The sequence below is a fragment of the Carcharodon carcharias genome, chromosome 4, assembly GCF_017639515.1.
Source record: "Carcharodon carcharias isolate sCarCar2 chromosome 4, sCarCar2.pri, whole genome shotgun sequence".
NCBI lineage: Eukaryota > Metazoa > Chordata > Chondrichthyes > Lamniformes > Lamnidae > Carcharodon > Carcharodon carcharias.
In genome coordinates, this window is record NC_054470.1 from 147,160,573 (window position 1) to 147,448,930 (window position 288,358).

The following is a 288,358-nucleotide window of genomic DNA, read 5'->3' on the forward strand; positions in this document are numbered from 1 at the left end:
GCTATACTGAATGACATTGCATCATCAGGATTGCTTCCTCCCACTTCCTGAAGTGATACAGTGACATCAATGTTTTGAATATCTATGTTGAAAGAGGGAGACAAGGATTAGCTTTTAGTGTGAAAGGACATTGGAGAAAGCTGAGTCACTGCTAAGCCCCCACAAGCAGAATGTGAAGGGAAAAAATTAATACAGTGTGAAGAAATCCAGCAGGACATATCTCCAGAGGAAGTTACCCCTTTGGGAGAGGTCAGGCACCCCTTTGGGTTTGTGAAAAGTAGACATGAATGTACATAAATGGATAAGCCCAGTGGAACTGTTATGCTGTGAAGTCATTTTAAAAACATTCAGCCTCAGTGTAAAAAAAATCAGTGCTTGCTATTTCACTGTATTTTGACATAAGCGTGAGGGATTATCAATGTATGACTAGTGCTGTTTGACTGCATCCACAACTTATCATTATCAGTGGGGAACCTTTAATTTCAGAATTTGCTTGACAGTTCCACGTGGTTATAAAGAGATTGGCAGTCTTTGATGTGGAGCTATGAATACAAATGTTTATGTTCAAGAGGAGTTAAGTACTTGAAGGAAATGTTTATTTTTATAAGGATTAAGTACTTGAATTCATTTAAATGTCATCAGTGAGAGTATTTGTGAAAATATAGCAAAGACTGCAATACACACTTAGAACTTTATTTTAGTTCATCTAACACGGCCTCCTGGGGTCTGTCCATGATGGATATGGGTGATTTGGCATGGAGGGTGCAAGGGAAAAGAGTGCTGGTTGGGGATGGGTGGTGAGTTGGTGTGAGTTGGCACTAATTTGGCAGAGGAGCTGTAAAGGGCAATGGGATTGAGTAGAGGAAACAGGTGAGATGGAGGGTATGAGGAGCGATGGGGGTGGGTGGGGAGCATAGGTTTGCATGGTGGATATTATGGGTCATGGGGATTGGTGCGTGGATTGCATGAATTGGCATGGATGGGGCATGGCGAGTGTGTGGGTCATTAGGGGTGTGAGGGATGAGGGCTAAATGGATGATCCTTGTTTTAATGTTTTTATTATAACTGGGACAAAGTGCCTTTTAAACAGCATTCAGCAGCCGTAGTGGCTGCTTCTGAACTCTTTCCAGGGTCAACAGCTTGGCTCCAGCTGGCACCTGCCCACCCCAACAAAAATCCAAAGATTTAGTGCACTTTTTCCCGAGTGGGGTTTGCAGAGTTGGGAATTTCCCGACTCTGTGCTCCCAACTAGCGAGTGAAAATTCAGCTTGAAGGAACCAAAATTGCCTTTATTTTTAGAATAATACTTCTATAGAGATAACCTTTTTGTTGAGGTGCAGAGAAGTAGGGAATTGTTGTAGACTCATATCCGCCAGGTTTCTGCTGCTAACTTACACCAAGGGGAAATTTTGCTGAATGAATGGACAGATCTTCCCCTTGTTTTTTATTCATTCTTTCATGGGATCTGGGCATCACTGGCAAAGACAGTATTTGTTGCCCATCTGTAATTCCCCTTGAACAGAGTGGCTTTCTAAGCCATTTCAGAGGGCAGTTAAGAGTCAGCCACATTGGTGTGGATTTGATGTCACATATAGGCCAGGCCAGTTAAGGATTGTTTGTGGCAGATTTCCTTCCCTCAAGGACATTAATGAACCAGGTGGGTTTTTACAATTAATGGTAGTTTCATGGCACCATCGCCAAGGCTAGTTTTCAATTCCATTTTATTAATTAATTGAATTTAAATTCCATCAGCTGCTGTGGTGGGATTTGAACCTGTGTCCCCAGCTTGGGCCTCTGGTTTACTAGTCCAATGATATTACCACTATGCATCATCTCCCTCATTAGCCGCCTGTTGTGATATAACTTTTGAATGCACAGGTGGGATCATGAGCTTCTCCAGAAATCCGACTGTTGGTGTTTCCTGCACATTCAGCAGTATTTGTGTCTCTATGAAGCTTTTTTTTTTAATTCATGGGATGTGAGCATCTTTATTGCTCATCTCTAATTACCCTTGAGAAAATGGTGGTGAGCCGCTTTCTTGAGCCATTGCAGTCCATGTGGTGTAGGTATAACTGCAGTGCTGTTAGGGAGGGAGTTCCAGGAAGCCACTGTTGGTGGCCCAAAGGTATAGTCCTCACAGAGACCGAATATTTGGGAATTTGGTGCAAAGTGGGAATTCAACTGTTAAATCTTTCTCCGGGTTCAATTTTGGAGTAAGAGTCAGATTCTGACCTGGAACAAACAACCCAGCATTATCAGCCTTTAAGTTAGCCTAGTTAAACAGGCAATTGTTTTAGTGGCAGCTAACTGTCAATCGCCTAAAAGCCCTTTGCCTGATAGGACAATTACGTGCTTATAACTGAAGCAGGAAGCTAAATTAGAGTGACTCATTACAGTGGAGTTTCAAGTAAGGTTTTCTGCAAAAAGTGCGACTCAGAATAGATGCTCGGGTGGTGTGTGATTAAGAGTGTTAGGGAAGGAAGGGAAAGATGAGCTCTTTCGCTTTCTAACTTGCTCAGCCTTCAGAAAGTGGTCGTACTCTGCCACAGGAGAAGAAGCTAGTTATTTGGTGAGTATCTGGTAAGTGACTATGGTATATTCTATTCCTAAGGTTCAAAACAGCCTAGCAACTGATGGTAAGGTTAATAAAATATATAAAAACAAAAGTAAAATACATAATTGAATAAAATAATTAAATAGTTAATTAGAACACTTGAAAAATGTCAGGACAGGTGATGTGTCACAACTGCAGCATATGTCAGCTCCTGGATGCCAGTTTGACCCAGGCCAAATGAGTCTGCAGTGAGTATTTGAAGTTTGAGCAGCTTCAGTTCAGAATTTGAGAGCTGGAGGCTGAACTACAGACACTGCAACTTATCAGGGAGGGGGGAAAGTTACCTGGATTCTTTGTTCAAGGAGGCAGTCACACCACTTAGGACAGGGTCTTCTGATTTGGTCAGTGATCAGGGACAGGAGAGTATGACTGTGAATGAGCAGGTAAGGTGACTCAGAGGACAGGAGTGTAGGAGCTTGCAGCCTTGCAATTGTCCAACAGGTTTGAAGTTTATTCATAAAAATAAAAACAAAAAAACTGCGGATGCTGGAAATCCAAAACAAAAACAGAATTACCTGGAAAAACTCAGCAGGTCTGGCAGCATCGGCGGAGAAGAAAAGAGTTGACGTTTCGAGTCCTCATGACCCTTCGACAGAAGGGTCATGAGGACTCGAAACGTCAACTCTTTTCTTCTCCGCCGATGCTGCCAGACCTGCTGAGTTTTTCCAGGTAATTCTGTTTTTGTTTTGAAGTTTATTCAGCTCGTTTGAATGAGAGTGAGGGCTGCAGGGTAGATGAGCTACCTGGCCATGGTACAAGAAGCCATTCAATTAGGGGGAGCAAAAAGGAATGTAGTGGTAGTACGGGATGGCATAGTCAGAGGAATTGACACCATTGAATTCAAGGTTTTTATGGAAAGGAACAAGGATGGGCCAGACATCAGAGTTCTAAATTGGGGGAAGGCCGATTTTAATAAGATCAGATATGATTTGGCCAGAGTGGACTGGGAGCAGCAACTTTTAGGTAAATCTGCGTCAGAGCAATGGGACTTATTCAAGAAGGAAATAGGAAGAGTACCGGGCCAACATATTCCAGTAAAGACAAAGGGTAGGATCAACAAATCCAGGGAGCCCTGGATGTTGAGGGATATACAGGATTGGATAAAGAGAAAAAGGGAGGCTTATGGCAGATACCGAGGGCTCAAAACAGCAGAAGCCCTAGAAGAGTATAGAATGTGTAGGGGGAAATTAAAAAGGAAATTAGGAGACCAAAAAGAGGATATGAAAAAATATTGGCAGGTAAAATAAAGGAAAATCTAAAGTTATTTTATAAGTACATTAAAAGTAAGAGGATAACTAGAGAAAGAGTTGGGGCCATTAAGGAACACAGTGGTAATTTGTGTGTGGAGCCAGAAGACATAGGTAGAGTTCTAAATGAATACTTTCTGTCGGTGTTCACAAGTGAGAGGGACGATGTGGGTATGGAAATCAGGCAGAAGGACTGTGATATAATTAAATAAATTAGCATAAAAAGGGGGGAGGTTCTAAGTGATCTGGAAGGCTTAAAAGTAGATAAATCTCCAGGTCCGGATGAAATGTATCCAAGGCTGTTGAGTGAGGCAAGGGAGAAAATAGCAGGGGCGCTGGCAATAATTCTCAATACCTCTCTGGCCACAGGTGAGGTGCCAGAGGACTGGAGGGCAGCCAATGTGGTACTGTTATTCAAGAAAGGAGGAAGGGAGAAACCAGGGAACTACAGGCCAGTCATTCTAACCTCAGTGGTGAGGAAACTATTGGAAGCAATTCCCAGGGACAGCATTAATCTACACTTGGAGAGACAGGGATTAATCAAGGACAGTCAGCATGGTTTTGTTAAGGGGAGGTCATGTCTGACCAATTTGACTGAATTTTTTGAAGAGGTGACCAGGTGTGTAGATGAGGTCAATGCATTTGACGTAGTATACTTGGACTTCAGCAAGGCTTTTGGTAAGGTCCCACATGGGAGACTGATAACGAAGGTAAAAGCCCATGAGATCCAAGGCAATTTGGCAAATTGGATCCAGAATTGTCTGAGCAGCAGGAAGCATAGGGTGATGGTCAAGGGCTATTTTTGTGATGCCTGTGTCCACTGGGGTTCCAGAGGGATCAGTGTTGGGTCTCTTGCTGTTTGTGGTATATATAAATGATTTAGACTTGAATGTAAGAGGGTTGATCAGTAAGTTCGCGGATGACACGAAAATTAGTGTGTGTGGGTGAATGGATCTGTAAGTTTTAGTGAGGATAAGAAGGCTGAAAAGTTGAAAAAAGGGAATTAGGGTTGAATTCTCCAATGATGACTAATGTTTTAGTGCACAGGTTGCGGGATGAGAAAAAGGAAGAGATATCAGCAAGAGATATTGGCGTAGAGTTTGGGCAAATATATGCATGGGGAAGAGGAGAGCAATGGCTCAGTGAGATTGTTACTGCCCTCATTGTGAAACATTTACTACACAAATTTGGCATTTTAGTTTGAAGTTTGGAGCCTTTTGTTGTAAATGAACATTGGATACTTCAATCTTGGAATCTCTTTAGATTATATTTCATTGTGTTGAATTTCCTTTGTGTAAATTGTGTGGATACTCTGATTTACGATAAGGGGGCCACATAGTGGTTGGTGAGCCTCATTATATTTCAGTTGTAATGAATGAAAACTATCCATTTCCCACTGCAGACAGGAGACAGTTGGAGATTAACTGCAAGAATATGCAGAAGCTTTTCATCAGGAGTTAGGTAAGATAAAGGTTGTCTTTGAACTGATGATTAACTAAGCTTGAGGAGTTAAAATACTGGTCTAAATAGTCAATGTTCAGACAAAATTGTAGCTTATGATTGCTGTGATGTGCAAAATGGTTTATGATCCACAGCACATGGATCATGATTCCCTGACACTGGATCCAAGGACAAGTTCCTGGCAACAATCAAACAAAATGGCTTTGCAGATCCTGGGACAACACAAAGACAATTACTGAGTTACAGGGTTCTACCATATCTGCTGGAAGGACAACCTTCACTAAAGGAACAGCATAGCCAGGAAAATCAAAGCATTTCCTCTCTCAATTGTTATGCAATACAGATTAGCATAGTGTTCACATGCTGATAGATAAAATGACGAAATTGCTTTAGTTTGTGTAATCATCATAAAGTGAAGGTCAAGTCGTGACTCCTCCCACCTCAGGGTAGCAAGGAACAGGATATTTGAGTGTCTAGGGAATTAATCAAAAGGTTCTCTGGAAGAAAGTTCTGTATAAATTGTGTCTGGTCATTACTGAATGTGCATATCTGCATTTGGTGTTCTCTGTAAAGGAAATTGAAGATCATATTTGGTGCTTATGTTCACCTTAACCACTTGCAGATGCAAAACTACAAGAAAAAAAAATTAACAAATATCAACTGAGCACTGAGCAGTAGGTGTGCAGTATTGATTCCCTGCAAGAGTAATAATGCTCGATCAAATAAATTCTATTATCAAGCCATTGTGGCTTCACTGTCGGACTAAACAGCCGAAAATGGCACTGGACTAGAACTGGCCCATATAGGAACGTTCATTTTTGTTTTCTTTCCCTGTGGGCTAAGAGAAGTAGGAATGCTCCTGTAGATCCAAAAGGGCACTTGGGGTAACCTATGAGGGTATTCCTTTCTCAGCCCTGAGTGCAAAATCAGCCCAATCCCCTCCCGAACGCAAGTGCCGAGGACCAGTCATTCAGCCACTGGCAGTGGGCTCCCGTCACCCAAAATTCTGCCCACTTTTGCCTGCCAGCTAGAGAATGCTTCCAGATGCATTAAGCTAATGAAGGCTAGACAGTTAGCATTTGTTTCAACCGGATGCAATAACTCCCAGCCCAGCAGATAAAATTTGAACATTCATCTCTGTAAACCTCTCACTGCTCAAATAAATTTAGAATGGAAATAGGCTGAAACACTGATATCCAATTATCCAATACTCTGTCATGGGTGCAGGATTCAACAACACTTGGATAATAATCTAAAGATTTAACTGCAAACAAAATATGGAGCTGCTGAAACTTCAACTAAACCTCAAAATAGTTTCCATGTGAAGAGATATCACTGTTTAATATACGTGAGTGAAGTGAAAATGTTTTTACATTTATAATACTGCTTTTAAAGGCGTTAGATTGACGAAAACTGCACAGTTACAACTACATTTGAGTTTCAGTTTACTTTAGTCACTGTTAGAAACACTGACTTTGCCGAATATGTGACGAGTAAGAAAGAATGTAAATTTAAATAATTGTACAGTGTCCTTCACAAGCTCTGGACATCCCAAAAAGTTACACATGAATTAAGTACTTTTGAAGTGTTGTAGCGTAAGGCAACTAATTTGTGCACAACAGAGTCCTAAAAATAGCAATAAGATAAATTGCAATAACATTTTGTCTTAGCAAGTGTTGGTCAGGTCACGAGGCGATGTATTACAATTATATTCCCGACATCTGACAGCAGGAAACACGGCCTGCTATTGACTGGCAGAGCAGATGATTGCAAGCTGGTTTCACGACTATGTGAAACTGATTTTTGGCCTTCTCGCCATATTGTCCACTCACATCACTGGACATACCCGATGCCAACAGACATGGAAAATTCTGTGCAAAAAGGTTCTATGGGAATAGATTTAACGGTGATTGGTAGAAGCATTAGAGGGGATATAAGGAAAAACCTTTTCATGCAGAGGGTGGTGGATGTATGGAATTCACTGCCTAAATTGGCAGCTGAGGATGAAATGCTCAACTCATTTAAAAGGTACCGGATCTGCACCTGAAGTGCTGTAACCTGCAAGGCTATGGACCAGGCACTGGAAAGTGGGATTAAAAATGAGCGGTTAGTTTCTTTTTTCGTCTTTATTTGGCTGGCGCAGACATGACGGGCTGAATGGCATCGATCTGTGCCACTACTTTTCTGTGGTTCTATGAATCTAGAAAAAAGGTGGAAATGGATTTACAGAGCCCATCTATATTTAAAGGCTTACAGATTATTCCTTGCTAATTAATGAGACCGAAGCCCAATTTCACACACAGGCTTGCAAGGAAGGCTTCAGGCAGATGGTCGTGAGACCTGATTTTTTCAAATGCCAAGTTATAGATCTTCCTGGATGAGATCTGCTGGAGAAGGGACCACCTACTGGACTCACCAGGAAGACATATAACAAAGGTTGTTGCCAGAGCCATATGGAGGTTGCTACTGAGTTCAATAACAGCAATTTGTATAAAATGCCTTTAACATAGTAAAATATCCCGAGACACTTCACAGGATAATTATCAAACAACAGTTGGCACCGAACCATGTAAGGAGACATAAGGAAGGTAACCAAAATCTTGGTCGAAGAGGTAGATTTAAGGAGTTTCTAAAAGGAGGAGAAAGAAGTAAAGAGGCAGGCAAGTTTAGGGAGGGGACACTAGCTTAAGGTAGATGGCTGAAGGCATAGGCACCAATGGTAAAACAATGAGAATTGAGGATGCGCATGAGCTCAGAATTGGAGGCAGAGATCTTGGAGGTCTGAAAGACATTACAGCAATAGGGAGGATTGAGGCCATGGAGAGATTTGAAAATTGAGGTGTTTGAGGTGTTGCCAGACGTGAGCCTATGTAGCTCAGAGTTGATGGGTGCACAGGACTAGCTGTGATTTAGGAGACTGGCAGCAGCAGAGTTTTCGATGATTCCAAGTTTAGGGAAAGTACAATAAGGGAGGCTAACAAGTAGGGCATTAGAATGATCAAGTTTCGAGGTAAAAAGGCAAGAATGAAAAATATCTGGCAACTAATTGGCTCAAGAGTAAAAGCCGGCAGTACAGTTTGAGCAAGGGGCATTTAAGCAGGTGGGAGGGTGACAGATGGCGGCCCAGCCACCTTCCCATGACTAGCCGGATTAAGTCCATAGTCGGAAGGCTCAAGGATGGCCTCCCCTGCACTGCCGCCAATTAAGGCACTTAAGTGGGCAATTAACTCCCACTTAAGGGCCTCATCCTGCCATCGCTGCTATTCATCCAGTGGCGGTGGGTGGGGGGGGGGGGGGGGGGTGCCGCACGCCATGTGTGGAGAGCAGTAAACAAACCCTAGCTTGCTTGCTTATGGGCTTCCAAGGTGGGACCATCATTGTCACTCAGTATCTGATTGAGGGACCCAGCATAGAGAAGGTAAGGGATTTGATGAGGCCCACTCCCTACCCTTTCTGCTGACACTCTTCCCCATGACCTGCACCCTGAAAACCCCCTCCTGCCATCACTCACCTGTACTTGAGACCATCACAATTCTGGCCTCAGGTGTATTGTTGGCCGCCGCCACTACCCCCATGTGCCCCCCCCCCCGCCCTCCTCCCCCCACCACCTACCGGTAGCGCTGCTGGGCAATGAAGTGTTGCTAGCCTCTGACTGGCCAGCAGCTCTTGGCGGGTGGGACTTACACCCCCAGGGCCCTTGATCCAAGGAACACCTGCCACTGTCCAGTTAAGTGCTTCATTGGCTTTTTATGCAGGGGCCTTCCCAAAATGTGATGACGGAGGCAAGACTTCCACCTCTCCATTAAAAACTGTCAATTGTGCCCCCTTAATAAAACTCAATGTTTCTCATCAGAGTGTTAGACAAGTATTAATGGCATCAGGTGATAGGAATCAGAGAGAAAATAACAAAGTATTTAAAAGTTATATGGATTATTTGCTTCATAGTTAATGAAGAATACATAATGCTAATAGATTAATGGAGAAATTTGAAATCTGTGATAAATTTTAAAGGACACTATCACAATCTATTATAAGCCTTACATTGGCAGGCTTGTAACTTTAATGTGGTAGTTGCCATGGATCTAAAGGCATGAGACAATGACAGAAATATGCTCATCCTACATTTTATGGACCTGACAACTAGATTTATTGTTTCTACGATAATACATAGTAAGGATGAAATCATGGAGAAATGGATAGGAACTGAACTTGGGACACCAGCGAAGTTTTTGACTGATAATAGTGAGAAAGTTGCCAATGACAATTTCAGAGACGTGTGAAAATATGAATATCAGGGTCATGAATACCGCAGGTGGAAGTCCTTTCAGCAATTAATTTTGTGAAAGAAATCATGTGGCAGTTGATAAAAATGCTGCATAAAATTTTAGCAGATTATCAGACTACAGCATGGATGACTCGTGCAAAGAATTCACTCCAAATGGTTGTGGTATATTAGTCACCCATTAGTCTATGGGTAAAATCCAAAATTTCCTCCTGCTTTAGAAGGTACTACAATTATTTACATTTTTCAGCCCAGTTTAAATATTGGCTGAATGTTCAGGATGTTGGCCAAGAACAGAGGTTCATGGGCTAGCAGAATGCGAAAGAATGGAGACTAAGAAATCACAGTGCAATTACTGATGGTGAGTCCAGAAGTGATTCTTGCATCAGAAAATGATCACGTGCCAGGGAAAGAACCTTTGATAGTCTGTTGGGACTACTACTGCACTATGAAATAAAGGCCACAGAACAGTGGCAAAACTAGAAGCAGGAGTTCTCATAATTATGATTTTTTTTTGGCTGTCAATAAACAAATGGTAGACAAAGCAAAGTGTGTTTGATATTGGACAGAGTTCAGAGTTTATTCTGAGGAACCAGATGAAGATCAACCAGCCTTGCCATATGGGTGGATTTGTATTGAAGAAGTCCTTGAAGACTAATAAAGTTCAGATGAGGCTGGTTGCTAGGGTGTTACAGACATTAAAGTGTGTTCTCCCATGCCTGGAAAAGTAGTCTTGAAAAACTTTTAGCTCTTTTTGCCATATATTCATAGGAGTGAAGACCAATCAACATTAAAACTGTATTTCTGCATGTGATACTTTTCAGAGAAAAATGTTTCTGAAACTTTCAGAAGATACAAAAGGAAAATTATGATAACTAAGCAAATATATCAATGGCCTGAATGATGGTCTTTATGTTTTTTTTGTGAAGTCTATTGTGCTGAAAGTAGGCTGTGTTCAATTCAAAGCAGATCCTGCAATATTTTATTGGTATTGGAAAAGAAAACTTTTAGGCATCTTCATGAGGTGTTGATGATTTCTTATATAGTGGTATTGCAGAATTCGAGAAACATGTCATATAATTAGAGTTAAATTTAATTTGGGAGTCAGGCTTGTGGGGCTTTTAAATATATTGATTTGAATATTCAGCAAAATTGGTCTGGAAGAGTTTAAAATTAGCAGTCCTATTTAGAGGGTGTTATTTCTATCACAGTTAATCATACAAAGTCATCAAAGAGGCAGAGTAACTACAAAGATTGATTGGTCAGTTAAACTGGTTAGGCACTCAGACTAGACCAGAATGTAATTTTGATGTATAGAATAAAGTGCTATAATGAAACACACTAAAGTCAAGAATCTTTTAAAGAACATAAAACATTCTTCAAAATAATCTGGATAAATAAGTACTCAAGTTTCCGTTCTTAGGTGACCCTAAGAACATGAAGCAACACTAGTTATTTTTAGTGATGTTTCACATGTTAATCCTTATGTATGTTCTAGTACAGCTGGTTTCATAATACTTTTGGGGATGAGAATGGGAAATGTTGCCCGTTAGCTTGGGGAACTAAGAAAATAGAAAGGGTTGTTAAAAGTACTCTGGCTGCTGAAACACTGAATTCTGTGGAGGCAGTGGACGTCGGATCTTATTTGTCAAATATGTTAAGTAAGATTCTGTACATTGGGCAAGCTGAAGTGTTTGAATTATATGTAGATAAGCATTCATTGTGGGATAATGTATACTCTATGAAAAGGTATGTGAGAAAAATTTATGGATCACCTTTGTTGGCTTGAAATAATTACCGGAGAGAAAGGAAATCTCTAAAATTTTAATGTAAGGAAGGAAGTGATCAATTGTCTAATTGTGTTATGAAGGGAAGTCCATTTATAACAAAGTTATTAAGGGTCCAAGGGGAGGGGTGTCTCATGATGTAATGCTTTGTACAGAATATGGAGGTCTTTGGTTTAATTTGTTTGAAAATTTGGCTGTACATATAAACTCTTTCTGTTTAAAAAAAGAGAATTTGTTCATTGTATGTTAATTGTTTTTAATTGAATGCAGGTGATAGGCTGCAACATCAGCATCTACCTGGCAATGTGGAAAATTTCCCAGGTATGTCCAGTCGACAAAAAGCAGGACATATCAAACCCAGCCAATTACCACCTCATCACTCTATTCTTGATTATCAGCAAAGTGATGGAAAGGGTCATTGACAGTGCTATCAAGCAGTACTTATACAGCAATAATCTGCTCACTGACATTCCGTTGGGATTTCACCTGGGCCACTCAACTCCTGGCCTCATTACAGCCTTGATCCAAGCATGGACAAAAGAGCGAAACATAAAATGTTAGATCAGAATGGCTGCCCTTGACATCAAGGCAGTATTTAATTGAGTGTGGCATCAAGGAGTCCTAGCAAAACTGGAGTCAATGGGAATCAGGGGAAAACATCTTCACTGGTTGGAGTCATACCTTGCACAAAGGATGATGGTTATGGTTTATGGAGGTCGATAATCTTAGTCCGGGGACATTGCTGCAGGAGTTCCTAAGGGTATTGCCTTGGCCCAACCACCCTCAGCTGTTTCATCAATGACCTTCCTTCCATCATAAGGTCAGAAGTGGGGATGTTCACTGATGATTACACATTGTTCAACACCATTCATGACTCCTAAGATACTGAAGCAGTCCATGTTCAAATGCAGCAAGACCTGCATTATATCCAGGTTTGGGCTGACAAGTGGCAAGTACCATTCATGCCACACAAGTGCCATGCAGTTACCATCTCCAAAAAGAGAGAATCTAACCATCTCTCCTTGACATTCAATGGTATTACCATTGCTGAATACCCCACTATCAATTTCCTGGGGGGTACCATTGACCAGAAACTGAACTGGACCAACAATATAAATACAGTGGCTACAAGAGCAGGACAGAGGCGAGGAATCCTGTGACAAATAATTCACCTCCTGACCCTCCAAAGCTTGTCCACCATCTAAAAGGCACAAGTTAGAAGTGTGATGAAATACTCTCCACTTGTCTGGATGAATACAGATCCCACAACACTCAGGGAGCTTGACACCATCCAGGACAAAGCAGCCCACTTGATTGGCACCACATCCACAAACATTCACTCCCTCCACCACCGATGCACAGTAGCAGCAGTGCATACCATCTACAAGATGCACTGCAGCAACTCACCAAAGCTCCTTCAACAGCACATTCCAAACCCACGACCTCTACCTGCTAGAAGGACAGGGGCAGCAGAAGCATGGGAACACCACCACCTGGAAATTCTCCCCCAAACCACTCAACATCCAGACTTGGAAATATATCACCGTTCCTTCACTGTCGCTGGGTCAAAGTCCTAGAATTCCTTCCCTAACAGCCCTTTGGGTGTACCTACACCACAGGGACTGCAGCAACTCAAAAAGGCAGCTCACCATTATCTTCTCAAGGACAATTAAGGATGGACAATAAATTCTGGCCTAGTTAGCAATGCCCACTTCCTATGAATGAATAAAAAACAATAACTGGGTTCACTTGTGCTCCTACAAATATACACAGACTGAAACTAGTGGCTAGGTTAGGAGGTGTATGTTTGTATCTCTGTAAAAAAAAATTATAAAAGTGTGCAAAGATTGGCTGCAGTTCTACCCTTCAAATGGTTTTCTGGATTAGGACAATAGAGAGAAGAAAGTACATGAGAGAGAACGCAATGGGAATGAAAAATATCAGATGGACGTGTTTAGTGAACAAGGAGCCAAGTGCTATGAACAAGGATAGGGTGGATGGGTGAGTGGAAAATGGTGCCATTATATGCAGACATGGGGTCAGCTCTCACATGTGTGTTAATGACACCTTGGTGTGCCTCTCCACCATTTCTCTCAACCTCCTCCCTGCCTCTATGTTATTTGATTGTCCCACATTCACTCTAGATAAGCCACACGTCTGTATGTTGGACAAATAGTTGACAAAACAAAGGTAGCAGAGAGGTAAAAGCAAAAAACTGCAGATGCTGGAAATCCAAAACAAAAACAAAAAAAAAAAATACCTGGAAAAAAACAGCAGATCTGACAGCATATGCGGAGAGGAATGCAGTTAACATTTCAAGTCCATATGACTCTGCAACAGAACTAAGGAAAAATAGAAGAGAGGTGAAATATAAACTGGTTTAAGGGAGGGTGGGACAAGTAGAGCTGGATAGAGGGCCAGTGATAGGTGGAGATTGCCAAAAGGTGTCATAGACAAAAGGACAAAGAGGTGTTGACGGTGGTGATATTAGCTAAGAAACGTGCTAATAGATGACATTAAGGGTAGAAAGCAGGACGAGCAAGGTACAGATAGCCCTAGTGGGGGTGGGCTGGGGGGAAGGGATCAAAATAAGCTAAAAGGTAGAGATAAAACAATGGATGGAAATACATTTAAAAATAATGGAAATAGGTAGGAAAAGAAAAATCTATATAAATTATTGGAAAAAAGGCGGATCAGAAAGGGGGTGGGGATGGAGGAGAGAGGTCATGATCTAAAATTGTTGAAATCAATATTCAGTCCAGAAGGCTGTAAAGTGCCCAGTAGGAAGATGAGGTGCTGTTCCTCCAGTTTGCGTTGAGCTTCACTGGAACATTACAACAGGCCAATCACGGACATATGGGCATGAGAGCAGGGTGGAGTGTTGAAATGGCAAGCAACAGGGAGGTCTGGGTCATGCTTGCGGACAGACCGAAGGTGTTCTGCAAAGCGGTCACCCAGTCTGCATTTGGTCTCTCCAATGTAGAGGAGACTGCATTAGGAGCAACGAACGCAGTAGACTAAATTGAGGGAAGTGCAAGTGAAATGCTGCTCCACTTGAAAGGAGTGTTTAGCAGAGAGGTTTTGTCCACACTCATGCAAAAACTGACCTCTTCTCTGTGAATATACTCACCAATGGACAGAATGTATGCAAAGAAGAGGAAGGGTCAACCATAGATTTTGGGAGATTCTCAAGGTAATGATGCTGGGGCAGAAAGAGAAGCCATTGCTCGAGATGCAAATGCGGACAGTTCCATTGAGCTAGACACTACAGGTGAATTGTGAGATTAATCATATCAATCAGAGCAAGGAGAGATAATGCACATGGTCACAGTTATACAGATTGTAATTTGAAATTTGGGGCTGCTTCATTACTTCGAATTTCTTTAATCTCTGGATTGGAGAAATCCAAAGAGAGGCACTGGAAAGATGGGTACAGATTCAAGAGGTGTCAATATGTTTATGGACTTTGGGGAGGAAAAGGAGATTGGAGATGGGTGGACATTTGCATGGACAACAGAATCAAGGATGGGTTTCTTGAGGAGGGAGATGATAATGGTACTTTTGAAATGGATAGGTCAGTAACTGAAAGAAAGATGGCTGTTTACAATATCAGCGAGCCTCAGGAAAGGCAAGGAAAATGGTCTTTTGAAATGGTCTTCAGCAATGTAACAGAGCCGAGAGGAGCACTCCATTCGTCTCGGCTCCACGTTTCATAAGCGTTTTTGGTGGCAGCTCCCAATTGTCCCTGTAAAGACACTTGTTAGACCGCATGTGGATCATGTTTTTCCTGATGGATGCCAACTGAGTTCAGGGCATTGCAATTTTGTAAAAGAGATCTCAAGCAGGCCTGAGGCAGTCCCACATATCCCCCTTCCCACCTCTGTTCCTACCCCTACAATTGAATCCTCTGAAGAAAAGGTAAGGTTTTGGCTTTATTTTGGGGAGACCAAGAGAAGCAATTATGCCCCTCTGGATGCACACTGATCTTACAGCCTGCTGCCAGCTCAATCACAACTTCTCCCAGGATCTATTCCTCCCAAATGGCCCAACCTGCTGGCCAGCTCCATACAAAAACCAATTGACTTTCTTTTGCCCAAAACTGGTAAGTTCAGTTTGTTCAGTGCCTGCAGCTCACTGACAAAATCAAAATAAGGCCTGCAAATGAAATGACTATTGTAGCCTTGGCCCAAGTTGAAAATCTTCTTCATTATCAGGGTGATTGCCTATTCCCTTGAAGTAAATTTTCCACTGATTGTCAGCAACAAGATTGATGCTCATTCAATGGAAAGTTTACTTTCATGTATAAATATGAATAATATTACCATAATCATATTAGAAGTCAAATTTATTTCTGAATCATCCCTTATTTTCTGGTTACTGTTGGCCATAAAAATAGACAATTATATTTAATCAACATCAAAATCACAAGATTTATATGCAGTATAATATGGTTTTGTATCAATCAAGAATGTTATGAATTCAGATCAAAGCAAGATAATTTGGTCAATTAAATCTACTCCATTCATATAATGTGTAATCTACTGTCTTTCAGAGCCTTGTAGCAGAGCTGTCTTTAGCAGTGCCGGCACAGTGTTCTGTATGGCTGCAGCCATTCAGAGAATTCAGGCAGATACTGGCTATGATTTTCTACACATTAATTTTTATGGAAAAAAACATTATGGGGGCCTCTCCATCTGAATTCCAAATATGTGTTTCTGACACATAAATCTCTGGACCTGGAGCCCTGATGGTGCAAATTTATGTAAAAGCTAAAAATGTCCTCGCTAATCTTCTGACGGAAGGATATGCAGGCATTTTGGCAAAGATCCACACATGAAATGCTGGCATAGAAATTTGACTCCTTAGCAATCTGGCATTCTCCATGTCAGCCAATAAACCCATTATGGCCAGTACAACAACCCCCAAAACACTGACACCCACTCCGGATCACTGATCCTCATGAACACCAAGACTCCGCCCAACCACTGATTTCCCCCGAAAACTGAATTTTTTTCCAGTTACGGGATGTGAGCATCGCTGGCTCTGCCAGCATTTATTGCTCATCCCCAATTTCCCTTGAGAAACTGGTGGTCAGCTGCCTTCTTGAACCGCTGCAGTCCATGTGGTGTAGGTACACCCACAGTGCTGTTAGGGAGGGAGTTCCAGGATTTTGACCCAGCGACAGTGAAGGAACAGTGATATATTTCCAAGTCAGGATGGTGAGTGTCTTGGAGATGAACATCCTGGTGGTGGTGTTGCCATCTATCTGCTGCCCTTGTCCTTCTAGATGGTAGCGGTCATGTGTTTGGAAGGTGCTGCCTAAGGAGCCTTGGTGAGTTTCTGCAGTGCATCTTGTAAAATGGTACACACTGCTGCCACTATTCGTTGATGGTGGAGGGAGTGGATGTTTATGGAAACAGGCTACTTTGTCCTGGATGGTGTCAAGTTGCACTCATCCAGGCAAGTGGAGAGCATCCAGCATACTCCTGACTTGTGCCTTGTAGATGGTGGACAGGCCTAGGGGAGTCAAGAGGTGAGTTACTCGCTACATGATTTATAGCCTCTGACCTGCTCTTGTATCCAGAGTATTTATGTGGCTAGCCCAGTTCAATTTCTGGTCAGTGGTAACCCCCAGGATGCTGATACTGGGGGATTCAGCGATGGTAATGCCATTTAATGTCAAGCAGTGATGGTTAGATTCTCTCTTGTTAGAGATGGCCATCTAGCCATATAGATGGCAAATAGCCAAGGCCCCAGCACCTATCCTTGCCTGCCAACTTGAAAATGCCTCATCTATGCCCAGTCTCTGCTTCTTGTCCATTAACTGATCCTTTATCCATGTAAATATATTACCCACAACTGCATGAGCCCTTATCTTGCCTATTAACCTTTTGTGTGGCACTTTATCAAATGCCTTTTGGAAAGCCAATTATACTACATCTTCTGGTTCCTCTTTATCTACCCTACTAGCTACTTGCACAAAAAACTCCATTAAATTTGTCAAGCAGGATTTCCCTTTGTAAAATCATGTTGGCTTGTTCTAAACTTACCATACTTTTCTAGTAAAGTAGTTCAATGCATTTTTAAAACTTCCTTAATAATAATCCCAATGACTGATATTAAGCTAACTGGCTTCTAGTTCCCTGTTTACTCTTTCCCTCCTTTCTTGAAAAGTGGTGTTACATTTGCCAACTTCCAATCTGATGGAACCATTCCCAAATCTAAGGAATTTTGGAAAATCATAGCATCTGCTATCTCTTTTAGAAATCTACAGTGTTGACCATTAGGTCCCAGGGATTTGTCAGATTTTAGACCTTGAATTTTCTCCAATGCTTTTCTTTGCTGATAATTTAATCTTTCTTGGGATGTGAGCTTCACTGGCAAAGCCAGCATTTGTTGCCCATCCCTAATTGCCCTTGAAGTGAGTGGCTAATGTCAGCAGGCAGTTTAGAGTCAACCAACTGCTGTGGGCCTGGAGTCACATGTAGACCAGGCCATGTTAAGGACAGTAGATTTCCTTCCCTAAAGGGCATTAGTGAACCAGATGGGTTTTTACGACAATCGACAATGCTTTCATAGTTACCATCACTGAAACTAGCTTTCAATTCCAGATTTCATTAAGTGATTTAAATTGGTGGGATGCCATGGTGGGATTTGAGCCCATGTCACCAGACCATTAGCCTGGGCCTCTGGATTACTAGTCTAGTGATATTATTACTATGCCACCTTCTCTCCTTTAGGTTAATTACCTTAATTTCCTAATTCTTTTTAGCACCTAGACTATCTTCTGTTTCTGGTGTGCAACTTGTGTCTTCCACTATGAAGACAGACACAAAATATTTGTGCAATGCCTCTGCCGTAACCAGTGCCACTCTCCAACTCCAGCCACTGATCACTCATCCAATAATTCATACCTGCTGCCCTTGGCACCACTACCTCCCTTCAGCCTCTGCTAACTCCCTGCCCCTAGGCCGAAAAGCCTGATTGCCCATGGCCCCTCTTTATCAGGGGATTTTTGCAATGCCAACAGTGGCTCAATGGTTAATAACACTTCACTGGCAGTTTTGCACAGCTCCATAGAAACGAAGCCCAGTGTGCCGTGTGCCTCAGGCCTCATTATTCATATTTTGTGTTCCCATGTGTCAATAACTTGTCTGTTCTCTCCTCTCCATCCAAGACCCTAAGCACTCCTTTCAGGTGAAACAGCAATTTACATGTACGTCTTTTGATTTAGTATTCTATGTTTGCTGCTCACAATGAAATCTGCTCTACAATGGGGAGACCAAGCACTGATTGAATGGTTGCTTTGCAGAACACCTTCCTTCAGTCTGCAAGTATGACACCAGCCCCTGGTCATCTGTCTTTTAAGTTCTCTGCCTTGCTCTGAAGCGGAGGTCTCTGTCCTTGGCCTCCTGCAGAGTTTCAATGAAGTTCAACATAACAACAACTAAGCTCAAGAAACAGCATCTTATCTTTCAATTAGGCCTTCCAAACTCAACATTGCATTCAACAATTTCAGGCTTTAATCTCTGCCCCCATTTTGTTTCCTTTTCCTTTATAGGTTTCAGTATGTTTTACTCTAATTTTTCTCTTTAACTATTGCTTTTGGACGGCAGCCGTTCATCATTCTGCCATCCACACTTCTGCTAAACTAATCTTTTGTTTCTCTGCTTGTGCCATTGCTCTTTTGCCATTTAACCATTCCTACCTTCCACTCTCTTCTGCCACTTCCCTTCTATATTTTTTCTATGTTGCCCTATTTCACTTTCTTAAAACCTACTACTTTTCTAACATTTTCCACTTTCCGCTGAAAGATCATCACCTGAAATGTTAACTCAGTTTCTCACTTCACAGGTACTGCCTGATTGTCGAGTATTTCCTGTTTTTGTTTCAGAATTCCAACATTTGCAATATTTTGCTTTTGTGATTTATTTTCTGCTGAATTGAAAACACACATTCTACTAACATGTCACTACCACTAGTACTGAACATCAGTAATGAATAAAGTATGTAATTCCATTTATTATGTGCAGCATATTGCAGGCAAACTCTTTAGTTAGTACAAAAACTCAGCAGGTCTAACAGCATCTGTGGAGAGAAAAAAAATAAAGTTAATGTTTTGAGTCCTTATGACTACTCTTCAGAGCTCAGCTTGAAACGTTAATTCTGATTTTTTTTCTCTCCACGGATGCTGTTAGACCTGCTGAGTTTTTCCAGCATTTTCAGTTTTTGTTTCAGATTTCCAGCATCTGCAGTATTTTGCTTTTATCTTTAATTAGTACAATGGGTTCTGCATGCTAAAATGCAAAGGATGCAATGAATTGCTAGTTTTCTATACACTATGTCCAAGACTCCATAAGTGCAACTTAATTTTGTGTGTTGTGTGTAAACTAACAACTATTTTGAAATGCAGCACCAGTGGAGGCTGCATTCTGCTCTGGGGTGCTCTCTTAACAACGACGAAACCATTGTAAGTGCATTGCATCTTCTATCCAGATAAAGAAGTGACGATGTAGTGCAATTCTTCTCCTTATCAATCACTGTGATATATGCTCCCAATGGATAGCTTGTTTTAGTAATCATTACAGAATTCCCAACCATAACTTGTTTTGCATGCCTGTGCAATAGATTGATGGATTGCATGCTTTCTATGCTGACTTAAGAGACGAAACAGAACGGTAAAGTTTTTCCACTCATCTTAATCAATAGTTGTTCCTTTCGTGGTACAATCTTTAAAGGCATAAGTATCTGTCATTATTGGTCTAAGTAATTAGGCAAAGTTTAGTTGGTTGGCAATAAAAAAATAGATGCATTTTCAGGAACACCAGCCAATCATCTGTATGTCCCCCTAGTAAAATTTATAACTGTGAAAAAACTGCTCCAGAGTCAATCTCCTCTCTTGATGTAACTGCTACCAAATGACTGTCCAGATTTGTTGAAGGTCTTGTGTTCTGACCTGTGGTTTATTTCAGTTTTGCTTATAGTTGCTACTCCTCAGCCCCTCACTTTAGTGGTGCTATCAAGTTGGATACTATGGAAAGCTGTGGAGTAGGTTTGCAGACATTGGTTTCTGTTCCATCTAAGAAAAAGATCAAGAGTTAAGGGCAAATATTGGTGCAGCTGAACTTTCTCGGGCCATTGATCAGATCATAGAATGGTCACAGCACAGAAGGAGGCCATTACCCACCATGTCTGTGCCAGCTCTCTGCAAGAGTAAGTCATCAGGTGTCACTTCCCTACAGCACTGAATTTTTTTTTCTGTTCAGATAATTATCCAATTATTTTTTTGAAAGCCTTAACGAATTCTGCCTCCACTTCGCTCTCAGGCAATGCATTCCAGGTCTTAACCACTTGTTGAATAATTTTTTTCCCTATGATGTTGTTGTTTCTTTTACCATTCATCGTAAATCGATATCCTCGACCTTTCTACCAATGGGAATAGTTTCTCCCTATCTACGCTGTGCTGATCCCTTATGATTTTGAGCACCTCAATCAAATCTCCTTTTAATCCTCTTTTCTTTAAGAGGAACAGCCCCATCTTCTCCAATATATTAATGCAACTGAAGTTCTGGAACTATTCTTGAAAATACTTTCTGTACCTATTCTTCTATGCCTTCGCATTCTTCCTGAAGTGTAGTACCCAGAATTGAACAATGCTCTAGTTGAGGCTGAACCAGTGCTTTTTAAAGGTTCATCATAAATCTCTTGACTTTGTCACCCTATGCCCCTATTTATTAAACCCAGGAGCCAATTGTACCTTTTAATTTATGTTGCCTCGCCTTGTCCTTCCTACCAAAATGAATTACTTCATACTTCTCTGCAATAATTTTCATCTGTCATGTGTCCACCCATATGACCAGCCTGTCTATATCCTCCTGGAACTTATCACTATCACCCTCACAATTCACAATACTTGCAATGTTATAAGCATTAATATCAGTAGGGACAGTAATTTCCACTTGAACTCTGACACTGAGCACCAGAAGCGCTGCAAACAGAGAAGAACATCTTGAGAGATTTGTTTCCCCGCCAACTCCAAGTAGCAACTGAACCTGGTGGATAATTGGAAAATACCAATTGCAGAACTTTAATTGTGTCAAGATAATTGAGAAAGCTGCATACCATCCGGAAATCAAATGAGACAACAGGCAACTAAAGTCAAACTTCATTAATGTTTAAAACCCCATTTATCTTTAATGGCAGTCAGCATAGGCATTATACTTGGAAAATAAGCAGAAGATTCTCAAATAGATTTCAATGACAATGGAATGAAGAAATCAGACAATAAATCAGTATGGAAACAAAACTGGTTGAATGAATTTAGCCAAGAGTTACACTACTCTGATTATATTCAACAAATGGCTAAAGATAGACATTATACCTGTGGTACCATAAGTCATGGAAGACAGCGCAATAATAGATTAATTCTGTCAGAAAAACCATGATTTGAAACAATTATAATTATACTCTGGGTGGGAGACGAATGAATGCTGTTGGCTGTCATAAGGTTTAAAAAAAAAGAGAGATAATGACCAAACTCAAAGGTCAAATATGAATCCACAAATGTACAGCACTTTACTGTCACCCATCTTCATCAAAACGGAGTCCATAAAGTTTGACGCACAGATGAGGCTCATCTATCTTGGACCTGCCCAACAGTAGAATTGCAATTGCTATCAACATATTCCCACTCTAAAAGGTAATAAATGCAGAAAAAGATGGTGCTAAATAAAAATAAGAATGCTCCCATCCTGGCTGGAAAACTCAAAATACAAAATATTTGAATATTATGGATAATTTTGAATTGTGGAAGTGAAGATCAGGAGAAATGTCTGAATCAAGGTTGCCTATTTTACACTATCACCCAAAGTCAAAATTGCCCCCACTACTTCTAACATATTGGTGCTAATCATCAATCACTCTGTGATCACTGCCTTATACCTCTGGTATCTTTGTCCTTGATTTTGTCTTTAATGAACATTATAGATTATAATGAGCCAAAGTTTTACATGGTATTTCAGATGATGTAAGTCAAATACACTGTAAGAACTCAAAAACAATCACTTCTTGGTTTCTCACCACTATAGTGTGGCTTAAATTGCTTACAACCACTACAAAACTTAGCTTTGAGCTGATACTGGTGCTAATAACTCAGTGTATGAGTAACTACCCTGACTCTGAAGTGAAAAGAGAAATAAATGGAGAGGTTAGCTCAGGTTCTTTAGCAAAGTGTCTAATAATGATCCTTTAGAATTCCATCAAGGGAGACAGCATGAAGCAAAAAAATAAAGGTCTCTGCAAACTGGTTGAACAGACAAAGTGAAAATAATGGCTTCCTTCTCTTGCTGAGTCGAAGAGCTTTGTAGACAGTTCAAACTCAAAAGAAGAAAATTACACAGCCAGTTTTGATTTAACTACTATACACAGTGTTTGTGAATACATGGAGCAAAAAGCCTGTGGTACATTTGAAATTCAAAATGAAACATATAGGTGAAAACCAGGCAGATGGGCAATTAAAATGCAGTGAGTGAAAAAACCACACTTATGTTGCTGTGTTTGGATTTTATAATATCTGATTTTTAGGTGTATGAAGCGCCTAAGCACAAGTGTCATATATTTAGTTAAATTGGTTTCCTGTTACATTAACAGGGCCTAGAGGTAATATATAACAGGAAGACAGCAGGACATCCCGGCTGCTGTAATCAGTTAAAATTACTTCACTAGGCCAATTTCTCATTCAAGAATTATAATTCCCCCTTAGGTTTGTGGTACTTTGAAGTTTGACAATGACCTGATGTAAACCTTACACTCTTATCTTACCCTGTCGGTCTTTTGGGTGAGCACTGAGTAAATGTATAATGGGTTGCTACCATAATCATGGTATTGATAATAACTCTGTGACTTGTTGCAATCTCAACGTTGGTATTTAAAGAGCCAATCCAAAGATGGAATTTGGAGGAGTTGGAGTTTGCACAAAGAAGGGAGAATTTCCATGATGGGCTCAGGATAAATTTAGTGATGTATCATTTGATGCACTTATGGGTGCAGTGCAGAGTTAGAGATAGAGATACACTTCCCCAACAGTTGGAGGAGGAAATCTGATAATGTAACACAGACGTTGTGGCTAGAGGAGGTTGAAGAGTTCAGCAGCATTGGATTCATTACAGGAAGTGCTTTAATGACCTCACCAGGTCAGGAAAGATAAGTACAGCTGTACATACAATTATATTCAGTTGTGCACATTACCATCCAACCACCCCACCTTCACTCCACCTTGTCAAGCTTACTCTATCACATGGGTGCACACACCCACTTACACTGCAAGTGCACCTATCATTCTCTTTCTACGCACTTCCTCAAATTCTCATCTATTCATCCACCACTGCCGCTTACCCTGTTCCTTTCACCATATGTTGCCTCTCCCTGATACTCACCCTCACCAAATATATTCCATCCATGATGTGAAGGTAAGCCTTTACAGTTACTCATAGGTCTGCTTTCCCCAGTTGTAGGAGAAAAGAACACAATACACATGGGAGAGGAAGAGAACTGGAGCTGGTCTTCCACAGATTACACAGCTGACAACTGCACACGAGATCAGTGAACCCTCAGTGTCTCTGAGAGGAGATCTCCATTGGAGATAGAGTTTGGAACCTCCTAGGTACATGGTGGTGGGAGTAAGTATCAGTGACCCACATGTTGTACAACACCCAGTCAAGCTAACTTGATTTCAGCAGTGACCAGTAAGATCATCTTCATAAAGATGAGCTGCATATCTTTTCTCTCCATCAGAGCCTTCATGTGTATACCAGTAGTTGGTGCATGTCCCAGATGACAAATCCTTAGGGGAGCTGATTCTTTCTGAGGATGCACCAACACATGGCTCACACTTACCCTGCGTCAGTGCAGATACTCACACTTTCCTAGGTTCAGTTAAATGGTTAGTTTGGATTTCACCTGGTGACTCGCAGTTCAGGAGCGAACCTGGGCAGATCGTGACAGCAGTGGAGATACGTATTCAGAGAGCCGTCTATGAGCTCTGATTAGCTGGGCACAGATATCGAACTCCAGGGCCATTGATTAAAAGGATAATCATTGAGGGACAATGTCTGCAATCTTGGCAGGTGTTCCAACCACACTATCTATGATTGTAAAAAGAATGGAGAAGACCAGAACAAACATTAAGTGGATTCAGTGCAGGAGGCATTTTACTAAACCCACTAATGTATGCATTGTTAAATATAAATGCTGCTTAAAATACTGTTGAGATACATTGATTTAAATATTCTAATCACTAACCTGCCTCTCTGATAGAGTTTATACATGTGTGGCCAGATGTGTATGTTAAAGAAATGTCACAATGGAACTAGCTTCCAACATGCTGAGGTTTTCCATGAATTTAACATACCCTATTCTCACCTAAACCCACATATGCCTCAATGTGAAAATTCCCTCCCATGTTTCTATTTTGTTCTCATTACACACCTCAGTCAGAATGGACACAAAACCAGATTTTAGATCAGGGTCTGCAACCTAAATGGCAAGAAGAGCCATTTTAAAAGAAATAGTCAAAAATCCAATATCTTAAGAGCCACGTTGCTGAAACAGTAATGAAAAACAAGACAAGAGAAATTTATGGATTTTCTTGCAACATCATTTTAGTGATGCTCATAAACATACATGCATTAATATCAATGAAAGAGGACATTTCATTATCAACATTTTAAAGGTTTTGATAAATTGAATGACACTTTCTCACAAGTACAATAGTAATATAAGTTTAATACAATTAAACAAGCTATTTAATTAACATCAACTCCTTCTTTAAAAGAATAAAAGCTCTTACTTTAATGTAATTTCTGCTGCTGGATTCCTTTGGGGAGTCCTTCAATATCTGGGCAGTATACTGTTGTTTTCATCGTAAAGTTACATTCTGCAATTGGTTTCTCAACTTGCTTTTTATGAAATTCATGCTTGAAAACATTTGCTCACACTGGAGCTGAATATAGAGCTCAATCTGCTGGCTGGTGATATCTGTAGCCATTTTCACTGTTCTGTCCCTCCAAGTCTTCACAGGTAAGTCACGTATTTTAATTTTTTGAATAATTTCATTTTTGTTTTTAAAATCACTGGAAAACTTTTCTGACACTTTGATAAAGCAGTTTTCCTTGTTTCACAATATCTTGAGCTGCCACAAATAAACTATGTAGTTTAACTAGCTGATGACCTCACCCAGATAACAAACACATTTGTAGATTTCTCTGTCTTGTTCTTCAGCTCCTGCACCACTTCCTTTTCAAGGTTCCTTTATAACTTCTCCAACTGTTTAATTTTCAGCTAAGGCACTGTACATTTTAATAAAATGCCTCTCAAGTTTTAATTTCTTATTGTGGGCAAGTTTTTCATCACAAATGAGAGACAAAGGGAGATTTGCGATGAATGTGAATGAATCAATCCATTTATCTTGAAATACTTGATTTTTCTCTTCAATTCTTCTCTCCTTTGCACTCATTTCCAAAGTAGTCTCAAACAAGGGCCAGAGTACATTTATCCCTCCAGTGATTTAGCTACCTACCTGCACACGATGTACTTTCTCACTTTAATAGCCTCAACACCAGCGCTAGTGTGAGTGCAATCTCTTATTGATTAATGTGCCTGCCTGCACATGCTCACCACACAGCATCAAGACCATCAAGGGCACTTCATTTACAGTAGAAACATCAGCTCCCTACTTGTACATTCATCCAATTGCAAAGTGCTTACCCATTAATATCAATTAGTCAGGTTTTGAATACAATTACAATCAGAGTCCACCATTTTGAGCAAGCTTTTCAGAACAGACCAACCAGGGCCAGAATGAGTGATATGTGCTTGCCTGCGTGCAACCCACATGGTTGGATGCAGGTGATAGTGCAGGACAACATTTTTCCTGATGAAGCATTTGACAGATAAGGATTTTTAGATAGCTTTTTAAAAAATATTTCTGCATTGGGAGCACATTGGGGGAATAATTCTCTGATATCTCATTGTCAGTGTTTGAAAGGTGCATACATTTTGGAGCCCCTTGGGATCCTCACATCAAACCCAGGAAGCCACACAGATAGGGGGATTTATTCATTTGAAGACCTGACCTCTAATCTGGCTTCAAGTGGAGTAGTGTGTCCAATTCTAGGCACCACACTTTAGGAAGGCTGTGAAGGTTTATGATAGAGTGTGGAAAATATTTATGAGAATGGTTCCAAGATCAAGGGACTTCAAATACCTGGATGGTTTGGACAAGCTGGGTTTGTTCTCCTTATAGAACAGAAGGTTGAAAAGAGATTTCCTAGAAATGTTCAAAGTAATGAGGGGTCCTGACAGAGTAGATTAAGAGAAACATTTCCCTTTGGCAGGGAGATCGAGAACCAGAGGTCAAAGATTTAAAATGATTGGCAAAAGAACCAAAGATGACATGGGAAAACATTTGTTTACACAGCAAGGTTTTCGGATCTGGAATGCACTGCTTGAGAGAGTGGTGGAGGCACATTCAACTGTGGATTTGAAAAAGGAATTGAATAAGCACCCAAAGATAAAAAAAAAATACTGAAGGGTTATGGGCAAAGGGCATGGGAGTGGGACCAGCAGAATTGCTTTTGCAAAGGGCCACCACAGACATGATGCACCAAATGGCTTCTTTCTACGCTATACCAATTCTACAATTCTATGAAAGTAAACATGGTGCCAGTCTGGTGCTTGTGTTGTTCAGGTGGAGTGATACTGCATCTTTTGTTTCATGAAGGTTGGCCTCCTCTTCCTGAACTGGCACAGAAGTATCTACACATCTTCAGCTTCTGAAATGAAAGAGAAGGAACAAGGGCTGGCTTTTAATGTGAAGAGACTGTTAAGAGAGATGAGTAGATGGCAAAAGCAACAGCAAGTTGTCAAATGAAACGTGAAGGGTGAGATAGAAAAAGGGAGAAAGAAGATATGGATGTGAAGAATGTTTGACATCTACTCCAGCATTGCCACTCAATTAAGCCATGACTCTCCTCCTGCCTATAATGGCCAGGATGTTTTATTAAAGGGGGAAAGAGGGTGTGCAAATGGACTTAGCCTCCTCAGTAGGCAGCCTCCTGTTTGCAGTGGTGTGAGACCTCTTCCTGTAAGAAAGGAGTGTGTGATCTTCTGATCACCCCCACACCCCCACCCCCCTCCACCCCCTGACCTCCCACAGGACAACCCCACACTCCACAGGACTCCCTTGAACCCTCACGAGACCAACACCCACACTCCACGGGATCCCCCCGAGCCCACACAGGACACCCCAGGCTATTCCCCCACCCATCCGACTAACACCCCAACCTCCCATGGGATGCCTCAACACTCCAACCCTACCTACAGGGTACCACCAAACTGACACCGCCCTCCTCCATCCCAAACTGACCATTTCTCCCTCAACTGACAACACCCCGACTGGCCCCATCCCTCCCAGGCTAACAGCCCCCTGACTGCCCCCTCCTCCCCAGACGGATAACCCCACAACTGACCACCTCACTCATGACTGACACCCCCTCGACTGAGCCCCCACCCTGCCATCTGACTCCACTCCCGACTGACACCCCTTCCCCCGATGGAACACCCCCTCACACCTGGCTGACAACACCCGACTGATAACTCCCGACTGACCACCTCTCCCCTGACTGACACTGCCCCCTGAAAAACCCTCTACCTCCCAAGACTGACACCCCATCCAAACGACCCTAACCCTAACTCTAACCCTACCGACTGCCATACCCCAGCTGAGACTTCCCCCCAACCCACCCCCACAGGTAATGCCATAAAAAGCAGAGGTGGGGGGGGGAGTCATTATTTGACTCTGCAGCCCTCAGCGATAGGGCCCCAGAAGCACACTACACTGAATGAATCTCGCTCAGCCCGAGTCAAAAAGTTGGGCAAGGCAGGAGCACCTTGTTTTGAGGATAAGAAATTACGAACAGAATGGCAATTCAACTCAACTGCCACTCTACCAGAAGTTATGGTCCAGTGAATTACAGGGAAAGCACATCTCCCCTCAGTGTTACCTGTCTGCTCACTTCAGTTTCTAGTACATAAGTGCCTGACATCAGTGCCACGTTGTCAAGTGCTCCATAGATTTTTTTTAAATTCATTCATGGGATGTGGGCTTTGCTGGCTGGGTCAGCATTTATTGCCCACCCCTAGTTGCCCTTGAAAAGGTAGTGGTGAGCTGCTTTCTTGAACTGCTGCGGTCCATATGGTATAGGTACACCCACAATTCTGTTGGGAAGGGAGTTCCAGGATCTTGACCGAGTGACAGTGAAGGATGGTGAGTGACTTGGAGGGGAAATTCCAGGTGGTGGTGTTCCCATTTATCTGCTGCCCTTGTCCTTCGAGATGGTTTGGAAGGTGCTGTCTAAAGAGCCATGGTGAATTCCTGCAATGCATCTCTATTTTGTTAACCCTTTATACTACATCTTACCCAAGTATACTATCTTCTTTTTAACAACAATATGGAACTATATCTCTCATTATTTACATTACTTTCTCCTTTTTCCCCTCCCTAACACCCTCCCCACCCACAGTTCCCCAATTACAGGTTGAGTCTCTAGGGAGCCTTCACCACTATTCTCAAACATGTCCTGGGGACTGCTCCACTGGGTCGCAGGTCTGGCAGTGGGTCTTGGGATGGTTTAACATCCCTTGCGGAATCTGGAGTGTTTGGGGGTTGTCAGTCCGTATCTCATGGTTGTCGAAGCGCTGCAGTCTGGTGGGTGTGACTGCGACGAGGGCTCATTTGTTTCTTTGCTTGTATCAAGTACAAGCGTGGATGCTCATGCTAGTGAGAATGAGGCCTTAGGCTTTTCAACCCTGGATCCAAACTCATTGACTGGGCATCATAGGTGGCAAAGCTTTTACTCTATGCCTGGTCTTGTACCATTGGCGTTGTTTTTCCCAGAGGTTCAGCTCCTTCACTCTCACTGTGTTATGGTCAGCATGGGTGATATCAGGTTGAAAATTTGTGGGCGTTTGGGGAACTTGCGTTGTTAAACAGAGGCCCATAAGGAGCTCAACTGGAGAGAATCTGTTGGCTAGGGGAATAGCCCAATACTGAACAAGAGCTGAAAGCCAATCAGAATTCTTGGACATCAGATCCTTACTGGTCTGGATTACTCACTCGGTTTCCCTGTTGGCTTGAAAGTGAAGAGGGGAGCTGGTGATATGGGAGATCCCAATATCAACGGTGAACTGCCCAAATGGTCATTCGCAAATTGGGGCCATATTCTGAAATAATCTTATCTGGGTACCCGTGGGTGTAAAAGACATTTGTAACATCTTGATAACAGACTCTGATGTGGTTGTATGAAGCTTGATTATCTCTAATCATCGAGAATAATGATCAATGATCACAAGGTATGTCTTGAGGTCGAGCCCTAATTTCTGCCATGGGCAGTGAGGAAAGACAGATGGTACCAGGGTTTCTGTTGGTGTCAGAGTGTCAATGCAGCAGGTGTGGCAGCATTGAACAAAATCCTGGGCCACTTGTGTTATGCCCGGGCACCGTGCCAATTGCAGGACTCTTACTCTGCATTTAGCGATGCCTAGGTGACCTCCTTGGAGGATGGGAAGAATATCTTGTCACATGCGGTGTGGAATGATCAAACAATGGTCGTAAACTAAGAGGTGTTCCATAACGTTCAAACAGCCATTGCTCATAGTATTAACGGATAAGATGATTGGTTAGGCTGTATTTGGACTGCCCCTGGAGCCAGATATCCCACACTTGAGTGCATTAGGCATCCTTTTTTCAGGCATGTCAAACATCCTGCAGCTTGGTGGCGAATATGGGTAGTAGGCTCATGACAATGAAGGAAAATGCTTCTACTCCTGATACCAATGTTAACCCTTTACACTACGTTAAATACTTTTGAAATGTTATAATATAGGTAATACTACAATCAGTTTTCCACAAAAATAGAAGAAAAATACTTCAGATGTTGAAGATCTGAAATAAAAACAGAAAGTGCTGGAAAAACTCAGCAGGTCTGGCAGCATCTGTGGAGTGAGAAACAAAATTAATGTTTTGAGTCCAATATGACTCTTCTTTGGAACTCCACAAATTTTACACAAAGTTTGGTCCCACAAAGAGCAATGTGATAATGGCCTGATAATTGTTTTTTAAGATATTGGTTGAAAGGTAAGTATAAGTCAAAACACTGGAACTCCCCTGCTGTTCTCCTAATTGTATCATAGGATCTTTTAATCCACTTGAGAGAGCTAACAGGGTCCTGATTTAACATCTTACCTGAAAGACAGCACTCCCTCACTATTGCACTAGAGTGTTAGTCTTGATTTTGTCCTCTAGTTTCTGGAGTGAAACCTGAACAAGTAGTCTTTTGGCTCAGAGGCAAGTGCACAATCAGGGAGCCACAGCTGCCATGTAAACTCCTAGCATTGGCCTGCATTTGCTTCCTGCTCTAGTAACCCAGTTATTAACAAACTGCAGATACATTGTTTACATGGAAGGCTCCAACTTATATAGGACTATCTTTTTACAGCAAGCTGAAACAGATGGAGCAGAAGTAGGATGGGCAATGAAAAAGATTTCAAGGATATGCTCAAGCATAACCTCAAGCTATGAAATGTCAATTTGGAAAGCTGGATAAAACCCATAATTAATCGCATGAGTTGACAAAGAGTAAGCATTGTTACCATCAGCACAATGAACTTCTGAGTAAGAGCCAACAACAGAGGTTGTTCACCTCAAATGGAATCAATAAGCCTATGAAACATGTGGAAGAGCCTTATGGAGGTATGCATAACTTCACAGCGATGCTCATCTATCTAGTAGAAATTCATTGGTGCACAATTTCAACCTCCTCTAAATGATTGGGGTGAACAACCAGTGCCCATTGCACCTTCACAGGCACTTCACCCTTCTCTTAATTCAAATTTTAGGCCACCTACTTCACGGCAGTGGCACACTGGTGTACGCCAAAGGAATGAAGACTAGGAAAAGAGATCAATTGTAGGTTAACAACAATGTCCCTCAAAAAAACTGTGGAGCTGGTAGGAACATCACTGGCTCATAGAAAGCTATCAATTTTTTCACTGGTGTCCACTCAGATTCCTGAGCAGGGCAGGTTTGACCACCGTCCCACTCATTGCAGACCAATTTCAATGTGGAGGCCCCAAAAAGGTGTTAGGCCACTTCTTTACATATTGGCATTCCTTCATTGTTGCTGTGTCAAAATCCCTTTCTAAGAGTGTTGTTCGAGTACCTTCACCATAAAGACTGCAGAAGTTCAAGAAGGGCAGCTTACCATCACCTTCTCAAGGAAATTAGGGATGGTCCATTATACTGTCCTCACCAATGATGCAACATCTATGAATAAAAAAGACCTAATAATCTGACTGTTGTTTTAATATGGCTGTGTATAAACCCAATCTAGATCTGTGGAGTGTGAGAACATTAACCCTCTGTTGGACCTGCTCTCAAATGATGGATTACAGTTACAATAAGAGCCTTTTCAAAAAAAAAGCTTTCATCTTTCAGCCATACTTATCGTGCTTTGAAATGAGTATCCACAAGTCTATAACATGATAACCAAATCTAGGGCTGGCATGTTCATTTAGAGCAGGATTGACTAACCAGATTCATTAGCATATTATCTACCAGGAATACATTGCCAGGGCACTGCACTGATATTTACCTCAGATCTAACAAGTCTATAACACAAAAGTATATCAGTTCTTTTGATCCTCTGTATAATATTTGAACTTACTTTTCAGACTTCAATATATGTAAATCTTTTTAACAGCATAGCTTTTATGTCATTGGTTACATTAAATGATGCTGACAAGGGGGATGTGGAATTCAAGACCCCAAAACAGGTGGGTTTGGATTAGGTGGGCTGTTAAAAAATAACTAAACCCGAACTCAAATTGCCCTAATCTGATCTCCCCCAGCTCCATAAACCTACCCCAAGGCTTCCGATTTCTCATCCTCCTAGCCTTTCCTCCCTTTATCTGCTCCCTGACCACAGCCTACAGACCTGCCCACCTGAAAGCCAACCGACCTCTCAATCTGGCTGGTTGTAGCCATAAAACAGGCAAAAGACGCAAAAAATAAAGTTAATCAGGCCCTGCCATGAAATTTGACAAGACTTGAGGCCCAAATGCCTCCTATCCCTACTTTCTCATAAATATCTGGGCTACAATCGATGAAACACCTCATTGCAATATTAAACTAATGATTTCCACGTGCTTTAAGGAGATAAGGTTTCAGCTTTTTGTTATTCAAAGATGTTCTTAGAGCTTTTTAGCTGCGTGATAAAAGGAAAAGGCTACTAGTAATATAATTTCCCAACTGATCACAGCTTGTCTGCTTAGCAAGAAGCACAGGGTTGAAAATTGAACAATTATGCCTTGAGTACATTGGCTTGTTTGGCTGAGAGTAATCAATAAGTAATGACTAAATATTAGCACACACTCAGTGCTTGCAGACAGAGCATGTGACCATCTCTTCTTTAAAAAAAGAGAAATCAATACCAATTTGCATCACAGTCCAGATCTGAACCATTTGAATTTTGCCTCGGAAGTATCTTGTTCCACAGCAGTTAACGTTAGTTGCAAATAAACAGTAATATTACCAAGGTAAAAAGTGAAATAATAGATGATACACTAGGTTCAAGGGCCAAAACTTTGTAACTCTTAAAATTTAAAGTAAAAACATTGCATATTTATGATCAAATAGGTGAAAGAATCAATGAAAAGTATGATAGCAGCAAACTCACAAAGTTCGGGAATCCTAAAACAGAAATTGCTGGAGTTGCGTGGTAACTCAATTAGCACCTTAACAAGAAAGAAGGGTTAATGTTGTAAGAAGGACCCATGCATCTGATGATGTATCCCTGAAATACTGATCTACCTTTGCCTTTCAGATACTGACCAACTTGCCGCCTGGTATCAGCATTTTGTGTTATTGTCTCAATAAAGAGATATATTTTTTGTTACAAGCCTCAAAGACACTTACTACTTCCTCGTCCAAACTGAGCTGAAACTGTGCATGCAGTCTCATCAGGTGATCTATAGAGGAATGTTAATGAAGGAATACAAATGCAAAATGAAAATCTCAGCCTGAGGTTACTAACTTCAGCTAATTATTTTCCAGATCAGTGAATCAGCACCAGTTTTCCAATGCTTTCCACAAATGGAGGAGAAACCCCAGTGGTGCAGTTAATTTGCACTCGTCCAGTGTGCGGGAAGGGCATGTTAATGGAGAAGTAGATGTGAAAACAGTAAACTAAATAAGATGAGCTGCTGAGTATCATTTCATCTCATGAAGGTTAATCATGAATTGTTCAGTTAGTTGCATGGCTTGGGTTTATTCTGTAAGTAAATCAAAGTTCAAACACAGCTTCCAGCCTCATGAATTATAAGAAGTGAAAGGTCATGCATTTGAAGGGCAGATTTGGAATTAACCAGGAAATTAGGACAGTTGCCTCATTTTCTAAGTTTAATTAGGGTATATATTTGGAAATATTCAACTTCCTTGAAAATCTCAGCCAGTGGTTACTATCTGCAGTTAATTATTTTCCAGATCAGTGAATCAATGTTAGTAACCAACCTTTTTCTCAAATGGAGGAGAAATCCCAGTGGTGCAGAGGTATAAACATTTTAGGCTTTGCAGGATTATTAATATTTTAGAAATGTATAATTTTTCTGTGCATAACCAATATATTATAAATGGATTGTATTTACCTAAAATGTTCAAGTGTGTCAGGTTAAAGTACTTCTAAAGATATCAAGGTCTGTTCTCTAGATAGCAGGCAGAAAAGCACTTGCCATATTCTCCAAGGCCAGTACATATTGCAGAACCATTTCCAGTTGAAGGCAGGGTGTCATCAGTGGTAGTGGCAGTGCTGTGTAATGTAAACGACAACATTAGTTACTTTTAGAGAAGCAAAGTCTACTAACATGTTGCAGTGATATCTACCACAATACTAAAAATTCTTCTGGCAGAGAAATAAAACACCCAATCAGCATTCAGATATATTTAGTCCAGCATGTAACCTTTACCACCAAAAATAAGACTTCTGTCCTTTGCAACTGATTGTTTTCCCTATTCTGCACAAAATATGCAGTAGAAAATGGCATAGGGACAAGACCTGTCAGAGTTCCCATATACCCTGATAAGTCTTTGTGTGCCTGATCTGCCAAGAGACAAAGAGTGTGTGAGGGGAGATTTTCCTGTTGGGTTTGGCTGATTTGCCAACGTAAAATTGGCCATATGTGATTATATCTCTGCCCACATGTGGTTTTCCAAGATTAATGGGGGGTGGGAGCCACAAGCACTCTCCTGAAGCTGGAGATAGCATCTTAAAAATACTGAAATGAAAATGAAAATATTCAATATGTAATTTCTTGATGTTCACATATGCAGGTCCTCAATGTTGTTAACTCCAGTGTATATTAAATGTCTAGTAGTGCTTGACACTGAAGAGCCAAGCAAGAAACTCAAATTTTGAAATCATATTTGATGTTTTTGTTTTACATTCTCTTTTGCCATTTTGCAAATACCACAAAAGCAGATGAATGCCTCTTGGGTAGCCTTTCCCCTGCCCCAGGATGTGGCACAAGAGGGCAACTTAGAAAGTATGGAAACTCAAGAAAATAAGTGATACTTTGCAAGATGCAAATTATTGAGTGTACAATCAAGCAAAGGGACATTTCTTCCATAGAAGTTTAATTTACTGTTAGTACACTGGTTGTACATTAAATGGGAGTTAATTTTTTCCGTCTTATCCATCACACTCAGAGCACAAAGGATTACTCATCTTTTTACAGATTAGGTGCAAAACTCAATGGCCTATCAGAAAAATCAAGCAATAATGTATTGACTCATCTGTTTACCTCTTTAGTAGTTATAAGTGCAAAAAACACTATTGCATCATTCCAGCTATACAAAATGAAGCATTACTGGATGCAACAAGGTCTAGAAAGACTCATTTCACTCACAAGGCCCCTCAAGATATTGTGAACACTGTAACAGAATGGAGGAATGCTCTCTGTGGGACAGAAGGGTGTTATATTCCAGAAAGTCAGCTGGTGAAGGATGGAACTAGGTCTCAGGTTTACATACATTTATATGTGTTGTTTATAGAGATACACTTTACAAGCATACATCTCCTAAATCCAGTCACCACAGTTCCAGTCAATTTCTTTTTATAGGGGCATAAATGACTCCCCAGTTAATTCCCAGTTCCTGTACACAGTGAGACACAATTACTATACAATTGACAGATTCCCTTCTCTCTAAATAAAATGAGAGTTCATGGGCAGAATTTTGCCCTTCTCGGGCTGGCTCGGCAGGGGCGGGTGGGGGCGGTCAGGAAGTTACCCCTGCCCGCGATCGAGGCCGGAAGGTGACTTCACACTGGTGGGCCAATGAAGGCTGCCCAGTGTGAAAGCCAACTGGAGAACCTCCGAGAAGAGGTGGGCGGTCTTGGGGGCCTGTTGCCCTCCGGATCCAATGGCGACCTGGCAGCTGATTCAAAAGCGGCACAGCCAGCCCCAGGGATGCTACCTGCGGTGGAGTTGCAGCAGCGACATGGCTGCGACCCAGGAAGGATAATCCATGCGGAAGGTGAGATCGGCAGAGCAGTCCGTTTCTCCGATGAGTGCCTTGCTGCCCTCCTGGAGGAGGTGGCTGCCAGAAGGGACATCCTTGTCCCCAGAGATGGGAGGAAAAGCTCACCAAGAAGGCATGGAAAGAGGTGGCATCCCGGGTGAGCAGCCATGATGTGGTGAGGTGCACTTGGCTCCCGTGCCAGAAGAGCTTCAATGATCTGCTGTGCTCAGGACGGGTGAGAACCATGTTGGCACGGGTCAACGTGGAAAACAGTTACGGACTGGCCATCCCTGTGGACCTCAGAGGTGTTAGAGTCTAAGTGGCACCTGTCAATGATGCCAGAGCTGGCCAAGGGGGTGAGCCCTGTCTGCTTGAACTGATTGCCTTGCGGGTCGAGGGCCATAAATCGGATGTGCCATGCAAGCTGTTCCTCAGGTGGGGTTGGCCAGGCTGCAATGGCGCTGCAGGTAGAGAGTGGACTAATCAATGCTCCTCTATCCTTTCAGGAGAAGACATCCCAAAAGAGCATTGAGAGGTCACAGACAGGCGGAGGAACCCCACATCTCCTCATCCTCACCCACTATGAGCAGGAGGCCTTGGAGCTTGAAAGGCGGCATGCACCTCGTTCAACCGGCCACGGTGAGGTTGGAGTGTCAGATGAAGGGAAGAGGGCAGCACACAGAGGTGAAGATTCCAGGTAGTGCAACCATTCTAGTGTAGTCTCTTCATTGATGTGAGCCTCAAACCTGGAGTCCCAATTAATAATCGAAAGATGAGGGCACCATGAAGCAGATCTCCATTATCTCACCAGGGTGTCTGGCATGCACAGTGGCAGTGTGATGACTTTCATTAATGACATATCCTTCTTCTTGCTTTTAGGCTCACCAGCAGGTGTTCACACTGAGGACCATGAAGGGCCACCCCTGACCCTGGAGGATCACCATGCTCCCCTTGCACCTGTATCACACCCACTCTGTCAAGCAGGCACCAGCGCAGAAACCAGCACCTCAGTGGGCATTAGATCACATCTAGTATCTTGGTGCATAGCGGTGAAGGCATTTCACACTTGTTTGAGGTGCAGGTGGAGGCAGAGAGTGCCCAGGGCTCAGTCGGAGGACTGCTGGAGACCAGGACAATGCAGCAGGAGCTGGAAGTCCAGCAGGGCATGCAGGAGGATCTGGCAGAGATCCATGAGGGAATGCATGCCATGGTTTCTGTTTGGGAGGAGTCCCTGTGGAGTATGACCACTGCGTTTTCACTCATGACCGAGCGCACTGCCTCCTCCATGGAAAAAGTGGCGACTCTCATGGACAGGCAGCTCCAGGGACAGAATCAGGGGTTTCTGGGGTTGCACTCAGACCTGCAAGCCCTCACATAGGCTATGACCATAGGTGGTCAGTGTACGTGTGTGAGATGGATGAGCGACCCAGTATCCCAGCTAGGTGTCCATCCATCAGCAGTGAGCAGGGAAGTTTAGAGGGACCTCAAGTTGGCGCACGGGCTGTCTGTTGTCTCTGCAGGCTCCTCTCAGGGCACTCTGGAAGATGGCAGCAGCTCCTCCACCCATCTTCCGTGACCATAGCATCTGATGAGGCTGCGGTGACTGGGGAGATGCCAGCTGTGGCACTGGCCACTGCCTCTCAGGCAGGACGAGCACAGGCTCCATGGGCCAGAGGATGACTGCTAAGGTTATCAAGGCCAGCAAGACAACAGAGTCAGGAGGCTGGCTCCAATGCCGGTACCAGTGAGGGGGGGAGAACCAAGACATAACACCTGCAAACGTAAATTTAAAGCACCTTAAGCACAAGGCAGGCTTATCACGGGTGATATTTTGTTTCCCCATTTTGCTTTGAGCTTTGTAATGGTGTGGCTACCAACACTGGTTAATGTTCAATTCAGGAATCTGTCACTTGCAACATTAACTGACATTTTATTTTGTGTTATTGGTCTGAGTATGCTTCATTTGTTCTGTAGGTGCAGGGTCAGCCAATATTTATTGAAGGACGTGTGTTTCTTGAAACTTTACTACACAGGCACAGAGTGTATGTTGGTGCAGTCCTGGCATGTGGTGGTGGTTCTCATTTGGTAGCCTAGCTGAAGGAGCGTTGGATCAATGCGTGCTGCGTGTCCCTGCCTCCCTGGAGGTCACCCAACTCAGCGTCCATGCCCTCAGCGTTCTCCTCACTGTGCTTGTCAGACTCATGACTGGATCCATCCTCTGTGGCCTGTGGAGCTGCATCAACATCCTCTCCCTCCAGTGGGTCCCCCCTTGCCAATGCCAGATTGTGGAGAGCACAGCATGCGACCACTATTAGTGACACCCGCTCTGGGGGATATTGCAGTCCGTCCCTGAACGGTCCAGGCATCGGAAGCACATCTTGAGAAGACCAATGGTCCTCTCTATCACCACCCTTGAGGAGCCATGGCTTCTGTTGTATCCCTGCTCAGCCTCTGTTCTTGGATAGCGGACAGGCATCATGAGCTACCTTTTCAGGGGATAGTCCTTGTCACCCAGCAGCCATCCATCCAGTTGGGCTAGAGCACTGAAGAACCTTGGCACCTGGGATTGTCTCAGGATATAAGCGTCATGGGAGCTGACAGGATACCTTGCACAGACTTGCAGAATCTGCATCCTGTAGTCACACACTATCTGCACATTCATGGAGTGGAATCCTTTCCTGATGATGAAGGCACCCAGCTGACCCACTGGTGCCTTGATGGCCCCATGTGTTCAGTCGATGACTCCCTGGACACGGGAGAACCCAGCAATCGCTGCAAAGCCTCTGGCTCGCTCAGCCTATCTGGCCTCAATGCATGCCTGAACAGAGCTTCTGTCACCAACTATGGACAGCTGATTGGGACACTCCACATAGATTCCCCACTGAGCCCTGGAAAGAGCCAGAGGCATAGAAGTTGAGGGCTACTGTGACCTTCAGAGCCACTGGCATGGGATGTCCAGCTACACAGTTGGAGCTGATCTCAGGCCCAATTCTCTGACAAATGGAGTCGACTGTCTCCCTGGAGAGGCGGAGCTCCCTTCGGCATTGTACCTTGGACATATTGAGTTAGCTGCATCGCCACCTGTAAACCCTGGCAGCAGGATAATGGAATCTTCTGTAGCCCCTCCCACCTTGGACTTCCTGCTGGCCCTATGCCCCCCATGCCTGTGCCTCTCCTCCCACAGGTCTCTTCACTGGAAGCTGCATTGGGAAACCTGGACTCCTCTCCCTTCTGCCCCTCTGTTCTTCCTCAGAGGAGGTGCCTCCAGCAGAGACCACAATTCCCATTATCAGGATTATGGAAGGCTGTCTGATACTTGGAAAGACCCACACAGTCCGAATCCTCCGGGGGCCTGGAAGACAACAATGAATCCTGAATTGAAGCCTAGAAATGCTCAGAATGAAGCTCCGAAGCAAGGTGAAGCTTTCCAGTTTAAACATGCAACCAGCAGCACAGGATCTCCAAAACTCATCATTACTCACGTTGGCAATGCTGCTGACCCTTCTTATCCAGCCTGTGGATGAGCTTTTGGAAATTGTGGCCTGCCCGCCTGCCCGTGTCAGAAATTTGCTGGGTCCGAGTCAGAAGACGAGCCTCTGGACTCAGTCATCTCACAGTTTCTGGAGCTGCAATGGCAAGCTCAGTAATATTAGGAAGGGATGTCCATTGCACTCCCCAGATTGCAAGGCACGATGGAGGAGTCCGTCCACCATCAGTCTGAGGTGATAGTGCTGGCATGCCAATGCACCGAGGTCAACACTGGTAGGATGACGGCCACCATGGAGACCATGGCCCAGAACATTGCTCCTGCACTGCTGCATGGGCTCAACTCCATTGCTGGTGCCATAATTGACTTCCAACACAAGAAGTATGTGGGGCAGTTCAATCTCACTCTGCCCTTGGCCAGACAGGAGCCAGACATTCTCAGAGTCTATGGGAAGATCTATGGAGTGTCCTTATTGCATGTCGCCATCATCCTCCTGTAATCGAGAGAATGTGACAGGAGCATAATTACCGAGGGTATGCGTGCTGCCATAAGCCAGACTGGAATCAAACGTTCATAGATGCGATGTGAGGATCTATGGTGTCTCCTCACTGAATGTTGTCATCATCCTCCACAAATCTAGCAGCCATGAGACCCTCCCGAGCACACCTGCATTATCTGGCCAGTGCGATGTTATCATCGCCACCTTCGAGGACTTCCTCATCCTCATCCCCATCAGCATCCTCCTCATCTGGGGAGACCTCCAGCTCCTCCATCTTCTCCTCAGCCAGCTCATCTCCCCGTTTCAGCGCCAGGTTGTAAAGGGTGCTGCAGATGACGACGATGTGTGACACCATCTGTGGACTATATTGCAGGGCTCCACCAGACCGGTCCAGGCACTGGAACCTCATTTTCAGCATCTCGATGGTTTGCTCCACCAAGTTGAAAGTTACAGCATGAGCTTCATTATATCTTCACTCTGCTACAGTCTGAGGCCGCCACAAAGGGGTCTTTAGCCACGTCCTCTGCAGGTAGCCCTTGTTCCCAAGTAGCCATCCTTGCAGCTTCGTTAGACCCTGGAATACATCAAGGATCTGTGACTGACTGAGGATGTAGGAGCCATGCACACTCCCTGGAAACAATGTTCGCACCTGCAGGATGCATTTCTGATGGTCACACACCAGCTGCACATTCAGCGCATGGAATCCCTTGTGGTTGATGTAGTCCACTGTGTGTTGCGGTGGAGATCTAAGTGCCATGTGAGTGCAGTCGATGGCACCCTGCACCTGTGGGAAACACGAGATCTGGGCAAATCCAATCAATCTTACATGTTTGCTCTCCTGGTCCTGGGTGAAATGCACAAAGTTGTGTGCCCTCGCAAAGGTGGCATGCGTGACCTCATGGATGCATTTGTGGGTGGCGAATTGTGAAATCCCACAGAGATTACTGTGGAGCCCTGAAAGGAGACACTGGCGTAGAAATTGAGCACCATGGTCACTTTCACAGCCACTGGCAGTGGATGCCCCCATGTACCTGTGGTGCCAAGTCCTGCAGTAATTGGCAGATATGACCGAACAGTTCCCTAGGGATGTGCAGTCTTCGGCAACATTGCTTCTCGGTCATCTAAGGAATGAAAGGTGGCATCTATAGACCCTGAATGCCGTTAAGCGCCAACCAGTGACGGCTTGCTGTGGCTCTTCAGCGGCGTATGTGGAAGCCCCAACCGCCCCTTCTTCCTGAGGTTGTAGCTCTTGCCTCTGCACAGCCAGGCACCTCAGTCACTCTCTCCTTCATCATCTTGGCTTTCTGTACACCACGAGGCATACAGCTAGGTCACCAGGCTCCAAGGTCCTGATGTACTTCTCCTGCAGGTTGAAAGAGAGAGACACATGGCTAGCATGGGTGCACTAAGAGCCTGTCCTGGTTAAGTGTGAAGGCCCCTTAATGCATCACGGAGAGTGCTGGCCACCACTTGGACGGCCAGAGACTACTGTGCTGCATGGCTGCCTGAAACCCCACCCACCTCTGCCCACTCCACCTGACTGATTGGCACCAGCTTTGCCCATTGGACTGCATGCTATGCTCTCAGCTCAAGCGCAGGCATTCTCCTAACCCACGCTGCAAGGCAGCACTATTAGCTTGAACCATCAGGGAGACTGGTCCAAACCATGATGCTGATATTGCATTGCGAGTGCCTCCAGCAGTGACTGCTCCACGGCCAGCTTTAGCAAGGAGATTGTACAATGTGCCCAGTCATCTAACTGTTCTGCAGTCCACTAAAATGCTCATTACTTTCCAGTATGTGCTTGAGGGGTGAAAACCTTTAGAGCTTTGATGCCTCTGCTTTGCTTGAATAGGCAGGCAAGCTAGAAGCCCGACTCCAATCATATCAAAGGTTGTGTCTGACCCCTCTCAGCTGCAGTGGAGTGGTTACTTCATAAAAGGTGATCCTAATGTGTGGCTGCTTCCCTCGTCCACCCTACCCCCACCCCAAATGCTTGTGCGCTACATTCAACCACAGGGCTGCCCGTGCCAGCCCCCAGATCACCACAGCTGCAGGGCTGCCCTTGCCTCCCCCACCACCACCCCCCGCCACCACGTCACCTCAACTGCAGGGGTGCCCTTGCACCCCCATCCCCCCAACACGCCTCAAGTTTGAAGTCCAACAGGCGACCCTGGCAAGTGCTGCACATCGTTGCTGTCTACTCACTTCCGAGTTCCCCTGAAATTGCAGCCCACCAATTGCACGCCTTTTATATGCTGTTGTAAAACACGTCAGCGTGCTTTCCTGCAGACATTGGCGAACGATCTAGTGGGGTTGGGGGGTGGGGGGGTGCAATTCCGGCAGGCAGGCCTAATAATGATATGCAGATGTATTACAATGAGGCTCCTGACCTCCGATGGTGGGAAATGCAGCCCATCGTTGACAGGCTGAGCAGACAATCGCAAACTGGTTTCATGCCATCATGAAACCGATCACACCATATTGTCAGGTCGTGCCACCAAACACACCCGACACCAGTGGGGGCACGGAAAGTCCCAGCGCATGTCTGCATATCCATTTCATTTTTCCATTATTCATATGGTTCAGACTCTGAGAAAATTGTGAGGCAATTGTTTTCCTCAATGACTACTATGATGGTAGCTTTCTGTCTGAATTTTATTCTTGGTTACTAGCTTTCACTTTAGGCTACCAATTTCTCCTAGTGTGTTACATTCCAGACAGTCAGCTAGTCAGAGAACTGGAACTCAGCTTTACACACTATTACAAGCATTTAATTACAGAGATACACATTGCAAGTATGCACCTCCTAATCCCAACCACCACAGTTTCAGTCCGTGTCAATTTATAGGGGCACAGCTGAATCCCCAATGGATGTCTATCGACTGGAATTAAAATTACAATTAATACAATTAAGTACAAATAATATATAATTAACAACGGGGAGAACCCTAGGCATTGATTCCAGCAGGCATTGGAGCGATCAAATAGAGTCAGATTTAAAAGATTTAAAAGATTATCAAATAGAGTCAGTGGTCTCCACATCCCACTTGAAAATACTTGTAGAAGAATATGTCCAGATTGCATGAAGATTTGTGAAGAGGATTAGTGTCAATTACTGTCACTGCTATATAGGAATGAGGAAGCAATTACATTGCTATATATGGCTATGAATGACAATTACAGCTCGACCACTTACACTACCCACACCCAGCAAAATATGCTACACTTTTGTCATTACCATAGGTGTCAATTACAAAAGCGCTACTTAAAACTAGTGACAATTACACACTGGCTATTTTGTGCAATTCAAACATTACCTGATTGAAGCTGCACAAAGTATCTAATTTTCTGATTGCCTCCTGCCAGCAACTGAAAAGCAATCAAAAAGGGACAGCCATGGAACTTCCTTCATTGAAGTAACTGCATGAAACCTGTAGTTGTCAGTCATCATGGATAGAACTGGCAGAAAGCTATTTTCAATAAATACAGTGCAAACAAGCTGACTGAAGCTGCCCAAAGTCTCCACTTTCCAAAAGCTTCCCATAGTTATTAAAAGCTAACAGCATGAGCATCTAATGGAGACTTCAGGCAGTTTCAGTAAGCTCTTCAAACCATTAACAAATACAGGAGGCAGTCAGAAGGTAGAGATTTCAGGCAGTTTCATTCAGATGGTCTTACTGCCCACTCTGTGAAGTGGGTAAATCACATTAGAATGAATGTTGCCATTATATGTGGTGGGGGTTGTATTGTTAAGTGGTAGGAAAATCAAAGGCGTTTACAGATATCAGCCAAATTTTTTTAGAATATTTTCATAAAAGACAATTGTTAATCTAAGTTTAGCCAGTATCTTGGTGTGAGGTAGTAAAGCTATTTTACAAACACTTTCACACAATAGTAAACTGGCGCATAAAGATTGCTCAATAACTATCCTTATGCGATTTCCCCACTAGTCTCCAAATGTTAGCAGGGCTTGGCTAGACTGAGTGACTTTTGCTTTTATTATTACTGAACTTCATGGTGATTGGCTTATGAGTTCATTTCATAGAGCACTAAGGTTTACTCAGATACTGTGGGATTGGAGTCACATGTAGACCAGATCAGTCTCTGAAGGAAAGTCAGGCTTTTATGCCAATTCAGCATCTTTTAGGGTATGTTTTGCTGATGGCATACAACAACTTACTATGGTAGAATTTGAACTCATTAGCCCTGAGCTGTTAGTCTAATACCTTAACTTTTGCACTCCCAAAGATAATTGTTAAGTAGATGGATACACCTAAAATCACTAACCCTTTAGCAAGCAGTTAGTGTTTGCACTATTTCTAACAAACAGTATTATTAAATCCCGTGGAAATATTCTCCACAATGTCAGAATGGATAAGTGGTCACATCAGCCAAGGTTATCACTTCATGTCCCCATGATAATCCCATAATATACATGGCAGGATCTTCAGGTGCCAGATAAATTTCCAGAAGCTGGCCACTCTGGAACCAAACTAACCATATGGATATTGTAAGCTTTATTGCAATACTTCAGCATATGATTGTCATAACTAGTAATATCTTGAGTTGATGTATTGCAAGATATGTGAGTCCAGCAGTCAACCTCTGTACCACATTGGAGTTTTATCATTCAGCCCTCCATTGAGTCAGCTGAAGGGCATCTTAAGGAGAACTTCAGGAAATCAGCAATATTTGGCTGATGTACTACTTTCTCTGGAAGTATTACCTCCTCTGAATATTTATTCTGGAGCTCTCAGTTAAGTGTGAGATCTGTATGTAAAGAAGTGAAGAAATAATGTTATGAGACCTGCCTTTCAGTGTTATCTATATAGCAGAAGCCTAGTGTTTTACGTTACATATCCAGCTTGTTTTTTAAAAGTGACACTACATGTGCCACTAATTATAGATGTATTTCTGTTACAAGGTTTTATTGCCTATTGTTAGGAAATAGAAACAGTTTAAGTAAATTATACTGGTATTTGTGGGTGTTAGGAATGAGTTTTTCCTTTAATGTTTAAGTTTGTTTTGTACTTCTGTATCTGTATGTTAAGAAAGGTCAAATTGAGTTTTAGTTTCACTTTAAAAAGGTGCTTGCATTTCCAATGAGAGTTTACAACTTAAGAAGTTAAATGAACAAGAGTAGAAGAATTGAGCTTTTGCCTAGCAACTGGGATCCAGGAGCAGGTCCCTTCCACGGAAAAGCTAGAAACAGCAGTTTGATTTGGAAGCTGTTGGAGTTCAGCTGGTTTCGAAGAGAAGCAGCCTAGAAGGGGCAGATAGCCATCTCCAAGCTAAAGTTGGTTAAAAGTAGCTGCCAGAGAGAGATTGGAGCAAGAGGGACAAATAACCAGTCACAAGTTAAGGAAAAGGCCCAAAAATCCAGGGGAGTGGAACAGGAGGAAGTTTCAAGAAAACCTTCTAGTCAAAGGAAGGACAGGAACCTGGAAAAGGCCCTGTGAAGTGAAGTTAAGACTGAGGGGCAGGGAAAGACTCCATGCTTTAGAGTTAAAGAGACAAGAGCTGCAGAAAACATACTTAAAGTGAGAACAACTTGCAACAGGCAAGAAGGTCCAAAGAGATAGCTGAAGGTCTGTAACTCTTTGCTATGGGCAATTGAAGCAGTGGTACTGTTGTTAGCTGAGTCAGTAAGAGAGAGTTTGTGGAAGACAGCTTGAACGCATGTGGCAACCCAGGGAAAGAGGAACATCAGAAGGAGATCGAAGCCATCGATGTGAATCCTTGCGGAAGGCATCTGAGAGAAAGTTTCGGCTTGGGGGAAGATTCCAAGGTGAGGTCTTGGAGAGTGGAGATTGGAAACCCTTGGTGAAGGATGGAGTGCAGTGAGACTGGTTGGCTCACAGTGTGACAAGCATCTGGGGGAAGTTGAGGAGAGATCCATAGCATCTGTTTGAGGTGGTAACTGTCACTTAGTTTCAGACTGTGATGTGTCTGACCACAGGGTGCCTATTGGTACATGGATTGTGTACCTATTGAGAACATTAGAGTATAAGATAGCTTTTTAGAGCTTGTGCTATCCTTACAAATCTGTATATATCTGTAAAGGTATAGTTGTGGGTGAAGGAGTATTGTAATATAGTTCATCTTTTCTTGTTTAATAAATGCATTATTCTTTTGTTATAAGTTCATCAGCTGATTTCTGTGACTCTGTTCAATAGCTACCCCCCACATATCTAAATAAACAAATAAAAGTTAGGATCTGTCAAACTGAGTTTCACTCTGGGATCAGGCTTGTCCAGGGATAACCTCAGCTGGGTACATAACATTATATTGTGTGCCTCATTCATTATAGGGTCTCAGGTATGAATGTAATGATGAATTCCCAACATTTTAGATGAAGGGATGGTTCATGAGAGAGATTTGGCCAAGAACTTGTAGAACAATGCTTTGACTCTTTCGGTCACCTTGGAGCTGGGGAATAGGATCCTGGTTGAGGCACACATACCTTATGTGCTCTGTAGCACAGCTTCTATTGGATACACCCTTTCATGATTGGCTAAATTGGAACTTTTCAACACTACTTTTGAAGAATTTATACTCAGATAAACATTGTCAACTTACAGTTCAACTCTGTTGTATAATCAAAATCCAATTTTCTGCTTGGTAATAATCAGAGAGAGAATTTACGCATATTTGCAACATCCTATCCCTCCCCTCAGGTGGCTTCCCTATGGGTTCTGGGTGCCATGAGATCCCTTTATGCCGCCCTCATGGCAACAGCACTACCAGCACTTAGCGACACCCATGCCTTCTTGGTTGCCAGGCCTGGCCTACATTCTTGGCCTGGCATCCCCCAACCCCATTTACCTGTCTTTGAAGGTGCCTAGCCATTGAGGCACCCTCTAACAGCTGCAACTTCGGCAATGACTTCCACTGGCAGTGGCACTGCCGAGGCTGCTAAGCTGCCAACAAATACACCCCAAACCAGGTGACCTTATCATACATAAAACATAAAAACAATGGTGCTGAACTAACAGCATTTTTGAAGTAATGATGTGCTGAAGAAAAGGGTGTATCTTCTTTTGGGATGTGCGAGTCAGTAATCTTTAGATTTCGGGAAAAAAAATGTGATCAGTGGGTGGAAGTGGATATAGACCATTTAACTACTTTTTAATTAGGCATGGAGAAGTGTAGGAGAAGTACATTAATTTTAATAAGTATAGTAATCCCTACTTGAAAGAGATGTTGGGTTTAATAAATAGGCTTGATGAAAGCCTCCTCCGTTATTATAATTAATTTAATTTGCTTTACACCTCATGGCTCCTTTAAGTTTATTTATTTAACTTTGATTTTTAATATAAACAGAGATTTCTTTTTTGAATTAAATTCACATTTAATAATCATAAAATTAATTATAGTTAACAATTCCACATAAAGTTTGAGGGTTAAAAGGTTACAGCTTGTTGTGGGGATGAATTTAGTTCTGCATTATGAACCTAGTGGATGTGATTGACAAATGAATAGCCATAAACCAGTTTCTCATCACCATGAAGATTGTATATTAGTTTGCTGTCAAATGAACTGCTGATGTAGATGGGAAACAGCTAATGTAAGTAAAACAATGTTCCAACAATTAAAGACAGAGCGTGCCTTTGAATGCATCTCTCATTTTAAACTCTAGCATAAATGGCAGTGTGGTCTGTCATCGAAGGCAGAGGAATATAAAAATTTGCAACCAGTGGCAGAGTGGACAGCTGAAACAATTGTGCCCATGTCAGTGTAAGCAACTGAGCAGCTGTACTGTCATTTTCTTTCCCAGTCATTAAGGAAGGTATCAACATTGAAGTAAATAGTGACTTTAGAATGACTACACATGCAAACCTGAACATTCACAGTTGTTGTGAAAGGTAGTTTGGGTGCTAAAATAAACATGTATAAATCTTATCTTATTACAGAAGCAGGCCTGGAAGCTGTTGTCATAACTTGAAGAATTAGTTCCCCAAAAGAATAGTTATAAAAGCCAAAGTTGGTTAGTAAATATTCTCCCTAACAATTTATACATATAGAAAAGCATTTGCATTTGCAAAAATTGAGAGCGAAGATTGAACATTGTCAAAAACTTTAATTATGGTCCAAGCAAGAGATTACATTTTAAGTCAGGATCACAGTATTAATCAACAACTGACATAAAATTTGCTTTTTATTATTTTATTTCTGCATGATAGCATGCTTTATAATTCCCATAGGTTATTTCAATTTGATGATAACTGCACAGTACAGTCAATTCAAAGTTTAACAAATCAGTTTCAAATAACATATCTATCACAGAAACAGCAATGGCTGTACATCATGTTAGAGTCAAAGTATATCAAGACCAGTTTATAATAGTGTATTTGATTTACTTGCTAAGAATCGCTTTAATGTCAACTTACGTGGTTTAATTCAGTATCACTCAAGGTCAGTTTTAAGTTTCCCAGTGTTACATACTAATTAAATTGGCTTGTAAAGGTACTGTTTACAGATCAGGTTGTAGGAATCTCACAAAGGGCAAGAACAATAATCCATGGATTTGGGCGAAGTTAAGGACTCTACCTGGATTTCATGGATGTCAGTGCACTGTCTCATAGCTATTTATATTTTAAACCAAACATAACTGAAGCAAAATAATTCAAAATATGTTGAATAGTTTAATTTTTGAAGAGCACATTCTTATGCTGCAGACTGGTAAGGTTATATCATCTGTATTTTAAAATCAAGAATTCATTCTTTGTACAGATGAAACTAGTAAGTATGACAGATAGTCGCCTTAATTGGTAAACACATGTTGCACCTGGTTGCATGCATGTTAATGGCTTCTACACATTTGGTTGAACAAATTAGATGTGATGAATAAATTCCCTAACCTTTACCAGAAGGATCCAATTATAAAACTATGGGCTCAGATCTTCCGAGGAATAGCAATCTAACTAAGCAGCTAACTGAAGAAGTTAAAGAAAGTATCAAATCAAAACAAAAGCACACAATTCTGTGAAAATTAGTGGCAGGTCAGAATATTGGACAGAATATAAAAAAACAGCAAAGAATAACAAAAAGAATAATGAGGGAGAAATTAGAGACAAAGCTAGAGGAATAAAAAGTAAGAGTTTCTATAGGTACTATAGGAAAAGAGTAGGTAAAGTGAACATTGGTCCTCTAGAGAGTGAGTCTGGGGAATTAATGATGGAAAAAAGGAACCAACTGATGAATTGAACAGATGCTTTGGTTGGGATTTTCCAGTCCCAGCAGCAGTGAGTGTAATAGCAGATGGAGGGACAATGCAGCGGGAGCTGAAAAATCAGTTTCCTGCTGGCGTGAAATGACAACGGGAACAAGCACTCCTGCCATCATGTGGGTCATGACTCTCACCAGAGGCCAGCTTGAAGCTATTTTGCATGCTGTTAATGGATGCAGATGAAGCTTCAACTGGAATTGTCGGCCCCCCCAACCCCCCCGACTCCCCCTTCCCCACCCCCCCACCCCCCACCCCCAAGTCCAATGATCCACACTGCCAGCAGGATATCACACCAGTCCAGAACATGCTAGTGCAGAGGCTTTACATCCAACTTGGATACCACAGATGCCTCTTCTCCAGTAGTCTACCGAGTGCAGCTGAGCTTGGCTGACCCTTCCTCCTCCTGATGCGGACATGTGTCCATGAGGTAACCACCAGAATGTGAGAACCTGCCTAAACTAGATCTAGCATACTCCGAGGTGTGTGTTTCTGCACTGCTGGAGGTTGTAAATGACCATGTGATGGCTTTACAGGTGCATTTTCTTCCTCCTCCCCAATGTCTTCAGTCCTCTGTGGGCTAGAGGTACTGCTGCACAGGGCTTCTTCTTCTGGTCTTCCCTCTTCCTGCTGGCACCTGTAAGTGAGAGGAGAAAGTGAGTGACTTCATGAGTTGCCTCCAAAATGGAGTAACACATGACCTTTAGGTTTCTATGTGATTACATTATGCATGGCTCCTTCCTGGATGGAGGCTACCTGCCGACCTTTCTATCTGCACAGGTTTGATCCAGTTTTTTTGATTCATTCACAGGATGTGCTGGCTGGGCCAGCATTTATTGCCCATCCCTAGCTGCCCTTGAGAAGGTGATGGTGAGCTGCCATCTTGAACCGCACAGTCCATGTGGTGCAGGCACACCCATAGTGGTTAGGGTGGGAGTTCCAGGATTTTGACCCAGCGACAGTGAAGTAATGGTGATATATTTCCAAGTCAGGATGGTGAGTGAATTGGCGGGGAATTTCCAGGTGGTGGTGTTCCCATGTATCAGTTGCTCTTGTCCTTCCAAGTGGTGGTGGTCGTGGGTTTGGAAGACGCTGTTGAAGGAGCCTCGGTAAATTCCTGCAGTGCATCTTGTAGATGGTACACACTGCTGCTACTGTGCATCAGTGGTGAAGGGAGTGAATATTTGTGAATACGGTGCCAATCAAGCAGGCTGCTTTGTCCTAGACGGTGTCAAGCATCTTGCGTTTTGTGGGAGCTGCAATCATCCAGGCAAGTGGAGAGTATTCCATTACACGCCTGACTTATGCCTTGTAGATGGTGGACAGGCTTTGTGGAGTCAGGAGGTGAGTTACTCATCACAGGATTCCTAGCCTCTGACCCGCTCTTGTAGCCATAGTATTTATATGGCTAGTCCAGTTCAGTTTCTGGTCAATGGTAACCCCCAGGATGTTGATTGTGGGGAATTCATTGATGGTAATGCCATTGAACAACAGGAGCTGATGGTTGGATTCTCTCTTGTCGGATATGGTCATTGCCTGACAGTTGTGTGGCATGAATGTTGCTTGCTACTTGTCAGCCCAAGCCTGGATATTGTCCAGATCTTTCTGCATTTGGGTATGGACTGCATGTTCCTCCCATACTAGCTCAGCTGCCCACTCCCCAAACTCTGAAAGATTCCTCCATTCAGGTGGGCCCCCTCCCATCTGCTGTAACTTTTCATGTGGAAAGAGAGAAGATGGGGTTGAGAGCAATTAGGTTTCATGTATCTTTCTCGTGCTTCCACTCTTGCAAAAAGTGCACTGGATTGTGTGCCATGTGATTGATACAATACAGGTTGTCCTCAAGGGTTCTGGCCAGCACCCTCCACAGCAATGATCCCCTGTAGATAGAAGGATAAGGCTCACAGAGGCATGTTATCAGCAGTGCTTGCTGGAGCCCTTAGCGCCTAACCCTCATCCCTCCCGCCCTCAGACAGCATCTCAGCTCTGTAGGTGAAAGACTCAGGGACCCACAGTGGCCTCTGCACCCATAAACTAGATGGACTGCAGTGGAGCTATGAGGCATCACCTTATCACGTTGAGTAACGCTTTTATGCATAGGCTGCATGGATGGGGCTCTTACCACTGAGGCCCATGTCCCCTCCACTATTCAGTGAGGTTAGCGGTTAAGGGTTCACTTACCCTGGAGCATTCATGAGGTCATTCATCTATTTCCAGTACTACAAGGCAGCCCTATGGTGGAGGCTATGGGCACCGACCAGCCTGGCAACTTCCTCACATGCAGGGTTGGTCACACAGCTCAGCCTCCTCCATCTGTCCTCAGGGTAGAGGGCGCCCCTCCTGTCCTCCAGTGCATTGAGCAGAACATCGAGGAAAGAGTCACTGAATCGAGGGGGCGACGGAGCTCCCTGAGATCCTTCCATGGTGGGTTCATGCTGATAACTGAGTGCCTTTTAAATAGGGTGCCTGGATGTGACAGCACGGCACGTGTCATCCAGGTTGCTCCACCACACAATACATCGCAAAACCTCCGACTGCATAATTAATGAGCCCAGCATCAGCGATTCAGCGCAAATTCCAACCAGGCTCTGTGGCGGGCAACACTCTCAGTTCCCAGCCCCGCTGCAGGACTTAGGGCCAGAATGGAAAATCCCGGCCTTTGTGTCAGTCTTTACTGTAGAGCATAAAAATAGCATCCCAAATATAATTGAGAATCAGGGGGTGAAAGGGAGGGAGGAATTTGAAGCCATTCCAATCACCAAGAAAAGGGTACTGAGAAAATTGTTAGAACTAAAAGCTGACAAGCCCCAAGGTCCTGATGGACTTCATTCAAAGGTCTTAAAAAAAGTGGCTGCTGAGTTAATGGATGCATTGGTTGTAATTTTCCAAAATTCCTCAGATTCTAGAAAGGTGGTAAGGCCCCATCATATTGGAAACTAGTGAATGCAACTCTTCTATTCTGTAAAAGAGGAAGACAGAAAGTAGGAAACTACAGGCCAGTTAGCTTAACATTTGTCATTGGGAAAATGCAGGAATCTATGAATAAGGAGGTTATAGCAGGGCACTTAGAAAATCTCAATGCAATCAGGTAGTGGGAACATGCATTCATGAAAGGGAAATGATGTTTGATAATTTATTGGAGTTCTTGAGGAAGTAATAAGTAACATGGATAAAAGGGAACTTCTGAACGCGGTATGCTTAGATTTCCAAAAGGCCCTTGACAAGGTGCAACATCAAAGGTTACGACACAAAATAAGAGCACATGGTGTACAGGGAAGGCATAAAAGAGAAAAAACTAAAAGAAATTTGTTTCTCTTCCATATTTTCTTGTTTAAAATCTTTGTTTTAAAATGGACAGTTGCTGGACTGATAAAATGGCTGCAGCTAGGCACATGCTGGTAGTTCTGCAAAATTCTGAGCAGTTCCAATGGACAAAGAAAACTCATCTACCTCTTGGAATGTGACTTGTATTGGATAAACATTTCAGCCAAGTCAACACAAAGGACTAGTAGATGAGACGTCTGCCCCAGCCAGCACTGGACAAAGGCATGGCTATTTGTGACTATTTGTGAAAGTAGTTGAGACTAAAACATTGTATGTTTTCAAGAAGGAGTTAGATATAGCTCTTGGGGCGAAAGGGATCAAAGGGTATGGGGAGAAAGTGGGAGCAGGCTATCAAGTTGGATGATCAGCCATGATCATAATGAATGGCGGACCAGGCTTGAAGGGCCGAATGGCCTACTCCTGCTCCTCGTTTCTATGTTTCTATGACTCGTCATCTCCAAAGTTATGCTAATGGTTCTTTAGTTACCTGCTCCTAACACAATGGGTTTTAAAGAGCAGGCCTGTCACATGACTGAGACTTGAGCTGTTTGAATTACTTTAATTGTATAGCTTTTGGACTCTGTTTTCAGCTGCTGTTTTACCTCAGAAGAGATAACACGACTGCAGGCTATAGCAGCCTGCCTCTGACCTCAATCTCTCTCAAAGCCTGGTCTCCAGGAAGAATCCTGCATTTCACCTACAAAGTGAACTGATTCCAAGAATCCAATACACCTTGCAGCATCTTCACTTGCCTCAGCCTTGAACCAAGCTTTTAGGAAAAAGGCCAGGGGGAGAATTTTCCCCATGAAGGGCAGGCTGGCGGGAGTGGGCGTGGGAGGATGCGGACCCGATTGCCGCCTGCAATCGGGTCCACGCTGCCATTTTACGTGGGCGGGCCAATTAAGGCCGGCCCAACATTGTTCAGGACTCCCGTGGATACTGGGAGCAGGCGGAAGGCGGCGGGTGCACTTAGTCCGCTGGGTCCAATGGCAACCCAGCAGCATTTATAAAGGAAGGCCTAGCAGCCTTGGAAAGGCTGCTTGCAATGGCTGGGCAAAGGGCTCTGCAGAGGAGCAACGTTGGTGACGCAATTCCAGAGGGTAGACCATCGGGGCAGGCCAGGCTGGAGGGTAGCCATCAGGGGTGTGTGCCCCTCATTTTTTAGATGAGTGCCTTGCTGCCCACCTGGAGGAAGTAGCAGCACAGTGGGAGGTCCTTTTTCCGAGGGCAGAAGCCACCCCACCTGACCAAATGTGCGTGGGAGGAGGTGGCCAAGAGTGTTAGCTCCCATGATGTGGTGCGGTGCACATAGCTCCAGTGTCGCAAAAGGTTCAATGATCTCCTGCACTCGGGGAGGGTGAGTACCATGTTGCCTCAAGTCAGTTATGGCAGCCATCACCCTTTCCCTCAAACCCCTCCCTGCTCACACCCCCGCCAACTCTCAGTACAGTAACGTCATTGAATCCCTCACGGCATGGATCTCTCACTGGGTGTGACAGCAGAGATTGCCCATGCCCAGTTCACCCTGAGAGGGTTGAGCTAGGACGTGTTCTGCATCCACAGCATATGTGACACTGACACCCAGAGTATAGAATGGGGTTGAAAGTCAAGGGTCTGCACCTAGGCAGGGTGCTAAAATGCTGGTAGGGGCACTTCCAGTTGGTAGGGCACCAACCCATCTTCTCATATTTGTGCTCCACATGCTTGTGCCACCTTGCTTAGCACCTTGTGGTGCCAAATGTGAAGGATTGGGCAATGGGGCATTGGGGGGGTGCAGGGGTGGGTCAGCCCTAGCTTGTTTGGGCTGTGGCAGCTGTGGGGTGATGAAGAACTGGAGTCCTGCAATGTCTCACTCTGGCTGGGCTGGCAGGGATATGTTGGGAATTCATGCGCAAGCTGGACTAATCAATGCTTCTCTTTCCTTTTCAGGAAAAGACTGCACACAATGCAGTCTTGAACAAATGTGGACTGGCGGAGGGCAGGCCCAATTGGCTATTCTTACAGCTTTGGAGGAGCAGGCCCTGGACATTGAGAGGCGCCATGCCCCCAGGTCCATTGGTGGCGGTGAGGCTGGGGTGCCATGGGGAGGTATGTTTGGCGAGCATTCAGATCACCATGTGTGTCACAGAAACCATAGCAGTGCTGAGTGCTCCATGATTGAAGTTAGCAACATGGGTTTACCCTTGATTATGGAAGGATGAGCGCATGATGATCCGGGGGACAGTCAGGCAAGCTGACATTGTCTGCACTGTAACTAATGAAATGTCCTTTATCTTCCCTTCAGCATCACTGGAGCAGGGCCAGGAGGAGGAGACAGAGGGCCCATCTCTCACCTCTGAAGCCCCCGAGCAAATGCACTCTCCAGCATCACACCACCTCAGCCAAGCAGGCACCAGCACAGATACTAGCATCTCAGTGGAAATTAGATCTTCGGCTAGTGTCCCAGGACCCAGCAATGAGGGCAATTTGCACTTGCTTGAGGTGTGGAGAGAGACAAAGAGTGACCAGAGCTCTGGCAATCGGAGGACTGCTGGGAACCAGGTATTTGCTCGGTCGGTGGCTGATGATGTGGCTCTGGAGTCGTCCTCGAGGCAGCAAACACTGGAAGTGCAGCAACAGGACTATCTGGCGGAGATACATGAGGCTATGCATGGCATGGTGCCCGTGCTGGAGGAGTCCACACAGAGCATTACCGATGCAATGAGCCTCATGGCTGAGTGTTATGCTTCCTCCATGGAGAAAACTACAACTATCGTGGAGAGGTTCCTCCAGGAGAACAATCAGGTCCTCCTGGGGTTGCGTTTGGACCTGCAAGCCCTCACAGTGGTATTGACCACAGCTGGTCAGTGCCAGTGTGGCAGATGGTCTGGGCACGAAGTATTCCAGCTCAGTGCCCATCCATCTACGGTGAGCAGGGAGGTCCGAAGCAACCTCACGTCGGCGCAGCAGCTGCCCATCTACTCTGCGGGCTCCTCTCAGGGCGCTCCAAATGAACGCAGCAGCTCCTCCACCCCTCTGCCAGTGACCGTGGCATCAGATGAGGCTGCGGTGACTGTGGAGAAGCCAGCTGTGGAACTGGCCGCTTCCTCCCAGGTGGGGCCATCAAATGCTCCAGGATGTTAGGAGTGAGTTGTTTGACATTGAGCTTTATTGACAAAGGCCTTAGTTAATGTTAGTATCCAGGCAGATTTAGCACTCAGGTATCAAGTATGGAGCCTGCAGGCCTGGCGTGTGTTGAAGGTCCATCTGTGGTGGGCTAGCTGAAGGTTCTTTGGATTAAAGCCTCCCGGGTGTCCCTGCCTCCCTGGAGCATGCCCAAGTCAGCGCCTACTTCCTCAGCATTTCCCTGTGTGTGCTCATCCTCAGACTCACTACTGGACTCACCGTGTGCATCCGGAGCCACTGCATCAATATCTTCATCATCCACTACATTGCCCCTTTCCAGCGCCAGATTGTGGAGAGCGCAGCATGTGACCACTATCAGCAACACACAATCTTGTGGGTACTGGACTGCGCCCCCTGAGCGGTCCAGGCATCGGAAGCGCAGCTTGAGAAGACCGATGGTTCTCTCTACCACAGCCCTTCAGATGCACACGGTGAGTCCAGTAGTGAGTCTGAGGATGAGCACACACAGGGAAATGCTGAGGAGGTAGGCGCTGACTTGGGCATGCTCCAGGGAGGCAGGGACACCCGGGAGGCTTTAATCCAAAGAACCTTCAGCTAGCACACCACATATGGACCTTCAACACACACCAGGCCTGCAGGCTCCATACTCGATCCCTGAGTGCTCCTATTGTAGCACTCCTCAGCTTCTGTTCTTGGATGGCAGAGAGGCATCATGAGCCACCTTCTGAGGGGATAGCTTTTGTCACCCAGCAGCCATCCACCAAGCCTGGCTGGAGTACTGAAGAGCCCCAGCACTGGGAATGTCTGAGGATGAAGGCGCTGTGGGAGCTGCCTGGGTACCATGCACAGTCTTGCAGAATCAGCACCCAGTGATCACACACTATCTGCACATTCATGGATTGGAAGCCCTTCCTGTTGACGAAGGCACCAGGCTCACCTGCTGGCACCTTGATGGCCACATGTGTGCAGCCTATTGCGCCCTGGACATGGGGGAAACCAGCAATGGCTGTGAAGCCTCTGGCTCACTGTGTCTGGCTGGCCGCGTCCCAGCGGTAGTGGATGAAAGTCAATGCACGCCTGAATAGAGCATCTGTCATCTGCTTGACACAAGTGTGGACAGCTGATTGGGAGACCCCACAGAGGGGCCAGCAGTCTAAATTTAGCCTCCAGCGGATCCGCCTTTGGGAGGAGAGGTGTAGGCACAGGGCTGCAGGGCCCACAGGAAGTGCAAGGCAGAAAGAGCCGCAAGAGACACCAATATCCTGCTGCCAGGGCATACAGGCAGTGAAGCAGCTACCTCAAAATGTCTGAGCTCCAGGAACCTGGAAAGGCTCTGGAAAGAGCCGGAGGCTTAAAAGTTGAGGGCAGCTGTGACCTTTAGAGCCAATGGCATGGGGTGCCCACCCACACAGTTTGTGGAGATCTCAGGGCCTATCATCTGACAGATGGAGCCTCCTTCAGCACTGGACCTCAGACATATTGAGGTAGCTGCTTCGGTGTCCGTAAACCCTGGCAGCAGGATAGTGGCACCTTCTGTGGCCCCTTCCACCTTGCACTTCCTGTTGGCCCTGCGAGCCTTGTGCCTGCGCCTCTCCTCCCAAAGGTGGCTCCCCTGGAGGCTGAATGTGCACTCCTGGCCTCCTCCCCCTTCTAGCCCTCCCTTCCTCCTCAGAGGAGGTGCCTCAAGTGGAGAGCACAATTCACATTCCCAGGCTAAGGGAAGGTTTCCTGAAAGCTGCAGGCCCCAGAAATGATTTCTACTGTAAAGATCTGACCAAGGCTCCTGCCCTAGCAGCTTGTATGAGTTTTGAAATCTTCCTGCTCACTCAGGCAAGTAAAAGTTACTTTCACACTTAAATCCCTCAAACGTTACATTTACGACCCCACTCACTCCTCTTATCCCACCTGTGGATGATATTTATACAAATGTCTCCTACCTACCTGTCCATTGCACCCATGCAACGTCCTGAAGATTACACGGGCTGTGAAAAATCGAGATCAATTGCTCCCTCAAGGGCCTTAACTGACCCGTTAATTGATGACAGGCACGCATCTGAACTTATATCGTGCTGGCCGTCCCAAATATTGTGATGGCGCACGGTGATGTCAGGATGCTCGCCTGATGTCAACGCACATCTCTTTACGCGCGGGCGAGTGGGCCCTGCCCCTGCATGGCAACGGGAACATTCTGGCCCAGGACTTCTGTCAGACAAAGCCAGCTGGAATAATCTTCCTTGGAAAGTGACTTACTGGATTTTGGATTCATGTGAAGCAATAATTTTTTTTTCTCTGTGATCTTTGCCCTATACCTCTTTTTTTCTCATATCCCTCTTTTACGAATGTTCTGGGTTTATACAGCAACACCCCCTTCCCGTGTTTTGAGTACATGTAAAATTAACTAACCCTCTGGTTGAATTTGCTCTGGGGTCATTAGACGATTGGATCACTCCAAAACTGAAGAAAATACGCCACCACTTGTAAAGGGGGAGTTCGAAAACACCTTTCTATTTACTGACTGATGGTGAGAGGGGAAATCAGGCCTGCATCAATGCCCTGTCGTGCATAACAGGAGTTGGGAGATCAAGCCTGGGATAACCCAATTTGAATTTGGCCGGAGTCCAAAATTTTAAAACGAGCCTGAATCAGATACTGAAGGAAGCTGATTGGAAGCCAAATAAGGAAAATTCAATGACTGAAATTACCTGTAAGATAAACACACATACCAAAGCAAATTCTTTTAATCTCACATTGGAGCAGCATGGTAAATTATACTACAAAGATGGGTATGGAAAAGGAAGTATGAACTAGTGAAGCCTTAACCTCCCTAACTCTGGGACAATTGAGATTTGTAGTCAGGAAGATACAAGTAAAAGTTCCTCCTGAAATCAAAAGGCCTGAAGTACTCCAGATACTTTTGGAAAATTTAGACCTCAGTCCCTATCCAGAACAGATAGAAAAAACAGAACCAAAAACCAAAAACTGGAGACCTGTACACAAGATAATTACCTTAGCCACTCCCAAATGGCTGTTAGAGCTGGAAAGGAGGAGATTAGAAATTCAGGAGAGGGAAAAAAAAGGATCAAGAGAGAGAAAGAGAGAGAGCGTTCCAGAAAAGAGAACAAGAGACAGAACAGGCTCACCAGAAAAAGGTGCCGGAGATAAAATTAAAAGTTCCAGAAGAGAGGGAAGGAGATGAGATAATTAGTTCTATTACAGGGAATTGAATTGGTGAGGTTCCAAGTACTGTTCCCCGAGAAGCCAGAGCCATCCAGAGAGGCTGGGCAAACCAAACAATTTCAGCAAAGCTCTGCAGTGTATCAGAAGATTGAAATAATTCAAAGGCCTTGCAGGAGGTGAAATAACCCATCAAGGATCAGATGGCTCAGGGAAATCCTCCTGGATTTTCAAAGGCCAGTAAAATTAAAAGGGGACAGGGAAAATAGATTTCAAAAGAGGTGAAGGGAATGAGCCAGAAATCGAATTGCCAAATACCTTTGCTAAATTAAACTTGGAACAGGGCCATTCGCAGACTGCAAAACTGATAGTGAGGGAGCTACCTTGCACAGTCAAACAGCCACATGGCAGAGCAATGGAAGCTAGCCAGCCCCATGTGAGCCAGGGTGTCCCATCGGGCATGGGACCAAATAGGGACTGGCCCACCCCTACAGTAACCAAATTGGGGAAGTCATTACCCCATGAACAAATTCAAACTTGCCCCCGCCCTTAAGACAGAGCAAGTGTTGCAGTTAACCACCAGGCATCCCAAAACAGGTGAGCAGTGCTCAGTTGAGGAGCCGAAGGGAAACAAAAAGACTGGATGGGAGTAGAAAAGTTTGGAGGACATGCAGCCAAAGAGGGGTTAGCAGAATCCTTCTCCCTGGGGATAAATAGATGCACAGAAAGCCCCCAGACCTGACCAGGAAATTTAAGAAGAATGGAGCCTGTACCCTCTGCTGGATGAACAAGAAGTCTGTCTGTCTGAAACCTTCTTTTCAATTTTAGAAGATGGATGCCAGGGAAGCTCCCGATTAGATAGTCAGTTAGGGAGGAAACTAGCTTGTCCAGGTTTAAAACAAAAGCAGCTTACACCCCTGCTGGGTGAGCAGCCTACGCAAGCTCACATTTCCAAATTTGGAGGCAGACCCGAGAGGCTCCCAAGCAAATCTGAGAGATTCCCAAACACCTCCAGAGCGAGTGAGAAAACTGCCTCATCCAGTTGAAGAGCCGCAGAGCTCAGCAGCTGAAGCCAGCCCAATCCCTGTGAGCGAGGATATTCCCGAAAAGTCCTAAACCAGGCAGAATGATTTAAGAAAAAAGAAGCTGGGGGTGAGTTGGAGGATTGGGGGATAGTTGGTAGGTTGGGCTGGGTCGGGGGAGGGGGTTGGAAGGCCAGGGGAGGCCGAGGGTCAGGGCAGGTTAGAGTTTTGGGCAGGAGTCAGGGGTTGGGGGAATCGGAAGGTTGAGGGGGAGTCAGAGAATCGGAGGGGGAGTTGGTGGGTTTGGGGAGGATCAGTGGAGGGCGTTGGAAGGTCAGGGGAAGTCCAAGGGTCAAGGGAAGGGTCAAGGTGGTGGAATCAAGTGTTGTGGGGGGTGGTTGGAGGGCTTGGGGGGAGGGTCTTGGGGATGGCAACAGGGTCAGGGGGAGTCTGAGAGTCAGGGGAAATTAGATTGTTGGGCGGGAGTCGAGGGTTGGAGAAGTCAGAGGGTTGTGGAGGGTCAGGGGGAGGGGGTTGGATGGTCAAGGGGACTCCAAGAGTCAGGAGAAGTTAGAGTGTGGGGGGGGAGTCGGGTGTTGAGGGGAGTTGGAGGTCGGGGGGTTTGGAGGATTGGGAGGGAGTTGGTGGGTTTGAGGGAGGGTTTGGGGACTGGCTTGGGGGCTCAAGGGGAGACCGAGGGTCAGGGGAGGTTAGGGTGTCGGAGGCAGTTGGGGTTGGGGGCCGAAAGGTTGAGGGGCTCAGAGCGTCAGGACCATAGTTGCGGGGATTAGAGAGGTGGTGAGGCATATGGGGAGAAGTCGCATAGTTACCAAGGAGTTAAACATGGTCTTTTCCTGTCGAACATTTTCTAGCTAGCTATCCAGTGACTGAGTCAGAACCCTCCAAAGTCTCTGATTCTAACTTAGAGTTAGAAACTTTATCAGAGGGTCCTGGGGAGCAGGGGAATACCCATCAGAAGTTGAAACTTCCTGAGCAGTTCTCGCAGAGTCCTTGTATAGGGACGTCCAAGGGGGCCCATAGCATATCTTCCCAGTATGACCGGTCTCCGACTGTCTAGGCCTATGTTTTATATGATGAGTTTAGGAAAAATCACAGACAATAGTTTTTCCACAATTCTAAGAATTCGGGCCCACCCTGTGATAAATGATGTTGTGTATACAATGAAGTACTCTGTAATACAAGTTTCCCACCTTCAGAATTTAAAATATAAGCTTGCAATCACCATCATTTCTCTCAACTATAGGCACCTGGACATGGACCTTTGCAACCTTTTTTATAACAAGTTTCTTTTATTGTGTTAGCTATAAGATACCATATATATCCAGGTATAGGCATTTCCATTGTGATTCATGTTGTCATTTGACCGATTTGATCAAGTTTTCATTTTGTTCCATATTTTGTTACAAAAGGATTTTACTTGCTGAACTACTGAGGGAACACATTTTTCTGGTTCATGGTTTCAATAAAAGGGTATTGGTTTTCAGTTGTCCAAGCTTTTAAAAACAAATGCCCAAAAGCAAAGGAACTGATTATTGACTGAGCAACAAAATCTTTAAAAGTCACTGTAGTATAAGGGCCTGGCAAAGGGAGGGTTAATGTAGGACTAGATACAGGACCGCCCACACTGTGATGTAAATAACTCATGACCCAAGTATAGAGGGCAGTGTTGTACTGGACAGAGACTTGTGTACAGGCAAACATGGAGGCAGTTCCTAGCTTAGGCCTTATTACTGTGTGTACGTAAGTAGTTACTAACCGTCAATAAACACTTAATGTTAAATTATACAAGACTCAGAACCTCTTTGAGAGACCTACCGAACTATACATGTCTTACAACATGGCGCCAGCTATGGGAACAACCCAGAGCCTCACAGAAGATGGAAAAGAAATTTAAAACCTGGAAGATTGAAAAGGGTAACATTCTGACCTGACTGAAAGCATCAGAAGTGAAGACCTAGAGGGATATCACTTGAGAGAAGCTCTGAAGCAGAATTGGAAGCAGCAGACAGAAATAAAGCTCCACGCTATAGCAGAAAACGCGGCTGAATCCCTTGAAAGACAAACTTCAATACCCCAAGAGTGCAGAGTCAGAAGGGCCAGCAAGGGTGAGCTAAAAAAAAAACTTAGGTTCATGGCCAGAACGAATTTAAAAAAAAAACTTTTAAGTCAGCAGCAGTCAGAATTGCCATTTTGAAATGCACCATGAACAGCCCAGGTTCCGAGTCTCACGTGGCAGCTGAGTTCATCCCCATCAAAAAAATACATATAATTAAAAATTAATCAGCAGTTAAAAAACCCCAGCAAAAGCCAGGAATCGATGGTTTCAAGATCTGAGAACACTCAGATACTACAGGGAAGACCCAGAGCAATCGCTCCAAGGAGTCACTGCTGAAAATTTAAAACGCAGAAATCACAAACGCCATTGCTGCAGGAGCCCACCAAAACTGACAAGTCTGGGAAACCTTACTGAGAAGAAACGTACTGCAGTGCTATCTTGGATTTCCTTACAGCATTTAAAGCTATACACACTTTTAATTTTAAATTACCATAGATCAAAAATCTACCTTACCAGGCTAGGTTGGACTCATCCAAGCTCCAGGTCAGTCACAAAACTGGGGACTTTGGAGAAAGATTGATTCAAGTCTAGACAAAAAGGCAGAAGCCGAACAGTTTAACACTCTGCTTTATTCAGTGGACCCAATAGTCAACAATATAACAGCTAGGCAAGGAATCAATTAATCCTCAGCAAAATTTGAAGACATTTTAAAATCATTTGACACATATTTTAATTTGTGCAGAAACAAGATCCTTGAAAAAGCAAAGTTTAACAAATGTGTCCAACAGCTAGGAAAACCTGTTGACTTCTTCATTAATGAGAAATGCGGAATGATTGAAGGCTGTGACCTGAAATCAAAACTAATCTGGGACATAATTGTGGGAGGGGCAGATGATGTACTCTCAGACATGCTTCAAGCTAAGGAAAATTTAACCTTGAGATTCAGATTGTCGGCAATTCAAAATTCATTTGCAGCACAAATTTATCATAAGGTGTTTAAGTGTGCCATGAGCAAATCCCACTGTCCAGCTAGTAAAACAGCAGAAGAACAGGGCATTCAAGGCCAAGGAAAGCAATGTCCTAACAAAACACTAGAGGGTGGGAGACCATGCCAGCACTGTGGAACCAAGCGACCCCACCGGTGTGATTGATGTCCAGATATCTCAGCAGTGTTTTAATTGTGGCAAAGCTAACACAACCAGACATGCAGATGATCCCAAGATGTTTCACGAGATCAAGGTACCACACCACGAGGAAACACAATCATACTTCTTAGATGAGGTCAAAGATCAGAGATTTTCATTCTGGTTAACGGTCATCTCACAAACTTTAAATTGGACATGGGAGTCAGTTTTATGGTTCTGTCAGACAATTAACCATGGCTGAGACACCTCTGGCTACCAACGACAGACACACCACTCTATGGGCTAGGAGGAATCCGACTTCTGGTTATAGGCATAATTCCGGAACATTTAAGGTGTGACAGCAAACAAATCTTTAACATCACATATGTCATCTGTAATCAGTCTTCTTAGCAGAGATGCCTGTGTTGCTCTGAACCTTCTTAAAACATCAGAAGATGTCAAAACGACCTCTGTCATCAATTACACAGAACTGCAAGTTCTCGAGAGCCCCAACAGAAAAGATACTCTTGACTGGGGCTTTAGCTCTGAATCGTCCTCACTCTTTGCAGAGCCGGTTTGTCCATTTTCTTTGCCAGAAGCTTCTCATTGGTCAGACCAATCAACCACTCAGATGGTTACCACAATGCCTCAAGTGGAAGACAGCCAAGAGGTGAACCAGCAGCAAGAAGAGTTTCAACCTTTGACTCCAACATCTGTTGATAAGGTACCTCAACCTCTGGCCAGTACAACTGTTAGCCAGATGCTGCTGAAACAGCGATACATCCATCATCCAAACACAGCACGCCTCAGTAAGGTTAGGAAGAAAGCCAATGAGAACATCATTGCTCAGAAAGCTTAACTTCAAGGTGAGCCTGTTGATAAGTCACACCCGCACAACAGGAAGAGGCATCTTCCATCCCAATGTGCATCCCGGTGAACCGCACGTAAACAAGAAAACAGAACAAGCACGATAGATGAGCTGCAAGTTTGTTCGCCCCATAATGAATCTGATAAACCAATGACAATTGATAACACTATATGGAGAGTTGAGAAAGAATGGTTCAACTCCAAAGAACAAGTAAAGAGAATTAAAATTAACCAACCAAACATATGCAAAACAACCTCCTATTCATCAAGATTTACCCTGTACAACAGAGTCTACCACTCTTGTAGCTGTTGTAAAGACAAGATCTGGAAGAATTATAAAGCCTCCAGACTGCCTGAACTTTGTTGGGGTGGTTGAAGGGAGAAGGGGTAGTAGAAGTAATGTAAATATGTTGGCAAACAGGATTGCATTGTAAGTACATTGGATAACCCCTTTTGGGGGGAGGGATGTAGTATAAGGGTCTGGCATAGAAAGGGTTAACATGGGACTGGGTGACTGGATACTGTACCGCCCACACTGTGATATAAAGGAACACATGACCCAAGGCTAGAAGGCAGTCTTGTACTGGATAGAGAGATGTGTACAGACAAGCATGGAGATAGTTCCAAGCTTAGACCTTATACTGTGTAGATGTATATAGTTGCTAATACTTAATAAACACTTACAGCTAAACTAACAAGACTCAGAACCTCTTCATGAGACCTACTGAACTACACACAATATCTTACCACAGTCACTTAACTAATCATTAGTAGGTGTTCAAGTTACCTGTACTATTTTCTTTCCTGCACCTTCATAAGGTAGTGATAGTTGATTGACAAGCTGAGGAGAAATGCTTAAGTTAGTCATCTAGATGTGTCTTCTGGCATTACATTGTGCTTTTCGTAAGTCACATTTAAGCCCAACTGATCGGAAAGGTATGGGTTAATCAGGCACATTCAACACGGATTTGTAAGGACAGGCCATGCTTGACTAATATAATTTAATTCTACAGTATTAGGAAATACTGAGAAATATCAGCAAAGAGAAGTGGTATATTTGATTTATTAAACCACCTTTAATATGCAGGTACGGCAAGCCATTAGGAAGGCAAATGATATGTTAACTTTTATTGCAATTGTCTTGCTGCAATCAGAGAATGCATTGGTGAGGTTCCACACTGGAGTACTGTGTACAGTTTTTGTCTTTTTGCCAAAGGAAGGATACGTTTTCCTTAGAGGAGTTCCAATGAAGGTTCACTAGATTGATTCCAGCTGTCCTATCAGAAGAGATTGAATAGAACAGATGTTAAATCTCTGGAAGAATGAGGCGATCTCATGAAAACATATAACTTCTTAGAGGGTTTGACAGGTGGATGCTGAAAGATTGTTTCACCTGGCTGTAGGGTCAAGAACTGGGGTTCAATGGGCAGAATCTTTGAAAATATTCTTCCATTGGGGACAAATGTGGATCATGCGCCCAATGGTTTGTGATTCCCATCCACCTGTGTGATCTTCCCAGAGGCAGCCAATGAAGAGATTGCCTCCTGGACCCCCATCCAATTAAGGACAGAAGTGGGGATGTTCACTGCAGAATGCACAATGTTCAACACCATTCATGACTCCTCAGATACTGAAACAGTCCATGTTCAAATGCAGCAAGACCTGGATAATATCCAGGCTTGGGCAGACAAGTAGCAAGTAACATTCATGCCACACAAGTGCCAGGTAATGACCATCTCCAACAAGAGATAATCTAACCATTGCCTCTTGACATTCAATGGCATTAATTGCTGAACCCCTCACTATCAGCATCCTAGGGGTTGCCATTGACCAGAAGCTGAACTGGAATAGCCAGATAAATACTGTGGCTACAAGAGCAGGCCAGAGGCTGTGAAACACCTCCTGACTCCCCAAAGCCTGTCCACCAACTACAAGGCACAAGTGTGATGGAATACTCCCCACTTGCCTGGATGAGTGCAGTTCCAACAACACTCAAGAAGCTTGACACCATCCAGGACAAAACAGGTCGCTTGATTGGCACCCCACCCACAAACATTCAGCCCCTCCACTACCAATGAACAGTGGCAGCAGTGTGTACTATCTACAAGATGCAGTGTAGGACCTCACCAAGCCTCCTTAGATGGCATCTTCCAAACCCATGACTGCTACCACCTAGAAGGGCAAGGGCAGCAGACACATGGGAACACTGCCACCTGAAAGTTCCCCTCCAAGCCACTCACCATCCTGACTTAAAAATATATCACCATTCCTTCACTGTAGCTGGGTCAAAATCCTGGAACTCCCTCCCTAACAGCACTGTGGGTGTACCTACACCACAGGGAATGCAGCGGTTCAAGAAGGCAGCTCACCACCACCTTCTCAAGGCATTTAGAGATGGGCAATAAATGCTGGCCCAGTCAGCAACGGCCACATCCCATGAATGAATTAAAAAAAAGAGGGCCTTCAGTTTTGGAAGGATGGCAGTCCCAGCAGGATACATTAACCCTGCTCAGGTAGCAAGGGTGTCTCAAAATGGTGCATCCTTAGAGGCCTGAAATAAAATTAAAACTGATGAAAGCCAAGTATCTCCCACAAAGTGGAGGGGCAATTCCTCTGGGGCGTCATTTGGTCTGTTGCTTTCCGGCAATGGCCTCATCAATGGGACACGGACCCTCTGGCTCCAATGGGTGTCCAGCCTACTGGTAGGAAGTCTCTCCATGGGGCTACCAGGCTCAGTACTCAGTGGGAGGCCTCTCTAATGCCATAAAGATCTTGGCAAAGTCCTTCCATTCCCCTCAATAGACTCTTAATTGGTAATTATTGGCCACGCGCCACTGTCAGATGGGCTGCCATTTCTAATGTCACCCGCCTTCAGCAAGACCAACCAAAGGTGGGAATTTGTCTGCCTACTGGTTCAGTCTGCCTCGTGTCCAAGTCTATTCCTGGTCCTGCCGCCAAACCCATCTTGGTGGGACCGGGAAGATTCTGCTGCTGGTTTTGGGATAAGAGATTGTCTATTTCGGCAGAAATGAGGAGAAATTTCTTCACTCAGAGGATTGTGAATCTTTAGCTCCGATAACAATGGATACTCCGTTGTTAGATAAAGCCAGATTTGGAACACTGGGATAATAACTACTCAGATTGCTATGTCTGACAACAATGGTCCAATATTTGCTGTCAAAATACCAGTGAGGCTAAGAATATTCACTGTTATTCATGCACAACTGCCACAAGTGATGGTAGATGTATGATTAAATACAGAAATACAAAAGTTGCCGTCAGAGTTGTGCTACTCCACTGTGAACATCACAAAAATAGAATCTCATTTTTTGGCTTGCCATGCAGATGTATTGAGTTCGCATGCATGAAGTTTGTTTAATGGTACAGCAGCTATGAATTAAATCTGCCACAGAAAGTTAAGTCAAATCATTTCACATCTAAGTGTCACTTTATGATAAATGTCACTTACTGCTAGTCAACCTCTCTGGCACTGAGATTACTAGCTATAAGGGTGCTGTCTAATTCCTTCGCAATTTAATTGTTGTGAGAATTTTTTTTAATTAAAATTAAGAAACATTTATTACTTTTTCTTCCTGTCTTGTTCTCTCTTTTTTAAAAAATGTAACCATTTTAAGCACACGAGGAAGAAGGGAATTGAAGGATTTGTTGATAGGGTTAGCGGTAAAGGGGCCGGAGAAGCCTCGTGTAGAGAATAAATGTCACATGAGTCTGTTGGGCCAAATGGCCTATACCTATGCTGTAAATAATTTATAGTACTTTCCCTCTCTATTTCTCTTTCAGTACCTGATTTGACACTGAATGCAATTTGTAATTGGCACCCCCTTCACAGTCCTGGCACCAGCTTTTAAAAATTATTATTTGCCACCCAGGACACAAAGAGAGAGGTGAGTCGCACAAGGCCTTTTAGGTGTCATATTTGATGGAATTCCACCTGCAGCTTAGTGGCAACATCCCACATTGGATTAACAGGAAGATTAATTCTAACGTCCAAAGTGAAGTACTAGATGCTAAGTATGGCTTGGTTGATCCACCTTATGTTAATTAGTTCAAATTATATTGATTTGAATATTTATACTTGGATACATAGATGTAGGGGAGGAGCAGCAGTTAGCTCAGTTGGCTAGACAGCTAGCTTGTGGATCAATTTAACACCAACAGCATGGGGCTTGATCCTCATTCAGGCTGAATTAGTCTTGGGGCCAGCCTCCTTGCCTTATCCATAATTTTAAAAAAAACCACAACACTTTGCCATGGCTTGGCAGATAATTGCCAAGGACCTGCCTTCAGGCAGAGAACTCAAGAAGAAGACATAGAAGCTAAAGAATGAATTAACCTCTTCTTACCAAAATTATCAAAGTGGAATTCAGACCAGGAAATCATGAACTAAAGCTTCTTTCAAAACGTATTGATGATAATACAATTAGTAACACCTTAATATCAAACAATACATGTGGTCCATGTTGATATTATTTACTGGAAAAATTAATATTTGTGATGACAGAGTAAGTAACTCAGCATTAAGTGGATTTTGCTAACTAAAAGCTAACTCATATTCAGCATCTGAGATTAATATGGAATTACCAAATTTAGTTTATATTCTGGCCATATCTGAAAAGTTTACAGCTTTAAATAGCCAATCTATTGCACGTGTTGGAAATCTAGTTAGTTTAGCTTATTTCTGATTAAGTTCACAGGTTTTGGTGAGTGTTTATAGATTTATACAACCTCGTCCTATTGAGACAACGTAGTATGGTTTAAAAACAAAAAAACTGCGGATGCTGGAAATCCAAAACAAAAACAGAATTACCTGGAAAAACTCAGCAGGTCTGGCAGCATCGGCGGAGAAGAAAAGAACTGACGTTTCGAGTCCTTATGATCCTTTGACAGAACTTGAGTGAGTCCAAGAAAGGGGTGAAATATAAGCTAGTATGGTTTATACTGCGGCTTCCTTCTGGAATGCTTGGACTCAGCTCCAGGATATCAGCATGATTAAAAATTTTATATCATAATAATTATACCTTTTCCTCATTTCTATTATCTCCTGGTAGTAGGGACCATGCTTTGGTACACAGGGAATAAATTCTTTACATGCACTTGATGTGCCAAATTATTTGCCTATCTGCACCTTGTGAAGTTCTTAAATTACTCTGAACTCTAGTAATCTCTTTTGCTCAAAAAATATTCAGTCAACTTTCTCTGGCCAATTTCTCTCCCTTCCTGATGCTTTGTGTCAAAAACAGTGGGAGCAATTTTTGTTTGAGGCGTATATTTGGCAGCAAACCAATTGGGAGGGTGAGAAATCGAACAGAACATCCATTATTTACACAGTCTGCAGCCCCTCAAAGGCAAGTTGCTTTTTCAATGACAGCATGTGAAGAGTCAATTATTGAAGCAGTGGGTAGCATGGCATTGCCTAGGGCTTCCAATTCTCCAATGAAGATCATAGCGCAAGGGAGCAAGAGGAAGGAGATCCTCTTTCCCTTCTGTGGAATCCTTGCCAAATCAGTTAGCAGCACAAGGACTTGGCTGCAGTTTAGAAAGGCAATAATGAACTCACCAGGATTTCCAAGATAAAGCTCCCTTTACACCTCTCTAACTCTCTGTACATTCCTGTGCCATACTATTTTAGCTCTAGCACTAACAACCCTTCCCTTTTACACTTTCCAATCTTCTCTTCCAACACTTCATCATAATACCTAATGTTTGTATACAGACTCTCAATACCTGTTATTATCCTCACAACATCTTCCCTCTTTGCTCCTAATGACATTTGCTGCTCCTTCCTCTCATTATACACACAATGCTAAACTACTGCACACATGTTCAAAAACTTGAAGGTGCACAATAACCCACTTCTTACAGGAGAAGCTGCAACATAATGGGAGGACAGAAAATAGGACCATGTTCTGATACACTATAAACTCTGGCACCATTAAAGATATAGCTATCAGGATCATTGACAAGGAGGAATGCAGGCAACATTGAACACATAATGTGGAAAAATGTGAAGTTATTCACTTCTGTAGGAAAATCAGAAATGCAGATATTCCTAAAATGCTGAGAGATTAGGAAGTACTAGTGAGCCAGGCTAGTGAGTTTTTGGGAATCATCTATTCATTTTCCTACTGAAAAGCACTCCCTCAATGGCAAGTGTATCCTTCCTTAGATAAGGAGATCAAAAGATAAGGTGTGCCCTGGGTACACATACACAATACTCCAGGTGCAGTCTCCCCAAGGTTCTATACCATTGTAGCAAGACATCTTTACTCCTGTACTCAAATCCTCTTGTAATTAAGACCAACATATAATTTGCCTTTCTAACTGCCTGCTGGGCCAGCATATTAGCTTTCAATGACTTATGAACAAGGTAACCCATTTGGACATCAGTACTTCCTAATATCTCAGCATTTTGCAGCCGCAACACATCACCTGCCTGCCCTCTTTATAGCGTTTAAATAATTATTTTGCTGATTAAATTTTAATTAATATCCCTGGTCCTGCCTGTGTTTATGTTCTTATTATTTCAACAAATGTTTTATTTACCTCAATCAAAATTCCCCAGTTAAAATAAATAGGAGATGCTAACCAACTAATCTAATAAGATATTAGTAAGCATTACTATTGCTAATAAAACCTTACAATTGCCAAAAATCCCCAAGTTTTGAAAGAAAAATTAGAACAATACTCATTACCAATCAACTACCTGTTTTCCTGTAACACCACACTTTAATTTTTCTCAGAACATAGTCAGTCCACTGGAGCACCAGGTTGTACTGGATTGAACAACTCTTTGAGGTGCTGCTGTCTGTCTCCTGGCCTGTTTGTTTCAATGAAGTGGTCTGTTCTGGGCTGTTGCATTTATGCGCTCCCGCACAGCTTAGAGAGAATTCTGGTGGAGGGAATGGGACATTACAGAGACGGGGAAAATCAGACATCACCCGGGTGGATGCAACATTGTGAAGGGTGAATGGGACATCAGAGGGAGGCTGACATGAATATTGCAGGGAAGTCAGATGGCACAGGACATAGGAAAAGCCAAACGTTGCAGGCAAGATTGGTGGAGGGAATGCGGATAATGCAGATAGCCCATCACACTGGTTGAAAAGGTAAGTTTGGTGTGTCAAGGGGAACTATCCTGTTGTGTTCAATTCTGTAAATCTGTTTCACTTATCTCATGCCAAGTTTTCCAAGGCCCAGAAATCCTGGCCTTCCTGGTGTTAAAAATAAAACTTGATATGAAATAGAGACACAAAGCTTCCTGAAAGATGCTAGTGACAGACCCATCTCCTGAAAGTGGTTTGCTTAATCATCCCTCAACCTATCTCCATTAAAACTAGAAGTAGACGGGAAGGGATTGGGTTTCCTGTTCTTTTATTTTTAATCTGCCACCCATCTTCTCCCTGACTCACACTGTGAGGAGGTTAAAATAACTGTCTTGCAAGTTCACAGCATGTTTCAGCCCTTGTAACACCAGAGACTGAGCACCTAAAGGCCATTGACCATAAACACTTTAGAAGGCCACTACAACAGTTTACATCCATTCTGAAACCTGGGTAGGAATATGAATTGTGAGGAGGAGGCAAAGAGGCTTCAGGGGAATTTAGACAGGCTAAGTGAGTGGGCCACAAGCTGACAGATGGAGTACAATGTAGGGAAGTGTAAAGTTATTCACTTTGGTCATAAGAATAAAAAACTGAATATTTTTTAAAAGCTATGACACTTGTAAACATTGAGGTTCGAGGAGACTTGAGTGTGCTCATACAAGGAACGCATAAAGTTAGCATGCAGTTAATGCAAGCAATTAGGAAGGCAAAGGGCATGTTGGCCTTTACTGCAAGGGGATTGGTGTACAAGAATAAAAAAGTCTTGCTATAATTGTACAGGGTTTTGGTGAGACCACTTCTGAAATACAGTGTTCAGTTTTGGTCTCCACATTTAAGAAAGGATATACTTATATTGGAGGTGGTACAGTGAAAGTTCACTAAATTGGTGCCTGGAATGAGAGGGTTTTCCTATGATGAGAGATTGAGTAAATTGAGCTTATATTCTCTGGAGTTTAGAAGAATGAGGGGTGATCTCATTGAAACCTATAAAATTCTGAAAGAGCATGCTAGGGTAGATGCTGAGAGATTGTTTCTACTAGTTGGGGATTCTAAAACACAGAGGCACAGTCTCAGGATAAGGGGCCAATCATTTAAGACTGAGATGAGGAGAAATTACTTTACTCAAAGTGCTGTGAATCTTTGAAATTCTCTACCCCAGTGGGTGGATGTTCCATTTTGAATACATCTAGGGCTGGGCTAGACAGAGTTTTGGTCTCTCAGGGAATTAAGGGAAATGGGAAGCAGGTGAAAAAATGGAATTGAAGCCCAAATCTGCTATGATTGTATTGAATGGTGGAGCAGGATTGACGGGCCACATGGTCTATACCTGCTTCTATTTCTTGTGTTCTTGTGTTCTTCATAGAGCACCAAATGGAAACACTACAGTAGTTAGGAGAGCTCATAACAAATACATTAGGTGCTTACATATGGGTGACAATTAGGCTCTAGCCATTTATGTATGCTAGTAAAATGATAAATCTTCTTAAAATCTTTGAGTACAAAAAGAGCTTCTGTAGTAGCTGGTTACCTTGTAAATTTGGATGACATGAATATCAATGTTGGTCATTTGTATATATGATTTATTGGAGAGCAGAAGGACTGTGACAGATGTTGGGCATACAGTTAATGCCAGGGAGGACAAAGTTTTCTTGTCAAGCGGTCTTCACCACACTGTTGTCAATATTCTTTTGTCACAGCCAGGTTTAGGAGCCCTTTTTCAATCTCTCGGGCATCAGTGTTGTCTCCCTCAACATGTTCGTTCTTGTTCAGTAGTAGCTCCAAGTATTGCCCCTACTATACAGCAGAGATGCAGTAAATTACCATTATATGACATATTCCTTTGTTTTGGAGGAAGCCACTTTTCCTGGCAATGCTATCACTACTCGAGGATATCACCGGTTTGCACAATGAAATCTTCAGTTGAGCCCTGGATCTGGTAGTAATGCAGCTCAACCACCAAGTGAGTGCTCCTGAGAGGAAACATGAATGAAGAAAGACTTGCATATATATAGCTACTTTCATAACTTCAGGAATCATAGCTAGCACAAAGGAAAATGGCTGTGGTTGTTGGAGGTTAATCATCTCAGTCCCAGGACATCGCTGCAGGAGTTCCTCAAGGAAGTGCCCTAGGGCCACCCATCTTCAACTGCTTCATCAATGATTTTTCCCTCCTTCTTAAGGTCAGAAGTGGGGATGTTCGCTGATGACTGCACAATGTTCAGCTCCATTTGCTACTCCTCAGATACTGAAGCAGTCTGTGTCCATATGCAGCAAGAGCTGGACAACATTCAGGCTTGGACTGATAAATGGTAACTGACACTTGCGCCACAGAAGTAGCAGGGAATGACCATCTCCAATAAGAGAGAATCTAACCATCACCCTTTGATGTACAATGGCATTACCATCGCTGAATTCCCCGCTATCAACATCCTGGGAGCTACCATTGACCAGAAACTGAACTGGATTAGCCATATAAATACTGTGGTTACAAGAGCAGGTCAGAGGCTGGGAATTCTGTGGAGAGTAACTGACCGCCTGACTCCCCACTGTCCACTGTACAAGTCACAAGTCAGGATTGTGATGGAATACTCTCCACGTGCCTGGGCGAATGCAACTCCAACACTCAAGAAATTCAACACCATCCAGGACAAAGAAGACCACTTGATTGATACCCCATCCACCACCTTAAGCATTCACTTCCTCCACCACCAATGCACAATAGCAGGAGTGTATACCATCTACCAGATGCACTGTAGTAACTCACCAAGGCTCCATGGACAGCATATTCTAAAGCCACAACCTCTACTACCTAGCAGAGCAAAGGCAGCAGATACATCGGACCACCACCACCTGCAAGTTCCCCTCCAAGCCTCACACCATCCTGACTTGGAACTTTATCATCATTCCTTCACCATCGCTGGGTCAAAACCCCAGTGACATACTTGTACTGCTTTCAATTTTGTATACTGCATTTGCTGCTCACAATGTGTGTCCTCTACATTGGTGAGATTGGGCAATTGCTTTGTGGAACATTTCTGTTCAGTTAGCAGGTGTGACCTTGAGCATTTGCTTGCCCGTTATTTTAAGTTTCCACCTCATTCCTCCTCTGATCTCTCTGTCCCAGCCTTCTGCACTGTTCCAATGAAAGTAACTTCAAGGAACAGCATCTCATCTTTCAACTGGACACTTTACAGCCTTATGAACTCAACATTGAATTTCATAATGTCTGGTCATAACCTTTGCCTCCATTTCTTCAGACAGCAGCTGTTAGTATGATTCTGCTATTCCCATTTCCACCTCCACTAGACCTGTCTTTTGTTTCTTTTCTTGTCCAATTATCACCCTCTTTTGTCTTGCATCATCATTCCTTTTGTAATTTAATTTCTCCTGCTTTCCACCCAACCAGAGCCCTTTCCTTTCTCCCCTCCCCCACTTTCTCCCTTTCCTTGCCTCTGTATTTGTTTAAACCTATTAAATCTCTAATTTCTTCCAGTCCTGACAAAAGATCACCAGTTTGAGACGCTCATTCTGTTTCTCTCGCCACAATGCTGCCAAATCTGCTGAACATTCCCAGCATTCTCTTTTCTTATTTCAGATTTCCAGCATCCACAGTATTTTACTCTTGTATGCAGGGAATAGCCCTGGTTCCCATGCAGCCATCCTCTCGCTTGCCATGTAGGACAAAGAGTGAAGAGATTGAAGTAAGCTTCATGGTTGCTGCCAGCATTTACTTTGCCTGGCTTTGAAGAATTGTGATAAGAATTAAGTCACTCCCTATCCCTAGTTGTGAAATCCTTTTTAGTTTGTGTGGCCTTGAATCATGACTCAAGGCAGTACAGAGTGTGACAGGATCTCATTTTAGTTCATGGCAGAATAACCTAATCTTGTTAAACAAATGTGGTCTTTCATACAATCATGACAAACCCCTTAGCTCTGATTGGCACTAACTATTAATTCAGAAAGATTCTTCTGTGTAGACGTGGCTTCATGTGGTAGTGTAACACAGGTGTTAGTGAGTCACTGGCCTATTCTATATTTACCCTGATTTTTTATCTCCATTGACTAGAATATGGAAAAAGCAATGGAAAAGTAACCAATTTGCACATAGCAAAATTACACAAACAGCAATGGGATAAATGTTCAATTTTTTGTGGTGCTGCATGAGGGATGGATGTTGAGCAGAACATCTGGGAGAACTCTCCCACTTTTCTTTGATGTGTGTGGGGTTATTTGCATTCAATTCAGAAAAAAGGTGGAGCCCCAGTTAAAATCTCATCTAAAAGGCAGCACTCCCTCATTACTGCATTGATGTACGAACACAACTTAGCTGGTCAAATGTGAGATTGGTCTTGAACATACAACCCACTGATTCAAAGTTAAGAGTGCTACCAGTAATCCAAGCCGACAACAGTAGTGCAATTTTAACTCATTCAAAGTACACTCACTTGCACAGAGTCAAAATTGGGCCCCAATTGTAGTAGGAGCCATGAAGGGATATATATTATCTATTGAAGAAATAGCTTTGATAGGCCAAAGAGATTTATTTAATTTTTCCAGGCTTGTTATACTCTTATAAGGCAGTTATCATTGCCTTTTGTGTCAATTTCTTTTTTGAACATTTTCCAACTATTTGAATTACTTGGAAGTCACAATATTTTGACTGCAAAATGTATTTTAAAATAACAGCCAATAACACCTGCCTGGAACCTACTTCTGAATAATACAGCCTCCATTGAAATAGTTCAGCGCATTCACACTTCAGAGATCCGTCACGTTGGGTAAGTTTTTTTCTCTGAGCTGCAGGGAGGGGTTTATTCAAAGCACCTTGGGGAACTCAGAAATTGGACTTTCCCCACACCCTGTGGCATTTTCCACAGCATCTTCAATAATATCACTGTTTGGTTCCCCAACCCAGAACTTGGCTTCCAGTCAAGGGGCAAGCTGCTCAGCGAAGGCTGTAAGTAAGTAACCAAGTAGCTAGCCATAGTCCACAAAAAACCACAGGTATGTCTCTTCATTACAGATAGAGATAACAGGTTAAATATTGCTGTGGGGCCAAGTATATCCACACTAGGTGGGTTGGAACGATTGGGGTGGGGCAGGGGATTGGTCAATGGGATGGGGGTATTTGGAATTGCTTGAGCAGGGTCAGGGTATGGGAGTGTTAAAGGGTGATCGGGATGGGTAGCAGATAGATCGATCAGAGGGACGGGTGGGGGTTGATGGGAGGAGGTAGGATACCGATCACAGAATCCGGTAATGGGGGTGATCAGAGGCCTCTGGAGGCATGGTCAGTAGCATGAAGGGGGTGGTGTTCAGAGTCTGGTGAGGAGGTTGGTGCTCTGGAGGATGTGAAATCAGTTGTTAGAATCTGCTTTAAGATAAGGGGTCTCCAGGTATCCAGCAAAGCAGAGGAAGAAGCCAATCATATCGAAGTATTATCACAATAGCAAGCCAGGAAGTAAAATGTATGGAACTTGTTACTTTAAGATTTTACAGTGAGCAAAATAAATGATCGGGTCAAACACATAGGGGAGAATTTTTCCCATGTTGGGTGGGGTGTGCGGGACTGTGCCGCCATTTTACACGGGTGGGCCAATTAAGGCCCACCCAGCATGTTTGCCAACTTCTGGGGATGGTGGGAGTGGGCGGGCAGAGGCAGATTGACAATCACCACCGGGTCAAATGGCATGTTTAAAGGCCAAGCTGCAAACACTCCAAGACTGCTGTACGTGGCCAAAGGGCGGGGCCAATGGTAGGGCGGGTGGTCAATGTGTGCCCAAGTTTTCGGATGAGTGCCTTGCTGTTCTCCTCGAGGAGGTCGCAGCATGGCAGGAGGTGCTCGTCCCGCAGGATGGGAGGAGGAGGCCACCCCACTTGACCAATCGTGTATGGGAGGAGGTAGCAGAGGTCATGAGCTTCCACAATGTGGTGCGGCACACATGGACCCAGTGCCACAAGCACTTCAATGACCTGCTGCGCATGGGAAGGGTGGGTAGCTTATTGGCATTGTTCACTTCACCCATCACGTAAGCTTCTCCCTCACCAACACCCCCCCACCCACCACAACCAACGCCCCACCCATGTCTGACTGGCCTGAATGCAATGAGTCATTGATGGCATGTGTCCTTAGCTGGGCAGGTCAGCAGATAAACTCTATGTGTTGGTCGGCCTGAGAGGGTGGTGATGAGATGTCTTCTGTCCCCGCAGCATGTGATGGACTGAGACCCACATGTGGGGGCAACCTGGAGGATCTGCACCCAGGTGCAGTGCTCGAACTCCAGGACATGTTGAAGTCAGGGTAATGACAGGGTGGGAGGAGGTCTTCAAGGTGGCGTGGCACAGATCGATCTGCTGCCGTCTGCACTCCACGTCATTGTGCCTCCTTGCAACGGCAGGTTAAACTGTGTGTTCCCAACTGTGATGAAGGCAGCATGTGGCCAAGGCAGGGGGTGGGGGTGGGGGGGTGGGGAGGGGTTGGTGGAGGACACACCTGGCATATTTGTGTGAGTGCTGGCCAGCAGTGAGGGGAACAATGCACTGCACTTCTGCAATGGGCAACTGGGCTTGGGGTGGGCTGGCCGCAGGAGATTGATGGTACAAGTATTACTTGCTAATTTTTTTCATCTCCAGGAGAAGAATTCTCATAACAATGCCAAGCGGCTGAGGACTGGTGGTGGGCCAGGCCAGATTTTGCTGCCTAGCTGTTTTGAGCAGGAGGCCCTCGACCTGGAGAGGCATGCACCCAGGTCCACCGGAGCTGGAGAGGCTGGGGTTCCACGGGCAGGTATGTGTGGCCAGCACTCAGGTCACCAGGAGTCTCCCAACAGCCATGGCAGTGCTGATTGTTGAGTGTGTGACGTTACCAACATGGCTTGTCCATTGCGTGTGGAATGATGAGCTCATGATGATCCGGGGGACAGGAATGTACATTGACATTGCCTGCAGGCTAACTGATTGAATTTCCTTATTCTCCCTTTCAGCATCAGCGGCACAGGGCCAGGAGCAGCAGCAGCAGGGGCCTCCTCTGACACCTGAGGGCCATGAAGTTGCACCAGCAGAAGTGTCACACCATCCCTGCCAGGCAGGCACCAGCACAGATACCGGCAGCTCAGTGGACATCATTTCTTCGGATAGCGTCCCGTGTCACAATGGTGAGGGCACTTCACAGTTGCTGGAGGAGCTGGCGGAGACAGAGAGTGCCGATGGCACCAGCAGTCGGAGGACTGCAGGGGCCCGGGCACATGCTCAGTCCTTCACTGATGATGAGCCTCTGGAGTTGTTGATGATGAAGCCAACTCATAGGATGCGGCCGGGTGTGCGGGAGCATCTGGTGGAGATACATGAGGTTCTGCTCGGCTTGGCGTCAATGGTGGAGGAGTCAACGCGGACCGTATCTGATGCATTGAGCCTCATGGATGAGCGTCAAGCTTCCTCCATGGAGAGAGTGGCAACTCTCATGGAGAGGCAGCTCCAGGGACAGGATCAGGGGTTCCTGGGGTTGCGCTCGGACCTGCAATCCCTCACAGGGGCATTGACCTCATGTGGTCAGTGCCCATGTGGGTGTTGGTTTTGGCCCATCCATCTATGGTGAGCAGGGAGGGCCGAACTGACATCACGTCAGCAGAGCAGCTGCCTGTTGTCTCTGTGGGCGCCTCTCAGGGCGCTCCGGATGAGGCCGGCAGCTCTTCCGCCCCTCTGCCAGTGACCGCGGCACCCAATGAGGCTGCGATGACTGGGAAGATGCCAGCTTCCTCCAAGGCGGGGCCAGCACAGGCTCAATGGGCCAGAGGACATCCGCCAAGATAATCGAGAACAACAGGATAGAGAGAGATTAGGCTGTCTCAGATGCCAGTGCCAGCAAGGGGGCACCACAAAGACGTAGCACCCACAGACATAAAATAAAGGCACCTTGGGCATACCTTGGGTTCATCACTGGTGGTTTTTTGTTGGCCTCCCTATGAGTTCCTTCTGATTATGTGTGAAGTGCAACATCATTTTATTTCCGTTATGTCAAGAGACTGGTTACAACATTAAATTTATGTCGCCTAAGATGGTTGGGGATGACTCTTTTTTGTGCTGGTGCATGGATTTCTGAGATTTGATGAGTGATTTGAGTGTCATTTACATTTATTGACTGGATCCATCGTCAATACTCCTATCCAGACAGGTTTTGCACTAAGGTCCCCAGGATGGAGGCTACAGGCCAGGCTTGTCTTGGAGATCCATATGCGCTGAGCTAGCTAAAGGTTCCTTGGATTAGAGTGTCCTGGGTGTCCCTGCCTCCCTGGATTATGCCTAGGTTACTGTGTGCCCCCTCGTAATTTCCCTGTGCATTCTCATCCTCAGACTCACTGCTGGGCTCATCGTGATCAGCCGCAGCCACTCCATTTACACCTTCTTTGTCCACAGAGCCCCCAGTTTGCAGTGCAAGATTGTGGAGAGCGCATCATGCAACCACTATCAGCGACACTCAATCTGGGGGGTACTGGAGTGCGCCCCCGGAATGGTCCAGGCACCTGCAGCGCATTTTGAGAAGACCGATGGCTCTCTCCATCACAGCCCTTGTGGAGGTGTGACTTCTTTTGTACCGCTACTCAGCCTCTGTTCTTGGATGGCAGAGAGGCGTCATGAGCCACTTCTGAGGGGATAACCCTTGTCACCCAGCAGCCAACCATCCAACCAGGCTGGAGCACTGAAGTGACCCGGCACATGTGAGTGTCTGAGGATGTAGGCGTCATGGGAGCTGCCTGGTTACCTTGCGCAGACTTGCAGGATCTGCATCTTGTGATCACACACTATCTGCACGTTCATGGAGTGGAAGCCCTTCCTGCTGACGAAGGCACGAGGCTCACCCGCTGGCGCCTTGATGGCCACATGTGTGCTGTCTATTGCGCCCTGGACATGGGGGAAGCCAGCAATGGCTGCGAAGCCTCTGGCTCACTCTGTCTGGCTGGCTTCATCCCAGCAGTAATGGATGAAGGTCAACACACGCCTAAACAGAGTGTTTGTGACCTGCTTGACACAAGTGTGGACAGCTGATTGGGAGACACCGCAAAGATCATGCACCGAGCCCTGGAAGGAGCCAGAGGCATAGAAATTAGGGGCAGCTGTGACCTTTAGAGTCACAGGCATGGGGTGTCCACCCACACAGTTAGCGAAGATCTCTGGCCCAATCATCTGACAGGTAGGGTTGACCATCTCCCTTGACAGATGGAGCCTCCTTCGGCATTGCACGTCAGACATATTGAGGTAGCTGCTTCGCCGCCTGTATACCCTGGCAGCAGGATAGTGATGTCTTCTGAGGCCCCTTCCACCTTGGGCTACCTCTTGGCCCTGCACCCTTTGTGCCTGCGCCTGTCGTCCCAAAAGTGGCTTCCCTGGAGGCTGAATATGCACTCCCAGCTTCCTCCCTCTTTTAGACCTCCCTTCCTCCTCAGCGGAGGTACCTCCAGTGGAGAGATCACCTCCCATTCCCAGGCTCAGGGACACTTCCTGAATCCTACAGGCCCCAAAACAAATCCTCACTGCTCCAAGTCTGCAGTCAATTGCACCCTGGACACGGGGGAAGACAGCAATTGCTGCGAAGCCTCTGGCTCACTTTGTCTGGCTGGCTACATCCCAGCAGTAATGGATGAAGCTCAACAGAGTGTTTGTGACCTGCTTGACACAAGTGTGGACAGCTGATTGGGAGACACCGCAAAGATCACCCACCGAGCCCTGGAAAGAGCTGGAGGCATAAAGGTTGAGGGCAGCTATGATCTTTAGAGCCAACGGCATGGGGTGTGCACCCACACAGTTAGCTGAGATCTCAGGGCCAATCATCTGACAGATACTGTTGACTGTCTCCCTTGACAGATGGAGCCTCCTTCAACACTGCACCTCAGACATAGTGAGGTAGGTGGTTCCCACTCTGTATACCCTGGTAGCAGGATAGTAGCATCTTCTGCGGCCCCTTGCACCTTGGACTACCTCTTGGCCCTGCACCCCTTGTGCCTGAACCTATCTCCCCAAAAGTGTCTCCCCTGCAGGCTGATTGTGCACTCCTGGCCTCCTCCCCCTTCTAGCCCTTCCTTCCTCCTCCGATGAGATGCCTCCAGTGGAGAGATCACCTCCCATTTCCAGACTCAGGGAGGCTTCCTGAAACCTACAATTCTGCCCATAGAATTTAGGTAGAAGCATAAATAGCATAAAAAAAACTCCTGAAAAAATGGTATTTTAAAAATGTGCTGTTTTAAAAATCAGTTTGGAGACTCTGAGCAACTCTGAAATCAGTTTTTTCAGGCTAGTTAGGCAGTTCAGCAGTAATTATGATCTGAGTACAGTATTAAAAAACCAAGTTACACCTCATTCAAATAGAGACACAGAGTCACAGAATCACACAGTATAGAAGAGGCCCTTCGGCCCATTGAGTCTGCACCAACATGTGAGAAACACTGGTAAGAGAAATAGCGTAAAAGGGCAAGTTCTCACCAGTTCAGTGATTTCTACTTGATTGCAGTCTAAGGGGACTTCAACAGTACACCCCAAGGGGCAGCATGGAATCACTAACAGCATCTTCTGAATTTGTGGCCTTTAAAGTCAGTTTCAGAATAGTAGTGACAGTGAATGCTGGCAGTTTTGTTGTCATTCCAACAGCAAAATCTGAGCCATTGTTTTGAAAGAATTAACTAACAATTGAATACATTATTGCATTTGGACTCATTTACGGAACGGAAGGAGGCCACTTGGCCTATCAAGTCAATTGCTCATCGGGGAGCAACCAATCAGTCCACACCCACACTAGATCCGCATAGCCCTGCAAGTTAATTTCCTTCATGTGCCCATCTAATTTCCTTTTGAAATCATTGATTGTTTCCATTTCCACCACCCTCACGAGCAGCGAGCTACAATCATTACCACTCGCTATGCAAAGAAGTTCTTCCTCACATTCCCTCTGCACCTCTTGCCCCAAGTCTTACATTTGTGTCCCCTAGTCCTTGTATCATCAGCTAAAATCAGGAAGATTTTTTTCTTGTCTACTTTACTTAAGCTTGTCACAACCATTTACATTTCTGTCAAATCTCTCAATCTCCTTTGCTCCAAGGGGAATGACCCCAGCCTTTCCAACCTAATCTTGTAACTAACCACCTCCCACTGCCCTTCCCCCACTCCCCACCAGCCAAAACCCTGGGGACCATTCCAATAAATCTCCTCTATGCCCTATCAGGAACCATCACACCTTTCCTAAAGCGTAGTGACCAGAAACGGATGCAATAATCTATTTGGGACCTATCCAGAGCTTAATAAAGGTTCTGTATAACTTCCCTGCTTCTGTACTCAATGCCTTTGCTTATGAATTCCAAGGTCCCATATGCTTGGCTAACCGCTCCGTCAATATGTTCTGCCACCTTCAAAGATCAATGCACATGCACCCCCAGGTCCCTCCATCCCTGCGCACTTTTTAGAATTATACTGCTAAGTCAATATTGCCTCTCCTAATCCATTCAGCCAAAATGTATCACCTTACACTTCTCTGTATTAACTTCCACCTGTCTGCCATTCTGTTGGCTTATAAATGTCCTCTTGCTGTCAATTTGTATCATCAATTTGCCACTCCTCCAAGTTTGGTGTCATTAGTAAATTTTGAAATTTTACTCTGTATTCCAAGATCAAAATCATTTTTGTATAGCAAATAAAACAGTGGTCCTAGCACTGACCCTTGGGGAACATCACTGTTTGCCACCCTCCAGTCCAACAAACAACCATCCACCACAACTCGCTGCTTTCTGTCCTTAAACCAATTTTTTATCCAATTGGACACAGATCCTCCTATTCCATGAGCCTCTATGATTGGCCTTTTAGGTGTTCCCTTGACAAATACTTTCTTAAAATCCATATAGACAACATTCACCACATTCCTTTCATCAACCTTACCTGTTACTTCAAAAATTCAATTAAGTAAAATATTTTCTACCTTTTACAAATCCATGCTATCTATCCTTAATTATCTCAAACCTCTCCAAGTACCCGCTGATTTTTTCCCCAATTATTGTTTCTAAAACCTTACCCACCACTGATGTTAAACTAACTGGCCTGTAGTTACTAGGACTGTCCTTACACCCTTTCTTGATTAAGGGTGCCATATTTGCTACTGTCCAATGCTTTAGCATCTTCCCCATATCTAGGAAGATTGGAAGGTTATGACAAGCTCTCCTGCCATCTACAGCTCGACTTCCTTTTGCAATATGCTATGCAAGCCATCCAAGCCATCTGGCCTTATCTACCTACAGCATAGCCAGCCTTTTCAGTAACTCAAACACAGAAATTGCTGGAAAAAAACTCAGCTGGTCTAACAGCATCTGTGGAGAGAAAGACAGAGTTAACATTGCAAGTCTGTATGACTCTTCCTTAGAGCTATGAAGAAAAGTCATATGGACTCAAAACATTAACTCTGTCTCTCCCTCCACAGATGCTGTTAGACCTGCTGAGTTTTTCCAGCATTTTCTGTTTTTGTTTCAGATTTCCAGCGTGCGCAGTATTTTGGGTTTTTTTTTTCAGTAACTCCCCCTTTTCTTTTTCCACACTATCTAATGCCCCCACCATCGTTGACTCTACTGATATTTTATCAGATTCCTCTTCCTTAGTAAACACCAATGCAAATAACACATTAAGTATTCTAGCCTTTCTCTGCGCATATCACCTTCTTTATCCCTAATAGGACCCATTCTGCCTCTTACTACACACTTACAACTTATAAGCCTTTAGAAGATTTCTGGCTTCTCTTCCACATTGACTGCCTATCTGTTCTCATACTCTCTCTCTGTCAGTCTTATTTTCCTCTTTACCTCCCCTCTCAACCTTTTGTACTTGACTTGATTCTCATTTGAAGAATTTACCTGATTTGCATCATACACCCTCTCTTTTGTTTCCCTCATAATCCAACAAGCTATGTTTTTACCTCCCTTACATTTTGCCCTTGTTGGAATGTACCCAGCCTGTAGCTGAAGCATCTCTTCCTTAAAAATCACTATTGTTCCATTTTATTTTTTCTTGTAGGTATCTAGTTCCATTTTACCCTCGCTGAATCCCTTCTCATTTCATTGAAATTAGCGATATTCCAATTTAGAAGTTCTATATTAGATTGTTCTTTCCTTTCCTCCATACTAATACAAACCTAATGATGCAATGATCACTCTTACCTAAATGATCTCTCAAAGACGCTTGGTCCATTTGGCCCACCTCATTTCCCTACGCCAGATCCAGGTTGGGCCAAGAACATTATTTTCATGGAAGTTCTTCCAAACATATTTAAGAAATTCCTTTCGCTCCTTACTCTTTACTTCTAGTGTTTATTACAAATGATTGAAACTCATTTAATAGCTAATATGTGAAATAGGGCATCATAGAAGGGGAAAGTGAGGCATGTCTAGAAAATCTTGTCATCTTCTTTAAACATCTTTTATTCTAATGTAATTTGTCAAATAATTTCTGCATGTGATATCATCCTAATTCTAATATTGTCACACACAAAACATTGAAATAATAGTTTTATGAGTAAACTAACTTTGTGACAATTTAGACAATTACAGATTTACTCATGGTCTGCAACAAGCAATCATAATGTTTGTTGCTTGGCAGCACAAATATTTAGATATAGTGGAATAAAGGTCATGATGTTCCCATGACCTTCAGGCTGACCATACTTAATAGTTGCAGTAAAATAATAAACCAAAAATTAATCTTAAAAGCTTGAAATAATTTACCATTATGTTCAAGCAATGACTTAGTTCAAATGTCACACAGACATGGCATAATATAATGGTAATAAGATGGTCAAACTATTGTTAGCCAGCTCAAGATGATACTTTGCAAACCAGTAAACTGTTGCAGAACATGGTTTACCAATAAAATCAGCTATTTTTTCTATCAAATTTACAGCTTTTCAGGTATATGAAGTCCCAGCATATTTTGTTTATTTGTTCTTGGGATGTGAACATCATTGGCAAGGCCAGCATTTATTGCTCATCCTAATTGCCTTCTTGAACTGCCGCAGTCTGCATGGTGTTGGTACACCTACGGTGTTGTTAGGAAAGGAGTTCACAAATTTTGAGCCAGTGATAGTGAAGGAACAGAGAGATAGTACCAAGTCAGGATGGTGTGTGATTTGGAGGTGAACATGCAGATGGTAGTGTTCCCATGCAACTGCTGCTCTTGTCCTTCAAGGTGGTAGAGGCTACAGGTTTGGAGGATGCTGTTGAAGGGGCCTTGGCAAGTTTCTGCAGTGCATATGATGCCTCTTTGCCAGAGGTGGTTGGAGTGGTTGTTTAAAGTCGTGAAAGGGGTGACAATCAAGAGAGCTGTTTTGTCTTGGATGGTGTTGAGTTTCTTGATTATTTGGAGCTGCATTCATCCAGGCAAGTGTTAGGAATCCATATCTCCAAGGACTATGTGCTTGTTTAAAAATTGGGAGTGCATTGAATTATTCGGACACTCTCCTGAGTTTTTTTTCTAAAAGGTCACAAGTTCACATTGGTCTATTTTTTTCTAGGAAATCACATGGCTTCATTTAAGTGAGCAGCAGGACACCTGGGGAGATGAGAGTTATTTTGTTTCTTTGAGTTAACATTTTAAAAACTGCTGTGTTAAGCTGTGGGCTCCTGATGATTGGCTGAAAAGTACTTGGCCTGAGAGAAGTTCTGTCTGAACATTTTTTTTAAGAGTGTGTCTTGAAAGCAAACTCTGAAGGAAGATTGTTCCTCTCTCCTTCTCTCCCTGTATTGCTTGCAGTCTAGAGTGGGTGTTCTCCTTCAGCCAAAAAACCCTCATCTCAATATAATTCATCTATATTTGAAAGCCTGTGAGGTTGCGACAAGTGAGAGTTAACAAAGAATGTGTTTCACCAAAGATCCTTTGGAAAGGATTTCCAGACAACTACTGTGACCAGCACTCCATCTTTGCATGCAGAAACACCAAATTGACAGAGCCAAGACCTTTTCAAGCTATATTCTTTTTCATAAAGTGTTCCTTAAGCTAACCTCAGCAGAGACCTTTTTTGTCTTGTCCTTTTATTTTGTGTGTGATATTAAAAGAGGTAAATCATTACACTTCTGGATTACAAATTGTATGTTAACCAGTTTTGCAATTTGTTTGAAAAAAGAAGTTTCATTTCATAATAAATCAATTATACTGAGTTTATTGAAAGAAGCCTGGTTAAAGTCTCTTTTATTTTGGGCCTAGCAGTAGTGAAGGTAAACAATTGGCCATTTTGGTGAATGAATTAAACATGTGCATTTGTAGTGCGACCTGTGGACTAGTGGGGCTAGAGAAACTGCACACTCCTCCCATCCCAGTCATAATACAAGTTGACAGTATTCCATCACACTCCTGACTTGTGCCTTGTAGATCATGGATAGGCTTTGGGGAGTCTGGAGATGACTCCCTAACCTTATATAGTGAAATCAGATATATCAGCTTGTCTGTGCTCAAATTATCTAAATATATATTATCAAAATGCAATCTATTTTGATATAGGAACAATTTAGTATTTGGTGGTTTGCTTTATATTTAGAATGAATATTTTGTTTTCTCCTGACTTATCATGCCATCCTGTTTCCCTGTACATTTGCCAGGATCATTACAAAAGATTAAAATGATGGAAAAGTCCTCAGAATCATATTGTTTGAATTGCAAAACTAGCATAACAGCAGGACCACAGCAAGCAATATCAATCTCATTACATCCTGGTCAAAATTCACACTGCTGTTTGATGGTGATTCAAGGAGTTCATTGAGACAATGAGTTTAGATTTCTCAAGGGAAACTAAACTTTGACAAGCTTTCTCAGCTGGGATTTCTTTAATTATTGTAAATAATCCACCAAAAGTAAATCTGAGCTGATGCCAAACTCTCTATCATGCTCAAATATATCATCGACCTTGTCCTTCTTGATAAAATGTGTCTGGTCCAATGCTTTTAATCTTTCTCTTCCACTTTGTACTGCCACAGATTCTGGTAAGAAATATTGCATGCACTTTAAAAAGCTGACATTTGTTATTAGGCAAGCACCTTTTTACAGAGTTAATTTGTAATGTGCCATAAGAAAACAATAAAAAAAATTGTTATTGATCATTGTGGTGACATGTGTTGGCAAATGGTTACCCCTAAAACTGAAAATATTTTCTTCACAGAATTGAAATGGTCAAATTATTTTACTCTGTTCAGAGAGGTTGCATGTAATAAATATGGCTGTGCAGTTGTAATAAAAATGCTATTCAGCATTTTATCTCCCTTTACCATTATCTATGGAGAGGATCGTGTTGCCTGAACAAATACAAATTGCCTAGTGTTCTGTGAGTTACCTACAAACCCAGCCAACATCAAAATATCCAAGCTGCTGCCTTGGCACAAGCTGCCAGTGCTTTAAATTAGTCAAAGTCAAAAGCTTTTAAAGGCAGCATAGGCATCTTTATAATCCATTAGCTGACTTCTACACTGCAGGTCAATTGCTGGCAAGTGGTGTCTTAGTAAACACTTCTATACTTTATACTGTGATAGACAATTGTGAATGCAAGTTTAATAACAATATGACAGCATTGAGATCTCTGAACAACTGATAACTTTCCTCTTGCCTGAAGTACATTTGGATGACATCTGTGTGATGCATCAAATAAAATTGCGTCTTAAAAATGACTTGCAACTTTTCTCACCAACTGCAGCCAAATTCTGTAATCTATTTGTAGTGATCACCTAGCCACAAATATTGGTCTGTTCAGTGTGCAGATCAAGTAGAACAACCGTCCATATAAGGAGCCTGAGCATTTCTTTTATGTAACGTGTTCCTAGTGGCTGGCACATCACGGTTTAATTTATAAGATTCAGAAGAGCCTTATACTTTGTCATCTGTTGGCTATTTATTATCTATTGTTACTTAGGAAAGTACAGGGCTGGAAAAAATACTGCAGTCCATCTGGCTGGCCCCAAGAATTAATGCCTCTCTTTCAAATATTTATCCAATTCTCTCTTGTATTTTTCACACTATTTGGTTCCACTTAATCCTTGGACAGTTCATCCCGAATGTTTATCACACTCTGCTTTTCACCACATTTTGCCTAAAGAACTTGAATTGTTTCTCCTTCAGTAGGATTCGTCCCTGTTTGACATAGGCAAGAACAGGGAGGAAGTCTGTTTAGGAAGTATCAGGGGTTAAAATCTCAGTTAAAAGCAGAATTTTGAGGGTAATTATTTTTGTATTATTTCCTGAACCAAGTGAAAATTGACAGGGTCAAGCAGAAATGAAATATTAACACATGGCTAGAAGGCTGGTGTGGGAAAGAGGGCTTCCTTTTCATGGGACACTGTCAGCAGTATTGGGATAGGAAGGAGCTGGACTGTTGGGAGGGCTTCACCTGAACCAGTGGAAAGGGTAAATAGGGAGCTGCAAGACCCAAATCTATTAAAATGGTGGAGGAGGTGGGTGGGGGTGGTGGATTACTGAGAGGGCTCCAGAAAAAGCAGGACTGGGAATTAAACTTTTCAGGATATAACATATTTAGAAAAGATAGTGAGGGAAAAAGTGGAGGTCCAGTTGCTGCACACATTAAACAACATAATTGCAGTAGAAGCCCCAAAGAGCACTTGACCTCTACCAAAAGGCACCTTACCTCTCCCAAGGGGTAGCTTACCATCTCTTGGGCCATATCGAAATGGGTACTTTATCTCTCCAAAAAGGGTATTCTACCTCTCCAAATAACTCCGGCAAGTTTAGACCTTCTCCTACCAGGTCTATGTGCACCTGTTCATATTTCCCACTCTCTTCTCGTGAAAACCAGATCAGACTGAAGGTGGCTGCACTTTAACATGTCCCACTGCCTCCATGAACCATGGATGTGCAAAGTTTGACCCGCCCTGTGCCCCACCCCTGCAAAAATGGTGGGAGCTGGTTTCAGGGCGGAGTTTCCAGATTCGGGCCTCCAAAGCCACTTTTGCAAAGATAGAGAGCCTCTCCTTCTGCGTGAAAATTCGTAGCATTGAGATTGTTGGACAAGCAGATGTGAGAGAAGGAAATAGAGGGTTGTGCAGATGGAGCATTTTCTTTCATTCATGGGATGCGGTGTCACTGGCTAGGCTGGCATTTATTACTCACCCCTAATTCCCCCTTGTTCAGAAGGCATTTAGGAGTCTGGAGTCACATGCAGGCCAGACCAGTTAAGGGCAGCAGATTTCCTTCTCTAAATGTCATTGGTGAACCAGATGGGTTTTCACAACAATGGTCATCATTAGACTTTTAATTCCAAATATTTATTGAATTCAAATTCTACCATCTGGCGTGATAGGATTCAAACCAGGGTCCCCAGAGTATTACCCTGAAAATCTGAATTACTAGTCCAATGACAATACCACTATGCCATCACTGCCCCATTAAAGCTAGATGAGAAAGGATGAGAAGATGCTTGAGTGGAGCATAAATGTTGACATGAATCTGTTGGGCAGAACGATATGTTTCTGTGCTGCATGATTTATCTAATTCTACTTATGTGTACCATTCCTCTTCTAAGCATTGAGCTTGTTGCCCTGGTTCTAGGATATATAGCAATCTCCAACAGATAAGTGAAATTTTGCCAGTTTGGGGCAAGGTGTGGCACATACTGTTGCATAAACATTTATATGTGCCCTTCAGTTCAAACTTTTTTGCGCTGTAAATTGCTGCAAAGATGAGCTGTTAGCAGCAAGGATAACAAAACATCTGGGACTTAGGTGAACAGAGGAACCAACATTCTACATCACCTTAACCATTGAGATTTAAGTTTTGAGAAAGATGCAGAGGATTGACAGAGAAGGAGGGTGAAGTAGAGAAGGTGAATTAGGGTCAAATCAGGTGCAGGAAAGGAAAAAAGGAAGGGAATTAAAGATTGGATGAATGGAATCAGAAGTTTAGAATGTTTACAGCATGGAGGGAGGCCATTCAGCCCTCTGAAGCGGCTCACCTCATGCCACTCCCTTAAAGGAAAAGTACAATTTCAAAATTTAAATTGTAAACTTAAATTTCCAAGGAGAATTTATCACATACAGCAATGAATCTGAATGATTGGCATTGTATTAACCACACAGCTAAAAAGGCACGTCTGCTCTTAGTAACCGGCTTTAACATTCTGTGGCCAGTTTAATGGGCAATTAATGTGCAAATCCAACAAGTTCTCAAAAATAATAGGGAGGCTGAGGATAAGGTGCTGCTTGTGTTGAGCAAGCAGCAGAGCAATGTAAACAAACCAACAAGCACTAAAGATTCATGGTGCATATCTTAATCCACTGGACTTGCTGGCTGATGAACACATTAAAAATGCCATGCATCATTAACATGCTATTATTTTCCAGCAAGTTTTGACTTATTATTGTGCTTCAATTTATTTGTTCTCTGACATATCATTTTGTTTGGATTTTTAAAATATGAAAGTTACTTTGATGCTTGTTTATTGCATAGTAATGATATCACCTTCAACATAAACATTTGAGCTCCTGTAAAGTGACATCTTAAGAACAGAGAAATTAGCACTCTAAATTAAGGAAAGCATATCAGAAAGGCCAATTGAATATTCCTGACTCCAGCAGTTGCATGAACAGGAAAATGTTAACATGCTTCAACTTAAAAATGCAACTTAGCAGCAGGCTGGTCACCATACAAGTAGAGCACTCCAAAAAGTCCACAGATTAAAATTTGGAGAATGTTCAAGGGTTGCTTTTTGATTTGATTTCAAATTTTCACAACAGTAAGAAATGGACTAATGTCTTCCCACAAGATGGAGGATAAAGCGTTATCAAATTCAACAGTCCCAAGACTAACCAATCTAGTTGTCACATCCACCAGAAAAGTGATAGAGCAGAATCTTGCTGATGCAAGATTTTCAGGCATTGGGACCATTTCTGGGTCCAGACCAAGTATGGCACTACAGTGCACATTCCAGTGCATGCTTGTGGGGGCTGGCCTCTTAATTGGCAATCTCTGCGACTGCCATCCAGTAATGGAAGGGGAGGGATTTTCTGTGGTTATAAGCCCAATGCTGGGATGTCTGTCAACCCCACCAGGAGAGGTGGGCGCTGCTTATGTAACAAGGTGAATGCGAGCGAAGGCTCAAAATGGAGGCACCCTCAGAATGGTGAATAAGATTCCAAAACTAAAGAGACCCAATGCTGGTAGGGCAGTAGAAGGAGAGGGAAGATCCCTCTGGAAGATTAGTTAGTCTTTCAACTCAGGGGCCTCGTCATTGGGGCATGGAACTTCTGCCCCGATGGCTTCCCCCCACCTGCCTCCAGGAAGAAACATCCACAGAGTGGCCGGACTCCACACTCCAAAGATCCCAGTAGAATCCTCATCGCATCCCCTGTGAAGCACTTAATTGATCATTATTGGCAACTCGTCACTGCCTGGTTTGTAGCACTGGTGATTTCCAACCCCATCCAGCAAGAGTGCTGAGAATCAGGAATGTGTGAGGCATTGACCCCTTGCCTTTACCTTTGATCGTGTTCTTAGTCCTGCCTTCAAACTTACTTCCATGGGAATGGAAAAATTCTACTCATGGCCAGAATTTTCCAGCCTAGTTGGCATTGGGCATCATGGTGGGCGGGGTATAGGGGGGAACACAATCTGGCAAGAAAGTCAAAAGGTTTGCGATCACCCACTCCGCTCGTAAATGGCATTTCCCACCACCGCACGTCGGGAGCCCAATTTTAATACTTTAGCATTTCATAATAAGCCCTGCTTGCCAGAATCATCCCCCCATGCTGGATCATCCGGGTATGTCAGCATGATTACACAGTGGCATGCTTCACAACTGTACATAAGCCATGTGCTCCTGACAAGCTGCACTTTGCTCAGGACTTCAAAGTCTGTTTGCCTACCATATTTCGGGCAGCACTTGTGGTCATTAGTGCCAGGCTTCGTAGGCAGCACCACATCACATTTAGGGGGGCTCACGGGCAGGTCTGTACTCATGACATCAGACATGAGGTGGAGTAGCTTTTTAATGGCTGCAGGGCTAAGGCTTGCTTGGGGAAGGTGGAGAAGTGGCCTCAAGCAAGGGAAGAGGCTGCAGGGCAAGGGCTGTACTGGGGCAGGGTGTATGGGGGTGCACATGTTGGTCTGTGTAAGTGGCCTTAAGATGGTGAGGGCTGAGGAGGCAGTTTCCAGAGGAGATGAGGCCAGGTGGTGATGTGAGAATATGTATGCGAGAGAATGACTGGTGATGTCCCTTGAGCTGCCAGTGAGTGAGATGCCAGTGAATGTGTGATGGGCTTGAGTGTGAGAGTTTAGAGTGATGAGATGGTTGCCTTATCCTGGCAGCATGGATGAGATCATTCATCCGTTTTATGCACTGCATGGCTGACCTCTTGTGTGCACCTCTGCCACCTCCTCCCAAGTCAGAGTGGTGAGATTGATGGGTCTCCTACGGCCAGAGCAGTGGTTGAAGTAGAAGACATCGCGGCGGGCCTCCATGATGTCCAGAAGACATCCCAGGGATGCATCACTGAAGTGTGCATACGGCTGTAATTTAAATGTGGCACCCTATGTGAGGAAGCAGTGAGGTAACAGTGTGACGGACAAATCGAAAGCCACCAACCAGCAAGGCAGTGTGTTTCCTGTGGCTGCAAAATTAATGAGGTGGGAATGGGATGATACAGTGCGAAAAGCCACCATTGCTGCCAGGAGGCAAAATGCCCTTTTTCAAGCCCGCTACCATGATTAGTGCAAATCTGGGATGATTCAACCCATAGTGTGCCAATTAGAAGTGCCAACAGGAAATTCTGGTGAAAAAGTAATGTTTAACTGCTTCATTGTAACATTTCATCCAATTCCTTAGCTGACAAAATTCATGAGAAAAATATTGTATGTGGCAAATTATGTAAATGTTAAACTATAATTCTAACACAGTGTGAACAAATATTAATATATTCTTCCATCAATCAAGCCTAATGATCCTTCTCAACAATAACTATAGTTAATCTGTCATTGAGTGTAGTGACATTTTTGACTATTTGCTAAAGACACATTTTAATATATTAACATTAGGAGGCACAGTTTAAAAGCACAAAGCATGCATAATTCATAAAAATAACAAAATAAAAATTGAGAGGCAAGGACCTTACACTACCACTATTTGGAAATATGTGTTGTTTTATATTTCTCTTTACTATAAAACTTATTTGTCCTTGTTGATTTATTCTAAAGCATGATATCTTGATGGACCATGGAATGAAACACTTCGGCTGAGAAAAAGAGAGCATTATCATCAGAAATATCTAGATAAGGTTAGTCAAATTAATTTGAAATCAACAGCCACTATTGAAAACTTTTTTTTTCATAACTCTACTGTTCTTAAATATTAATCCTCATTCAAATAAGTATTCTGGGTATGACTTGCAAAGACATTTGATAAATCTACCTTGGTGATGCAATTGTTGCTTTCACTAATTTAATAAAGTAAATTTGATCAAAAACTGAATACAGTGTAGGTAGAAAGCATTGAAGAAGTATCCATTTTCATTGTTCCAACCATTTCTAATGCTCCAAAAATGGGTATTTAGGAGAAAAATGGGTAAAATTGATATATTTTGCATATAAGGTCTTCTGAAGGTCAATAATGAGGAATTTGTTTTGCATTCATTTCCTGCAGTGAAATCAAAACAAACAGTTAAAAATTGATTCACACCCATTTTCAGGTGCCAGGATCTTGATTTGTGACTGCCTGTGCCCATTTGTGCTGTCAGCTCATTTCCATGACTTCTGTGTGCAGCCTAGAGTGATCCACACTGCTGTCAAGCTGCAACTAGTACAGGGGACCTAACAACATGCATGTACATGTTGCAGCTAGCCTCCAGCTCTCAAAACATACCCCTTTTAAAGGGAAGCAACTCTGAATCTAAGAAGGCTGCTGCTGTCTTCCAGTCTTCTCCCTTCCTAATGCCCTGCAATGTCTACATCAAAGACTAGAGCACAACAACTCAAAATGCAGGTATGGCTGTCTGGGATCGTGACATTTTCCATTCTACAGCTGTGGCATACCACCTGCCCTGCCTTCCATATCTAATCATGTTTTATTTATTTGATTGGTTAAAGCTCGTGCCCCAGTTTATTTTTTATTTAGTTTCTGAGCTAATTACTTATTACTTGATCTAGTGTAAATTATGGGTATATTATAATCATCTCAGTTGCAGGACACCGCAGCACGAGTTCCGCAGACCAGTGTCCTAGGCCCAGCAATCTTCAGCTGCTTCATCAATGACATTTCCTTTAACGTAAGGTCAAATATGGAGATGTTTATTGATGATTTCAGAGTGTTCAGTAAATCCTCAGACAATGAAACACTTCATGCCTATATGCAGCAAAGCCTGGTCGATATTCAGATTTGAGCTGGTAAGTGGCAAGTAACATTCATGTCACAAAAGTGACAGTTAACGACAACTGAAGGATGTGAAGGCCCTTGTGAGGGTGCAGAGGAGAGCTACTAGAATGGTTCCAGGGATGAGGGAATTTAGCTAGTGGGGATATGAGTAAGAACGCTTTTACGCGATGAGTGGTAATGATCTTGCTTCCTTCAAGGGCGGTGGAAGTGGAAGTGATCAATGATTTCAAAAGAAAATTGGATAGGCACTTGAGGGAAATCAACTTGCAGGGCCATGGGGATATAGAAGGAGAATGAGACTGACTGGATTCTCTACAATGAATAGCAAGGACTTGCTTGGCTGAATTGCCTTCTTCTGTGCGTAATGACTCGATGACTCCATTCCAACACATGAGAATCTAACCATCTCCCCTTGACATTCAATGGCATTACCAATGCTGAATCCCCAACATCAACATCCTGTGGGTTACCATTGACCAGAAAACTAACTGACTACTAACACAAACACTATGGGGAAGGCAGTGGCAAAGTGGTATTGTCTCTGGTAATCCAGAGACCCAGGGTAATGTTCTGGGGGTCCAGGTTTGTATCCTGCCATGGCAGATGGTGGAATTTGAATTCAATAAAAATCTGGAACTAAACGTGTAATTCTGACCGTGAAACCATTGCTTTTTGTTGTTAAAAAAAATCCCATCTGGTTCACTAATGTATTTTAGGGAAGGAAATCTACTGCCCTCACCTGGTCTGGCCTACATCTGACTCCAGGCCCAAAGCAATGTGATTGACTCTTAAATGCCTGCTGAACAAGGGCAATTAGGGGTGGGCAATAAATGCTGGCCCAGCCAGTGATGCCCACATCCCATGAACGAACAAAAAAAAAGCAGGCAAATAATTCACCTCCTGACTCCCTAAAGCCTGTCCACCATCGACAAAGCGCGAGGAGTGTGATGGTATACTCTCCACTTGGCTGGATGAATGCAGCTCCAACAACACACAGGAAACTTGACTCCATTCAGGGTGAAGCAGCCTGCTTAATCAGCACCCTATCCACCAACTGTAACATTCACTCTCTCAACTACCAACACACAGTGGCTTCAATGTGTACCATCCAAAAGATATACTGCCACAACATCAAGGCTCTTTCTACAGCACCTTCCGAACCCATGTCCTACATCACCTTGAAGACCAAGGGCAGCAGGCACAGGGAAGATACCAAGCTCCCCTCCAAGTTACACGCCATTCTAACTTGGAACATATCACCATTCCCTCACTGTCACTGGGTTAAACTCCTGGAACTCCCTCCCTAAAAGCACTTGGGGACTGCAGCAGATCAAGAAGCTGACCCACCACCTCCTTCTCAAAGGCAATTATAGAAGGGCCATAATTGCTGGCCTTGTCTGTCATGTCCACATCCTAAGGACACGTTTTTAAAAACTTTAATATTTGCCTGTAGACTTGCCCCATCTGCTCCTCCTTTTGTTGTGACATCATTGTGTGGTTTTCTTTCTCCCATATCAATCACCTCTCCCTGTTGCTGCTCTGTTAGATTTTGATTTGTATACTGCTCCCATGGTGTTCCTAGTTTCCCGACTCTCTCTACTATTGAGGGAATCAGGAGATGTAGGGGTAGGACGGGAAAATGGTATCTGGGTGGAAGATCTGCCAAGATCTTATTGAATGACAGAGCAAGCTCGAACGACCTGCAGCAACTCTGAAAAGGACCAATGTTTGGTATACCCATTGCTGACAATCGCAGTGGGGTCTCATGTATGGTGCAACATTCCAATTTAAATATTTTACTGCAGCTTCTGCCTCTTTTGGTTAGGTGCACTGGCTGCCATTTTCAAGGCTGCTTGATAATTGTGAGTTTCAGGTGAGCTTCAGAGGGCAAGTGAACAATAGGTTTTTTTAATTGCAATCTGCTCACCGTTCCATTCATATGTAAAACACAGGACTGTAGGCAGATGGAATTGACCACACTAAGGTCAATTATAATACTGATTCTGCTGCCCTTGCTGAGGTCAACCAGTCTGGTAGATAACATACCAAGGAATGAACTTAGCCTCAAAGGCATCAGGGGAACTGACTATAACACAACTGAACAAATGATTTTGATGCCAGTGCCTATCTCTGAAAAATGTGAAGCTCTTCTGATCAATTGTAAAACTATCTCACAACTTACAAGTCATTTTGTTTAATAAGCCAACAGTGCAGGCTCACTAGAAAGAGAATTCTTTATGATATTGGTAAATTGACCCAAACCAAAACACACCCCTAGTAGATTTGGATAGCAAATGCCTCTGTAAATGGTTTACTCACATTGTTTGAAATTTTTCTCCTTTAATATAAACCATACAAAATTGTTTGACTCCTTCATCCTGTCACATTAGGACTTTGGTGTGCATAGTCAAATTACAAAGTGCTTTATCTATTTATAGTGAAAAATTCAAAGAGAAAACAGTTTTAATCTAAAAAAGAGACATGTTGTTGAAGCTTTTCATCTTACATTCATCAGGTCTGACACAAGAATATCAAATTTCCAAAGGAGCAACAATATGTACTGCATGAGAAAAGGTGCTGATTGGTTGGCAAGTTGGCTCTGATTGGTCAAGGCATTGCCATTGAGAATGCACCAGGGAAGTATTGTTCCCCCACACTTTTATTTAATTCAAAAAGGCGCTGTGCCTGGACATGTTTTTTTTCCCTGAAGAGGACTGGTCCCAGAATATGAATAAGATATAGCTTCCAGCAAGCATAAATGAACCACATTGTGAGCTGAATTGGTAATCTTAAATTGATTATTATTGTAGTTCTTAGCATACTCAGGATTACTCAGCAAATGTTGTCCAAACACAGAATGACATCTAATATTAGACATTATGTTCTGAGTTTTGCATCATTAGTTCAGTTAGCTAGAGAGTTAGCATGTGGATCAGGTTATTGCCAATAGCTCAGGGTTCGATCCACGTTCTGGCTGAAGTAGCCTCCTTGCCCTACCTCTGGTAAAATATTTTGCTGTGGTTTAGTGAATAAGCAATGTCAGCCTTTGTGCAAAGAACTGGAGGAGAAGCTATCGCTTTCTCCTATATAAATCTATACATAACCTATCTAACATTCTATCTGTATATATCAATACTTTGCATAAATAAATATAAGCTGAATATCTGTTTCCATGACTCATTAGTACTACCCAAATAACAGAATTTCAAAATCACCAGTTGAGAAATAAAGGAGCGAGTAGGAGTCCCTGTCACCAGCAGTTGGTAGAATGCCTGCACTGAATTCATAATGTTATGATACACAGAACGCTAAAAATTAAGGGAGCCAGAAGCTTAAATCAAATTCATGACAAGTTATTAAAATATGTGGATGTTTTCCCTACCCATGGCTTCTAACTTTACCTCCAGCTGATCAGAACTTTTTGGAGACGTCTAGCTTTGTTACGGTGATTTTGGGTGGGAATATCCTGCTGCAAAGCTTCCATGTTAAAGCTGCCATCCTGCCAATTAAGAAAGTTCATATTACAATAAATGTATTCTTCGGAATCAGCTTACTACTTAATATTATTCATAAACAGTTCTTCCACAGTCAAGTGTGCGAATTATGTCATGACATTGTGCACTGCCAAATTAATACAAGTTGGCAGGACACTTTTGAAGAGTTCACTGCCCTTCACAGTGGAACCAAATCTTCTCAAGGTAGTTGAAAGCTCTTGGACATTTATCCAACATTAAAATGTAATGTTCATTAAACTTTACTTCACATTCATTGTAAAAATAGAATGCTTGGTGAACTACAAAACATACTCATGTTCCATAGTCAGAAGTTGCATTCAGAAGGTAAATGGTGGAATCAATTCAGTGATTCAGGCTGAAATTGTAAAGGTTTAGCCATGATCTGATTCAATGATGAAGCAGGCTCATTGGGGCATATGGCCTATTCCTGTTCCTGGTTCTTATGTTCCTATGTCCTGGATAACATCCTGGCTTGGCTAACATGTAATAGTTAACACTTGTGCCACTGAAATGCCGAGTTATAACTGTGTTGAGCTAGAGAAACCCCAGCTGCCTCTCCTTAGCTTTCAGCACCATGGAACCACATCGAGGGTATGAGCCAACGGTATGGCAGGAAGGCCACAAATCAGCTTCACAATGTCATGAAACCAGTTTGCAATCATCCGTGGCCCGCCATTGACGGGCCACAATTCCCACTGACAGACTTCAGGAACATCATTTTATTACTTCTGCGTATCATTATAATCGCTGCCTGTCGGAATCACCCTTCCATGCTGGATCATCCAGGCATGTCAGCATGATTACACACTGACATGTTTCACAACTGTAAATAAGCAACGTGCAACCTAGCGAGTTTTGTTTCGCTTGGGACTTCAAAGCTTCTTTGCCAACTTGCATTGGGCAGCACTTGCAGTCATCAGTGCCAGGCTTCACAGACAGCACCACATCACTTTTAGGGGGGTCATGGGCAGGCCTCTACCTACCAGACCAGTCATAAGGTGGGGAGTGGGGGTGTGGTGCTTTTCAATGGATGCAGTGTTAGGACTTGTTTGGAGAAGGGGAAAGAAGAGGCCCACAGAAAAGGGAAGAGGCTGAAGGGGGAGGGCTGTATTGTGGAAGGAGGGTGACCCAGGTGTGTTTGGGGGCACATGTTGATCTGTGCAAGTGGCCTCAAGATGGTGCAGACTGAAGAGGCAGTCTCTAGAGGAGATGAGCCAGATGGAGATGTGAGGATGTTTGTGAGAGAGTGAGTGGTGTGCCCCTTGAGCTGGCATTCAGTGAGATGCCAGTGAATGTGTGCCAGTGATGTCCTTGTGAGTGTGTGAGATTAGAGTGATAAGAGTGTTGCCTTACTCTGGCAACATGAGTGAGATCATTCATCCTCTTTCTGTATTGGATAGCCAACCTTGTGTGAAGCATTGGCACTGACCATCACTGCCACTGCCACCCAAGCCAAAGTGGTGAGATTGCTGGACCTCCTGCAGCCATAGCGGGGCTGAAGGACATCACAGCAGGCCTCCAAAAGGCATTTCAGTGATGTGTCACTGAACTCTTCCTGGCTTTCAGGGCCATGTCTTCACTGGCGTAGTCCCAGGCTGCAAGTATTGAGAACTATGTCAGCGGTTGTAGTTTAGTTGTGGCACCCACAGTGAGGAAACGGTTGGTAACAGTGTGGCTTGCAATTCAGAGGCTGCCTGCCAGTGACAGGGCATGTTTCCTGTGGCTGCATAAATAATAAGGTGGGAGCGGACAATATGGCGCAAAAACCCGGCCTTGCAACCAGTGGGCAAAACATCCTTTATCTCACCTGCCACAGCACATTGTGCAAACCTGGGATGGTTCCGGCCTATGTCTATCTCAGCCTTAAGTATACTCAACCATGGAGCACCCAAAACCCATTGGGTTAGTCAATTCCACAGATTCATTGTTGAGTTCCTCACTATCAATTCCTGGCTTCCCCAGTGTTCAGAATCTAACTGGACATATCAAGCACATCAAGAACAGGTCAGAGGGTAAGGCCTCAGGTAGCTCACCTCCTGATTCTTCAAAATTCTTCACTAACTGCAAGTTTTGTCAGAAATGTAATGGAATACTCACCTGAATGAGTAAGACTGCATCAACATTCAAGAAGCTTGACAATATGTAGGAAAAAGCATTTCACTTGATTGATATTCATTCCACAGAACTCAATATCCATTCCTCTACCATTGGTGCACAGTAACAGCAGTATCTGTGCTCTACTGCATTAATGCACCAAAGTTTCTTCAATAGTATCTCTCTACCTTGTGACTTCTGCCACCAAAAAGAAGAGCAGCAATGTTGTGGTAACACTGTCATCACTAAGTTCCCTTTCAAGTCACATGCCATCTTATCCTGGCATACATCATTGGAACATAGGAAATAGCAGTAGGCCATTTGGCCCCTTCAGACTGCTCTGCCATTCAACTAGATCATAGCTGATCTTCCACCTTATCACCATTTTCCTGCACTATCCCACTATCTCTTGATATCTGTAATATCTAGAAATCTATCAATCTCTGTCTTGCTTGTCCTCAATGACTGAGCCTCCACGGCTCTCTGGGATAGAGAATTACAAATATTCACCACTCTCTAGGTGAAGAAATTCCTCCTTATCTCAGTGCTAAATGGTCTACCTCCTGTTCTGAGACTGTTTCCCCTGGTTCTAGAACCATACCCACACCCCACCGCTTGCCAAGAAAAACATCTTTCCTGCATCTACCTTGTTCAGCCCAGTAAGAATTTTGTATGGTTCAACAAGAGCACCTCTCATTCTTCTAAAGTCTAGAGAATATAGGCCCAGTCTGCTCAATCTCTCCTCATAGGATAATTCCATCACTGTTCCTTCATTGCTGCTGGGTCAGAATTCTGCAATTGTCCACTTGCCAACACAATGGAGGACCATCACCATGGTGGAGGACCATTACCATAATGGAGGGCCATCACCAATATGGAAGACCATCACCATGATGGCAGACCATCACCATGATGGAGGACCATCACCATGGTTTAGAACCATCACCATGGAGTAGGCCCATCACCGCAATGGAGGATCATCACAACAGTGGAAGACCATCACCACAGTTTAGGACCATCACTAAAAAGACTGCAGTGATTCAATGAGAAGGATCACCACTATCTTCCCAAGAGAATTAGCCATGAACAAGATGAGGGGCACGTTCTGAGGACACATTTTTAAAATTTCTAACTAATATTTACTCATGAGTTGAAATAACAAAATATTTTAAAAAGCATCCAATTCTCCTTTTTTTATCCATTTTCTTTTCACCCAGTGTCACTGGGCCTTCAGTTTTCTGTGAAATCTCCATTTCTTAAAAGCATGTGACAGTAACCATTAATGACTCTCCCTCTGTTTTTCCCTTCTCACCTTGGGGAAATGCTTGGTTCCCTCTTAGTTTGTTCATAAAACATTCTGGCTAACATTGGAAACAGCAGAATAGAGTGGAGAGCATCTGTAAAGCTCGTGTCTTCCTACTTTTGCACCACAAGTTGTCACAGCAACATGTTGAATCAGTGCACCTTCCTTAATAGCAGTATTTCATCATTGGGTTTTTGTTGATACTCATAAATCACTCAAGCTATGGTCTCATGATCTTGATAGCTTAGAATTGCTTGATTAAATTACTGTCTTTTATTCCATTCTCATCTCCATGTTATCCTCCTCAGCACACATCAGCTAATGTGGATCCTTTCTGTTGTTCAAAATTCATTTCAAGTGTGGTGAGGTGTGAGAGTAAACCCCTTTATGTGGCCATGCTTGTCATGCTAATGAATTATTGCTGTTTTATTTCTTTTTTTGAATTGTAATTACCGCACTAGCCATGAAGAAAACAGAAAATAAAGTAGGCTCACCACAAAAAAAGCCACTGCAATTCTAATTTCCTCAAAGAAGCCATAAAATAGCAATGGGTAATACTTAGACATTGAAATGGAAAATCTAACCAGTTGGGAAGTCAGAATTGAGGAAAGGATCCAGAGTAGAATCATTTGTAAAAATTCCTGAAGAGGCAAAACGAAGCAGAATAAGATTAGTGTGAATGATATTGTACAGTAATCCCTGGAGATGGTAATCTATGATGATCAAGAATATTTACGACACTTTGGGCTAGATTTACATCATGTAGATGAGAAAGAGGAGCCAGGTCTGTTCCTGTGTCAGAAACCCACGTCTGGGCAGAAACTGACTGAAGTTCAGATTTTTAGGGGGTGGTGAGCCCTTTAATGATATGGAGGTGGGGTTTCCCGTACAATTAAAGCTGGTGGGGACAGGAATGGAGGTGGGTCAGATGAAGTGGGGCACTTGTTCAGACATCTGAGACATCCATTACTGAGGCTGCTTTCTGGCCTGTGGGAGGGAGTGGTGCGAAAGCTGTACCACAGGGAAGTGAGATGTTACAGAGGAACTGGACACCAGGCACTCATGAGGGTGAGGAAAGAGTTTCTCTTCCTGGAGGGCGGCAGGAAGAGCTGCCTCATCATGCAGCAGGAGCACCACTCTGTTCAGAGTCATCTACTTCTGCCTCAAATTACTCCTCCTGTCTCACCTCCTTTTCCTGCTCCTCCCCAATAAGCTGCCTCCTTCCAGGGTCTCAATGTCCTCAAGATCCACTCCACTCTGGTGGGCCATGTTATGGAAAGGGCAGCAGGTCACCACAATGGCCAGGACCTTTGCAGGAGGGGATGGCAGGGCACCAGCTGACCACACCAGGCACTGGACCCAGTGAGCTTGCAATGCCCATTGGTTATGAATCTGATGGGTTGCCCAATCTTGCTGAAGAGGGTATCTGTTACTGGGTAATTTTGCAGCCAACTGTGAGATGGCACAGAGGTCCACACTGATAAGGGTTCATATGTCTGTAACCCCCTAGAGACAGGGTCAAGGAGAGAAATCATGGGCCCTGGTGCTTCTCCTGTTTCCAGGCCTAACTTATCCACTCCCCCATTCCCCTTTAACTGTGCTCCTCATATCTTTTGAGTACCCAGAATTTGAAACCACAGTCACAGTGGGGCAAACTATTTTACATTTGGTCAGCAAATATTCTTAGCTTTTGTACCCTATGGGTTGAATCTTCTGGTCAATGTGCAGGGGCGGGCCCAACACACTGACATGTAAAATGACACGCGATGGTGTCAGGCATGTGTCCCAATGTCATCGCATGTCATCTCAATATTTTGTTCAGTGGGTGCTCACCAGAGGCAGCTGCATGCCTGCCGAAATATCAACGGCCTACTAAGGCCATTAAGAAATTAACCGAACTAGCTAAGAACCCTGCCCATCCAACCTTAAAGTTGGTGGGCAGATGGAGAGCCCAAGTGATTTTCGTGTTTTTCAGGAAACCTCATCTACGGGCAGGGGATGAGGTTTCCTGAAGCTTTTATAAAGTAAAGAAATAACTTTTCCAAATTTCACAAACATGTCCCAGCTCATGTGATGCTATCAATACTGGGCATTTGTAAGTGTGGGTAGTTTCAATTTAAAATGAGAAAATAGTTATCATTCAATGCAAAGTGTAATTTTGCTGTTAACATTGGTTGGTGCCATTGGAAGGTTTTGCCATCTTAAAACTTGGAAATGAAACCGGGAGTTATGCCCCAGTAGAATAGGTCACATTTGTATGCTTATATTCTCCCCCATGACTCCATTTGTAAAGCCCATCGAAAGCTAAGGCTTCAGTATGATACACTCTACAACCATGGTTTTGTCAGACAATTATACACAACTTGGTCATTCATGTTACACAGCCAGCTCCACTTCTTTGAACCTAGCCCCATGCAATATCTGGATAGCAACATCCAAAAGACTTGAACCTCACAGGCACCATAAGCATACAAATGTGACCTATTCTACTGGGGCATAACTCCCGGTTTCATTTCCAAGTTTTAAGATGGCAAAACCTTCCAATGGCACCAACCAATGTTAACAGAAAAATTACACTTTGCATTGAATGATAACTATTTTCTCATTTTAAATTGAAACTACCCACACTTACAAATGCCCAGTATTGAGCAGGTAGTAGGAAATCAGAAATATAAACATAAAATGTTGCAAGTACTCAGCAGACAAGGCAGCACCTGCGGAGAGAGAAGTAGGGAAGAATTTCCTGTCGGCGAGCCAGGGCGGGATCTGCTCGCCAACGCATAAAATGACACACGGTGATGTCAGGCGGGCATCCCAATGTCACCGCACGTCATTTAGATTGTCAGCTCAGCGGGTGTGCAGCTGCGTCAGCTGCGTGCCTGCCGAACTGCCAAAGACCTATTAAGGCCATTAACAAAATAATTAAAGTTGTTAAGAATGCTGCCTGTCCAACCTTAAGATTGGCGGGCAGGCGACCAGCCCAAGCGGCCTTCGCATTTTTCATGAAACCTCATCCACTGGCCGGGTGAGGTTTCATGAAGGGTTTATTATTTAAATAAAAAATTTTGAAAAAGTTAATGGACATGTCCCAGCTCATGTGACAGTTTCACATGAGGGGACATGTCCTTAAAGTTTTTTTTCACCTTTATTAAATATCCCAGAAACTTAAACTGATCTCCCCTGAGGCATCCCTGTGCCTCAGGGAGATTTCTGAACTCTTTCGCATGAGCAAAAGAGCGCACTCCCGCCTGCACAAGGAGCGCACAGTGCTTCCGGGTGTGCGCCACGCTAAGCGAGCCTTACTTGGCCCGCCCACATAAAATGATGGCGCACACCCAATCGGGGGCACCGATCGGGTTCGTACCCACCCCCGTGCTCGCCCCTGCACAACCCTCCCAACAGGGGTTGGGGGCGGGGGGGGGCAGAATTTTTCCTGTAGAGTTAATGCTTCGGTCCATAATGTGCATGAGTTCTGACAAAGGGTCATTGACCTCTGTTCCTCTCTGCATGGATGCTGCCAGATGTGCTGAGCATTTCCAACACTTCCCGTTTCTATTGGAGCAAAAATAACCCCTTCTCCAGCCCTCCAAAAAGCAATCAGACTCTTGTGAGCCTCTCATTCCCCTTCAGCAAGAAACCCAGCAGCAGCTGCCTGAAAGCTGGCTTGGCACAATGTTAGACATGAATTTCAAAAATAAAATGTTATGGTATGAAGAAAACATAAACAACTTGCTGAGCAAAAAAAAATCAATATCAAAAGAATAAATTGATAATTGAAAAAATTAATAATTAATAAAGATGGTCATTAAAAAGTGCCAAGCAGCAGAGCTAACTAATAAAACCCGTTTTGCCTTTTCACTCAAGAAGCAGAGCTAGAGAGACACAGACTAGGCCCTAGGACTTGGTCACCAGAGAATGGGAAGGGAACCAGGGCTGAGCTAAGGAGCTGGGTTTAACTAATACCCATCTTGTGTTCGCCTCTGATGGTGCACACTCCAAGCTGGCCTCAGCAGAATTCATGTAAAAATGGGAATTAGAAGCTGGGTGGCTTTCAGCCTGGGTTTTCTTCTTCTCCCCACCAGTAGATATGTTTTTGGGGAGGGAGGAGGAGGGGGAGGGTGACTTTGTCCCCACACCGATGTATGTGTGTGTGTGCATGCATGTGTTTCCAGTTCACTCCCAGTCTCAGTGTTCTCACTCACTGACTCACTTTCGAGGGAGGACTAAGGCCGTGAGGGAACATAGGGATGTAGAACCCTTAGAAGAACACATTCAGAACCAGTTCCAGAACCAACTGTGGAGGAAGTAAAGCTTGAGCCTGTACTGAGGTGAAAGTTGCTGAGGGCCCTGTGGTAAGATCTCCATCCCCTCCACCGGCCAATCCAGCACCTGTTCTAGCTGAGGATTCCAGTATCCCCACCTCTGGAATTCGACCTCATGCTGTCAAAGCTCCAACACCCTGATTGGAGACAAAATGAGAAAGACCACCCTCAAGGCCTCATGATCAGCGTGTTAGGGAACGGCAGGCAGGGTGTGTCACCACGGGACCACAGGCCAGGCCAAGGTGAAAATAAACTGGAGGATACAGAAACACGATGCAAAACCTGATACCCAGGCTTCAATTATTTGTCAAGTACCTGCCTCATGATATTGATGAGATGGAACTGAAAGAATTTTTCACAGGACACAGCAATGTGGTGGAACTCTGTATTAACACCAAGAGTAGTAGCTGGAGGGGATTGGGAAGGGTCTGACCAAGGAGCCAGAACCCACACACCATTGAGGAAGGAGGGTTGAGAAGGGCCAGAGAGGTGAGGCATTAGGTGCAGAATCACAGGCCTTACTCTGCTCCTTGACATATTCATTCCCATTTCTATTTTGAAGAACAACCATCCAAGTAATTCCAAGAGCTTTCACAGCTTCTTGGAACTTCGATGGCAATCATGTGTAACAATTAATGGGTTTCAACAACTGCCCTTGTGCCCAGGCCTGCACATTTGCATATGTCTTATTTTATCCAAAATCCTGCTGGACTGTTCTGTACAGTATTGAAATTCTACTCAGCTTCCCAGCAGCTTTCTCTACAGCCTTGGGTGTCCAGGTCTTTCTCTTGCATGCAGGATAATCTATCATTCGACTCCTAGTAGAAGGACTTGCTGACACAGCCAGCACACAACAAGGATGATACATCCAAGTAGGAAAAGCTCGCAGTGGTTGTCAGACTTCCAGATCTCAATTTACCATCTTTAGCGCCACCTAACTGCAAGGACCTTGAAGGCAGACTCCAATTCCATCTATGGCTAAATGTGGCAGCCTCAAGCTGCCCAGGCCAGCTGCCTCGCACTGCTGCCGCTCCCTTATCCAGCACCTCACAATCCGCCAACTGTTCCCATTGAAACCAGTTAGACGTGCAGAGCCAAGAGAAGGAGAGGCAGAGGAAGTCAGGTTTAATCCTCAAAATAGCCCTGACCCAGGAGTTGGTTCCAGTGAATTTGAGGTTTGAAATAGAAAAGTATGAGCCTGACAAGGAACCCACTTGCCTGCACTTTACAGGGGAAATAGGCAGGGATGGGGTGGGCAGTGTGAGGGGAACCTGCTTCAACGCATCTTGCTTGCGCTCCAGCCAGTCTGAAGATAAAGAAAGCAGCACTCCCCGACGACAAGGCCCAAATAGAAGCCCATGATGTAAGTGAGAAAGGAATTTGGCATGTCCTACTACTCGACCAATGATCGCTGCTTTTCAGAACGACAGTAATCATTGGTTAATGAGCCAGTCAATCAGGATAGTTGATGTGCCAGATTGGCTGCTTTGGACACTGACCACCCAGATTAACAGGCCATTTGGCCAATGAGCCCGGGCCGCCCAAGAAGTTCGGGCCCTGGTGATTAGGACAGTCTGTAATCCCTTCTTCCGGGCCCTGTCTAGAGAGATGCAGTCTCCTTTGGCTCTGATTCACAGTCCAATAACATTCACTCTGGCCTGTAGATCCTGTGCTCAGGGTAGTATCCCCTTCTACTTTGTACTCCTCATCCCTCTCCTTTGTGTTGTAATATGCCTTTATGACATACCAGCATGACAGCACTAGAAGACAGTTGTGGCATGTGATCCAGTCTTAGCTTCACTTTGGCTTTGAGAAGAGCAAACACACACACACACACACACACACAAACACACACAGCTCCAATGCCTTCAAGCTTTATACCCATGTATAACTGTTCTCGTGTGTCTAGTCTTAATAAATGAACCCACAAACAGGTTTACGAGCAACTGATGCCTTGTGTCTTGTACAGTACATAAGCCTAAGGCATTATATCATGAGAATAACACAACAGTCTGATTTCCTGATGCTCAGTGCTCTGCCCTTCCTGTGCAGGCAGTCATTTCTCATCTCCAATGACCTCTATTTCTGATGGTGCAGCATCCATTTCCAACTGCAGCCTTCCTGGTGCTCAAGTAGAGTCCAAACTTGTTCACTACCCTGATGCCTATGAGATACCAGGAGGTTGATGACCCCCTGATCTGGCAAAATTCTTTACTTGATTCTTCCCCTGACCTGTGGTGGGCTGCTGCAACTTCAACTTCAAAGCGGTAAACCTGTTAACCTATAATGCTTACCTTTTGAAACTTTTCTGGCCTTCTTGACTTGCTTCCGACATGATCTTCAGCTGGCGCGAGGTTTACAGCTGCTGAATACCGGCTGTCTGCTGGAAAGTCTAGACAATGTTAATTGGCCTGTTTAGGAGCACAGGTGGGTTCGAAGGTCCACACACCTCCCCCTGCCCTCAGGAAGATTGCTGATGCCGAAAACAAATGTGGGACATCCAGGCACATGACATCACCGCCATTTTTCTCAGACGCCTGCCTCCATTCATGCCCAGTTCAGGCCCTGAAAATCTTCCCCTTTAATTGAGCTTGCCACCACTGCAAAGTTTTCAGGTATACTCTGATCCACATGAAAGGTCTTTATAGGCAAATCTAAAAATACATTGCTCAAAGTGGACTTATTTCTGGAGGTGGAATTCCAATTTTTTAAAGGTTCCATTGGATTTCCATTGCTGTTGCTCTAGGTGAAGATTCGGGGAATAGTGGAGCAAAGTGAAGAATGAAAAACATGGACCTGGATTTTTGCCAAGACAGAGGCCTCTCCATTGCAGCAATAATGATAGATGATGGCATGGCCACCAATGGTGGAGTTAAGAAAATTAGAAATACACAAGATGACATACTGGAGAACTGGAGAGAAGTAGAATACAGGAGATGTTTTTGGCAGGATCAGGAAATAAAAGAGTTCCAAACAAAGTAATTAAACGTAGTAATACTTCTGTGCATTATCTCAATAACAGCCATTTTCAATATAAATTATAGACAAGATGGTAGATTACCTCATCTGTGTGTGCAAATTAAGTCTAATTAAAATGCTACAGTAACATGCTTTCCCTTTTAGCATAACAGAAATCAACCCTGGAGGTTTAATAAAGATATATAGAACACAACAACCTGTTTTGCATTACCATAATGAACCCATGCAAATTAGATTTAATGACATAATTTATTGGACGTGTTATTCTTATTAATTCTAAGTTCCGTACAGATTGAAGTCAAGGGTTTCAAATTTTATTTTAAGTGTTGACAAATTTATGCCAATAGTACTCCTTTTCACATCTTATGTTGATGTGAAACATAACACCGAGTAACTATTCTGATGAAAAACTGGTGGGCAGCTGGAAAGGATGTCTTCAGCAAGACGTTGTAAAGCCAAGCCTTTCTTTCAGTATTGTACAGCTAGACCCTGCTTAATTGGACAACTCATGCAGTCTGTTGAATGCATTTTACTTCCAAGCAGCTAATTTTTGATGGCTTAGATATTGAAACAGAGAAGAGTGGATTGATTACAATTTAGTGGTACCGGCAGTTCTTCAAAAATATATTAATTTGAATAATGATCACAACTTATTGTCATTGTACTAATCCTCTTGTGTTGAATGACCCTTTGCAGTTTGCAAAAATCATCTGACAGAGTAACTCAATCACATGCCTCATGCCATTGCACAACGGTTTTCACATTGCATTACTGAAAGGCAAGCAGAATAATTGCAGTAAAACTGTGCCAAACTAACATGAGGTCATTCATTGTTTTACTGTCAACATGAGACAACCTGGAGAGGAGCTCTTCAATTCATTCCAGCTTTACAAGAGTCACAATCTAATCCAACGGGAGACTTAATTTTATGCAATCATGTAAAATAGGTGATAATGAGTCAGCAGCCCATTTTTCATCTCTTGCAAGTTTTATGTGGAAATAAAAATTAGGAGAGAAGCAACCAAGTAGCCAGCCCGCTATCACACATTTTAAACTATTACATAATGTCCACATGACCACATTAGCTGCATGCCTGATATCCAATATAAGCTTTCCTACCATTCTACGGTTTTAATGTAAGTCTGGAACTAATCAAGGCATGCTGAGCTGAAATAATACAAAAAGTAGTAAAGTCAATTTATCTGCCTTATGCTGTTTTCCAGTTTAAAGGCAATTTCAATTTTTGTAAATTGAAAAAGAATAGGTGTTTACTATGGCATTGAAATTTGCCAAGGTCACAAAAGTGGAGATTTTGACAAATATCAATTCAAATATCAAATAAATATTTCAGAAAAACATATAGTAGACTGGGAAAACAGTGACAAATGCAATTTAATATAGAGAATGTTAGACAATACATTTTTGGAGGAAAAATAATGATTTGGCTAAGTGCCAGAGGGTATGGATGAACAGAGTAACCTGAGGTTCAAATATAATTTGATCATGGTCCCTTTTCAGACATAATGTGTTTGTGACACATCCTAAAGGGTTCTCAAAATTCCCACATTTTTCATATCATCAACAAGAATATGACTTTTGGACTTTTATCACAGAGGATCCAACTGCTGGGTTAGGTGTAGAACCCTGCAGACAGGAGGGTAGGACGATAGGAGGCAGAATACACATTCTTCCCTTTAAAACAATCAACCCAGAGCAAGACTTCATCGTACACGAAACTAAAGCCCATCAAAATCTTGCATAAATAATCGCTACTAACTACTAAGGCAGGAAGGCTGTAATCAATGCAATTATGTGAACCTATCAATACTCCACATATATAATGGCTTTCAGTTCAAGACTGGTTACGGGAGCAGAAAGACAAGAATAAACATCATGCGAGCCCATGAAAAACAATGAGACAACAATCACCTGAAGAAGCCCAAATCAGACAAAGAACTAACTTTGATTTGGTTTCAGATAAGAAATTAAAAAAAAAAACAGTATAACTGGGCCACCAGTTATGAAAGGGAGCAGATCTGAAGGGTGAGCAGGTTTTGGGGCGGTTGAAGCAGAGTTTAAACAGAGGCAAGCGGAGGGAGGCGATCTGGAGGTTTGCAGGCCCACAGGCAACATCACAGTGAGGGGCACAGGGTGGCAGACTCAACCGAAGACAACAAGGCTGCAACCACAGCCCCCCACGAAGATCAACCACCCACAATTGCGCCCTCCACCCAACTGAACAACCTTCGCAGATTCCACAGACCAGGACCACGTGGGGGTGGCAGGCCCCAAAGGACACAAAGAGCGTACCCCAAAACTGCAAACGGCTTACCTGGCTGGATTTTGAACTGTCCAGGAACCCTGGTTGGTAAGCATGATCCCTGACCTCTCCTAGTTCAGTTTAGTTAGGTTTTGGGGGTGGAACAAGGGTAAGGGGATTAGTAGTGTGATTTTCCCTCATTATGCCATATGTTCCACATTCTTAACTAAGTGTACTTTGTAGGTCTGTATAATCTCAGTGTAATCCTAATGTTATAAGTTCATCTGTGACTTCAATAAACCCATTTTTTGTTTCTTGCACCAAAACCAGTTGTCTGCTGCACTTTGTCACAACCCCCAAATAAGTCCAAGGTCTAGAACCCGGGGGATGGGAATGATTCGAACCGCTCAGAAGTCAGAGGTGAAACTGACTTACACCACCACCCACTACAGTGACCGAACATTTCCCTGGATATGTGCACTCTCTGATGACACTGGTTCTCAGTCATCTGCTGGAATGAAAGGTGGCATCTATAGACCCTGGGTGTCGCTAGGCCCTGGCCTACGATGGCTTGCTGTGGCTCTTCGGCGGCATATGTCGGAGCTCCAGCCACTCTTTCTTCCTAAGGCTGCTGCCCCTGCCTCTGCACACTCAGGAGACTCAGTCACTCTCTTCTCCATCATTTTCATGCCCTGCGGGCCACCAGGCATACAGTTAGTTCACAGGCTCCATGATCCTGATGCACTCCTCCTGTAGGTTGAAAGAAGAAGATACGTGGTTAGCATAGGTATACTAAGAACCTGTCCTAGTTAAGCGTGCAGGCTTCTTGATGATCCATGGAAAGTGCTGGCCACCACTTAGATGGCCAGAGAAGAGTACACTGCATGGCTGCCCGAAACCCCACCAATTCTGCCTCAGTCCACCCTAATGATTGGCGGCAGTTTTGCCCATTGGACTGCATGCTGTGTTCTTAGCTCAGGTGCAGGCATTCTCCTAACCTGCACTGTAAGGTTGGACTGTTAGCTTGGACCATGGGGGAGACTGGTCCAAGCCGGGATGCTGACATTGCAAGGAGCTGTGAGTGCCTCCAGCAATGACTGCTCCATGGCCAGCTTTAGCAAGGAGATTGTACAATATGCGCAGTCGTCCAACTGTTCTGCCATCCACTAAAATGTTCATGGCTTTGCAGTCTGTGTTGGGGGGGTGGGTGCGGCAGGAGGATGCAGAGATCTGGAGCACTTGGTGGCACTTTGATTGCTTGAGTGGCCATATAAACCAGGAGCCCGGCCCCAACCTTATCAATGTGGCTGTCCCTGAACTGTCTGAATTGCAGTGGAATGGTCACTTTATACAGGTTTACCTAATGCGTGGTCACTTTCCACGCCCATCTTACCCCGCCTCCCCACCCCAAATGCTTGTGCGCTTTATTCAACAGCAGGGCTGCACTTGCCTCACCACCACTGCTCCCCCCAACCAATCATCTCAACAGCAGGGATGCCCTTAAGCTCTACCCTCCAATGTGCCTGAACCTTGAAGTCCAACAGGCGACCCTGATGAGCACTGCACAACGTTGCTGTGTGCTCACCTCCAAGTTCCCCTCAAAATGCAGGCCGCCAAGTGCAGGCCATTTATATGCTGTTGTGAAACATGTCAGCGGGCTTTCCCACAATGTGGCAGCTGGCCTGGTAATGATATGCTGCCATATTACAATGAGGTTCCCGACGTCCAATGGCGGGAAATGCGGCCCACCATCAGCAGGCTGAGTGGATAATTGCAAACCGGTTTCCCGTCGTCATAAAACCAATCATGCCATATTGTCCACTCATGCCACCGATCAGGCCCAATGCCAGCAGGCATGAGAAATTCCACCTGTAGTTGCATTAGGAGCAGTTCAGAGAAAGTTCCCTCAACTCATTCCTGGGATGAAGGGTTTAACATATGAAGAAAGTTGAACATGCTTGGCCTGTACCCATTGGAATTTAGAAGAGTGAGAGGTGATCTTACTGAAACATTTACAATCCTGAGGGGATAAGTTGGCTACCAGGAGCATGTTTCTTCTTGTGGGGGAAAGTAAAACTAGGGGACACAGTTTAAGAATAAGAGGTCTCCTTTTTAAGACAGAGGTGAGGAGAATTTTTCGTGGTTGGGGCACGACTGTGGCGGACCATTCCACAGCCACCCCCAGGTCTACTTGCTGCACCCGCCCAAAGTGGGGAAAATCGTCCTCCTGGACACCTTTGAACATGGGGTTGCTGATGAATTACTCTACATCTGGTGTAGTACCAGGAGATAACAATGATAATTTTTTTGAAGTCCACTAACCTTCAGTTTTATATTGTAAGGAAGCCCCCATCCATCTGTCAAGAGTTCCTGTACAATCAACTTTGTCCACTATAAGCAAAGGTCAAGTGTAACTGAATGTGTCCATTTAAGGGGTGTATAGAGCGAATGATTGCTAATTTTTCACCAGCAATTGGAGTTCAAAGAGCAGAACATTCTGCAATGCTTTCAAACATACATGTTTGATGTTCTGCTTTCCCAGATCAGAGGGATTAACACTGTGCTATGTGTTTGTACTAGACCACAAACAGTTAGGAATTGCATAAAAGAACTGGGATCTATCAGCTACAAGAGATGAATATCAAAAAGGAGAATTATAGCAATGGAAAAAATGCATCTTGCAGTAGCAATGTTGCACAATGGCCTATATTAAGTGGGAAAAGTCATAATTTGTGATATATGACAAGGTTTTCCATGATTTTTATTGTTCCTTTCTGTTTAAATTCCACCTACAACACCTAATCTCTCCATATATGTGTCAATTCTTCTCTACAACAAGCTTCTAACAGAATTGTCACTTGGTACCTCTTCCTGAAAGGACAGTCAAGATCCAGGAATCAGTGTTTGGGGAATCACAAGTCAATTCACATCTAACAGCTCCATTATACTTCATATTGAAATAGCAATATAGCAAGTCTTGCTACCTACATCTATAGGCTGTATCTTCCACTTTTGTTACTGTTAGGCGTCATGGAGGGCATGAGCAGACAATATGGCGAGAAGATCAAAAATCGGACTTACACTGTCGTGTAACCAGTTTGCGATCATCCGCTCCACCCATCAATGGCGGGTCGCATTTCCCGCCACTGCATGTTGGGAACCTAAGTTCAATACTTTCGCATCGCATTATAAGCGCTGCTCACTAGAATCATTCCCCCACACTGGATCATCCTGACAAGTCGGCGGACAATCAAGCCCACATGTTTCACAACTATACATAAGCAACGTGCACGTGGTGAGCTGCACTTTGCTCAGGACTTTGAAGTTTGTTTGCCTGCCTTGCTTCGGGTAGCACTCACGGTCGGCAGTAGCAGGCTTTTCAGACAGCACCACATCACTTTTAGGGGTGGCACGCAGGCTGGTCTCTATCTACCAGCCCAAGGCAGGGGTGGCTTTTCAACAGCTGCAGGACTAGGGCTTCCTCGGGGAAGGGGGAGAAGTGGCCTTAGGCAAGGGAGAGGTTGCAAGGCGAGGGCTGTACTGGGGAAGGGGTGTATCCCAGGGTGTGTGTGAGGCTTATGTTGATCTGTGCAAGTAGCCTCAAGATAGTGAGGGCTGAGAATGCAGTCTACAGAGGAAATGAGGCTCTATGGAGATGTGCGTGTGTGTGAGAGAGAGTGGTGGTGTCCATTGAGCTGGCAGTGAGTTAAATGCCAGTGAATGTGTGATGGGCTTGTGAGTGTGTGAGGTTAGTGTGATGAGATGGTTGCCTTCAGAACATAAGAAATAAGAACAGGAGTCGACCATTCAGCCCATCGAGACTGCTCCACCATTCAACAAGATCACGGCTGATCTTCTCATATTTTGAGTTCGACATTCCCATCTAACCCCAACAGCCTTTGATTCCCTTGCCTAACAAGAATCCATCTACTTCTACCTTAAAAATGTTCAATGACATCGCATCCACCACCTTTTGAGGTAGAAATTCCAAAGTCACACAACCCTCTGAGAGAAAAATATTCTCCTCATCTCCGTCCTAAAAGGGCGACCCTTAACTTTAAAACAATGCCCTCTAGATCTGGACTCACCCACAAGGGGAAACATCCTTTCAATGTCCACCTTGTCAAGGCCGTTCAGGATCTTGTATACTTCAATCAAATCACCTTTCACTCTTCTAAACTCCAGTGGAAACAAGCCCAGTCTGTCCAATCTTTCCTCATAAGACAACCCACTCATTCCAGGTATCAATCCAGTAAACCTCCTTTGACCCACCTCCAATCTTTCCTTAAATAAGGAGACTAAAACTGCACACAGTATTTGAGGTGCGGTCTCACCAATGCCCTGTATAACTGAAGAATAATATCCCTACTTTCATGTTCAATCACTCTCATAATAAAGGATAGCATTCCATTAGCCTTCTTAATAACTTGCTGTACCTGCATATTAACTTTTTGTGACTCATGTACTAGAACACTTAGATCCTTCTGCACCTCAGAATTATGCAGCCATTCTCCATTTAAGTAATACTCTGCTTTTTTGTCCTTCCTGCCAAAGTGAACAACTTCATATTTTCTCACATTAAACTCCATTTGCCAGATCTTTGCTCACTCATTCAACCTATCTATATCCATCTGCAATCTCCTCATGTCCTCTTCACAACATACTTTCCTACCTATCTTTGTGTCATCTGCAAATTTAGCTACTATGTCTTCATTCCTCATCTAAGTTATTGATGTAAATCATAAAAAGACTCCTGTGGGACTCCACTTGTCACACCCCGCCAATCAGAAAAAGACCCATTTTAGCATACTCTGCTTTCTGTCAGCCATCCAATCTTCTATCCATGCTAATATGTTACCCACTACAAACTGTGCTTTTATTTTCATAATAATCATTGATGTGGCACCTTATCAAATGTCTTCTGGAAATCCAAGTACAGTACGTCTACAGGCTCCCCTTTATCCACTGCACATGTTGCTCCTTCAAAAAACACTACAATAAATTAGTTAAACATGATTTTCTTTTCACAAGACCATGCTAACTCTTCCCTATTGCCTGGAGCTCTTCTAAGTGTCCGGGTATAACCTCCTTAATGACCGATTCTAATAACATTTCAAGCTACGGCCTATAGTTTCCTGTTTTGTGCCTCCCTCCCTTCTTGAATAGAAGGGTTATATTTGCTACTTTCCAATCTGATGAAACCTTTCCAGAATCTAGCGAATTTTGGAAAATTAACACCAGTGAACCAACTACTTCATTAGTCACCTCTTTTAAGACCCTAGGATGTAACCCATTGGAACCCGGAGACTTGTCAGCCTGCAGCTCCAACAATTTGCTCAGTACCATTTCCTTAGTGATTTCAATTTCACCAAGTTCCTTTCTCCCTTTCACATCCTGATTTGCAGCTCCCACTGGAATGTTTTTTGTATCCTCTATAGTGAGCACAGAAGCAAAATATTTGTTCATTTCTTCCCCCATTTCCTTATTATCAACTATTAATTCCTCACTGTCACTCTCTAGAGGATGAACATTCATTTTACTTACTCTTTTCCTTTTTAAATAACTGTAGAAACTCTTGCTATCCATTTTTACATTTCTAGCCAGCTTCCTCCCATACTTTAATTTCTTTCTCCTGATTAACCTTTTATTCATTCTCTGCCATTCTTTATATTATGTCCAATCATCTGTCTTGCCATTCATTTTTGCACAATTATATGCTTTTTTCTTAAGATTGATATTTTCTTTAAAATCTTTAGTTAACCACAGATGGTGGGTCCTCATTTATGCCTTACCCTGGTGGCACAGACAAGATCATTCATCTTTTTTCTGCACTGGATGACAGACCTCTTGTGTGCAGTATTGGCACTGACCGCCTCTGCCACCGCCTCCCAAGCCTGAATGGTGAGACTGATGGGTCTCCTGCGGCCAGAGAGGTGGTAGAGGGCATTGCCGTGAGCCTTCACAGCATCCAGAAGGTGTCCCAGGGATGCAGCATTGAATTGGGCATGGCTTTTGGGGCCATGCCTTCACCAAAGCAGCCCTGGGCTGCAAGCATTCAGAAATTTGGGCACTGCTGCAGTTTAAATATGGCACCCGGCTGGACGAAGCGGCGAGGTAATGACGTGGTGGGCAAATTGGAGACCAGCTGCCAGCGAGACAGCGTCTTTCCATGACTGCATAATTAATGTGGCAGGAAGGGGACAATATGGCACGAAAACCCATCATTGTGGCCGGCGGGTCACAAGTTTTTTTAAACGGCCGCTACCACACTTATTGCAACTCTGGGGCGATTCCACCCTTTATGCCTTTTACTACTGAATCATGCAAGAAGATGATTTTCTGTATTTTTATTGTCTTGAAGAGAATTGAACATTACATCTTCAGATTAAATTATATTGGTCTTTTGTTAAATTTATAGCACCTATAAAAGTAGGACAAGGATTTCCTTTTCATTTTAACAAAACAACATAGGGAGGAGTTTTATGGCTCCATCATGGCGGGGGAGGGGCCAGAAAGTTTAGCGAGCCATTCAAATCTCCATTGATGCTGGTGGGACTGGAAGATCTCGCCAGTGGGAGGGGCCCAATTCCACCCATAATTCACAAAATATCTTTACCATGGATTTGAACAAAGCTAAATCCAAGGAGTATAAGCTTCAAGTTTACAGTTCTAGATTTCTTGTCTAGGGACCTAGCTGAAAACGTTACTGTGTGAAGTAATGGTACAATTGAATCTGCATTATTGCTCCAATGATATACATACAAAGTTGAGGAAGACGGCTGCACATTATGATGTATTGGCATTGGGTATGATCTTGGTGCTGTGTACTTTGGCATATATTTAAAGACTTTGATGATAGGGCTTCAGGAAATTGGTCCGCCAGCTTCATTTGTTTATTACCGGCAAGCTTAAGCTGGTAATTGCAACCCCAAAGTCAGCTAACCAGAAGCAATGAGAACCTGGTGGCTGGAGCAAGCACTAGCCTGCCAAAGCCCATAGATTTAACCTGAAGCTCACCCTAGGCTCACAATATCCTAAGTATATAAACTAAAACAAACCCCTTTCTGCAACACAGCCAGCTGCTGCCTGTCACAAATGGATTTTGCAACATGGTTTTGTGTTTCAAAGAAAGCATAGAAAATGTATCTAATATGATCATAAGACTTCCACCAAATATCTATCTGAATGAAGACATGCAGGCAGTGTGCTGGAGATATAACATTCAATCAAAAGGAATTTTACTTGGAGCAGAATCTTCGGGCCTCGCTCGCCAATGTGTAAAATGATGCATGGTGATGTCAGGTCCCCACGTCACCGCGCGTCATTCAGATATTCAGTTCAGTGGGCACGCACTGGAGTCGGCTGCGCGCCCACCAAACTCTCAAAGGCCTATTAAAGCCATTTATCCACTAATTGAACTGATTGTCTGGGCTGTCCGTCCAACCTTAAGGGAACATGTCTTAAAAATATTTTTTTGTCTTCATTAAAATTTTTAAATATCAAACTAATCTCCCTGAGGCAGCTCTTGGCCTCAGGGAGATTTCTGCCCTCTTTCACACGCATGTACGAAAGAGTGCTGGACCCGACTCTCCCTCCTCCCCCTGCCTGCACACGTATCGCTCAGCACTACCGCTCGTGATCCGTGCTGGGCGGGCCTTAATTGGCCCGCCCATGTGAAATCGCGGTGCCGAGCTGATCACGGGCAGTGGTCGGCTCTGCGACTGCCCCCAACCGCTCCTGCCGAGCCCGCCCGAAGTGGGAATAACTCAGGCCTTGGGTTTTGTGGTTCTATCCTCATTAAATCTTATTGCTTATCTCCTGTTAAACATCAATTTTGTATTGAAATTTACAGCAAACCAGAACGTTTGCAAAAGCAAATCATATTAGTTAACAAGTTTAAAAAAAAAGAGTGCATCAAAGGATAGATTTCTGTGGATAAATGAAGAGATGAAAATGAAATGAAACTTAGAACTATACGATAAAACCAAGTGTCTGAGGGGGAGCCAATTTAATAAAACACAGGCTGCACACATTTAGCCTATACTAATCATATTTGAAAATATGAGAGCCTTTGAAGAAACAATTGATTGGTAAGATAGAGCAGAATAGATGTAGGGGTAGAGTTTCTATTTTGGGCACAATCAGCATACCAGACGCAAATTCCATTTGAGTTTACATTGGTTAATTCAAGTGTCCATTCAAAACTGTTTGCATGTCAGCAAATCTAAAATCTTCAATGACCTAGCACAATCAGATAGCTTAAGAGAATGTAGTTGTTTAGTTTTTGTGGGCCGGGTCAGCATTCAGGGTTAAACAACAATTTAAACACTCAATTTACGCTGGATGCAGCTAACACTTAAAATTCCTCCATCTTTTATGCTGGTTCGGCCAATTTTGGTTTAGTTATGCTGGCAATAAGCAGAAGATAGCAGAAGCAGAAAAAAAGAACGGGGTTATGATGGGGAGAAATATCTTTGCACTTCAAATTGTTACAATCTGAAACACACTACCTGAAAGGATTGTGGAAGCAGATGCAAAAGCAACTTTCAAAAGGGAATCAGATGCATATTTGAAAAAAATATATTTTGTAGCACTATGGGCAGAATCAAAGGAGTGGAATGGGCTGAATGGGCTCCTTCTGCACTATAAGATTCTTGGGGTGGATTTTCACTCAGACCTGAAATGAAGACTGGTTCTAAGCCCCATCCTGATATAGAGTTGATTTCCAGGCAACTTTTCTTGGCAGAAACATTGAATTTTATTTACAAGACAGCAGCTATATGTGTGCATCAAACTCCATAACTGAAGAAGAACTCTCCCCTAGCGGTTCCCTATGCTGCTAACTTATTGGCTTACACAGATCATATGATCTTACAACACAGGATTATTCTTAAAACTACAGTACTACATTTTTCAGAATTATAATTATTATACATCCCCATACAGCATGTATGATTTAGGCACACTGATGAGGATTTTCATATCTTTGGCTGATTAAAGGCCTGGCAGCAGGCTCACCATCCAATCAGGGACAGCGAGCGGGCTCCCAGTGTTGGAAGGCCAATGATTGGCTGCTCAGCTCCCGCTCTTTTTCAATCCCCTAAATAAACTTACTTTCACTTGTGCCTCGCAATACCATCTTCAGATTGATTGCTCCCATCTCAGCCTACTGCCAAAACTTTCGAAATTTGAAGAGCAAACAGAGTCAGACCTTTGTAGAATTTGCTAGACAGAAGAAAATGGTGTTTGATAAGTGGTATAGGTTGATGAAGGTTGAACAGGACTTTGAGAATTTTGGGGAAGTGATTCTGATGGAAAAATGTAAAAATAGTGTCCCTGGAAGAACAAAAAAATTGTAAAACAAAGGCTGCTGCAGAAATGACAGATGATTACAAATTGACAAACAAGCTTTATTTTAGTTCTTTCATGGGCTGTGGGCATTGCTGCCTAGGCCAGCATTTATTGCCCATTCCTAATTGTCTTTGAGAATGTGGTGGTGTGCTGTCTTCTTGAACCGCCGCAGTCCATGTGATGTTGGTACACCCATAGTGTTGTTAGGGAAGTTGTTCCAGGAGTTTGACCCATATTAATTACAGATCCAGTCTGGAAACTCACAGGGAAATTGGAGAGATATGGGTTTCCATAGTGAAAAGAAATTTGCTTCTAGTGAGAAAGAGGTCTGGGTGGAGAGAACGACACACCTCAGGTTGGCAAAGGGGAAAGTCCAGGGGATAAGTTTGGTTTGAGGGGACCAATATGTTATCCTTGTCATTAAAAAGGACATGCAAAGGCTGAACGTTGGAAATGGAAAAGCAAAACTATGTATAGCATTTGTACTATTTGCATTTGCATGTTGTCCCTCCAGAAAATATTGCTTTCCGCAGCCTTTGTCCCTTTAAATCTGAAGCATGGAGTCTTTCTCCTTCTACCCTTGTATGTTTACCTTCTCTTTAGGGGTCCTAAAACTCCTCATTAGAAATGCAAGCACCTTTTTAAAGTGAAACTAAAACTCCATTTGACCTTTCTTAACACAGAGATACAGAAATACAAATCAAACTTAAACTTTAAAGCTAAAACTCATTCCTAACACCCACAAACACCAATATAACATACTTAAAATATCTATATTTCCTAACAAAGACACGTTGGGAAAGTGGTTAATTAGGCATATAGGTTCCAGGCTTTATAAATAGAGCTAAAGGGTACAAGATTAAGGAAGTTAAGGCAAACCTTTATAAAACATTCATTCGGTCTCAACTGGAATATTGTATCCAACTCTGTGGACTGTATTTTAGAAATGATGTAAAGGCCTTAGAGAAGATGCAGGAAAACTTTATGAGAATGTTTCCAAGGATAAGAGGCTTCAGTCAAATAGATATACCGGAGAAGATGAGGGTGTTCTCCTCAGAGAAGAGAAGGTTGAAGATAGCAGCTGAAGATAGTTGGGCCTGCACTGCTCTATTGGAGATATTTTGCAGTGGTGTCCTAGGATTGAGATGGTTGGCTTCCAACAATTACAACAATCTTCCTTTCTGCCAGGTATGACTCCAGCCACTGCAGAGCTTTGTCCATAATCCCCTTTGACTTGAGTTTTTCGGGGGCTTCTTGATGTCACACATTCAAATACTGACTTGATATCAAAGTCAGTCACTTTTATTTCACCTGTGCATGTTTGAACAAGTCTAATGAGGTCTGGAATTGAATGGTCCTGACAGAACACAAATTGAGAATCAGTGAACAGTTTGTTGGTATGTAAGTGCCATCCACTTGATAGCTGTTGAGAGCTCCTCCCACCTCTGATCTTGACGGGAAGAATGTAGGGTGTAGGCAAATGGGGTGGTAATTGGCCAGATTGGACTTGTCCTGTTTATTGTGTAAAAGTCATATATGGACAAATTTTTACATAGTCAGATAGAGGCCAGTTTTGCAGCTGTATTCGAACTGGTTAACTAGAGGTGCATCTCGTTCCAAATCACAATTTTCAGTGCTACAGCCAGGATGTTATTGGGACCTGTAGCCTTTGTTCTGTCTAAAGCATTCAGTCATTTTTTGATATCATTTGTAGTGGTTCAAATTGGCTGAAGACTGGCATCTCCTGGATTCCTCAGGAGAAGACTGAAAAGGATCATCCACTTGGCACTTCTCACTGAAGATGGTTACAAATGCTTCAGTTTTTCTTTTGCACAGATCTACTGGTTCTGCCATATTGAGGATGGGAACATTCATAGTGCCTCCTTCTCCCATTAATTGTTTAGGAGCATGGAATATAGGGCAGAATTTTCTGCACCCGCCCACGCTGGGATCTTCTGGTCCCATAGCAAGTCAATGGACTTCTGCCTGGGGTGCTGCCTCGCCCACAGCAGGTCCCGCCTACAGCAGGACCAGAGAATCCTGGCCATAGCAGCGTAGAAACAGGTGTGATCCATTTAGCCCCTTAAACCTGTTCCACTATAGGACTAGGTCATGATTGATCTGTATCTAAAATCTATCTACCCATCTTGGTTTCATAATCCTTAATATCCTTGCCTAACAAAGATCTATCAATTTAGTTTTGGTATTTTCAATTGACCTAACTTCAAAGGTTCTTTGATGAGATCCCTGGATTTCCAGTACCTTTTGTGTAAAGATGTGATGTCCTAGGGCTGAGATGATTGGCCTCCAACATATCCAACCATCTTCCTTTCTGCCAGGTATGACTCCAGCCACTGCAGTTTTTCCCATAATCCCATTGATGAGTTTTTTGGGCTTCTTGGTGTCATGTTGGTGCTTTCATCACCTTCTCCAAACATGGTGTCTATGTCCTAATTTGGTATCTATGTCCTTTCGAACTTAGTGCGGTCAATGGTGGTACCATAGTGTTACTCTCAGCAATTTGATACATTGAACGGGTTCCTTCACAGAACATTTATACTCCTGTTTAAATAGATTCCTCAAACCATTTAATAACCTGAGGAAAGAGTCTGTAATGTTTATCTAAAATTAGATCAATGAAAACTCCTAAAGGTCTAGCTCATGTTCTGTCCTACATTATGCCTCCATCTTTGGAATGATATTTCCATACTCCCAGCAGGTTAGGAACCATCATTTTACTTTGATCACTTTTATTTGTATCAATTCATGTAACCATTAATCTTTCCAATCAGATATTTATGGAACTTTTTTTAAGAGTAATAAATGGTGTATTTGTTCCTATGGGCATTCTATCAAATGAATTATTTCCATCTGGCTTTAGTGAGGCTTGTTAATTTTAAATTTGTGTCTTCTAGTTCTGTGACAGTAACAAGGGTATATTTTGACATTTAAAACGAAGCTATGAATTGTGAGCTATCTCTTTCTCATATGTCATAATAAATCACAATTTTTCTTATTTTGGGGAGCTTTCAAGTGATGCTGCAAAAGAAAGGATTTCTGAAATTGTTTTCCATGAGACCTTTAGAGAAAATGCCTGCAAACCATGGTTAAAACTGCAGAGAGACTGGAAGCTTTTCAATTCCAGTTAATGTTTGCTTCTGGTTGAAAGTAATTTTCCAGAAATGTAAATGAATTAAAACCTAAGTGGAAAAGATGTACCTCAAGCAGTTTGTTCCTCTGTATAGTATTATTTTCACTTGCTGTTATTTCAAGTGATTTCAATTGCTGTGTCTAACTGAGAATTGAATGATTTTCTCTTTCAATGTGGCCTCACTGAAATTATTTGTGGAAAGAAATGGATTTGTTTTACATAAGATCGAAGCCATTTCACCTGTGACAGGTTGCAGTAAATTGATGCTCTTCCCTCTACTGAGCAAAGATTAACTATAGGATATGAGTTTCTTTATTTGAAAATCTAGGATGCATATATCAAAGGTCATGGCTTAACCACTCCACACACATTTAGCAGATGGAGTATAATGGGTGAAAATTTGGCAGGAAGAATAGAAAAGCAATCTAAATGAAGAGTTATCACATAACGCTGCAGTCCAGAGAGATCTGGGTGTCCTTATATATTAATTGCAAAAAGTCAGCATGCAGGTACAGCAAGCAATTAGGAAAGCAAATGAAAGTTAGCTTTTATTGCAAGGGAATTGGAGTATAAAAGTAAGGAAGTTTTGCTACAACTGTATAGGGCACTGGTGAGACCAAATCTAGAATACTGTGTACAGCTTTGGTCACTTTGCTTAAGGAGGGATATACTTGCATTTGCAGCAGTTCAGCGAAAGTTCACTAAGCTGATACCCTGGATCAGTGGGTTTGTCTTATGAGTAAAGGTTGAGCAGGTTGGGCCTATACTCATCAGAGTTTAGAAGAACAAGAGGCGGCCTTGTTGAAACATATAAGAATCTGAGGGGGCTTAACAGGGTAATTACTGAGAAGAGGAGATGGCGATGCAGTGGTAATGTCACTGGACTAGTAACTCAGAGGCCCCAGCTAATACTTTAGGGACATGGGTTCAAATCCCACCATGGAATTAAATTCAATTAAGGAATTGGGAGTATGAAACTAGTCTCAGTAATGGTGACCATGACACTATCATCAATTGCTGTGAAAACCTAGCTGGTTCAATAATGTCCTTTATGGAATGTAATCTGCTATCCTTACCCAGTATGGCCTACATGTGACTCCAGACACACAGCAATGACTGAACAGGCAATGTCTGAAATGCTCAGTTCGAGAGCAATTAGGATGGACAACAGATACTGTTTGCCAGCAACACCCACGTCCCACGAAAGAACAAAGAGAAAAAAAAGGATGCTTGCCCTTGAAAGGAAATCTAGAATTAGGATAGAGTTTCAAAGTAAGGGGTCTCTCATATAAAACAGAAATGAATCCCTGTCAGAGGATCATTAGTATTTGGAATTCTCTTCACCAGCAGGCATTGGAGGCTGGGGTGGGGGTGGTGGGGTGGGGGGTTGTCGGTGGAGAGACAGGAAAAAGGAGATAAGACTACAGTTAGATCAGCCATCGTCTTATTGAATGGCTGAGCAAACTGGAGTGGTCAAATGGTCTACCCCTGCTCTTATTTCTTATGTTACTATAGCTCATTTAATAACTTTTCAATCTATCTATCTATCTAATGTTATTTAATAAACACTTAGTTCATGATTTGAGTTGTGCAGATTTTCTAAATCTTCAGGGGCGATTTTCCTCTTTGCACTAGGAATGGCACTGGAGAATTGTACTTGAAAAACGTTAAGTAATTGATTGCCAAATCATTTGCCTGATAGCACTCATTAATGAGTCTGCATGGCATTTTCATGGCTAGCACTTCAAATAATGCCTTCTCCTAACAGTGACAAGATGATTGGGGATATGCTGGTCAGTGCAGAGTGTTTCAAGCTTTATTTACAAATACTTCGCATTTCACTGTTCATGGGATGTGTCCATCACTGACAAGGCCAGCATTTATTAACCACCCTTAATTGTCCTTGAGTCAATAGTGGTGAGCCGCCTTCTTGAACCACTGCAGTCTGTATGGTGTAGATACATCTACAGTGCTGCTAAGGAAGAAATTCCAGCATTTTGACCCAGTGACAATGGTGGAATGATGATATAATTCCAAGTCATGATGATGTGTGATTTGGAAGGGAACTTACAGGTGCTGGTGTCCCCATGAATCTGCTGTCATTGCCCTTCTAGGTAGGAGAGGTCACGTGTTTAGAAGGTTCTGTGGTGAGTTACTGCACTACTTTATGTAGAGGGTACACACTGCTGCTAGTGTGTGAAGGTACTGGAGGTAGTGAATATGTAAGGTGATGGATGGGGTGTCAAGTGGGTTTCTTTTCCCTGGATGGTGTCGAGCTTCTTGAGTGTTGCTGCAGTTACTGCCATCCAGACAAGTGGTGAATGTTCCATCATATGCCTGACTCGTGCTTTGTAGATGGTGGGCAGACTTTGGGGAGACAGGAGGTGAATTACTTGATGCAGAATTCCCAGCTTCTGATCTGTTTTTGAAACCATTGTATCTATATGGATGATCCAGGTCAGTTTCTGGTTGGTGGTAACACCCAGGTCGTTTATGATGTGGGCTTCAGTGATGGAAATACCATTGAATGTGATGGGGAGATGGTTATATGCTCTCTTGTTGGATATGGTCATTGCCTAGCACTTTTGTGGTGAAAATGTTACTTACCACTTATCAGTACAAGCTTGAATGTTGTCCAAGTTTTGCTGCATACAGTCACAGACTGCTTCAATATCTGATGAGTTATGAATGGTATTGAACACTGTGCAATCATCCACAAACATTCCCACTTCTGACCTTATGGTAGAGGGAGGATCATCGATGAAGCAGTTGAAGATGGTTGGGCCCAAAACGCTACTCCTGCAGTGATTTTCTGTAGCTGAGATGCTTGATTCAAACAACCACAACCATCTTATCATGTGAAATGAATTGAATTGGCTGAATGCTAGCATTTGTGATACTGGACACCTCAGGCGAAGGCCAAGATGGATCATGCATTCAGCACTGATGGGTAAAGATGGTCAAAAATGCTTCAGTTTTATCTTCTGCACTGAAGTTCCAGGCTCTGCCATCATTCAGGGTGGGAATGTTCATGGAGGGTCCACCTCATTAATTGTTTAATTGTCCATCACCATTCACAACTGGATCTGGCAGGATTGCAGAACTTTAATGTGACCCATTGGTTGTGAGATTGCTTATCTCTGTCTATAGCATGCTGCTTCTGCTATTCAACATGTTTGTAATCCTATGTTATTGCTCCCCGGTTGATTTCTCTTTTTAGGGAAGCCTGGTGCTGGTCCTGGCTTGCTCTCTAATACTCCATATTAAACCATGAGTTTGTGTGCTGATGACCTACAGAGCTTCATCGATGTCCAGCTTTGAGCTGCTAGATATGTTCTGGATCTATCCCATTTAGCACAGTGGTAGTGCCACAGAATATGATAGAGGTATCCTCAGTATGAAGATGGGACTCTATACCAACAAGGACTATGTGGTGGTCACTCCTACCAACACTATCATGAACAGATGTATCCGCAACTGTAGATTGATAAGGATGAGATGAAGTAGGTTTTCCCCTCATGTTGGTCCCCTCACCACCTGCCAATGGCACAGTCTGGCAGCTATGTCCTTCAAGGCTCAGACAGCTCGATCAGCAGTGATGCTACCAAGCCATTCTTGGTGATGGACTATGAAGTCCCCCACCTAATATGCTCTGCCCTTGCTACACTCAGTGCTTCCTTCAAGTGGTGTTCAGCAAGGGGAAGTACTGATTCATCAGCTGAGGGAAGATGGTAGGTGTCAATCAGCTGATGGTTTCCTTGCCTGATGCCATGGACATCATGGGGTCCAGAGTCAATGTTGGTGACTCCCAAGGCCACTCCCTCCTGACAGTACACTAGTGTGATGCCACCTCTGGTGGGTCTGTCCTTCCGTGTGACAGGACATACACAGGGATGGTGGTGGAGGAATCTGTGACATTGGCTGTAAGACTTAATCATTATAATTGTGCAGGGTGTTGCTTGGCTAGTCTGTGGAACAGCTCTCCTAATGTTAACACAAGTCCCAAGTTGTTAGTGAGGAGGACATTACTGGGTAGACTGGGCAGGGTGTGTCTTTGTTATATCCAATGTCTAGGTCAATGCCAGGTGCTGTGTCCAATTTTATCTTTATTCAACTTTTCTATAGTGGTTTGATAGAACTAAGTTGCTTGCTAGGCCACGTAAGAGGGCAGTTAAGAATCAACCTATTGCTGTGGATCTCGAGTAGGCCAGAGCAAGGATGGCAGATTCCCTTCCCTAAAGAACATTAGGGAAGCAGATGGATTTTTATGAAAAGCTAGAAGTTTCATGGTCACTGTTACTCAAACTAGCTTTTTATTACAGATTTATTTCATTTATTGAATTTAAATTCCTCAGCTGCTCTGGTAGAATTTGAACTCAATGAACCTGGGCCTCTGGGTTACATATCCAGTAACATTACAACTGTTCCTGCTGCTGCTGGAGGTTTGCACCGCATTTTGAAACAACATTGAAAGACTTTCTAAGACATTTAATCATGACTTCACCAACATTTATTCCGGAAATTTCTGAGAGCTTCACCTAAAAAGACTAAATGCTGTGCCACTCTACTTTATTAGAGGCCTTATTGAAGACACCAGGAGAAAGGGGGTGCTTGGTCATCAGCATGTTGCTAGGGTCCCCCTTGGTTTCCAGGGGAAATGGGAGAAGGGCATGAGGCCATGTAGAGCAGTACCAGCTGCTGTAGGAGAGAGGAACAACAGGGACATGAGGATGAGGTGGACTCCAACCTGGCCTGCTGAGGACATGTCTCATCCTCTTGACCTTTTCCACTAGGACCTCTATTGCCATGTCCAAGAACCTGAGCACTTTCTCACTTGGTATCTGAGCCTCCTGGAACGGGCCACTATGGGTCAGTCGGCCCACTCTACACATTCAGTGGGAGTGAGTGGGGCTGAAATCAGGCTTGGTGGCACCCATTTTTTTAGTGTTACTTACAATTCCAAAATGGCATCCATGGCTTGTGCACACTTCTGAAGTTAGATGGTAATGGGATTAGCAAGCACACACTCAACCTCAGAAGCATTCAGCAATACCAGTGTGCAACGTTGATTTCACATCAGTGCTGCCATTTAGGGACAACATATTCTAGACTATGCTTTCTCCCACAGCTGAACACACATTCAGTGACATGAAACAATGTTTTTTAAATCATCAACTACATACAAATTGGTTCCTGGATAATTTAATTTGGCTGTTACTGCAATTCCATATATTTTGAGTACTTATCCCTACTTGCCTCATTGGTCAACAGCAAGTGGTCTGGCTGGTGCTGAAGTGCTTTTTTGTCTTGCACACATACCTGTTGCCTCCCACATGGATGGTCTAGTCAGCATTCCTCTTGGAATTGACCACAATTGGGAAAATGACCAGAGGTCACACAGTGTAGATCAAACTCCTAGAAGAGTAATGAGGAAGAGGAGGAGGGATAGATGGGCTTTCAAGAAGAGGCCACATCCCATCTAGAGTGTTCAGGGAGCAATTCTCCTTCCTGAACCTCAACAACAGCCAACTTTTTCAACGTTTGTGTTTCTCTATGGAGTTGTCGATGAAATATGCCACCTGCTGCAGGCACAACCGCAGCCTCAAAGCAGAGCAAGGACCATATTGCCAGTGGCTATGATAGTGGCTGTAGCTGTGAACGTTACTGCATCTGGCTCCTCCCAGGTTGCTGGTGGTGATATTTGCAACATTGTTCTGTTGATCACAATGCAAAAGAAGAACCAAGACAAAATATACATTCCAAAGCAAATTTATAAATTAAATGATGTTGTATACTAAACTAATCACCTCTATTCATCCCCTGCTCTTTCTCCGCCTAGTGCTCCTATGAGGTGTTACCAAAGTGGCTGAAACATGGGGGATGACCTCCAGGAGTTCTGGAGCATGAAGTAAGAAATTAAGATGTGCATGCTTACACAATCTTCATTATAAAAGAAAGTTAGAATGAAGGAGAAGTGGAATATGAGAAGGAGGATTAGCTATGGGGATACCATCATCTTCAATGGATTCAGCTTCACTGGTGGCTGCCATCTCAGATTCATCCTTCCTGCAATGACCACAACCATCTCCTTCATAGGGGTTAAAACGTTCAGGCGTGGCTCTCCATTTCCGGTTAGCATTGAAGCACTGAACCTGCAGGTGTCTCCATTTTATCTTCTCCAAGCAAGTTCAAATTATAGTCATCAGAAGACAGGACCAAAATTTTGTGCTAAAATCAGGCATTCAGACAAACATTTCTTATTAGTACAGTACACATTTAGCACAGGTTTTCACCCTTATATCAAAATAAACCTCAAGCAGTATGTTAACATTTTGTGTGTTGTTTCTGTGCATTTGATGGTTAAAGTGCATTTGATGGTTAAAATCTGTCCTTCAGATGAGATACTTGGGTAATATACTTTCCAGTGATTTCAGCAGAAAGTAAAATCAGACATAAAATAGATCTAATCCATTGGGTTCATGTTAGGAGGTTTAAAATTACGCAGTTCAATCCAAACATCTGTCTATTCAGGTGGATGTAAAATATCCCTGTGATGCTTTTTGAAAAAGGTCAGGGAGTTCTTGTGTGCTGGCCAACATCCACCATCACAAACATGATACCACAGCGACAATTGCTATTACTTCTACTCAAATACTTAAATTTTACCCAACCACAGTACAATATTTCAATGATATTAATGGTTTACATTAGGTGCCTTCTCCAATTTCTGTTGACCCTTCATCTCGGTCTCACAGTTTTAACATCAGACAAAATCTCATTAATATTGTCCCCTGAACAGGGAAACTACTATCGGTATGCTTTTACCACACTGTGCCCTGACCTTGAATATTCTTATCAAAAAGCATGGCATAGCAGTTAATTAGTTATGGATCCTCAGAGGCAACAATAAAGAATTTGCATAGCAGTCTGCTCATTACTTGAGCACTATAGTCACTGCAAATATATGTTATAGCCAAATGTGACTAAATTAGCAGTAAAGGAGAATAAGCACAAAGCTCCGGCTATATAGAAAATATGAAACATGACTGGATCAACTGCTATATGGCGGAAATTTCAACCCCAAGACAGGTGGGAGAGGGTTGGGTGGAGGAAGAGGTTAACATTTCAAAAGTCTGAAATCTGACCCTCAACCCATCTCAAATACACCTACTTTCAGTTTTAACAGAGGCTGGCAGAGGGTCGGACAATTAACCCACTCTTGAGAGACGGGTCAATAATTTAAATATATTTACAAACCTGAGTATTGTTGAAAAAAGAGACACGCTGTCAAAGCTTTTCATCTTGACAGATTTGCAAGAATACTAAATTTAAAGGGAACAATACTTTACACTGCATGAGAAGAGGGTGCTGATTGGTTGGCAAGAGGACTCTGATTGGTAGTGAGCCACAGTGACCACATCTGCAGCAAGTGTTGGTTGCTGGAGGAACTCCAGCTCAGAATTGATGAGCTGGAGTCCAAGCTCTGGACACTGCAGCACATCTGGGAGGGGGAGAGTTACCTGGATGCTTTGTATCAGGAGGTGGTCACACCCGTAGATTTAAGTACCTCAAGTCCGGTCAGTGGTCAGGGTCAGCAGGGTGTGACTGCAAGTGAGGCAGGTAGAGGGATTCTGTGTTCTAGAACAGAGGAGCCTCAGCTCTTGACCTTGCCCAACAGGTACGAGGTACTTGCTCCCTGCGTGGATGAGGAACAGGGCTGTAGGGAGGATGAACCAGCTGACCACGGCACCGTGGCACAGGAGGCCATTCAAGAGGGGGGAGCAAAAAGACAAGTGGTAGTTGTAGGGGATTCTATAATTAGGGGAATTGATAGCTTCCTTTGTAAACAGGATCGAGAGTCCCGCATGGTATGTTGCCTGCCCGGTGCCAGGGTAAGGGACATCTCTGACCGGCTTGAAAGGATATTGGAGAGGGACAGGGTGGATTCAGTTGTTATGGTCCACGTCGGGACAAATAACATAGGTAAGACTAGGAGAGAGGACCTGTATGGGGATTATCAGGAACGAGGAACTAAATTAAAGAACAGGTCCTCAAGGGTTATAATCTCTGGATTACAATCCGAGCCATGTGCAAATTAGCATAGGGTTGCAAGATTAAGGGAAGTAAACACATGGCTAAAGGAGTGGTGCGGGAAAGAGGGGTTCCATTTCATGGGGCACTGGCATCAGTATTGGAACAGGGGGGATCTGTACCATTGGGATGGTCTCCACCTGAACCGATCTGGAACCAATGTTCTAGCGAAAAGGATAAATAGGGTGGTCAACAGGACTTTAAACTAGAAAGTTGTGGGGGGGAGGGAAGGGTAAAACTCCAAGAAGTATGACTAATGGGAAACAAAGCAGCAGGTTAGCGTGTAGGGGGTGTGGATTCAACTTCATGGAAAATTATGAAAAAACTGAAAAGAAAGGAGAGCCCAGGAGAGGGTATTAAATCTCCAGAACACAAAACAGGACAGAGTGTTCGGAAAGGGCTAGGAATCTAACTTCAAGCACATCAGATAAAGGGACGACAATGAGAAAGGGGCTAGGAAATACAGGACTGAAGGTGTTGTATCTGAACGCACGTAGTATACGAAATAAGGTAAATGAGCTTGTGGCGCAGATTGAAATTGGCAGGTATGATGTGGTGGGCATTACGGAGACATGGTTGCAAGGGGATCAGGACTGGGAGCTAAATATCCAAGGATATACATTCTATCAAAAAGATAGGCAGGTTGGCAGAGGGGGTGGGGTTGCTTTGTTAGCAAGAAATGAAATTAAATCGATAGCAAGAAATGACGTAGGGTCAAATGATGTAGAATCTGTGTGGGGAGAGTTGAGGAACCGCAAAGGTAAAAAACCATAATGGGAGTTATGTACAGGCCTCCGAACAGTAGTCAGGATATGGGGCACAAGATACATCAGGAGATAGAAAAGGCGTGTAAGAAAGGCAAGGTTACAGTGATAATGGGGGATTTCAATATGCAGGTAGACTGGGAAAATCAGGTTGGTAGTGGATCCCAAGAAAAAGAACTTTTGGAATGTCTACGAGATGGCTTTTTGGAGCAGCTTGTGATGGAGCCCACTAGGGAACAGGCAATTCTAGATTTAGTGATGTGCAATGAGGCAGATGTGATAAGGGAGCTTAAGGTGAAGGAACCCTTAGGAGGAAGTGGCCATAATATGATAGAATTTACCCTGAAATTTGAGAGGAAAAAGCTGGAATGAGATGTAACGTATTACAGTTGAATAAAGGCAACTACAGAGGGATGTAGGAAGAGCTAGCCGGAATTGACTGGAAGATGAGCCTAGCAGGAAAAACAGTGCAACAGAAATGGCAGGAGTTTCTGGGAGTAATTTGGGAGACACAGCAAAAATTCATCCCTAGGAAGAAGAAGCATACTAAAGGGAGGACGAGGCAATCATGGCTGACAAGGCAAGTCAGGGACAGCATAAAAGCTAAAGACAAAACGTACAATGCGGTGAAGAGCAGTGGGAAACCAGGGGATTGGGAAGCTTACAAAGACCAACAGAGGACAACTAAAAAAGAAATAAGGAGGGAGAATATTAAATATGAGGGTAAACTAACCAGTAATATAAAAGAAGATTGCAAGAATTTTTTTTTAAATATATAAAGGATAAGCGAGAGGAAAAAGTGGGCATTGGGCCACTGGAAAATGATGCTGGAGAAGTAGTAGTGGGGAACAAAGAAATAGCGGAGGAACTGAATAGGTACTTTGCGTCAGTCTTCACAATGGAAGACACGAGAGTCATCCCCAAAGTTCAAGAGAGTCGCGGGGCAGAAGTGAGTATGGTGGCCATTACCAAGGAGAAGGTGCTAGGAAAATTGAATGGTCTGAAGGTGGCTAAATCACCTGGACCAGATGGATTACACCCGAGAGTTCTGAAGGAGATAGCTGAAGAGATAGTGGAGGCGTTAGTGGTGACCTTTCAGGAATCACTGGAGTCGGGGAGGGTCCCAGAGGACTGGAAAATCGCTAATGTAACCCCTCTGTTTAAGAAGGGAGTGAGGCAAAAGACAGGAAATTACAGGCCGATTAGCCTGACTTCGGTCGTTGGTAAGATTTTAGAGTCCATTATTAAGGATGAGATTTCAGAAGACTTGGAAGCGCATGGTAAAATCAGGCAAAGGCAGCATGGTTTCATCAAGGGGATGTCATGCCTGACAAATCTGTTAGAATTCTTTGAGGAGGTAACGAGTAGGTTAGACAAAGGAGAGCCAATGGATGTTATCTACTTGGACTTCCAGAAGGCCATTGACAAGGTGCCGCACAGGAGACTGTTCAGTAAGATAAGAGCCCATGGTGTTATAGACAAGGTACTAGCATGGATAGAAGATTGGCTGTCAGGCAGGAGGCAGAGAGTGGGGATAAGGGGGTCCTCCTTAGGGTGGCGGCCGGTGCCTAGTGGTGTTCCACAGGGGTCAGTGTTGGGACCACAACCTTTCACTTTATACACTGATGATCTAGATGAAGGAACTGAGGGCATCCTGGCTAAGTTTGCAGATGATACAAAGATAGGTGGAGGGACAGGTAGTATTGAGGAAGTGGGGAGTCTGCAGAAGGATTTGGACAGGTTAGGAGAATGGGCAAAGAAGTGGCACATGGAATACAATGTGGGAAAGTGTGAGGTCATGCACTTTGTTAGGAAGAATAGAGGCATACACTATTTTCTAAATGGGGAGAGAATTCAGAAATCTGAAGTGCAAAGGGCCTTGGGAGTCTTAGTCCAGGATTCTCTTAAGGTTAACTTGCAGGTTGAGTCGGTAGTTAGGAAGGCAAATACAATGTTGGCATTTATTTTGAGAGGACTAGAATATAAAAGCAGGGATGTGCTGCTGAGGCTTTATAAGGCTCTGGTCAGACCACATTTAGAATATTGTGAGCAATTTTGGGCACTGTATCTCAGGAAGGATGTGCTGGCCCTGGAGAGGGTCCAGAGGAGGTTCATGAGAATGATCCCAGGAATGAAAGGCTTAACATATGAGGAACGTTTGAGGACTCTGGGTCTATACTCGATGGAGTTTAGAAGGATGAGGGGAGATCTGATTGAAACTTACAGACCTGGATAGGGTGGACGTGGGGAAGATGTTTCCATTAGTAGGAGAGACTAGGACCCGAGGGCACAGCCTCAGAGTAAAGGGAAGACCTTTTAGAACAGAGATGAGCCAGAGAGTGGTGAATCTATGGAATTCATTGCCACAGAATGCTGTGGAGGCCAGGTCATTGAGTGTATTTAAGACCGAGATAGATAGGTTCTTGATTGGTAAGGGGATCAAGGGTTACAGGGAGAAAGCGGGAGAATGGGGTTGAGAAACTTATCAGCCATGATTGAATGGCAGAGCACACTCGATGGGCAGAATGGCCTAATTTCTGTACCTATGTCTTATGTGTTCTTGTGGTCTTGTGGTAGAGACATTGCCATGGAGAATGCACCGGGGCCAAGCTTTTGGTTAAATTCAAACCAGACAGGTCAACTCTAAATGCTCAAGGCATTGACATGTGGAATGAACCAGAGAATGGCTGTTGTCCAAGCATGTCTCTTTTTTCAGCAATTGTCAAGTTCTGTACCACCAAGTGGCTATTAATGAGTCTGCATGCCACAGTTTTAGCAATCATTTAGATTTAACGGCTGCAGGTCCAGTTTCCAAGGACTTCAAAAGCATTGCTGCCGAAGGAAGTCTAGAAAGGCTGGATCCAATAGGCAAATGCTTTTCCAGCACTGCTTGTGGACCAGAAGGAGCAGGAGTGCTTCCCCTGGCCCCCAACCTACCCGTGTCTGTTTCCATGATCCAGCCTTCCCTGTAGTCTTCCCAATACATGATCTAGCCCCCATAATATCTTCCCTTAACACTGTCACCTCAAACTCCTAAATCCACAAACTCCTCCCCTGCGCCCATCCCAATGTGTTCTGCATGCTCCCCACCCCCACCCCTGAATTTATCACTTCCTTTCCTCCTCGCCACTCCCTGGCTATGAGCTTCAATCACAGGCCTTCTCGCCCGACAGCCAGACAGCTTCTCCATTTGGCCAGCTGCCAGATGAGAAACAGAGATAAAGAATTCTGATGAGGTCCTGCTAGTAAATTCACCAGGACCTCTGTGCTACCTGCAGTTCAGCCACTACTACTCCAGGCCGACTCCCTCCCCTCTTCCCCATAAATATCAGAGCACAAACTCTCCTTTTCAATACCAAAAAAATTAATTCATCTCACAAACATCCCATATGTCTTTTAGCCATTTAATATATTGTTTGAAATCAATGGTACAGCACCATTTTAGGTATAAATCTCAGTAGTTGAAACAGAACCAATACAAACCCACTATTGAAAAGCAAATCTACTCAGAATTTATTATCGTTCATCTGTTTTGATATTATAAATCTATCCAAATTCTTTTTTTTAATCTGAGTCAGAATCTGTTCCATCATCTTTATTGCATGACAGTAGCTGTTGTCTGGATTAGTTTCACCTAAAACTGTAAGGGTAGAACCTTAAAGCACAGATTAAGGTGTAACAAAGCTTGAGTGACACGAGAAATAAACAAGCTGAAATTCAACAAGGTTTGTCAGTGTCACAGAGGGCACAAGCCTGAGATCAAGCTACAACACCATGGACCTGATTCTCTGACTATATTGCATGTGAATACAGCTTCCTGATGGTCGTGTGGGGCCAGGGAATTCACATTTTGGGTGAGAACTTCTAAAGTGGATGAATTGTGTGTCTCACCACCTCCTGAATGGACACAGGATGGGCACGCACAATTAATATTATTTCTGATTTCCCCTGAGTTCTGAGGAAATGGACATTGTCCTTTTCTGTAAACTTGCTAGTTCATTCCACTGAAATCTAGACCATGAGTTTCAGATGGGAAACATGGGATTCCTGGTTTCATTGCATGCTGTGGAGATGACAGAAGCATATAGAAAGCATCAAGTTGCTAGTGGGATTGGGGATTCATATCCCCAGCCAAAGTGAAGGGGTGGGGTGGGATGGGATGGGGTGGGGGGAGGGTGGTGTCTGATCCACTATTCCCACTACAATTCAGTTGTTATGCACGACCTGCTTCTTTCAGTGTGCACTCCTTTAATTTTTTTTTCTATGGCTGTGCAGAAGTGTTATTTATTACAGAACAAGGCTTGCTTTACAGCCACTCACCCGAGCAGCTTGGCAGGAACACTAGTCAATCCCAATCCCAGGGGACTTTTAATGAAGGGCCAGGGGGAAACACTCCTGGTCCTCCTGACCTACAAGCAGTGCTGGAAAAGTATCTCCCTTCTCACCTTCCTTCAGCTGCCAGGCTTCTCAATGCCTTGAAAGCTCAGATGGCCACAGTTAAACCTTCAGGTCAGTTTAAATCAGAGGTTGCCAGCTTATTGGTATATTTACATTACCAACCCACCTCCTGGGAGCAGATTGGCTGTCTGCCCCTTATCCTGCCTTCATTAAAACTAGAAGTGGGTGGGTTCAAGCTGGGTTAGGGTTAATTTTGCAACTTTTAAAATGTTAATGTCTGACCCAACCCCAAACCAACTGTCTTTGGGGCTAAATTTCCCCCAAAGTGTTGAACTGGCTAAAAGGGCAACAAAACAAGACCAGCTCCTTAGTTATTGATTGAGTAATGTGATTGTTAATTACTTTCTGATGAATATGCCTCACTCCGCATTTTCAGACTTACCTTGCTTCTTACCCCAGCCAGTGACAGCAGATGCTGTGGGCTCATTCCTACCTCACCTTCTGCTTCAGGGATTTTTACTGCAGTGCAAAGTTTTTGCAACCTCCTGAAGCCACAACTATCCTGCACAGCTTTCCTGCAGCTTTGTGCTGCAAAATCCCTCCAGATCTATGAAGCAGGAAAGGGCAGCTTTAGAATGCACTGAACTGATAACAAAAGAGGCCTCTGACTCTCCAGAAGGGCAAGGGGAAAAATAAGCCAAGGTCCTGATGTTTTTCCCAATGACCTCTGGCCATGTAGGCACTCGATATAAGGTCAAGATGGGGCTCAAAGAACAGCTGATGTGTCAGATCACTTGGAATGTCCCTGTTGCCAAGAAACTCTTCCCCAGGACGAATGTCCATTTCTAAAAGAGAAGAGCTAATAGAGAAAGGTGTCAGAAAGAGAAAAGCAATGTTTGACAGTTGCAAAAGAATTAAAGGATTGGCTTTAAATGATGGTTATTCTTGTGTTAATATAATTGTGGTACTAATACCATGGAATTAACAGGAATCAGAAATATTTACATATTGAATACAGGTTGTTGCTAGCAACTGCTTTAATCTAAAAATACATGCAGGTGAAAGAGGTTTTTTTTAAAAAAATTAGACTTAACATTAGACTTATTAGACTTAATTGCATTGAAATTAATGTGAAAAGATCTAAATTTTTAGAAAAGCAGTTTGCGAACTCAAATAAGGTAATGAAGAATATTCCAATGCTGTAAATAAAGTTTTTTTCCTAAATCCTGTGGATCTACCCACATCGCTCAAAATAACCTCATCTTCCAGCTTGTAACTGGAGCACTACCTACTGTATATAATAATAAAACCGTAGAAGTACTGCAAAGTACATTGTGACCTTTACAAGATTGCAGCTGCATGAAAGATCAATACGTACCTTCTTAGATTGATACCTTTTGAACAGAACAGCAGTTTGTCGAGAAAATAAAGACCTTGTTCTCTGCTCAACCACTGTCACACTCTGATATATATAAAGGGCTATTGTTGCATGCTGAGAATTCTGCATGATTTTTTAAAAGTGTCATTTGCAGCAATGTTACTTTATAAAAAATATTTTCCTAATATGTTTTCCCTTTATCCTCTCTCTCACCTTTGCTGGGATGTGCACAGAAGATTACAGGCAATGAGCCACAATTTTGCACTCTTCACTCAAGGCACTGTGTACAAGGCACTGCTGATAGAAAGCGGTCCCACAAAACTTGCCCCATTGAGTGTAGCTAAGCTATTCAATATGGAAGGCTTCACAATCAAGTCTGGTCATGTCCGCACCCAGTGTTCACAGCTGTGCACTTTCTGGAATGGGCAGCAATAAAAAGAAGGAACACTCGGTAAATCAAAGACGCTGCTGGGGTTGTAGCACCCTCAACTGCTTCCGCTGCTGAAATCAGCTAACTCAGCACAAATCTGGGTCTTTTCGGTCTTTAAGGATCAGCCACATATAATGTTTACTTACTAGACCTTTGGGAAGCATACATTGGTGTTATTCAATGTTATTCAGTGTCAGACCATTTCAGTCTGCTGCCTGCTATATTTATGCATTACAGTATTTCCTGGACTGGTCAGCCTGCCAAGCTTGCAGCTTCTTGTTTATCCTTCTAGTTCTTCTTTTGAATTCCAGCTATACCTCTTGACTAGCACATCAGTTTGTTTTGATGAAGATGGGGTGCAGCTGATTGAGCAATTCGGGCATGAACAAGGTGATCTAACAAGGTTAAAAATTTAACCTCGAAGATTGGGCATCAGAGATTCTGAAGTTTGTTAATAGTTGTTGCTGGTGTATTCGCAGAGCTTGGTTATTAGTTTAAATGCCCCACATCTTTTAGTTTGCTGAAGAGGTAGACATTTTAGAATTGGTCTACTTGAACTGTGTTTCACTCGATTTCACTGACTAAGCTCTGCTCTAATACGTTGAAATGCTACTTATATTCACTTCATTTGATTTGCCTCAGTTAACGTTGTGATATTTATCCCTGTTTAGGGTCTTCTTTAGCTGAATTGATTTTGTTTTACAGTGCAGATAAACAACTTGCATTTATATAATTTCCTATCACAGCCTTAAAGTGTGCCAAAACAGTTTACAACCAATGCATGAATTTTGAATAGTAATCACTATTACTAAGGCAAACATGGAAGTTAAATCGCACACCTTCTCAAGGGCAATTAGGGATGGGCAATAAATGCTGGCCTAGCCAGCGACACCCACATCCCATGAATGAAGAAAAAAACTTTTTCCATCTCTTGATTTGACAGCACTAAGATCCTTAATTATTTTTGATGAGATATTTTCTTCTGTGTTCCTAAAGCCTTCTTATTTTCTATATTTATCAGCTATTCATTTACTGGCCTTTGATGTGTTAACTGGGATCTTAATGAGGTGTCCTTTGTTGAAGAGTTTATCTGTGTCTTGGTTTCCTCTCAGATTTCTGGATTCTCAAATTGCATCTGATGTCTAGTTTATTTTCCCTGTCTGAAGAACTGAGAGTTTCGGGTCTATCTTAGTTCTCAGACAGATTCTAGCACCAACTGAATGAAGCACTTTAAGGGTAAACCACAGCAACAAAAGGCCATGGAGATTATAACTGTCAGCCTATATTAACATATTTCTTCTAGTCTTTCACAGGATATTGGTGTCACTGGGTAGGCCAGCATTTATTACCCATCCCTAATTGCCCTTGAGAAGGTGCCAGTGAGCTACCCAGTGTAGGTACTTCCACAGTGCTGTGAGCAAGGGAGTTCCAGGATTTTGACCCAGTGACAATGAAGGGACAGCGATATAGCTCCAAGTCAGAATTGTGCGTGACTTGGAGGGGAATTTGCAGGTGTTGGTGTTCCCATACATCTGCTGCCTTTGGCTTTCTAGGTGATAGAGGTCACGGGTTTGGAAGGTGCTGTCAGAGGAGTCTTGGTGAGTTGCTGCGGTGCATCTTGTAGATGGTACACGCTGCTGCCACTGTGTATCAGTGGTGGGGGGGAGTGAATGTTTGTAGATGGGGTGCCAATCAAATGAGATGCATTATTCTGGATGGTGTCAAACTTCTTGAGTATTGTTGGAGCTGCACTCATCCAGGCAAGTGGAGAGTTATTCCATCACACTCCTGACTTGTGCCTTGTAGATGGTGGACAGGCTTTGGGAAGTTAGGAGGTGTGTTACTCACCACAGAATTCCTTGCCTCTGATCTGCTTTTGTAGCCACAGTGTTTATATGGCTTTTCCAGTTCAGTTTCTGGTTAATGGTAACTCCCAGGATTCAGCGATGGTAATATCATTGAATGTCAATGGGAGATGGTTAGATTCTCTCTTGCTGGAGATGGTCATTGCCTCGAACTTTTATGGTGTGAAATTTGCTTTCTGCTTATTAGTTCAAGCCTGAATAATGTCCAGATATATGGACACGGACTGCTTCAGTATGGTTCTGAACATTGTGCGACCATCAATAAACAGCTCCACTTCTGACATTATGATGGAAGGAAGGTCCTTGATGACGCAAGTGAAGATGTTTGGGCCTAGGACACTATACTGAGGAGCTCCTGCAGTGATGTCCTGGATTGAGATGAATAACATCCAATAACCACAAACACCTTCCTTTGTTCTAGGTATGACTCCAACAAGGAGAGCTTTTTCCCTGATTCCAATTGATTTCAGTTTTGCTGGGCTCATTGATGCCACATATGGCCAAATGCTAACTTGATGTCAAGGGCAGTCACTTTCATGTCAACTCTTGAGTGCAGCTCTTTATTCTCTGCACTGTTGTCAACCTCTTCCACCACTTTGCTGATGATCACGAGTAGACTGATGGGGCAGTAATTGGCCAGGTTGGATTTGTCCTGCTTGTTATGGAAAACAGCTGCCAGTCCCATGAAAATCATACAGCCCATGGACACCTGTCAGTGTACAGGTATGGGCAGACAGAGGTTCTGGGGTGTATTGTGGGACAGAAATGAGGGTGCAGGTGAATGGGATCCAAGGCTTTGGAGGCTGAAGCTTTCCAAGTGAAGCCAGTTGCAGAGGAGTGCAACTGTTCAGCTTAGCTTCATAAAGGAAAGTAATAATTTACATTCCATGTTGTCTTCATGTCAAAATCATCTTCTGACTTGCTTCAGGCTGGAGAAAAAGCCACAGCAGCTTCCTTACTCAAGCCTGAGGTAAAATTGCAATCTGGAAGATGGACAGTGTAGCAAGCAATCCAGAAACTTGCATAAAACTTGTAATAGGCATGATGAGGGTGAGTAAGTAACCTTGGCGATTTTAACTGCACTGGTATCCAGTTTCCTGCAGATGGGTAGGGTTAAAAATCGCCCCATTTATTTTAGACACAGTATAGATTCTTACCAAAGGAAACAAAGTTCTACTGGGTTGAGTCAGCAAAACTAGACTGAATGTAGAGGTCAGGAGCAATGACAAATGCTCAGGAATAATCATGGGGGGGGGGGGGGTTCCATGTTCAATTTTATGGAGCTCATATTGTGATATGTGTAATTACATGAGATTAAAGTATGTTGTCATTTTGGCGCTGTGCCTTGATAGAGTGCATTGTTTGCTATTTTTCTGGGCTTCAAGCTTGGACAATGATGGAAAATGCCATTAAGTGAATTTTAGCATGATAAATGATAATACTTCTTAAATAGTTATTGGAAAAATATCACTCTGTGACTGATCAAGGGAGTATATATATTAATGCAACTTCTTGTTAACTTATTTTAAGGAGTGTGATGTCTATTTGTCCTAGGGCAGCATTTTTCAGATGGTGGTTTTTCCTTCAATACTGGCTGCCACACAGTATTAATTGACTAATGGCAAGATTTCTGCCCCCGGCTGAGGAGCAAGTCCTGCCTTAGAGAGCTGCCAGACAATCAGATGGCTGGCAGCTCTGTAGTCCCAGCAGCACCAAGTTCTAGCAGTGGATATGACTGGGATTACAGCCAGTCCCCGAAGAAGAGGAGCTAATGGAGGCTGGACCGAGTTAAGTCTGAAGTAACAGCAGGGCAGGGATGTCAGGACCCAGCAAGGGGTATGAGGATGTTTGGAGGCCAGAGTGGCGAGGCTGAGGGGGTAGTTAAAAGAGGGTATGATCTTGCGGGATGCCCCTGGCATAGGGGATCCCCAAAGGAGATTCCCCCCTTTCTCAACACCAGACAGTGCAGCAGAAGCTGCCGGGCTATCCACGTGGTGTGGTCTTCCCCATGCCCCAGATAAAGTAATGGTGAGGTTGGAATGAGGCAATTAAGTAGCCTAAAGGCCAATGGAAGGCAGACTTGGTGCAAGCAGGTAGGTGGCGGACAGGCCATGTGTTGCAATTTACGAGCGCCTGCCTTCAAACACCCACCCCCAGCAGGGGACCATAAAATTCGACCTCTAGTTTTTTTGTCCACTTTTTTAGTGTTCCTGTCAATAATGCCTCTCCCACCCCACACTAAACACCAAGCTGGGGAATATCAGGGCCATAGAAACAGGATCATAAGTTACCCTCCAAATCATACACCATCCTTACTTGAACATATGCCACCTTAGTCAGGAATGGGAACAAATATGAACTTGCAGCATTCTGCACAATTCATGACAACAATTTCGTGACCTCAGGAGTCCTAACAGACTTCTACACTGATGTGCTTATGAGGGATGGGCAGAAAATTTGCCCCTTAATGGTATGGTCCAAGAAACCAGTTGGTGGAGGATAGAACTGGAGCTAATCTTTACACGTTGTTTTCACATTTATTTACAGAGTTACACATTCCAAGCATGCACCTCCTAACCCAACAACACAACTTCAACCTGTGTCTGTTTATGCATCTTTTGAGGAACCCAAAAATCAATTAAGTGCCCTATTTGAAAGAAGCATTACCGACCTTTTGTAACAAAAACAAATGAAACAAAAAAAATTAAAACTTTAAATGAAACTTAATAACTCAAATAAAAATGGAATTCTCAGGGTTGATAATGTACTGCAGTCTCCCTGATTCCCACCAGCCGTGGATGTGTGTCTATTTATAGGGAATTAAGTGAATCCCCAGCGCCTGCATATAATTAAACATAATGAATATACAATTAATACTCTAGACCACCTGGAAACTGCAGACCAAGATTGGAAGCTGACCTATCCGGGCTGGATTCCAGCCATTCCGACAGGCTCCCAAAATAAATATGGCACCCGTACTCAGAAATGGCCCTGGGGGACTGTGTGTTAAACCTAATTTCAAGATGACTTCATGTTACATATAATACTTTTGCCCAGATCTTTTGTTTCCTGGGGGTCATACCCTGGAGTACCCCGGAATATGCACTGGGGGACCCCTCAGAAGTCCAACTGCAAGGACTACATGAGAATTCCAGGAAGTTACAACTTCTGTTGGGCAACTCTCCTGCACCTGGAACCTTCTGAAACTCTGATTCAATGTTGTAAACATCGTAAGGTTCCAACTCACTTAGCAGAATAGTCATCCAGGAGAAGTCAGAAGGATTAACACCAGTTCTAATTCCTGGGTAACTATGGTACTGACCACTGGACTGCCAATTACCCCCTCCAAACCCCAATCCCAACTACCACCTCACTACCCCCTCCGACTATCCCCACCCGGCTACCCCCACCAGACTATCCCTATCCCCTGAACGCCCGACCTCATCCCCCAACCACACGCCCATACCCTCAGCAGCAACCCCCCAACTACAGCCCCACCTTCGGCTAATCCTCACACAGCTGACTACTTGACAACACCCCCCCCATCACCTGACTCCCCTGACATCCCAACTACCACTCCCCAACTCACAACACCCCCCAACAATCCCCCAACTGCCCCCGTGCCCACGACCACACTCCCACCCCTCCGAACACCTCCCCAACCTCGAGCACCCGACTAGCCCCTATCCCTTGAGCACCTGATTACCTCCCCACTCCCTGACTACACAACTCTCTACAACTCCCAAATCCTCAATTACCACCCCCACCCCCAAATACCCCCTGACTACCCCTCTGACTACCCCCACTACCCCCAACTCTCACACACCCACCCCAACCACATGGACTAAACCCCTCAACACCTCCTTGACTCAGCACCCCCCCGCACCCCGATCCAACCTACCCCCCCTCACCCACTTTACTTACACACTTACATTTTTCCTGCGGCTTTTAAAGTGGCAAAATTTAAACAAAGGAACATTTAAACTTACCAGTATATGGCAGCCAGAACCTTAAAAGGGGGCAGTGGCTTGGATTCGCATGACGGTCCTACACTACGAAGTAAGATATGCTCCACATTTCTCAGCAGTCCCAGTTCGGAAGTCTGGGTGAGAAATGTGGAGGTCCAGAGCAGGGTAAGAAAACAGGATCAGAGTGGCAATCTGACAGTGATTGCCATTCCTTAGTGGATACAGCCCTTCGAGCAAGTAAATTCCATAAATACAAAGAAATGGGTCAGATGTTTAGCCTTTTAAAAAATAACTATTCTTGTCCCTCAAGGCATCATTCATCCAGCCATAGGGATCTACAGATCCAAGCCTAGCCATCCGCGTGGCAAAATACTTACAGAGACAAGTTACTATTAATTGATGTGATTTGATCTCACATTTATTTGTTCATCTGAGTAAATTATTCTCTCTGTTCTCCATTGTCTATGAAAGGACTTGTCGAAGGAAATTTGGTGTCTGCCCTTTTAAAAGTTTTCTACTCCTTGGATTATGGGTGCCGCTATGTGAATCGCTTGGAGGAAAAGATAGGAGAAAGGATACGAATAAGGCAACAACAAGCTTTAGTATCCCCTAACAAGATGCTGAGAATGTCAGATGTGTATTGTGTCTGCATCTCACACTATGGTGGCATTTTTAACCCCTAAGTATCAGTGGGTTTATTTCAAGTGATCTTTCAAAGATGTTTAAATTTCAAACCCAATCATAACCCACCTCCAACATGTCCATTTTTCTTAATGGAGGTGAGCCTGGCACAGATCCAGCCAAAGGATAAGAGGGCACTGAAAATCACAGACCATCACTGTCCAGAAAGATAATAAGTAAACGATAGTTAAATAATTTCAAAAGCTAAACTACAACACAATAATAAGTGCATATTAACTGTGCCAGATAGCTGACCACTAAGGAAACATAACTCAATGCATAAGAAAATAAGGAGAGGATGACGGCACCACTTGATTACTCCTGAGTCTATTAAACAACATGAATAATAACATCCCATGTCTGTTTTCATCAGCAATAGATATTGTATAGACATAGATATATACATAACTCCTCTCCAATGGGTATGCCATGTTAGTAAAGTCTTTAAAATACTCAGATGCAATATTCTGTCTCTATAATTGTTTTCTGTGCCAGCAGTAAAATTAATAAAGGAGTGCTTTGTCTTCTGTAACAGCCTTATTGTAAAACATGACACATCTGCATTTCATACATGGTAAAAAAATCCAATAAACATCAGCATTAACTCCAGCTCAGTTGGGAACTAACCACTGCTCCAGAAATGGGACCAAGGTACTGTGTCTCTTGGAGCCTCATTTACATTCTGTCGCCTGACTTCTCAGTAGCAAGAAACAGCAGAAAATTGCATAGTCCAGGGGCAGCAGGCAATTGGCAGGATCGGCTGCCAGGGCCAACTCCCAAAGTTTCAATTTGGGAATGGGTCTGAGTCTGCAGCAGGGGATAGGCCTAAACCTTCTTTGAGGAACTAGGAGGAGTACTCCCTCAGAGACTTTCTAAAAGTTTTTGAGAATTCTTGTTACTAAATTGTCCCAATGCCTATAACTTTCACTTGCATGTAATTTATCACATCAAGCACCCGTTACATCAGCTCTGAATCTGCACCTGGACCTGTGGGCAGGATTTTACGTCCTGTGAGCGGGCACATGCCTGACCCGATTGGGCGTAAAATAGCACGCGACGATGTCGGGCGAGTGTCCTGACGTCTTCACGCACTTGCATGATATTTCGCTCAGTGGGGGTCCTCAAGAGTCGGCAATGCGCCCACCAACGATTAAGAGGCCTATTAAGATCCTTAATCAAATAATTGAATGCTATCTTTCGCTGCCTATCCAACCTTACAGATGGCGGGCAAGCGAAGCGGCCAGGCGGCCTTTGGATTTTTTATGAAACCTCATCCACGGGCGGGATGAGGTTTCCAGCGGTAATTAAAGAAAGAAATAAAAATGTTTGCACATCATTTTTAATATGTCCCTGTTCATGTGACTGAGCCACATGTGGGGACATGTTTCTCTCATTTTTAAAATCTTTAATTTTGTTTCTGCAATTCTTCAGCCCCCTAAGGCAGCTCTGTGCCCTCAGGGAGCTTTCAGTGTGCACTCTCCCATGCATGTGCAGACTTTTGTGCTCGAACTCCTCCCGCCCCCCAGCAGCGCTGAGCTCCTCAGCACGCATTTCACGCTGGCTGGCTATTAATTGGCCAGCCGGTGTGAAATCGCGGATGGGGGCCGTTCACGGGCGGCGGACCTTTTCCAGGCTACCCCCAGGCCTTCCCGCCGCACCACCCCAAGACCGGAAAACCCTGCCCTGTGAATATATCTGAGGACATCACCATTCTGATGGGGTTTGAACGGCTGTGCACCAGCGGTTGAAGATTGCCTCCATCTGTCACATCTTCATAGATGTGTCCACTGTATTCACTGCCGCTTAGTTATTCTGAGGCACCATCAATATTTCTGAAAAAGCAAGTGTACCCAATGAAAATGACAAGGTGGACCAGAAGCATGGACAGCAGCATCACAAGATGTTGGATCCAGAGATCTGTGGTGATGAATATTAAGCCATGGGTAGTCTCAAAAATTATGTCTGAATTGTATATAGGACTACTCCTGAATTGCACTATTAAAACCTAATGGGTCTACAACTAGAGGACCATGGAAACATATAATTTATAGCTTTGAAGCAGTAAACACACAATGTCCCAGTATACACCTAAAGGTTAATGAAAAAGACCATTCACTTGTTTCTTGAGGCAGTGCAAAATGATCATATACTTCAAATATACTAGTATAAGCTTTGGAATGATCATATTATTACTGTATGGATTTTGTTCAGGTGCAGTTGCAAAGCACTTTGAGCTTCAGTCAATTAGCTTATCACATTACTGGAAAACCAGCAAAAAAAACCCCAATGTTCTGTGATACTGCCATCCCAGAACTCTATGAGAGCTCCAAAGGCCAGTATTGCTGGATTGTGGGAATAGTGTTATTTTGTGCCTGAGATGCTATTATCCTGTGGAGAATTCATTTAGGCTGATCATACAGAAAATTAAGCACAGCATGCAACCACATATTACATATGCACTGCTGGCAGGGAGCATAATGTCAGAAAATTGACCCAACTAACTCAAGAACATCATCAGCAGCAGTTTATGGTCTAAGTCTGACTTTCAAGGCTGACCATAAAGGCATTGAAATATCTTAAAACAGAGAAATGACTTGGGTTGATTTTTTTTCTTTTATTCATTTATAGATGTGGCTTCACTGGCTACGCCAGCATTTATTGCCCATCCCCAATTGCCCTTGAGAAGGTGATGGTGAGCTACCTTCTTGAACCACTGCAGTCCATGTGGTGTAGGTACATCCACAGTGCCATTAGGAAGGGAGTGCCAGGATTTTGACCCAGTGATAGTGAAAGAACAGCGATATATTTCCAAGTCAGGATAATATGTGACTTGGAGGGAAACTTCCAGGTGGAGGTCTCCTCATGTATCTGCTGCCTTTGTCCTTCTAGGTAGTAGCAGTTGTGGTTTGGAAGGTGCTGTCTAAGGAGCCTTGGTGAATTCCTGCAGTGCATCTTGTAGATGGTACACACTGCTGCCACTGTGTGTCAGTGGTGGAGGGAGTGAATGTTTGTGAATGTGGTGCCAATCAAGCAGGCTGTTTTGTCCTGGATGATATCAAGCTTCTTAAGTGTTGTGGGAGCTGCACTCATCCAGGAAAGTGGAGAGTATCCCATCACACTCTTGACTTGTGCCTTATAGATGGTGGGGAGGCTTTGGGAAGTCAGAAGGTGAATTATTCACCACAGAATTCCTAGCCTCTGACATGTTCTTCTAGCCACAGTATTTATATGGCTAGTCCAGTTCAATTTCTGGTCAATGGTAACCACCAGAAAGTTGATAGTGGGGAATTCAGCCATGGTAATGCCATTGAATGTCAAGGGGTGATAGTTAGATTCTCTTTTGTTGGAGATGGTCATTGCCTGGCACTTGTGTGGTGTGAATATTACTTGCCACTTGTCAGCCCAAGCCTGGTTATTGTTCAGGTCTTGCTGCATTTGGACATGGACTGTTTCAGTATTTAAGGAGTCGTGAATGGGGCTGAACATTGTGTAATCATCAGCGAACATCCCCACTTCTGACCTTATTATAGCAGGAAGTTTTGATGAAGCAGCTGAAGGTGGTTGGGCTGAGGACACTACCCTGAGGAACTCCTGCAGTGATGCTCTGGAACTGAGATGTTTGACCTCCAACAACCACAACCATCTTCCTTTATGCTAGGTATGACTCCAACCAGCGGAGAGTTCCTGCAGCAAGAAAAAAATCTGTGAATAGACTGGCATTTTTTTTTGGAGATACCCTGCCTTTTCATCAACTCCACCAATAGTCAGCTCCTATTTCCCCATTCACACCTGATCCAGAACTGAAGCTCCCACGCACCCCAATCAACATGAAGCCAGCCCCTCTGCTCAAGAACTGAAGCCTACCCCTCTGCTCAACAGCTCTTGTATCCCCAAAATTTTCACTCTGGGAGCACATGAAGTCTGAGCCAGGAAAACATTTTGGAAGCATGGAGTTAACTTTTTGTATGACATATCTCCATCCATTGTTCAAATACAGGCATTAGCCTGATCATTTCCAACCTCCAGTCATATGGCCAGGTTAAGTGTTCTTCCACCAATCCAACCAATGCTTGTTCTAACTTTTCATCGAGGTAACTGGAGAATGGAAGGAAAATTAAGTGGAAAAAAGTTCACCACTTCTTGTCAACTATATTTCCTGAAAGGCCAACCAAAGCAGGAATTTAGCTAACCTGCATGGCACTTGGATGGAGAGCCAAGGAGGCAGCCGGTTCAGGTATTCCTGTACGCTCTGGAGTTTTAACTCCCTAGAATATGCAACCTTTTTCCTACGGGTTCCCTGCCGGGGAACTAACCTAACTGACAAGCTTTGCCAGTTGTGCGGGGTGAGTATGGGTGGGCCCGGACCTGATCGGCGCCCCCGATGGTGTCCGAGCCGCTGTATTACGTGGGCGGGCCAATTAAGGCCCGCCCAGCGTGACGCGTGCCCTGGAGCACTGAGTGCTCCCTGTGCAGGCAGGGGGGTGGGGGTGGTTGCCTGTGTCAGGGCCTGTGCCCATGCATGCAAAAGAGCGCAGAAATCTCTGTGCCTCAGGGAGATTATTTTAAGCTCCAAAAATTTTAATAAAGAAAAAAAAATTAAGACCGTGTCACATGAGCTGGGACATGACAATGAACTGTAATTAAAAAGATTATTTAAACCCTTCATTAAACCTCATCCCGCCTGTGGATGAGGTTCCATGAAAAATGTGAAGGCCGCCTGGGCTCTTCACCTGCCCGTCAACCTTAAAGCTCAGAGGGCAGCATTCTCAATAGGTTTAATTAGTTCATTAATGGCCTTAACAGGCCTTTGACAGTTTGGCAGGTGCACAGCCAAGTCGGCTGCACGCCTGCCGAACCAAACATCTAAATGACGCGGGGTGCTGTTGGGATGCACACCCGACGTCACCCCGCGTCATTTTATGCTTTGGTAAGCGGGACCCACTCCCACTCACCAACCGAAGTTTCAGCCCCATGGGTGGGGAGGGGGGTGGGGGAAGGGTCCAAATCTTGGAAGTGTCTGATTATGGGGCTGGTCCTAGCCTGGAGTGGGGGGAGATCAGCAATCCGAGAGGAAGAGAGGTGAGCCAGCATCCTGGAAGGAGGAGAAGCAGGGAAGCTTGGGGGGACAATCAAGAAGCATTCCTGATCCTCCTGGCCCACAAGCTGTGCTGTAAAAGTACTTACCTCTTCCACAAAGCAGTCCTTGCCTCCTTTAGCCGGCAGGTTTTCTGAAGCCTGGGAAATCTGGTCAGGCAAAGTTAAACCTGGAAGAGAGATAAAATATGAGGCACTAGCCTCATTATAATATTTAAATAGCCAACCTGCCTCCTGAAAGTGGGTTGGTTGTTCTCCCCCCACCATCCTGTCTCGTTAAAAGCAGAAGTGGGCGGGTTTAAGTCATGCTTGGGGGTTTTAAAATTTTCGCAGCCAAGCCAACTCAAACCCATCTGTTTTGCAGGCGTTGAAATTCCCCTCTATGTTATCTGCAGTGTTGTATGGATTTAGAAACTGCTGGAAGCACAGAATGGAACAAAGCTTGAACACATTGGGTGGGATTTTCTGGCCCTGCCGTGGCAGGACCTGCTGCGGGTGATTCAGCAGCCCAGCCAAAAGTCCGTTTACTCTCGGCAGGACTGAACGATGCTGGAGGTGGGCAGGGCCAGAAAGTCCCAGCCAACATTTGTTACATTTCTGCTAACAGTCAACTAAAAGTAGGGAGGTAATGTTGGAGTTGTATAGAACCTTAGGGGGAGGCCACAGGTGGAGTACTGTGTGCCGTTCTGGTCGCCACATTATAGGAAGAATGTGATTGCAGTGGAAGGGGTGCAGAGGAGATTCACCAGGATGTTGCCTGGGATGAAACATTTAAGTTATGAAGAGAGGTTGGATAGACTTGGGTTGTTTTCACTGGAGCAGAGAAGATTGAGGGGTGATCTGATCGAGGTGTACAAGATTATGAGGGGCATGGACAGGGTGGATAGGGAGCAGCTGTTCCCCTTAGTTGAAGGTCAGTCACAAGGGGGTATAAGTTCAAGGTGAGGGGCAGGACGTTTAAGGGGGATGTGAGGAAAAGCTTTTTTACCCAGAGGGTGGTGATAGTCTGGAATGCACTGCCTGGAAGGGTGGTGGAGGCGGGTTGCCTCACATCCTTTAAAAAGTACCTGGATGAGCACTTGGCTGGTAAATGGGATTAGGTAGGTAGGTCAGGTGTTTCTCACATGTCGGTGTAGACTCGATGGGCCGAAGGCCCTCTTCTGCACTGTGATTCTGTGTAATTCGCCAAAACAAAAAACAAATACAAAAGGATCCTTGACTACTGGACAATTCACAGTCCAAGAATGTAACTCAAAAAAGCCCTTTCTGCTTGTCACTCATTAAAATAAATAACTATTTTCCTTTTAGAAATAAACATTTTTGCCTGTGAATGTCTGATAAAAATAGACTGTTTTCACTTGACTTTGAAAGAGGAATTGAATAATTATTCTGTGTTTGGACAGCAGGAATCTACAATTATACTTGTATTCACCAAGTTATGTATTTGCTGTACCAAACAGATTATCAGTAAAAGTATGCATAAGTAAGTTTGTCCTTACTTTGAACATAATCAGAGGCTTGATTATTAGAGACATGCACTGATACGTATGTATCGTTCAAGCATGGCAAAATAAGCAAGAAATAAAGGATCACACAAAGCCTTGGGACCCACTAATTGGTGATGTCTTTCTGCTATCAAAGCAACATAGTTTGCCAAAATTGAATCAAATGTTTAGTATAACAGCCTAATCATCCAAAACTAGATGAGAATCTATAGTATCTGTACCACGGGCCAAATCTTCTGGCTGGCGTGTGGGTGGCGGAGCCCGCAATGGAGCGCTTAAAATGTCACGCGCTGACATCGCACGAGCGTCCCGACATCAGCACGCAGCATCGCGATATTTCGGTCGGCGGGTGCACTATGCAGTGGGATGCGTGCCCGCCATTAATTAAAGACCTTGTTAAGGCCATTAACTCTGCAGTCGACCGGGATTTTGAGGGGCCCGTGCAAACCTAGGGTCAGCGGTGGCAGGATGAGGTTTGATATCGGAATTAAAAAATTGTTATAAAGTTTTTGTGTATTGCATTAACATGTCACATCTCGTGTCACATGACGGGGGCATGTTAATGATTTTTTTTTATTTTTCTATTTTTAAAGTTTCACTGCCTTTCAGTAATCTCCCTGAGGCAGCACTTTGCCTCAGGGAGATGTGTGGTCTTTCATGCGCATGCGCGAGAGGGCGCATTCTGGCAGTTGGGGAATCCACCCCCCCCCCCACCCACCTCACCCCCCCACCAACCCACACAGGAAGCGCATAGTGCTTCCCGTCGGGCGACACGCTGGCAGCAGAAGCGGAGGAAACTACTATCCAGAAAGCCCACTTATACCTACCTTGCTGCTGAGCCTGGAGACCTGGGCCTCACGCAACCTGTCCTGTGACAAAAGATTCTTTCTGATTATCAAGCACCACTGTAATCAACGGAGGTCTGTGCCAAGTAGTGCACTGCATAAGGCAATTTGGGTGAAACCATCTATCAGTGGGCATGTGTGTACGCTTGTATGAAAGTTTGGCATCTTTGCAGTCTACCACAGACTAACTAGCATCTCCGTCTGGTAGTATAACAGTCATGGTACTGGACCAACATGCCCAATCACAACATAGCAGTTTGTGGAACTAAATTGAATAGATCTGCTTTTTTTTTTGTAAAAGTCTGTAATGACACCCCATGTGATAGAGGACTTAAAAGGGTGATGTGCTCATATAATAGTTTGCCTAGTGGTCTGCTGGTCCATAAGCTTAACTTACTTATGGCATCTCTTGAAAAATGCAGTTGGCACAGTGACAAATGAAGGCATATGAGCTTCTTGTCTAGTGCAGAGGTACCAAAAAATGAGTGCCGAGTGACTCCAGTGCAGCCTGATCAGCAATGAAAACTAATTGCCCTTATTAAAAGATCAAGAAAAAGTACTTTCAGTGCTTACGATAAGCATATGCTGACTGGAGTGATGCTGAAGTGCTCCAGCTGCATTATGCAAAGCTACTTACAATACACTAAATACAGCATCTTAACATGCCTTTGTACACTGTCTGTGCACGGGATCAAAGTGCCAGCAGACCTTTTTCACTGTGTTATGGGTTGCTGTGGACAGCAGATTTAAATGCGTTTCAGACCTTAACCACAATAATACAGGATCCTGGCGCCAAAAGTACTTTGCATTATCGTCTCCAGTAAATTATGTGTGTGCCAAGTGAAAAAAAAGAGGAATCATTCTGCAACATACACTGATCAGAACCAGCTAAATTTTTACAGCTATTCTTGTGCTGATGGTTCAGCTCTTCAATAATGTGTTGCATGAAACACAAAGGGGAGAAAGTGATTCTTCAGATCCTTGGTTAGGCCCCATCTGCAGTAATGTGTTCAGCTCTGGTGCCTCCTAGCACCAGCATTGGCAACTTTTGGGAGGTGATGTTTGCTTGGAATTGACTTACCTGGTTGCAGGCCACTTTGTTTAGATAGAGAGGCTCAAAGGTTGCCAGGCTGACATTTGTAAATGGTGGAGCAGCCAGTTAGCTGACTGCACACCCACCACTGCACCTACTTGCATAATTTTGGAGCTCAGGATATTTGAATTGGAGGGTGCTGCTGCCTGGAGCGAACAACCAAGGTCACAGTGGAGCTACTGTGGATCAGAGGAGGACAGACTGTAAGCAATTTGAGTTTCTGTCTAAACATAATTGCTGCCTTATTTGACAAGTAATTTGTTTCACACACGTACACCTTGCCTTATAAGACCATGTAACAATTTCTTTCTGCAGTAAAACTTGCCAAAGATCCAAATTGAATTTACATTTCTGAATGGAATGCTACAGGTCCAAATTTATGAGGGGTCTGAAGAAAGTACAGCCAGAGAAACTGTTCCCACTGGCAAAAAGTGTGGAGAACCAGAGGACCCCAATCTAGGGTGAATGGCAAAAGAAGACAACATGTGGAAAAACTTATTTGCACAGAGAGTGGTTAGGATCTGGAATGCATTGCCTGAGAGTGTGGTAGAGGCAATTTCAATTGCGGCTTTCAAAAAGATATTGGATAATTAGCTGAAGGGAAAAAAATTGCAGGGCCACGGGCGAAAAGCAGGGGAGTGGGACTAGCTCAGTGACTCTTGCAGAGAACCAGCATGGCCACCATGGGTTGAATGGTCTCCATCTTGCTCTAGCCATTCTATGATTTTATAATTCTATGAAAAATAAAAGGAGATGTGTGTTATATTTCCCATTAAAAATAGTGTGTTTAATTGGAATACATTTGTTTTGGCAAATGGGGTTCTCAAAAGTTGTAAGGTTTGGGGAGTCAGGAGGGGAGCTCAGGAGTCAGAACCCAAGGTGTGAGAGAGTCCAAGGGAAAAGAATGGGATTGGAGATGGGAGTTAGAATGGAGGGAGACTGGGGAACAGGGGCTTAAGTGAGCACGGGGATAAAGAGGAATGGGGGCTTGAGCAGATGTGGGGATATGGAGAAGGAGACTGAAGAATGGGTTGGATGTTGGATTAAATAATCTATGAAAAGCCTGGAGCAGCAGCAATATGGTGAGTAGGAGCCACACAATGAAAGGAGAACCCAGTAATTGTGAGTGAAACCTGAATCCATTATATGTTCTACTACCAGTTTTTTAAATTTATTCTTTCATGGGATCTGAGCATCACTGACAAAGTGAGTATTTGTTGCCCATCCCTAATTGCACTTGAATCAAGAGGCTTTCCATTCTATTTTAGAGAACACATTGTCAACCACATTGCTGTGGGTCTGGAGTCACATGTAGGCCAGAACAGGCAGATTTCATTCCCTGAAGGACATTAATAAACCAAATGGGTTTTTATGACAATGGTTACCATTACTTATGGCTAGCTTTACAATCCCAAATTATTAATTGAATTTAAGTACCACCAGCATGATGGGACTTAAACCTTTGCCCCTAGAACATTTGTTTGGGCCTCAGGTTACTAGTCCGGTGACATTACCACTACACCACTATCTCCCCCAAACCTATATACAGCCAATCAATGAGTTACAGTAACAGCTTAGGGTTTGAAGAGAAAATGGGTCAAAGCATCTGTTTACAGTAATTTGTTTTTCTTTAAATGATCATTTTAGTTAAAATGTTTTTTTTTAATGTTTCGAAAATATAGTTGCAAAATCAGATTTTAGGTAATGCAGCTTTCAGTTGTGGTATATATTTAAGTCTATTCTTTAAAAGAATGGATATCTTAATTCTTGCAACATCGGAAATGGTTAATGATGTTCAATTATATGAAGGCACAATAAAAGTACAAAGAAATTATACACAGTGAATTGAAACAAGACTGCTTATTTCACAGGTGGCAGGCTTTCTGATAATATTGTACCTTTCTGTTCAATTTACAGTGCATAATCATGTTCAGAAATTGACTTGTTGTAGCCTCTGGCTGAGACAAAGAAGAGTAACCTAGAATTACTAACACCACAGTCCAGAGCAATTTCTCAACCCTGTGTAGACAAACATCCTCTATCAGTATCAATTACATTGCTTCACTTGTGGTATTTTAAAGTCTAAATGCATGGTTCACATTTCAGAAAAGGAAAATACATTAAATATCAATAATGTATTTTCAACTGGAAATTATACAAACCATTTCTTCCTTTCGGAAGGAAGATGTTGTCTATGCACTAGATGTAGCAAAATTATAAGCGCATCTGTAAAGTGCAGGTGTAGTATTACGCTCATTCTAGTACAGAAATAAAATCCTCCTCCTGGGTGAAACATTAGCTTTCATTAGAGAAATTATTGAAAGCCCATCCAATGTGAATAGTAGTGATGACTGTTTACTTAAAACTCGTCTCAAGAGCATCAAAAAAAGGTGCTGAACCTAATTATTGTTAATGAAATTCAATTACATGCCTGTCCACTGCTCTATAGTTACAATCAAAATGGGGGCTTGGCCTAAATAGCCAAGTGGTTATGGTACTGGGTTTGTAACCCCAAGATCAAGAGTTCAAATCTCACAATGGCAAACTATGAAACAATGTAACTTCATCTGAAACAGATGGAAACAGGTTTACTCAAAAAGAGTATCAAGAGTTTAAATTTCACAATGGCAAACTATGAAACAATGTAACTTCATCTGAAACAGATGGAAACAGGTTTACTCAAAAAGAGTATCAAGAGTTTAAATTTCACAATGGCAAACTATGAAACAATGTAACTTCATCTGAAACAGATGGAAACAGGTTTACTCAAAAAGAGTATCAAGAGTTTAAATTTCACAATGGCAAACTATAAAACAATGTAACTTCATCTGAAACAGATGGAAACAGGTTTGTACTTGAAAGAGTTACAATCAAAATGGCTTGGCCTAAATAGCCAAGTGGTTATGGTACTGGGCTTGAACCCCAAGATCAAGAGTTCAAATCTCACAGTGGCAAACTATGAAACAACATAACTTCATCTGAATAAGAACAGATGGAAATGTGTTTGTACTTGAAAGAGTTACAATCAAAATGAGCAATAATCAGGTCTAAATTTTGTAGCTTGTCCCATAATTTGTTATCATAACATAAATGATTATGTCAGCAATAATGTGGTTAGAAAGAAAGAGTTTATGTTATGTTGGAGCAATATGATGAGGGTCATTTTGAAAGTTACGGAGAAAGTAGCAAATGAAACATAACTGATTGACACAGTGTACACAAGCATTGCATAAGAATTAGCTTAACAGAAATTTGTCACTATACAATACTTTTAAATAAACTGATCTCCACTTGGTTACATGTTTCAATCCAGTGCACTAACTTCAAAAATTTTAATTTAATACCAAAGGATGAACACTTCTGAACAACAATTTTAGCTCAGCTTATTCTTCATATCTGCTCAATTAACCTTAAAGGCCTTTAGAACAAAAGTCAATGTGATGCACGTCAAGAGAATTGGAAAATACCAACTATCTGTCAAGGTATTGACATTCGTCAGCATCTCTGTTGCTGTGATCAGAGCTGAAATTAGCTGGTCCAGTGTAGATAGGCTTAGTAAGGAATTCAGCTTTGGGCATTAAAATGCAGAGGCCATGACTGCAAGTAGTCATACAGGACAGCTTTCAACACGCTATCTCAGTGTGGTTAGACACGAACTGACATCAGGATGTTGCAAAAGCACAACAAGAAGAAAGGACTAAACTGGTTAGTTAATGTCAGCACATTCATTTTTAGAAAAGAACATTCTAACTTCATTGCAATACTTGAAGACAAAAAGTCCAGTCTTAATCCTAGTCACCCAGCTTCAATAGTGTGGTAAAGGAGTTAATATGGTAGTAGTCTGGCACCTGCTGCATTCCCTTAGCATTTCTGTCCCTCTTTGCCAGCCCCTGTCTGCATCCCCAACGTATTAGCTCCTATATATTCAGGAACGTGGAGATGGTCCACCACAGGCATCCAGAGGCCTCAAAATATTAAAAATTCACCTTCTGGTGATATAATTTTAAACATAGCATAAGTCAATCAAAGAGATGCATGAATCATGCAAAGTGTTACCAAGCAACCAACATTAACATCTCGGTAAGTATGAAATTCAACATTTTTTGAAAGATTCCTTGAAGTCTTGAAGCACTGAGCTAATAAGGAAATCTTGAGGCTCCGCTGGCCCAGAGGCATAAACTTCTTCCTTTTTGACTTGATTGTTCCCCTTGGATTCCTGCTGTTTTCTGGTTCTTGGCATTATTCCTGCTACCATTCATAAGTTATGATAGTATTTAAATACCATGATGAGTCATGATATATAGGAGGCACAGTGCTCAAAGAAACACAAAGCACCAGATATTACTGTAATATCCTTAGATCATGACGAGCAATACTGGATCGTGAAACACCATTTACATACGTTCCTGATCACAATAAAATGGCTGGAAGAGTTTTTAACTTGTAAGTTAACATGCTTAGTTCTTGCAGAATAAATGTATCTCTTGCTCTTCCTGTTCCTGCAAAATTTTAGCATTTATCTTTTGAGACTGTTCAGCTACACCACCATGTTTTGCTGAGTAGAGCTTCAAAAGTGGACACTCCACTCAGAAGGCAGTCAAAATGCCATCATAGGATCTTGAATGTATAGATGAAGGAGGTTCCAGTCTGATTCAGATGGATATCCTAGTTGCCCATGGAAGGCTCCAATGCAAATGTTGACAAAACATGAATCCCCTTCAATTTAACTCCACTAACTCCATGACCTCCACATCTGATAGGTGCAGGGAGTTAAAATATCTCCAAGTGTCTTCCATTCTCCAGATGCCTCAATCAAACATTAGAACTGTTGTTGAATTGGTGGAAGACCCTTAACATGGCTATATAATTAGAGGTTGCAAATGATAAGGCTAATGTTTGTATTAGAAAAGTGGACAGAGTCATGGAAATGTGTTAAGTCTGTGCTTTCCAAATTTTTTCCTGGTGAGACCACAAGTTAATTCCTCAGACATAATGTGACCCCCACAGTGAAACTTTGAAGGTATGAGAGTTGTTGAGCAGAGGGAGAATCTTCATTTAAAAGTAACTATGTTCAAACTTGTGCCTAAATTCTTGTTTTTTTGTGCAGTTAATATTTCATAAGCACTGAACTTCCAACAAGACAGGAAATGTAACACGCATAAGACAGTGTGATGTCTTATCATCCTTCTCTACATTGTATCTCAAGTACAGTTAACTATGAATAACTGAAGAAGGGGTGCGCTGTGGTTTAACAGGGAGGCATTGTGCCACCTTCTTTAAAGGAAAGAAGGTTCTTCAATTTATACAGTATCTTTGCAGCCTCAGGACATCCCAAAACACTTCACAGCCAACGTAGTGCTTTTTGAAGTGTATTCACTGTTATATTGTTGGAAACACAGCTGACAGTTAATGCACAGCAAGTTCCCACAAAGAGCAATGAGATAAACAACTAGGTATTCTGTTTCTTTTCTCAGTCATGTCAATTGAGGAATAAATATTGGGCAGGACAATGGGGAGAATACCATACCTCTATGAGGAAGTAATATCATTGGATCTTTATCAGCCACCAGAAAGGGCAGATGGGGTCTCGATGTAGGATAACTTATTATAATATGTAATAGCTGCACAACATATCTATGCTTTAAAATTTTATACAATGAACTCCTTACAGGTTTGCACTGGTGACATCTGCAATGTTGGTCAGTTTGCCGCCCACAGATTCATCAAAACAAGTCACAGATACGTTGTTCAGTAGGTCCAATGCTTTATGCCAAACCAATGGCAGTATCATGAGTGGTTACAAAACCATTACAAATGGTAAGATTTCTCAAAATTAGGAGGGTCAAAAACTCCCTCCAGGTCATCATTCAGGCCAATGGGCATAGTGCTGTGTCCCATACAACCCTGTTATCTTTTCTTCATCTCAATGTGAACCTAGATAGCTGGGGTCGTCCACCTTCCTTTACCTCCCAAGCCTGCTTCACAACTGCAGGCATACTCCCTAATGGAAGTCATGTTGAGACTGCCAGAATATTTGAGTGACATCAAAGTTTAAATGTCAACCGGGATCTCGGATACATCTTTGCAGGGGATAGAGTTTCTGGCACATTGACAATGCCTCCCAAATTTGCAAAAATGGAAACTTTTAAAACTATAAATGGAAATTATATGGGAACTATAAAACTGGTCCCTAGCACAGTAATATATGGTACAATAATATACAGTGCTGCAATATATGGTATAGTGTTGTCCAATAGTATATAGTAGAGTAATATATGTGTCAATAACGTATGATACAGTAATATGAATCAAAATCCTGGAACTTCCTCTCTGACAGCACTGTTGGCATACCTACACCACATGGACTGCAGCGGTTCAAGAAGGCAGCTCAATCACCACCTTCTCAAGGGCAACTAGGGATGGGCAATAAATGCTGGCATAGCCAATGACACTCACATCCCATGTCTGAATAGAACAAAAATGGTCCAATCATATTCAATGCAGTAATATATTGTTTCCTTGGATGCTTTCTCAATGCTTCCATTTCAAGGCTATCATGTGTGTCAACCATATCTGAAGACGAGAACAAATGGAAGGATGCCTACAAAGTTTTCCTCAGTACCTGTGTCTCATATCACTGGTCAACTTGCACCACAATCAAAGGCATTATCAAATATACCATTGCTTTTGAAACAGTGCTTTATTTGGCCAGTCTAATCAGTAGATTACATACAGTACAACCCCCAGGTGTCAAAACAATGGTTCTCTGTTTCATACTCCATTTTTCCTGAAAAGATTTCTCAATTGCAGCTTAATAACCAGCTTTTTAAAAATATGGCAGAGAAAAAAAGGATGAAATATGACTGAGGAGTTAGGAATAGCACAAGCAACGCAGTGTGGAAAAAATGCCACAGCTGCCATTATTCGAGGTGTCTACCAAGAAATGCCAAAGCTGCACCATTTTGTAAAAGGGATAAACAACCCACAGTTTCTTTTACTTTCACATATAGTTCTTTAAATGCCTTTGGCTGTAACTTCTGATTGACTGGCAATTGAGTCAGATTGGCACTCTGCTCGAAAGTTCTTACCTTAAAATACAGGTAATCCGATCTGGCCTCACCTTCCAACTCAGGCCAGGCAAAATCTGAGCAGTGCAGCACGTCCTCTGAGACGAGTGTCGAAGGGTTGTAGAGTCGAAGGTAGGAAGCCATGCACCCTTTTGTGCAACATTAGCTGTGGTAAGTTTAAAGGTACAGCCAGGTTTGAAGGCCTTGGCAAGTTAAGTGAATAAAGTAAGGGGTAGGATTGGGGGGTTGGTGTCGGATTGGGTTGGATCGGGTCAGGGCCTGGGCAAAAGGGGGTTGGCTTGGGTTGGGACTCTGGGCGGAGGGGGGTTTGGGGTCATGTTAGCTCTCGGGGATTGGCGGGCCAGGTCAAGCCCCATGGGGATGAAGGGGAGGGTTGGGTCAGGTTTCGGAGTGGGGGACGTGGGGGGGGTCCGGGGGACAGGGGGACCGGGTCAGTACGGGTGCACGGTGTTGGTGGGGCTTGTTGGGTCAGTTGGGTGTTGAGGTAGGAGGGCGGCGGGGGGATCAGGTCAGGTTAGAGAGGATGACTGGGTCAGGATAGGCCAGGGGCATGTCATGTCAGGTCTGGGGCGGGTGAGAGTTGGATCTGGCCAGTCTCAGGGGGAGAAGGGGTGAGAGTTGGCCTGGCCAGGTTGTGGGGAGGGAGTGAGAGTCAGGCCTGGTGGGGAGGGAGGGGGAGAGTGTGAGAGTTAGGCCTGGTGGGCTGTTAGGGGAGGCTGTATGGGGGTGAGAATCAGGCCTGGTTGTGGCGGGGAGGGGGGAGAGTGTGAGAGCCGGGCTTGGCAGGTTGGGGGGAAGGGGTGAAAGTCAGTCCTGGCAGAGCCGGGGGAAAGAGTTCCAGTGGGCATTTGGGTTGGGGAGTTCCTATCAGAATGTTTAGTCCCTTGGGGCGGGGGGAGTGCCATGCAGAGGAGGGGAATAATTGGGGGTTGGGGGGAGACCACCGGGGGTCGGGGGAGTTGGGGGAGACCCTTTGGTGGGGGAAGTAGTCAGGGGGTGGGGGAGCCCCTGGGTTCTGGGAGTGTGTTGGGGGGTTGGCATGGATCTGTGCAATAACTATTCAGAAGTTAGAAGAGGTTTTAATTCTTCTAAGGATTTAATTCTCCATTCCAGCCAGGAAACAAAGAGTAGGAATAAACGCGTCTTTTTCCGAATGGCAGGCAGTGACTAGTGGAGTACCGCAGGGATTGGTGCTGGGACCCCAGCTATTCACAATATATATTAATGATTTAGATGAGGGAACTAAATTTAATATCTCCAAATTTGCAGATGACACAAAGCTGGTTGGGAGGGTGAGCTGTGAGGAGGATGCAGAGATGCTTCAGTATGATTTGGACAAGCTGAGTGAGTGGGCAAATGCATGGCAGATGCAGTATAATGTGGATAAATGTGAGGTTATCCATTTTGGTAGCAAAAACAGGAAGGCAGATTATTATCTGAATGGCTGTAAATTGAGAGAGGGGAATGGGCAACGAGACCTGGGTGTCCTCATACACCAGTCGCTGACAGTAGGCATGCAGGTGCAGCAGGCGATAAAGAAGGCACATGGTGTGTTGGCCTTCATAGCGAGAGGATTCGAGTACAGGAGCAGGGATGTTTTGCTGCAATAATACAGGGCTTTAGTGAGACCACAGCTGGAACATTGTGTGCAGTTTTGGTCTCCTTATCTGAGGAAGGATGTTCTTGCTATAGAGGGAGTACAGGGAAGGTTTACCCGACTGATTCCTGGGATGGTGGGACTGACATATGAGGAGAGATTGATTCAGTTAGGATTATATCTGCTGGAATTCAGGAGAATGAGGGGTGATCTCCTAGAAACCTATAAAATTTTAACAGGTCTAGATAGGGTAGATGCAGGAAGGATGTTCTCGATGGTGGAGGAGTCCAGTGCCAGGGGTCACAGTCTGAGGATGCAGGATAGACCATTTAGGACTGAGATGAGGGGAAATTTCTTCACCCAGAGAGTGGTGTGCCTGTGGAATTTGGTACCACACAAAGTAGTTGAGGTCAAAACATTGTATGTTTTCAAGAAGGAGTTAGATATAGCTCTTGGGGCAGAAGGGATCTAAGGATATAGGGAGAAAGTGGGAGCAGACTATTAAGTTGGATGATCAGCCATGATCATAATGAATGGCGAAGCAGACTTGAAGGGCCGAATGGCCTACTCCTGCTCCTAGTTTCTATGTTTCTATGTTTCTAAATTTTTCTGGGTAACAATTGATATAACTTAGTCAGAACCATCTGATGTTTGAGATTAAAATCACATTTTCAGATGGTTCCCTATGCAAGACAATTGCCCAGGGAATTTTGCACTTCTAGGCAATTGTGTGCAAACCTTACTTGTAAACCTCCAGGTGGGTTGGGGTGGGGAGGGCAATTAGTGGTGATGGAGGGGTTCCTTAGCGCACCTTTGAGGAATCCCGCCAACAAGACGCCCTTTGGCTCGGACATTATGACCTCTAAAGTTGATACATTACATTGAGCACCTGCAAGAAATTAACGATGGCAACAAGCACAAAGTTTAAATTAAATGTAGTGCATTTATCGCTTTTATTTAGGGCTTGAAATAAAACAGCTTTATTTGACATGGTGCTTCCCTATTTGTGCTTTTGTTTTGTTTCAAATGTGTTACACTAACCTACCTAACCTTCTAAGTGATTCTCTTTTGAAAGGAATAAAAGTGTTCACCGCCTGTAGGGTTTCCCTGACAGCTTAATGGAATTTGGATGGTGCTGGATTATGCCACATCCAAGACTATGGTGGCTGATGCCTGGTGCATCAACTGTGCCATGTTCTTATAATGATATAAATCCTTGAGCTTATTTGTTGTAAAAGACACAAGGTACCAATCATGCATAAGGGATTGGGTAAACACACTGTGCATTCATTTATTAGGGCTAGGCAGAAGAGAACAGTTATACATAGCTATAAAGCTTGAAGACAACAGAGCTGTGTGTGTGTGCTCTGCTCAAAGCAAAAGTGAAACTAAGACTGGATCACTTAACACATTTCCCTTCTAGTGATGTCATGCTGATATCCCTCAAAGGCATATTATAGCATCTCTCTATCTTTTTATACTCCCCCCAAAGAATTATAACAACTTATGATACATGTTCATGTTTAGCTGCCATTACATAAGTGCATAGAACTAATGAATCTATGAGTCTCTAAAATGGAAAGGTATCTGCTGGTACATCCAGATCGTGTGATAGTAACCTTATCTGGTGGTTTCTTTAATTGCTCACACTGATCTTTGGGATTGCCAGTTTTTGGATGTTGTCCCTGGATGCAATAGGTTCTGTATGGTGGTTGAGCTGGAATGGATCTCATTTGTCCTCAGTCACACCTCACCATTGCGCCTTTGTGTGTAATGACTTCACAGGATCTCGGTTCTGAACAAATCCTTGTCACCTGAGTTGGTTGTCATGTACCTTCTGTAGGATCCTGGATGTGAACTTTTTGTGCCAACTGTAAACTTGGCAATTCTGTACCTGCATTTTTATCACACACAACTCTTATAATTTAAAAAGTTGGTCTCTAGCTTCTGAGAGATTAGAATGTGCAAAAGTAAGGAAATTGCTACACATAGGTCTGCCAAACATGAGCTTTTGTTGGTGATGGAATGGTTGCACTTAAGGATATTGCTCTCAGATGTAACATTGCAATGTGTAGATCTTCCTTGGTGTGTCTACATTTGAGAATTAGGGATCTTACCATGCAAACCATTCATTCAGCTAGGCCACTAGATCTAGGGTAATGAGGTGAAGAAGTAGTGTGATTGCTATTCCTTTATCTGTAATGAGTTCCCTAGGTGCACCAAATAACCTGAAAATAGTACTTAGAGTGTGTACGAGAGTTGTGCTTAGCATATTGCACAATTGTCGAATAATAGGGTACTTGGTAAAGTAATTGATGATGACGATGAAGTTAATGCCATGGACGTGAAAGAGGTTGGATGAAATTTTAGACCAAGGTTGGGTAGGAACTTCATGTGGAATCAGTGGTGCTTTGTGCTGACTTGGCAAATGCTCTTGACATGAGTTGCACTTCTTGACGATGATGTCAATGTCATTGTTCATACCAGGCCAATAGAATGTCTCTCTTGTGAGTCTTCTCATTTGATCTATGTCCATGCGTGAGAGATGAGGTTGTTGAAGAATATCAGGTCACAAAGATTCTGGTATGATGACCTGCGTTCCTTTAAAAATGACTCCCCATGAGATGCCTGGATTGTCCCAATAAGGTCAAAATGGTCTCACATGTTCAGGGACATGCTGAATTGAATCAGGCCATCCTTTGATGATGGTTTTCCACAGTTTCTGCTGTGTAGAATCTTTCGCTGTTTACTCTTGTAGCTGCTGCACTTGCGAAGAGAAAAATATACCAGGTCAATTTGGAGAACGTCTTCAAGTTGCATTTCATGAAGTCAACTTGTAGATCTAAAGATACATCTTCTGTTTTTGCTGGGTTAGGCAATCTGCTAAGTGTAGCTGATATGACCATCAAGTTACCTGTCTTGTACCTAATCTCACAACCATAACCTTGAATCTTTATCAAGAGACGTTGCAATCTTAGAGGTGCACTGGGCAATGGTTTTCACCAAATCATCTCCAGTGGCTTGTGGTTGGTCTCCACCACAAATCTTTTGCCAGAGAGATAGTTATGAAAAGGTATGGTTCCAAAAACTAAAGTTAATGTTTCCCACTTGGTGTTGCAGTAGTTGGATTGCATTATGGTCAGGGATTTTGAAGCAAATGCAATTGTTTTGGCTTTTTGTAGTATGCATGCTCCCAGGCCTTTCTGTGAGGCATCTATCTCTAGGGTAGCTGTTTCCCTAGGATCATAAAATTACAATGTCAAAGCTTCTAATAATGACTGTTTCAGTGCTTCAAAGAGCCACAGGAAAGGCAAATCCTTTTTTGAGTGGAATTAGGACTGCATGGAGACAAGAAATGAACAAGCTCTAGACATCTTTGAAGATCGTCCTCAACTTGAGAAGTTGTCATGTCTTTAATATCGTCATTTTACTTTTTTTGGGACATATGCCAACACTGGAATAAATAGAACTGAAGAAATGATCTGCTGCACATTGATATCATGGTTTCAGGCTGTTGAACACCAATCTATCATTATGTGCCACTTGCATCAATTAGGGAAGATTATGGTCATGTTCTTATTTTGTTCTTCCCACAACAGCAATATTATCTGTGATACAAATGTATCCTGGTACAGTGCATGTAATGTAATCCATGTGAGCTTGAAAGGGATCCTGGTGAAAAGATAGCCTGAGATGATGTCCTTGATAACAGTATCATCCAAATGGGGTACAAAATGTAGCGAGCTCTTGGGACTTACCTGCTAGATGTGCTGATCAGTAACTATGCTTGCCATCAAGCTTCAAGAAGAATCTTGCATCTGCAAATCTCAGGTTTAACTCTTCTAATGTGCGAATTCTGTAAGGACAACATTTCAAAGCTGGGTTTAAATGTTGTTGATCGAGGCATATTCTCAATAATCAGCCCTTCTTTATGACACATGATTAAGTTGCACAAAGCGGTGTGCTTTTGTAATCTTCTAATGATTCTCTCTTTCTCCATTTTGTTTAGTTTGACCTTCAATTTGTCTTATGTGCGGATGCTGCTCTTGCATCGTAGATCAATTGACAGGATTGCATTCTCCTGCAAGCGCAATGTTGCAGCTCCCCTGAAACTGCTAATTTTGTTGAAACATTCTGGGTATTTCAGTGTTAGGCCATAAACTGAGGTGACAAATAGTTTCTGAGGTTGGTCTGCCCTGTGAAGTCTGACTGATTCCGTGGACTTTTGCTAGTGTGAGGTCACGACATGCTGGTAGACCTGCAATGACTGGGCCTTTTTTTCTCCTCAATGTAGGATATCTGTGACACTCAGAAGGATTGAGTATATGTGCGCTCCAGGACTATGGATCCTGAATATGGAACTAGTGAACTGTTGAATGCTGAAAGTTACACAGTGGTAGGTTTTGCAGTGGTCTCCATGCCTGTGAATACGTCTTCTAGAATTCACAGGGGTAGTATGTTGTCACTTGTTTCTGTATCACTCTTCATCAGTAATGTTTAGATACCAACTTAAACCTTGGAAAACACTTCAAAATGTGTGATGATATCTAAGTTTTTCACGAGTTTGATGGTATGAAACATGTGTTCACCGCTCTTTGTCTTATCGTGCAAATCATGGTCATGGTCTGGTTTGTCAAGCATCTCAAATATATGCTTCTGATGGGATACCGGATGGTCATTTTTTTATTGCTTTAAGGAACCCATTGTGTACGGCCTGTTTAGGTCAGTGCACCGCTGTTTGTAGTTGCATTAGCCTTTGCTCTAGTGCACTGCTGCTGCCAATGACCCTTTCTGCCACATGCTTTGCAGAATTGAAGGAAAGCTGTGTATTTCCTTGGTGGATGATGAAAACCAACCTCTTAGTCTGGTGAGTGAGTCAACAATTGGAGCTGTACTTAGGACTTGTAAGCTTTGCCAAGGATCACTTCATACTTACATCCATCTTTGAATAGCCCTACAATGTTATACGTTTTGTGTTTGTCTAGCAGATCTTTCTGGAATGCTCCCATGGGAGTGGATGCGGTCACCAACTCAACAATTCTGTCTGTTAGGTCAGTGTTTGAAAAATCACAGTACATACCCTTTTCTCTGCATCTGCTGACAAAGTGGTGTATGGATTCTGTAGGTTGTTATTGAAACGGCATGAGTTTAACCTGATTCTGATCTGGTCTTCCAATGTAGTCCATACCTTTTGCAGATCCTTTAGCTCTTCTCCTGTTAATACTCCTGTTAATAATGTTCAGCCTATATAGCCTTAATTTCTAATTGTTAGGTGAAATTTTAGAGCATGCTTGTTTGGCTCAGACACAGCTGAATCAAGAAACCATAGCTCTGTACGCTGTTTAAACATTTTGAATTTGAATAATAGGTCAGCTGCATCCCAATTCAAACTGGGGAATTTTGCGGGCATTCTGAGAATGTCACTTTGACCTTCCTTCTTCTGTGGTACCCAGGATGAGTGTCATTGTAGCTGCTCTTGTGCACTTTTCTGAAGCTCTGCCCACAAAGATGAGTTGTGGTGGGAACTCACCATGGAATAATGGCGCCTTTGCTTTTTATCCAATTTATTATTCAAATCTCAGAGCCACCCATTATGATGACAACCTTCTCTGGCCTAATTTTCATGACAGTTTTTTTTTGCTTTTTTTTCACAGAGTCACAGAATTCTTAGTGTAGAAGGAAGCTATTTGGCCCATCATGTCTGCACCGGCTCTCCAAATGAGCATTATAACCTAGCGCCAACCTCCGACCTTTTGTCCATAACCCTGCAAATTGCTTTGATTTAAATAATCATCCAATGCTCTCTTGAATGCCTCAACTGAACTTACCTCTACCACAGTTCCAGGCAGTGCATTCCAAACCCTGACTACTCGCTGTGTGAAAAAGCTTTTTCTCACCTTGCATTTGCTTCTTTTGCAAAACTGGCCCTCTGGTTCTCAATCCATTTACGATCGGGAACAGTTTCTCCCTATCTACTCTGTCCAGACTGCTCATGCTTTTGAAAACTTCTATTAAATCTCCTCTTAGCCTTCTCCTCTCCAAGGAAAACAGTCCCAACTTCTCCAATCTTTCCTCATAACTTGAAGCATTCTTGTAAACCTCTTCTGCACTCTCTCCAATGCGTTCACATCCTTCCTATAATGTGGCGCCCAGAACTGTACACAGTACTCCAGCTGAGGTCTAATCAGTGTCTTATATAAGTTTAAAGTAACCTCCCTGATCTTGTACTCCATGCCCCTATTAATGAAGACTAGAATACTGTATGCTTTAGAAACAGCTCTCTCTAAGTGTCCTGCCACCTTTAATGACTTATTGACTTATTTACATATACACCCAAGTCTCTCTGTTCCTGCACACCCTTTAGAATAGTATCTTTTATTTTATACTGCCTCTCCATGTTCTTTGTACCAAAGTGTATCAGTTCACGCCTCTCCTTATCAAACTTCATCTGCCACCTATCTGCCCACTCCACCAATGTATCAATGTCCTTTTGATGTTCTACATTGTCCTCCTTGTGGTTTACAATTCTCCCAAGTTTTGTGTTGTCAGTGAACTTTGAGATTGTCCCCCACATGCCAAGATCTAGATCATTTATATATACCAAGAAATCAAGGGTCCCAATACCAACCCCTGGGGAACTCCATTACAAACCTTTTACCAGCCTGAAAAATACCCATTAACCATTACACTCTGTTTCCTATACCTCAGCAAATTTTGAATCCACCTTGCTACTGTTCCTTTTATTCCATGATTTATAACTTTCCTCACAAGTCTGTTGTATGGTACTGTATCAAATGCCTTTTGTAAGTCCAGATACACCATGTCAATGGCCTAGCCCTCATCAACCATCTCTGTTACCTCTTCAGAAGGCATGAGTGTCATTGTTTTTGGTTTGATTTCCTGTTGCTCACTATTGATCTGACTCACACCCCGGTCACTCATCTTTCCCAACTGAGCTAACCTGGTGCTGATCCTCTTGATGCTCTGTCTCATTCATAGAACTGACAGGCTATGCGCTGCAATCTCACACAAGGGGGATCGGTCTGCTTACCAGCTCTTTACTTGAGCATTAGCTTCGTTCTGTCTCTCCAAAGCTTTTCTTTCTTGACAGCACGCTGATGCTGTGACTTCGAAGCGATCTAACCAAAATGTCAAGGTCTGCTCATTCCATATAGCATGAAATAAGGCTGCTCATCATGCTGTACCTGCTCTTCATCTTGCTGCCACCTGTTTTCCAGTGCTGGTCACCATGTTGTGTTATTATAATGATATAAAACATTGACCTTATTTGCTGTATAAGACACAAGACACTTATCACTCATAAGGGATTGGGTAAACATATTATGGGTTCACTTATTATGACTAGGCACGTGAGAACAGTTATACATAGGTATAAAGCTTGAAGATATCAGTGCTACGTGTGTGTGAGCGTGTGCTCTGCTCAAAGCAAAAGTGAAACTGAGACTGGATCACATGACACTTTTCTCTTCTAATGATGTCATGCTGGTATCCCTTAAAGGCACATTACAACAAACTGCTTCTGGTGGAAAGGGAGGCAAGCTTCAGATCAATAAGTTGTGAGCCTTCTGTCCCTTAATCTTTGCCCAGTTCCTGCAATTGCTGAATTGTATAACTGCCTTTCTTGCATTATAATGCCTAATTTAACAGCAATGTTGTTTAATAAGTGGAAACTGTTGCTTTGCCAATGCTATTTCAGGCACTTAGGTCAGGACACAATTAATAGCTGATTAACACTATTTGATTTAATTGGCTGGCCCACGATGCAGCAGCTACAGCCCATGTTGTAGCTCACGTACTGAAAACAATAAAAATCATTTTACTCACAATGGCAGCATGGGTGATGGGTGGCTAAAGACATTCATGGTCTGGAGGGATAAGGCCTTGGACAAGCGGGTAAGGAACATAGGTGGAAATACTACTGCATGAATGCTACAAGATTTGGATTGTTGTTGTGAGCAAGGAGGGAAATTGAGCGGGAGAGAGGGAATTAGAAGGAACTGGCACTGAGCCAGGTGCAAGCAAGAGAGCATCAGCCTCCAGAAGTCAGCCAAATAGGCATGGATGTGATAGAAGTGTCAGTATGGTGCACTGCAGATGTGTATACACTCATTCTCTTCGTGTAATCCTTCAAATCACCTGACCTGAGTTGGAACCCTAAAGTGTAGAAGTTTTGGAGCAATCATAAGTTGGGATAGGGACATTTATAGTTGAGTTTGTGATTTCTTTGTGTTATTATTGAATAGGTTATATGTAACAAAGTTTGTTTCTAGGGCATACGGGTGGTTGAATGAGGAACAAGCTGGAGAACATAGGCATACCATTTTGTCCTTGTACAAGACCTTGCTCAGGCCTCACTTGGAATACTGTGTCCTGTTTTGGTCTTGCCATAGAGTGGGTGATAGTGAGGCTTTGGCAGGGCTGCAGGACCACCATGTAAAGCATTATAGTTATCAAGATAGGTGAAAGGAGCTAGGGCTCCATACTTTAGAGAAGTTGTAGACTTGGGGGTGAACCTATTGAGGTTTTTGCAGGAATAGATGAGTTCCAGCTGACAGTTTGTTTCAATTAAATAGGTTAGGAAGGACCCGCGGTCACAATTTTACATGTGTAAGGCAAAATCTAGGTTAGATGGCAAAGATGTTTTTTCTCCCAAAGAATAATGGACCTTCAGAACAGGATTCTGCCTCATGCAGTCAACACTGATTCGTTTTCCAATGCAACCCCATTTTAACAATTGAAAATTAATGTGACCCCACATGTCAGCAAAAAAACAGCAATAAAGCAGCATAGTAACATTCAATATATAAATATTAAAGCTTGCATCTTATGGATCAACACATACTAATACATCATTTAAATATGAAAATCTGTATTTTTAAAGTATGATGTGAGAATGTTAATATTTTCACTGCACCTCCAGCCACCGCATTGAAACAGGAAGTCACTGCTGTTGACATCATCTTTGTGCACCCGCTACAGTGGAGCAGGAAATCAGTACCACTGACATCATCCTTGTGCGCCCGTTGTTGTTGCTTCCCCCTCTCCAATCTCCTTGCCCCTCTAATGATTGCTCCCCTCGCTGCCCCACTCACTATCCAGCTCGCTGGCCCACTTGGAGAGTAGGGTGGCAAATGAGGCAGTGAGATCTCAAGGGCTGACGCGATAGGCAGTGAGTAGGAGGTGAGCGGGGCGGTGAGCGAGGCGGTGAGTGAGCCAGCGAGTAGGGTGGCAAGTGAGGGTGTGAGGGGTTGGGCAGCCAAAGCATTGTCCTGTGATGCAGTCAGCTACCTGCAGCACTGCTGGCAGTGATGGCATAGGCAAAGTGACTGCACGTGCAGTGAGTGCACCCCCTGCAATGATGATGGCAGAAAATGCGGCCTAATATTTTACATACTCCTCTCGGTATCAGCCAAGCTCTCCATATTCCCCAATGACAGAAGATTCAGTGAAGCGCTTCTCCCTCTCCCCTTCCCACGTGCACAGCAATCAGCAATCAGCAATCTCCCATGTCCTCCCCATCCACACAGGGTAATCAGTCCCTCTTCCACCACCACCCCTCAACCCCTCAGCCACCCCTCTCAGCTCCTCCCTTTTGCCCAATTGAGGGTGCTTGCTAAGCAGAGTTGCCAATCAGGGGTAAGGAGCCTGTACAACAGGAACAGAAACACAATAACGTTTGAAGCCACTACTCACCTACCTGGCTCAGCTGCATAACCTCCTGATGCTTATCGCACATACTGAGTTACGCTGGATTGCCTCTGCCTGCACCAAGTTGCGCACAAACATCCCTGGCCTGCTCAGCACTCACTACTAAAAGAGTTTTCTGAGGGCTTTGGGCTCACCGTCCATCCCTTGCAGTTTGGTGGCATCAACCCAATGGGCCCAGGGCTGCACCACCAGACTTTCCTCTCCTTAGCCGCCATTGGTGCCTCAGAGGAAGGAGAGCTTGCAGCTCCAAATGCTATCTCTCCGACCACCATTGGAGGTCATGACCCACAATTTGGAAACCTCTGGCTCAGATGGATCGAAGGAGAATTTCCCAATTTTTCCAAATAGATCTGTGTTTTTATCTCATGTTTCACATTTCTCCAGCCATCAGATGATTCTGGGTGGTGTGGACAGCATGTATATGGTAATGCACAAGTCACTGCAATGGAACAGGCTGGTTGGACTATTGGGTCTTTGTCTGTCATTGTTTATATGTTTGTATGTTTTTTGGCTTTTCTTTATTCTTTCATGGGATGTGGGTGTCACTGATAAGGCCAGCATTTGTTGCCTTATTACCTTTGGATTGAGTATCTTGCTAGGCCATTTCAGAGTGGAAGGCCAGGCAAAGTGATGTCTCAGGGAGATCAGCTGAAGTGTGAAAACATTATTAAAGACAGAAAAAAAATATTCCTGACATGTCCTCTCATGTGACACTGTCACATGAGCAGAGGCATGTCAATGACTTTTATTGAAAAATTTTACACACATTTTAAATCCTCATGAAACCTCATCCTGCCTGTGGATGAGGTTTCATGTTTTTGCTGAAGGCTGCTTGGGCTCTTTGCCTGCCCACCAACCCTAAGGTTGGTTGGGCAGGTCCATTAATTAGGTTCATTACTTTTTTAAAGGCCTTAAGTGGCCGCTGACAGCACGACCCACTTCACCATGCGTCATTTAACTCATCGGCGATCGGGCCCCGGCCCCGCTCAGCAACCGGAATAAGCTGCCCACAATTCAAGCTAAAAATTGGTCATGAGGACAAATACTGAGGGTTTATGTTCTTTCACTGGGTTTCTGCAGCTCTCCTGACAATATTACAATAGGCAAATCACCATGATAATTCACCCGAACTTACTTTGAATAGGTTCTAATTTCATAATGTGATTTCTCGATAAGATTATGACTGAGAATAATCTAGTTGGTTCATAATTGTTGAACCTCCAATAAACTCAGCTTCCTACATTCTTGGAACCTTTCATTGCTCAAATTGTTCTGTTGCTATGACATTGATTGTAGACAGCAACTAAAAATAAAATCCAAATTGTATTTGAAAAACACTTCCATCCTTTCTAACATAATGAATTCAATTATACAGGTCTACCTAGGTTTAAATCATTAGGTCCATAGCTTGTTTTCATGTTATACTAATTCCTGCATGCTGAATCCACAATGAACGCACTTCTATTACTAAATATTTTATTTTTAAAAAATTATCTCAGGAATTGAAGACTTTCATTGAATATTATGATAGTGTACTTTGCAAAGACTGTACTAAAACAGCCCAGATTTATTTCCTGGTCCAAGGGACTGAATAGCCCTGAAAAATGGCTGGGGACAATCCATGCCAGTTATTAACCATGCAGTCAGCACATAAAATTTGTGCTGCCTGCTTCTTGTGAAGATTTATGTGTACAGCCAGTGCCATTGCTTGCACATCTCTTGGGTTGGGGGATGGAAAGAGGTGGGTGATATTGGGAGGCCAGGACACTGCTTAATGGCAATCATCACCTCTTAAAGGAGAGCTGTATTCTGACTTCAAAGACTATATAACAACCTCTGAAGGAAATGGCTGAAGGAGGGAGAGTGTTGGTTCCAGGGATCTCCGATGCTGCAATGGAGGCCTTCATGCACACAATGGAAAGGAAGTGGACATTGAAAGCAATCGTGAGGGTTGGTCCATCATGAAGGCAAAGTTGTGGAGCATGCAACATACTAACATAAACATGACTATCTGCTCAGGCATGTTGTGCAAAGCTCCTTTTGAAAGGTCTAGGTACTGGAAGGGTTGTTTGATGACACTGATTATTTGCTCATGATGCTCCTTGTGATAGCATGACATGACAGCTGTGTGTGGTTCCTTGAGAGGAGCCATGAACCATTTGTAACTCTTGTCATCCAAGAGCTAGTGTGTAACTCAGTGAACTGGAGTTAAGGCAGGGGAATGACACACAATGAAAGATTTGCAATTGCTACCAGGTTAACAAGAACCATGATGTGTTAAAAGCAAAATATTGCGGAAGCTGGAAATCTGAAACAAAAACAGAAAATGCTGGAAAAACTCAACGGGTCTAACAGCATCTGTGGAGGGAGAAACAGAGTTAACGTTTCGAGTCCGTATGATCTTTCTTCAGAGCTAAAGAGAAGTGTTGACTATATGTTGCTTGTTGCTGCAAATAGGTTGTGAACTAAGGGAATGAAATCCATTTCAACTGATAAAGAAATCTGGCTGGCAATAGAAAGCTTACAAGGAAATATGCAAGCATTCAATGTCACCTTGCTTCATGGTGAAAGCTGCCTTGTGAGTGAAACCTAGTGTCATTCATCCCAGGGGAGGAGGGGTAAGTTTCATTCTGGAGCCACAGTGACTTCCATGATAAAGTAGTGCACAATGAACTGTCAGATACTACAAATGTTACCCCTTGCAGCCTGAAAAGAGTCTGTAGCATAAGGGTTTGAGGGTGACCATAACCTTAATAACCACAGGCAGTGCTATCTATGCCCTGGTAACATATGATGATAACATATCTTGGGACATTGGTAATGTGATGGCACCTCATACATTGCTCCTCAGTCACATTGAGAAAGGAAAAATGCTACCTGAAGACCCCCTCTGGATGTGGTCTCCACATGTCCCCCTCCTCCCTCTCCTTCTTCTGACAGCTTCTTTTGCTCCATGATGCCTTCCTTGCTGCTCCCTCTAATCCTGCATTGCCAAAGGCATGTTTGGAATCAGAATACTGGACTTCCGAAGCAAAAAATGACAAAAGTGCAAAAGGAGCAAACCCTCCCTCAGACAAAATAAGCTTTCGAAATTGCTTGAAAACTCGAAAATCACCTGGAAGTCAAACTCAAGCCAGAGAGACTAAACCAGCAACTAACTTGTTAGTACTGCACAATCATTTTAAACAGTACTGGCAGTTAGTGTTATGCTGTGCTGAGGAAGGTCAGCAAATGACGAGTTAGGTGCTGGAGCGGGCAAAAATAGAAAACAGGCCCTCCGGGGAACCTTAGGACCCCTATCTGCCTATATTAATTCCAACTTTGAATGTTGATTGTTCTGAGATTAGATCCTTCTGTCTTGGATGCTAGGTATGGTATTTGGTTCTTAGACAGACTATAGACATACTCTGGTATCTACTTAACACTTGTTTATCAGTACTACTTCTAAACAGATTACACAGTGGGCGTGTAGTTCTTAGGTATGATTCCAACCTCTCTCTCAAGAATAGAACACATGACTGACTAGTGAGAGTGGAACATTATCATCTATGTCATACATTAGCATATCTCATCTGTTAACCCTTTATGCTACACTGCTGACATATGCTCCTGAAGCAAATGCTACCTCCTCTACTAATTTGGTTATTACTTCCTCCTGCAGTTCCTGACCTCTATCTTGGGGACTTAATAGGTTGCTGTCGCCTGAAAGCTGGGCTCTGTACACGGCCCAATTTCAGGAACTTATGGTCCATATTGAGTTAGCGTATCTAGGCACTTTTAGAAATGGAAGTTAATGTCAGGTGGGAGGAACCTGAAAAAATCTCATTTAAAATGTCTAAATGGACAATTGATAAAGGGCTGTTACTCTTGTCAGAAGCTTTGCTCAGTCCTGTGAATAGGTGATGCTGTAAACACTGTCATAATGGACACCAGGAAAAGGTATTGTAATCTGCCACAGCTTTTGTTCGTTTTCACAATTGTTTTTTTTTTTCAATTTATATGGCCAATAGCAATTGAGAGGCGATTGTGACCTCTCCATGCCACTTGCTGACGTCATCCTCTGCAAAAAGTTGGTAAACATCACAGGATATAATGCACCTTTAATGACTTAAGGGAATTTTGCTTCTGCGTGATGCACAGCATTCTTTCTTTGAAGTCAAAATATTTCATTGTACATCAAAACCACTTCAGGTCACTATTAATTCAGTTGACAGAAGCAGGCTGCTCAAATCACAGAGGGGTCTGTGCATTAGAGCTAATGCATGTACTAATTGTGCATTCATTTCTGGTAATTTTGTACATTAGCATTAATCGAGCACTGGGCACAAATTTTGTCCCTGCTTCTAAATTTGCTTCTGGGATTTATTTTCCTCATGCATGACAATAGACAAACCCCCATCGTTAATGCTTTCCTTTACTTGTTAACTGGTTGTTAAGCAGCAATTTACATAGAACAAGCAAATCTGCTCAGGGTTTACTTCATTTCCAAACTGTCATTCAGAGCTGACATTAAAACACCAGAGGAAGCTGGCAGAAGTGAACGAGGAGCCTTTTGGTGAAATCTGCAGTGCAGATGTGGCATCAAGGCTGCCAATGTCAAATACATTAAAGGTGGGCTGAGCTGGGAGACCATGTCCTTTGCCTCTGAGTGCTTTCAGGCACCATCAGCAGGCATCACTTCAACCAACATTCAGTTTGCACTTCATCTCTGAAGTAACAGATGCCCTTTTCTTCTGTGAGTTGCCATACATAAAGTTAAACAGCACCAGCTGGAGACATAGACCTGATTTAATTAGTCACAGAGCACTATTCTCTACACTCATAGCATCATATCTGTACTTGGAGCAAGTTACCCGCCCTTTTATCCACAGAAAATGTTACTGTCTTCCTGAAACTTCATGCAGTATGTGACCACCAGAAAACAGTTATGCAAGTTAATGCTCCTGCTGGGGACTGCATATTCCCTTGATTTTGAGGGAAGGTTTCTCAGCAGTTTTGCGAGAAGACAGCATGCATGGAATGACTTTGTAAAACTTTGGTTTGCTCCACATATGAACAAGACCCTGTCAGATGCAGACAGTAATATTCCTGAAAAAGAAACACAACAGAACAAAACTTTGAACACCTGAAACAATATTTATGAACTTTGAAGTGCCACGGAACTGTCTCACCTTAAGAACTAGAATAACAAAAGGGGAAGACAGTGGCATAGTGGTGATATCACTGGACTAATACTTCAGAGACCCAGGCTAATGCTCTGGGACATGGGTTCAAATCGCACCATAGAAGCTGGTGATATTTGAATTCAGTTAACAAATCTGGAATATAAAGCTAGCCATCAATAATGGTGACCATGAAACTGTCATCAATTGTTGTAAAAACAAATCTGGTTTACTAATGCCCTTTAAGGGAGCAAATCTGCCATCCTTACCTGGTCTGGCCTACATGTGACTCCAGAGCCCAGAGCAACATGGTAGACTCTTAACTGCCGTCTGAAATGACCATTTCAAGGTTTCTGACAACAAATGCTAGCCTTGCCAGTGATGCCCACATCCCGTGAAAGAATCAATAAAAAAGAGTTCTAACATGTTCCATTGAAAAAGATATACAGATGGCTGTCCCAGAAAAATTTCAGGAAGGCAGACAACAGCAAGGGAATGGAAGGAAATATAAACTACAGTAGGAAACCAGTGCTTGGTCCAATCAGGGCAACTGGACACTCAGTGGGAATAAAACGTAACCCTTGGTGCCAGCATGAGTTAAGTGGTTACAGATTGGCCATGTAGTAACCCACACCTCCTACCCAACCATTTCCTTTCCATCATAGTCGATTGGGCAGCAAGTATAATGGGCAGCTGATCCACTTATGCCTTTTTTGTATTTCCACCAAAGTTGAATTTTACCCCTTTTTTCCCTTGAGGCTGATACATGCCTCTTTAGTTTGCAGGTGGAAATGCAATATGCAGAACTTTTTATATTTGGTTTAAGAAAATTGCCATCAGTTTTTATTTTACTGCTTTTTTTTTACCTCATCCCTATAGGCAAAACAATTTTTACATTCATTTAACATTGAAAGCACTGACTAAAAACATTGTGCTGAACAGTTGTTTTTATTAATCTAAGAACAGAAATATGTAATTCATTTAAAATCACCTGCTATTGTTCTTTCCAATGAGCTTCAAGTATTGCCACAAATTTCTTCCCCTTCTATTGATATGTGACTAAAAGGAATACATGAGATAATTCCTGAAATACTCCAGAGGACCTGCTGCAGCAAATCACCAAGGCTCCCTGACATCGCCTTCCGTGACCTCAAATACCTAGGACAAAGGCAGCAAATGCACGGAAACACCACCACCTGAAAGTTCTCTTCCAAGCCACATACCATCCTGGCTACTACATTGTTTTTCCTTCACTGTCACTGGGTCAAATCCTGGAACTGTGGTGTCCTTACACCACATGGACTGCAGCAGTTCAAGAAGGCGACTCACCATCCCTTCTTTAGGGCAATTAGGGATGGGCAATAAATGCTGGCCGAGCCAGAATCCCATGAAATATTTAAAAAGAATTTATTCTCAAGTCTCCCACCATTCCATTTATGGAACCCTACAATCTAGGCAATAGCATTAAGAATATAGAAGCTGAAGTGGGAAGCCTATGTGCCTCCTTATGCCAAATAAAATGGAGTTGAGCTGTTTCTTTGTGAGAAAATTCATCCTCATAACATCAGTTTGATGTGCTACTGCCTGGCCGGAAACTGCCAGCCATCTCCAGTGTAAACACACCCACTTAGCTATGAGGTGCTGCAGGATAATGCCATGCAGTGAGGACATCACACATCTTCTGAATGGCTGCTCATTTTGGTTTATCAGGAGGAGTTTCTAGATTCCACAATGCTAGTCCTAAGGCTACAGGATGGCTAAAGCATGAAGAAAGCCTACCTAAGCCCCTTGACATGTTTGACCAAAGTTTATCTACTGGCTTTATTGTTTGCATCTTGAGTTTTTCTTTACAATTCTTTAATATACAAGTTGTGGCATTTGCACATAATATTGTGACTGTAACTATCTCACTATCTTTTCTTTCCCTCTTCAATATTTCTACACCTTCAAATGATTTGACAGTCCATTGTCCTCCAATGTCATTTATTTCAGGCACAATGCTGTCGTACTCTAATGTACCACAAGGTTGACATACGTTTCCTCTCCTGGATGTTTTCTCCCATGCCTATATGATTGTTGGTTGTTCCCCTGCTATTCCATCCTTGGTTCTTTCTTCTTCATTATTTAAATGCTACTCTTCAGTGGTACCATCCAGAAGTATAGGGTCTGTCTCCATGTGACAAGCACTATTTCTCAACTACACAAATCATGTAAAAGATGGCTCTTACATTCTAAAACTAGTTGCCCACAATTACAAACTGTAAGAATCAAAATGTCCTCCAGCTCTGTGTCCACAACAAGACATCCTCTTTGCCTCTGTCAGTAATAATCTTCCTCTAACATTGAATGTACCAACCTTTCCAGCTAAGCCCAGAGGTGTGCAACATGGCTGTGCTGCTCAACTCTGAACTCAGATTTCTTCTGAGCATGAAATCCAGGGCCTGTTACCACTTTTCATCAACGTTTTATTCTTATCTCCTCTGCTTTTGCTGTCCTTGATCCCAGTTCTACCCTTGGAGAGCTATGACTATCCAGTATATCTTGGCCTATATCCCCAGTACATTTCCATCAAAACATTTCTTGCCAAGTTCTAATGGCTCCCCAAATGCCAAAAAAATTTGAAAAACCTCATACTCATTTTCAATTCTCTCCTTGGTCTCAACATTCAATCCCACATCATCTCCTCCAGCTCTATGGCTCCACATGTACCCTCCACAACCAATTTATTTATAACATCTTGGACCCTCTACCACCCATCAACTCTTTCAGCTAATATGCCTTTAGTTTCTGCAACTACCTCTCTAAAATCCTCAACCATATCTGCCTCCCTGCTTCAAACAGCTTTCTAAAAAGCCTTTTATTAAAGCCATGCTTTTGTCCCATTCCTAATGCTCTGTATTCTTGTTCCTTCATTTTTTCCCTTTGCCCTGTAAAACACTTTGAAATATATTCCTGTATCTGATAATGCTACAGAGAAGTAAGTTGTTCTTCCTATTGTTACTGCTGTACCTCTGTGTGGGGCTGGCACATATGACTCCTTCTTTATACCTCAGGAATAACTTATTCTGCTCTGGTTATTCCGGGATCTGCGGGTTTTTAGGGGCTTCTCCAGTTTCCTTGCCAAAGGCATGCATTTGGGAGCTTTGTGCAGTGTACTGAGAGTGAGTGGCCAGTTTCTCTTTATTTGCATGCAAGCTGCCCCTGAAGATTGAGTCCTAATTGTGGCCAATTACCTCTGTCTGCAGAGAGATTGCACAAGCTGAAGAGTTTCTGAATTCTTCCTTCACAGAATCTTTGCAGTGCAGGAGGTCATTTAGCCCATCAAGTCTGCACTTGCTCTCTGAAAGAGCATTCTACATAGTCCCACTCCCTTGCCTTATCCCCATAACCTTGCACATTCTTTCTCTTCACATAGCAATCATGCCCTTTTAAACACCTTGATCAACCTGCCTCCACCATCCTCTCAGGAAGTTTGTTCCAGACACCAACCATGCTTTGCTTGAAAAAAGTTTTCCTCACATCATTATTACTCCTTCTCCAAATTATTTTGAATCTGTTCCATCTAGTTCTTGATACTCCCTTGAGTGGGAACAGTTTCTCACTATTTTCCCTGTCCACACCCCTCAGGATCTTGAATACCTTTATCAAGTCTCCTCTCAGCCTTCTTTTTTCCAAGGTAAACAGTCCCAACTTCCCTAATCTATCCTTATAGCTATGGTTCATTGTCCTTGGGATCATTCTTGTGAATTTTCTCTGTACGCTCATCAATGTCTTCACATCCTTCCTCAAGTATGGTGCCCAGAACTGGACGCAATACTCCAGATGAGGCCTAACTAGTGTCTTATACAAGTTCAACATGACCTCCTTACTCTTATACTAAATGCCCCTATTAATAAAGCCTAAGATACTATATGCTTTATTAACTGCTCTCTCAACATGCCCTGTCATCTTCAATTATTTATGTACATATACACTCTGTTCTTGCAGCTCCTTTAGAGTTTCCTAGATTGCTAGCCCTAGTGTCTTCCAAGTCGGTCAAAAAGAGTCCTTGTCACATCTTGCAATATGCACCTCAAAATTTCATCAATACCATTCCTGAGAGATAATTCATTAATCTTCACTGAGCGTACCTGAGACCCTTTCTGCAGTTAGCAATGATGACGTATGCTGCTCAATGTAATCCAAAGAGCACCATGATTGTACTTCGTAACTTTGTCCAATTTAGTGGTAGAATTTGCAATTCTAGCCTGACTAGTTCAGTGAAGTAAATGACTTGTTCACCAGTTCATACTAATTAGTGATCACTCATTACATTGATTTTCCATAAGATCGGAATTGCAAATTAACGCAGCATGGCTTGTGATCTTACTATATCGTTACAGGCAAGTGGCAACATTGGAAGAGATGTCATGCAAGGTTTCTTCATAGCTTATTCGCTTTCTCCCTTTTTAATTCTATCACATCCTACACATTCTGCGTAACAAAGTGCAGCCATCGACTGCTCATTTCTCTCTGCTCTCTCTTTTCACTAAAGGTTAACCTTGTCACACTCTTTGATTTCAGGTGCTGAAAACGTGGAGATAATTCTGCTGCTTCAGGAAGAGAAGGCCCACCTTCCTAATGATGCACCGTCACGCAAACTGACATTAGCAAGCTCCAGCTCAGAGACTGGCATCTCGATTACTTTAGAGGCTACGTTAGAGGACAGGTCTTCACATCATCAGTTACCAGTTGCAAAGTTCCCAACCTTGCTCTCTTACTTGTACCCTTTAGATACTTAACAAATAAAAAAAATTAATAATAGATAAGCTGGAGTGTAGAAAGCCAAGCAAGGCCTGTCTCAACAAAAACAACAGCAACTTACATATTTATATAACACATTTAATGCAGTAAAACATCACAAATACAAGAAGGGAGCATTATGAAACAAAATTTGACACCGAACTACCTAGGAGGTATTAGGACAAATGACTAAAAGCTTGGCCGAAGAGATAAGTTTTAAGGAGTGCCTTGAAAGAGGAAAGAGAGGAACAGAGAAAGAGTCATATTGGACTTGAAGTTTTAACTCTGTTTCTCTCTCCACAGGCATTGCCAGACCTGCTGAGTTTTTCCAGCATTTCCTATTTTTATATCAGTGAGGAAGAGAGTTGGAGATATTTCAGGAGGAAATTCTAGAGCTTAGGGATTTGACAGCTGAAGGCCAGGCCGGCAATGATGGAGCAATTGAAAGCTGGGATGCTCAAGTGGCCAGAATGGGAGTAATGCAGATATTTCAGAGGTTGTGGGGTAGGAGGGGATAACATCAATCAGGAGATGTGGGGGCCTGAGTTGCAAGGCCATGAGCAATCTGAAAACAAGGATGAGAATTTTAAATTCAAAGTGTTTAACTGGAAGCCATAATTAGCAAGAGCAAGGATAATGGATGAACCAGACTTTAGCGTGAGTTAGGGCACAGACAACAACGTTTTAGATGGCCTAAAGTTCATGGAGGGTGGAGCATGGGAGGCAAGCCAGAATTGCATTTATAGAGCCGAGTCTAGAGATAAAAAGACATATACAAGTGTTTCAGCAGCAGGTGAGTTGAGATAGGAGCAGAGTCGGGTGATGTCATGAAAATAAAAATAAATGGCATGATATCACTAATATGTTATCAGAAATTCATCCCGGGACCAAATATGACACCAACATTGCAAACAGTTGCCTGGTTGCCAGGGAGAGGGATGGAGTCGGTGGGTAGGGAATGGAGTTTGTGATGGAGACCAAAGCCAATGGCTTTGCCCTTCACAGTATTCAGTACTGAACCTTGGGGTTGATCACTGTATACCTCCCTTCAGTCCAAAAACAGCCATTCACCACAATTCTCTTTTTACTTTTCATTACCCAACTTTGTATCCATGCTGCTGTTGCCTGAGATGGAAGCACAGACTGGAGATGGTGAGTGTCTTGATTTGTGTTTCAATGATACACACAGGCTGTCGACATTGTAGCTGAGCTAAATTTATTGATAAGACATTTTCTTAACATACACACATATTTCTGAAATAACTAACTTCTATCAAGACAGGTTCCAACATGTGCTATCTGACCTTCAAACCCCCAGTCAGGTGACCCCATATCTCTAGCACAGAGTGCCGTATAGTATCTAATTCTGGAGTTCGCTGCCACAACCAACTATTATCATGACAGTGAGGACTGAGTGCAACGAGGAACGAATGCTAACTTGGGAATTTGGTGCAGTTGGGATAACTCTGGTAAGTTTTTCTCAAGCTATAATTTAGATTAATAGTCGGACTCTGACTTAGAACTTTAAAACCGCAAGGTTATTAAAATGCCAAGTTTAAAACTGTGCAACAATGAATGAGTGCTAATTTGGAAATTTTGTGCAGGTGAGAATTCAGTGGAGAGGAGGAAGGAGGTGTTACTTTTTCTACCTTTTTTTTAGCCTCCAGTAGCTGGTGAGTATTCAAAGACATTAATTAGGTGAGCAGCTAGGTGATAGGTGAGTTTTAAGATTTTATTCCTCTAAATGCAGGCAATAAGTTAAACTGGTACTGGGGAGATATAAGCAAGACATTAAATATATGGCTTAAGTAGCTAAATTACTTAATATAATGACAGATAACAGTTGAGTGATATTTCTAAAATTGCAATCTTAGAAAAATAAAACACAATAAAGGTGACAGGGCAGGTGATGTGCTGCAGCTCTAGCATGTGGGCTCTGGTGGACACCAGTGTGATCCATAGCAAGCACACCTGCAGTAAGTATTTGCAGCTCGAGGAACTTCAGCTCAGAGTTGATCGGCGGGAGCCCCAGCTTTGGATTTTGCAATACATCAGGGAGGGGGAAAGTTACCTGGACACTTTTTTCCATGGAGGCAGTCACACCCCTTAGGTTAAATACTTTTGATTAGATCTGTGGTCTGGGCAGGAGCGTGTGACTGCAGGTGAGGCAGATGTGGGGATCCAGAAGGTATCAATGGACGAGTTTCAACCCCTGCAATTCTGCAAAAGGTTTGAGGTTTTTGCAACTTGTGTACATATGAGCAGGGACTGCAAAGTGAATGAACAAACTGACCATGGCACTGTGGTGCAGGGAGCCAATTAAGTGGGAGCAGTAATAAGGAATGTAGTTGTGGTAGGGGACAGTATAGTTAGGGAGATAGATACTGTTATCTGCAGCTGAAAACATGAATCTCGAAGGCTGTGTTGCCTGCCCAGTGCTAGGGTTAAGGATATCTCATCTGGGCTGGAGAGGAACTTGGAGTGGGAGGAGAATGATCCTGAAACTGAGGTGCACGTAGGAACCAACAACATGTGTCGGACTAAGAAAGAGGTTCAGCTGAGGAAATCTGGGCAGCTAGGGACTGAATTAAAAAGCAGAACCACAAAGGTAATAATCTCTGGATTATTACTTGAGCCACGGGCAAATTGGCATAGTGTAATTAAAATCAGAGAATTGAATGCATGCCTCAAAGATTAATGTGGGAGAAGTAGGTTTCATGGGGCACTGGCGCCGATGCTGGGGAAAGAGGAAGGTGTACCGTTGGGATGGTCTTCACCTGAACTGCGCTGGGATAGGTGTCCTGGTGGGTCATATAACTAGGGCTGTAGCAAGGGCTGCAAACTAAATAGTGGGGAATCGGGTTCACGAGAGTGGAGATCTGAATAGTCAAATGGAAAGGGCAGGGTAGCAATATGGGTGATGATAACCACACTGTGACAGGAGGGGATGAAACATACAAACAAAAGAGGGCACCAGCAAATATGGCCAGAGTAGGAAAATGGCTTTATGAGAACACAGAGAGAGGAAGATTCAGGTGAAGGGAGATTTAGAAATCCAAAGATAAAAATTGAAGCAACAGAAATGTATACTGGTGTGGGTAAAGATGAGCTGACTGGGAAAGGAAGGAATAGAGAGTTTAATGGTAATAGTTTAACAGTAACAGAGAGTAAGATCTACGCAGATAATAGTGGTAAAAAAATAATTGAAGTCACTTTATTTGAATGCATGGAGCATCCACAATCAGATAGGTGAACTAGTAGAGATAAATGGTTTAGATCTTATCGCCATTGCAGTGACATGGTTACAAAGTGACCAAACATAGTAATGTAAGATTATGAGCAAGAGTAGGCCATTTGGCCCCTTAAGCCTGGTCTGGCCTTCAATAAGATCATGGCTGATCTGATTGTAGTCTTATCTCCATGTTCCCACTTACCTCTGATAACCTTTGACTCCCTTATTAGTCAAGAATCTATCTACCTCTGCGCTAAAAATATTCAATGACCCTGCTTTCACCACTCTCCAGGTAAGAGAGTTCCAAAGACTCATGACCCTCTGAAAAAAAGCTCTCCTCATCTCCACCTTAAATGGGAGACCCCTTATTTTTAAACTCTGTCCTCTAGTTCTAGTTTCTCCCACAAGAGGAAACATCCTTTCAGCATCCACTTTGTCATGCCCCCTCAGGATCTTATAAGTTTCAATAAGATCACCTCACATTCTCCTAAACCCCAATGGATACAGGTCCAGCTTGACCTCGTAAGATAACATTCCCATCCCAGATATCAGTCGAATGAATTTTCTCTGAACTGCTTCTAATGCATGTATATCTATTCTTAAATAAGGAGACTAAAACTGTACACAATACTCCAAATGTGGTCTCATTAATGCCTTGCACAACTGAAGCAAAACATATATACTTTTATATGCCATTTCCCTTGCAATTAACACCAACATTCCATTTACCTGCCTAATTACCGCCATAGCTATGTACCAACTTTTCCTGATTCGTGTACAAGGAAACCAAGTTCCCTCTGTACCTCAGAATTCTGCAATCTCTCTCCATTTAAACAAAATACTGATTTTCTATTCTTCCTGCCAAAGTGGACAAGTTTACAGTTTCCCATATCATACTCCATCTGCCAATTTTTTTTTCCCATTCACTTAACCCATCTATTATCGCTTTTCAGAATTCTTATGTCCTCTTCACAACTTACTTTCCGACCTATGTTTGTGACATCAGCAAATTTAGCAACCATACATTCAGTCCCTTCATCCAGATTGAGATCAAGATTGGGAAATAAATGTTCCAGGGTACACAACATTTCAAAAAGATGGGCAAGGTGGAAAAGGAGGAGGGCTAGCCCTGATGATTAAGAATGACATAGTGGGAAATGATCATGGCTTGGAAAATCAGGAAGGAGAATCAGTATGGGTGGAGATCAGGAATACCAAGGATCAGAAAATATTGGCAGGAGTAGTTTATAGTAGTTTTTAGTAGTTATACTGATGGGCAGAGCATTAAACAAGAAATTATAGAAGTTTGTAACTATGGCAATGTACCGGTTGTGGGGAACTTCAATATTCATATAAACAAACAAATTGACAAAGGTGGTCTGGAAAATTAGTTTGTAGAATGCTTTTGCAACACTTTCCTGGAGCAATATGCTATGGAACCAACTAGAGATAAAGTTATAAAATAAAAACAAAAAAAGCTGGAAAAACTCAGCAGGTCTGACAGCGTCCGTGGAGAGGAAGACAGAGTCAACGTTTCGAGTCCATATGACTCTTCATCAGAACTAAAGAAAAATAGAAGTGAGGTGAAATATAAGCTGTTTGAGGTCAACAGCTTATATTTCACCTCATTTCTATTTTCCAGCTATTTTTGTTTTTATTTCAGATTTCCAGCATCCACAGTATTTTGCTTTTACCTTCAAGATAAAGTTACCTTAGATCTAATATTGTGCAATGAGGCAGAGTTAATTAGTAATGTCATAGTGAAAGATCCACTGGGAAATAGTGATCATGATACAATTGAATTCCATGGGCAGAATTTTATGGCCCGTCCTTCTGACGGCATTTTCTGATCCTGCTGGATTGAATGGGCTTTTGAAGAGCTCACCACATTTCACGGCCCCGTACCCACCGTAACAGGGCTGTAAATTTCCACCCATGTTGAGTTTGAAAATGACAATCACAAGCAAGAACCTTAAACTTAAACTTAAAAAATTACATAGTATGAGGTGACAGCTGTTAAGGTTGATTATGTAAACAGGGTCAAAGGCATCACAGTAAATGAACAGTTGGAAACATTTAAAGAAACAATTCAAAATATTCAACAAAAATACATTCCATTAAAAAGTAAAAATGAAGTGTGAAAAATTCATTTGTGGCTTAATGAGGAGGTTAAGGATAGTATTAAGTTAAAAGAAGAGGCATATAATGTTGCAAAGAACAGGAGTAAGTCTGACAATTGAGAGTACTTTAGAAGCCAGCAAAAAAGTTGATAAAAATGGAAAAAACAGAATATGAGAGTAAACTAATCAGGAATATAAAAACAAACAGATTGTAAGATCTTTTACAAGTATATGAAAATGAAGAGAGTAGCTAAAATAAATGTTGTTTCCTTAGGAGCAGAGATAGAAAAACAATCATTGAAAATAAGAAAATGACAGAGACATTGAACAAATATTGTGTGTCTCTCTTTACAGAAGAAGACTGTTACACCCACGTCATGAGGAAGATGGGTGTTTTTTACCTTTAAAAGGCAGAATGGGATATGGACAAATTACCTTGACAAGATGGACCCCAGAAGCGTCAGGGGAGCTTATTTTGTGTTTTCTGTATAGACAGCAAATGCCTCATATCTGGACATGCCTCAGCGGAGTTATTAATATGCAAATGACCTTCCCCAGGTTCTCAAGACTACCTCTCTCCATTTTTTAAAATCATTCATTCATGGGATGTGGGCTTTGCTGGCTGGGTCAGTATTTATTGCCCATCCCTAGTTGCCCTTGAGAAGGTGGTGGTGGTTGTGGCGGCCTTCTTGAACCACTGTAGTCCATGTTGTGTAGGTACATCCACAATGCTGTTAGGGAGGGAGCTCCAGGATTTTGACCCAACAACAGTGAAGGAATGGTGATATATTTCCAAGTCAGGATTGTGAGTGGCTTGGAGAGGAAATTCCATCTATCTGCTACCCTTGTCCTTCTAGATGGTAGTGGTTGTGGGTTTGGAAGGTGCTGCCTAAAGAGCCTTGGTGAATTCCTGCAGTGCATCTTGTAGATAATACACACTGCTGCAACTGTGCATCAGTGTGGAGGGAGTGAATGTTTGCGTATGTGGTGGCAATCAAGCAGGCTGATTTGTCCTGGATGGTGTCGAGCTTCTTGAATGTTGTGGGAGATGCACTCACCCAGGCAAGTGGGGAGTATTCCATCACAATCCTGACTTGTGCCTTGTAAATAGTGGACAGGCTTTGGGGAGTCAGGAGGTGAGTTACTTGTACTATTCCTAACCTCTGACCTGACCTCTGACTCAATTAAAGTGACTCATTGCAACAATACCTGAATGACCTGCTGGCCTCATGGAGAAGGACATGCAAATAAAGATGTTCAGAAGCTATTCATAACTGGAATGTTGTTGGGGATAGTAAACATTCCCCATTGTGCGACAATTGCTTAGCCCATCAGACTATTTGTCTGGACATTTGAAACGCCAATACTGTTGTCACATGACAGAAACTGGCTCGTGATAGGAAATATCTTATTAATTCACAAGGACAGCCCAGTGCAATCAGTCTGGGATACAAAGATCATAGATGGAAGCCATCTCACCCAGGAAAAGGAAGAACACTGACTAAAAAATCCACCACAGGCAGAAAAGTTGGGCTAATTTGTTTTACATGCAGATTATATTTTCCCCTAAGGGACTTGGCTTCAACTTCAAGTGAAAAAGCTAGAAAGCCACTGTCAATTGGACTAAACCATCATTGATTCATCACCATAAACCTCCAACCTCCATTCGTGCATGCTGCCTCTTTTTTTTGTTATCACCTTTTCTTGTGAATGCATGTTTCGTGTGAATGAAGAGTGGGTATTGCTGCATTCTACATTTCAGGTGTTGAGAAGAATAAAGGCTTATTCTTTCTTTTAATTTAAACCTATGGGAATGCCTGTCTTCTGCCTGCTCTCAAAAGTCACAACATTCAAGGCGTTAAAACACTTTAGGCGGAATCATACCAGATTTGCACTAAGTGTGGCAAAACAACATTTTACCCGACGGCCACGATGGTGGGTTCCCAAACCTGCCACATTATTTATGCATTCCCAGGAAACATGCCGTTTCCATGGCGGGAGGGCTCTCATTCACCTGCCTGCCATCACCTTGCCGCTTCATTATGCCGAGCGCCACATTTAAAGTCCAGCTGCATGCACACATCTCAGTGCTTCCATGCCGTGGTTGCTGCAGGGAAGATATCCATGAAAGGCAAAAAGGATGCAGCTCCCAGGTTTAGCGACACGTCACTGGAACACCACCGGGATGTCCTCCGCTCCCACACTGGCCGCAGGATGGGCAGCAGTGTGACCAACCAGGCTTGAGAGGCAGTGGCAGTGGTGGTCAGCACCAAAGCCCTTCAAAAGAGGACAGCCACCCAGTGCCGCAAGAGGATGAATGATCTCCTCCGTGTCACTATGGTAAGTCACTCTCTTCATCAATCTCAACTCACACACTCACAAACTCATCACATGTCCATAGGCCCTCACTCACTGCCAGTTCAAAAAAGATCACCATTCACTCTCTCACACTCAACAACACTGTCCTCATCCAGTCCATGGGACCACTCACCACCCACACACGCCAAGCATACTTATCATCTGACCTGCTTACACTTTCTCCATCTCTATTTATGCAGGACAAGCTGACACACAACAACAAGGAGAGGTCACAGACCAGTGGAGGAATGCCCAAAGTGAAGGCCCTCACAGATTTTTTAAACAGCCATCCATCTGGCCAGCGGCGATCTGGACCGTTCCTGTGCTGAAGGTGAGGTCGCCAGTCTCTACTGAGTGAAGGTCCAGCAGTGCAACATCCATCAGACAACCATGCTGTGAGTGATGTGCCCTGTTTCACAGGCCACTGCCATGCACTAATTATCTCCCCTTGCTTTCACAGGCACATCTAGAAAACAACCAGCAGAGTCCATGACCCAGGGCCTCCAACAAAGCCCCGAAGAAACCTCTGAAGAGGAATCTGAAGGCACCCTCCTTGAAGTCCCATTACAACGCTCAGTCACACACCCCACCAGCACAGAGACATAGACCTCGGTGAGACCTAGCTTTAAAACAGCCTCAGGATCACAACCTGGTGATCTCATTGCACTTTCTGATCCACTGAAGGAACTTCCCTGGTGTCCAGCATTCAGAAGACTGCTGGAGGTCAGAAATTTGCTGAGTCCGAGTCAGGTGATGAGTCTCTGGACTTGGTCATGTCACAATTGCTGGAGCTGCAAAGGCAAGATCAGGAACATCAGGAAGGGATGTCCACTGCACTCCTCAGGTTGCAAGACATGATGGAGGAGTCCGTCCACCATGAGGTGATAGCACTGGTATGCCAATGCACTGAGGTCAACAATGGTAGAATAGCAGCCGCCATGGAGACCTTGGTCCAGGACATTGGTCCTGCACTGCTTTATGGGCTCAACTCCATTGCTGATGCCATAGTTGGCCTCCAACAGTGTGTATGCAAGAGGGGTGCCGGGCAGTTTGATCTCACTTCAGCTACCCCTTCTCCTCAAGGAGTCAGCCAGGGGCCTTCGGGCAGCCATAGGGAGGAGGATTAGCAAATGCCTGAGAGGCTATGTGAAGAACTATGGAATGTCCTCACTGCATTTCATCAGCACCTTCCTGCTGATCACCCCAGGGCCATCCATCCAGGTAACTCCAGGAGTGCTCGGTCCATTGAAATCCGCTCTTCCAGTACCTCAGCAGCTCCAGCTCCATAGCTCGAGGAGGATGCCACTGCCACACAGCAGGGCCCCGAAAGCAGGCCAAGGCCCTCCAGGTCTCATCCCTCCAGAGGACACTTGCCAAGGTCATCACAGACAGGGCATTGCAGTCAGCAGGCTGCCTTCACCTCCACCTCCACTGTGGATGTCCGGGAAGCACCAAGACATAGCAGCAGTGTTAGGAAAGTTAAGAAGAATTAGTTGCACAGCCTGGGAAAGGGTGTTAATCACTTGTACATACTGTTGACTATTGCCAATAAACTCCCAAGAATGTCTCTCTGCCTCTGGCTCCTTGCACTGATGAGCTGTGTTCTTGTCACCAGATGTGAAACATTTCAGCACAAGATAAAGGCAGATGACCCAGTCCAGGGCCTTTTCCCTGTGCTCTGTGCAGCCTTCAGACCAAAGAGATGTCCAGCCTCACACTCCCTGAATTGATACCTGCACCTCAATGGTGCTGGTCATCGCTGCCAGAATGTAGTGGGCAGGCGCCACAGAGTTCTCTTATTCTCTCTGAGTGCCTTCAGCACCTTTAAGGTCAGGCTGGCCCCCATCTCTTCAGCATCTGTGACCTGTGACGCTGTGCTCCTCAAGCGCTCAGGTTCTGAAGATGGACAAAGGATCAGATGCTTCTAAAGTTTCATGGTTGCATCTCTATGATATGACTCTCAGAGCACAAGCAAGCTTCCCATGGCCAGAAGAGAGTCAGAGGCTATGTGAAGATCTATGCAGTGTCCTCATTGCATGTTGTCATCATGCTCTTGCAATTGAGTGATGACCAAGGCCTTCACTGCATCTCCATGACAGCAGCATTCTTACAGGGGGTATTTGCACTGCCATAAGCCAGGCTGAAGTCAAACATTCACAGATGCAATGTGAGGATCTATGGGGTCACCTCACTGCATGTCGTCATCATCCTCCACAAATCTAGCAGCTACGAGGGCCTCCTGAGAATGCCTGCCTCCTCTAGCCAGTGCAAGGGCCTCAACCCGGTCATCTTTTCCTCACTCCCATCTCCGTCAGCATCCTTCTCATTGGAGGAGACCTCCAGTTCCTCCATCTCCTCCTCAGCCAGCTCCTCCCCCCGTTGAAGTGCCAGGCCGTAAAGGGCGCAGCTGACGACAATGATGCATGACACCCTCTGCAGACCATATTGCAGGGCTCCTGTTCAGGTATTTGGAACCTCATCTTCAGCATCCCGATGGTTTTCTCCACCCAGTTGTGAGCTGCAGCATGAACCTCATTATAAAGCTTCTCTGCTGCAGTCTGAGGCCACCACACGGGAAGACCTCAGGGATCAGTGACCAACTGAGGATGTAGGAGTTGTGCACACTCCCTGGAAACCATGCACAAACCTGCAGGATGCGTTTCTGGTGGTTGCACACCAGCTGCCCATACAGCGAGTGGAACCCTTTGCAGCTCATGTCGTCCACCGTGTGTTGTGACAGAGATCCGAGCACCACGTGAGTGCAGTCGATTGCACCCTACAGCTGTGGGAAACTCGAGATCTTGGCAATCCAATCGCTCTTGCATCCTGGCTCTCCTGATCCCGGGCAAAATACGCAAAGTTGTGTGCCCTTGTGAAGATGGCATCCATGACCTTATGGATGCATTTGTGGGTGAAGGCTTGTGAGATCCCACAGAGGTCACCTGTGGAGCCCTGAAAGGAGCCACTGGCATAGAAATTGAGTCCCATAGTCACTTTCATGGCCACTGGCAGTGGATGCCCTCCATGTCCAAGTGGCACCAAATCCTAGAGTAGCTGGCAGATGTGACCAACCAGTTCCCTAGACATGTGCAGTCTTCAGCGACACTGGTTCTCGGTCATCTGCAGGAATGAAAGGTGGTGTCCATAGGTCCTGGGTTGAGCAAGGCACCGGCCGTTGATGGCTGGCTGCGGCTCTTCGGCAGCATGTGTGGGAGCCCGAGCTGCCCCTTCTTCCTGAGGTTGCTGCCCCTCCCTCTGCGCAGCTAGGAGCCCCAGTCACTCTCTCCTCCATCGTCTTCGCACACTGTAGGCTATCAGGCATACAGCTAGTTCACCAGGCTCCATGATTCTGATGTACTTCTCCTGCAGGATGAAAGAGAGAGACACATGGTTAGCATGGATGTACTATGAACCTGTCTTGGTTAAGTGTGAAGGCCCCTTAATGCTTCTAGGAGAGTGCTGGACATCACTTGGATGGCCAGAGATTAGTGCACTGCATGGCTGCCTGAGACCCCACCCACCTCCGCCCACTTCACCCGACTGATTGGCAGCAGCTTTGCCCATTGGACTGCATGCTGTGCTCTATTATCAGGCACAGGCATTCTCCTAACCCACACTGCAAGGCTGCACTGTTAGCTTAAACCATGGGAAAGGCTGGCCCAAGCCAGGGTGCTGACATTGCAAGGGGCTGTGAGCGCCTCCACCAATGACTGCTCCATGGCCAGCTTTAGCGAAGAGATTGTACAATATGTGCAGTTGTCCAGCTGTTCTGCAGTCCACTAAAATGTTCATGACTTTGCAATCTGTGCCGGTGGGCTGCAAAACTTTGGGAGCACTTGGTGGCATTTTGATGCCTCTGTGTTGCTTGAGTGGGCAGATAAGCTAGAAGCCTGACTCCAATCATATGAATGTGGCTGTGCCTGAACACTGTCAGCTGCAGTGGAAAGATCACTTTATACAAGGTTCCCCTAATGCGTGGCCACTTCCCTCGCCCACCCTACCCTCCACCCGAATGCTTGTGCACTATATTCAATAGCAGGGCTGCCCTTGCCCTGCACCTCCCCCACAAGTTACCTCAACTGCAAGGCAGCCCTTGACCCCACCCCACCCCCCCCACCCCACCATCACCACAAGTCACCTCAACCGCAAGACAGCCCTTTCCCTCCACTCCCCCCAAGTCACCTCAATGACAGTGCTGCCGTTGATCCCTCCCCCCACAAACCCTTCAAGCTTGAAGTCCAACAGACAACCCTGGCAAGTGCTGCACATCATTGCTGTGTACTCACCTCTGAGTTCCCCTCAAAGTGCAGCCCACCAAGTGTAAGCCTATTATGTGCTGTTGTGAGTCACATTGGTGTGCTTTCCCACTGACATGAACAGACGATCCAGTGGGGGAGGGGGGGACGATTTCGGTGAGTTGGCCTAATAACGGTATGAGAATGTATTACAATGAAGTTCCCGATGTCCAATGGTGGGAAACACAGACTGCCATCAATGGGCTGAGCGGACATTCGCAAACTGGTTTCACACCGTCGTGAAACCAAGCACGCCATATTGTCCACTTGCCACCGAACACCCCCAACACCAGGGGGAAAGGAAAATCCCGGCCTTTGTCTCTAAAATACATTTTGTTGCAGTCTGTCAAATGGGAAAAGGGGGAAATTCTCCCATATCACTCACCTGTCCTAACAAGGTGCAAGTTACTTACCAGAAATAGAGGGTAACCAAGGGGCAAATAAGTGTCAAGAAATTAATATAATTAATACCAGCAGAGAAAAAGGGCTGGAGAAACAGAAGGGGTTAAAAATCCAACAAATCCACAGGACCAGGTGGCCTGCATCCTAGGGCTCTAAAAGAGATAGCTGCAGCGATAATGGATGCGCTGACTATGATTTTCCAAAATTTCCCAAATTCCGGAAAGACCCCAGCAGATTGGATGTTATCAAATGTAACACTACTCTTCAGGAAAGGTTGGAGAAAGATAACAGGGGACTACAGGGCAGTTGGCTGACATCAGTCATTGAGAAGCGCTGGAGTCTATTATTAAGGACATTTTAACAATGCATTTAAAAAACCATAGTTATATTAGAATAAGTCAACATGATGTTCTGAAAGGGAACTCCAGTTTGACAAAATAGAGTTGACAAATAGACATAACTGGTTTAGATCTAATCACCGTTAAAGATATTCCAGGGTACACATTTCAAAAAGACAGGCAGAACGGAAAAGGAGGAGGGGTAGTCCTGATAATAAAGTATGACAGAAAGGCATCAATGGGAAAGGATCTTGTTCTAGAAAATCAGGAAGTTGAATCAGCATGGGTATGGTTTTTGAGGATGTATCTAGTATGATAGGTAAAGGGGAACCAGTAGATATAGTATACTTGGATTTCCAAAATGCATTTGATAAGGTGCCACACAGATGCTTAATAAACAGAATAAGGGATCATTGAGTTTGGGGTGATATATTAGCTGAAAAAAGAGGATTTTTTTTTTATTTGTTCATGAGATGCAGGCATCGCTGGCTAGGTCAACATTTATTGCCCAGCCCTAATTGCCCTTGTTTGGAGGGCATTTAACAGTCAACTATATTTATGTGTCTGGAGGCAACTGTAGGCCAGACCAAGAAAAAATGGCATATTTCCTTCCTTAAAGGACATTAGTGAACCAGATGGGTGGTTACCAGACAGAAAGCAGAGAGTAGGGATAAATGAGGCATTTTCAAGTTGGCAGGCTGTGACTAGTGAAGTTCTGCAACAAAGAGTGCTAGGGCCTCTGTTATTTACAATCTATATTAATGACTTAGATGAAGAGACAGGAAATAATGTAAGTTTGCTGACGATACAAAGCTAGGTGGGATTGCAAGCTGTGAGGAGGATACAAAGAGGCTGCAAAGAGATATAGACCAGAAAGTGAGTGGATAACAAGTTTGGAGATGGAGTATAATGTGGAGAAGTGTGAGGTTATTCATTTTCGTCATAAGAATAGAAAAGCAAATTTTTTACAAAGGGTGAACCTTTAAATGTGAATGTTCAGAGAGACTATACTTGTTCAAGGAAGACAAAAGATTAGCATGTAGACACAGAAAGCAATTTGGAAGGCAAATGACATGTTGGCCTTTATTGCAAGGGGATTGGAATATATGAATAAAGAATTCTTCTTCCGACAATTGTACAGGGCTTTGATGAGATGTGTGCAGTTTTGGTCTCCATATTTAAGGAAGGGTAAATGTGCATTGGAGACAGTACAGTGAAGGTTCCCTGCAATGAACGTGTTGTCCTATGATAAGAGACTGAATAAATTAGATTATGGAGTTTAGAAGAATGAGAGTTGATCTTATTAAACATTTAATATTATGAAGGGGTTTGACAGGGTAGATACTGAGACATTGTTTCTACTGGTTGAAAAACTAGAATGTGGGGCATAGTTTCACATAAGGGCCCATCACTTAGGACTGAGATGAAGAGAAATTCCTTCACTCAAAGAATTGTGAATCTTTGGAATTGTCTATCCCAGAGTGTTGTGGATGCTCCATCATTGGATACATTTAAGGTTGAAATAGACAGTCTTTTAGGGAATCAAGGAGATAGGGAGCAGGCAGAAAAGTGGAATTGAAACCCAAGATCAACCATGATCATATTGAATGGCGGAGCAGGCTCAACAGACTTTATGGTCTTCTCCCTCTCCTATTTTCTATGTTTTTATGTTCTTATTCCATGGGCTTCAATTTTGCTGATAAGCTTAATGCGTGGTACTTTATCAAATGCCTTCTGAAAGTTCATTTACACAACAACTACACTGCTCTAATCTACTCTCTCGACTTCATCAAAAGCTTCATATTGACTCCAAGTTAATGCAATTTAAAGTACTAAATTTAAGAAAGTAAGAAAAATAAGAGATTAGAAATGTACAAATTATTTTGACTTTTGGTGATAGTGTAAAATAGCAATATCAGGTCAATGACTCATTATACATCTCTTCCAATTTTCATTTCCGTTGAAACCAAAACTCAGTGACCAACCCAGAATACTGTTAGCATTAGTCCAGCTGACGTGCGCTTAAAGGGCCATAATTTAAGCCAGGAGCTGGATATGATGGAGCTTTTGTGGGGCCTTTTAAATGTGGAACCTCTGCCTGTTTCAAAAATGGCCTGCACTACAGGGAGGAATGGGGGCACCCAATGCCATGTCCCAGCCTGACAAAGGTCCAGCAAGTCATCGGTGCCTGTACATATGGTGGCCAGATCATCAAGTAATGGATGTGGGCTGCATATGGGAGTCCAGGTCTGGACCCACAAAGAAAAAGGGATAAAGGTTACCAAGGAACTCCTGCAGCAAAAGGCTTATGTATTAACTTCTTAGGACAGGCAGGCATATTTTATATGCTGTTAGTGGTGAGGGCACCCTATCTTGATCCCAGAATGTCTACTGGGGTCAGAGGTGAAGGTTCCTGGCAGGGACACCTCAACAGTTATGCTGAAATGTGAACATTTTGATTTTCTGCCCCTTTGTCTTTCCTGAGTGGCCTGACAGGCAACTCAGATGTCACTAATCTTTGAGTAAAGAAAATCCTCTGAGTAGCCTCAGGCATAACTGTGTCAACAGTAGGGTGGGGGGTTCGGATGGACAGACAGGTTGCAGGAGCCCCTGACTTAGAAATTGGCCACTCCTTTGATACATTTTGCATTGGAATTCCGATTTGAATTTATGGTTCCATGGTCCTATGGTTTTGGCTATGGCTCACTGGTAGCACTCTCACTCTGCCTCAAAATAGGCCACACTCCAGAGACTTGAGCACATAATCCAAGTTGGCACTTCAGTGCAGTATTAAGGGAACCCTGCACTGTTGAAGGTGCTGTCTTTTGGATGAGATATTAAACCAAGTCACTGGCCTCTCAGGTGGAAGTAAAAGTTCTCATGATACTATTTGCAGAAAAGCAGGAGAGTTCTTGTTGTAGCCTGGTCTGTATTTATCCCTCAAGCAACACATTAGTCTTAGTAAAACCTCTGAAGACTTGAGGGCTAAAAACCTACAGCTGTTCCGAGGGACACCGGTTGTGATTCTGCTGCAAGGGCTTCAAACCTAGCTGAGATCCAGATATATCAATTCGCAGCCATTTGTCAGCATGTGCTGATAGAAAGTCCTACTACCCCATAAGGCCATGGACATTCAGGAGACAGGTTTGAGGGAGTGGTCAATTCCTAAGACAGCAATTCTTGTGTCCTGGCTCTCTGTCGGGACCCAGCATAGAATAGGCAGATGTATTCTATATGTTAACAAGTATTTTGTAAACAAATCAGATGGGAAGCAAGGGTCCATGGTTCCCAAAGGTGTGGAGCTGAATTAATTTTCATAAGCAGCCTGGTGACCCAAATGGGTACTGGGGTGTTATAGACTTACTACTCATGGGCCAAGATTTTATGGCCCTGCCGCGGCATGTCTTCTCCACCCCCTCTCACCCGCCCCCCCCCAACCCCTATCACCCGGCGGATGTGGCAAGCCATTTAAATCTGCATTCAGTTCGGCGGGATTGTAATATCCCACCGGGCAGAGGGGCCGTAAAATCCTGGCCATGATCTCTCTGCCTCTCCCCACAATCTTCAGCAAAGTAGCTGGCGAATGCTGCAGAAAGTGCACCCGTCACTTATCCTTATGAGGGAAGAAGTAAAAGAAAGGGCACCATTGTAGTTTTTATATTTCAAAGTTCACACTTTGCCATGATGTACAACAGATTTTTGGGGCTATGATTAAGATTCTAATTCTGCTTTATCTGAGTGTATAAGAATGAAAGTATCCTTTCAAAAAGCATAGTCAGCAGGAGACACACAAAACAGTGCACAAGTGGACTGATCCCTAATCGAATGTGACAAAAATGCATTGCAGGTGGTCACAGCGTGAAATGTTACATTCCCTTCCCAACTGGATTTCATCAAAGCATCTGAGGTATCTCCACTGTATCACAAATGAATATTTGATAGGAATTTACACATAAATTTTAAGGTTCGTATGCATCAATCCTTAATTTAATACAGCATCTTGAGTTGCGTAGGAGTAATGAATACAGAAAGCTATTAAGGTCATACATCAGCATTAATTGTACTGTCTCTATAATATTTGGAACAATAGTACCAAGCATAAATAGCTGTAACAGATACGAGTGAAGAAATATTGTGAGGATCCAATAAATTTACTGCTCTTTAGTCTATTAAACTCGGCAGGTAGAACTTAGTTATGTTTTTAGTACTTACTCATTTATAGACAGTGTTGAATTACCATTTAATACTTGCCTAATTCAGCCTTCAAGTCTAATGCTGTGTTCTAACCATTCATTCTGACCTAATATAAGTTAAGTCCCATCTGAGGAAAAAAAGAATAAATGCTGGCAAAAACCAATCTTCATACAAGTACACTACATCTATGAGTAAGGAGAGTGTGATGTAATTTTCTCCACTGTTACAAGAAAAAGTGCATTTACGTAGAGCTTCTGACAACCACCAGGCATTTCAAAGTGCTTTTACAGCCAATGAAGTACTTTTGAAACAAAAACAGAAAATGCTGTAAAAACTCAGCAGGCCTGACAGCATCTGTGGAGAGAGAAATAGAGGCAACGCATCGCGTCCATATGACCCTTCTTCGGAGAAGTACTTTTGAAGTTACCATATATGCAAGAAATACAGCAGCCAATTTTACATGCAGCAAGCTCCCACAAACAGCAATGTGATAAGGACCATATAATCTGCTCTTCTGATTTAGGTGGAGATAAGAAACACCAAGGGGTAGAAAACATTGGTGGGGGGTGTCTATAGGCCCCCAAACAGTAATGGAGATGTAAGGGAAGGCATTAAGCAGGAAATTAGAGACAAGTGCAATAAGGGTACAACTGTAATCATGGGTGACTTTAATCTACATATAGATTGAGCAAATGAAACTAGCAATACTACTGTGGAGGAGGATTTCCTGGAGTGTACACGTGAAGGTTTTTCAGACCAATACATTGAGGAACAGGCTATCCTAGACTGGGCATTGAGCAGTTAGAAAGGATTAATTAGCAATCTTGTTGTGTGGGGTCCCTTGGGGACGACCAACCATAAAATGATAGAATTGTTCATTAGGGTGGAGAGTGAAGAAGTTGAATCCAAAACTAAGGTCCTGAATCTAAATAAAGGGAAGTATGAGGGTATGAGGCACAATTTGGCAATGATGGATTGAGGAACCTTACTAAAAGGGTTGACAGTGGAATAGCAAATGGCCAATATTTAAGGAGCATATGCATACATTATAACAATTATCCATTCCTGTCCGGTGCAAAAAATAAAACAGGAAAGGTCGCTCAACCACGGCTTACAGAAGAAATTAGGGATAGTATTAGATCCAAAGAGGAGACAGATAAAAATTGAAATAAACATCTATGGTGAAATGTTAGCATTATTATTAGCACTCAAAACTTTAGTGCAATGAGATCTTTGTATGTTTTCTATTTCTCCTACATGATGCTACCTCTGTTACTTCAGGAGAGCTACAGGCAAGCTGCTCATTCCCATGCTCTGACGGCTGAGATGCACATGGTGGACATTTTGTGGATTTTGGAGACCACGAGGATCCCTTGAAGACTGTCGTAAATGCATCTGTGAAGGGGCCGACTTGGTCATCGAGGCAAGAGACATTTGGGGCTCTGGCTGGGGCGGGGTTGGTGATGGGCTGAGAAGTGGGCGTGGCTTGAGAAGAGTCCCATGTGCCCTTTCTCATCTTCCCTCTCATGGCCCGACTGTGCTTCCTGCTAGCCAAGAGCTGGAGAGCACTTGGCTGCACTTCAATGTGACAATGACAGCAGGATGCTGCTTTGATTGATTCTCTGAACAACTGGCAATCAGAATGTGCATTGACCTGACCCAGCATGTACTCGATGGTCTGCCAAGTCTGATTTTCCATGCCAGGACCCACTTTTTCAATGGAGGTGGTCATCAACTCAAATGCCTGAGACATCATGTGTTCATGCTAGTGATGGACGACTCCATCATTTCTCTAAGGGCGTGCACTGCCTCTGGAAATGATAACAGAAACATATATATTTCCAATTGCTGCTCCTCAAGTTACCTCTTCCTGCATGACTTCAGCATCTATGTCCAGCTGAGCAGAACTTGGAGTGTCCTTTGATGGGGTCCCTGTCTCCGGCACCTGCTGCTGCTTACATGTGATGTGCTTCTCACCATGCATCACCCTATCTGTGATGCTGGACCCATCATGGTGAGTGTGTCTGCAAGAGTGGAAAATGCACAGGAGTCATGTGAGAAACATCTCTTATCGTGCTCACCCTGCTCTGTAGACTCCTCGTTCATCTCCTCCATTAGGACCCATAAAGGAGCTGCAGAAGATGAAAGACACGAGTCAGCGCTGAAAGTTAGCCAAGTGCAGCTCATGACAGCTCATGTATTGGTGACATCGATTCAACATGAGTGACAGTTAAGTACCAAGGGGTAGAGCATCATCTCATGTTGTCAATAGGACCACTCCCATTTCATCATTGCCAACGCACAATACTTGAGCCACCTTGCTGATCTCCAGAGTGTCCTTCTCCATCAAGGTCCCCCCTGCTCTTTGTCTCTCCCTGGAGTTGTGGGCTTTCTTCTGCAATAAGAAAAGACAGAGATTAGGAGTGTGAGGAATGAGATGAGTGTTGAGGATGGAATGAGAACTCCTGAGAAGGGTAACTGTGAGGATTGGATGCAAGGGTATGAAAGGAAAGTGCGAGAGGAGAACCCAAGGACAGGCAGTCAGCATCATATAGAGGACAATGTGAGAGGAGGACCCTTGGACAGGGAGTCAGTAGCACCTAGAGAATAGAGGAGCTATAAAACAGCACAAGAAGCGGCGAGAGTTCGAAAGCAGAGGTGACTGAGGGAATTTGGTGAGGAAGGAGGAGGTGCAACCTTTTGTCATCACCCTCTGTCTCCCAAACCTAAGCCAATTTTGAATCCACCTTATCAAATTACCCTGTATCCCATGTGCATTTGCCTTCTTTATAAGTCTCCATGTGGGACCTTGTCAAAGGCTTTGCTGAAATCCATATAAACTACATCAACTGCACTACCCTCATCTACACACCTGGTCACCTCCTCAAAAAAAAATCAAATTTGTTAGGCATGACCTCCCTCTGACAAAACTATGCTGACTATCCCTGATCAAACCTTGCCTCTCCAAGTGGAGATAGATTCTGTCCTTCAGAATTTTCTCCAACAGTTTCCCTATCACTGACGTGAGACTCACTGGTCTGTAGTTCCCTGACTTATCTCTTCAGCCCTTCTTAAATAGCGGAACCACATTAGCTGTTCTCTGGCACCTCCCCCATGGCCAGAGAGGAATTAAAAATTTGGGTCAGAGCCCCTGCGATCTCCTCCCTTGCCTCCCTCAGCAGTCTGGGACACAAATCAACTGGACCTGGAGATTTGTCCACTTTTAAGCCTGCCAACACCTCCAATACCATGTCACTCCCTATATCAATTTGCTCATGAACTTTGCAGTCTTTCTTCCTGAGTTCCATTCCTTCATCCCCATTCTCTTGGGTGAAGACGGATGCGAAGTATTTGTTCAACACTTTACCGATGTCCTCTGGCTCCAACCATAGATTGTCCCTTTGTTCCCTAATGGGCCCTACTCTTTCCCTGGTTAACCTCTTCCCATTGATATACTTATAGAATGTCTTGGGGTTTTCCCTACTTTTACCAGCCATATCTTTCTCATATCTCCTCTTTGCTCTCCCAATTGCTTTCTTAATCTCCACGCTGCACTTTCTGCACTCCATTAATGCCTCCATTAATTTGCTTCCCTTGTACCTGCTAAAAGCCTCTCTTTTCCTTCTCACCATATCCTGAATATCTCTGGTCATCCATGGTTCTCTGGGCTTGTTACTTCTTCCTATCACTCTAGAGAGAACATGTTGAGCCTGTACCCTCCCCATTTCCTTTTTGAACAGCCCCCACTGTTCCTCTGTAGATTTCCCCACAAGTAGCTGTTCCCTGTCTACCTTGCCTTATTTTGCTAAAATCTGTTCTCCTCCATTCCAAAACATTATTTTGTAACGTGTCTATTTCTTTGTCCATAACAAGCAAAAGTTCCTAGATTTTGTTCAGAAAATTTTCTACAGCAATATGTCTCCAACCCAACAAGATGCACTGTTGGTCCTGGTTCTTGAAAATAAGGTGGACCAAGTAGATCAAGTGTCAGTGGGGGGATATTTAGGAGACAGTGATCATTGTATAATATGTTTTAGGAAGATGATAGAAAAGGATGATAGGCAATCCAGAATAAGAATAATTAACTGGACGAGATAGGGGAACTGGGCCAGATAGACTGGAACGAAAGATTGGTGTGATAAACTGTAGTTGGACAATGGGCTACATTCAAAAAAGAATTGGTTCAGGCACAGTAATCGAAAGGAAAAGGTAGGGCCAACAAATCCAGAGCTCCTTAGATGAAAAAGGCGATTGAAATTAAGATAAAGAAGAAAAAGTGTGCTTATGACAGGTGTCAGGTAGAAAATACAACTGGTAACCAAGAGGAATACAGAAGGTTCAGAGGGGAGATGAAAAAGTATATTAGAAAAGCAAAGAGGGATTATAAGAAAAGGCTGGCAGCCAACCTAAAGGGGAATTCCAAAGTCTCTATTGGCACATAAATAGTAAAATGGTGTTAAAAGGAGGAGTAGGGTCGATTAGGGACACATGGGCAAAAGGGCCACGGTTGAGGTAATAAATCATTACTTTGCAGCTTCTTTACCAAGGAGGGAGATGCTACCCAGGCCATGGGGACAGACGAGGAAACTCTGTCACTAGAAGGGTGCAAAATTGATAAGGCACCAGAAATGGATGAGATGCATTCAAAGATACTGAAGGAAATGAGAGTAGAAATTGTAGGGGCACTGGCCATAATCTTTGTCTTCCCTAGACTCAGGGGAGGTGCTAGAGGACTAGGCAATTACAAACGTTATGTCCTTGTCCAAAAAAGGTTGTAAGGATAAGCCCAGCAATTACAGACCAGTCATTCTAACTTCAATGGTGGGCAAGATTCTAGAAACAATTATTCAGGATAGAATTAGTAGTCACATGGAAAAATATGGGTTGATAAGGAAGAGCCAGCATGGATTTCTAAAAGGGAAATTGTGCTTAACTAACTTGCTGGAGTTTTTTGAAGAGGTAACAGAAAAGGTCGATGAGGGTAATGCTGTTGATGTGGTGTACATGGACTTTCAAAAGGCATTTGATACAGTGCCACACAACAGACTTGTGAGAAAAGTTATTGCTCCTGGAATAGAAGGATTGTTACAACATGGATACAAAACTGGCTCAAAAGTAGAAAGCAGAGAATAATGGTCAATGGATATTTTTCGGGCTGGATCAAGGTTTGTAGTGGAGATCCTGAGGTGTCAATACTGGGACCCTTGCTTTTCCTGATATATATTAATGATCTAGAACTTGGTCTGCAGGGGACAATTTCAAAGTTTGCAGATGATACGAAGCTTGGGAGTGTTGTAAACTTCAAGAAAGGCAGTGTAAAACTTCAAAAGGACATAGACAAGTTGGTGGAGGGGGCTAATAGGTGACAGATGAAGTTCAATGCGCAGAAGTGTGAGGTGAGGTGGTAGGACGAACATGGACAGACAATATAAAATATAAGGGGTGAAATTTTGAAGGGGGTGCTGAGCAGAAAGATGTGGGTCTACATTTGCATAGATTATTGAAGGTGGCAGGACAGGTGGAGAGAGCAGTTAATAAAGCATATAGTATTCTGGGCTTTATTAATAGTGGCATAGAGTACAAGAGCTGGGAAATTACGCTGAATTTATATAAAACCTTCGTTAGACGTCAGCTGGAATATTGTGTATAGTTCTGGATGCCACACTATAGGAAGGATGTGAACACATTAGAGACAGTGCAGAAGAGGTTTACAAGAATGGTTCCAGGGATGAGAAATTTCAGTTACAAAGACCGATTGGAGAGGTTGGGACTGTTCTCCTTGGAGAGAAGAAGGCTAAGAGGAGATTTGATTGAGATGTTCAAAATCATGGGGGGGCTGGGCAGAGTAGCTTGAGAGAATCTGTTCCCACTCGTAAAAGGATCAAGAACAAGAGGGCACAGATTTAAAGTGATACGCAAAAAAAGCAAATGTGACGCGAGAGAACATTTGAACAACGAGTGGCTCAGGTCTGGAATGCACTGCCTGGAAGTGTGGTAGAGGCAAGTTCAACCAAAGCATTCAAGAGGACATTAGATGATTATTTGAATGGAAACAATGTGCAGGGATATGGGGAAAAGGCAGGGCAATGGCACTATGTTATAATGCTCATTTGGAGAGCCAGTGCAGATATAATGGGCCAAATGGCCTCCTTCTGTGCCGTTAAAATTCTGTGATTCAATGATTCTGAGAGCAATAGGACATGGGTGAGCTTAAGGGGAGAATTTTCTCCCTGTTGGGGGAGGTTGTTTGGGCACGGGCACAGGTGGGCGCACAGTCGATTGCCACCCCTGATCATCTGGGCACCGCCATTTTACATGGGCGGGCCATTTGAGGCCCACCCAGTGTGATGCACACCCGGAAGTGCTGTGCGCTCCCTGTATGGGCAGGGGGTGGTTGCCTGAGTCAGAAGTGCGCTATTTCGTGCATGCAAGCGAAAAAGCGCAGAAATCTCCCTGAGGCACGGGGATGTCTCAAGGAGATAAGTTTTAAGTTTAAGTAGCTTAATAAAATGGTGAAATTTTTTTTAGGATATGTCCCCTCATGTGAAACTGTCACAAGAACTGGGAGATGTGCCTTAATTTTAATAAAATTTTTTGTGAAAATTTAAAATCATTCATGAAACATCTTCCCGCCTGTGAATGAGGTTCCATGAAAAATGCGAAAGCCGTCTGGGCTCTTTGCCTGCCCGCCCACCTTAAGGCTGGACGGACAGCTCAGGTAATTGCTTAAGTGGGTTTTGAAATGGCCTTAATAAGGCCTTTGACAGTTCGCCAAACTGAAAATCTACATGACATGTGGTGATGTCGGGATGCACGCCCAACATCACCCCGCGTCATTTTATGCCTCGGTGAGCGGGTCCCGCCCCCACTCGCCCGAGCCAAAGATTCTACCCAAAGTGTGTCTGTTGAGATGGAGATTTGAGGACGAGCAGGTTGCAGAGAAAGGAATGTGTGTGAGAGCAAGGTTTATCAGTCAAGGGAGTGCTGTGCAGGAGGAGGTTAGGGAGGGGAGAGAATGATGGCTGCCAGCTGAGATTTGTAGGACACTCACTTAGCTGGATCAAATGAAGCCATTAAGCCTCTTCTGTCACTGAATGAAGATACTGGGCACCACATTCCTTTCACTCACATCTGTGCTATTTCTAGCCATAACTGCTTCATTATGCTGGCTGGCCTTCACTTCCTGTCCTCAGGGAAGTGAACATCTCTCCTGACACTGACTCCATCGATCATGGCCTCTAGGGATGAGTCTGAGAACCGAAAGGGGGACAGCGTTCCCATGTCTTGCTTCCATTGTCCAGGTGTTTGCTGGCTTCTACAGCAAGATTTCCACTCACCCTCTGTGATTAGTTGGAGAACCTAGAAGCGGGATGCTAATGTTGTCACGCAGTTAGAAGGCCACAGCAAAGCTTGTTGCAGAGTTCAGTGGCTTCCTGACCAATTAGTGGTCCCTTTGGTTTGGCAGGGAGTAAGGTAAATTAAATTCAGCCACAATATTTGGTGATTTGCTCTGTCTAACGTGGTCAAAGTCAGATAAATACAGAATGTAGGATTTTAACTATGCTAAGAAAATTAGGAGAGAAATGCTAACTTAATCCTTAATCTCTAGGTGACTCAGTGGGTAAATAACAGACAGATTTGCTCGATCATGATTTCCTGAACTGTATTTTGTGCAACCATTGATTCCTGCTGAGGAAAAGCAGATTACAGAATCACCCTTTTAATACATCATCTCTGCAATCCATTCTATTTCTCTTAGCCACTAACTTTCTGAGCAGACTCAATTCATCAAAGAATGATCTTATGATTAGTATTGTCAATAAAAATATTTCAACTCTGGAAACAAGAAGACAGGTTTTGTCCTCTGGTTTATTCAATTTATCAGCACAATAGCTCTTCAACCACATTGTGCATCACACATATTTGTGGAGGTGCAGGAAACAGGAACAGGAAGCTGCCTGAATTGAGGCGGAGCTTCTTTAAATATTAAAATATTAAAAACACTGGGTGGATGTTCTTGCCTTTACTCTATGCCTTGGCATTCATGCATGATGATGCTTGGTCATTTGATACCCATGAATCAAAGGTGTCCAGGGTTATTAGGGAGCTGGCTGTATGATAAGTTCATTGAAAGTATATATTAAGAAAATTAATTCAATAGGTTTAAGGTCATTTCAGTGCCATTTTCTTCATCCTTATTTGCTGCTGCTTAGGTTCCGAAAAGAGTTTGTGGCAATTGCTTGCTGCATTATTTATTGCTGCATTAGTGCCACCTGTAGGAATCCCCACATCTCAACTATTGGATGAAGAAGACAATGATTAATTGAGGGATGTTAGCTAGTTTAGTCATGCCAATGATGTAGTGGTGCAGATACTTCTTTTTGGGAGTGGATTAGTTCATGGGGGCAGATCCAATTCCCAAGAGCGCTGTGATAGCAGGTTCTTTGTCAGAGAAATTATATGTGAAGGCCTGACCAACACAAATGTTGGATAGTTCTTCAGAAGCATTCCACCCTGAAATAGTTTCCAGATCTAAAAGGGTGGCAAAACTGATGAGGACAATTATAGGTCAGTTGATCTTAATTCTATTCCATGTGAAATGATGGTATCAATTATCAGGAGTAAATCTCAGATTCACCTGCACAACGGTAATCTAATTCTTCAATAATTACTGCAGGAGTTCCTCAGGGTAGTGTCCTAGGCCCAACCATCTTTAGCTGCTTCATCAATGACCTTCCTTCCATCATAAGGTTAGAAGTGTGGATGTTCAGTGATGATTGCACAGTGTTCAGCACCATTCGCGACTCCTCAGATACTGAAGCAGTCCATGTCCAGCAAGACCTAGACAATGTCGAGGTTTGGTCTGACAATTGGCGAGTAACAGTCATGCCACACAAGTGCCAAACAATGTCCATCTCCAACACGACAGAATCTAACTATTGCTCCTTGACAATCAATGGCACTACCATCACTGAATCCTCCACTAGCAACATCCTGGGTGTTACCATTGACCCAAAGCTGAACAGGACTAGCCATATAAATTGTGTGGCTACAAGAGCAGGTCAGAGGCTAGGAATTCTGTGGCAGGTAAATCACCTCCTGACTCCCCAAAGCCTGTCCACCATCTACAAGGCACAAGTCAGGAGTGAAATGGAGTAATCCCTACTTGACTGGATGAGTGCAACTCCAACAACACTCAAGAAACTTGACACCATCCAGGACAAAGCAGCCTGCTTGATTGGCACCCCATCCACAAACATTCACTCCCTCCACCACCAACGCCCAGTAGCAGCAGTGTGTATCATCTATAAGATGCACTGCAGGAACTCACTAAGGCTCCTTAGACAGCACCCTCCAAACCCATGACTATTACCATCTAAATGGATATGTGCATTAGCTGCATGGGAACACAAGCACCTGGGGATTCTCCTCCAAGCCACACACAATCCTAACTTGGAAACATATTGCTGTTTCTTCACTGTTGCTGGGTCAAAATCCTAGAACTCCCTTCCTAACTGTGCTATGAGTGTTCCTACACTGCATGCACAGCAGCGGCTCACAGGCAGCTCACCACCATCTCCTCAAGGGCAGTTAGGGATGGGGAATAAATGCTGGCCTAGCCAGCGACACCCACATCCCATGAATTAATAAAGAAAAATCAGCCTTTAACACACATTCATATGGTGAACAACCTGCCTGATAACTTCTTTGATTTCTTTGAGGAAGTGACAATCCAAGTGAATTGCAGTCAGCTTTAACTTTCAAAAGACTTTGGATAAAATCCCACGTGAAAGTCTACTAATTAAACTCAAAGATTAGGGGATTCAGGGTAGAAACAAAAAAAAAATACTGAATAGTCAGCATAGATTTCAAAAGAGAACAACCAGCTTGTGCAACTTCATTGAATTCTTTGAAGAAGGAACAGATAGAGTAGACAAAGGGAATGCTGTAGATGTAATGCATCTAGATTTCCAAAAGCCCTTTGAAAAGGCCCTACATAATATGCCAATGAATAATGCCAAAACATGTGCAGTCAAGGGACAAGCAGTGAATGGATAGCTAGCTGGCTACAGAAAGCATTGAGTCAGGGGTAAAGGGTGGCTATTCAGTGTGGCAGAAGGTGGATATTTGATCCCATAAGCATAAATGCAATCGGGCATCAAACACCATTTCACGCTGGCTGGCCAATTAACGGCCAGGCAACATGAATCGCGTGCTGCAACGCTGCCTATGTGGGGGGAGGGGAGAGGAGGGCGAGTGTGGAATTTCACGCATGCCCGCGAATGCGCGCAGTAAAAGTTTCCTGAGGCACAGAGCTGCCTGACGGAGCTGAAGCTTTTTGACCTAAAAAAATAAAGAAGTTAAAAATGTTAATAACATGTCCCCTCACATGACTCTGTCACATGAGTAGGGGCAAATTACGAATTATTTTGAAAATTTTTTTTTTTTAAATCACTGATTAAAACTTCGTCCCGCCCAAGGATGAAATTTCACAAAAAATCCAAGGCCACTTGGCCTTTTCACCAGCCCGCCAACCGTAAGGTTAGATTGGCAGCGAAAAATTTCATTTAGTTACAACTTTAATGGCAGTGGGCGCACTGACGATTTGCACATGTGCCTGCCATGGAAACATCGCGCAAGTGTGTGAGGATGTCGGGATGCTTGCCCAACATCATGGTGTGTCATTTTATGCTCATTCAGGTCGGGTGTGCGCCCACCCGACGAGTGCAACATTCTGCCCCATGTCTTCCGCGTGGATGACTACGGAATCCCCAAGCAGATCATCTATGGGAAATTGTCTTGGGATAAACAACACCAGAAGTCAGTATACGCATTACAAGGACACCCTAAAAAACAGACTTGCAAACTTTTGCATTGCAGACCACCTCTCTTGGGAAAACACAACAGCCAACCAGCCCATGTGGAGGCAAACACCAAAATTGGGCTCAGCATGTTTCAATGACCATCTAGGCCAAATGTGCAACATCAGACATGCCAGAGGAAGGTCAGAGGTGGCGCAGCTGCACGAGTTTCCCCCAAGCACCAACAACATCAACATGAACTGCCCGTTCTGTGGACACCCATGCTGATCCCACATCAGGCTCTTTAGTCATGAGACGACCCACAGAAGATGGTGAAATGATTTACAGCTTGGACATACTCGAACAATGAGGATTCTGCCACTATTACGTCTAATTCTCTGCTCCAATCAGCAGTGGTCACCGTGCAAATGTCCAAAGTTGCATCTGGAGCAAGGGATAATTATAATAATCTGCTGACTACAAAAAGATGCACAATAATAGTGTGCTCATTGGCTGGGCTGGAGCGGAGTGGGGGGAAGCTCCCAATGACCAAATGAACATTATGATCACGTCGCTCACCCAATGATGTTGCCTTGAGGCATTGACTGGAAGGCAAAAACTGTTAATTAGTAGAGCCTCAGATTTCCCAATACTGCCCTGGAGGCATTCGCTGAGGCAGTAAGTAGGAGAAACAATGTACTATTTCCATCAGAAGGAAGAAAAAGGTCCCATCTGCAAAGTATGAATTTATGTGGCTGAACATATAGTTGGCCATAGCTATGTGAAAAGTCAGGTTCAATGGTCTGACTCCAGGTTGCTAAGGTAAGACTATCATTCACAATCTTGGTTTCAGCATAGCCCTGTATCACTTCAATGTAACAACATTAATGAAAATCTTGACCACCCCTTTCTTCACGTTCCTCAAATTTAATCATTGCAACACCCTTCAGTGGCCCTTCTCCTGCTGCCACATTCAAACCCTGTCACTGCCAACACTCTAGTTATTAATCCTGTCTGATGCAGTTGCTTCTTCATAACACCAGAAAAAGTGTATTAGTCTGATGCCCAATCAACGTCTTCAGCATTCCAGTCACTAACAGGTTCCTTTTCCTCTTTCAAGACAAACTAATGCCTAATAATAATGAGAGAAAAAGCACAGGAGCAGAGATCCAGGCTGAATTTTGTGGAGGTGGCAGTGGTTCGGTTGCTGGGGCTGAAAGCCAGCCCAGGGGTGGGGGAGCTGTGCTGGTGTGGGTGGTGGGCGGAAGACAACCCCACTTTGGCAGGCAGGGAGACCCAGGACCATATTTTATGCTATCCTCATTAAGGAAGCTCACCCACCCCTAAGAGCCTCTTGCCCAATCAGAAGACTAGCAGTTCAGCAGTCTCAGCCGTGCCACCGCTAGCATTGGCCAATGCTGGGCTGCACCTGGAAAATGCGGGTGTATCAGTGGCCAGCGCCCTCAAAGAGGGGTAATTAGGATTTGGGATAAAAACAGAGGATGCTGGAAAAACTCAGCAGGTCTGGCAGCCCCTGTGGAGAGAGAAACAGAGTTAACGTTTCGAGTCCATATGACTTCTTCAGAGCTAAAAGTTTGGGTTTGGAATAACTGGGGCCTGGTAATCAGGGAGGGTGTGTCAGTGGACAGGTGGTGCTGTTGTTAAAAAGTACCCACCACCTTCACCCCCCAACTCAGCTTGCTGAGAGGTCACCCTGTTTCACTGGAATGTCTCCCAAAGCATCAGCGCACCACCCAGCCACTGACAAAGCGCCTATAGAGGCAAAAAGTGGCCCTTAATTGGCCACTTAAGTGGCTTAATTGGGATCCAGGTGGGCAGTTCATCATCTTTCCCACCACTGACAAAATGGCATGATGGCAGGAGAACATCAGTCACACCACCTGATGCCTTCTTGTGCCATTTTGCCAACCTTCCCACCTCCTAGCCTGCTCCCAAAGGGATTGTAAAAATTAGCCCTACATCCTTTCAAATGCCAGGTCTACTGAAGAGACTGCTACGAATGTCATGAGCAGGAGTTCCCTAGCTGTTGTCAAGGTTGAGGCAGGTTTCATGCCACAGAGTGACATAACCATCCATTTCTCTTAACACATAACTAACCCCCTCACTCTGTCTACACCCCAGTCTGATGTTGCATTGAACATTGACTGATATACAATTGTTAATGGCTGCTAACCATTTTCTATGCCTTTTTCAAGCCCTGATGAAATCACAGCAGTAGAGGAGGAGGAGGGCACTGCAACTTCATTAGTCACACCCACATTTTCGAGAGCCTGCACAGAATTTGGCACTCCTCATAGATTGCACTGGTTGAGGCACTGAGTACAAGTATGTTAGAACAAGGGTAGGAGGAGAGGATGACCCAGGGTACAAGAGGAAAAGCTCATGTCCTACCCCTACTGTACAAGGCAGAAGTTATGGCTTGAGATTTTAGGTTGGCGGGAAGGCGCAATCAGCAGACCCAGGTTTGGCCAGAGAACGGACCGCCGACCGCGATCAGCCCCCGACCATGTTTTCATGCTGGCTGGCCAATTAACAGCCAGCCAGCAAAAAGCGAGCGCTGAGAAGCTCAGCACTGCCGGGGTGGGGGCGGCAGGAGGGCAGGCACTGACGTCAACGCAGGCGCAGGGCAGGGCTGAGAGAAAGCTCCTTGTAGGCAGAGAGCTGCCTCAGGGAGCTGAAGACCTGAAAAATTAAAAATAAAGGTTTCAGAAGCCGAAAGAAAGTGTCCGTGCATCGTAATGAATCATCTGAAAATTAAGCTACTGAAAATGCGGTCCACAGAAATTTATTTATATTTTATTTAATCATGGAAACCACATCCTGCCCATGGATGAGGCTTGATGAAAAATGTAAAGGCCGCCTGGCCAATTTGCCCGTCCACCAACCGTAAGGTTGGATGGGCAACAAAGAATTGCAGACAATTGCGCCTTTAATGGGCTTAATTGCCCTCTTAATTGTCGGCGGGCCGCTTCCAATTTTTGTGTGCACCCGCCGACTGAAATATCACTCAAGTGCGAAATGACGTCGGGACACTTGCCCAACGTTACCTCGTGCAGTTTCACGCTGGATCAGGTTGGTCTCACGCCCGCCCGAGCAGTGGAAAATTCTGCCCTAAGAATTCCACAGCACAGCTTTCAAAAAGCATATTGGCTGTATACCAGGAATTGTGAGGTGCAGTGAACTGTTAACAGGAGGGCTTCACAACATTTTGGTAAGTGTGGTGGAATCTACTTTCAATTTGTGTGTGACACTTATACATGGCGTTGAATCACTAAAGTTACCATGGATCTTGCTACCCACTCAGCAGAATGCACTTGGGACCGCTAGCTAGGAACCTCTGGCAACAGCGGCAGTATTTCTAAGGTGCACTTACAAAAACCATGCAGACTTTGGTCTCCACCATTTCCTGTAATTTACTGAGCTTGAAGGAAAACATTGATTCAGGCTTCCAGGATGTCAAAGAACTCCTACAGTCTGCTCCCGCAGTTCAATGGGATTGCAGGGATCTGTGTCTTTGGTATCATGAGAGAAGTTCATGCTTTCCTCGCTCAGGGAGACAATTTGCCTCCTGCCCCTGCACCCTCATTTTGGTGCCACAGCTAAGGACTTCTGAGGCCCAATTTCATTGAAGTCATTGACCATGACCGTCATAATTGCCCTTTAAGAGGTTCAGCTGTCTTCTATAACCCAAAATGAAGCCATTCAGGCCTGGGCTTGGACTGCACCTCATAACAATGTTAGGGTAGGTAGGAGGGCACTTAGAACAGTTATGAGGGTGTTGCACCATCTGTGCCAGTGGTGTCAATCTCCAACTGTGTTCTCTTACATGATGTGTTCTCCATCTTCTTCCTGGAACACATTTAACTCAATTAACAGAGATTCCTGTATTCCTATTTCTAATGTATGGCATAAAGGTGATGAGCAAACATTCTTTTTTTCTTCTTCTTTCTTCTACCCCATTTATAGGTTGTGCTGCTGGCTGCTCTTTCTCAAAGGAATGAGACCTGATCAGTTTATGTGAAGGTTTCTATAGCTGTAGTGGGTCTGCAATCTTCTGATTCAGCAATTTTGTAGCCTGGCAAAAGCATCTGTTGTTTAAGGACTTTCAGTGATTCCTGCACCTAGAAATGCTGTACAATCCCAATGTCACACTCAAGAATGAATCTGATAGGTAAACAGTAGAATCAAGATTATTCTCAAGTGGAGTGGATGCTACCTTTGTTAATACAGTGGGTTTTTGTCTTTCCGCTTGTGGGTGTTCAGCATGTGCACACTCTCCTTTCACATCAGTGAGTTTGTTGTTCACGAGTTATTGGCATTCCCAGAGCTTGAGCAGTCAAGGGAACATCTGGAATAGGGTTGAGTGCAACCACAGGTTCTTTGACTATACAGCACTTTACCGGGTCAGGTTGTTGTTCTGCTGCCTCGACTAGATTTGGAGAAGTTACAGTTCCTTCTACATCTGAAGCACGTGTGAGATCAGTAGCTAGTACATCAACAGTTTCAGTCACTTCCTCTTCAGCCTTGATATCAGGGTTTGGGGAGTCAGCTTTGTGTTCCTCAATTGTCTCCTTGGCCATTGTCGGAGCTTCTGTTCCTGGTTTCTCTTTCTGAAAGCCTGTGTCTGCATCAGATAGTTCTGTGTCGCAGATGTCTTTAGCAGAAGTCTGGTGGATAGGCACCCTGGTCACACTCATTAGTGGTATCTTGGTTATTGTCCGCATTGGCAATACCTTCAAAAAGTAGTGTGAGGTCCAGAGATCCCTCCTCTGGCTGGTCAAGGTGTTAAATGGTGGTCTGGTCACTTTCTTCATTCACCTTTTCCTCAATGAGTAACGCAAGTTCCAGGATGCTCTCCTGTGGCCGCAAGTGTGGAGTTTCCTCTATGGCGATTAGTCCTGGGTCAACTTGGATTTTTACTGCCACTAGTGAATAAAAAGGCTGCAAAGCTATAGGAGTTCCTCTGCTTAATTAAGAGCAACTTTGATTATGAATAATGCAGCAATTTTGATTACGAATAATGCACAGAATGTCAGTAAGTTCTTTTCCATGTAGCAGTCATCTGCCCTTGGATCTTCAGTGGGATGCTCCCTGGACCTTGGAATGGAAGATGATTTGAGGAGCTCAAGCTTCAGCCATTGTTTCATATCAGAAAGAATGGACACTTCTACTCCTGTGTCCAACTTAAAATTGGTTCTGTGGCCATTGACTATTGCCTCCGCACTTCAAAAGGTCACCTTGGATTTTGCAACATCACCGACGAATGACACTTTGTGCTGCTCTGTATCTTCTATTTCCTGCATATTTCTTGATCTGATTGGTTTCTCTTTAAACTTTGGAGTAGGAAGCTTTCTCTTGCTGCATACCCCTTTAAAGTGGCCCGCCTCCTGCAGGAATGACAGACTTCATTTATGGTGGGACAGTCTTCAGGCCAATGGGGTTTTCTCGCACCACAAAGGGAACACAGGATAATGGCAGCGACTACCCGCTCTTCATTCTGGGTCTGCTTTTTAGTGAGTGCATTGCTATCTTTATTGCTCACAAACTGGACTAAGTCAATGGTCTGAATCCACAAAGATTCTCTATCACCCCGGATTAAAACTCAGTTCTGCTCCTGTACGATAGCCTGTCTGACTAATTGAACTTCCTTGCACAAAGTTAGCTCTTCTCTGAGCTTCAAAAAATCAGACAGGGCTTCATCAAGCACTTCCACCACAACATGGTCTCAGATGAGTTCATTCTTTAGAGCCCCATTCTTGCAACTCTCAGCAAACGGTGCAGGCCATTAATGAAAAAAAACATTATTTTCTCCAGATTCCTGAGAGTGCCTGTTAAACTTTGCCCAGTCTATAATAATGTTTGCCTGAAGTCCAAGGTATGAATTGAAGGCCTTAATAACAGTATTTTCATAGGTTGCTGTGTCCTTATTAATATCCTTTCTTTCTAAAATGTCATCTGCAATGCTGCCAATGGAATAGAAAGGCATGTGCTGAAATGCTCTTTATCAGGCTTCTGTGCAAAAGCAAAGTGGCCCTATACCTGTTGAGCCTGCGATACAAGTTTTGCCAGTATGCTGCTTGGTCAGGCCTTCCATGCAATCAAAGGAGCCAGATAGAGGTAAGGCATTTTCCATGATTGGCTCTTACTTTAATCAACTGTCTTGGGACATTGTTGGTGCTTTGCCTTCTGATTCTTTGTTGCAGTCATTCCCTCATTTTCTCTGTCCCATCACTGGCAGTTTTGTTGGGGATCCATACTATTCAGTAATTTTACCACTCCCATCATGATGTATCATCATAAACAGTCCCAGGATGTGTTTAACAGAGACTAAGGGAAACAAGACATCCGGGAACTTCCGAACATTTCTTAACTATATACAACTATGTACAGGGCTAGATAAGCACGAGGCTCATTCCAGAAGCATCTGTCTCTGAATTCCAGTGACATATAATCTGACATTATTGATCATATATGTTAGCTATTAGCATAATACCTAATAACCCTTTATAATAGAGGAAGGTCTGTGCAGGGTAAGGTTTCAGTCGAAGCATTCTTAGATAAGCAGCTGTCAAAGAACTCTTGCAACTGACAAAACAGGTGGTCTTGCTCTTCTTGGTCATCCTCAATGGCTTCTTGTTTGTTATGCTCTTCCACTTTTATATCTTCCTCTTTAGCTTGTTTAATGGGTTGGACTTAGTGAATAGCAAAATTGTGTGTCAGAAAAGAATGATCCTAGAGCGGGGTTGTCCACTGCATGGCCCATAGGCCAGAGTCCAGCCTGCCAAAATTTCTCTCTGGTCTGGTGAGCCAGAGCCCAAACAGTCTTGTACATGTTAGTGCATAGCTGCTGGGTTCATCATGGGGGGCCTGGTAATTTTCTCTGCAGTTACCTTGAGTTGAAATCTGAGGGTCCATCTAACGCCAGTAAAAACACTGTAGCAAACTTTGTTGTGCATGGCTGCTTTCAACCTCCTGGCCTTTTGAGGATCTGACTGCACAAATCGACAAGGCAGCAGCAGGCACCAACATGGCTGCTGCCTACCTTTGCAGCAGGCACAGGGCGGGCAACCCCTGCCTCCGAGAGGTGCTTGGTGCTTCTAATTGGATGCTGAATTCACCTCTTGGCTAACTAGACCATTTATATTTAAAAGTAGCCTTGCGATTTTGGCACAGCTCAGGCACAGGTTAAGAACCCAGAATTCATCGGGGTGTTGAGTTCCTGACCCGCATAGAAAATCCAGCCCAGTGTGTTTTGAGTGTCACATATATCCTGTGCTCCATCCCCTCCTTGGCTGCTTTTCCTCCTACTGCACAACACGATAACTGCCAGTCACCATTACGGCCAAGCTCTGAGACAAAGGACTGCTGTGCGTTATTCATTTTTGTTAGTGCTGTGGTAATACACTGACATCTTCCTTGCTTTTAAGGTCACTCATTTCATCTAATTTGAAGTTAACCATTTTCCCATTATCTTTCTCAGTGGGGAGACTCCACATGAGTTTTTAATGCTTGACCTATAACAAAGCTTTCACAAAATCTACTGACCTGTTCCGCTAATTTTTAACTGTTGTTCAGAAAGCTATTTCAGAATTGTGGGAAATCTCAGCAAAGATAACACAAATATTTACTTTTTATTTGAATTTACTTTCTCAGCAATATTATTGAAGAAGCAAAAGAATAACCAATTAAAACCATCCAAATGAAGAGAAAATAAACCATTGCAAATCTACCTTGCTAAGAAATAATTGCATCAACTTTGTGAGCAAGTGTGATTTCAAACACCTTTCACTAATCAGTATGATTAGGGTTGCTTTTTGGGCCCTTAATCACTGAGCCATCAATGCCAGATATCTCACTAAATCAGTGCTCAATATAGTGGTGAGAAAGTTAGCTAATAAATTAGTCTTCTCATTTGAAGCTTGTTCACAAAACACAGACCTCTTGTTGTTTTCTAATTTCTAATGCCTTATCTTTCCAAAATTTACTCTCCAGCCCCACAAGTGAGAAAAAAAATTGAAATGTGGCCCCTCACACAAAAAGGTTGGGCATTCCTGTCCTCGAAATTCTTTGGGCTGCAGCATACCAGATGTTTCTAAGCAGCAGGAGCATGGTTTCAGGTGTCCTGTGGTCCATTCAATCGGGTTTTGAGTGGTAGCATGGTATGGATTGCCTCTATATATATGCTTGGATTCCTCAGAAATACCATTAGATAGGCCTGGAAAGGAAAGTATTTTTTCCCCAAGCAGCCAATCTGGTGCAAGGTGGAGGAATAATGGCAGCTACAGGAAACTTGGCACAAGCCTAAACGATGCACTGCACATTGTTGCACAACAACCGGTTCTTCAGTGAGTGACATCTATTTTTAATCATGTAGATGCTAGGCTCTCTACTAATGCATGCAAGGTTATGTGTCTGCAGTCAATGATACCTAAGGGAACCCTGGAATCCCAGTCCAGAGCCTTGTCTTGCTGCTTTACAGTATCCCATGAGGAAGGATATAAAATCATTGGGTTTTGGCAAAGAGCCTATCCATTACCTGGTTAGTACAAAGCTTCACAGCTGGTTGAAATTATTCCACCAGACACCTGCTTCAGGATGACCTGGAAACACAATCATTCGGAGCCACATGATTTTGTTAGCCAAGATAAGGTTGTGCATGATTCTGTCCTTGGCTGTAGTTGTTGCACAACAGGTGTCAGGTCTTTGTCCACAGCTCCCAGGTAAAGTAGAGCCTCCTCACATATAGCTCCATGGTGAACTGCAGGTAAGAAGTTCTGGGCCTGCACACATGTGTGTGGTAAGGTCTCCTATGGGCTGCCCTCCTTTTGTCTCCTCTCTATGCAGCTTCAGCTCCCTGGTCCCTGGCCTTCCTCCCCAGCTTATCTTGCTATATTAGTGATATAAATGCCAAACTAAACAAAAGCAATCTGTGTTTGTCAAAAAACCCTGCTCAAAACACATCTGCTGACTCACCAAAGTCCTTTCAGAAATCCTCCCAGACATCCTGCGAAGCTCAAACACTGCACACTGGCAGTCCAAATAATTTAATTGGTGATGTATCTAAGAGCAACTGATATTCCCTTTAAATAAGTTGGAAATGGCGCCCTCCAGGCTATTCTGAGACATGATTTGTGTTAGTAATTTAGAATTGGCAAATAGGCTATAACAGCATTTCCAATTAAAAAAACGAAAGAGATGGATGATTACTTTGTCCTCCTCCTTTAATTATATTTCCATTGTATAATTCCAATTAAAATTGTCAGCTTTATTGATAGTATTCACTGTATGTCCAGATAGTTTTATTAAATCTTTTTGATATAATGTTATTAATCTGTTAAGTTACTGCTGTCGAATTGATGTCCCTGTATAACCTGTTTCCTCATTTCTCCATTTGTTGATTCCATCAGATTCTCCAACGGTAGGTATGCCAGTTGCTTTCCTCTGATATATAGAAAGTTATTTTAAATTCTATTTATCTAAGTGGCACTGCTAATTATAAGATTGATCAAAGAGCTGAAACACATTTATTCCACTCTGAGGTATATGCACCATGGAAATAACAGCAATAATTACATAGGTGTGGAATTCTGAAGACCTTGAGTTGGAAATGGAACAGTGCTGTTTTAACAGATCATATGTTCCATTCCCAGTCGGTGACAAGAACCAGAATTCTTCTATATGAAAGATTCAATTGTGAAATTCTAGAAAGATTCTCCCTTAAAGTGCTTGGAAAATGCAGGTTTTAAGCTATTCATAATTTCCTATTGTAGAAACTTGAAAAGAAATGTTTGTCCATTGTCATGTGTGCCCCAAATCCTGGCTGCTGTTTAAATAAGTATACTGCAGAATGTACAGGAACAGATGTGCCATGGTATCACTGCTGTTTGTGTCAGGTTGAATTATATTTCAACAATTACATTTTTCTTGGATATGCTTATGCAGGATTGATCAACATCGGCTGCTAAGCATATGTACATGATAAGGAGTTGAATATTAATAGCTAATTACCTCCTAAATTGTAACTGTGATATTCAACTTTCAGTCATTTATGCTACTTTGAACCTCCCAGCGCAGTGCATGTTTTAAATAATCTATAAGTACTACTTGAATTCAAAGAATTAACATTGGGGTAATTGATTACTTTTATGCAGAGCGCAGTGCTCATCAAAAAGTTCTAAGATTTTATTTTAAATTCTGTCCCAAAGCCCAGCCGTCCAGTAAAGCTCAAACACTGCATGTTACCAGTCCAAATAATCTAACTAGTAATCTACCTAAGAGCAACTTAGGTTGATGAGCACTTTACCGTCAATAGCAGAAGTGGGCTGAATGCTAGGGTCTTATAAGGAATTCTCGAAAAAGAAACAAGCTCAATTAGTTGTACAGGCCATACAATAGCTTTTGATAATGTTTCAAGGCGGTAAAGGTAATCTTATGCAACATGCACAAAGAGTTGAGAAAGTTAAAAATAATCATATTCCATGAAACAGAAGGACATAGAAATGTGATTGTGCCATTTTTTGGGTGTTAATTGGGTGCATAAGCTGCCAACATGGCAGGCAGAAAACATGCATTCATTTCAAGCCCATCATCTTAAATCAGGCTTATGCCTGATGTTCTAGATCAAATGCAATACAGAAAGTATAACTGAACGACAACAAATCTTACACAGTGACGTAATCAAGGTGTTGTACAATCAGGTGCGAAGCAAACCTTAAATTTCACCACAGGGCTGCATATTATCTTAGAATCTGGTGTTATCTACATTTAGAATATATTTTATCTTAATTGACCATATATTTGTATAGTTTCGCTTTCAGCCAGATGGATGTCAGTCAACAAGCTTTTCAAGCAACACTGTAAGATAACATTAGCCATGTGAACCCACAGACAGTGCTTTCATTTAGTTGGCATTAACTTAAGACCACTCATGCACACAAAGGGCAGAACAACCTCTTGGATTTTTTTTTCTTTATTCTTCAATGGGATGTGGGCACCACTGGCAAGGCCTGCATTTGCTGTCCATCTGTCATAGCTGTTGAACTGAGTGGTTTGCTGTGCACATTGCTGTGGGCCTGGAATCAATGTAGAGCAGATAGGTAAGGATGGCAGGTTTCCTTCTCTAAAGGGAACATTAGTGAACCAGATGGGATTTTACGACTATCAATGATAGTTTTATGGTCACCGTTACTGAGACTAGCTTTATATTCCAGAGTTATTAATTGAATATAAATTCCACCAGCTGCAATAGTGAGGTTTGAGCCTGTGTCCCCAGGATATTAGCCTGGAGCTCTGGATTACTAATCCAATGACAGTACCACTATGCCACCATCTCCCAAAAATATGCATTCCAGGGATTGACGCATTTGTGGTATCTTTTACCTGGAGTTCACTTAAAAAACAGTTGATGCCAATGGTTCTACTTCATTCACTGGTTATACCAGCAATAGAAACACAGGAGAAATATAGGCATGTGAGCACATGTGGTGATAAAGTACATGATCATCATAGGGTAAATATTGAAGTCTAAAACATGACCGCATACACATGCATATAAAGATATGGATTTTGACTCCCATCTGATTTATTCAGATGGACACACTCTGTGAAATGCCACAGAGCCATACAGACCAGAAAGGTCCTAGTGAGAGCTCTACCTCTCATACGTTAGCTGTTAATTTCTACTAGGGTTGCAGTGTAAGTGCCAGACTTGGCCTCAGTGACTGAGAGTCAGAAAGGTTAAAAAAAAATCAACTATTGTTGCCATCTTTAGTCACTTTTTTCTGGAAGTATTCCTGAACCCAATATGGGAAAAATATTGGAGCCAAAATTTCATGCAGTAACACTTCACAGTAACAATTGCCTCTGTTGCTAACTCTGCTAACATCTACAGGCTCTGGGATAATCATTCTATTTGTATGACTTCAGTGCTAGCTAGTGTTTTGAGGAAATCCACTGAACTAAAATAGCCAGAAAATCTGACAAATAATCCCTGCTAAGGAGATTATAAGGTCCCTCTAGAAAAAAGCTTTGCTGCCCCTGTGACCTTTACAAAGGGGCTGCCTTCAGATCACCCCTAATAATGTTAATACTTTCAAGTCTATGTCACAGTCCTGGCCAGTGACCTACAAATGCTCATGCTAGAGCCAACTATACACTGCGCCCCAGAGGTTCAAATCCTCTTTCCCACTTACAATAAATTGATGTGTTACCCCAAACAGACCATACAGCAAACTTTGGCGTTAGATCAGGACATGTTGTAACAGAATTAGATCGGGTTAGAAGTTATTTGGGAGGTAGGAGACAGAAAATAGGAACAAAGCTTGGGCACTATGATCAGCAGGGCTTAGAGGTTTCAATTGTGGGGTTGGCTTGGCCTGTTATTGTTTGAGTTCAGAAAATGGAGGGATGATCTAGTTAAAGTTAACCGTTATGCATGTCACAGCAATACAGAACAGAAGAAAATATGGTCTATACAAATAGTGAATAATACAGTGGAAATTAGTTGATGTAACTGAATAGTATCATATGGCAAGTAAATTATCATGAGTACTGTTACCTGGTTGTTTCTCTGAAGATTACACAAACACAGCAGAAATAGACATAAAATGGAGAGGGGCCAATGGCTTCTTTAGGTAGGGGACTAGGAATACTGTAGGCTGGATTTTATGCAGTGTCTTGTTCCCCACCCCCTCCTCCACCCCGCCAGCTATAAAGAAGGTCGGGATTCCATGATAAAGCTAGCTGCCCTGCAGCTATTTTCCGCTTGACAGAGCATTAATTGGCTCAGGGCGAGACTTTCACCTGCGGAGGATGTTCTGCCTTAGAGAGTTGACGTCCAATCCAGTTGGCTAGGAACTCCTTAGACGCAGCAGCTCCAGGTTTGAACAATGACTACTGAAGGGACTACAACTAGCCCTGGTGAAAAGGAGGCTATGGAGCCGGACTGAAGTTAAATTCGGTGTATCGGTGGGGCTGATAGGCCCCATTGAGTGGGATGAGAGGGTTTGGGGCCAGATTTGAGAGGATGGGGCAGGATTAAAGGAGGGGGTATGACCTTGGGGCAGTGTCTCTGATGGGCACAGGGAACTCCCAAAGGAGGTAGCACCACTGCCCCCAACCCCACCATTGCCCAAAACCCTGTAAAAGCTGCCAGGTTACGCACTTGGCCTGGGCCTCCCCCTGCTATGGCAGGGACTGGATAGGACCAAAAGCAAGCAGACTTCCCAACGCCTCCACCAACCCCCATAAAAGGGGAGACAGTTCGAGAGCTGGAAGGCAAATGGCACTAGGCCACGGGCTGCATTTTACAACCTCTCCCTACCTTCAAACATGCCCGCGGGTGAGCGTAAAATCTAGCACTGTGTCAGTATACAGTTTCAACAGGGGCTATAAGGCATCTACAACTTAATGTGTAGAGGGAAAAAAACAATGTTTGAGCAATCAATTGAACCATCAATTCAACTTCATAACATGGAACTTAAAATGAACTTCTAACTGCTGCGGTGTTGCCAGTGGTATTGTAGCTGTGGCATGCTTTTAAAGTCTGCATGATTTCCATATTTCATATATACAATTTATCACAAAAATAACCATTTTCATTAAGTGTGCATCTCCAGCTGACACTACCAGTCAATAAGAAAGCAGCCAGTTGTCCGAGACAACCTCTTTCAACAATTTACAGCAGTAAATGATTGTTCATATAATCCTGCAAGGCAAACAAAACCAGCAATTGAAATGGCTGATTGTTGTGCTAATTAAAGACAAACAATTCATATCCACTCTGAAAAGCTCTGTAAGGAAAACGGAATCAACAAGAGTATGAATTATAATAAGCATGTGCGAAAGCTAATGGCATCTCTGTGGTTAAGTAAGGATGCTGTCTCTCATGTTGTTATATATAGAGAAAAACTTGGCTGTCACCTCAACATCTGTTTCATAAACTTACACTCAACAAATAAAGGACTGCATGGGAAAGTGTGCAATGCAAAGGTTATTCTGAGTAATTGTGATGTGTTACCTAAAGAGCACTGAAATTAAAGTAGCATAGGAACAGGAGCTAGCCAGTCAGCCCCTCAAACCTGTTTTGACATTGAATTATATCATGTCTGCTCTATATCTCTACTCTATCTATCAGATTTTGGTCCATATTTCTCGAAATCCTTACCTAACAAAAATCTATCAGTCTCAATCTTGATAAAAGGTACGTCTATGTCCCTTTGCAAACTTTTGCTTTCATCCACATAATTCGCTGTGCCTCTAATTTAATTTCATCTGTAAAATTGAATATGCTGTTTGTTTCTTCAGCTGTCATTAATATGTATAAGTTAAAGCCCCCATACCGATCCCCGGAAAACACCATTGTCACATCTGCCAATCAAAAGAAATTCCCTTCATCCCTTTTCTCTCTCTCCTACTCTCAGCCAATTACTGACCAACACTACGCCAATTTGATGTGCTCTCATACAAAAACAAAAACAGAATTACCTGGAAAAACTCAGCAGGTCTGGCAGCATCGGCGGAGAAGAAAAGAGTTGACGTTTCGAGTCCTCATGAACTTGAGTTCTGTCGAACGGTCATGAGGACTCGAAACGTCAACTCTTTTCTTCTCCGCCGATGCTGCCAGACCTGCTGAGTTTTTCCAGGTAATTCTGTTTTTGTTTTTGTTTTGGATTTCCAGCATCCGCAGTTTTTTTGTTTTTATATCTGATGTGCTCTCATGTTTGCTAATAATCTCTTGTGTGGAACCTTATCAAATGCCATTGGAAATTCCTATGGAGAAATTCTATAGACATTCTCTTATCCACCATGCAAGTTATTTCCTCAAAATATTCAAGTAGATTAGTCAGACATGACATCGGGTTCACAAATCAATGTTGACTGTCTTTGATCAGCTCATATGTGTCCAAGTATTGGTGTGGAACCCCATGACACTCCAATCCAATGATGCTGGCCCAGGAATACCAGGATGACTAATATCAATGTAATTAGGTCTGCAGCTGCAGTAGGCACTGGCCCCAAGTAAGGAGACTAATAAAATAGGAGGCTGAGCAACATTCTGTTCAGTGCTCTCTTGGTGTGCATGCAGATTACACCCAAAGTAGTGCCCCAGGGTCAATGATGCCAACAGCGATAGGCTCTGTCCTCTTGTTTCCTGTTCCCCAGTACAAACCTTGGTCAGAGGATGTGAGGCATCCTGAGACATCAAAGAGGAAAATGATAATCAGGTGGAGATTTGTTTGGAGTTGCTTGGAACAGCTCACTGTTACCGCGTCATGGTTGTATAGCACCTTGAGTATACCACACATGTCTGGTGCATGGTGGAAACAGGCCTGACATGTTTTTCAAAAAAAACCTCACACTGAACAGTTAAGAAATGTACAAAAGAGCATTTAAAGAAGTATAAAAATGAGCAAGGAATTTGTTTGGTCCTGTCAATCTCAGGATATGCCTAGTAGTCATTAAATCTCTGGGCGAATCATCCGATCCCATTGGTGGCGGGCATCATGGCAGGCGAGGGCGCACAATTCAGCAGGAAGGGCAGAAATCAGATTCAAGCCAGCGTGAAATCACTAATGGGATGCAAAGTAAGGCCTGACCAAAATCGCTGTCAACACCCAATTTACTGTTACTTGTCCAGAACACACCTGGACAAGCGAGATGTGCAGAAGTTGGGTCTTACCTTTAGGGCCTTGGTCAGATCATGGACATCTGAGGAGAAGATGCAGCTACTGGACCCTGGGAGGAACACATGCATCGTTTGCTGGGCAGATTCTCGTGGTCATGGCTGTGCTGTGAAACAGGTATCGGAAGGTGGGAAGTCTCCATTGATGCTTCAGGGCTGCTTTAGAACATCTTGGTCTTGGCCACGGGCTGCTATGAATGATCAGCAAAGAGAGAGGAAGAGGATGTTCTATGTGTGAGTAGGAGAGAAAGATGTACCAGGGGTGGTGGGGAGTTGCGGGGGGTGGGGTAAGGTTGGGGCGGGGATAAAAGCGTTGGGGTGAGGTGCAGATGGTGGGGCAGTGGGCGTGTGTAGGTGCCAGCCAGATGGTGAGGTTAGGAGGGGGAAGGAGGGTGTCTGGGGGGGAGGAGGGTGAAGGGTGTACCGGGGGAGGAGTGAGTATGGGAGGAGGAGGAAATACGGGAGGAAGAGGGTGCAATGTGGGAGAATGCTGCAGGTATGAAGGTAGGTGTAATGGGGGAGGAAGATGTAAGGGAGAGAGTTCAGAGGGGGAAGGTGCCCAGGGGGAGGAGGGAATTCGAAGAGAGGAAGGTGTCAGGGCAAGGGAGGGAGTTTGGAGGGGCTAAGGTGTCTGGGGGCCAGATGGAGTTCGGAGAGTAGAAGGTGTTTGGGAGGAGGAGGGACTTAGGCTAGAGGAGACAGTAAGGTGGAATGAATGTACAGATGAACGTGCAAGGGAAGGGTCTGTTGCACCAATAACTACCTCCTGGGGAACGAACTGAGTGTGGTGTAGTAGGAGGGAATGGTGAGTGTGAGATGGGGCAGAGGGACCCAGTAGGGTGGGAGGGTGAGGGTTCAATGGTTGCAGTAGAAGGGACGGTGAGAGTGGTTGGTGGGGACACGGAGGCAGGCACGGACCCTGGGGGTGGGAAGGAGGAGGGCGGGGAGGTCAATGTGGGTGGGGGCAGGGTTGTCTTGAGGTAGGGAACGTGCAAATTCACCTGGACATCCTGGAAAGTAGGGATCGGGCTGGTAGGTTACAGTGGGGAGGTGGAAGGTGATGCCGGGGTGAGGGGGGTGACAGTGTTGGGGGAAAGGATGGGGGAGCTGATTAGAAATTTGATGGCTTCCATGTTTATCAAATCAAAAGTGAGCAGAGCCTCATGTTGGACGGGCACAGGTGCTGCATGGGACTGTGATCAGTGGGTGGGTGGAGATACAGGTCAGCTCAGATGGACAACTGAAAGCGAACCCCAAAAGGCAGCATTGAAAATGTTCAGGATAGTGAGATGAGTGTAATGGATGAAAGCGTGTGTGGGAGAGTGCTTGCACGAGGCTCCGAAAGGCCCTGCCACACGCACACTTCTCCCTCCGGAATCATTTGTGGTCCGGCTGTGCACAGCTGAACTGCTAGTGGGCAGGGGGTGGATGCAGGGGGAAGATTTGAGGTGTCTGTCAATGAAACTGAAAGATAAGATTACACATTATTCAGTGAAACTGAATACATTTTCAGATTATAATGTGACAAAATGTGTTCACCCGGGCAACCAACTGTGATCAGAATTTCTTCACTTTTCTAGGCCTACCATTTCTTCTGGGTGCTAACATCCTAACATCCGAATCAGGGGGTGGAGACAGCCTGTGCAATATTTGGCCCTGTTGCCTCTGATTGCTTTGGCATGTGTCCTCTGGAGAGCAGAGGCCTTGGGGGCCCTGGTTTGCTTTGGCATCCTCTTGTGGGGCCGCTGCCCCCGCTGTGGTGACAGAGGACGAGGTTCAGTGGGGTGACAGGCAGAGGGGACTCGGAGGGAATAGACAGCCTCTGAGATTCCTGAGTGGATGGCCCAGGGATGTCTGATTGCCACTCGTCCTCCCTTCGAGTGCCTGAGGGCCTCAGCCTGACCCCTTGAGGGGAAGGAGCACATAGAGGGATGTCAAGGTGCCCCATTTCCTCCTCGCGTTGCCATTGCGGGAACTCACCCATGGCTACTGCGATGGAATGCAGGTCTGCACACATCTCTGCGTTCTGTTGGACCAGGCTCTCCATGGCATCCACCATCCTTCCCATGGAGCCCTCCACGTGTGGGCACCACTTCAGCAGAGAGCATGCAGACGCACTCCTCAAACTCACGTGCTTCTCTGTTGAGGGCTTCCAACAGCACTGCATGATGTTCCCTGCCTTCTGCTGACTCTCCACAATGAGTTGGAAGGCCAAATCCAGAGGCCCACCACCTGACTCGGACCTCAAAGATGCCTCTTCCCCAGCAGCCCTTTGAGTACCGGGGAGCCCAGCTGAACCTCCCCCCTCCTGCTGCGGACACGTTTTCATGAGCAGACTACCAGATTGTGAACCCAAGGTTGCCTTACATCTTGGTCCCACCAAGGTGAATGTCGCTGTGCTGGTGGAGGGTATGGTTCAGAACCATGACAAGTTTTCAACGGTGCTGCCCTCAGGGTCCTTATTCGTGGTGTTCTCGGTGTTGGAGTTAGGGTCAATGCTACCTGAGGGTGACGTGTCAGATGTGCCTAGTAGTAGCATTAGTGCCTAGGAGATCAGTAGTGCTTGAACACAGAACAGTGGACTCAGAGTAGCGTTGAGAGGGAGGGATGATGTTGTGCAGGATTCTCATGTGGGTATTCGCTGCTGACATCACTGTCATCATGGGAACAGTCCACATGCTCTCCGGCCAGATCCAACGTGTGGCTCGAAAATGCAGTAAGAATCTTGACATCTAGCACTCCTCCCTTCCCAGGTCTGGGACCTCTCCCATTGATTGTGCACATTCTTGTCCTACATAAAGACAGGTGGTGAGAGTGTGAGCAAGGCACATCCAGGCCAAATGAGTAGGATGCCAGGTGAGTGTGCGTGCTGAGTGGAGCCATGGACAGGATGAGGAGGCCAGATGGAGATGTGAGGGTGTTTGCGAAAGAATGAGTGGTGATGTCCCTTGGGCTGGTAGCAATGACTGAGATGCCCGTAAATATGTGAAGGGCTTGTGAAAGGGTGAGTTGAGATTGATGAGATAGTTGACCTACCCTGGTGGCACAAATGGAATCATTCATCTGCTCTCTGCACTAGATGACCAACCTTTTGTGTGCAGCGTTGGTACTGACCACCTCTGCAACCACCTCCCAAGCGAGAGCAGTGAAACTCCTGCGGTCAGATCAGGGGTAAAGGATATCACAATGGGCCTCCACGGCATCAAGGAAGCATCCCAGGGATGTGTCGCTGAATCGGGGGGCTGCACTCTTCTTGCCTTTTGGAGCCATGTCTTCACCAGAGCAGTCCTGGGCTGCAAGCATTGAGAAGTGTGTACATATGTTAAATATGGCACCCAGCATGAGGAAGTGGGGAGGTAATGGTGTGGCAGGGAGATCAGAAGCCGTCCGCTAGCAATCCAGTAGTTTTGAAGGAGACGATATGGTGCAAAAACCCGCCATTGCAGCCAACGTGTAAAATAACATAATTTTCATGCCCGCTACAGCACTAAGTGCAAATCTGGGACAATTCCATCCTTAGTCTTAAAAGGGCAAGCCAGATTAAGGACAATGAAATTCAATGTGACTTGTGAGTGAAGGTTATTAAATGTAACATGGTTATCTAAATAATAAGTACCTTCCGTATTCTGAGGGGGCTCGACAGGGTAGATGTTGAGAAGATGTTTCAAGTAGTGGGCTAATCTTGAACTAGGGGACTCATTTAAAATTGAGATGTGAAAGAATTTCTTCTCTCAGAGGGTAGTGACTGTCTGGAATTCTCTACCCCAGAGAGTTGTGGAGGCTCAATAATTGAGAGTTTTTAAAGAGGAGATAGATAGATTTTTGAAATATCAGGGAGTTGAGGGCGATGAGGAGCTGGCATGAAAGAGGAGTTGAGGCCTGGGGCAGATCCGCCATGATCTTATTGAATGGCAGAGCAGGCTTGAGGGGCTGAATAGCTGTCATGAAGCTATTAATGGATATAATATTATTGGAAATTATTTTTTTTTAATAGAGCTTTAGTCTGTGGATATGTCTGTGTGTGTTAATTGGATTAAAGCCAGCTAATCTGGGTGCTTTGATGTATAGTAGTTTTGAGATGTAAACAGTAAGGTAAAGTATATTTGCATTTTGTGGACTACAGCATTCAAGAAGGGGAGTGAATTCTTGCACCTAGCTAGGAGAGACCAAGCAATGTTTATATTACTAATAAAGTTGGTACTATAAAAGGAGTTCAAAGGGCCTGGTGATACAATGAAAATTTACATTCAAAGTGCTGCTATAACAAAAAACAGTTTTGTGTGTGCAGGGCAGAGGCATGTAACATCAAAGCAGCTGTATGTCTACAACTGCCTACAGATGCCTACATGTCTGCAAAGGAACCAAAGTGAAAGGAACCTCATTTTGAATTTGTAAGCTGAAAATGCTATGCTTGGTGCCTGCTTAAAATCTATGGGGTGTTGTTGCCTTAGTGGAGATTAGTTTGGAATTTGTTAAAAAGCTTTGATAGTTGTAATTTGTAGCCATGTGTATATGTTTAATGTGTGTAAATTTCTCATATAGTTTGATATAAAAACCTCTCAAAAACTGGTGGTCTTATTCCTGAATTTAGAGTTGCATCTCAAACATACCACTTGAAAATATAGGTTATGACAGTTGCTAAAGTTTCCCTTGGGATTTTAAATAACAGCCTTTAACAACTGCTGTGTCATAACAAAGGCCTACTCCTGCTCCTATTTCTTATGTTCCTATGTACCCAAGTACTATAAAAATATAATTTAAGGTTAAGTACAAGTCTGCTTTGCAAAACCTCGAGAGATTTGGTTAAGAACAATTTTTCATAAAATACTTGTTTTACCAAACTTACTTCAGAGTGCAGAACCTAAACGGGGATTTAAGTATTCTAACTGCCCTTCGTACATCCTACTTATCTTTTGTATAACTTGTAGGGTGTCAATTGCTAGTTTGGTTTCCTATCATCAGGTAGCTTGGCCAAATCAAAAAAAAAATTCCATTTATATTGTACTTTTCTTGATCACCAGACATCTCAAAATGCTTTAAAGTCAATGACATAGTTTTGAAGTATAGGCACTGTTTTAAAATAAGAAATGTGGCAGCCAATATACCACAACAAAATCCCACAAACAGAAGTATGATAATGAGCAATCTGTTTTTCTTAAAATATTAACCAAGACACAGGGGTAACTTCCCTGCTCCTTTTCAAATTGTGACAAGTAATCTTTTACATCGGCCCGAGCAGGCAGATGCGACCTCAGTTTAAATTCATCCCTAGGAAGAAGAAGCATACTAAAAGGAGGACGAGGCAACCATGGCTGACAAGGGAAGTCAGGGACAGCATAAAAGCTAAAGAGAAATCATACAATGCAGTGAAGAGCAGTGGGGAAACAGGGGATTGGGAAGCCTACAAAGACTAACAGAGGACAACTAAAAAACAAATAAGGAGGGAAAAGATTAAATATGAGGGTAAACTAGCCAGTAATATAAAAGAAGATTGGAAGAGTTTTTTTTAGATATATAAAGTGTAAGAGAGAGGCAAAAGTGGACATTGGGCCGCTGGAAAATGACGCTGGAGAACTAGTAGTGGGGAACAAAGAAATGGCGGAAGAACTGAATAGGTACTTTGCATCAGTCTTCACAGTGGAAGACATGAGTGACATCTCCAAAGTTCAAGAAAGTCGGGGGGCAGAGGTGAGTATGGTGGCCATTACCATGGAGAAGTTGCTAGGAAAACTGAAAAGTCTGAAGGTGGATAAATCACCTGGACCAGATGGATTACACCCCAGAGTTCTGAAGGAGATAGCTGAAAAGATAGTGGAGGCGTTAGTGGTGATCTTTCAGGAATCACTTGAGTTAGGGAGGTGCCCAGAGGACTGGAAAATTGCTAATGTAACCCCCCTGTTTAAGAAGGGAGTAAGGCAAAAGACTGGAAATTACAGGACGATTAGCCTGACCTCAGTCGTTGGTAAGATTTTAGAGTCCATTATTAAGGATGAGATTTCAGAAGACTTGGAAGTGCATGGTAAAATTGGGCAGAGTGAGCATGGTTTCATCAAGGGGAGGTCGTGCCTGACAAATCTGTTAGAATTCTTTGAGGAGGTAACGAGTAAGTTAGACAAAGGAGAGCCAATGGATGTTATCTACTTGGACTTCCAGAAGGCCTTTGACAAGGTGCCGCACAGGAGACTGCTCAGTAAGATAAGAGCCCATGCTGTTAGAGGCAAGGTACTAGCATTGATAGAAGATTGGCTGTCAGGCAGGAGGCAGAGAGTGGGGATAAGGGGGTCCTTCTCAGGATGGCGGCTGGTGACTAGTGGAGTTCCGCAGGGGTCAGTGTTGGGACCACAACTTTTCAAATATACATTAATGATCTAAATGAAGGAACTGAGGGCATCCTGGTTAAGTTTGTAGATGATACAAAGATAGGTGGAGGGACAGGTAGTTTTGAGGAGGCGGGAAGGCTGCAGAAGGATTTGGACAGGTTAGGAGAATGGGCAAAGAAGTGGCACATGGAATACAATGTGAGGAAGTGTGAGGTCATGCACTTTTGTGGGAAGAATAGAGGCATAGATTATTTTCTAAATGGGGAGAGAATTCAGAAATCTGGAGTGCAAAGGGACTTGGGGGTCCTAGCCCAGGATTCTCTTAAGCTTAACTTGCAGGTTGAGTCGGTAGTTAGGAAGGCAAATGCAATGTTGGCATTTATTTCGAGGGGACTAGAATATAAAAGCACGGATGTGCTGCTGAGGCTTTATAAGGCTCTGGTCAGACCACATTTAGAATATTGTGAGCAATTTTGGGCCCCGTATCTCAGGAAGGATGTGCTGGCCCTAGAGAGGGTCCAGAGGAGGTTCACGAGAATGATCCCAGGAATGAAAGGCTTAACATATGAGGAACATTTGAGGACTCTGGGTCTATACTAGATGGAGTTTGGAAGGATGAGGGGGGATCTGATTGAAACATACAGAATACTGAAAGGCCTGGATAGAGTCGACGTGGGGAAGATGTTTCCATTAGTAGGAGAGACTAGGACATGAGGGCACAGCCTCAGAGTAAAGGGAAGACCTTTTAGAACAAAGATTTGGAGAAATGAGGAGTGGTGAATCTATGGAATTCATTGGCACAGAAGGCTGTGGAGGCCAGGTCATTGAGTGTATTTAAGATGGAGATAAATAGGTTCTTGATTGGTAAGGAGATCAAAGGTTACGGGGAGAAGGCGGGAGAATGGGGTTAAGAAACTTATCAGCCATGATTGAATGGCGGAGCAGACTCAGTGGGCCGAATGGCCTAATTTCTGCTCCTATGTCTTATGGTCTTTAACATCTCACCCTAAAGACACCTCCTAAACAGTGCAGTGATCATACAGGAACCTGGATGGATAGCTTTTATCTGTTTTCACTGTTAGGCTCACCATTAAATTGTAAAAACATTTGCTCATTACTGTAGTGACAAATTATGTGTGCTGAACTAGAATTTTAACTTAATGACCTGGGTTAGCAATGTTCCTTTCTAAATAGTTTTTTTAAATTTTTTATGGTGCCTGGGTAGGCATTTGTTCATTATTTAAACTACCATTTGTGGCCTTCAGTAACCTTTACACCTTAACTCACATTGAATTTGAACCAGTTAAGAACTAAAAATGAAAGACCACAATTGTTCCTGCTGATACAAAGATTTTAATCTGCTAATTAAACTCTTAGTTTTCGTAATTCTGCACATTGCAGTTCAGAGGCCTGTTTTACACTTATTCATTATGAAACCACATGTGTGATGCATACCATAGACTTTAGTATTGATCTATTTATCATCAGCATCATTTTATGGTACTTTATTATTTGCTGACTACAAATCATATTTATAATTCATGCACATGAGTGAATAGTCTCTGGGATTTGCAAAATCAGTAACTATTTGTTGATTTTCATTTTCCACATGATAAATTTTTGATATATCTCTGTTTCATTCTTAGTATGTAACCACATGACTCTAAAAGTTAATGCAATGCTTTTGAACATGAAATAAATGTTGACAATTAGTTCCAAAGACACTGGTGTGCTGAGGCAGGAAAGTGGGAGCAAACCCTGTTTAGGGCAAGGAGGCTCTTTCAAGACAGAGGGGGCATGGACTCTACTGGTATCCAGAAACAGTAAAGTAAGTGTTTTCAGTCAGTTTTGAGACAAGCAGGAGTTTTTTTGTGAGATAGACACTTCATTTGGGTAATGAATGCAAAGAAGATGCAATACTTCTTTATGGCAATTAATAAATCTTCCACAGGGTTGCTTATGATGAGTCAGAGGATATGGATTTTTATCCTGTATCATGTACAATAAATTAAGGGCTGCTGATTTTGAGTGATTGAATAAATTAAATTGTTTTTTATTATAGAATATTGTGATATTTTTAGGTTTGATTTCCAGGTTTGCGGAGCAGTTTTGAGTGATCCTTTTCCCCATTCCTGTTCTTAGTGATTTTAAACGTGTACATATTTATACATAATGTGTTTTAATAGTTGTAATATATAATTCAAAATGTATTATTGTGATGGTATGTTTTAGGTGTTTATATATAATTAGTATTAATATAAGGTTTAGGAACATAGGAGCGGATGTAGGCCATTCAGCTCGTTGAGCCTGCTCTACCATTGCATACGATCATGGCTGATCATCCGCGTTAATGCCTTTTCCCCCACACTATCCCCATATCCTATTATATCTTTGGTATTTAGAAATCTGTTAGTATCTGCTTTAAACATACTCAATGACTGAGCTTCCAAAGCCCTCTGGGGTACAGAATTCCAAAGATTCACAACCTTCTGAGTAAAAAAGTTTCTCCTCATATTGGCCCTAAGTGGCTTCCCTTTATCTTGGAATTGTGTACTCTGCTTCCAAACTCCCAACCAGGGGAAACATCTTAGATATAATTGTTCCTGAAAGGACATGAATTTAGTTAAGATTTTATTCAATACCTATCATTCCATTGTGCTCCAACCTACTTGGCCATACAAACACTCACATGAAAATTTACATTTGCCAGTAGCCTCATGTCAACATGTGGGGAAGACTTTTTTAAATCATTCACACAAGGTGGGCATTGCTGGCTAAGCCAGTATTTATTGCCCATCCCCAATTGCCCTTGAGAAGGTAATGGTTAGCCTCCTTCTTGAGCCACTGCAGTCCATGTGGTGTAGGTACACCCATAGTGCTGTTAGGAAGGAAGTTCCAGGGTTTTAACCCAGCAACAGTGAAGGAATAGCGATATATTTCCAAGTCAGGATGGTGTGTGGCTTGAAGGGGTACATGGTGGAACATGGTGTTCCCATGTGTCTGCTGCCTGTGCCCTTCTAGATGGTAGAGAGAGCGGGATTGGAAAGTGCTGTTAAAGTAGCTTTGGTGAGTTGCTGCAATGCATTTAATAGATGGTACATACTGCTGCCACTATGCATCAGAGGCAGAGGGATTGGACATTGAAGGTGATGGCCAGGGTGCCAATCAAGTGGGGTGCTTTGACTTGGAGGTGTCAAGCTTCTTGAGTATTGTTGGAACTGCACTCATCCAGGCAAGTGAAGAGTATTTCATCACACCCATGACTTGTGTCTTTTAGATGGTGGACAGACGTTTGGGAGTCAGGAGGTGAGTTGCTCATCACAGAATTCTCAGCCTCTGACCTGCTCTTGTAGCCACACTATTTATATGGCTGGTCCAATTCAGTTCCTGGTCAATGGTAACCCCCAGTATGGTGATAGTGGGGATTTCAGCAGTGGTAATGAATCTTGAAGGGAGATGGTTGGATTCTGTCTTGTTAGACATGGTCATTGCTTGACACTTGTGTGGCATGAATCTAACTTGCCGCTTATCAGCCCAAGCCTGAATATTGTCCAGACCTTGCTAAATATGTACATGGACTGCTTGGGTATCTCAGGAGTTGCAAATGGGCTGAATATTGTACAAACATCAGCGACCATCCAAATAATGACTGTAGGATGGAGGGTAGCTCATTGATGAAGCAGCTGAGAATGGTTGGGCCAAGGTAAAGGGCAACAAGGGATGGGCAATAAATGCTGGCCCAGCCAGCAAAGCCCACACCCTGTGACTAAATAAATTTTTAAAAAGCTACAATGCTGACATCTATCTATCTGGCAATGTGGAAAATTGATGAGGTATGTTCTATCCTGAAGGAACTCCTGTAGTGATGCCCTGGAACTGAGATGATTGACTTCCAGCAACCACAATCATCTGCCTTTGTGCTAGGTATGACTCCAACGAACGGAGAATTTTCCTCCTGATTCTCATTTTGCAGGGGCTCCCTGATGTCACACTCGGTCAAATGCTGCATTGATGTCAAGACAAATCACTCTCACCTTACCTCTGGAGTTCAGCTCCTTGGTCCATGTTTAGATCAAGGCTGTAATAAGGTCAGGAGCATCAGTGAGCAGGTTATTGCGAAGCAAGTGCAGCTTGATAGCATTGTCGAGAGCACCTTCCATCACTTTGCTGATGATCAACAGTAAACTGATTGGATGATAATTGGTCGGGTTAGGTTTGTCTTGCTTTTTATGAACAGAACATACCTCATCAAGGCCACATTTGACCGAGAATGGCATCAAGGAGATGATCATGGTTGTTGGAGGTCAATCATCTCCGTTCCAGGATATCACTGCAGGAGTTCCTCAGGGTATTGTCCTAGACCCAACCATCTTCAGCTGCTTCATCAATGATCTTCCTTCCATCATAAGGTCAGAAGTGGGGATGTTCGCTGATGATTGCACAATGTTCAGCACCATTCGTGACTCCTCAGATACTGAGGCAGTCCATGCCCATATGCAGCAAGACCTGGACAATATCTAGGCTTGGGCTGACAAGTGGCAAGTAACATTCACACCACACACGTGCTAGGTAATGACCATCCCCAACAAGAGAGAATCTAATCATGGCCCCTTGACATTCAATGGCATTGCCATCACTGAATCGCCCATCATCAATATCCTGGTGGCTACTATTGACCAGAAGCTGAACTGGATCAGCCATATAAATACTATGGCTACAAGAGCATGTCAGAGGCTAGGAATCCTGCGATGAGTAACTCACCTCCTGACTCCCCAAAGCCTGTCCACTGTCTACAAGGCACAAATCAGGAGTGGGATGGAATACTCTCCACTTGCCTGGATGAGTGCAGCTCTAATAACACTCAAGAAGCTTGACACCTTCAAGTCAAAGCAGCCCACTTGATTGGCACCACTTCCACAAACATTCACTCCCTCCATCACCGACGCACAGTGGCAGCAGTGTTTACCATCTATCTACAAGATGCACTGCAGAAACTCACCAAGGCTATTTAGGCAGCACCTTCCAAACCCATGACCACTACCATCTAGAAGGACAAGGGCAACAGGCACATGGGAACACCACCACCTGGAAGTTCCCCTCCAAGCCACTCACCATCCTGACTTGGAAATATATCACCGTTCCTTCACTGTCGCTGGGTTAAAATCCTGGAACTCCCTTCCTAACAGTACTGTGGGTGTACCTACACTATGTGGATTGCAGCAGTTCAAGAAAAAAGCTCACCACCACCTTCTCAAGGGCAATTAGGGATGGGCAATAAATGCTGGCCTAATCAGTGACAGCCACATCCTGTAAATAAGTTTAAAAGAAGAAAAAAGTTGAATAAGAAAAATATCAACCTTCTCGCATTGAGTGTTCCAACTTTAGGACTGGAAGTTCACAGGACTTTTGATCATTGGCAGAAATGCGAAGCATTGAACAAAAGGCGGAGGATCGAGTCCGTCCACATCCTGAGTTCTGCCCAACATGTGTGCAATCAATTGCCCCTTGTACCTGTGGAAATCAGCGATGGCGTTGAATCCCACAGCTCTGGCTGCCTGACTCTCAGGGTCTGTGGTGAATCATACAAAATCATTGGCTCTTCTGAACAAGGCATTTGTGCCCTCCCTGATGTAGTTGTGAATGGCTGACCGTAAGATACCACAGAAGTCCCTAGTGGACCCCTGGAACAATCCAATAACATAGAAATACAATGCCATGGTGATTTTTAAAGCTCCTGGCACTGGATTGCCTCCCAGCCCATGGGAACTTAGATTCTCCTGAAAAAGTTGACATAAGTGAGTATAGAATGCCTTGACATCGTCAGCTATCTTCAACATTACTCTGACATTTGCAGGTAGTTACTCCCTACAATCATGCTCAACTGCCCATCCATAGATATTGACTTTCCCTGTTTAGTCCCGCTTCCTCCCCCGTCCTCCACAACAACTCATTCTCCATCCCTCAGTCAGTCATGTCCTGATCCTCCTTGCACAGCCAGCACCCTGCCACCCTCTCTCCTTTGGTCAGCATTGGCCCAATCCCTAGCATTGCCACCGCCCTATCTCAAAGCATCAATGCCTCCTCTCCAATAGTACACAAAGCACAACTTGAAAGAACAGAAGCTCCTGCTCAGTCCAAATCCACCAGGAAGAGGACCTTGCCTGCTGCACATCATCTTTAGCCAGTTGTAAATCTGAAGGCATGTATTTTTCGTTCCTGCAGAGTTAATTGCCAAAGTACCATTTAATCTGGTGAAATGGTGTTTTAAGGAGCATGCAAAACATGCAAATACATTAAAAATATGTTGCCGCTGCTTGTCGTCAGGAAGCTCAATTCTCCTTCAAACCATCGCAACCTTAATTCCCTACTTTCATCCCATCATCGAAAACCTGCCATTTTGCCTCCCACACAATTAAGTGCTACCACAAGCCTCATTTCCCACTTCGGTAGCAGCGCAAGATTCCAGCCCAAGGGGTGATTATCATGGAGGGTTAGGGTTAGAACAGATCACGGGCTGGGAGGATTATAATCTGCACTGACTTTGAGTGTGACTTCCCTTTGAGAGCATAGGATCAGTGATCTTGTCATTTTATTTATTAGCCTCACTATAAACACCCATGTTCACAATTTTGCCAGGAACTCTATTGATCACCTGCCATAATCTTAGTAGAAACCTCATTTATGCATGTGTTTCTGCTGATCATCCACCATAGTTATAAAGAGAAAAAAAGACTTGCATCTATATAACGTTTTTTTATGGCCATTGAATATCTCAAAACACTCTACAACAATGAAGAACTTTTTAAAATTGTAGTCACTATTGTAATTTAGAAAATACAGCAGTCAATATGCACACAGCAAACTCCCACAAACAGGAATGTAATAAGGACCATAAGAACATAAGAAATAGGAACAGGAGTAGACCATTCGGCCCCTTGAGCCTGCTCTGCCATTCTATAAATTCAATTGACCAGATAATTTTTTGTGATGTTGATTGAGAGATAAATATTGGCCAGGACACAGTGGTTATGTCACTCCCTGCTCTTCAAAATATTGCCATGGATCGTTTACATCCACCAGAGCAGACAGATGGTTTAAGGTCTCATCTAAAAGCAGCTCCAACAGTGCAGCATTCCCTCAGTACTGCACTGGAGTGCCAGCCTTGATTTTTGTGCTCAAACCCTGGACTGGGACTTGAACCAGGAATCTTATGATTCAGAGGTGACAGTGCTACCAAGCGATTACTGATCAGGAGAACCCTTGACAAAATTCCCAGCACTGCATTTTCAACAGATAGGACAAAATATCCAATTGATATCCTTAGAGAAAAGTTGAATTCCACCCTTCCCTAGGAGAAATGTATAGATTTTATTCAAGTGATTGTGGTTTGGAAGGAGAATTATTTTCATACATAGAGCCATAGAGTCACAGAAGGAGATCATTCAGCCTATCAAATCAAAGCCAGCTCTCTGTAAAGCAACCCAGCCAGTTGCATTCCCTAGCTCTATCACTATAGCCTGCCAGTTTATTTTCCTCAACTGACCATCAGATTTCCTTTTGAAATCATTCATTGCCTCTGCTTCCACCGCTCTAGTAGGCAGCGAATTCCAGGTCATTATTATTTGTGCGTAAAAAAGTTCTTCCTCACATCCCTCCTGCACCCCTAGCCCAAAACTCTAAATCCATGTCTCCTAGTCCTTGTAGCATCAGGAGATGGAAACAGCTTTTCTTTGTCTACCTTTTCTAAACCTGTCTTAATCTTGTAGACTGTATAAAATTGGCCCTCAGTCTTCTTTCCTCCTTGCATAACAACCCCTGCATCTCCAACCTAACCTTGTAGCTAAAATCCCTCATCCCTGAAAACATTCAATTAAATCTCCTCTGCACCCTCTCAAGGATGCTGACACACTTTAAAGTGTTGGTAGGAAACAATCAAACAACAGTTATCTCACTGTCTCTAAGTAGAACTCTAATGAGCTTCTTTACAGGTCCTCTCAGTGGAAATATGCATCTGGTAATAAATCTCATTCATTCTTAAACAATTTTGTGAAAAGGTTGTTAGTGCAAATAGAATATGTTGATACAGGTAAATGTATACAGAAATACAAAAACAGAATGCTATCGTAGGAAGTTGCAGTCCAAAAATATCTTGAAAAATGCACATTGCAGCTAGCCCTACCAGAAAGCTTTGACATCATTTTGATTTCAAATCTGTTCAATGCACTCAAAAATGATCAGTGATCATTTGACGTCAATTGTTCTAATTTGGATTGAGCTTTTCATGCAGTCAGCAGCACTTTATCACATTTGACTCCAAAGGTGATCAAAGGCAAAAGGTGCTCGAAGGTATCAAAATTAAGCACTGAAAGGCAGCAAGTGCATTCGAAGACATCAACTGTGCTCAAAGGCATCAAATGTGATCAGCAACCTGCATTGAAAAACACAAGGAAATTAACTACTTAACTAATATCTGAAATTATTATATTTTTCATTTAGCTCAAAAATTGTTTCCATTATACATGCTTGACAGCAGCGTCAGACCTCCATCCTTTTAAGTAATTTTATTAATTCATTAATTGCCGTCCTGGAAAGAAAACATGTGGGACATGGCACAATTGGAATGCCTCGTGCTTGCCTTCACCCCCTGTCCGATCTCCTCTCAGTGGCACAGCCCCACATCAGCCCTCCAATGGCTCCCTCCTCTCCTCCCCCGGTCTTGAGCCCACACTACCCCCACCTCCAGTCCCTGGCTTACACCAACCCCCACCTCTCAAGTCTTGGGCCTACACCTCTTAACCCAGTCTTGAGCCTACACCACCAGTGCCTATCCCCCACCCAAACCCGTACAGAGTCTCGGGCCTACACCACCCACTGCCGAACTTTAAGCCTTGGGTCCCTGTCACGAACTGTGGGCCTCAGGCTTCCACTGCTAAACTTCAGGCCTTGTATCCCCGCTGCCAAACCCCAGGCCTCAGACCTAAAGTAGCTCTTGATATCTAAGAGCTGACTCAGCAGTTTAGTGTAGAGGATGCGCAGCTCTGCAGCTGGTGCAGAGGGAGTACTGAATGTGAACTATAGGCTTTACATCAATATTGTTGTAAGCCCACTGCAGTTCTTCATACTTCTGCATTTAGTGAGCTGCAATGTACTGCATCCACCCCATATACCAGTCTCACTAAGGCATCAGATTTAATGCAAGAAATACTTAAATGAACACCAAGCATGAGATTCATCCTGAGGTTTCCTTGTGCACTTTTTTAAAAATCCAGGACCAAGGTTTACAATATTTTTTAGACATTTTTCCTCTTTTTTAGCAATGGATTTTTCTGAAAAAATGGAAGTAATTTTTTAAGTTGTTCCATCAGGTAAACTGTTTCTAATATGCCTCAAAAACAGTAATTTCTGGTTGAGGTGGTAAGTGGTGCAAGAAGATACTGCAAGGAGATTGGTAGTCCTTATAGATTTTACTCTCCGTCTGGGACCTGTGGGTTCCACAAAGGTGTACCTACACCACAAGCTCAACGGCTCAAGAAGTTGAAACTTCTCAAGGGCAGTTAGGGATGGACTATAAAGCTTGGCCTTGCCAATGATGCCCACATCCAATGAACAAATTACAAAAATGGAGTTTCTGGGGAAGGACCTTGCATTATGTAGGAACATAGGAACAAAAGTACGCCTTGAGATGGTGAAGGTGAGCCACCTTCTTGAACCTGTGCAGTCCTTGTGATGAAGATACACCTGCTCTGCTTTTGGTAGGGAGTTCCAAGATTTTGACCCAGTAACAATGAAGGATGGTGATTTAGTTCCAAGTTCCAAGACACATATAGGGCAGGGTTTTATGCGTCGGCAAATGGGGGCAGGGCCTATTCATTGACATGTAAAATGACGTGCGGTGACGTTGGGGGGATTTCCCGATGTCAGTTACCTGATGGAACAACTTAAAAAATGACTTCCATTTTTTCAGAAAAATACATTGCGAAAAATGTCCATGAAAGCAACACCTTACTAAAAAGTGTTGTAAACCTTGGTCCTAGATTTTAAATAGTGCACAAGGAATAGATGGAAACCTCAGCATGAATCTCATGCTTAGTGTTCATTTAAGTATTTCTTGCATCTAATCTGATGCCTTAGTGAGACTGGTATATGGGCTGGATTTAAGTTTTCAGGAAGGCAGGAACACAGCGAAATCAGCTGTGCACCCGCCGACCTGTCAATGGCTAATTGGGGCCATTCGTTGCTTTCATGCATGAAGCCTGTACAAGGTATGAGTTCGGTAAGGCTTTCAACTGCGTGTATTTAACTGTGAGATAGGCCTACGTGAGCAATAAATGTGGAGCCGATTCACAAGTAACATCTTGTAGCGTGACATAATGGACTATCCCCCATGGAGTCTTATTATTTCAGATTTCTTGTGAACTATGCAGTCTTTTTCTGCATTTTTCCCATCTCCCATGAGTCTTTGACACCATTTCTTGCCAGGCTCGGCTCACTGCTATTTTCAAGCATAAAGGTGTTCTGTAGTTTTGAATAGTGCAATCTTCTGCGTTCCGTCCTCTTGCTGTAGTATATCCACTTTCCCAGTTATCAAACAGGGGGTGTGAGTTGTATTTAGCATTTAGAAAAGGCTCCAAGATTTTACCTCATGTACAGCTACTTAGCTTCTATGACCTTAGATAGCACTTCTACTGAGACTGCATAGTTCAGTAATCTCAGTTATTTTCCAAGTGTAATTTGGGTTTGGGTGATGTTTCTAAATGAGTGAATAAAATAGTTGAACAATATCTTTCTCATAAATGACAACTGTTGGAATTTGCAATGTGATGGAGATGAAGAAAGTACTCTTGAGAATGTTTCTTGCACTTAAGTTGAAGAATTGAATTTAAAAAGGGGACAAAATTGTTTTTTTCCCCTAAATTTAGCACAAGAAGTAGACATATGTGAGAGGTTGTGGAATTTTTGGAGCTAATTTTAAAAGACAATTGGCAATTAAAAGATAACCCATTTGTGAGAAACTGACCAAATGAAAAGCTTCCATTAATGTATTCCCTTAAAGGCAGAAGCACCATAATAAAAATGGGTCAAGGTGTCAAGGGATCTGGAGCGAAGATGGAAAAATAAAGTAAGATGCAGGTCAGTCATGATCTAATTGAAAGGTAATTATTAAAAAATAGTTTAGAAAATATCTGAGCAAAATATAGCCTGTGATACGCATACAAAAGTGAGATAAAGTTTGCTGGTGAAGATCCAACATCTGACAATCATGCTATCCAACCAATTTTAAATTAAACTTCTTCTACATGTCAAAGAGAGATTACCATGGTTTAGAGCCATCTAAAACAAATGTATCAACTTGGAACAATATGTTTATGTTCACAAAGAAAGTAACATATATGTAACACAATTTTCAGCAAATATGATGTAATACTGCTTCAACGTTAAAATATTATCGAATTCCCGAGGCTGCTCTGCTGGCAGCCATTAGTATTCTTGATAAAAGAATATGTTTGCCTTGATATATGACCCAGCTCCCTGCACTTGGAGGAGATGATCTTAGCTACATTTCCCAACTGGTAAGGCCAATCTACAGTGAAGAGGTGACTAAATGGTATATGTTTAATGAAATAGAGCAGCAAAGCATATTGCTCAAGATGCAGTCAAAAATTGGCTGAGACATGCAAATGTTTTTTGCAGCATTATCGAAAGCAAACAAAGGAGAATGGATAGCCCAATTTTTCACCATTTTATTTAATATACAACAACACGTAATAGGATATAATGAATAATAGAAACAAAATATGAAGTGGACAGATATTCACCTTCCACTCAGCTGCCTTTTGATAATAAGACAGTGTTTAATTTTATATAATTTTGATTAAACTAAATAGTAAATGTGTCTTAACAAGAGAAAATTTTAAATACGCAGAGGGGCATCCAAATAGAGGAAAGCAAAGCAGCAATCTGGGCATAGTTCTCAGTATTATGTTCAGCATTATAAGTAGTATTCCAGTAAAGTGCCTCAGCTGATTTACCAACTATACATTTTGATTTTCAAAGATAAACACAAAAATAGCTTTAAAAAGAAAATGGTGGCAATTATCAACAACCTTCTGGAACATGACTGTCAACAAAAAATCAATGGTCTCACTCAAAATCTTAATGCAACTTTCCCTTTGAAATCCTGACATTTAGTTTTCTGTTATTAATTCCAGATTTCCAGCACCCGCAGGTATCTCTACAGAGTTAAGTTGCCTCATGCCAAACCATACATGCAGAATCAATATCAATGGATTGAATCAGCCTTGGCAATTTAAGGAATGAATATATTCATGCATTCATCTTCCTCCATACCTTTCCATAAGATGATAAGACTTAGGAGCAGAAATGGGCCATTTGGCCCATGGACTCTGCTCTACCATTCAATGAGATCAAGGTTGATCTGATAATCCTCAACTCCACTTTCCTGCCTTTTCCCATTACCCTTGATTCCCTTATTGATTAAAAATCTGTCTATCTCCACCTTGAGTATACTTAACGACCCAGCTTCTATAGCCCTCTGCAGTAAAGAATTCCACAGATTAACTACCATCTGAGAGAAGAAATTCCTCCTCATCTCTGTTTTAAATGGGCAACCATTTACTCTGAGATTATGCCTTCTGGTCCTGGACTCTCTCACAAGGGGAAGCAACTTCTCAGCATCTGCCCTGTCAAGTCCCTAAGAATATATGTTTCAATAAGGTTGCCTCTCGTTCTTCTAAACTCCAACGAGTACAGACCCAACCTACTCAACCTCTTCTCATAAGAAAATCCCTCTATACCCGGAATCAACCTAGTGACCCTTCTCTAATGCCAGTATATATTTCCTTAGCTAAGAGGACCAAAACTGTACACAGTATTATAAGTGTGATCTAACTAGTGCCTTGTATAGTTTTAGCAAGACTTCCCTATTTTTATACTCCATTCCTTTTGAAATAAGGGCCAACATTCCATTTGCCTTCTCTATTACCTGTTGAACTTGTATGTTAGTTTTTTGGGATTCATGCACAAGGACTTCCAAATCCCTATGTGCTGCAGCTTTCTGCGGTCTTCTTCCATTTAAATAATATTCAGCTCCTCTATTCTTCCTGCCAAAGTGCATAACTTCATATTTTCCCATATTATATCCCATCTGCCAATGTTTTGCCTACTCACTTAACCTGCCTATATCCCTCTGTAAACTCCTTGTGTCATTCTCACCACTTGCCCTCCCACCTATTTTTGTATTTTCACCTTACAAATTCAAAATGAGGTCCTTTTCACTGTGGAGCCAGTTGGAGGCTTGCAGCTGCCTTTTGATCTTACATTGCCTTTGTTCTGCACACCCAAAAACTACTGAAGTTATACCTACCACCACTGATTGAATTCAAATTCTCATTGTCTCACCAGCCCCTTTGAACTCCACCTTTTAACAATGAAACCCCTTTCATATTACCAATTTTATTAGTAATATAAACATATTGCTTGGTATCTGCTAGATAGGTGTCAAGTTTTCACCCCACTTCTTGAATGTTCTATTTAAAAAATGCAAATGCATGCTATCTCTCTTCCATATCAAAACTAGTACCCATCAAAGCACCCAGACTTGCTGGCTTTAAGCCAATTGAGACATACCTGCAGACTAAATCTCTATTTTAAAAAAAAATATTTTCCAAAATATTATATACTTTAATAGCTTAATGACATTATGATTTATTGATTCTGGGATTGCTTAACCCTGTAGTATGCTGCATCCTCTTTTGGCATGCATATAGTCCTGTGTTGTAGCTTCACCAGTTTTAGATACACCTGGTGTTGCTCCTGACATGTTCTATTGCACTCCGCAATAAACAAGCATTGGTCCACTAGCTTGATGGTAAGGGTAGATGAATGATATGATGGGCCTTGAGGATACAAATTATTAAATACAACTCTCCGCTGTTCAGGCACATTGAACCCCTTGGAGGTCCAGTTTTGAGTTACTATATCTGTTCTTAATCTATCCCATTTATTATTTTTGCCGTGTCATATAACACAATGGAGGATGCCCTCAGTCTGAAGATTGTCATCACCACAAGGTGGATGCAGTGATCACTTTTACCAATGCTGTCAAAGAACAGATGTATCTTTAACAGGTAGATTAGTGAGGATGAGACCAAGCAGACTTTTGCCTCAGGTAGATTCTCCTACACCTGCCACAACGCCAGTCTGGCAGATATGTCCTTCAGGACTTGACCAACTTGGTCAACAGTTGAATTACTGAGTCATCCTTGGTATTGGACATTCAAGACCTCCCCACGAGTACTTTCTGTGGCTTACTATCCTCAGTGCTTCTTCCAAGGGGTATTCAACATGGAGGAGTACTGATTCTTCAAATGAAGGAGAGCAGTGGGTGGCAATCAGCAGGAGGCTTCATTGTCCATATTTGACCTGAATCCTTGAGACTTCTTGGGGTTCGGAGTCAATATTGACGACCACCAGGACAACTTCCCCCTGACTGTAAACCATTGTGATGCCACTGATGGGTCTGTCCTGTCAGGAATGGTGAAGTGGGGAGAGTTTGGGATTTTGGCTGAAAGGTATGCAAGCATGACTATGCCTAGCTGTCCTGCCTCTTCCTACAAGCACTTATAAAAGTGGATACCATAGTGAAAATTGAAGGAAAATGTGGGCTGGTCAAGTGCCCACCAACGATATGATACATCTTACTTGCTGTGTTTGAAAGCTCACACAATCCATTTCAAAATGATACTACATAGTGTTGTGGAAAGCTATGAGAATTCATCTGCATTTAGAAACATGGATCTTTGCTGTAGTAAACTGCATTCTCCCTCTGTAATTACATAACACATTTAGAATTCATGTGCTTTGCAAGGCAATGTATTAAAATGTATTAAATTAAATATTAAAATTAAATTAATTTGTGCATGCACTTTGGCAACCTGGCCTAGTTTTCTCCTTCACCAGCCCCCACATTCAAACAACAGGTGAACTTCCAGTGGTACACTTTCTCATCTCCATTCATGTTATTTTGGTACTTCTTTTTACTGCAGGGTAAACTTATACTCTAAATCCCCACTGCAGTAACTCTAAGGTTTTCTTGCTAAATGCTGCAGTTCTCCATCCAACCATTTTCTGGAATGTATCAGACAGCTTTAGGAACATTGTGCAGTCCTTTCAGACTCCCTCCTCCAGCCAGGGGCATTCCTAGTACATCCTGTGAGGGGTGGGAGTGCGCACCAAGAAAATAATTTTTTTCCCATTACTATACTTTATTCATAAAAATTTGGAAAATTACATTCCATAACAGTTCAAATTGGACATTACTGCATGTGCAAAAGAGTTCAAGTTTTTTCCATCCAGCATGCAGCACTCTGAGGCGCCTCAATACAAATTCAATTACAAGTGATATTTACAATATGCATTCCATGTCAAATATGCCACCTGAGGGCTTTTACACAGTTTCAATCCCCTTGGGATACTATGGCAGGCGGACCTTGAATTGTGGTGTTTCCCCATTGATCGCTTGTGGTGGCTGTCCCAAGCTTTGGGGAAGGTGAGTTTGGGGGCACCAGAATAATATTTAAATCAGCCATGTTGGTTCAGATTATCAACCCTGCAAAAGTACCAGATCATAAGAATAGAGATCTGGGGGTTACACACAGATGCACATACCCTGGATTTTCCTGATATTACAATCCAATTTTCAGGTAATACCCTTCTGACCAAGGCTAAGAATTATGGTGTAGATCTGTGAGAGGATCTTCACTTTGTTTATATCTGCTAAATGTTCCAATATTGTTTCCATTTGATGCTACATGCTCAAACGTGGATGGGTATAATATATATATATATATATATATATATATATATAAATTACGAATTTGAATTCCCAGTGAGCAACTTACAGGAATTACACAACAGGTTTCAAGTTTTTAAGACTTTTACTGTAACACATAAATTAAAAGCAACAGGCTAAACACAATTTGAGGTGACAACACATACTCTAAAACTGCAGAAAAGACCCTCAACATTTAACACTTAAAACAACTGAAAATCTTCACCCATGGTTATACATTAATCTGTCCCTTAAGTAGACACTTTATTCTCCCATAACCAGCCCAAAGTGATTCTTAGCTTTTAAAAAACACTTGTTTCCTTTCTTTTCCTTTCTCAGCTGGTTGACTCCTATTCCCTGAACTGGCTTTCACAGGGAGGGATGAACTGGAGATTTTTCCCTCTAGTTAAAGCTAGGTGAATCTTCCAGTCTCTTTCAAATTCCCACAAACCCAGTTTCTTTAATCTGAGTGTGAGCTCTCACTTACATTTTTGTGTGGTGAATCATAAGAGGCTTTCTGCCTCTATACTACTCCCTATCTCTCTCTCTCTCTCTATCCTGCATTCTGGCAGGCTGGCAGCTGTCTGTGAGGTCCAATGATAAAAGCCAATCCTACAATGGTTTCCTATGGACTCTTTTCCTCTCAAAGCCCATCTCCATGGCAATGTGAATCAGTTAGGCCCTTTATCCAAGTAGAAATGCTAAACAGCAATAACTTAGCCTCCCAAATTCATTCTAACTTGAAATTAAATAAGCTGTTTAAAGTATAACTGTTTACAAAACCTGGCATACCGAACACCTTCCCGGGACTTTGGAACCTAACAGTCTATTCATCATCTGCACAGACGTTTTGATAAATGTTGACAGGCACGAGCACCTTGCACCTTCTTCTTAGTAATACAGCCTGGGCCCCACTTTGATCTTTAATAACAACGCCACTCAGGCTTGTTGTCAACAGAATTCAGAACAGGCCAAGTAACCCCCATCATTCCTCCATTTTACCCTAACTTAGAGAGGCAGACTTGAAGGATGACAATCTTATAAAACCTCACATTTGTAACTATGTGAAGAAGTGCTGACATGGTAACACTGTGGGCTGAATAATACACGGCAAAAACTGGCTTGTACGCACCCACACCAATGTATTATTTGGCATGATAATGCAGAATCGCGTTCCCAATGTCATCACGCTCGAACATGATAATGTGGTAGGCGGGTGGGCCGAGAAATCGGAGCCTGCCCACCTTACTTAAATTCCATTTAATTATTTAGTTAAGCTTGTTAATATGGCAACTGACTAGAATAATATATGCTGGGAGCAATGAAATGCTTAAAAAATGTGAATCACGTCAGGAGGAGATCTTGTATTTTTTCACTGCAAGCTTGTAACGGAAGGTTAAGAGTCACCAGCTAGGTCCTTAGTTTGACCTCAGCATGTCAGTTTGCTGTGAGTGCTGCTAGCATTTACTATTGGAAGATGTGTTTCCAGGGGATACCTTTGCTGTTCTGAGGCATCATTTAGCCTGCAAAAAAGTGCATTTAGAGCCTCAACTGTACCTCAGCCTGTTTGGTTGTAAAAACATGGGGATTGTGGCCTTTGTGGGAGACACATCCTCTAGTGAGGAGGAGAGGAGGAGGAGGAGGAGATTGAGAGGAAGAAGGCCATTTCTGATGAGGGCAGCCTCTCCTCCATCATTCTGTCATTCACCAGTGCTCCTTGAGTGCCGAGGCAACAGAAGCTCCTCCTGCGACTCAGCAGGAGTATTCTGACATGGCAAAGCCCTCAAGGCTTCAGCCACACAGGGACACCCAACAAAGTCATCCAGGGCAAGAGAACAAGCAGGTCAGCAGCCTCTCCCCAGCACAGCAGCAAGCGAAGGGGAGCATTGCACCGGAGCACACGGAAAATAATTAAGAAAACTCAACATTAGTCACCAAGCAGGTCACATGGGTGCGTTTGTAGATGTTATCATCAGAAGGTCCATTGCCAATATGTTAATAAACCTTTGATTTACCATCCCTTATGCAGAAGTTCATTTTATCTATAAGCACCCTAGGAATTTTATTGGGAAAATATTCCTGACTTGTCAGAAGTGAACGCTGGTTATGATGCAACAATGCCAAAGGAATCGGGATGGCAATTGTGCTGAGGACATTCTCAGTGAGCTCACAGTTAAGGTGGAATGACATTGAGACACAAGCAATACACAATACTCTCTGAGGCCAAGAGTGCCTGACCTACTGGAATCTCCATCTTATCAAGGTCCCCCTTGTGTCACGGCCATCCATGTGCTCTGCGTAGACCCTTACACCTCTCCTTTGGGGTGTTTCCTCACCTCCTCTTTGACCTCACCATCAAAGAGTGCCCATTACCTGGCATCTCCTCTTCCTCCAGGCCATCCCCTCTCTGAATGGCGAGGTAATGCAGACCGCAGCACACAACGACCATCAGTGAATCTCTGGATGGTGCAAACTGCAATGCTCCTCCTGATCACAGTTTTCATGGAGTGTGCAAGGTTACAATTTTCAACACCATTAGCAACATGTCGATTGGAAGATATGACACCTTGCAACCATTAAACTGCACTTGTAGGAACTCACAAATTTTCAAATCTTTGAACGCATAAAACACACATGTACTATTCATGAAAGCATGCCAGGCCTCAAACCCTCTCCCCCTGGCCCTCTAGCCTTCTGTGGCCCAGATCTAGTTTCAGCCCCTTGCAATCTCAACCAGCCCAGGCCTCCCTCCAATCTCGCCTCTGCCTATGGATCAGATCGTTTCCATGGAGGACAGCAGCAGAACCTCCTCCTCCAGTGATGTGAGGATTACAGTTCGGGTACACCACCTCCAGTCCTGTTTCTCTCTTGGGCATTGTGGGCCCGCTTCTCCGGTAACTTAATTTCAGCACTCCTCTAAGGTAAGGGAAGAGTGCATGATCTCTACAATGGTTGGCAGGTTGGCATCTTAGATGCTGTGTACCTTCCTCAAGTCTAAGGCCGTTCTCCCTCCATACCAGAACAACACCTCCACCAAGACATCGGGGCTACCAACGCTGACAGTGATGCATAATCCTGCCTTGAACCTCAGAGGAATTGTCAAGGCACAAGCATTTCAACCCTCCCTGTACCTTCCTTGCACACAAATACACAGCATGAGGACTTATCTACCCTTGCTGATCTTGAGAAGTCATTTAGCCTCTTCCTACATTGCCTCTAGTTTCAAGGCACACAACCAACGCTGCTGACGTCCATGGCCACCTCTGTCCAGGCTGCTCTGGTCATTGAGAGGGGTTTCCTCTTCCCATCAACTGGCATCAGGACATCACGCCTGGTGGACACAGCCTAAAGGAGGGCGCAGAGACAGCCATCATCAAAACACGGGGCAGTTCTCCATCTTCTTCCCTGCCTCACCCCTCAATCCCTTGTCTCAGATATCTATGGAGGAAAACACACTACAGCTAAGCAGCTGCTCAATTTTCAGATCTTAACATCATGTGGATGATCAGATTTTATGCCATCTGTGTTCACTGGCATAAACACTTAACTCAAAGCCTCTGCGGAATTTGACACATTTTTCATAATAATACTTACCTCAAACGCTTGATAATCTTGCAGAAAACAAACACTTCCTTCTGGCCTTTCCCCTTAAAAAATCCCTGGGTCACCTGACACTGTCCCATGTTGGATGGTCCCTTTAAATGAGTGGCTGTGACCTCTTTCCGGGTCACAGCTAACAATTAGGGTAACTGGACATCCTGCCCTCCAGCTCAGATTTCTGCAGTGCAACCACAATGCAGCAGTCTTTACACCTGCCTTTCTGCCATTAATTGGACTTTTGCTATTTCATAAGGCACGCTGAGATAGCGGGGGCAGGAGTCGGTAATCCACCCACTTCCAGTGCGAGTCGCACCCACCCCAATATTATTCAGCCCTATTTGTCCCATGTTGGTGCATCACTGTCTCATTGACACTGAACATAGGAGCCTTGGTGAGTTGCTTCAACTGCACCTTCCAAACCTGCCACCGCTAATATCGAGAAGGACGAGGGCAGTAGATGCATTGGAACACCACCACCTGGAAGTGCCCCACTCACCATCCTGACTTGGAGATATATCACTGTTCCTTCACTGACACTGTGCCAAAATCCCAGAACTCCCTCCCTAACAGCACTGTGGGTGTACCTACATACATCGACTGCAGCAGCTCAAGAAAGCAGGTCACTACCACCTTCCCAAGTGCAATTAGGGATGGACAATAATAAGGCTGGGCTAACCAGTGATGCCCACGACCCATGAAAGGTTTTTTTTTTAAATAAAATGAGCATCCAATATTGTTAACATAAGAGACATAATATGAATAATTTAGCAGTTCTTTTTGAAAGGATTCTTATAAAACTTAATTCCTAGTTTTGTTTTTTTGCTGCATGGACACTGACCAATGGGAAAAAAACCCTAATGGAAGCGTTGAGAGATGGTTGTCTGTAATTAGCTATCAAGTCTTTCAAAGCCAGAAGCAACAATCACCTCTGTGCTAATAATCCCAAGCCTCAATGATTGCGATTCGAGCATTTAAAACAGAAGCAGAGATTCCCTTAAGGCTTCTGTTGTGGCCACTCAAGATCACAGTTCAGAGTGGACAGCAGATCTGCAATGCCATTCATCAGATGCACTTAGGATGCCTCCTACTGCTCTTTTGTCAGCTGCAGATCAGAGATCATAAATGCTGCCTGTGATACTCTTCAAACATCCACTTCTAAAAGCAAGGCCCAAGAGATCTCCAATTTTTTTAAACAAGGAGCAAATCTCCTGACTTTCCAACATACAATGTTTCCCTATTCATCGCCTACCTTAGCTCCACCTGCCTACTTGTGCTCTGTGCATTATATGCTGCACTTCCCTATGCCTCATTCCCTAAGATGGCTGTCCCTGGATGATATAGTTCCACGTTCATGCTTAGCAGAGACAGAAGGAGTGATAACGTGCGGAATAATATGCTGGCAGGACAAGAGACAAAAATGTTTAACAAAGATTTTTTACTGTTCTGCTGCTCCTTCTAGATGCACATTTTGATTACCAAAAGATATTTGCCATATTTTTGATGGTGCCCTCCAGCACCTCATCCACCACCTTAACCATTCACTCCCTTCACCACCGATGCACAGTGGCAGCAGTGTGTCTAATATACAAGATGCACTGCAGCAACTCACCAAGCCTCCTTCAATAGCACCTTCCAAACCTGCGACCTCTACCATCTGGAAGGACAAGGGCAGCAGATGCAATGGAGCGGCATCAACTGTAAGTTCCCATCTAAGCCACACGCCATCCTGACTTGGTAGTACATGTTATGACACAGCTGTTGGTAAAGGCTGAGTTGTTTAAATCTGAGGGAGAAACTTGAATAAATGTCATAATCTATATTTTCAATTGGTATGTTTGAGATGTAGCTCTGAATACAGGAATATGTCCATCGAACCTCGAAAGGTTTTTTATATAAAATTAAACATTTATTAATTCAGCAACAAATTAAACACATACACATGTCTACAAATTACTGCCATAATAGCTTTTAAACAAATCCCCAAATTAATCACTCCCAGGTAAATCTCTGCCAAGGCGACCGTAACCCATCAACTTTAACCAGAAACCAGGCAAAGCACATTTCACTGTACAAATTCAAAATGAGGTTCCATGCAATTTGGTTCCTTTGCAGGCACAGTTGTAAGCTTACTGGCTGGTTAGATCTTAAATGCCTCTAATTTACACACAAACTCCTTTCTGTTAAAACCTAGCTTCTCCTTTGAATGCAATTTTTCCATTGCATTACGAGGTTTTTTAATTTTACCTCTCCTAACAATAATCCTTTCATTCCACCAATTTTATTAGTAATATAAACACATTGCTTGGCCTCTCCCAGCTAGGTGCAAGATTTTACCCATTCTTTTGAATGGTTTATTCAATAAATGCAAATTTACACAACCTTTTTTTTAAACTTCCTTACGTTTATTTAATTAACATCTCAAACTACTGTACATCAAAATTTGTCGAAGGGTCATGAGGACTCGAAACGTCAACTCTTTTCTTCTCCGCCGATGCTGCCAGACCTGCTGAGTTTTTCCAGGTAATTCTGTTTTTGTTTTGTACATCAAAGCACGCAGGTTAACTGGATTTAATCCAATTAAGACACATACAGACACATACACAGACCCTAATACAATGCCAAATTAACAATAATTTCCAATAAAATTATAGACATTAATATCTCTTCATGACACACAGAACTTCAGTATTGCTGATAGACATGTTGAAGCTTTTTGGCTTGCATTTATCAGGACATTTCACAAGAATACCAATTTAAGGTGAAAACAACAATCTATACTGTATGAGGAGACGGTGCTGATTGGTTGCCAAGTGGACTCTGATTGGTAGAGATGTTGCCATGGAGAAAGTACCAGAGATGGTTTCTGACAGTTAACTACCAAGCATTGTTTGAAATTTAAGCCAGGCATCTTGACCATGATTGGCCAAGGCATTGCCCTGAGGAATGAGTCAGTGAACGGCGGTCACTTATTTTGTTTAGCTGAGACAGGTGTGTGCACATGTTCTTTCTGTCTACAAAGAACAGGGCTTTGTGTATTAATATATGTAGCTTCCAGTACACACAGATGCCCCACACTGCAATCTTAAATTGGCTGTCAGTGTAATCCTTTTGCAAGCATGGGCTAGTTGGGTGCAGTCTGAATCTTGCTCATTGCGAATGGTGGCTGCAACATGTTGTTTGATACTATCCGCCAGTCTTTGGGAAGTATGGCCTTCATATCCAGCATCACACTGGCATTGAAATTCATATACCACATTACTCATTTGGGTGATAGGCAGAATGTCTTTTTGGCCTGACATCAGCCTCCTGTTAGTGGCCAATACCACTCGTGCTGCTGCTGCATAGTAACAACGTGAAATGACTAGCTTCACCTGTTGTTCAAATTTTTGAGTACCTTGCACTTCCAAGGTAATCTGAGGTAGACTGTGCACTTTTCAGGGCTGAAAGTGACAGCCTTAAGTCCATTCATGAGTTTGCATGATATAGAAGGCAAAATAATCTCATCAGGGTAGCCATGCACTGATTCATTCCTCAGGCCAATGCCTTGACCAATCAGAGTCAAGATGCCTGGTTTAAATTTCAAACAATTCTTGGCAGTTAACTGTCAGTCACCATCGCTGGTGCATTCTTCATGGAAACACCTCTACTAATCAAAGTCCACTTGCCAACCGATCAGCACTCTCTTCTCATACAGTATAAATTGTTGTTTCCCCCTTATATTGGTATTCTTGCAAAGTGTCCTGATGAGTGCAAGATGAAAAGTTTTGGCATGTCTGCTTTTTCAGCGATCCACTACCTATTGACTTAAAAGTGGTGCAACTCCTTAAGTGTAGTATCAATTAGAAAATCTTGTGTAGGACTGCCCCATTATAGGGGGAATGTTTTACATAGATTTTTGGCCTCTCAGGAAATCAAGGGACACAAGGAGTTGACGGGAAAGTGGAGTTGAATCCTAAGATTAGCCATGTTCATATTGAATGGCGGAACAGATTGGATGGGCCATGTTATCTTCTAATGCTCCTATTATTTTATGTCCTTATGTAACACATGGAATGGGTGCAGCAAAAATCATTATAATGATATCAAGATTGAAAGGCTATGATATGAAGAACTTTAGGTATTTTTGTGACTGGAGAAGAGAAGGTTAAAACGGAATCTAATAAAGGATAAGTTTGTGAAAGGTTTTGAGAGGATTAATGCTGAAAGCTTGCTTCCACCGGTTGACAAATCAGTAACAAAAGGGCATAGATTCAGCATTATCACCAAAAGAATGAAGGGGGAAGTTAGAAGGAACTTTTTACACATAGGATTATTAAAACATGGAATGCTGTACCACAAGTGGCTACTGTGGCAGTGACTATGGACGCAAATATCCTAAGGTCTTGTGTTACTGTAGAGTAGCAAGAATGTGGCAAAAGAACCAGAAATTCCTTGTCAGTTTCCCCAGTGCTTTGTTTAGGATGGAGCTTCAAACTACTCTTAATAAAAGGGACACTGATAACAGAGGGCTGTAGCCATGATGGGATGCAGCTGGTAAAGATGGCTGCCCAGGCTATGTTTCCTCTAGCCTGCTGGACCTTTGATTGCTGGGAATTTGATTAAGCACAGGTATTCTGGCCTACTGAACAACAGGTGTGGAATCCATTAAGGGTCCTGGCCTGGATTAACTTCCATAGGTTTTAGTATTCTTAACTTTTCTCTGGTTCCTTGTATAGGGAGGCCATGTTCACACCTTTGTGATTAAAAAAACATTCTTGGAATTATTTCCAACATTGGCATTTGTTGCCCATCTTTCATTACCCCTGAGGAGGTAGTAATGACCCACTTTCTTGAACTGCTCAAGATCGTGTGGTGAAAGGGCTAACATAATGCTATTAGGTAGGGACTTCCAGGATTGTGAATCTTGCAACAATGAAAGGGCAGCGATACATGTTGGTGTGTGTGACTCAGTGGGGAGCTTGGCAGTTATGTTGTTCACATGAACTTGCTGCCTTTGTCATTCTAGGTGGTCAAGCTTGTGGCTTTGGGAAGTGCTGAAGAAGCTTTGACAAGTTACTGCAGTGCAACCTGTAATTAGTACAGTCCGTGGCCATGATACACCTGTGGTAGTAGAAATAAATGCTTAAGCAATTGGATGGAGTGCTAATCATGAACTGTTTCATTCTGTTTACTGATGAGATTCTTGAGTGTTGTTGCACCCATCCAAGAAAGTGGAGAGTATTGCATCACATTCCTGACTTGTGCCTTGTAGGGAAACTTTGAGAAGTCCGTAGATGAGCCTCTCACTGTAAAATACCCAGTCTCTGACATGCCCTAGTAGCTGGTCCAGTTAAGGTTCTATTCAATGGTTCTTTGATGATGGTAATGCCATTCAATGTCAAGGGGAGGTGGTTAGACTATCTCTTGTTGGGAGGGTCATTGTCTGGCAATTGTGTGCCACAAATGTTACTTGACACATATTGGTTCAAATCTGGATGCTGCCCATGTCTTGTTGAATAACCAGATCAGCAGTTATTGTGGGCAGAAATTTCCATGCCTGCTGGCGTCAGGCATGTTCCTCAGCATGAACGGACAATATGGTGACAAGGCCAAAAATCGGATTCACGATGTCGGGTAATCAGTTTGCAATCATCCACTCTGCCCATTAATAGCGGACTGTGTTTCCCATCATCGGATGTTGGGAACCTCATTGTAATGCATCTGCATAGGGCCCATCCCCCACCTTGGAACATCTGTGAACACCAGCAGGAAAACACATCGGTACAAAACACACCTTGACAACTGTGATATGTGGAAGTCAAGACTTACCGCCAGGGCCTTGCTCACATCGTGGACATCTGAGGAGCAGAAGATGCTGGAGCCCGATAGCAACGGGATCCTGGAGGAACGCCCATGGCATGCTGGGTGGACTCTCATGGATATTGCTCCAATGAGAAGCATGCAAGGTAGAAAGTCACCATTGAGGGTCTGCTCACAACAGATGATTGCCTAGGGGATGGAGAGGAAGGTCCAGCTGTATTTGGAAGAGGAAGAATTACTGGGGGGGTTGGAGAGGAAGGCTTAGGATCAACTGGGAGAAGAAGGGATGTCGGGAAGGGTGAGGTTGGAAGGGAGGGAATGAAGATGTCGGGTTGGTGAGATTGGGGAGGGGTGGAGTACAGGGGGCAAGAGGGGTTATTGGGGGAGAAACCTGCATTGGGGAGGTAAGTGTAATACGGGAGGAAGGTGTAAGGGAAGGAGTTTGGGATGGGGATGGAGTACAGAGAAGGGAAGGAGTCTGGGGAGGGGGATATTGGAAGAGTTGCAAGAGGGGAAGGAATTCCAGATGGGGAAGGAGTTCCAAGAGTGGAGGATGTCGAGGTGAATGTAGAAGAGAGGGCTCTGTTGAGTCCATGACTGCCTTTTGGGGAGTGAAATGAAGGGGTAGTAAGAGGGAATGGTGAGAACGAGCGAAGGCAGAGTGAGGCAGTAGGGTGGGAGGGTTAGGGTACGAAGGTATCAGTGGAAGGGACGGTGGGGGTGACTGGTGGGGATGTGGAGGCAGACACGGACCCTGGGGTGGGAATGAGGGAGTCGGGGAGGTTAAATGTGGATGGGGGTGGGATGTTCAGGAAGGAAGGGAACATGCACGTTCACCAGGACATCCCCGAAATAAAAGGGTTACGGTTGGCAGGTGACGATGGGGAGATGGAAGATGATGCCAGGGGCTTGACAGTAATGGGCGGAAGGAAATGGATGACTGGAGGAAGTGTAAGGAAGAAAAACTGTAGCACTACCATGCTGGTTAAATTGAAAGTGAAATGAGAGTTATGATGGGTGAGAACAGGTGCTGCATGGGAGTGTGATCAGTGGATGGGTGGAGATGCAGGTCAGCTCAGATGGTCAACTGAAAGAGAACCCCCAGCAGGTAGCATTGAAAATGCTCAGGACATTGAGATGAGTGTGATATAGGAAAGATCCGTGTATGTGGGAGAGTGCTTGCACAAGGCACCGAAAGGCCTTGCCACACACCCACTTCTCCCTGCAGAATCACTCATGGGCTGGCTCTGTGCAGCTAAAATGCTAATGGAGGGGATGCAGTGGGAGGACTCGCAAAGCCTGTTAATGAAACTGAAAGACACCATTACACATTATTCAGTGAAAGTTAATATATTTTCAGATTGTATGGTGGCAAAATGTGTTCATCCAGGCAACCAACTGTGATCAGAATTTCTTAACCTTTGAATGCTTTAGACTTCCAGTTGCTGCCCTGACATCCGCAGCAGGGATGGAGACAGCCTGAGCAATGGTTGGCCCTGTTCCTCCTCATGCCTTCAGCGTGGGTCCTCTGAAGAGCCGAGGCCTTGGGAGCCCTGGCTTGCTTCGGCTGTCCTCCCGTGGGCCAGCTGTTCCCGCTGCAATGATAGAGGATGAGGTTGAGGGGCTCACAGGCAAAAAGGACTCATAGGGACAGGACAGCCTCTGAGATTCCTGAGTGGATGGACTCAGGGCTGTTCAGCTGCTGCTCCTCCTCCCTCCGGGTGCCCGAGGGCCCTGACTGAGTCCTTGAGGGGAAGGAGCACCTGGTGGGTATGTCGAGGTGCCCCGTTTCCCTCTCGCGTTGCCACTGCAGGAACACACCCATGGCTCCAGTGTTGGATTGCAGGCCTACACATATCTCCACGTTCTGCTGGACCAGGGCCTCCATGGAGTCAGTCATAGTTCCCATGGAGACCTCCATACGGGGACATGTGAGCACCACTTCATGAGAGAGCAGGTGGACACACAACTCTGACTCATGTGCCACTCTAATGAGGGCTTCCAACAGCTCTGCGTGATGTTCCCCCGCCTTCTGCCGACTCTCCAAGATGAGTTGGACAGCCAAATCCAGAGGCTTGTCACCTGATTCGGACCTCAAAGATACCTCTACCCCAGCGTCCTCCGAGTGCTAGTGAGCTCAGCTGAACCAACCTCCTCCTGCTGCAGACGCGCATCCGTGCAGTGACAGCCAAATTGTGAATGCGAGCCTGCTCTGAATCTAGGCCCCACCAAGGTGTCTGTCTTTGCGCCGGTGCAGGGTGTGGGTAAGCACAGTGACATGTCTCCCAGGCTGCTTCTTTCCAGCTCCTAAATGGAGGAGGTGTCCTCTTGGCTGGAGGTGAGGGCATGGATGGAACTGAGGGACTGGCTGGCTGCGGGTGTTGGTCCCTTGACAGAGCTCCCTGTGAAGCAAAGTAGAGATAATTAGTGCATGGCACCAGAGTCAAAAGCAGGAGAAAGGACTCACAATTCTGTTGAGGGAGGGGTTATGTGGTGCAGAATCCCCACAAGGGCGTTCACTGCTGACCTCACCGTCACTGCAGGCATGGTCCACATCCTTACCAGTCAGCATGATGGCACGCTCCTCAAAGTGAGTGAGGGGCCTAATGTGGGCCACTCCACTCCTGCTCTGGGCCCTCTCCCTGCTGTTGTGAACCAGCTTCTCCTGCATGAAAACAGATGGAGAGAATGTTAGCAGGACACATGGCACTGCTTGGAATGTTTGTATGATGAGTGGAGCCATGGACGGGATGAGGATGTGAGCTCCAGAGGATATGAGTCTAATGGAGATGTGAGGGTGTGTGTCAGAGTTAGTGGTGTTCTCCCTTGAGGTGTGAGATCCCTGAGGATCTGTGATGGGTTTGTGAGTGTGTGAGATGAGAGTGATGAGAAGAGTGACCTACCCTGGCGGAATGGATGAGAGCATTCATCCTGTTGTGGCACTGGGTGACTGTTGTCTTTTGCAGGGCATTGGCACTGACCACCGCTGCCACCGTCTCCCATGCTGGATTCATGATATTGCTGCCCATCCTGCAACCAGAGGAGAGGTAGAGGACATTGGGCCAGACTTCACTGCATCCAAAAGGTGCTTGAGGAACGTGTCATTAAACCGGGTGGGCTGCAGCCTTCTTGCCTGCCAGGGCCATGTCTTCTTTGCAACAGTCATGGGCTGAAAGCACTGAGAAGTGTGTGCACAGCTGCACTTTAAATATGGCACCCAGTGTAATAAAGCAGCGAGGTGATGGCGTGGCGGGCAAATGAGAGCCCACCCATCCACCATTGAAACAATGTGTTTCCTGGGAATGCATAATTAATGAGTCAGGATTGGGATGATACGGCATGAGGAGCTGCCATTGTTGCCGGCGGGTAAAACGTCTCTTTTCTCACCCGCCACCCAACTTAGTGTAAATCTGGGATGATTCCGCCCTGTGCCTCTAAAAATAGTTTGGGCTCAGGCCTGCCATATCAGACACAATTATATACATATTAAAATTAAATATAAGCTTTATTTATGGCAGATTTCAAATCCAGTGAAGCAGCAACATTTTATAACTGTGGGAGGATTACTTCACTATTTTCCATTCTGAAGCAACCTTACTAAATGCAGGATACAGTAAACACGACAACACAATTTGTGTCCAGGGAACTGTGCCAGCTGAGGCTCTTTCATGGAGGATTCCCACAGTTTCCCTTTTAGTTGAAGACATACTATCTTGTATCTTTCCTTACCACTGATTCTATGGAGGTATGACTGTCAACCTTTCTCAACAACCTTCCTGTTCCCATGCTCTTTTTGATTTAAATAAGTGTTAAATCAAATATTGTTACTGTTCTTCTCATCCTAACCTCATCATCTGGCACATACTTTTCTGTAGTTGGTCAATCATCTACTTCTGGAAACTTGGTAGCTTTTATCTCTCCTCTTGGGCGAGAAAGCTACTTATCCCAAATGTTCCCCTTTCAGACATGATTGCAATAGTGGGTCTTTATTCCAGCGTATTTGAAATGGAAGATATACTATCCTGCTAACAAACAGGAGCAGAGTATTAGCATTACTACACTCACACAGCAATTGTTACTGGATTTACATAACCCTACCACAATGCAGCTCCGGAGGCACCTTCAGCAAGTTTTATTTTAGTTAACTTCCAACTATCGAGGATTTGTAAATGGAACTGAACAATATGGAATCATTAGCAAACAACCCTGCTAATGGTATGATGGAGAGAAAGCCACTGATGAAGCAGTTGCAAAAGAAGAAAATAAAAAGAAAGACTTGCACTTATATGGCACTTTTCACAACCACTGGACTGGACAAGAGTTTCTTGGTGTCAAATGCAATCGAATACTGCCTTGATGTCAAAGGCAGTCACTTTCACTTTACCTCTGGATTCAACTCTTGCATCCATGTTTAGAGCAAAGCTGTAATGAGTCCTCAAACTGAATGGCTTGGGGGAAGTGTCCTAACTGTGGTGCTGATGACCTGCATTCCGGAACTAGCCGTGATTCAATCAAAGTGTGGTGGTCATTTTTTTGCTGGTGCTGTTATGGACAGGTGCATCTGCAAGAAGTAGATTAGTAAGGATGAAGTCAGGAAGATTATTTTCTTACAGAATAAAATCATAGAATGATTATAGCACAGAAAGTGGTCATTTTGTGTGTCATGTCCATACAGAATTTCTGCAAGAGCAGCTCAGCTGGTCCCACTTCCCTACCTTTCCCTCGTAGCTCTGAATGTTTTTTTTATTCAGATAGTTATACAATTCTCTTTTGGATGCCATGGTTAAATCTGCCTCAGCACACCATAAGGCAGTGCATTCTAGATCCTAACCATTCGTCTCATTAACAAGATTTTCTCACGTCACCTCTGGTTTATTTATCAATTACCTTAAATCAGTGTCATCTGGTTCATAACCCTTCTGCCAATAGAAACGGTTTTACCCCACCTACACTGTCCAGACCTCATATGATTTTGAATACCTCTATAAAACCTCCTCTCAATCTTTCCTTCTCTGAGGAGAACAGCCCAATGTTTGACAATCTATCCCTGGACCAATTATCTTAAGTCTTTTCTGCACCCCCTCTAAAGCCTTCACATCCTTCCTAAAGTATTCAGTGTTCAGAATTGGACACAATACTCCAGTTGAGGCCAATCCAATGTTTTATAAAGGTTCACTTCCTTGCTTTTGCACTCAGTGCCTTTAGAAAGCTCAGAATCCCATGTGGCTCATTAACAACTTTCTCAACCTGTCCTGCCTCTTTCAACAATTTGTGTACTTGTACCCTCAGGTCCACCTGCTCTTGCCGCCCCCTTTAGGGTGGTATCCTTTATTTTACATTGCCTCTCCTCATGCTTCCTATCAAAATGTATCACTTCACACTTCCCTGTGCATAAAATTTCACCTACCATGTGTCCACCCATAGCACCAATCTATCTATGCCCTCTTGAAGTCTATCATTATATACCTCAAGAGTTCATAGTACATGCAAGTTTTGCGTCATCTGCAAATTTTATAATTGTGCCCTGTGCATCAAAGCCGAAGTCATTAATATAGATCAAGAAAATTAGTTGTCCTAATAATGACCCCTGGGGAACCTCACTGTATACCTATCCCCAGCCCTAAAAACTGCAGCTTACCACTACTCTCCATTACCTGTCCCTCAGTCAACTTTTTATCCATTTTGCCACTGTCCATTTCATTCCATGGGCTTCAAATTTGCTGACAACTCTGCTAAATGGCTCTTTATCAAATGCTTTTTGAAAGTCCACTAACGCCATGTTAAATGCATCGCACTTATCAACCCCCTCCTATACAGCAAACGACAGGTGCAAAATGTCGCTTAGTATTATATCCATGCCCTCCACCTCTGTGAGTAATAGCTTTTTTTGGTCCCTAATTGGCTCCACTCCTTCGTTTACAACTTTTTCACTATGTATAGGTGTACCCAAGACACTTGAATTCCCTTTTTTGTTAGCTGTCAGTCTTTTCTCATACTATCTCTTTGCTTCTCTGATTTCTTTTCTCATTTCCCCTCTGAACTTCCCTATATTCCATTTGGATCTCACTTGTATTATCAACCTAACATCTGTCATTCACACCCTTTTTCTGCTTTATTTTGCTCTCTATATTTTTCAGCATTTAAGGAGCTCTGACTTTGATTGTCCTACCTTTCGTTTTGTTGGGAATATACCTCAACTGGACCCGAACTATCTCTCCTTGAAAGGCAACCTACTGTTCTGTTGCAGTCTTGCCTGTCAATCTTTGATTTCCATTTACCTGGGCCAGTTCAGGACTCACCCTGCTGAAATTGGCCCTCCCCCAATTAATTATTTTTACTCTAGATAACTTGAAATAGTTTGAAAGTAGTACAAGTAAATTGCTGTTTCACTTGACAGAAGTATTTGAGGCTCTGAATGGTGGGAATGAGAGAGGTAACAGGGAAGGTAGAGCATCTCCTTTCCTTGCATGGGAAGTTGCCATTGAAGGGAAGGGGACATTGGAAGTGGTTGCAGGGTGGAACAGTAACTTTTAAAAATTCAGCCACAGGATGTGGGCATCGCTGGCTAGACCAGCATTTATTGCCCATCCATAATTAGCCTTGAGAAGGTGGTGGTGAACTGCCTTCTTGAACTGCTGCAGTCCATTTGGCATAGGTACACCCACAGCGCTGTTAGGGAGGGAAGGGACTAATTTTCCGACTGCTGAAAAAGGGGGGGGGAGGGGAAGGTGTGTTTAGTGGTGGTGACATCACACTGGAGGCAGAGGAAAAGGAGAGGATGATCGATTGAATGTGACAGCTGGTGGGATGGAAGATGATGACAAGGGAAACCATATTGTGGTTTTGCACGAGGGAGATGAATGAGTGTGAACAGGAGCATAGGACTTGGAATAGGCCCAACTGAGGGCCCTGTTAACCAGGTCAGAGGGGAATTCTCTGTTGACGATGACAAAAAAAGACATATTGGAAACACTTGCACCATCAGAATAGATGAAAGAGAGACAGAGAAACTGGTAGCTTATTATAGCAGAAGGGGCAATAGGAGGCAGTGTAGACAATGCCTACTTCTACCTCTATAGCCCCGTAACATCATCTGTTTCTGCTCCTATCTCAGATCATCTACCAATAAGGCCATAATAACAGCATTATCCCCTCCTGATCAAATTATTCCAAAGCCCTTAAGGCTCCTGTTGACCTTAAATACTGTGAGAATTAGAGGGCTGATACCAAGTACAAGAATAGCAAAAAATACCTTATTTTGTCAATAAATCAAGAGTCTTTTGACCTTTGTCGTGTGTTGGCCAACATTCCTCTCTGCATTCATATGTATTTGCTTGCACTAAAATCACAGTCCATTGTGAGGAATGCTTTGAGATGACTCAACAAAGATGATTATTGGAGCTGTCCATGACTGTTATCAACTCTGCCATTTGAAAGTAGACACAATTTATACAGACATTTCCAAGAAAATATCATCCCATTGACATGTTCTTTTTATGTTATTTATCCAGCAGCACAGTAAAAAAAAACTGTTAACACTCAACTGGCAAGCATTTTCCTCTGATAGTCAGGTCTGGAACTTGATCTGATGACCTTTTGGTAATCAAGCACTCAGTCACTGGAGCTACTCAAAGCCCTGGCTGTGTTGCAAAATAATGAGAAAGCTATAAAACAATTCTTGAAGGACAGCAGGTAATAATAAATCAGTGATTTTATAATTTAATGTTTCATTGATTGCTTAAAGCATGAAACATGGAAGCCTACAAAATGTTTCAGTGGTTTCCTTGTTTAAAAGGCCTTATATGCAATTTTCATTTGAATGGAAAATATTGTTGTGTACTAGCTCAAAGAAATATGCTGGTGGTTAGAAGTACACAACAATCAAATGGCAAGCTTTGACTGAACATTACTTGGGGCATGAAATGTAACAATACGTAAAACACATAACCCACAATCTATTTATATAGTTTTTTTTTAATCACTAACAGCCAAGCAGGGAAAATGCAAGAATGAAGAATGTAATGATTGAAGGTATAGCCTTTTCCTACTGCCTATCAGAGGTTATGTGATTGTTCTTGTAGACTCTGACGAATGAGTCCTAAGCGCGGGTAATCTGGAGGGCATGGCTTCCTAGACGAGAAACTGGTTCAAGCATATAGCTTCTGAAAGTGCCCTCTGTAATAAGGTTTTCTGTTTCAAGTAGAAACCTGTCCAGTACGTCAAGTCATTACATTTGGTGACGAGGGTAAAATAACTGCTCGTCAACTTGTGAATGTGAGTACATCAGTTCAAGAAAAAAAGAAAAGCATACTCACCAGTTATACCAATTTTCAGCAGAATCGACCCTTATGACATGTCTTTGGAAGACTGGAGCCAGTATGTTATTTATTTCTTGGGAAATGAAATTACCGAAGAGGAGAAGCAGAAAGCAATCCTTTTGAGCGTATGTGGTAGCAAGGCATACAATCTCATCTGCAGCCTGATGGCCCTGAACGTGCCCAATTCTAAGGCCAGAATTTTTCGACCGTCAGGCAGGTGCATGCCCGACCCAAAAATGACGCACGATAACGTTGGGCGAGTGTTCCGATGCCATTGAGCATCCGCGCAATATTTCGGTTGGCGGGCACGCCTGCCAACAATTAAAAGCCTATTAAGACCATTAATTGTTACTTTATGTTTAATTTTTTGTTGCTTGTCCAGCCTTATGGTTGGTGGGCAGGCGAAAAGGCCAAGCAGCCTTTGGATTATTTTAGGAAACCTCATCCACAGGATGAGGTTACCAGATAGCATCTCCCGTTACCAGATAGCATTGTCTATTCTCCAGTGTCACAAGAAGCTGTGCTTGTACTGAATTTCCTCGACTCTTCACCTGTGTGTGTGAAGCAAGTAAGGAATTGGACGAACAGAGATTCAATTTTGTCAAAACTCTGAAACCTTCTATTGCAAGGGTGGCCAAATTCATCAGTGTCTGAAGAGATGAGACAATTCCATGCCCAAAAAACATCAAGTTATTAAGATGGAATCTTGTTGTGGGGATCAAGAGTTGTCATTCCTTTGCAAGGAAGAGAACCACTCTCAACAGAGCTTCACAATGCACATCCAGGCATATTGAATTTGAAAATGCTTGTGCTAAGCTATTTCTCATGGCCAGGCATTGACAGTGACATTAAAAGCATGGTCAAGCACTGTCCCCACTACCAGCGAAAACAGAAGTTGGCTTGTTTCAGCTCCACTGCATCTGTGGGAGTGGCCTGGTCGACCCTGGGTTAGACAACATATTAATTATGTAGGTCCATTCTTAGGTACCATTGATCATGGATGCACATTCTAAATAGATGGATGTGTATGAAGTCAGATCACCGACATCGAGCGCAACTATTGAAAAGCTGCATCAATTTTGTAGTATAAATGGCCTACCAGGAGTCATTGTTTCTTTACAGTCTTTACTGGTACAGAATTTCAGAGATTCATGAGTTTAAATGGAATCAGACATATCAAAACAGTACCATATCATCCCTCATCAAATGGGTTAGCTGAAAGAGATGTGCAAACTTTCAAATTTGGAATAAAGAGGTTATCTGAAGGTACTCTAGAAACTTGACTTCCCGGCTTTCTTCTCAATTATCATATGATGCCTCATTCAACTATGGGTTCAATGCCATCTGAGTTATTAATGAAAGCCGTCTACGTACAAGGTTAAGTCTGCCGTTTCAAAACTTAGAGGAGAATGTAGAGAAGAATCAGAGGAATCAAAAATCGAATCACGATATTCAAAGCAAAGTTCTAAGATTCACAGTAGGAGACACAGTTTTTGTGTGGAATTTTGGAAGTGGACCTTGTTGGGTTCCTGGTACAATTGTCTTAGAAACTGGTCGCTTGTCTTTCCAGGTGGAAGTGGACAAGTGAATTGTTCAAAAACATGTGGATCATTTTAGTAGAAAGGCATTCCAACAACCAGCTATTCCGCCTGTGATTAACATCAACCAATAATCCAGGAGGTCACAGATCGACCTAGAATAGACTTAGCCAATGTCTCTATAGAGTTAAAAACAAAAAACAAAAAACTGCCGATGCTGGAATTCCAAAACAAAAACAAAATTACCTGGAAAAACTCAGCAGGTCTGGCAGCATCGGCAGAGAAGAAAAGAGTTGACGTTTCGAGTCCTCATGACCCTTCGACAGAACTAGGCGAATCCCAGGAAGGGGTGAAATATAAGCTGGTTTAAGGTGGTGAGGGGGTGGGGTTGGGTGGGGGGAGAGAAGTGGATGGGGGTGGTGTGGTTGTAGGCAAAAGCGGTGATAGAAGCAGATCATCAAAAGATGTCACAGACAGCAGAACAAAAGAACACATAGGTGTCGAAGTTGGTGATATTATTTAAACGAATGTGCTAATTAAGATTGGATGGTAGGGCACTCAAGGTATAGCTCTAGTGGGGGTGGGAGGAGCATAAAAGATTTTAAAATATTTTAAAATAATGGAAATAGGTGGGAAAAAGAAAAATCTATATAATTTATTGGGAAAAAAACAAAAGGAAGGGGGAAGAAACAGAAAGGGGGTGGGGATGGAGGGGGGAAGTCAAGACCTAAAGTTGTTGAATTCAATATTCAGTCCGGAAGGCTGTAAAGTGCCTAGTCGGAAGATGACGTGTTGTTCCTCCAGTTTGCGTTGGGCTTCACGGGAACAAGCCAAGGACAGACATGTGGGCAAGAGAGCAGGGTGGAGTGTTGAAATGGCAAGCGACAGGGAGGTTTGGGTCATTCTTGCGGACAGACCGCAGGTGTTCTGCAAAGCGGTCGCCCAGTTTACGTTTGGTCTCTCCAATATAAAGGAGACCACATTGGGAGCAACGAATGCAGTAGACTAAGTTGGGGGAAATGCAAGTGAAATGTTGCTTCACTTGAAAGGAGTGTTTGGGCCCTTGGACGGTGAGGAGAGTGGAAGTGAAGGGGCAGGTATTACATCTTTTGCGTGGGCATGGGGTGGTGCCATAGGTGGGGGTTGGGGAGTAGGGGGTGATGGAGGAGTGGACCAGAGTGGCCCGGAGGGAACAATCCCTACAGAATGCCGACAGTGGGGGTGAAGGGAAGATGTGTTTGGTAGTGGCATCATGCTGGAGTTGGCAGAAATGACGGAGGATGATCCTTTGAATGTGGAGGCTGGTGGGGTGATAAGTGAGGACAAGGGGGACCCTATCATGTTTCTGGGAGGGAGGAGAAGGCGTGAGGGCGGATGCCCTCATCTTCCGACCAGGCACTTTACAGCCTTCCGGACTGAATATTGAATTCAACAACTTTAGGTCTTGACCTCCCCCCTCCATCCCCACCCCCTTTCTGTTTCTTCCCCCTTCCTTTTGTTTTTTTTCCAATAAATTATATAGATTTTTCTTTTTCCCACCTATTTCCATTATTTTAAAATATTTTAAAATCTTTTATGCTCCTCCCACCCCCACTAGAGCTATACCTTGAGTGCCCAACCATCCATTCTTAATTAGCACATTCGTTTAGATAATATCACCAACTTCGACACCTATGTGTTCTTTTGTTCTGCTGTCTGTGACATCTTTTGATGATCTGCTTCTATCACCGCTTTTGCCTACAACCACACCACCCCCATCCACTTCTCTCCCCCCACCCAACCCCACCCCCCCCACCACCTTAAACCAGCTTATATTTCTCCCCTTCCTGGGATTCGCCTAGTTCTGTCGAAGGGTCATGAGGACTCGAAACGTCAACTCTTTTCTTCTCCACCGATGCTGCCAGACCTGCTGAGTTTTTCCAGGTAATTCTGTTTTTGTCTCTATAGAGTTGTTAACTCTGAACTGCCGCTTTCTAATGATGTACCTGATGCTGCAGTTCCTGATCATGTCGATCCACTGGGAGAACTTCAAGTGGTAGAGTGTCCTAACCGAACAAGGAAACCACAACAGAGACTTAATCGTTGATCACCTGACCAGTATATATGTATAGGATGTGGATTAAAATGTTCTTTGTAAACAGAAAAAGTAAAAATAAACTAAAGGTGAGGAGAATGTAGTGATTGAAAGTATAGTCTTTTCCTAAGGTCAAGGGTCACGTGACTGCTCTTGTAGACTGACAAATGAGCCCTAAGCACGGGTAATCTGGATGGCATGGATTTCTAGTCAAGGATCTGAAACATCGAATCACAGAATCTTACCAGCACAGAAGGAGGCCATTCAGCCCATCATGTGTCCACCAGCTCGCCAAATGAGCATTTCACCTGTTGCCATTGCCCTGCCTTTCCCCCATACCCTTGCACACATCTAATGTCCTCTTGAATGCCCCAATTGAACTTGCTTCCATCACACTTCCAGGCAGTGCATTCCAGATCCGCACCACTCATTCTGTTTTTTTCATGTCACATTTGCTTATTTTGCAAATCACCTTAAATCTGTTCTTGATCCTTTTATGAGTGGGAACAGCTTCTCCCTAGCTGCTCTTATGCTTTTGAACATCTCTATCAAATCTCCTCTTAGCCTTCTTCTCTCCAAGGAGAACAGTGCCAACCTCTCCAATCTATCCTCATAGCTGAAGTATCTCATCCCTGGAACCATCTCTGTAAAGCTCTTCTGCACTCTCGCCAATTTGTTCACATCCTTCCTATAATAAGGTGCCCACAACTGTACACAATATTCCAGCTGAGGTCTAATGTGTGTTTTATATAAATTCAGCATGACCTCCCTACTCTTGTACTCTATGTCCCTATTAATAAAGCCCAGGATACTATATGCTTTATAAACTGCTCTCTCCATCTGTCCTGTCACCTTCAATGATCTATGCACATATACACCCAAGTCTTTCTGCTCCTGCACCCACTTCAAAATTTCACCCCTTATTTTATATTGTTTATCCATGTTCTTGCTACCAAAATGCATCACCTCATATTTTTCCGCATTGAACTTCATCTGTCACCTATCTGTCCTCTCCACCAACTTGTCTATGTCCTCTTGAAGTTCCACACTGTCCTCCTAGCAGTTCACAACACTCCCAAGCTTTGTATCATCTGCAAACTTTGAAACTGTCTCCTGGACACCAAGGTCTAGATCATTAATATATATCAGGAAAAGCAAAGATCCCAATATCGACCCCTGGGGAACTCCACTACACACCTTCCCCCCAGCCTGAGAATTATCCATTGACCATTGCTCTCTGCTTCCTATTTTTGAGCCAATTATATATCCACTTTGCTACTGTCCATTTATTCCATGAGCAATAGCTTTTCTCAAGTCTGATGTGTGGCACTGTATCAAATGCCTTTTCAAAGTCCATGTACACCACATCAACAGTATTACATTCATTAACCTTTTCTATTACCTCTTCAAAAAAGTCCAGCAAGTTAGTTAAGCATGATTTCCCATTTCCTCTTATCAACCTATATGTTTCCAAGTGACTGCTAATTCTATCTGAAAAAATTGTTTCTAGAATCTTGCCCACCACTGAAGTTAAACTGACTGGGCTTATCCTTACAACCCTTTTTTGAACAAGGGCGTACTGTTTGCAATTGTCCAGTTAACTGGCAACACCCCTGAGTCTAGGAAAGACTGAAAGATTATGGCCCTGCAATTTCTACTCTCACTTCTTTCAATATCCTTGGATGCATCTCATCCAGCCCCAGTGCCTTGTCAACTTCAATACACCAACAGTCTATTCAACACTTCATCCTTATCAATTTTGAATCCTTCTAGTGGCAGGGTTTCCTCATCTGTCACCATGGTCTGGGTAGCATCTACCTCCCTGTAAAGACAGATGCAAAGTATTCAGTTAATACCTCAGCCATGGCCCATTTTTCCATGTGTAGATTCCCTTTTAGGTCCTTAATCTACTCCTCCTTTTACCACCCTTTTACTATTTGTATGCCTATAGAAGACTTTGGAATTCTTCTTTATGTTGGCTGCCAGTCTTTTCTCATACACCCTCTTCACTTCTCTAATATGCTTTTTCACCTCCCCTCTGAATCTTCTTGGTTGTCAATTGTATTTTCTATCTGACACCTATCATAGGTGCACTTTTTCTTCTTTATCTTAATTTCAATATCCTTTTCTCATCCAGGGAGCTCCGGATTTGTTTGTCCTGCCTTTCCCTTCCCCCTCATTTCCTATTGCTTTTGAACACCTTGAATCCAGGAGTTTTTAACACCCAGCTCTGCCCTTCCTTGAGCCAGGTCTCTGTTAATGCCACAACATATTTCCACGTGGTAATCTGTGCCTGTAACTCTGCAATCTTATTTACTATACTCCGTGCATTCATATACATGCATAGTAACCCTGATTTAGATTTTGTTACTTTCTCCCTTGCCCCGACTTTACCTATTAATATACTATTCTCTATACTAATGCTGTCTGTTCCCCTCAGTATTTTGTGCACCCTGGTATTCCTCTCTAATATTTTCTCTTGGTTCCCATACCCCTGCCGAGTTAGTTTAAAGCCCTCCCAACAGCACTACCAACACACCCACAAGGAACTCAGTCCCAGCTCTGTACAGGTGCAAACCATCTGGCTTGTACAGGTGCCATCTCCCCCAGAGCCAGTCCCAGTGTCCCAGGAATCTAAAGCCGTCCCTCCTGCACCATCTTTCCAGCCACACATTCATCTGCCTTATCTTCCTATTTCTGTACTCACTGGCACATGGCACCGGGAACGATCTGGAGATTACTACATTAGAGGTCCTGCTTGCTAATTTTCTAAATTCTGATTGCAGGATCACATCTCCCTTCTTACCTAAGTTATTGGTCCCAATGTGGACCACGACCTCTAGCTGATCACCCTCCCCCAAAAGAATATCTTGCAGCCGCTAGGTGACATCCTTGACCCTGGCAACAAGGAGGCAACATACCACCCTGGAGTCACGTCTATGGCCACAGAAACACCTGTCTGTTTCCCTAACCAATGGACCCCAACACTGTAGCTCTTCCTTTCTTCTTCCCCCCCTCCTGTACAGCCTAGCTGCTCATGGTGCCACAAACCTGGCTCTGACTGCACTCCTCTGAGGAGCCAGTGCCCTCAGCTTCCAAATTGGAAAACTGATTTGTGAACGGGACCCTAGGGGACCCCAGCACTACCTGCCTACTTCTCTTGGACTGCATGATGGTCACCCATCCCTTTCTGTTTCCAGGCCCTTAAGCTGCGGTGTGACTGCCTCTCTGAACGTGCTATCCACATAGCTCTCAGCCTCGCAGATGCACCATAGTGACTTCAGCCGACGCTCAAGCTCTGAAACCTGGACCTCAAGTTCCTGCAGCTGACAGCATTTTCTGCACATGTAGTCAGCTAGGACACCAGTAGTGTCCATATTAGACATATTACAGGACACGCATTCTACTTGACTGAGCTGCCCATATGTTAACTTTAGTCTACTTTGGATTATTTATACTACTTTATTATATTGGCCCTAAATTTCCCTTATTCTTGGTGCTTCGCAGTTAAATCCAAATATAGGAACTTTAAAAATATTACATTTTTCTAATTTACTCACGAGCTCCTACTTACCAAGGCTGCCACACTTCTTTGAACAAAGGTAGAAAAAGAAAGGAGCACCTCCTCCCTTCTCACTGAACTCCCTCAGTCACCAAACTCCAACTGAAGCATTCTACTGCAGCCAAAAATAGCAGTCCAATGCAGACCAGATCTGGTTCAAGCATGAAGCTTCTAGAAAAGCTCTCTGCAACAAAGTTATCTGTTTCAAGTACAAACCTGCCCGGTATGTCAAGTCGTTACAAAGAAAAATACTAATGAGTAGATTTTAACCTCCCTTAGGCAGGTACAGTGTGGATGAAAGATCAAGACAGCAAGAGGCTTCAAACTACGTTCGCAACCTTTCTGTCCCTCAACTGTTCAAAGTCAGACACAGGGAGTTAGAATCTCTTGAATCTCATGATCCAGGGAGCCAGTTAGTTCACAACTTCAATCCCCACATAGTCGATTCATACCCCATGTTAAATTATTGGGCAAAATCATCCCTGAATTGCACTAGGCGTGGCAGTGGATGTGAAAAACAATGTTCTGGTCACAATGGCAGGTTTTTGCTTCTCATCTCATCAATTGTGCAGCCACAGGCAATATGCCATCTCACTGGCCTCTGAATCACCCGCCACACCATTACCTCACCACTTCTTCACTCCTGATGCCATTTCTAAACTGAAGCTACGCAGACAGTTCTGAATGCTTGCAGCCCAGGATTGCGCCAGAGAAGACATGGCCCTGAAATCCAAAAAGTGTTCAGTGATTCTGGCCACGGGAGGTCCAGCAAACTCACCACTCCGGTTTGGGAGGCGGTGAAGGTGGTGATCAGTGCCATCGCTGCACATAAGAGGTTGGCCATTCAGTGCAGAAAGAGGATGAATAATCTCATCTGTGCCGCCAGCATAAGGCAACCATCTCATCACTCAAAACTCACACACACATTCACTGGCATCTCACTCACTGCCAGCTCAAGGGACATCACCGCTCACTCTCTCACACACACCCTCACATACTCATCTGGCCTCATCTCTGGAGACTGCCTCCTCAGTCCTCACCATCTTGAGGCCACTTGCCCATATCAACATGTGCTCACACACACACACCCTGGGATTCCTCCCTTCCCCAGTACAGCCCTTGCCCTGCGTCCTCTTCCCTTGCCTGAGGCCACTTCGCCCCTTCCCAAGCAAGCCCTGGCCTTGTAGCCATTGAAAAGGCTGCTCTGGTAAATAGACAGCTGCCCATAAAACCCCCTAAAATTGATGTGGTGCTGTCTGTGAAGCCCGGCACTGATGATCATGAGTGCTGCCCGAAGCAAGATACACAAACAAACCTCAAAGTCCCGAGCGAAGTGCAGCTCATCAGGTGCACATCACTTACGTACAGTTGTGAAGCACGACATCGTGCCCGGATGATCCAGTATGTGGGGGATGATCCCGGCAAGCAGGGCTTATAATGAGATGCTAAAGTATTGAAATTAGATTCCTGACATGCAGAAGTGGGAAATTCAGCCCACTATTGGCAGGTGGAGCGGATAATTGCAAACTGGTTTTACAATGACGTGAAGCCTATTTTTGTGACCTCCTGATATTTTCCACTCCCGCCCGCTATGACGCACACCACAAATGGGAGCAGACTATTTCGTCTGTTATTTTTCAGGCGGCTAGATACTTGGGCATCAATATTAATCCCCCTCGATAGGTGGGACGGGGTCAGGAGAAGGATTATTAAATGAAATTTATGGAACTGTCCACGCACATGCTGATACTGATGTTATGGTGGTGGATATCAGGGTGTCCAAGTGACCCAACCTGGAGAGCTGGGACACTCATTAATTTATTCAAATATGGCTGCTCCAGTGTAATTAGAAGACTAATTCAAAATTAACTCATGCTACTTGGTTACCAAGGAGTCAGGAAACTTGACAGTGAAATGGAGGCTGGAACAGCTGGCTTGCCATTATTTGTGCCTATTTCAGCACTCCTTCTGGGCTAGGGGAAGCAGGATTGCTCCACTGGGCCTCTCAATGGAGCCATGAGCCTTCTCTGCTCCAAATGCCAGACCTTGCAATCACACAATTATCCCCACTCCAGATTATCAATCTCCTCACTCCCTCTACAATTACCCCACCACTTTCCCGATTGTCAAATTCCTGCCAATCCCTATATATTTTTAATTGATTCATGGGATGTAGGCATCGTTGGCTATACCAGCATTTATTGCATATCACATATTAATTGCCCTTGAGAAGGTGGTGGTTAGCTGCCTTTTTGAACCACTACAATCCCTGTGGAGATTCCCATGCAATTGCTGACTGCCTCTGACTTCCAAATTGCCAATGCCCACCCCCTCCTGAAACCTTCCCCTCCCTTTCCGATTGTCAGCAACTTTCCATTAGATCAGCTGCTGGCCAGCAGGGGGCCCTAACTGGTGCAAATGGGCCCCTCCTGTTAAGATTGGCAGGGTCCCTGAGTCCCTGTTTATGCTGGGATCTTTGGCCATTTTTAGCCTTCCTTATACCGTTCCTGAAATGTCAGCACCTTGGACTTTCAAGAACTTATGACTTATTTATCATAATCTTCTTTAAATAATCAAAATTGTCCATAAATCTGATGATGCAATCTGTTTCAGATAGTAAAATGGATGCCAAAATGTCAGTTGGCTTATGAGCGTGTATTCCAAACTAGAAATGAACCACCTTCTATATTGGCATAAGCATCAAAAAAGACATCTAGGAACCATGCCTAAGGTAGACTGCAGTCCATTTACATATGCAAATAATGAGCTAATGCCTGCCTGATGACTCCATATTAAATTGTTTTGGCCTGATTACAGTCAGCATCAATCCAGCTACAAGGGAAAAGTTGGTCTTCATGTGGACTATCCGGCCATGAAGAGACCACTGCAGGTCGCAACCAAAAAGATAAGGGGCAGAATTTCCCCCACCCTCCTGATGACTGCCCCACTTTGAGGAGCGTCAATTGGCTGGAGATGGGCCTTTTGTCCCTAACTAGAAGGAAGTCCCACCTCAAAGAACCGCTGGAAATCTGATTGGCCGGCAGCTCTGCACGTTCTAGCAGTGTCACAGGGATTGGCCACTACTGGGACTGCATGTAGATCCAACAGTACAAAGTGTCAGGAAGCACATGATAAAGGTAGCTCTGGGTGGGTGGGTAGGGGGAGGGGGGGGTGGGTCTCTTGTTGGGCCCAGGACAGAAGGCCTGGGGAGAGGTGGGGTGGATGGGGTGGGGGGGGAGGGGGTTGTGGGCCAGTTGGGGAGATGACCCCCTGGAAGTGAGCGGGGAACTTTAGGGGACCCTGATAGGGAAAGGGTGCCTGTCAGGGAGGTGACACACCTTCCTGTTCGAAGCCTGACCAGGCTAATCTGCTGGGCCACCTCCTGTACCACCACTGCACAATCGGCCACCCACTCCTAAGCCGGTAATGGGTTGATAAAATAGTTATGGTAATGAGTGAAGTAGATCATGATCTCATAGTAACATCTACAGCCATGTATAAGAGACTCTGTAGAGAGGACAGACAGAGAAATATACCTAATCTAAAATCTATCTTATACAGAGTGTTAATAAACCACTTTGAAGTAACTACCAGAGACATATTACAGTCTCACTGGATAAGATAGGCCACGCACCCAGTATATGAAACAATGACCTCCTCCTGTGCACCCGTCAGATTAGATAATTCCAATTTGGTCTGTGATCAGGGACAGGAGGATGTGACTGCAGGTGAGGCAGGTACGGGGACCCAGTGGATAGAGTTCGAGGAGCCCCGGCCCCTGTAACTGTCCAATAGTTACAAGGTTCTGGCAAGTTGTGTGGATGAGAGTGGGGACTGCAAGGAGGATGAGTGAATTGATCATGGCATCAAGTTACAGCGAGCTATTCAAGTGTGGGGAGGAAATAGGAACATAGTAGTGGTAGGATACAGTATAATTAGGGGGATAGATACTGTTCTCTGCAGCCGTGAACTTGAGTCCCGAAAGCTTGTTGCCTACCTGATGCCAGGGTTAAGGATATCTCCTCAGAGTTGGAGAGGAACTTGGAGCTCGAGGGGAGGGATCCAGTTGTCATCATCCATGTTGGTACCAGCAACATTGATAGGACTAGAAAGGAGGTTCTGCTGAATGAATTTGAACAGTCAGGAGCTAAATTAAAAAGCAGAACCTCCAAGGTAATAATCTCAGGATTACTACCTAAACCATGGGCAAACTGTCATCGGGTAAATAATGTCAAGGAGTTAAATGCGTGGCTCAAGGATTGGTGTAGGAGGAATGGGTTTCAGCTCATGAGGCACTGGCACCCAGTGCTGGGGTGGAAGGGAGCTATTCCGGTGGGATGGGCTTCACTTGGACTATGCGGGGACCAGTGTCCTGGCGAATCGAATAACTAGGGCCGTAGAAAGGGCTTTAAAATAAATGGGACGGGGAGGGGTGGTTCTGAAGAGGGGATACATAGGCTTGCAAACCAAAAGGATATGGCAGCATTGCAGGGCAACTATTTAGGTAATGATACCCAGAGTGTGAGAGGAAGGGACAGAGTGTAAAACAAAAAAAAAGCAGCAAATAGGGTAAAAGGGGGAAAAATAGTAAAAAGGCAAAATTAATGGCTCCTTACATAAATGCAAGTAATATTCGGAACAAAATAAATGAATTAATGACACAAATAGAGGTTAATGGGTATGATCTTCTAGCCATTATGGAGACATGGTTACAAGGAAATCAAAGCTGGGAACTAAATATTCAGGGGCATGTGACTTTTCAAAAGGACAGGCAGGAAGGAAAGGGCGGTGGGGTAGCTTTGTTAGTATGAGATGGCAGTACAATAGCAAGAAATGACCTTGGATCGGGAGATGTAAAATCCACATGGGTGGAAGTAAGAAATAACAAGAGAAAGAAGACACTGGTGGGAATAATCTATAGGATCCCTAACAGTAGCTATACTGTAGGACAGGGAATAAATCAGGAGATAATGAGGGCATGTAAAAAAGACAGTACATTAAATCATGGGAGAGATTAATCTTCATGTAGATTGAGGAAGTCAAATTGACAAAGGTAGCCAAGAATTCATAGAGCGTATTCGGGGCAGTTTCCGAGGACAATATGTTATGGATCCAACCAGGGATCAGGCTATTTTGATCTAGTAATGTGTAATGAGGCAGGTTTAATAAATGATCTCAGAGTACAAGATCCCCTAGGAAACAGTGACCATAACATGGTGGAATTTAGCATTCAGTTTAAGAGTGAGAAACTTGGGTCAGAAACAACTGTGCTATACTTAAATAAGGGTAATTATAAAGGAATGAGGGCAGAGTTGGCTGGAGTGAACTGGGCAAGGAGTTGAGCAGAAAAGACAGTTGATGAACAATGGCAGACAAATATTTAAGAAAATAGTTCATGACTTACAACAAAGATAAACCTCAGTGAGGAAGAAGGATTCTAGGAAGGGGATAACCAACTATTGTTAACCAAGGAAGTTAAAGATAGTGTCAAATTGAAAGAAAAAACATACAACATGACAAAGGTTAGTGGTAAGCCAGGTGATTAGGAAAGTTTTAAAAACTAAAGGTGGCCAAAAAAAAATAAAGAGGGAGAAAATAAACTTGAGGGTAAACCAGCAAGTAATATAAAAACAGACAGTAAGAGCTTCTTTAAATAAATAAAAAGGAAGCAAGAGGCTAAAGTGAACATAGGTCCCTTAGAAAATGAGGCTGGATAATAATAATGGGGAACCAGGGAATGGCAGAGGAGTTGAATAATTACTTTGCATCAGTCTTCATAGTAGAAGACACTAATAGCATTCCAAAAATACTAAATAATCAAGGGGCAATTGGGGGGGGGGGGGGGTGGGAAGAAAATAAATACAATTACTATCACTAGGGGAAAAGTACTAGGGAAAGTAATGGAGCTAAAGGCCGATAAGTCCTGGGCCTGATGGGTTGCATCCTAGGATTTTAAAGGAAGTAGCTGCACAAATAGTGGATGCACTGGTAGTAAACTTCCAAGAATCCTTAGATTCTGGAAAAGTCCTACAGGATCGGAAAACTGCCAATGTAACACCCTTATTCAAAAAGGGAGACAAAAAAATAGGTAACTATAAGCAGTTAGCTTAACATCCATCATTGGAAAAATATTCAAGTCCATTATAAAGGATGTAATAGCAGAGCGTTTAGAAATGCATAATATAATCAAGTAAAGTCAGCATGGCTTCGTGAAGGGGAAATCATACCTGACAAACTTATTAGAATTCTTTGAGGAGGTAACAAGCACGATAGATAAAGGAGAACCAGTAGATGTAATATATCTGGATTTCCAAAGGGCATTCGATAAGGTACCGCACATAAGGCTACTTAATAAAGTAACAGCCCATGGAATTGGGGGTAGTATATTAGCATGGATAGAGGATTTGCTAACTAATAGAAGACAGACGGTTGGGATAAGGGGGCACTTTCAGGATGGCAACCTTTAACAAGAGGAGTGCCACAGGGATCAATGCTGGACCCTCAATTATTTACAATATATATTAATGACTTGGATGAGGGAAGTGAATGGACTATCGCCAAGTTTGTGGATGACATAAAAATAGGTGGGAAGGCAAGTGGTGAGGGTGACACAAGGAGTGTACAGAATGATGTAGACAGGTTAAGTTAAAGGGCAAAAACTTGGCAGATGCAATATAATGTGGGAAAATGTGAGGTTATGCACTTTGGCAGGAAGAATAGAGGAACTGAATATTATTTAAATGGAGAAAGACTGCAGAAAGCTGCAGCACAGAGGGATTTGTGGCTCCCCTTGGATGAATCACAAAAAGCTAACATACAAGTTCAGCAGGTATTAGGGAAGGCAAATGGAATGTTGGCCTTTATTTCAAAAGGAATAGAGAATAAAAATAGAGAAGTTTTGCTAAAACTATACAAGGCACTAGTTAGAATGTACCTAGAATATGGTGAACAGTTTTGGTCCCTTTATCTCAGGAAAGATATGCTGGCATTGGAGGCAGTCCAGAGAAGGTTCGCTAGGTTGATCCCAGGGATGGAGGGATTTTCTTATGAAGAGCAGTTGAGTAGGTTGGGCCTGTACTCATTGGGGTTTAGAAGAATAAGAGGCAACCTTATTGAAACATATAAGAATCCTAGGGGTTTGACAGAGTAAATGCTGAGAGGTTGTTTCCCCTTGTGGTTGAGTCTAGAATCAGAAGTCATAATCTCAGAGAAAAGGATCGTCCATTTAAGACAGAGATGAGAGTACGAGAGTAAGCTTGTAGGGAACATAAAAACTGACTGTAAAAGTTTCTATAGGTATGTGAAGAGAAAAAGATTGCTGAAGACAAATGTAGGTCCCTTACAGTCAGACACAGGGGAATTTATAATGGGGAACAAAGAAATGGCTGACCAACTAAATACATACTTTGGTTCTGTCTTTGCAAAGGAGGACACAAATAACATACCAGAAATGTTGGGGAACACAGGGTTTAGTGAGAGGGAGGAACTGAAAGAAATCAGTATTAGTAGGGAAATGGTGTTGGGGAAATTGATGGGTTTGAAGGCCGATAAATCCCCGGGGCCTGATAATCTACATCCCAGAGTACTTAAGGAAGTGGCCCTAGAAATAATGGATGCACTGGTGGTTATCTTCCGAGATTCGCTAGACTCTGGAACAGTTCCTACAAATTGGAGGGTAGCTAATGTAAACTTACTATTTTAAAAGGGAGGCAGAGAGAAAACAGAGAATTATAGACCAGTCAGCCTGATGTCAGTAGTGGGGAAAATTCTAGAGTCCATGATAAAAGATTTCATAGCTGAGCACGTGGAAAACAGTGACAGAATCGGATACAGTCAGCATGGATTTATGAAAGGGAAATCATGCTTGACAAATTTACTGGAATTTTTCAAGGATGTAACTAGTAGAGTTGGTGAGGGGGACCTAGTGGATGTGATTTATTTGGACTTTCAGAAGGCTTTCAACAAAGTCCCACATAAGAGATTGGCATGTAGAATTAAAGCACATGGGATTGGGGGCAGTGTATTGAGATGGATAGAAGACTGGTTGGCAGACAGGAAACAAAGAGTAACAATAAACAGGTATTCTTCCGAATGGCAGGCAGTGACTATTGGGGTACTGCAGGGATCGGTGTTGGGACCCCAGTTATTCATAATATATATTAATGATTTAGATGAGGGAATTAAAGGTAATATCTCCAAATTTGCAGATCACACAAAGCTGGTGGAGGGTGAGCTGTCAGGAGGATGCAGAGATGCTTCAATGTGATATGGACAAGCTGAGTGAGTGGGCAAATGCATGGCAGATGCAGTATAATGTGGATAAATGTGAGGTTATCCATTTTGGTAGCAAAAACAGGAAGGCAGATTATTACCTGAATAGCTATAAATTGAGAGAGGAGAATGTGCAATGAGACCTGGGTGTCCTTGTACACCAGTCGCTGAAGTTAAGCATGCAGGTGCAGCAGGCGGTAAAGAAGGCAAATGGTATGTTGGCCTTCATAGCCAGACGATTTGCATACAGGAGCAGGGATGTCTTGCTGCAATTGTACAGGGCCTTGGTGAGACCACACCTGGAATATTGTGTGCAATTTTGGTCTCCTTATCTGAGGATGTACTTGCTATAGAGGGAGTGCAGCTAAGGTTTACCCGACTGGTTCCTGGGATGGCGGGACTGACATATGAGGAGAGATTGAGTCATTTAGGATTATATTCACTGGAGTTCAGAGAATGGGGAGGGATCTCATCGAAACCTATAAAATTCTAACAGGACTAAATAGGGTAGATGCAGGAAGGATGTTCCCAATGGTGAGGGAGGCCAGAACCAGGGGTCACAGTCTGAGGATATGGGGTAGACCATTTAGGACTGAGATGAGGAGAAATGTCTTCACCTGTGGAATTCGCTACCACAGAAAGTAGTTGAGGCCAAAACATTGTATGTTTTCAAGAAGGAGTTAGATATAGCTCTTGGGGCGAGAGGGATCAAAAGGTATGAGGAGAAAGCGGGAGCAGGCTATTAAGTTGGATGATCAGCCATGATCATAATGAATGGCGGAGCAGGATCAAAGGGCCAAATGGCCTATTCCTGGTCCTTGTTTCTATGTATATTTCTATGTAGGAGGAATTTCTTCCCTCAGAGGGTAGTGAATCCTTGGAATTCTTTACTGCAGAGGGCTGTAGAGTCTGGGTAATTTAGTGTATTCAATACGGAGATAGACAGCTTTTTAATCAGTATGGGAATAAATGGTAAAAGCAATAAAACTGCGGATGCTGGAAATCCAAAACAAAAACAAAAATACCTGGAAAAACTCAGCAGGTCTGGCAGCATCTGCGGAGAGGAGCACAGTTAAAGTTTCGAGTCTGAATGACACTTCAACAGAACTAAATAAAAATAGAAAAGAGGTGAAATATAAATTGGTTTAAGGGGGGCTAGAGCTGGATAGAGGGCCAGTGATAGGTAGAGATAAAGTGGGTTTTAGTAAACACCTTGTCAAACACCAGGAGAGAAATGGAAAGCAATGAAGGTGAACAAGGCAAAAGAGAGATACGAAAATCCTGACGGAGAAAAGAGCAATACTTCATCAAGGTAAGCAGTCCTTGAAGAGAAGTGGCAGTCAATTAAACACTACGATAAAGGCAAAAAAACTGCAGATGATGGAAATCCAAAACAAAAACTTTTTATTTTATTTTTACTTAGTTCTGTTGAAGGGTCATTCAGACTCGAAACGTTAACTGTGCTCCTCTCCGCAGATGCTGCCAGACCTGAGGGAATAAAGGGTTACGGGGAAAAGGCAGGAAAGTGGAGTTGAGGATTATCAGATCAGCCATGAGCTAAATGAATGGCAGAACCGACTCGATGGGCCAAATAGCCTTCTTCTGCTCCTTTGTCTTATGGTCGAAGCATTGCAGTAGGAAGGAGATCCGAGGAATTTTTTGGTCCCCCTTTGCATGCAAAACCATGGGCAGAATTTTAAGGCCTGCTGGTGGGTGTGCGCCCGACCCAATCAGGTGTAAAATAGCGCGCGATGACATCAGGTGAGCATCCCAAAGTCATTGCTCACTCGCACTATATTTCGGTCAGCAGGCGCGGGCAGTGCCAGAGCCACACGCACCATTAATTAAGAAGCCACTTAAGGCCATTAACAATCCAACTGACGCCGATTTTTCATTGCCTGTGCGATTTCACGCTCGTCACATGGGCAAAATTGGCAGGCAGCCAGCTGACCTTTTCAAAAACCTCACACAAGGCCAGGATAAAGGGGTGAGCAGCAGTGCCAGTGTCCGTAGTAGGAAGTTTGGTTTTTGTTTGTTACAGGTGACTTATTGGTACTTGGCAGTTTCATCTCTGTTTGGGGCTTCATTCTTAGCATTTCCAGGCATCATTGCAGGACTCCTTGGTGTTTCCAATAACCCCAGAGGACTCAGACTGTGTGGACCCTTCCAGGTACCAGACAGCCTTCTGTTACCCTGGTAATGGGGATTGTGGTCTCCACTGGTGGCACCTCTCCTGAAGAGGAAGAGAGGCGCAGAAGCGAGAGGAGGCCAGGTGTCCCTATGCAGCTTCCAGGGGAGTGACCTGTGGGAGGAGAGGGGCAGGCACTAGGGGTGCAGTCCAAGGTGTTAGGGGCCATGGAAGCTGCCATTATTGTGCTGCCAAGGTTTACAGCGGCGATGCAGCTACCTCAATATGTTTGAGGGACAATGCCGAAGGAGGCTCTGTATCTCAATTGAGATGCGCCCTCCATCTATCAGAAGATTGGGCCTGAGATCACCTCTGACTATGTGGGTGGACACCCCATGCCAATGGCTCTGAAGGTCACAGTGGCCCTCAGCTTCTATGCCTCCAGCTCTTTCCAGGGGTCAGTGGGGTATCTGTGTGGAGTCTCCCAATCAGCCATCCACAGTTGTGTCAAGCTGGTGACAGAAACTCTGTTCAAGTGGGTATTGACTTTCATTCATTTCCGTACGAATGAGGCCAGCCAAGCTGAGTGAGCAAGAGGTTTTGCAGTGATTGCTGGCTTCCCCTGCATCTAGAGTGCAATTGACTACACACGTGACCATCAAGGCGCCAGCAGGTGAGCCCGGTGCCTGTGTCAACCGGAAGGGCTTTCACTCCATGAATGTAGACATAGTGTGCAACCACAGGATGCAGATTCTGCAAGTCTGTGCAAGGTACTCTGGCAGCTCCCATGACACATACATCCTAAGACACTCCCAGGTGCCAAGTCTCCTCAGTGCCCGACTGGAAGGATGGCTGCTGGGTGACGAGGGCTATCCCCTGAAAAGGTGGCTCAGGATGCCCCTCCGCCACCCAAGAACAGAGGCAGAGCAGCGGTATAATAGGAGCCATGCCTCCACAAGGGCGATGGTATAGAGAACCATAGGTCTTCTGAAGATTCACTTCTGATGCCTGGACCATTCAGGGGGTCACTACAATACCCCACAGAGTGGGTGTCACTGATTGTGCTCACATGCTGCACTCACCACAATCTGGCACTGGCAAAGGGGGACCCACTGGAGGAAGAGGATCTTGATGCAGCTGCACAGGCCACAGAGGATGAATCCAGTGGTGAGTCCGAAGATGAGCATATTGAGGAGAACACTGAGGGTGTGGAGGCAGACCTCAGTAACCTCCAGGGAGGCAGGGACATCAGGGATGCCTTGATCCAATGCTCTTTCAGCTAGGCTGCCAAATAAACACTACCAGGTCATGCCAGGATTGCCACCTCCACCCTGGATGTCTGAAATGATCTTTCCTTTTGACCCCAAAGTCCACTCAGTGCCTGTGCAATAAAGTTTTGAACCACCCATGTCATGCATTACATATTAGCATACCCTGCACCACATTAAGTAAAAAAGGTGAAACATACTCAAGCAATTACAACAAAAGAAAATTTATCCCAGGTTGACAGTCAAAACAAATGAACAGAATCTTCTCTGGTCTTCAACCCCAGATCAGTTAAAATAAGCAAAACACTGCAGATCAGAAGATCACCCATTACCTGTCCCTCTTGTGCTCACGGTGCCTTAAACTTACGTTTCTGAGTATTATGGCTTGATGTTCCCTCTCACTGGCACTGGCATTGGAGGCAGCCTGCTGACTCTGGTGTCTTGTTGGTCTTGCTGACCTTGGAGTTTGTCCTCTGGCTAGTGGAGCCTGTGCTGGTCCCGCCTGGGAGGGAGTGGCCAATGCTACAGCTGGCATCTCCCCAGTCATCGCAGCCTCATCAGATGCCCCGGTCACTGGCAGAGGGTTGGAGGATCTGCTGCCATCATCCAGAGCGCCCTGAGAGGAACCCACAGAGATGACAGGCAGCTCGTATGCCAATGTGAGGTCGCTCTGGACCACCTTGCTTACCATTGAGGTCCTGGGATGGGCACCTAGCTGGGTTATTGGGTGCCTCATCCATCTCCCACAAAAACACTGACCACCTGAGGTCTGTGTGTGAGGGCTTGCATGTCCAAGCGCAACCCCAGGAACCCATGATTCTGTTCCTGGAGCTGCCTCTCCACGAGAGTCGCCACTCTCTCAATGGAGGAAGCAATGCGCTTAGCCATGATGGTCAACACAGTGCTCATGCTCCACATAGACTCCTCCATAACAGAGGCCATGGCACACATACCCTCATGGATCTCCACCAGATCCTCCCACGCATCTCGCTGGACATCCAGCAACTGCCACCTAATGGACAACCACAGAGGCTTCTGCCTTCAACTCAGAATCGTCTTAGTCTCCAGCAGTCCTCCGACTGCCGGTGCCCTGGGCGCTCTCTGCCTCCGCCTGCACCTCAAGTCAGTATGAAGTGAGCTCACTGCTGTGCACCGACATTCTAGCTGAAGATCTAACGCCCACCAAGGTGCTCGTATCTGTGCTGGTGCCTGGTTCAGAGAGCAAGATGCGTGTGGAGACTGGCGTCCTCTGGCATCAGGGGTGGGTCTTCGGGGCCCTACAATTGGATGTCTGGTGGCAAACCTAAGGGAGAATGACAACATGTCATTAGTTTAAGTCATCACACTGTTACTGTGCATGCCAGGCACCCTGGTGAGACCATAGAGATCTGCATCATGGTGCCATCATCTTTCAGTGATCAATGAGGAATCTAGTTTTGAGGGTCCCTTCAATGATGAAATGATACAAGTTTGTTTGCACTATCCGAAACTCTCACCTCTGTGCACCGTACTCTTACCTTCGTCTGACACCCTAGCCTCTCCGTGGCCAGTTGACCAAGGTGCCTGGCGCCTCTGCAGTTCCAAGGCATCCTGCTCATATCTTGTTAAGAGTAGGAGGTCAGTGGGGCCTCTGCCGGTCCTACCCTTCAATGTTGGTAAGGGCCGTCTTCTCCTGCAAGGACAGAGGAGCATTGATTAGTCCACTCTATACCTTCAGCGCCATTGTAGCCTGGCCAACCCTACCTGAGGAACACCTTGCAGGGCACATTTGAGTCGTGGCCCTCGAGTCACAAGGCACTCAGTCCAAGCAACCAGGGCTCACTCTCCTGGCCGTCTCCAGCGTCATTGACAGTTAGCACTCAGACTCTAACATCCCTGAGCTCCAAGGGGGTACAGCCAGCCCTTAATACTCCAACACACTGATCCATGCCAACACCGTAATCACCCTTCCCGAGCACAGCAGGTTGTTAAACCTCTTGCGGCACTGGACCCAGGTGCGCCGCACATCGTGGCTGCTGACCAGCACTGCCACCTCCTTCCAAACTCTTTTGTAAGATGAAGTGGCCTCCTTCTGGCATTATTCCTGGCAGCCACCTCTTCCAGGAGGACCACCAGGCACTCATCAGAAAACTAGGGGCTGAGTGCCCACCCAACCTGCCCTCCTGCCTGGCGTCTGCAGCCGCATTTGAATCCATAACTTTTAATCTCCTGTGGACCACAGGGAGGTTGTCTTCATCACCGGCAGCCTTCCAGGGCCTGACTGTGTTGGTTTTAAACTAGCCGCCAGGTCCAACTGCAACATGCCCCCACCCTCCACCCCACCACACCCACCCCCTCCCAACCATTGGGGAGCCGCCTTTCACACTCAGCAGAACTTAATTGGCCCACCAGCATGAAATCGCGGTCGGGGACCGAGCACAGGCAGCGGCCTGTTTCTCGCCGTTCCTGGGCCCGCTGACCGTGCCTGTATGCCGAACTCAAAATACTGCCCACTGCCTCAACTCCCCCCACCATCACCGCCTCAACTCCCCCCACCATCACCGCCTCAACTCCCCCCACCATCACCGCCTCAACTCCCCCCACCATCACCGCCTCAACTCCCCCCACCATCACCGCCTCAACTCCCCCCAATCACCGCCTCAACTCCCCCCAATCACCGCCTCAGCTCCCCCCAATCACCGCCTCAGCTCCCCCCAATCACCGCCTCAACTCCCCCCAATCACCGCCTCAACTCCCCCCAATCACCGCCTCAACTCCCCCCAATCACCGCCTCAACTCCCCCCAATCACCGCCTCAGCTTCCCCCAATCACCGCCTCAACTTCCCCCAATCACCGCCTCAACTCCCCCCAATCACCGCCTCAACTCCCCCCAATCACCGCCTCAGCTCCCCCCAATCACCACCTCAGCTCCCCCCAATCACCGCCTCAGCTCCCCCCAATCACCGCCTCAACTCCCCCCAATCACCGCCTCAACTCCCCCCAATCACCGCCTCAACTCCCCCAATCACCGCCTCAGCTCCCCCCAATCACCGCCTCAGCTCCCCCCAATCACCGCCTCAACTCCCCCCAATCACTGCCTCAACTCCCCCCAATCACTGCCTCAACTCCCCCCAATCACTGCCTCAACTCCCCCCAGCCACTGCCTCACCTCCCCCCCCGCCACAATAACTGCTGCAAGCCCCCAAAACTGTCCCAATTCCCTCAATCACTGCCTGAACACCTCCAATCACCACCTCTATCTCCAAATAATGTCTCAAATCGCCCACCCACTGTCTCAAACCACCACCCCCCCAATCATTGCTATGACTTCCCCTCCCGTTTACCATCTCAACCCCCAGCCCCAGCCCATTCACTTTCTTGACCCTCTCTTCACCTGCATTGAGTTCACACCAGCAGGTAAGTATGAACCAATTTCTAGGCCAACATCCCCTCTGTAGCATTGCTAACGTTTCTGGACTAAAGTATATTTACAACCTCCATGCTTTCCTTCCTGCTCCGGGCCAATGAAACCATTTAAGGGATGCCATTTTATAGAGTTTACTTAAAATTTCATCGATGTTAAGCCAATTCTTTCAAGAGAGCCATAAAAAGTCATAATAAAAGGCACATCACTCTGGTCATTGAAGCTTTTCATACATTTTTTTAAAATTCAGTTGATCTCAAGCATACTTATCAGGAATTGATAAAAATGTTTTCAGGCTAGTGAACCACGCATGAACAAACCAATAATACTTAGAACAATTTTACATTAATTTTTCACATTTCAGATCTGCTCAGTTGCACACACTTTTGCACAGTCAGTGCTTTAACTTCTGGGTTAATTTGCAAACAGAGTAACTGCTTTCCCACAAGAATCTAATCTGTAAAGATTTTCAAATGCCTCCCTAGCATTTCAGCTCTAAAGAAAGCATAAGTCACTAATTCATTAATTATTCTAAAAGAAAATCTTATGCATGTGATTGAAGCATTTATATAACTTGTTTAATCTGCTATCAGCTTAACTTATATTGAGTGAGAGATCCAGCAAGTAATTAATATTGCTTTGTACAAAGAACCACATGTGTATGTCAAGTCAATAATGATTGATTTGTTTGCAGATGTGAAAGTCCTTATTTGAACATTTTTGTCTTTTAACTTTCAGCAGCAGTTGTTTCCTTCTGCATAATGACTTTAAAATATTTGATATTAATTGTGTGAAAGTCTTCATCAAAATCTCTATGATTTTAATAGTTTAGAAAATTATAGCAATGACTTGTCCATCACAAGCATTCTTTGAAAATATCTAACGATAGTCT